This window comes from Natator depressus, chromosome 1 (assembly GCF_965152275.1).
Source record: "Natator depressus isolate rNatDep1 chromosome 1, rNatDep2.hap1, whole genome shotgun sequence".
NCBI lineage: Eukaryota > Metazoa > Chordata > Testudines > Cheloniidae > Natator > Natator depressus.
Window position 1 is genome coordinate 267,432,128 of NC_134234.1, and position 288,358 is coordinate 267,720,485.

Genomic DNA, 288,358 nt, shown 5'->3' on the forward strand with positions numbered 1-288,358 from the left:
TTTGTCCCATTTTTGCTTACCAACTAATCAAATCAGCAAGAGCAAACCGGACAAATTCCTCCTTTTGAAAAAGAAGTCGGGATGGCTGGACAGGGCTTAAAAAAGGGACTGTCCTGGCCAAAATGGGATGTCCGGTCACCCTAGTGTTCAGCATTATGCAGGATTGGGCCCAAGGAGATGTGAACATGACAAGAGCTAGACTCCGATATTCTAGACTTCCCTCGCTCCCATCTGTGACATCATGGAATGCCACAGCATTTTCACTGGTTGCAAAGCTCCTGACTGGGAGAACAGCACTATTGTATTCAGAGCAAGAGACAGAGCATTAATGATGTAACTAAAGCAATATCAAAAATTTTATAATAAAGACTGCAATTCGACTTTCCTTGTAGCTTTTACTGCCTCCAGTAAAGGCCTATTAGCCAACTGCAACAAAAATTTTATTTGAGAGAGATTAGTTACAAACTAGAGAATGTGCCATCACATTAACACTTACTTTTCTTGAACAACAGACTCTGGACTATGGTGTAACTTCTCAAATTCTCTCTGAAGTGTTTAGCAGTATGCATGGAAGCAGTTAAACTAGAATTAGATTTCCTTGCTTTCCCATTTGCTGCTTCAGAGATAAAAGACAGCAACCATCAGGTAAGTGAAGAGCAAATTTATTTGCAAATCCAAAAAAAATCTGGACTATTCACAGACGTAGAAAAAGAAATAACAACCAAGCTCTCAAAAGTAATGATCAAACAATGTTAAAGAAGCAGTTTAAAAATAATGAAAAACCCAGGAGGTAAAAAATTCTATTATATCTATTATAAATAAATACTAATTACCTAACTAAATTATCATACTACGAAATAGTCTTACAACTTTATCTTAAAGATCTTCTGTACTTTCCACAGTATGCATCCGATGAAGTGAGCTGTAGCTCACGAAATCTTATGCTCAAATAAATTGGTTAGTCGCTAAGGTGCCACAAGTACTCCTTTTCTTTTTGCGAATACAGACTAACATGGGAAACTGGGAGTGGCTAAGTCATTATGCAAGGTAACCTATTTCCCCTTGTTTTTTCCTAACCCCCCCCAGACGTTCTTGTTAAACCCTGGATTTGTGCTGGAAATGGCCCACCTTGATTATCATACACATTGTAAGGAGAGTGGTCACTTTAGATAAGCTATTACCAGCAGGAGAATGGGTTTGTGTGTGTGTGTGTGGGGGGGTGAGAGAACCTGGATTTGTGCTGGAAATGGCCCAACTTAATTATCATACACATTGTAAGGAGAAAAGGAGTACTTGTGGCACCTTAGAGACTAACCAATTTATTTGAGCATAAGCTTTCGTGAGCTACAGCTCACTTCATCCTTATTGTAAGGAGAGTGATCACTTTAGATAAGCTATTGCCAGCAGGAGAGTGGGGTGGGGGGAGGTATTTTTTCATGCTTTGTGTGTATAAAAGATCTTCTACATTTTTTCCACAGTATGCATCCGATGAAGTGAGCTATAGCTCACGAAAGCTTATGCTCAGATAAATTGGTTAGTCTCTAAGGTGCCACAAGTACTCCTTTTCTTTTTATGGCTGTTACTCTGAAACCTAACTTTATCTTTCTTTAGGAGCTGGTGGTCTATCAATCCTGTAACCTAACAGATTCAAGGCTGGTAGTCTTTGCTTCCAAATTCTCTCTGGGTTAGTACAACTGCATTTTCTACGTTTAAGACAATCCTGGTTCTTTGTGGGTCAGTGGTAGTTTGCCATTGAATCCAATAGGACCAGGATTTGGCCCAGAAAAAAACATCCCCAGTTACTGAACACTTAAACATGAATTTAAATCTCAGTGAATGGAATTTAAGTGCATGTTTAACTTTTTTTGAATTTAGTTTAAGTGAGAAAATTCATTCCTCCATCACCAGTTGCAGGATAGTTGATTGTGTCGCTAGTTACTGCAGCAGTTCAACATGTTCTCACAGTAGGTTTTTGGTAACTATTTCAGTGTGTCCACAGCATTTATAGCCATGGTTATACTAGGTATGGTCCTGGGATCCAGTGTTTTAAAGAGGAAGTTTATTAATAGCCCCAACTGGCTTAATGAGAACAGGCTCGGGGCAGGTGCTACGTTCCTGTCCTGCTTCACTCCCCCTTTGTCCTTAGTACTACACAGACACGGTGGGTGAGATAATAGCTTTTACTGGCCCCATTTCTGCTGCTGGGAGAGCCAGGCTTTGGAGCTGACAGAGCTCTTCTGGCCTGGCTCTCAACAGAAGTGGGTGGGTCCAATAAAAGCGCACACCTCGCCCACCTTGTCTGTCTGGTATCCTGGGCCCCACAGGGCGGCACCAGCCCTGCAACCACCTGCAGTGCAGCGTCTAGCCTGGTTCCACTCAGCTAACTGTTGCTGAATGTCCCGGGGGGCGACAGCCAGATCCCCAGTAGGGGCCCAAGGAAGCGCTGAGGGGAAGGGGAATGGCGGGGAGGGAGGCATCCCCGTTGGGCCCGGGCAGGCAACCCCAAGCGCGCTGGGTGGAGGCAGCCGCCCACTCCCGCAGCGCCGCTTGCCCCGACCGCGGCCCGCGGCGAGGCCAGAGCGCTCCCGGCCCGGCCCTGCGGGACAGGCCGCCGCTCCGTGGCGGAGGAGAGTCCCCGCCCAGCGGCTGCCCGTCAGTGGCGGAGGCTGGCGCCGCCGTCCCACCCCTCGGCTGCTGCTGCGGCGGCGGCTCCTCCTCCCGGCGGGCAGCCCCGGCTGTCACCGAGCGCGCGGGCCGGGCGGCGCGGAGAGCGGGTGCCCCCCTCCCCGGCGCCGCGTCCGCAGGCAGCCGGCGGGACCGGGCCGCCGTAGCCATGTTGAGGAGGATTTTGCAGCGGGTAAGAGGGTGACAGCGGCCGGCCCGGGCAGCCGCGTGGGGGGGCGGCTCCGCTTCCTGCTGCTAGCGGCGGCGGGTCAGGGCAGGGGGCAGGCGGCGCGTGTGGCTGCATGGCACCACCCCCCGCCCCGCGCTCCGGCCTGCCTCCCCAGGCCCGGCTGGCGGCGGGCCCCCGCCCTGCCCCTTCGTGGGGGAGGCAGCGCATTGCCTGCTAGCCGGGGCCCTCCCCCCGCTGTGGGGCAGCCTGCTGGGGGTACGGCCCGGCCGGGAGGGGGGATTCCTGTCTCCCCAGTGTCCAGTGCTAGGCAGTGCCCCCCCGGATCACACCCCCCGCCCGCACATACTCGTAGTCTGGGCTGGGCAGGGCCCCCTCGTGTGCCCCGGAATGTTTCTGCCCCGCCTGGTGCAGGCCGAGGCCAGGGAATCCAGCGGAGAGAGGGAGCGGAGGGATGCAGGCCCAGGACCCAGCTCCTCTCCACCTGACTCCTGCTGCAGTAGGTGGTGTCCGCCTGGAGGCCCGTTCTCGTGTCAGGAGAGGGTTAATGGCAGGGCTCTCTGGCTGGGGGGTGTCGCTGCTGGGGTTGGGAGACATTACTCACGCTCCTAAGTCTTGTGTTGTTAAACATACATTTCTTACGTCTCCCTCTGAAGCTCCCCGAGCCATTATACACTCTCACGCTCACAGAAGATCAAAATAAATTCAAGTCACACAAATTCTGTAACTCAGACCCACAGTAATCCTGGGTAGTATATTTCCATCCTACTTCCCTCTGGGCTCTGATTAATAAATAAACTCTAAAGTCAGTTGAAATACAAATGCAAGCCAGGACACCAAAAACTACCAGCCAGCTGTTGCCTATTTTAGGAATTGGTTCCCGTGTAACTTTAGCTAGGTTTAAAAATCAACTTGTGCCGTTTGATTCTGAACCCCATCTTTCCTTCTGCTCTCCTCATCTGCCTTTAAAAAAAACCTCAGTTGTTTACCTTGCTTCTATGTTGGTGTGTTACCTGTCCTTCTAATAGGTTGTTTGTGGTTTACATGGATGTTGACCATGCAATATTAATGTGCAACAAAACATAGATGACAAACATGGTTGTCAAAAACATTTGGTTTCCACTGGAGTTGGATAACTGGTTCAAAGTGCAAAGGGAATGCCTTCATCTTTGGTGTTCAGCATTGGGATGTACAGAATAGAGTTGAGTCACCCAGCTAGTTGAAAGGGTGTGCTCTAATTCCTGCATAGCTTTCATGCAATATCAGTGTCATGTAGAACTTAGTCATGTATAAGTGGTGAAAATAGCCAACTTTGGTATTTGACACCAGCTTTGAAAATTGCCTGTTTTCACAAGCATATTTGTGAAAGGCTTTGAAGGCTTTTGAAGTTGTTGTTCTAATAATACTCTGTGTAAGGAACATGTATTCAAATGATAATAAATCCTTGTTATGTGTGGGAAGGAAGGATATCTGTGTACATACAGTATTGGTGTACTTTGAAGTATGGGGGGACTGATTTTTCTTGTGCCTCAGACTGTATTTCTGCCATAGTTTCTAATCAATCAAAGTTTTCCCCTCTGCTTATTTAAAAGTTACTGTTTATAAGGAATAGTTTCCTGCCTGAAATATGACTTACCTTATTAATTCTTTGGGAACAGCAAAAAACAGGGAAACTTTATTTTCGATGCTGATCATCTTAGTTTTATTAACATTAGTTGTTCCTGGGAAATGAGCTGCTGTTTAGAAAAACTTACACAGTTGTCGAATATGTGGCTGAAAATATAAATTTAATTAACATGATATTTTATAAAATCTAAGGCCAATATAAATGTTCCCACATTTTTAAAATTTCAGCGAAGACAGTTGTTTTTAAACAAACATTCCCTTGTCCTTTTTGAAACTCAAACTAGAACTAACTGTGAACAAACATGAAACTGATTTCATTCATTTTTATTTTTCAGGTAGAAGGAAGTACAAAATATAAACAAAAGGCATAATGACTATGTGAACTTTAAAAACCTTTCTTTTTCTTTGTTATTGGTAACATAAAGAAATGTTTGCTTACAACATATGATTAAGTTCACAGTGTCCCTTTATCAGAAAATTATGTTAAAATTATACAAACAGTTGTATGTTTGTATGGGTTACATTAGAAGCAGCTCCTGGTATCTGATTAGGGCCCTACCAAATTCATGGTAATGAAAAATGCATCACAGACTGTGAAATCTGATCTCCTCTGTGAAATCTGGTGCCCAGCTGGGCATAGGCACGGACTTCTGCTCGCTCCGGTGGGTGCTCGACCCTCCCTGCCCCTGGGCCCACCCTGACTCCGCCCCTGCCCCCGTTCCAACCCCTTCCCTAAAATCCCCGCCCCAACTCCACCACCTCCCTTCACCTATTCTGACTCCTTCCCCAAATCCCTGCCCCAGCCCCGCCTCCTCCCCTGAGCGCACCACCTTCCCTCTCCTCCCTGCTCCCTCCCAGAGCTTGCTACGCCGCCAAACAGCTGTTTGGAGGGGGCAAGCGCTGGGAGGTAGGCAGAGGAGTGGGGACGCGGCGCACTCAGAGAAGGAGGTGAAATGAGGTGGGGCGGGGAGGGGAGCTTGGCTGCCGGTGGATGCAGAGCACCCACTAATTTTTCCCCGTGGGTGCTCCAGCCCCAGAGCACCCACGGAGACAGTGCCTGTGCTGCTGGGGCTCCTACCCTGTGCAGCACTTCGGCTGCTAGTCCCAGCAGAGGATGGGGAGAGAGAAGACTTCCTCTTTCCCTACATGAGCCACTCCCGGCGTGGGTCAGACCCACCTCTGGGAACCTGTCTGAGATGCAGGAAGCTGCATGACTTGAGCTGTCGCCACCCAGCATGGGAGAGGCTGTAGCTTGAGCTGCGGAGAGGCTGTGGCTTGAACTGTCTCTCTCTCTCTCTCACACACCTGTGTGGAGAGGCTGCAGCTCCAGCTATCAGCCCTCCATGCTGCTGGGAAAACTGGACATAGGGTAAAAACCACCCCCCCCATTTCTGCACTGCTGCTAGCAGTGGTGCTGACTTTAGAGCTGGGTGGCTGCTAGCTCTGAAGGCAGCACCCCTGCCAGCAGCAGGGCAGGAGTAAGGGTGGCAATCCCACAATCTCCCTACAATTATATAAATTGTGGACCCTCCTCCCCCTGACTCCTTTTTTTAGTTAGGACCCCCATGGTTAGAACACCTGAAATTTCAGATGTAAACAGCTGAAAACATGAAATTGACTAATTTAAAAAAAACCCTGGCCATGAACTTGACCAAAGTGGACCATGAATTTGGTAGTTCCCTATACTGAGTTGACAAAATATGAGGAAGACTCCTGACTTGCACTGAAGTTAATAACTATCCATAATTTTTGTTTAGATTGTATGAATACATACTAGGAGTATAAACTTTAAAAAGTGAGATTATATTCTGAACTGGCTAATTTAAAGTATGTATTGGTTTCTTCTATGCTTTTAAGCATGTGATATTTGTACACATTTGATTAATAATGAAGAAAATTATACAGCTTTTGCAGTCACTGAAACAGGTATATTTGTAATATTTTTTTTCTTTGTGGCCATTACTTAAATTCGGTTAATGTTCTTCTTCCTAAGCCAACAGGTAGTCACGGCTAACAGTATATCATGAATCCTGAAAGTGTGTATCATAGGGAAATCTCCACCTTTGTAACCTCTCACTTTGCATAGCAATTATAAGACAGCAGCAACTGAAGCTTGAAAAGCACTGTTTTCATTTCATTCAGAAATGTGATCTTTTTCTTTGAAAAATATCCTTTCAATGGTTTTTTCATAATAGAAATAAACCAAATACCTGTTACTATTGATCATAGCTCATTTTAGTTTTTGAAGCTGGCGTAACCAATCAGGGGTGCATGTCTTTTTTTCATTCCCCTCTTCTTTTTTTAACGAAGATGATGTGTTGAATATAATGGCTTCGTTATCTGTTGTGTATTGCATCCTGTGTCTTATCTGTTTTTTATATATTGTCCGTTAGGCTCCGTTCCTGCAATCATATTTGGATGGATGGACCTTTGCATTCATATGGAGCCCCGTTGACTTTGTTGGGTCTCCATGTGGATGCAAGGGTCTGCCTGCGTGGATCTTATTGCAAGATGGGGGGTGAAGACTTTGTCCTTTGAGGCAGGAGCTGTTTCATTTTACCTGTCTGTAAAGCAGCTGGCATTCTTCAAAATAAGTAAATAATAATATTATACAGTACACTGTGTTTCAAGTATGTGAATTAGTTTAAGTAATAGTATTGTGTAATCAATTTCAGTGGATAAAAAATGGTGTACTGAGGGCTTTGAATGATCTTACATAATGTTAATTTGAAATGTGAAATTACCTTTTAATAATTGGAAAATAGTCCTTTTCTCACTAAAATTCTGAAGGAAAAATGAGTTTGTGAGTAGGCTGCTGCTTCTACTTCCTTTTTTTTTTTTTTTTTTTAAATAGCACACACACCTAGTAAAAGAAAGGGACAAAGCTAATATCCTGAAAATTGCTCAGGAGCAGAGACTTAAACAAGCAGTGCTGTCTTTTTATATTTTGATTCTTGCATTTAATATTTGTTAGGGAATTCAGAATGATTGAACAATAGTAGCCTTGTGCTGTATTTAAATCTCTGCTGGGAAAATTGTGTAACTTCATGTTCATAATGTTTTTTTTTTCCATTTATTTTTAAAGAAGTTGAGTTAAATCTAATTTGAAAAATGTTTTAAAGGGCACCGCTGATAAGTTCGAGTACAGCTATACACAGAGAAGTGACTGTAAAAGTGACATCGGGGTAACCCATATTTATATTCTCAGTGATTTCATGAGATGTGCTAGGTTTCCAAATTTAAAATAAATAAGTATATATATAATATATATAAAGCATCACTTGATTTTCAAAAAAGAAACTGTTCTCTTCCCCATGCTTTCTTTGGTGGTGGTGGTGGTGATGTTTCTGCATTCAGTTAACTTCCAGTTTTGATGATACATGAAGAATACTGTGTAGTTCACCTTGTTTTTCAGCAGCTGTATTGGCTCTTCAGTGCTAACAGTAGTAAGCTTGTACTTGTAGTTAAAATAAACAAATATGACTCAGGCACACAGGAAGCAGATATGTTGAATAAGAAGGTGCTAGTTTTACATAATCATTTTTCCAACACTAACCATACTTCAGTGCTTCAGAATTTTAATCTTGTAAAAGTGTTTGTAGTAGTTAGCTTTTCTCTCCCTCCCACCCACATCACAGAAATTTATCCACGAGTGAATAATTAAAAGACAAACAAACAAGAAAACCAAAAGGGCATCAGCCTTCTTCCACCCTCTTCTGGGTTATATAGTATGGACCATAGTTATAAAGCTGTGCGTATACACTGTGATGTTCATAGTGGATGGTACAGCAGTATTTATGCTTGAAGCCTAAACTAAATATGTGTATTCATAAATATTTAGTAATGGAAGGAAGGATCTTTTTAATTGATTCTCCAATTTACTGATAAAGTCCATGTACAGTGTAACTTTGAAAGTTGTAGCGTCTTCACAATAGCCTACTAAATTTGTATTTAAATTTTTCATGATAGTTAGTTTGTCTTTGCTATATTGCTAATGGACATGCACGTTTCTCCAGATTTTGAAGGTTAATGCTTGCTTTTTAAAAAAAAGCACACACAAACCCCTTTTGTAGCATGCTTTTTCCTGTGTTGTAGGCTGGAATTGTCTGTTTTAAGTAAGCATTTTACTTTCAAAAGGTTAAAAAGATTTTGCCATTATTGTTTAATAACTTTGGCTAGTATTTGCACAACACCAGGAATAAGAGATGTCCTGCAGTGCATTTCACTGTGACTATAGCACACCTAAAGTATTTCATAAAGCAGGGACTTTACTTAAGCAAGCGGTAGTAACATCTGACATTATATAGCACCTTTCATCCTGAACATTGCAATAACCATGCATTTGCAGGGCCAAATGCTTTAAAGCAATTTGTGTTTTACAAGCTATCAATATTTAATATACATAACTCATGCTGAAATGCAGTCATGTCTGCGGTGAAGCATGGCAGCTGTTTAACCGTGTACAGTAACATTATGTAAGAATTTACAACGGAAAGAGAATAACATTTTCTTTGTCATTACTTGCTTCAGCAGATCCCTGCTCTTGGCATTAGCTCATCCTCTGTGGTAGAGGCACACATCTCTGGCATGGACACGCATGTTCCAGAAGTGTGGGTCTAAAAGTGTCCACCCTCCCATATCCCTTTCTTTTCTTCTATGTAGGTGGGCTGCAGAATAGTCTTCTTGCATCACTGCCAAGGTTAGCAAGTTTGCTCATTTTTCTGTACTTCCATCTTTCTATTCTAAGGCTTCATTGCTAAAGTACATGAAGGAGCGTTCTTTGAATTTTAGGTCCTGAAGGATGGAACCAAAGTAAAGGGGTCATTCAAGGGGTCTAGAAAAGGTACATCCCTTAGTGCAGACGCTCTCTTCATATCAGAAAGGTCTGTTACCACTTGGGATAAATTTGTGTACTGGAGACATTTGAACAGATGGGAACCTAATTGGCTCTGAGGTTTCGAGAATTTAAAGTTTCTCTGTTGTTAGGGCCTGTAGGAAAGTCTCTCCATCATCCTCAGAGTTGCGCAGCTTGTGGTTCTAAGAATTCCCTTCTTATAAAAAATAGGTTAAACAGCTGATCTGACAGTCTGAAGTTGCTGTTTCTCTATGGGAGAAAAATTTAGTATCTGAGCCTCTCTGTCAGTGTGAACATGCATATATCTTCTTTGGGGTTCCTCAGTGTCAGGGGGTGGGGGGATATACAAGAATAATATTTGGGCATAACCTTTATGTACTGTGTGGCAAGGTTGTTCTGCCTCAAATTCATAGAGTTTCAAGGTGAGGAAAAGTAGAGTACTAACAAGATGTGTATTCTCATTCCTCTTTCCTCCCACTTGTCTAAGATAGATAAGTCTTTCGTCTGGGTATGTGCACATTAGAGATGAAATTTTGCAATAGGAGTAGGTGAAACCAGCAGCATTTTAGTCCTGTAAGCTCTTTGGGGAGGGGACCATGTTTTCCTTTAGTTTATGTACAACATCTAGTGTTTTGTGTGTATTACAGGAAACAAATTCTTAATTAGAATTGAAGAGATTTCTTCTCTCTTCCCAGTGGAATCTTTTGATTTTTTTTTTCTCCCCTCTGGATAACACAAAGGTGCTGGGAGAGGTATGACTGTCCTTTTTCAAAGTCCTGATTTCATTAGTTGAAAAACAGATGAAACCTAGAGCACATTAATGGAGCCAAGGATTATTGCCCACTACTTGGAGGCTAGCCATTTAAAAATGCACACATACATAACTAGTTCAAAGCCCCTTTCCTTTTCACAGGTTTCAGAGTAACAGCCATGTTAGTCTGTATTAGCAAAAAGAAAAGGAGTTCTTGTGGCACCTTAGAGACTAACCAATTTATTTGAGCATAAGCTTTCGTGAGCTACAGCTCAAGTACTCCTTTTCTTTTTCCTTTTCACATTAGTCTCACATAGAATCAGATCCTGTTAGACCCTGCAGATCTTATGAGTGTCAATCTCAGAGGGCTCAATAGCCTAAGGAGTGCCAATACCAATCTTGCTCAACACCCATGATGACATTGGGCTTGATTATCCTCTCGCTTATGCAAGGGGAACTCCATTGACTTTAGCAGAGCTACTTCTTGTTTACACCAGTATGAGTGGACAGTCGGACCCATTGTGACAATCTGGTCCAAGCAGCAATTTTGCTGGTCAAGTACAGAGAACCTTTTCCATTAGTCCCCCTCATCCATGCTGTTGAGGACTCCATTTTGTTGTCGTTTACAGTTTGAAGGGCTATTACTATGGGCCATTGGGTTCTTGGTTATAAAAAATGGTTCCACCTCTACTTCTGATAAAAACCTAAATCGCCTTCTGCCCACATCCATCTCATGTGAAGTTGAGGGGAGAAGTCCTCCCTTTTTCTAACTAGGAACAATAAAGTGGGTTCTAGGATTTTTTAGTTTTAGATTACAGGTTTTTACTCTCATTGCTTTCTCATTCCCATGAAGAAAAGGAGGTCTGTTTCCAATGCCGATCTTGACAAATGTTTGAATAAAACAAAATTTCATATAGTAACGTAATTCCTTCTCTTAGCAAGATTGCTTTGGAGTTGGACACTCAAGATGCATCCTTCACCATATCAAGAAGGCTAACTAACACACATGAGGTATCTAAGGTTCAAGTTAGGCAACAATAATTTCCCGTACAAGTTGCTCCTGTTTGGACACACTGTTCCTTCACCAATTCTTTATTAGTGGCATTTACTCACCTCTGTCATCTAGAACTTCAGGAATATTCATACTTAAACTGTTGGTGTATTAGAGCTTATTACCACAACATGAGATTTTGGCGTGGTTCAGAAATCCCTGTCAGAAGGTTTTCTGGTACACTGGAGTCAGTGCTTCTATGCCTTTACCCTCTGTTCCCTTTACTGCAGCACAGCTGATTCTAGGAGCTCAAATTTGGGCAAGTCTGTTCTTGTTCTCAGATCTCTTTGCTCTGGGGAGAGAATCACTAAGGCCTGGTCTACACTGGGGGTGTAGGGGGATCGATCTAAGATACGTCGACTTCAGCTACGCTATTCTCGTAGCTGAAGTTGCGTATCTTAGATCGACTTAGAATCACTCATTTCGCGTCCTCGTGACGCAGGATCGACGGCTGCTGCTCCCCCGTCGACTCCGCTTCCGCCTCTTGCCCTGGTGGAGTTCCGGAGTCGACAGCAGAGCGATCGGGTATCGATTTATCGCGTCTACACTAGATGCGATAAATCTGTCCCCAGTAGATCGATCGCTACCTGCCGATCCGGCAGGTAGTGTAGACGTGGCCTTAGTCTCTCAACCTGGCAGTTAGGCTCTCTGGACCTTAGTTGAGGGGGAGTTACATTTAGACGAAATCTAGTAAAATTTATTAGCAAGTTTCCAGATCTTCGCATAGTAGACATGTGCTTTAAACATAAGAGTGTTGCAGTAGTTTGACCTGAAGGTTGGCTATTGACTGACTGTAGATGTAGTTGTAGCTCACAGGGTGTGGATGTGAGTTAGAAGCTGTTTGTCATCAAGAAAGCAAAGGATAATTAGTATCTTAAACGTATACAAATGTTCTTACATCGCATGATTTATTATTTAATCTTGTGCTAATATTCCTGTGCATGGGATGTCTCCCCAGGAATATCAGGAGACTTTCCTGCTCTCTTTGCTGCTGGATATTTCATACCTTTCTAGAAAACAGTGATGTCAGCAATTTAGCCCTCCTTGAGTACCTTGCCCGTTACTTTCACAATGTAATATACCTAACCCCCCTCTCCCGAACTATTATCACATTGCTCCCCACTTTGAATCCCTTCACTGAATCGCTATGTGTTAGCAGAACTTTATACAAAAGATGTATCAGTTACTATAAAGAACACTGTCTGCTGTTACAGAAGAATATGCAAAATTGTTCGTAACTTGTGGGTGCTATTGTGTTATGAACTTCAGATAGCTTCTTCAGTGCAGCTTATCTGCCACATGAAGCTTTTGTCACTGCCTTCAGGGCCTTGCATGATACCTTTGCCCCTCCCTACTTATTTGACCTCATTTTTTGTGTTGCTCCCTGTCCCCTACATTTCACCGGTGTTGCCAGCCTTGATACCTTGCTTTCCTCTAACAGTCTCTGTACTTTCTTCCATCCTACTCCCTACCCATGGAATAACCTTTCTTTGTTTATACTGATCTCATTTTTAAATCCCATCCTAAGACCTACTTCTGTTGTGAAATCTGTAGGAAATTAACTGGTTGGTAAGAAAGCAATGGATGGTAGCTGATACAATGTAAAAAAAAATAAAAAAAGTTATGAGAAATACCAATACAAGTGCCAGGCATCACCTTGATGTATATATTGTGTTTATATATCATATTCCTTTCTTCCACCTTTGATCCATTTTTTGCCTTTTAGATTAAAAACTTTAGAGGTAGGGGCTATGTCATCATCTTCTGTGGTTAGAAATCTACCATATTATGGATGCTGCTGCACTCTAAATAATTTTATAGCTAGAATGAGACTATATTGTTCTCTCATGTTGTTTTTTGTCTTCTTCCATGTTTCCAGCAAATAGGCTAAGTAATGAACAGGACACAAAATGGATAAACTTGTAGCCGTGGCCATTTCAGCAACAACTAAAGGGGGAGGATGCAATAAGAAGAGGTTCTCTCTTCTCCTATCTCTTGCCATGGTCACCATTGCCCACCTCTGTTAAGTGCAGTGCATTCTGCTAATCTCCCCCTCCCACAACCACTCACCTCATCCTATTTGATCTTCAAAGACTTCTTTAAGGTGTACTGTATGTTAGCATCAGTACAGTAATTAGAGGATAGATTTGATCAGATGTATTTGTAATTAAATATAATTTTAAATCTAAATCTGTAATCCTGGTGGGGGAAAAAGGAAATAGAATATTATTTATAAACACAAGTAGAATCTATACTTCAATTTCAAACTAAGGGAGAAAATTACATTTAGAGGCATCTTTATAAAGGACTATTTATTGATTTGTTTAAAAATTAAGATTTTGAAATTTTTTTCCAAGACAAATAATGTTAGGATTTTTCCGTTTCTGAAGTCTGTAGACAGAACTTATTCATATAGCTCTCTCCCTTTACTTTAAAATTCTGTATGCATAAAGTGTGACTACCTTATATAAGATTGCCTACAAAATTACAACATCAGTACTTCATTTGGGTTCTAACCCTGTCAATGCAATTCTTAAAGTAAACTTTGATTTGGCTCTAGATTGGGAGTAATTGATGGTCAATGGTTCAGAGACCAAAAGTAAAAATTTACTATCAGAGTAAACAAATCCTTGTTTTTTCAGAACAATCTGGACCCACACAGAATTTAAGAGGGAGAAAGATTTTATGCTATGGAATTTTTTTTTTTTTTTTTAAATTGGCTGTTTCAGTAACTTTCCTTGTTGGGGAACGGGTTTCAGCGTGGTAGCCGTGTTAATCTGTATCAGCAAAAACAACGAGGAGTCCTTGTGGCACCTTGGAGACTAACCAATTTATTTGGAAATAAGATTTTGTGGGCTAGCGAAAGTTTATGCCCAAATAAATTTGTTAGTCTCCAAGGTGCTACAAGGACTCCTCATTGTTTTTGCTGATACAGACTAACACGGCTACCCCTCTGAAACCTGTCACCATGCAAGGCACTGAATTTATCTGTATGAAGTGGAAATCCATCAGCCAGGCATGTGAAGTGGGTTCTCGCCCACGAAAGCTTATCCCCAAATAAATTGGTTAGTCTCTAAGGTGTCACAAGGATTCCTCGTTGTTCTTGTTGAGGAAGTTTGCCTGGTTGAGGATGCTAACTTTCTTTTATGATTCTGATAAAGCAGTGGAACTTTTGAGGTAGATAAGAGAAGGAAAAATGAATCTCTTGCTGAAAGGTAGGATGAATTGGATGAGGATTAGTAACCTGAATATATTTCACGAGACTTTGAATGAAGTAGTGTTTACTTAATTTATTTACTGGTTTGAAACACTAATTTGGAAAGAAGCCTATACTGGAAGCAAATGAAAATATACAACTTAATTTTATAGATTCCTCGTTGAATAAGCTAGTCTAATTTAATTGGAAGTTTGATATATGAAGCAGTTTTAACTTTAGTTTTCTACTTCTCCTCTATATTGAAATTTTGTGATTTGTAAAGTAATATATTTTTATTTACTTACTACCATATAAAGGGCCTACTTTTGTCAGCTTTTCTACTGAATAATCTGACAAGTATAAAAATATTGTTTTAGTTATTCAAATTCCACAGTCTGAAGAATAATGTGTTAGTATTTATTTTGTTTAAGAGGCTAAATTTTAATTTCTAGGATTTTTCTGTTGAATAACTATTTAACTGTATTTAGCTGTAATTTGAATGATAAGTGAAGTTTGGCTTAGTTCTTTATGTATTAAATTCTTATATATTGTTGTGTATTGATCTATCTAATAAATACTCCTTACTCAAGTGGTGATGTGAGGGCTTGACAGTAAGTTTGGATTGTACGCTATTGCATTGACTATTTATGCAGTGTTCTTGTCAGTTTGTTCAATTTACTGTGGATGTAAAATCTTAAAATTATAAACAAATTTATAAAAGAGATTCCTTTTTGCAACATAGACTTCAGACTCGGTTTAATAAAATTTATACTTCTTCCATTTCAGACTCCAGGCAGAGTTGGGTCTCAGAGCTCGGATTCGGATTCCTCTGCAACCCCAGGAAATGCAGTGGATGTGAACAATGAAAGTACTTCAGAGGTACTGTAGGATAACAATATATGGGACTAGGTTCTTACACTTGGCACCTGATTCACCTCTCTTTGAGAGGGACTTTTAATTAGACAAAATCTGTGTAAATGGACAAATGCATACAAATGTGTTGTACCAGGAATTAAAAAATGTTTCATAGCATGCATGTATTAGTGAGTTGAATTTGTGAAGTTTGCTAGCTTAAGATGAGCAGACATATTCTCAGTAGGCTTCATAGTGAAATGTTAGCCCATATGCAGTTAAGTGTGAACAAGAAATATATGAAATATATTGCTAACATGGAATAATTTCATCTCAGAACTTTGAGTAAAGTGACATGATCCTGTGAATTTGGGTGAGGCATCAGTGATTCTACATTTGATATAAAAAAGAACCTGCATATTGGTGTACTATTCTTCAGATACATCAAGAATTGCTAAAGAATTGTGTGGTGTCTATGGTTATGCAGTCAAGTTGCTCTGAGAACTGATGATGAACTCAGGCATAGGGCTCATGCATCACTTGCTTTTCCAAGCTATTCTCTAATTGTCTTAAGAAATACTTAAATAAGTTGACTAATGCAGTGACTAGTGGCAGACTGGATTGTTCCTGTAATATAGTATGTTTGAAATTCTCTGTGGGCATGTAGTTAAGTGCAGTGGTGAATTTAATCACTACAGTAAAGTATGTTTCCTTTGTATTGAAGAGTCTAAGTTAATGATAGGTGAATCTCAGAAAGTTCAGATATTTACAGTATCTAACCTCAAAATCTGTTGTGGTCTCCTACCCAACTGGCCAAAAATGTCCCCTTCCTGTGATCCTTCTTTCCATGTACATTGTGATCTGCTGCCCATGCCCATCATAGCCAGACCCATTGTAGGACATCTGCTTCTCATTATAATCCTATCTGATCATCTAGTATTATGTGGAATTGAGTCCCAATGGATCATTCATTCTGTTCCAGGCAGGCAGGTTTATCTTTCTAAATCTCCCAATCCAGATCATTGTAAGATCGGAATGGAGACAATAACCTGGGCCCAACAGAAGATCTGGGGATCTACGTAGGCTATGTCTACACTACAGAATTAAATTGACGCAAGTTATGCCGACGATCATAAACTGCTATAATTACAGCACTTGTGCATGTTCACACAACGCTACTTGTGTTGGCGGAGTGTGTCCACAGTTGGTGCTCTAGCACAGAGAGAGAGAGCAGAGCACTGTGGGTAGCTAACCCATGTCATGCAAGGGACATGACACTGAGGAGCACTCCCTTAATGGAGGCTCTCATAGCTGTGTATAAGTCCAGATATCATTCGGGAACGTATCCAAAGGGGTGGTCTGAAAGGGGTACTGCGAGATGCAACGAATGAGTGTGGGAAGGGCATGGTACGCAGTTCTGTATAGGCTGCAGGGGAAGGTGAGCACACGTGTTCTGACTGCAGCACAGTCAGGGACTTCAGCATCTCTGGTCCTCCATCAGTTTTATCATTTGCTCCTGGCCCACTAAAATACATTCCTAGCCATGCTTCCTCTCCAGGCTGTTTATTTTCAATTTTTCATCAATTGTCTTTCTTCATGTCCTGTGCTCATCATCTGCGGTGTCTGACGATAGGAGCGCCTCCCTAAACGTGTCGTCCTTACTCCTCCTGCGTTGCCTCCTTATCTGATGGAGGCACTCCGTTGGTGTATAAGGGGTTCCCCTGAAGGGCACATCTACAGAAGCACAAGAAGCAATAAAGAGAGGCAGCAATAAAAAGAAGCACTCACAGCATTGAATCATTATAGTTAAATTCACCTCTTTCTCACTCATTCTCCACTGGCAAGCATACAGCTCATCGAGTACCCTAAACATGGTGAGTTCGGCCCAGGGTGGAGGGAAGGTCCAAGATGGGACAAAGGGTCTACGTGGCTTTTTAAGAGGATCACTGCAAGCAACTAGGGCCACTATTATAAATTCTGCCACCATTTTCCACAGGTAGGGGTAAATGAAGCCAATATCTCACTCCTGAGGGTAAACAAGGATGCAAGGGTGCATCTCCGGCATTCATGCGACTTCAGACCAGGTCCCTATGCTGCTTGTTTGTGTGTCAGTTTGGTCCCTGCACAAGTGATTGCCGATTGACATGACAGCATTTCCTACAGCGGGGGAAGAAACAAAGCATTTTTGCCAAGGAACCTTAGGCAGAGGATTGGCAGGTACCTCCAGGAAAATTTCCTAGAGATCTCTCAGGAGGATTCCTGTGAAATCTCAGTGTGAATTAACAAACTTTTCTGCAGGGCCCGCACTGCTTAGCTGTAGGGGTAATGGGAAGCAGATGCAAGCACTGCTAGTCTTGTATATTTCTATCCCTTAACCCACTTCTAGCACACTAAACGAAAAAGAGGTCGGCGCTATCTCATGTAACTGAGTAGTATCAAATCAAAATGAGCGCTTACCAGAGCTCCCCTCTTGTGCATCATGCACACCAGAGCTGGAGTGCTGGGACTGGCTTGAACCCTCTGTACTCGAGAAGAGGTCCTGGCTTGCCACGCCGACCGGACGACCTTGTCACCTGTCCCACCTCATCCTCCAACTCCACTTCCTCATCCACCATTTTGTCTTCGGGGTTCAGGCCACTGTCTCCAATTCCCCCCGGAGTATTGACGGGGCTCTTGTTGGTGGAGGTGGGGTTGCTGCCGAGGATGGCATCCAGCTCCTTGTAGAAGTGGCAGATTTTTGGTGCAGCTCCAGAGCAATGGTTTGCCTTCCTTGCCTGCTGGTACGCCTGCCTCAGTTCCTTGATCTTCACACGGCACTGATGCATGTCCTGTTCGTGGCCCTTCTTCAACATGCCAAGAGAAATCTGATAGTAGGTATCGAAGTTCCTACGGCTGGAGTGGAGTTGGGCCTGCACAGCCCCCTTTCCCCACCAACCCAGCAGGTCCAACAACTCTGGTGTTCTCCAAACGGAAGCATGTTTGCTGCAGGGAGCCACCATGATCAGATGGGAAGATGCAATGTTAACTGTCCATACCAAGCAAACGGGAAGTGGAATTTCAAAAAATCTCAGTCCTTTAAAGGAGAGGGGTGGATACCTGTGTACCTGGCTGCAGGGCAGCGGAGTTTGAACTCCTGACCACGGTGGTCAGCTGGGCATTGTGGAACACCTCCTGAAGGCCATTTACAGCAACATAATTAAACTCAGTGTCTACAGTGACACTGCATTGCTCTAACTTTGTCGCAAAAAGCTCTACGCCTGTCGTTGAGGTGGTTTTATTTTGTCGCAGTAACAGGAAAGTTAAATCAGTGGGATGAGTGTTGTTGTGTGTACACCTCCATTGTTTTGTTGATGAAAGCTGACTTTTGTCGGCAGAACTCTGTCGTGTAGACAAGGCCTTAGATCCCATGAGTCTTCAGTAGATATCAGGATTGGGTTGAAGGGGGCTGGAAGAGGAGGAAGGCTTAATTTAATTGAATGGATCCAAGTCTTGGAGTTCCTTTTTTGGGTTAGGATTAGGGCTGAGGTCATGAAGCTGTTTTCAAATCAATATGTCTGACTATCTTATGCCTAAGGTAAATCTGATATGAATATGTAGAATTTTTTAAATCGTGTAAGAAAGAAACACCCTTGTAAATCCTCTCTGTTCTTTTCTTCATGTGCTAGGTACACTGTGCAGTGAAAACCCGAAACAGAAAATCAGATTAGTATATCAAGTATGTAATTAACTTATGCAGAAATACATATCCATCTTTGTAACCTCCCCATGTGTTAAATGATAATGCCAGATGTATTCTCGCCCAGCACACTCTTTCTGCTGTGCAGCATTACCTGTGCATTTACATGGTCCTGGTTTAAAACTACTAAGACATTTTGATTCTGTGTGCATCTATCCAAATGCCCATGTATACATTGGTGACTTTAACTTGCCATTTGGTGTTGTGTATGTGGCGTAAACAGCGTAGGTGGAGACTATTTAACCTTTTCTCCTGATGAGCATCAGTTATCCATGTTCTATCAAGTGTGACAGCCCGGCTCAAGCAAAGATGACTGCGCTGGCTGGGCCATCTGAGTAGGTTTGAAGATGGACGCATACCCAAGGACATGCTATACGGGGAGCTGTCAGAGGGAACAAGAATAACAGGACGTCTCAAGCTTCACTATAAATACACATGCAAGCCAGATATGAAGGAATTTGGAATTGATCCTGACCATTGGGAAACCTTGGCAAGTGATCGTAACAAGTGGCGCCAATATCTCCCATCAAGACATCAAAGTCCGTGACAGGAGCTGGCTTTTACAGCTTGAAGAGAAAAGAACCCGTAGGAAGCAAGCAGTTCCCAACCAAGAAACATATATTTAAAACAACTGCCAAAGGTCATGCAAATCCCGGATTGGACTATTCAGTCACATGAGATATTGCAAACCATCTACATCATAGGCTGCAAATCCCACCATCACTTGCAGATGAAACATGCCAACTATGTGTACATGCATTTCCCATTTTACGCAAACAAGTGGCATGCACAGTTTTGAAAACTGACCTCCAGACGTTAGCTTGTGTATATAGCTTTCTATTTTTTTTAACAGATTCTGTAATAAAGCTTATTTTAACTGGAAAGCAAAATAAACCAAAAAGTAGGTTTAACTAATGCAATTTGAATCTTGGATCTCTACTCTTATTTTCCTCCATCAGTGAGAGAGACACATTATTAAGGCATTGCACTCTTTTTGATAGACTTGTTAGCACGTACTTTAGACAAGGGGCCAGAGGAAAGGTACTTCTGACGTTGCAAGGTTTTCTTATAGCTGTGTGGATTTAACTTCGTAAGTTACGTTGTTGAACACGGTAGTGCACGTGATCCTTTAAACTGAGGTAAATGATCATTCTGGGTGACAAATGTGTTGTAAATGTTGCTAATTGGTTAAAGCTGTTCTGAATTAAAAAGAAAGGTTACTAGGGTTTTTTTTTTTTTGTTCTTAACAATTTGTGTAAAGCGCACTCTTACCTTGGTTACAGTTTCTTCAGAATTTAAATTTTTACTTCCACGTGCATATTATTGCCTCACTGTTCTGAATCCATAATAGTGCCTTTGCTAACAGTACTGAGATAAATTTAAAAAGCCCTTAAAAAACTGCTTGCCATTTAAGAAATAACTTAAGAGAAAAATAGTTGGATATACTTTGTATAGCTCCACATCAACAGATTTCTTTTTAAAGGGACACTTTCTTCCATTTTTTTCCCCTGAAACTGTTTTTACCTTCTGTTTTTCACAAGGAGCATTTAACATTACTGTAACTGAAGGAAATGAGAAGGAAAAAAAAAGTATAGTACAATCGTTCATCAGAAAAACTTTGACTGAACGCCCCCCCCCTCCCCCCCCCGAAAATGTGTGAATTGTCATCACTCTTCTGCAAATGTTGACTTGAGTCCTCTTGTTCATGTACTATGGTATTCCGGCTCTTTAACACCCTCTCCCAGTTTATTTTTATAAAAGGTCTGAAAGCAATGTTACAAAATTTCATGTCAGACCTTTGTACAGAACTTTGACCTAGGCTATGTCTACACTAGAGAGCTTACAGTGGTGCAGCTATACCGATGCAGCAGCGCCACTTTAATATCTCTCGTGTTGTTGCTGTTGACATAATTAAACCACACCCAACAAGTGGTGGTAGTTATGTTAGCAGGAGAAGCTCTCTTGCTGACATAGCGCTGTCCACACTGGCGCTTAGTTGGTGTTACTTACGTTGCTCAGGGTATGCTTTTTTCCCCACGCCCTGGGCGACATAAGTTGTACTGACATAAGTGGTAGTGTAGACATAGCCCTAGTATTTTACAATAGCTATGTCACGATATATTATGCATAATGTGCCCCTTTGTAGTGTGGAGCAGTATCAAAGGCCTAATAAAACTGATGAAAACAATTAACAGAATGAATGTACTGCCTACTGTCAAAGCTCAGTGTCTCAGATATATTTTGTTTTTCATTCACTTAACAACATTCTGTTTGTCTTCTCTGTGTTTTGGACTCATGATCAGCAAAATTTCATCTTAAGAAACTTACTGAAAAGTAGTAAGCACCAGCTTTGTTTCTTTCATATAAGCAGTAGCATGCTTTTTAAGAATTTGAATACATATTTGACAATTAAGGTGGTCTTTCTGTTTATATTCTTAATTTTTAAAAAAATGTACATACCTAAAAGTTACTGTTTCACAGGGCTTCATCTGTCCACTATGTATGAAAATGTGTGTGAGTGCCACTGGTCTGTCTGAACATTACCAGAATGAACACATTGGAACAGAGACAAGAAGACAGGAGCATCATGACCTGCCCGCTGTTACTGTGGGTCTTGTTTATTTTGTTTGAGTGCCTTGATAATGGGTTGATTAAAATAAATGTCTTTCCTTTCTGGTTGCTTGGGTACCAGCCTCTTTCACTTTGTTTCTTGTGATTCCCTGCTGTAAGGAAATATGGGTTGATCTTTATATGCATGTTTACAAGAAGGTATCTCTTGAGTTGCCTTCTTTTGTTATCTTTCTGGTTTGCAGCTGTCTTTCATGTGGAATTTCTGTAATATCAGAGATTTGCATTCACTTTTTTAAAAACAGTTTTTGCATGATTGTTCTCTGAATTAATATACATTACTTTTGCATTAGTTAATGTACTTTACTTCTGCATTAGTCACAATAATGAACCTAAGTATAAGATTTGGGAAATCATTTATACAGTTAAATGTTTTAGAATTTCTGTTTAGCTATCTACTTTACTCTTAAGACAGACTTTTAATGGGAGTCTGGTTTTGAGGTACAGTTATAATTTAGTTACGAGGAGATATTTCAATAATATTCAGGGTAGGGAGAATAGGAACTTTTAAAAACCATTCAAAAATTTCCCTTTAAACAATTTTACTAAGGAGTTTCAACTACACTGACAAAATCACAATCAAAAATTTCCTGTAAAACAGTTCTGAGATTTAGAACACAATCATTTTATTTTATATTTCTCTGAGAAAATGTAAAAGCTTTTTGTTTAAATAGCTCTTTTGTTTAGAAGTATATTTAATAATTCTTCCATCCTTCAGTGTGGTGGTAATTTTATGTTGGTCAATCTTCTGGTAAATCAAGTCATATTTTTCCTCAAAACTCATGGACATCAGATACTGAAATGATCAGTTGCAATTAGTCATGTGCCTAAATTATCAGAAAGGTACAACCCCTCCTCTTCTTCTTTACCCCCCTCCTACCCCCCCGGGGTGGGGTGGGGGTTGAGAAGCACCCAAGCCACCCAGGTTCTGCCCTTTCTGGAAAATGGTGAACGTTTAAAAAAAAAAAAAAATTAAAAAAAATAAAAATAAAAATAACAGTCACTTCCGTTCAGGGAAAACGGAACTGCTGTGAAGGAATGGGACTAGGTGGTTTTTGGCCATCTGACGGCCATGTGGTTTGATACACAGGTGGACCTATTTACATCATGGAGCAACAAGAAAATTATAGCATTTGGCTCCAGATATTGGCACTAGTGGACATTGAGGGTGAACTACTACTTTTTCCTGGGATTAGACTAGCTAATGTGTTTTTCTCCAATTCCATTATGTTCTAGGAAGATCATGGTGGCCAAGTGAGCCTTGTTTCATACAGCGGGACCTCTGCTAACTAGGGAACCACCTTAACTGTTCCTGTCACAATTTCAGGATGCTCTTGCCAGGGCTGCCTGGGGAAGATGGAACAGATGTGTGTATTCACAAGCAAATAACATCCAGGCTTTGTCAGGTTATCTGATGGTCGTCCTCCCCACCCCAACTTTCAGAGAGTCTAAGCTAGATTGTCTTTTGGGGATGGGCTGCTTTCCACTTATTAAATGAGGCTGGAGACCAGAGGAAGATCCTTTTGCCTCCCTTCTCCCAGCATCACTTTTGCATGTGTGTGAAGAGATCGATTGTTTCAGTGGTGTGAACTATATGAAGTTGTATGTTTTTACATTTTTATTTCTCCATTGGAAAGTTGATACTATGGTTGAAATGTTGTAATTTAAGTTATTTTATTATTTATTGGTACTTTGCAACATTGAGTGCTTGTGGGACAGTCCTTGCAGAGGAAACTTTACAGCCAGATGACAATTAAATTAGGGGAACTGATCTTTGTCCCCTGTTCTGATGACTGGGGAGTCTGGGGAGTGTGATATCTCAGGGCAGTGAAACTCACCAGTTGGGACTCCAGGGATTGTCCTGAGATTTCTCTAGATCTCGTTACAAGGATCAAGTGTATGCTGGTTTATTGTTGAAGTGAGCTGGCCAAATTTTTGTAAGTCATATGGCCAAATTGGTCCATGGACCAGCAGGAGAAGAACAAGGATACTCCTAATTATCAATTGGAATTAGGTGTTGCCTTTGATTTGGAGATGGGCTGCCCTTACTGCGAGAACTATTCTTTATTTCCATATCAATGAGGATTAAATTAAATAAAGTGAGGCCTTTGTGTACCGTGCTGTTCAGTCAAAATGCAGATGTCTTCACTAAGGCATGCTTGGTAAATTACCACGTACCTGTGGCATGTCTGAGGCAACCAGACCTTGAGTGATTGAATTTAGTAGCCTGGAACTTCAGTAGGCTAAACCTTAAACAATGTAGCTACATGCAGAAATTAGTAGGTTTCCTGCTTAACTTGTGGTTGGTTATATTCTGAAAAGTAACTGCTTAAAAATGATTTCATAGAATTCAGTATATGGTTTTTTTTGTCAATTACTCCATAGTGAGTCGCTGACCAGTAAAAGAATGACTTTCTTCTAATTAGCAAGCCCTGCACACTCCACCTGGTATTTGAATTTCAAACTCAGCTGTTTCTGGCTCATGCCCTATCACCAGTAATACAAACTCTACAAGAAGAACTTTGTTAACAATTATGTGTAAGTGCTTGCCAGAATAGAATCTATCTACTTTTTGTGAAGCTGCATTGACTTTGCAGTGCTACCAGGAGTAAAAAGTAATAGGAATTACCTTTGTTAGGAAATTAAATGGATGAGATGCTTAATAAAAGCATCTACGGTGCAGATATGTTGAGTAAGTGTCATTTTTATGTAACTTCTCTGGTCACAAATGAGTAAAGTCAGGAACACCTCCATCTCTTTAGAATACAAATGGATATGAAGGATGCAATTATCAAAAAAAACCCACCAGAAGCAGGAAGCCTGCCAGTCAGTCAGCAGATCCACTGGATGATCATGGTGTTAAAGCGGCACCTGAGGAAGATCAGGCCATCGCAGAGAAGTTAAATGAATACTTTGCAGCGGTCTTCACTGCTAGAGGATTTGAGGAGATTTCCACACCTGACAAATCTTTTTAGCTGACAGATCTGAGGAAATGTCCCAGATTGAGGTGTCCATAGAGGAGATTTTGGACCAAATTGAAATTAAACAGTAATAAGTCACGAGGAGCAGATGGTATTCACCCAAGAGTTTTGAAGGAACTCAAATACGAAATTACAGAACTACTAACTGTGGTATGTAGTCCTATCATTTAAATCAGCCTCTGTACCAGATGTCTGGCAGAGAGTTAATGGAAGGCTGACTTTAAAAAAAAAGGCTGCAGAGGTGATCTTGGCAATTACAGGCTAGTAAGCCTAAATTCAGTACCAGGCATATTGGTTGAAACTGTAGACAAGAATAGAATTATCAGATACATAGGTGTATGCAATATGGTTGGGAAGAGCCAACATGGCTTTTGTAAAGAGAGATCATGCCTCACCAATCTATTAGAGTTCTTTGAAGTTGTCAACCATCATGGGGACAAGGGTGATCCAGTTGGATAGTGTACTTGGATTTTCAGAAAGTGTTTGACAAGTTCCTTTACCAAAGGCTCTTATCCCATGAGTGCTTACTTTGCTTAAGAGGGAAGGGCCTCTCATGGATCAGTAAGTGTTAAAAAATACAAACAAAGCATAGGAATAAATGGTCAGTTTTCACAGTGGAGAGAGGTAAATAGCAGGGTCCCTAAGGATCTGTACTGGGAACAGTGCTCAACATATGCATAAATGATCTGGAAATGGAGATAAACAGTGAGGTGGTAACGTTTGTAGATGGTACAAAATTACTGAAGATAGTTGAGTCCAAAGCTGACTGCGAAGCTACATAGAGATCTCACAAAACTGGGTTACTGGGTAACACATGGTAGATGAAATTCATTGTTGATATCTGCAAAGTTATGCACATTTGAAAACATCCCAAACTGTACATATAAAACGATAGGTTCTGAATTAGCTGTTACCATTCAAGACAGAGACCTTGGAGTCCTCATGGATAGCTCTCTGAAAACATCTGCTCAAGGTCCAGCGGCAGTCAAAGAAGCTAACAATGTTAGGAACCACTAGGAAAGGGATAGATAAGACAGAAAATATCATTGTTCATTATAGAAATCCATGGTACACCCACATCTTGAATACTGCGTGCAGATGTGGCTGCCCCAGCTCCAGAAAGACATATTGGAATTGGAAAAGGTTAACAGAGAAGGGTAACAAAAGTGATTAGGGGTCTGGAACAGCTTCCATATGAGGAGAGATTAAAAAGGCTGGGACTGTTCAGCTTGGAAGAAGGACGATTAAGGGGGGATATGACAGAGGTCTGTAAAACCATGAATGGTGTGGAGACCGTGAATAGGGAAGTATTGTTTTATCCCTTCACATAACACATGAAGTAGGGGTCACCCAATGCAATTAATAGGCAGCAGGTTTAAAACAAACAAAAGGAAGTACTTCTTCACACAACTCAGTCAACCTGTGGAACTCCTTGCCTGGGGACGTTGTGAAGACCAAAAGTAAAACTGGATTAAAAAAAGAATTGGATAAGTTTATGGAGGATAGGTCCCTCACTGACGATTAGCCAAGATGGTCAGGGATGCAAGCCCATGCTCTGGGAGTCCTTGTGCCTCTGAGTGCCAGATACTGGAATTGGATGACCGGGGATGGATCACTTGATGATTGCTGTGTTCTGTTCAATCCCTTTGAAACATCTGGCATTGACCACTGTTGGAAGGCAGAATACTGGGCTAGATGGACCATTGGTCTGACCCAGTGTGGCTGTTCTTGTGTTCTAATAAAAATTTGTGATTTGTTGCAAAAATTGCTGTTTGTATTAGGGAGTAATGTTTACTGTATACAATATGAAATTTGGTAATTTAGCATAGCTCTTAAATTCTGTGTAGCTGTGGTAACCAATACCAAATTGTACAGCATATTAAAAAAATAAACCAGTTATATTTATTAGTGTAATATCAGGGGATAGAGAATAGAAATTGCTTTTGTTTTAAAATATGGTGTTTATGAAAATGGGGGACTAATTGGAATGATTTTTGAACTAAGATGTTGGAGCAGCACCCGTCTCCAGTGCTCCATATACCATACCAGTGCCCCTGAATTGCATCCTGTGAAAACCCTACTATTATATCCCTGAAATTCTTTTTGAGAAGTGACTTAGGCTACGTCTACACTACACAGCTTTTAGCCACACACCTGTGTTGCTAGGGCTGTGCCGCTAAAAGTTGTGCATTATAGCCACTATTTGTTGGTTCTCCTGCCGACAAAAAACTTCCACCCCCAGTGAGTGGGGTTAGCTTTGTCAGCAGGAGAGCACTCCTGCTGACAAAGCGCTGTTCACACCGGCGCTTGTTGGCAAAACTTTTCTTTCTTTGGGGGGTGTTTTTTTAAGAGCTCTGAAAGACAAAAGTTTTGTCATTCAATTGCTAGTGTAGACAAAGTCTGAGTGGGGAAGTTTGCCCCTGAAAAGATAAGGCCACATTGAAAACTTCACTGTAAGTCTGGCCTGGAATGAGTGGCAAGTGGCTATGAAATTCCAGTATAAAGATAAGGAGATGATCCTCTATAAAGACTGAAAGCATTATCTACATCATTCCCCCTGCCCTCCAAAGCCAGATGTTAGCAGAAAAAGTAGCAGAGAAGCAGAAGCTATTCAGTCCTGTGCATGGTCTTTCTGTGCTATGTAAACTGTGTCTAAATCAACATTAAAATAGTTCTTTGGAATGGCTAGAGATTAGGAGGCTTCTATAATAGTATTCTGCCAGTAACACTCATTGGGTTTTATGCAATGTTTATTTCAGTCTGTACACTGGAACTGTTTGTGGATCTGTATATGTGTGTGGGATGGCGAAGTTTTTGTAACCATTGCAAGTTACATTGGTACAATTAAAAATATATGCATTGTAATTGATCACAAGGAGTGTTTCCGCCCAGTGCTGCTTTTAGTGTACTGGCTTACTTCCCAAAGAACACTCCATCGCTGCAATGATGCATGAGAATATTAATGCTACCGTAAAACGAATTTGACGTTGTAGTTCAAATGGCTTCTGTATTAGTTGCGAGAGGGTGACAGGGACACCTGGAAATTCAACTAGGTAACCAAGGCTGAATCTTACTCTTTGAAATATGTGGCTATAAATGTAGGCAGGATGTTCTGATATAGATCTTGTTGTAAGACTTCTCTTCCAAAGATAAGGTAGCCTGAACTGTTTCCCTGGAGACCACAATGTTTGGTGAAGTTTAGGCATTAATAGCACGCCCCTCTACTCAGTTTCTTTAGGATTCCTTTCCCTCTGCCTAAAGAGCAAGTCTCGGACTCTGTAGAAATGTCAATTACAGGAGTTTTTAGGAGTTGCCATGCCACATCATTGCATACCTAACGGCAAATGAAATCTTTGTCCGCTGTGTAATCATGGGATGAAAAATGTTAAATCTATTTCAGATTGCTTTGGTAATCTTTTGGGAGTTAAAATAGTGCATATATTTTAAAATGTATTTAGTCAGTGCTCAGTGGTAAATGTGTTTCATAAGGAATATTATAGGTATTGCACAAGATACCACTTGGTTACTTCTCCTCCCCCCCTCCCCCAATATACAAAAGCCAGTTGAATGAAAATCAGACCTGAGTATGTCTGCACAGCAGTTTAAGCCCAGGTTTGAGCCCAGCTCAAGCCAAGCCCCTCTTGCGTCCACACTGCAAATGTGCTAACCAAGGGCTTGAATGCAGGGTCCCAGGACCCTACAGGTTGGAGGGTCCAAGCCTGTGTTAAGCTGGCGCCTAGGGTCTGAGCCCTATTGATTTCCTGTGTACCTGTGGCCCCAGCTTGACTCAGGTCCTGTAAGTCCTCTGACTGTATCCCACAGTTTCTGGCGGCAGAGGAGCAGTGCTGCAGGCAGACAGCACAGCGCACCATTATTGTCTGGCTGAGCATGCTCCCCCTTCCTCCTCCCACGACAGTGGCGGCGGTGGCTCTGGCTCCTCCTTGCTGCTGCATGGAGCTTATACGGAGCAGGGAGAAAAGCTGACAGACAGGAGGTGGCTCCCGGCTGCCAGGATGTTGGGGTCATCTTTCCCCTGGCAGGGCTGCTCCCCCTCCCTGCAGGGCAGCCGCTTGGTCCCTGCTCTGCTTGCTTGCCCTTGCCTCCAGGCCCCCAGTCCTCCCTGGGGCTGCTTGTGCAGGGGAGCTAGGGCAGTGTGCACTCTGATGTCAGTGAGTGGGAGCCAGCCCCAAAACTGCCACGCAGCCTCCTGGAAATCCCTTCTCTCTGCCTCCCGGTGGGCAGTAGGGATGGGAATAAGGGATCCCCAGGGGTTGCATTTCACTGCTCTGCAGCCGGCAGCAGCCAGGTGAACGTGCCTTTCTTCTGAAACCTACATTTTATGTCAAACTTCAAAACAGACAGTAATAAATAAAACACAAAACACACTCATTGAGCATCTCTTTTTAAAAATTAAGAATTGAAAAGTTTCATGTTGGTAGTTTGACAGCCCTGGATACTGATGCCCTATTTACCCTCATAACTGGTGCACACAGGCATTTTTCTGCTCATGTAACTCAGCCTAGAGCTGGAGAGCTCAATTTTCAGATTTAGATGGTAGTTCAATATAATGCCTTCTCAAACTGCAGTCATTCTATTGTGATAGCCATCAAAAAAACTAATTGTGCAGTTTATGTACTCGTGCACCTTAGGGTCACAAGTCCCATCAATAGCACCACCACAGTTAGGAAACAGGGTGGGCAGTAGAGTTTTCATACAGTGCATCATGTTCCTAGAGCTAGAGCGTCGACATTGGGGGAGGTGCTAGGATCTCTGGGATATGGTTACTTTGACTTGGATTTGTGCACTGCAGTGTGGGTGCCAGAGCCCTAGGTTTGAACAGGGGCCAGAAAATGTTCAACCTAGAGTTAAAATGCAATGTAGATGCTCAAGCCCAGGGTCTCCTGATATGGGTCAGCTGACTTGAGTCCCACTAACCCTAGGTTTATATTGCCGTGTAGGCATAGCCTCTCTTACATAAACATCATATTCTAGATATAAGTGTCTCAGACCCTTACCTTTCTTGCCCCCTCTTTCAGCTTTAAATTGGCAAAAAATATTTCTTGATATATTTTTTTTAAAAATAGCTCCCAAGCTGACATTTTGTTCAGTAACTTGATTAGAGGTTGAGATTTTACAGTTGAACTAAAACCCCTTTATAAAAAGAGTTTGTTAGAAAAGCTCTCTGAAAAGGAAGCCAGATTTTCAGATGGCATAAATTGGCATAGTTCCCATTAAGTCTTCAGCCTCTGCAAGTTACTGATCAAAATGTCAGCTTGGGAGCTGCTGCTGCTGCTTCTTTTTTAAATAGTATTTGCTGATTTTAAGCCTTATGGGGCAGGATGTTAATCAAATGTTAATTCTGGCTTCAATGGCGCTATCCCAATTTGAAATCTCGCTCTAGGTCTGTATATCTGAGAAGTAACTTTTGGTCATGAATATGATTGTTTTAGCTTTTGTATCATGCACTATAAGACATGTATATAATAAAAATCCAATTAATTAAACTGCATTTATATTGTGGTCAGCACTTAAATACCTCTCATCTAACTAGGTGATATATATTTCTGTGCGGGAAGGCATTGAGTAGTTCTCCAGGACACTTACTTGATCCACTTGCTGTGATAATTGACTGACTTACAACCTATCTCAGTTGGATTCATAATTGATTTCTGTATACATGCAGCACCAAGTGCAAGTCATTTTTATCTTTTTTGTGACCTATTTTGAAGGTACTGTTCTAAAGGAGGCCAACAATTGTCATGGATGCCCACATATGCAAGTGGAGGGTTTAACTGCACAATGGGAGGTGCACAGCTAAATCCTCCTTATGCCTTGCATCTAAATTTTACCCCACCCCCAAAATGTGATGCTGTTACAGTACATTTGCTTGCTGTCTATGCTGAGTGAAAAAAGAATAAAACCTTTGCTTCTGATAGCGAGATCAAGCCTGTCGTCAGTGTCACAGTGAGAGCTTCCCAGAACTTCTCATTCTTCCACTCTGCGGTGAAAAGTACATTCTATAATCTACTAATTATAATGCATTAGATGAATAAAAGTATTGTTAGTAAGGTAGGTAGAGAATATATCAACTTTAGATGCGCCTTTCATGGCAGCTTGATGATTAGATAGATACAAGTTGTATCTATAAGTACTTGCTCGCTTAAAAAAAAATCCTAAGTGAATTGCTGAATGTACTAGGGCCATGGAGATGAATGATGGGAATTTGGAATAGTTTAGAAAGAAAGTAACAGGGAGGATAAAAGTCGATGACTTAAAAAGAAAATCAGATTTTAAATTTAGATTAAACAGGGTTTACTTTCCAAAAAATCTATTTAAAATATAAAATTTTAAATGGACACGTATGCTAAGGCTTAAACTTAGCTATTAAAATATTAAAACTAGCATTAAGCAGTACATGCTTGCTACCGAGTTTTAAAGAAAGTTAAACCACTGAACTGGTGGAAGTCACTAGCTAAGCACCTGGAAGTAGAGTTTGTTGAAGCACTAAACCAGCTTTTGACAGTAGTAACCTTTTCTGCAGGTGCAGAGAGAATATTTTCTTCATTTCAGTTCAATGACTAGTTCATTCAAAGTGAAGAAACAAATGGGGAAAAAGCAAGAAATCTTGTTTTCCCTTTTCCAGTCTGTGACTAAAATTTGAGAGCGGATGGGTTCTGTTACATCTGAAATCTTGAAGCACATGGTGACCAGAAACAATCAGGTCACTAGCTAAGGTTAATACTTTCTTTCTTTAGTAAGACAGTTTGTTTTAAATGCAAAACGTGCTTTGATAAATTTTTCTTATGTATTCACATATAAGGTAGTTTTATGTAATGATGATTAAAAAATTAAAATGTTGGTTTTATACATTTTAATTGGATTTCCATCCAAATACAGCTTGATACAAATTGCAAGTAAAAAATTCATCATATAGTAAATAAGAAATGTACCATTCACTATTTTTAACATATGTAAAATTTAAGAATCTGAATAAGTGTAAGGTAAGCAGAATAATTGCTTAAATAAAAGTATATCCTTCTAGTTAGCCAAAAGAGAGGTGGGGAAAAACAACAACAACAACAAAAAACACCAACAACCCCGCACCAAGTGTAATGTAAAGGCTATATTTAGTTGCATATCAACATGTTTTAAAGGTTACCATCAGATGAGAACCAATTTTTCTTTGGGAAAATAATTACAAACAAAAACAAGTTTTCCTGGCAAATAAGCATGCTAGTTGGGTGTAAATGTTTGCTTTCAGGAGAATAATCACAAAAGGGGAAGTTGTTCATCTGAAGCCTCATTTAGCACAACTACTGAATCCACAATCTGGTGTACTGGTTTTGGGAACTTAATATGATCATAAAAGTAAGGTGTTTTGTTTATTTGGAGTTTAATAAATTATTAAAGGTTCCCACCCAATCTTTTTATAAATACCCTAATTCACTAAGTAAATAAATAGACTAGTCAATTTCCTCAGATTAAATCAGATTTAAGTGCTTTATTTTACAAGTCAGGAAATAACCATATAACAGCTGTGTTGTTACAGGGTAAATGCCATCTTAAACAATATGTACATACTGTATACACTACTTAGGTGATTATATTTGAAGTTACCAGATAAAGCTGAGAATATTTAGTACACAATATGCCGTTTAGCTCATAAACTAAGTATAAAAGGCAAAGCTAATTATGTAATCTTGTCATTATATGGTATGTAATTGCTGATTTTGCTGCAGAAGAGTACAAATTATATACAAAATGGCAAAGCTTTCAGGGGCATTATAATTTCCATATAGTGAAGTTTATCTTAAAGTTACAGAAATATGAAGTGAGCTCATGACAGTGCAAGGCACTGAAGGGTAACATGATTTTTAAATATAGCATGTGTGAATAGAGAACAAAAAAGGCAGAAGGCTTTGATCTCACTTAGAGCAATGCAAATAGGCCTTTGTCTGACATTGTAAAAGGACTTTAAAGTGGGTATAAATTACACTTGCTTCCACTTTAGGGCCTCTTCTTGCTGCTAGAGTAGTGTAAAGGTACCTTAGTGTAAATGAGAATCAGGCACAGAGTGAAAGAGGGTGTGTCTACACTATTATCTTTTACAGTGAATTAATTGATTGTCAGTTAAATTGAGGTATTTTGGGTGCCTGAAATGCCCTGCTGCTGTAGTTCTCAGCCTGGGACACTCTCTCACAGCCAGCTTACAAACGTGCAGGCCACACCTTGAGTGTCTTTGTGCTAGACAGCTCTGGTTCAGCAGCTCTGACCCCAGCAGCCTGTCTGCAGCCCCACTCTGGCTTCCTCCAGCCCTGGTTACAATCAGCACGGTGACCTCAACACACTCCCCAGTCCTGAATCTCCCTAAAACAGTGTGCCCTGAAATGTCCAGTCCTCACCTGAACTATTCAGAGAAATAGGTTTGTTGCTCCTTCATAGAGACAAAAGTGCATTACAGCTTATTAACTGAACTGGGGTAGATACCCCATTCCCTTCAAGCACACCACTGAGCTGGTTTATAGTGAAAATAAAACAAATTTATTAACAATATGACATAGGTTAAGTGATGCCAAGTAAAAGAAATAAAAGTCGAGATGATTAAAAGCAAATAAAAGTAAAAGCATGCACCTAAAGGGCTAAAACTTGATCTACCAAGGTACAGGTTTTGTTCAAGATGGTTTCTCTCACCATTCTTCCTTCTTCCCAGCCATGGCTGATTTTCCCTCAGTCAGGATCTTCCATAGAAGTACAAGATGCTGCCTTCCCTTGTCTTCCTGTGGAAAGATCTTTGCCTAAGTAGGTTTCTCACTTATATTCAGGCCCGGAGACTTCAGCCCTTCTTGGTTGAAGGACCGATCTTTCTCAGCTTACACGAGTTCTGGCCCCATGTGTTTATCTAGTGATGGATGCCAAAATGGTGTCTATTCTTGTTTATATCTTCCTAAATTCAATGACCTGGTTCTAGGAGGCAGGATGACCTCATGCTGTTCTTCCCTTGTTCCCACCCTCCTGATTTTTATGTAAATAGGGCTTCTGTTGTTTTTCATCACATCTTGCTCAGTTTCTTTGATACAAGTAGACAGCTGTGATGTTTCCCTCTGGGAGAGACCTTTTTCCTCTTTGGTCACAGACTGTAAAGTATAATATAAATAAGTATCGATAATTCCTTATGTAGTGTTAATACATACAGTTCACAGTGCTGTTGATCACCAGTGTGTTATAGGTTTCAGAGTAACAGCCGTGTTAGTCTGTATTCGTAAAAAGAAAAGAGAAAAGGAGTACTTGTGGCACCTTAGAGACTAACCAGTTTATTTGAGCATGAGCTTTCGTGAGCTACAGCTCACTTCATCGGATGCATAGGCTTTCATAAAATACCTCACTTGATAAACTGCATATACTGCAATATTATATACCCTCAATTGATTAAATTACTTATCACCTGAGGTTCAGACCCCTGGTCTTTATAGCCCAGGTAAAGTTTCTCTTCCCTGCTGGAAGCTGTTTCCTCCCCTGCATGGCTTTGTTTACCTGGTATATAAATAAGACCTTCATTGTGTCATTGTGACGACGGGACTGCTCAGAGAAGCAAATACACATTTCTTTGTCTCGGGCAGACCTATTTACCAACTCCCCCAACATGCCTGGCTTAAATACTTTTTAGTCATCAGTACAGCATTTATCCATAACTCTTAATACATGGCATGCACATGCATCATGCAAGAATATTAATGATTAGTGAGTTATTGGTTTTCCAATGTCACATTACATGACATCTTTTAGATACAGATAACTATAGTGAGTTGGGGTACACGGAGTTGGTCAGGCCAGCTGAAACTCATTAACTGATACCAGTGAACTCCTTGCCCTCTGGCACTTAGATGCTCTTATGGTCAGACCTCTCTTTCCTAAAAAGCTGCAGGAAGGTTAGTCGCTGATTGATCCATAGGCAGCAGGTCAGAGCCTTCCTTCCTGGACAGGGCATCTGCCACCATAGTTTCTTTCCCCTTTAAATAGGGGTTTTGGCATATTTTTCTGTTTAGTCTCCAGAACATAATATCAGAGAGTATCCATAATTTCTTCTTTGAATGATGGTCCTTACTGTATGCCACTGTGGATTATGCATGCACACCATGCGTTATGAAGCTGGAGAGTTTGAAAGTAGTGTCCATTGGTCCATGCATCTGTCCTGGTTCACCTTGTGCCTCTGACCGAGGTGATAAAGGGCAGGGTGGACTGACTGCCTCCAGTTCCTTCTCAATGCTGCATGGTCTGGGTTGGAACCATTAGTGTCCTCAGCTTTGGCTTCACGCTACAAAACAATTGCCATCTCAACTGCTTCATTCACAATTTAGATTTTGCATGGTCATGTTGGCAGCAATAATTTCATCTCTAGAAAAGGGCATGTGGTTCATGGCTCTTGATATGAAGGACACTTAGTTTCATGTAGATAGTATCAGAGGCATAGCCGTGTTAGTCTGTATCCACAAAAACAATGAGGTGGCACATAGATATTTTCCCCACATACAGACACTTTCTTGGATTTAAGCTAGGCTGTGACTATGTTCAATATAGAGTACTGCCCTTCGATGCAGCAGCCCCACCAGAGTCTTTACCAATGTATTTTCAGTCATAGCGGCTCATGTCAGACTTCATGGCCGCCCTGTCTTTTCATTCCTTGTTAATTAGCTCCTTGCTGCCAAATCTCACCAGGAAGCCTATGTATCAACCTCTCTGGTGCTCCACCTCCTTTCTTCACTGGGAATCAGTATAAACACACACAAATCTGGTCCCCCCCCCCCGACTCTAGACTTTATCAGGGCAGTCTTGAACTCTGTCACCCCAAGGGCATACCTGCCCACAGACAGGTTCCACACTATCAGCAGCGATTTCCTAGGTCTCATCACAAGGAGCCCTCAGGTACCGGTCAAAACATATCTTTCCCTATTCGGCCACATGGCTTTGTGCACTTACATCACCCTGTTCACAAGACTCCACCTTTAGTACCTGCAAACTTGGCTGCAGTCATGATACTCCCTGAGCTGCCATTCCATGAACCTTGTGGTGACAGTCCCGACCAAGCTACTGTCCCCCCTCCTATGGGGGACACATCCCAATTACATATATGTGGGGGTCCCTTTTCTCCTGTCTTCTCCAGAGAGAACCATAATTATGGACACATCCCTGCTAGTTTGGGGAGCCTATATGAACAGCCACACAGCTCGAGGGGCTAGTGTACCTTGAAAATCCAGGATGCACATCAATATCCTGGAATTATAAACAGTACGGAGGGTGTGAGAATACTTTCTCCCCTTCATCCACTCTCACTGTGTCCTTATAATGTCGACAACTTTATGACTGTCTTCTACCTCAGCAAGCGAGGGGGAGTGAGATCGGCCTCCCTGTGTGCAGAAGCAATCCACCACTGGAATTGGTGCATAAGCAATCACATCACACTATGACCCGCTTACCTTCCAAGAAAGCTGAATGTGCTCTCTGACTTCCTCAGCAGACACTTTACACTGAACCACGAGTGGGAACTTCACAACATTTTCACTCTATGGCAGTGGTTGGCAACCTGGGGGCTGCACACGGGCTGCCAGACTGTTTGTTTACATTTGCACGGCCGCCTGCAGCTCCCAGTGGCTGTGGTTCGCCGTTCCTGGCCAGTGGGTCTGGTGGCCCGCCAGTGGATTACCCTGACGGGCTGCAGGTTGCCCACCACTGCTCTATGGGGAACTCCAACCACAGTCACTTCTCAAACAAACAGCAGATATACCACAAATTGCTCCAGAAGGGCCCTAGGTCATCACTCCCCAGGTGATGCTTTGCTACTTTCCTGGTCAGACCAGTTCAATTATGCCTTCCCTCCACCGCTGCTCCTGCCGTGAGTCCTACACAAGATCCAACAGGACAGAGCCAGAGTCATCTTGATCGCCCCCTTCTGGCCTAGATAGTTCTGGTTCCCCAACCTCTTGTGTGTCTCATCTTGCCCACCGATTATCCTCCCAACATACCCCAAGCTCCTGACCCAGTGCAATGGCAAGACCAGACACCACAATCCATGACTGCTCCACCTCATATTTGGATGGTATCATCTCTAGAACATTCATGCTCCTCAGCTGTATGAGAGATCCTCTCTAATAGCAGAAAGGATTCCACAAAGAAATGCTACCTAGCTAAATGCACTCCTGAGGGAATTCTGCGCCAAAAAATAAAAAATTCTACAAAATTCTGCAAATTTTATTTGTCAGTAAACAAATGTGGCTCCAGCATGGCAGTGGGGAGCACAGACAACAGGCTGCACTGAGCTGGGAGATCACCCGGAAGCCCCCAGCTCCCCTTGTACAGGGACTTGGCAGTGAGGCTGTACCTGACCCTGACATAGTGCAAGGGCCGGGCCTGCCCCAGAAACACCCCTGGACCCTGCCCCTCTGCGCCAGGTGCCCCAGGTGCGGGTGGGCAGGCTCAGCCCCTCAGGATCCAAGTGTGGAGGGGCTTAGTGTGTGGGGTATCCAGGTGTGGGGCGAGAAGTTTCTGTGTGGGGAAATCTGGGTGCGGGCGGCTCAGTGGGAGATCTGGATGCACAGAGGCTCATTGGGGGGTTCTGGGTGCAGGGGCAATGGACTCTGCAGGGGATCCAGGTGAAGGTGGTTGGGGCTCAGCGGGGGGGGGGCTGGGTGTCGGGAGATGGGGCTTGGCGGGGGGTTCAGTGGGGGAGTCCGGGTGCTGGGGGAGTGGGGCTTGATGGGGGGGGTCCAGGTGCAGCTATCTGGGGATCAGTGGGGCTGTGGGTGGGTCTTGTCGGGAGGGTAGGGGGGGTAGGGCTTGTCAGGGTGAGGGTTCAATGGACCTGCTTAACGTGGGAGTCCCAGCTGAGGGGATGCCACATTCCAAGCTCCTGCGATTCCCCTATCCCCTTTTCTTCTCCATCCTCCTCCCCTCACTCCCACATTCCCCTCTCCCTGCCCTATTCCACCCCCTTACTTCCCCACTGCCTCTTCCCCCACCCCCTCACCATGCCTTCCCTCATTTCCCCAGCCACCCTTACCCAGCCCCACTGAGGGCACTCACTGTTGCACCAAAAAAAGGAAGGCTGGGCAGCTCTGCGCTTGCAGAAATTTGGGGGGGGGGCAAGTAACCTCATATAGCCCCCCCATGTCTCACCTCTGTTTGGAGGGGGGCAATCCCCCCCCCAAAAAACTGCACCCATGGTTATCCCCGCATGGCTTCCCTTTGCTCCCCTGCCGTTTTCTGCAGGGAAGCATAGGAATTCTGTGGGGGGAGGAGGCTTTTTCTTCGGGTGCACACTCACTCAGAATCCCCCCAGGAGTATAAATGGAAACCCTTCTCATCTTGGGTGCAACAAAGTGGCATCCTATCAGAGACTTACAGATATTTTGGTCATCTTAACAATATCCTATCTTTAAAGACATAGGGTCTGTCCACCAGCTCCTTACGAATGCACTTATCTGCAATCAGTACATACCATCCCAACTACTCAGGACTACTTGATTTTCCACACTCTAACCAATAGATTATGGAAAGGCTCAATAAGGACTTTCCTGCCTGCTTAGAAGGTTCCACCCCAATGGAACGTGAATCTCTTTCTCTCAGTGCTAAGAAGGCCCCCCCTTTGAGCCTTTAGCTACTTATTGCATGTCCCTACTGTCCATGAAAGGAGTGGTGTAACGGGGTTGGCACCTGCCTCTTGTGAGTGGTCCCTTTGGCCGATTCAGTGTCTGCAATCTGAGTTTGGAACGGGGCAGCACCCACCTCTTGTGAGCGCCCCTCTTCTGGTCGGATATGAGTTGCTGCTTCTTAGTTCTTGATGATGGGGTGGCACCCACCTCTCGCGAGCGCCCCTGCCGATGGTTTCTTCAGCGTAGGAGGGCAGTGGAGAGCTGAGACTGAGAGGGAGGGGAAGGTTGCAGCAAACAGTCAATCAGCACAGGGCAGAGAAAGTCGAGTCAAACTTGTGGAAAGTTCTCTGAATGTCCCAAGGTCCCTGTGTTGGCTGCTTCTGCTTCTACTGGCTGGGGTTTCTGACTGGCTCTTCTCTGCAGTTTTCTCCCAAGCCCACTTAAGAGGGAGGTGGGGAAGCTACACCTGGGTCCTAGTGCCTCCAAGAGTTGCGTGTGAGGGGGTGTCTCTTCTGCACAGTTCTGTGTTCACAGGGTTATTGCGGGGAGGGATGGGCTCAGCTGGGCCCCATTTTACCCTCTTCCCCCAGTGCAGCATCCCCAGCTTTGGCTGCTTCTGCCCCTGCAGGCTGGAGTTTCTGGCTGGCTCTTCTCTGCAATTTTTTATTCAGTCTGATTACTATGAGTGTGGTTCTCAAAAGGTCTCCATCCTAGGAAAATCTTTGAAAGGAACAGAACCCTTTTTTAATAAAAATTTTGTGAAAGTGCCTTTTTAACACAGCCTTTCTTCAAACATTTAAAATAGTGACTGAGTCCTTTGTGATGCTACATTTCTTATAATTTATTACAATTCTGTGTACTAGTTCTAGGAATGAAATTTAGCAATAGGTACAGTTTTACTGGAAAACAGCACTACTTAATGAAATAGGGTGTTTATTTTATGCTTTTCTAGTCTTCTCTACTTTCCATAATGTCAGAGAATTAGATAAGTGGTATTTTTTAAGGTAACTACTCTCCTACGTTTTAGTTTTCCTGTTAAACGGTACCAATGAATCTCTTGGTTAGGATGAAAAGGATTGGAAAAGGCAAAAACTACTGTTGAATTTTCTTTCCTTTATAATAGGGCTTTATTTGTCCTCTGTGTATGAAATCTCATGGATCTGCTGAAGAACTTTTCAAGCACTATGAAGTGGTTCACGGATCTGGCATCGATTCAAGTCATGGAGGAGAAGAGCATCCTTCACCGAAAAGGTAGAACAATGTTAATTTGTGCATTTAGTCTTCTGTCTAATTACATTTAAGCATGTACTAATCTGAACAGTTAATTATTCAGTGAAGTATTTAAATCATAATGCCCCATTTCTAAAACCAATTAAAATATTAGTTTAATACTATGCTAGCTGATACTGGACTGGTGATAGATGAAAATTGGGTTTACATATTGATATTCGTAAAAAGAAAAAAGAAAAGGAGTACTTGTGGCACCTTAGAGACTAACCAGTTTATTTGAGCATGAGCTTAGCTCACGAAAGCTCATGCTCAAATAAACTGGTTAGTCTCTAAGGTGCCACAAGTACTCCTTTTCTTTTTTCTTTTTACGAATACAGACTAATACGGCTGTTACTCTGAAACCTGTCATATTGATATTGTTAATTCCATTGGTTGCCTTTGATCCTGTTGATCAGGAGGTGGTGTTGACTCTTATGTCTGTAGCTGGAGTTGATGGGGGTAGCTCATGGCTTGATTCCCTTCTTATTTGAGCATTCCGAGAAATTGATTTTGAGCTCTTGTTCCTTGTCTCTGAGGATTTGTTTATGCAAGGTTCCACCTTGTTTCCCCTTCGGTTCAATGGATATATGGGGCTGTTGTACATTTCAGCCTGTATTACTTCCATTTTATGCATTCCATGACTCTCGTCTTGGTTGTGCATAGCAATAAGATGGTGAGCCGCTTTTGAGTGTGGTCACATACTGTGTGAGAACATGGGATGCTAATATAATAAAGGTGTAGATTGTATAACTCTGCTGGGTTCAACTAATATCTTGACTAGCTGTTGTCTTAACCGTGGAGCAAACCCTCTGTGATTGATAAAAATAGTAAGCCAAAAATGATAAATAATTTAATTAAAACATCGATAACCTATTGAACTCATAAAGATGAAAGATAGGTTTTTTGTAAAGAAAAGAACATAAAATTTAACATGCAATGGCTATTAAGTTAGAGTCCATTGTGGGAAAATAAAAATATCCGAAACAAAATCCAAAACCTATTTGTGACTGTCTGTAGGAAGAAGGAGCTCCCATTTCTTTCCAATTGCAATTGGGATAGACCGAGAGCCATCTTGGGCATTGACAGAAGCAGGGCAGCAGGGCACAAAATGGCAGGGCAGGACATCCATCAAAACCCCATTGCTCACAGCCAGTGAGTGACATTGGAGATCTTCTTTTCACACACTGATCTGGAAGCTTTTCCTGACTGACAGTTCTCCAGTTGGCATGGGATCTTGATGACTTCACTCAGCTGAACATGCTCATTCTATTAAATTCGCTAGCTGTAGTGGAGCTGTCAAAGAGCCTTTCTCTGTAGCTCAGCAAAGGAAAGAGTACACGTTAACATTTGAGGCTTTTAATGTTTTGAATGTTTTTTAACATATTTCTCTTATTACAGGTAAAACAAATTATTTCTGCTCAAATTGGTGAAACAACCATTCAAATAAACTAATAAAAATGATTTTTCTAGGATATTTTTTAGAAAGTAACAAGTAGCATGACTTAATGGTGACATTAAAAATGAAGTAGGTAGGGCTAATATTAAATACCCTCCCCAGTCATTCATCAGTTAAGACTTGTGAACATAGGGGTGAAGGCTGGGGATTAGGCCTTTGGGAAGAAGTGTACTTTAAGATGTGGGTCTACTCTTAAAAGTGAGTCTGTACAATTGGCATTGTAGGTTTCCATGTTTATTTTCATCTGCTTATCAAATGTGCTCAGTTTGCAGGTAAAAAGATGGGGATTCTTTTGTTCGCTTTTTTTTTCTGTCTACGTGCCAGCCCTGCAAATTCAGCGTAGTCTCTGAGAGTCAAGCTGAGTCCTTTCCATCTCGTGTATCATCACCAGTAATTAATAAAGGTTCTATAGGTCAAATTGTGCCTTCAGTAACACCTTGTCTTCAGTGTGGTTGCACAGGTGTAACTGACTGGAATGCAGTAAACAATTCTGTCGATGATACACAAGATGGATTGAATCCACAGCTCATTCAGTCTTAGTTTTGTTGTTTTGAGGGGAAAGAAGACAAAGAATAATACAAATTTACTTTGATCACTAACGTGAGTAGATGTGACCCTCAGTACACATTGGGAACAGATTTGCTGAGTAAGATAATGTTTTTATAGTCATTGTCACACATCACATAAAAGAGGAACTTAAAGTATATCTGGATCAAGGATGATATATCAGATTTAGGGGGGCTGCAGACAGAAGTGGGAGAAGGACTGGGAGTCATGTAGCTCAAGGGGAGCAAAAAGAAATAAGAGTTCTTGTATACAAGGGCTTGTATACACAGAAAAGATTTACCAGTTCTTAAGATGATATAGTTATACCAGTATAATTCCCTGTGTGGACACCCTTTTAGTGCAGAATAAGAGTGGCCTTTTCAGTTTAACATAAACCTCTTTCCAGAGTGACATAAGCATAAATGAGGAAAAAGACTCTCTTTTACTGAAATGAGTGTCCACATAGAGAGTTATACTGGTACAGTATAAATGTATTGGTTTAACTTCGTGCCTCAAGTTATACCAAATAAAGATTTCCATTTAGACAAGGCTTAGAAAGGTGAAATATAGCTAACTATTTTGGAATTGGGCCAGGAAAAGCACATTATTGTGAAAAGTGCCATTTTTTTTAGTAAAAGCCAAGGTGTGAATTTAAACTGACATAGTTATATCAGTATAACCCCTCTGCGTGAACACTTTTGTTCAAGTATAAGAGAGCTTTTTCAGTTTAGCTTAAACCTCTTCCCAACTGACACAAACTAAACTAAAAAAAGCCATTTTTACAGAGAATAAGTGTGTCCACATGGGTGGTTATGGTGTTATAACTATATCTGTATGAATATGTCAGTATAACTGGTCAAACATTCCTGTGTAGAGAAGACCTAAATCCCATTATTGCTTTAAATAGATAACTTACAATATGGACATAACTAGTGAGACACTAATAATATTTATCAGAGATTTTCTTTTTTATTTAGTGACCCTGAATTGTTGTGTAGTGTTTTTTGTATCATCCTTTCATTGTGACTGGGGCCTCAGATTATTACTGCATACCAATAATAAGAGTAAGAAATAATGTGGTGTTGGCAGTAATATGGCTGCTTCATTCCACATTAAGGGTGGCTGCGTTTCAGTGATGTGATGTGATCCTTATGTGTATAGTTTTCTAATTCATCAAAATGAATTGAGATTTTAGAAAGGTGCTATGCAAACTGATTAATAACCATTTCCTCCTCATATTTTGTTTTCCTGGGCGACTAGAACATCAGGCTTCTGAGTGAAATTTGAGAGTTACAAGCCCCAGGGTTTTGAATGTCAGCGCACTCAGGCCCTCAAATTGGTATAACTATTGGGCACATTGAATTGCTTCTTGGGTTAAATATTATATAATTGCATATTTCAGACCAAATAAGGTAGCATACTCCTAGCATTGTCCCTTGACATTATATGGGAAATGAGGGGGAACGAACCTGCACTTTTAATAACATGGACTATAACACAGCTAAACATTTTAATACACTATCTTGCAATCCTAAAGTTCTATTATTTAGTTGATACAATCCAGTAAAACAGAATATAGGACTAAATCAAGTTTATTTGCATATTTAACCCTTCTACTGTTTTGGGGTCTGACCCCAGTGCACACAAAAATTTAAATAAAAATTGGTGTGACAAACCTGTACTTCTTCATACGTTAAGTATGCTCAAATTAGGATGGGGTCAATCTTCCCACATTGGTTTTATTATCTTATCTTTTGTGATTTTTGTGTAGCAAAAAAAAGTCACCAAAAAGGTAACGGGGTCAGTTAGAATCATAGAATATTAGGGTTGGAAGAGACCTCAGGAGGTCATCTAGTCCAATCCCCTGCTCAAAGCAGGACCAACAGCAACTAAATCATCCCAGCCAAGGCTTTGTCAAGGCAGGCCTTAAAAACCTCTAAGGATGGAGATTCCACCACCTCCCTAGGTAACCCATTCCAGTGCTTCACCACCCTCCTAGTGAAATAGTGTTTCCTAATATCCAACCTAGACCTCCCCCACTGCAACTTGAGACCATTGCTTCTTATTCTGTCATCTGCCACCACTGAGAACAGCCTAGCTCCAACCTCTTTCGAACCCCCCTTCAGGTAATCAAATCCCCCCTCACTCTTCTCTTCTGCAGACTAAACAATCCCAGTTCCCTCAGCCTCTCCTCATAATTCATGAGCCCAGCCCCCTAATCATTTTCGTTGCCCTCTGCTGGACTCTCTCCAATTTGTCCACAATCTTTCTGTTGTGGGGGGACCAAAACTGGATGCAGTACTCCCAGGTGTGGCCTCACCAGTGCTGAATAGAGGGGAATAGTCACTTCCCTCGATCTGCTGGCAATGCTCCTACTAATACAGCCCAATATGCCATTGGCCTTCTTGGTGACAAGGGCACACTGCTGACTCATATCCAGCTTCTCATCCACTGTAATCCCCAAGTCCTTTTCTGCAGAACTGCTGCCTAGCCATTCGGTCCCTAGTCTGTAGCGGTGGATGGGATTCTTCCTTCTTAAGTGCAGAACTCTGCACTTGTCCTGGTTGAACCTCATCAGATTTCTTTTGGCCCAATCCTCCAATTTGTTTAGGTCACTCTGGACCCTATCCCTACCCTCCATCATGTCTACTTCTCCCTGCAACTTAGTGTCATCTGCAAACTTGCTGAGGGTACAATTAATTCCATCATCCAGATCATTAATAAAGATGTTGAACAAAGCCGGCCCCAGGACCAACCTCTGGGGCACTCTGTTTGATACTGGCTGCCAACTAGACATCGAGCCGTTGATCACTACCCGTTGAGCCCGACAATCTAGCCAGCTTTCTATCCACCATATAGTCCATTAATCCAATCCATATTTTTTTAACTTGCTTGCAAGAATACTGTGGGAGACGGTATCAGAAGCTTTGCTAAAGTCAAGATATATCACATCCACCACTTTCCCCATATCCACAAAGCCAGTTGTCTCACCATAGAAGGCAATCAGGTTAGTCAGGCATGACTTGCACTTGGTGAATCCATGTTGACTGTTCCTGATCACCTTCCTCTCCTTCAAGTGCTTCAAAATGGATTCCTTGAGGACCTGATCCATGATTTTGCCGGGGACTGAAGTGAGGCTGACTGGTCTGTAGTTCCCCGGGTTCTCTTTTTTCCCTTTTTAAAACTATATATGGGCACTATATTTCCCTTTTTCCAATCATCCAGGACTTCCTAGTTAGACCGCCTCAATGTTAGTCAGTGGGAAAAATGAAAGTACTACATTTCCAAGGTCTTTGGTGGTTTCCTGCACCCCAAATACATAAACAAAAATTAAATAAAACATGATAGGCAAGCCACTGACTCTTTTTTCCTTTAGGTATTCTCAAAGTATGATAAGGAGAGCTTGTTAGCATTGGTTTTATCTTCATACTCTATTGTGGTTTTAGTGTAGCAAAAAGGGTCATTCAAAAGTTATTGGGGTCAGTTAGACCTGAATTTAATTATGCAACTATTCCAGCACAGATGGTTTTTATGTTGAGGCAGCAGTTATGATATGATTATATCAGTCTTTCAGCATTGTTTGTATCTTCACTGTTTCAGTGTTTTTTGTCTTCCCCCTCCTACCCAAAAAAAGTACCAAAAGGTTCTTGGGGATCTGTGAGACTTCAGATAACATTTGCCTCATGTATCATCACAGTTGTCCAGCAAATTGAGTTTCTTTGAAGATAATGCCATCAAATTGGTTTCCTGGGACACCTACAGTTGCTAGGAAGAGTTTCTGGGGAAGCAACAATTGTCAGATACATTTTCTGACAAATCCATGCTTGACAGATGCTGTGGCTGGGGCAAAGACACACTATTGGATTGCACATGCACACTGCATGTCTGAAGGCAAATGTTGTTTAGATTTTGTTGAATCACAAGTGGCATAATACATCTTCGAATAAGAGACGAATGTTTCTCAGGGACCTGGGTACAGAAATTTTTAGTGCACTGGTACATGAAAGGAAAATTCCAGCCTTTCCTAAGGCTTCTAGGGAAGTAGTGTCCAGTGTCCTGGATACTGATTCAGAGACTAATGGGGAAAATGTTGCATCTGTTCCAGGGAATGAGATAGAAAAACACACAAAAAATGTGTGAAGTTTAAAAACTTACTATTCTTAGAACATATGTCACCTGTTAGCTCCATTTGTTCAAAGAAGTAGGCCATTTATTGCAACTTTGCTGTGTTTGTGCCTTTTATATTGTTGCTGTTGCTATCTATTTTTGTTGTCTAAACATGGAGTCAGTTAGCTCCCAATACCTGTGGAGTGTGTTCCTTTCTTAAAAACGTGTTTCATCATGGGGTCAGTTCGACCGCAACACAAGTACTGCGTAAAGTGCTTCTTCTTCGAATAATGTCCCTAGGGCTGCTCCACTGCAGGTGTGCTTGCATCTCTGTGCTGTTGTTCGGTTGGGAGGTGAATCAATTAGTTCATGTGAAACAGGGAGGTTACCTTAGGAATGCATTTTGGATGTGGCCTGAGTGTAACCTTGTCCCGAAAGAATACCGTGTAGGGGGGAGGTGCACTGGAGCCGCTATTTCTTCTGGCCAAAGTAATTGCTGTCAGGAAGGCCGTTTTCACTGAGAGGTATGTAAGTGAATAGGTGGCCCTGGGTTCAAAAGGAGGCCTAGTCAGTCATCTCAACACCAGGTTTAAGTCCCATGTGGGAGTAGGAAGTCAAGGGGGCTTAGCACACTGACTAGCCTCATGGTGCAGCACAAGGAAAGACAGTGCATGTGTGGGCGTAATGGACGCTGCTACTGAAGTTCTCTGATCAGCAGCCCAGAGACGCAAGCACACCTATAGTGGAGCACCCATAGAAACACACATCTCGAAGAGTTGTCATTACTGCACAAGGTGAGTAACTTCTTCTTCTGAATCTAGAAAGTTTTAACTTATTCATAATTTTATAGTTCACTGGTTACAAGTAAAGTCAGCTTGAAATGCATCCCATGTGTTATCTCCAATTTTCACATATTAGGGGTCTCCAAGACCCCAATATGGAAATAGTTGGGTTATTTTTGGTCCAATACGAGGGTTAAAAGAAAACTCCATAAACCGTAATGCAATTACTCATTCTGAGAATAGACCAAATACATTAGACTAAAAATTATTAAGATATTTAAGGTGACTAAGCACTTTTAAAATCTGGTGATTAGTGTGAAAATGAGATAATGTATGGCAGTTCAGTTTGTATTAAATTAAAAAAAATAAAAAATGTAAGACTGTATTAAGACACTGATCAAATGTGAGGTGTCCTGTATCCAGCTTATGTAATAATAAAGCTGAATAGGAGCTATTACATGTACTGGAAGTTTAATCAACAAAATTTAACAATGACTTAATTCATTTCTCAACTCCCGGATCTTTATTCAGCAATGAAATATCACTACTCCGACAAGAAATTCAAGACTTGCAAGCTTCACTTAAGGTTGGAAATTAATTTTATTTGAATATAGTTCATGGTTTCAAATTGTGAACTGTGCTAGCAGCTTAAATTGTGAGTTTGTAATACACTTTCTCTTCCCGGCCCCCCCTTGTTTAGGAGGAGAGATGGTACTCAGAAGAGCTGAAGAAAGAATTAGAAAAAGTGCAGCGGCAGCAAGTAATTGCTTTAAAATACTTGAAGCAGGTTTACAACAAGCAGTTTATTATCATCTTTGACATTGAAGATTAATACCTTGTTGTAAGGCACGTGGCCCAATTCAATTAGTTCCATAAATTGATTCCTGAAGTGTTTTAAAAAATCGGTTGTCTATACAGTGAAATAACTGTGAATGAGGTTAAAGGGATGGTAAAGGTGCTATGATTGTTCATGACTACATGGTCGTTAATTTCCAGTCAGATTTTTCCTCACAGTATGCTCATTCAGACCATGCCCAGGTTATCTGTCTCTTCACTGTTATTGCATCTATTTGAGAAGTTGTAGTTTTATTGCTTCCAAAGTATTTCTGAAAATGGCAATATAATCTTAAAAACCTCCAAAATCTTCTCCAAAAACATCCACCAAACAAAGTTAATTGTAGCCTCTTTCACCTTATTAAACTTCCCTCCTGAAACAATGGAACTCTAATTTATTTCCATATATAGAAGAGTTACTTCAGAACTGATTTATACAAACCTCAGAAATAGAAATTAGGGGTGAATTTCGCTCTATATGTGAAGGATTAAAAGTATAGAATTGCTTGAACCTTTTGGGAAAATCTCTCTTTCCTTTCTTTGCTGCTGCTCCTTTTGCATGTAATAGTGCGTATAACAACATATATTGCTGTAGAGGCAGATTTCAGTATAACAGAAGGCTCGTTAGCATTGGAGTCTTGCTGTTCTGAATCAGTATGATAGCTAAGTGATATAAGATGATGGAAAGTCGTCTTGGCCTTTTCTGTCCTAAATTGCTCTGCAGCATTGAAGCACATAAGTCTATTTTTGTAAACTTTCTAGAGGCTTCAAGTATGGAATTCTTTCAAATGTTCAGGAAATGTCTGCTATTGAAACTTTTGTTATTACCTTTACTGTCTAGTGACACACTTATTCTTCATTTTTTCTTTTCTTAAGGAATCTAAGCCTGATGGAGTGACAACTTCTGCATCTACAGGTGAGAAATATTTTAATAGAGAAGTTTCTACATTGCATTGAAATACTACAGTACTGTATGTTAGAAAGATTAAGTTAAGTGAAACTTCAGACTGGATGAAAAATACTTTTTCCTATATTGAAAGGCTAAAATGGTACAATTATGTAATGTCTTCTCTTGCCTACATTTTTTTCAATAAGTTTAGAGGGACACGAAAGGTTGCCTAATTCATTTTTAGAGTAAAGAAACATTAGAAAGAGGTTGATTGGTTCCATCATTTCTAGGATAAAGGAGGTGAAATTATTGTGATCATAAAAGTAATTCTGATCATGGTTTTGATTTTTGAACATGTTCTTAATCATTTTAGATATCCAAACAGCCATTGTGCTGAGGAAGACAGAGTGTTGACATTTGAATTACACCAATTGTCCATGCTCATTCCGTTGATTTCAGTGCCAGTCTTCCCTGCTTGCTGCCAAAGAAAACACTTTTTTTAAAAATCTGCATGTTTATAATTTTTTTGTTCCATGTTATATTTGCATGAGACACTCATGGAATAATAACTTTCTTATGTACACACACAATCTCTGGCTGATCCTTATTAATTAACTTCTGACTGCACCTCAGGGCTCAGAAATTAGCAGTGTACAAAAAGTGACCAAAATGGATAAACTAATTTCCAATGGTTAGCTAGATTATGAGCTCATTCCTCAAAATGCTGTGCTCACCGTCCTGTTCCAGCAAAGCACTTGAGCACATGTTTAACTTTAAGCATATGAACAATCCTATTGAAGATTAAGTGAGCTTTGGTGAGTTATTCATTTGTAATACTCTTTTATCAACACGAGTTTCTGTATAACCTCTGATTTTAGTTTTTTCAATAAATACTGCTGTTTTTGAGCTAGAAACATTAGAACGGCAACTCGAAGAGACCCAAGTAGAAAATTTTAATATTAAGCAGATGAAAGACCTGTTTGAGCAAAAAGCCGCACAGCTGGCTACTGAAATTGTAGGTAAGTACATAAAATTATTATGCAATCGGTTCTTCTTTTAATTAAAACCTGAATGAATGATCTTTTGCATAACTTCCTTCTTAACTAGATATTAAGGCAAAGTATGATGAGGAAATGAGTCTTCGAGAAAGTGCAGAGCAGAAAGTGACAAACCTGATGCAAGAACTACAGAAAGAGAGAGCCATAATAGAAGATTTAAAGACTGAACTGGTAATTCATACCACATTTTTTATTATTTATTTATTTATTGATTATGCCTTTCCCAAATGAGAAGGAGAGGGTTTTCAGTCATTTGCCCATTCTAAACATAACCTTAAAATAGACTATCATTGTTTACTTGGACAGTGATTTATTTGTGAGAGGAAGAGGGGCTCAGAAAATCCCCTCTTCTAAACTATCTATTCCATTGCTCTAGACTTCCAATAACTTCCCAGCCAAGGAATGTATGTTCTGCCTGCTCTGGTTATTCAGTGATTTGCATTATTGTTAGGTATGTATGACATGATGCTTGTTTGTGCTCTGTTCAGAGGCTTGTGTGTGGCTTCCCTCATTTCAGGACTTTCATAAACAAAATATTAATCCTCATACGTGTTTTACTTAGGCCTAATTTTGCAACCCTTACTGACTATGATTAGAATATACTCATGTGAATAGATCCATTGTTGTTGACTTCAATGGGTGTCTCTATATTAGCCTTTTGCCCCTCATGTTTTTCACTGTTGCTGCCACCGGGCAACTGCATTCGTAAGAGCAGCTCTGCTCAGACCTCGGTGATGTGCTGGTTGAAAGGCTGGCAGCTGTCATCACTTTGTCTACACTGGTGTTACTGTTGTTGCTCTTGGCTGCCCAGGGCACATGTATTCCAATAGTGTGGCTCCACAAAGGCAAAATACTAAAGAAAAGTTATTCCTAGTAACCCTTTTTCACAATCATGGTCTCAGAAGAAGCTACCCAGCAGCCTTTCTTCTATATAAAGAAAAGCAGAGTAGCCAGGAGGTGTCTTCTAGCCTCCTGTCATCTTCATTCACTCACTCAGCTGTGAAACTTGGACTCTGGATTTTTCTTTTCCTCTTCTGTATTGCTGTTGATTAGTGGCCTTTCTTCATTCCTCTGTCCACCCCTTCCTGCCACGGCAATCCTTCAGCTGCCCAACCTCACTCTCCTGGCCATTGTGCTTCTGTCCCTCCTTCTCCCCTTCCTCTCTGACTCCCGTCTCATCTTTATTCTCTTTCCTGTTCCCTGTCCAACACAGCCCCCTTCCTCCCACTTCAGCTCCAAGTGCTACTTTCCACTCCAAAAGCTCACCTAAAACATTTTTTGGGGTAACACACATAAAACAAATATGTAAACAACCCATGCAGTGGTGGTGTTGCTGTGTTGGTCCCAGAATATTAGCAAGACAAAGTGGGTGAGGTAATATCTTTTATTGGACCAACATCTGTAGGTGAGAGAGACAGGGTTTGAGCTCCATAGAGCTCTTCTTCTTGTGTGGGAAATGTATTCAAAATGTCAGAGCTAAATACAAGGTGGAACAGATTGTTTACATAAATAGCTAACACATATTTCAAGGGACCATTCAAGGTAAAGTGACCTGTTAACAGCTCTCCAGTCATGGGGAGGGAGAAGCTGGAGGTGGATTTTGTGGGTTATAGGTTGTTGTAATAAGATGTAAATCCAGTGTCTCTATTCGGACTATAATTTTAGTGTCGAGCAAAATTATGAATTTAAGTTCCCACGCATGTCTTTTGAAGGTGTTGTCGAGGTTTAATCATAAAATATCAGGGTTGGAAGGGACCTCAGCAGGTCATCTAGTCCAACCCCCTGCTCAAAGCAGGACCAATCCCCAGCTAAATCATCCCAGCCAGGGCTTTGTCAAGCCTGACCTTAAAAACTTCTAAGGAAGGAGATTCCACCACCTCCTTAGGTAATGCATTCCAGTGTTTCACCTCCCCCCTAGTGAAAAAGTTTTTCCTAATATCCAACTTAAACCTTCCCCACTGCAACTTGAGACCATTACTCCTCGTTCTGTCATCTGCTACCACTGAGAACAGTCTAGATCCATCCTCTTTGGAACCCCCTTTCAGGTAGCTGAAAGCAGCTATCAAATCCCCCCTCATTCTTCTCTTCCGCAGACTAAACAATCCCAGTTCCCTCAGCCTCTCCTCATAAGTCACGTGTTCCAGTCCCCTAATCATTTTTGTTGCCCTCCGCTGGACGATCTCCAATTTTTCCACATCTTTCTTGTAGTGTGGGGCCCAAAACTGGACACAGTACTCCAGATGAGGCCTCACCAATGTCGAATAGAGGGGAATGATCACGTCCCTCAATCTGCTGACAATGCCCCTACTTATACATCCCAAAATGCCATTGGCCTCCTTGGCAACAAGGGCACACTGTTGACTCATATCCAGCTTCTCGTCCACTGTAACCCCTCAGTCCTTTTCTGCAGAACTGCTGCCTAGCCATTCGGTCCCTAGTCTGTAGCGGTGCATGGGATTCTTCCGTCGTAAATGCAGGACTCTGCACTTGTCCCTGTTGAACCTCATCCGATTTCTTTTGGCCCAATCCTCCAATTTGTCTAGGTCCCTCTGTATCCTATCCCTACCCTCCAGCGTATCTACCTCTCCTCCCAGTTTAGTGTCATCTGCGAACTTGCTGAGAGTGCAATCCACACCATCCTCCAGATCATTTATGAAGACATTGAACAAAACCGGCCCCAGGACCAACCCTTGGGGCACTCCACTTGATAGCGGCTGCCAGCTAGACTTGGAGCCATTGATCACTACCCGTTGAGGCCGACAATCTAGCCAGCTTTCTATCCACCTTATAGTCCATTCATCCAGCCCATACTTCTTTAACTTGCTGGCAAGGATACTGTGGGAGACCATGTCAAAAGCTTTGCTAAAGTCAAGGAACAACATGTCCACTGCTTTCCCCTCATCCACAGAGCCAGTTATCTCGTCATAGAAGGCAATTAGATTAGTCGGGCATGACTTGCCCTTGGTGAACCCATGCTGAGTGTTCCTGATCACTTTCCTCTCCTCTAAGTGCTTCAAAATTGATTCCTTGAGGACCTGCTCCATGATTTTTCCAGGGACTGAGGTGAGCCTGACTGGCCTGTAGTTCCCAGGATCCTCCTCCTTCCCTTTTTAAAATATGGGCACTATATTAGCCTTTTTCCAGTCTTCCGGGACTTCCCCCGATAGCCATGAGTTTTCAAAGATAATGGCCAATGGCTCTGCAATCACATCCGCCAACTCCTTTAGCACTCTTGGATGCAGCGCATCCGGCCCCATGGACTTGTGCTCGTCCAGCTTTTCTAAATAGTCCCGAACCACTTCTTTCTCCACAGAGGGGTGGTCACCTCCTCCCCATGCTGTGCTGCCCAGTGCAGTAGTCTGGGAGCTGACCTTGTTCGTGAAGACAGAGGCAAAAAAAGCATTGAGTACATTAGCTTTTTCCACATCCTCTGTCACTAGGTTGCCTCCCCCATTCAGTAAGGGGCCCACACTTTCCTTGACTTTCTTCTTGTTGCTAACATACCTGAAGAAACCCTTCTTGTTACTCTTAACGTCTCTTGCCAACTGCAACTCCAAGTGTGATTTGGCCTTCCTGATTTCATTCCTGCATGCCCGAGCAATATTTTTATACTCTTCCCTTGTCATTTGTCCAATCTTCCACTTCTTGTTAGCTTCTTTTCTGTGTTTAAGATCAGCAAGGATTTCACTGTTAAGCCAAGCCATATTTACTATTCTTTCTACACATCGGGATGGTTTGTCCCTGTAACCTCAATAAGGATTCTTTAAAATACAGCCAGCTCTCCTGGACTCCTTTCCCCCTCACGTTATTCTCCCAGGGGATCCTGCCCATCAGTTCCCTGAGGGAGTCAAAGTCTGCTTTTCTGAAGTCCAGGGTCCGTATTCTGCTGCTCTCCTTTCTTCCCTGTGTCAGGATCCGGAACTCGACCCTCTCATGGTCACTGCCTCCCAGGTTCCCATCCACTTTTGCTTCCCCTACTAATTCTTCCTGGTTTGTGAGCAGCAGGTCAAGAAGAGCTCTGCCCCTAGTTGGTTCCTCCAGCACTTGCACCAGGAAATTGTCCCCTACACTTTCCAAAAACTTCCTGGATTGTCTGTGCACCGCTGTATTGCTTTCCCAGCAGATATCATGGTGATTGAAGTCTCCCATGAGAACCAGGGCCTGCGATCTAGTAACTTCTGTGAGTTGCCGGAAGCAAGCCTCTGAAAGAAAGAAAAGGAAAGAAAGTTTCCTTTGAGGAAGAGGACAGATAGGTCAGATATAGAGCGATCGCTTTTGTGAAAAGTGTTCACCCATGGGTGATACCATGTTTTTGTCTTTTATCGTTTTTCTGTGAGAGTTCATTCGAGAACATAGTGATTGTCTCATTTCACCCATATAGTTGTTATTGGGGCATTTATTGCACTGGATGAAGTACACCATATGTTGTGATAGGCATGTGTAGGACTCATGGACCTTGAAATGTGTGTTGTGGGGCGTGTTGATTATAGCAGAAATGGAGATATGTCTACAGTTTTGCATCTGTTCTGACAATGTCTGGTGCTACTTTGAGTTGGTGGGCCCTGATCTGCAGGGAGCTTGCGTCTGATGATGAGCTTGGAGAGGAGTTGGGGGGTTGTTTGAAGACCAGAAGAGGAGGTTCAAGAAAGGTTTATTTCAGGATGTTGTCCCCATTGAGTATGAGTTGTAATTGTTTGATGATATACCCCGTATGGGTTTTAGTGTGGTGTGGTAGGTGGAAAGTAGAGTTGTGTGGTCAGAGGGGGTTTTATTTCTATATTGAAGCAGGTTCTCTCAGGGTGTTTGGATGGCCCATTCCATGATGCTATCTACTTCTCTGGTGGAGTGTCCTTGCTTGGTGAAGGTGGTTTTAAGTGTATATATCCTGGACTTTCTCTTCAGAGCACATTCTGTGCTATCTGAGTGCCTGGCTATAGAAAACGGATTTCTTGGTGTGTCTGGATATGTGAAAATAGGTGTGGTGATCTGTGGATTTATTGTATATAGTTGTCTGTAGGCTTCCATTGTTGAAACTGGTTGTGATACCCTGGAAGTTGATGCTAGTGTGGGAGTGTTCTAGAGCAGGGGTTCTCAGTCTTTTTCTTTCTGAGGCCCCCCCAACATGCTATAAAAACTCCATGGCCCATCTGTGCTACAACAACTGTTTTTCTGCATAAAGAAGCCAGGGCCAGCATTAGGGAGTATCAAGCAGGGCAATTGCCCGTGGCCCCACACCATGGGGCCCTGCAAAGCGAAGTTGCCTGGGCTTTGGCTTCAGCCCTGGATGGCTGGGCTTGTAACCCTGGGCTTCAGCCCCAGGCGGTGGGGCTTCGGCTTTCTGCCCTGGGTCCCAGCAAGTCTAATGCCGGCCCTGCTTGGTGGACCCCCTGAAACCTGCTTCGGGCCCCTGGACCTCTGGTTGAGAATCACTGTTCTAGAGAGAGTTTAGTGGATGGGTGGTGGTTGTTGACGTTGTGGAGGAGTTTAGGTCATTTGTGTAGAGGATAAAAATGTCATCCATGTATCTCAGGTATATCATTGGTTTCATGGTGCATTTGTTCAGAAATTCTTCAAGGTGGCCTCTGAAGAGGTTGGTATATTGGGGAACCATCTTAGTAGCGATGGTTGTTCCCATGGTTTGGGCAAAGGGACTGTTTTTTTGCTGAATGTAAAATAGTTATGGGTGAGGATGAAATGGATGAGTTTGGCAATGTGCTTTGGGGTGGATTTCTGAATTCATAACTTTGCTAGACTCCAAAAAATCATGGCCTGAATAGAGATACTGAATTTATGGCTTATTACAGCAATCTATAACCCACTAACCCTTCCTTCCCGCAACTTCCCTCTCCTTCCCCACTTTACCTTGAATGATCTCTGGAAATATGTGTTAACTACTAGGCTAAACAATCTGTTCCACCTTCCATTTAGCTGTGACATTGTGAGTACATTTCCCAAACCTGACAGAGTGCTCTGTGTAAGCTCAAAAGCTTGTCTATCTCATCATCAGAAGTTGGGCCAATAAAAGATATTACCTCACCCACCTTGTCTCTGTGATATATGGCTGGGATTACCACCCTGGCTGCTTTGCCTGTAAGGTTTATCTTTTCCTTCCACTCCTCATGTGTTCTGTTGTTCTTTTGTATTGTAAGCTCTTCAGGGCAGGGACTCTGTCTTTATGAATGTGAACAGAGTGCCTAATGCCTCACACCTGATTAGGGGCTTTGGGTGCTACAGCAATATATATAATAAAAACACTGATAAATAATATCATTCTCTGTTTAGATAAAAATGAAAGTGTATCTTAAAATAAAGAGTCTGGAAATAACTTAAAATAGTTTCAGCAGGAAATCTTAAGAAATGAATTTGGAAGCTTTTGCAGAGAGTGAATATGAAGCGATACTGAAAACATATGTGTCAGTATTAGAAATCCTTATAGGTAGTAATTATTGTTATGCTGCCTTTCAGCTGCAAAGACCTGGTGTGGAGGATGTTTCTGTTCTAAAGAAGGAGCTGGTCCAAGTTCAGACATTGATGGACAAGATGACTTTGGAGCGTGAGAGAGAATCAGAGAAGCTGAAAGATGAGTGCAAGCGTTTGCAGGCAGAGTACGCGAACTCGGAGGTAATGAAGCCAAACAAAAAGGCTTAGAACATGTTTTAGCTTTGCCATGATTTTCATATGATAATGATGAATGTTGATCCATCACACTGAATAGAACTTTGCTTTCTTCCCTAACTAGTCTGGTAGGGAGTGTTTCATTAGATTAGAGTAGGTTGATAAAATCTGTGCATTGGTATCCAGACAATAAAATCTTTTTAAAAAAACTCTCTTTTTAGCATGAAAAGTTAGTTTTGTACAGCCATGTAGAGGAGAAGCAACCTCCCCTGCTGGCATATGTAGTGATCTCTCCAGTGAGGCAGGGAAACAGAGCAATAAATTTCTGCCTCAAAAAGAAAAAAAATATTTTGAGCTTTCCTAAATTGTGTACTGTAATACAGAGACAGAAACTAATTGTTACCTAAGGTTGTGGTTGCTACTTAACATTAAAATTGAAACATATGTTTACAAAACAGGGTTACAGTTTTAAATAACCTCCATAGCATATAAATATATGAAAATGAACCATTAATGCAAGGTAGATAACTATTTAAATGTTCTCACAGTTCATATAGTCCCTTAAATAAATGTACATGTGTTTGTAGAATATGCATTGTGATTTTTTTTAATCAGTGTAAATTCTGTGCCATTTTTCTACCCAGCATTAACCTATTAATCAGAAGCCTTTTGACACTTACCCTTTATCACATCTATATTTTGCATATAAATTACAAACCTTAAAATCACTCACATACTCCCCCTGCCCTCCTCCCCCCCAGTATCCTTCAGTTCACCTGCTCATTATTGGCCGTAGAAACCAACATTTTGCCTATTATCCTCCATATACAAACCAGAAACTAAGCTCTTGCCAGTCCCAACTACCTGTTTTGGCCAAGAGACTCCAATATATCATGTCTCATCCTTCATGGTCAGGCCAGAGACACAACTATTTTTCTTCGTCCACTATTCCATTCTGAGGTTGAAAACAAAATCTGTTACTTCCACCTTAATTATATATCCTGGAAATATATAGCCCTGTATCTCCCCATGCCCTTTTTTCCTGTTTATCCTTTCAAAGTGAGACTCCACGTTCCATATGAGATACAGATTGTAGGTGGGTTTTTCAGAAGTTTTTCAGAAGTGCTCAGTGCTGGCCTAACCAGCATCTGTTGAACTCAATGGGAGCAGAATTAGACCAATGTTGAGAGGTCTGAAAATACTTAACAATATTTCCCCAGTCATGCTCTACTCAATAGGGCACAGATCTCAGTATACCCTTTTGATTAAATGAAGCTACTACATTACCTAATTACCTAGGAAGAAGAGAAAGGGGGTCAAAGAAACTTGGAGAATGTTTGGTGTTTTCATCTGTAATCAGTGATTTCAAATATTCTCAAAACTGTTGTTGTTCCAATAAGCATTTCCTGTTAAATGTTAGGTGGGTAGATAATGGAAGTCTGAATTAAGGTTGTTTTTGGAATGTGCAATGTGATTTTATTTTTACACATGCATGTTTGTTTCAGAGAATATCTGAACTGTGAGGATACTTGAATACGTATCTACCTTCCTTTAACTATTCATTTGCAGACTTTTAAATGCTTAGGCTTTCTTAAACTGGAACAATCCTTGGTGTGAATATGTTTGCACTTCAGAGAGAGGTAGCAATCTTAACACCTCTAACCTTGTTGTAATTTTTGGCTTGGATCAAAAAATTTTGGTGAGGAGATGCTTGTGCTAAAAGTAACAAATTTATCTGTCTGTTAATTTCCTTCTTTTGAATATAGGGCCAATATGGAACTCAGGAGCTCTGCAAGGTCCCCACTCCACCATGACTATGTATTTCCCTATCTTGTACAGCTCAGATAAGCTTATATATTTTGCAAGTTACCCCAGTTCATGCTGTTCTAGAGACCTTTGCAATGGCGCAGAATAACTGACCCCTTTAAGCCCTCCCCCACCTCCCTCTCCTGGTTCATCTGCCCTGTGGAATTTCGGAGCTCTACAGATTCCAGCTCCTCCTTCCTTCCTCTCCCCTGCAGAGCTTTAGAGATGTGTGGAGTAACCAGTTCTCTCTGCCTTGTATGTTTCTAAACTCCTCAGGGTACCTGTCATCTTCTCTTCTTTCCTTGCCCTGCAGAGACTGTACAAGGCATTCATGGGGCCACATGAATTGTATAAAGAGTACAGTATTATACCAAACAATAAGTCCAGTATTTTCTTATTCAAGTTTTAAAATATTTAGACTGAGGAGAAGCCGTTCACAGGCTTGATCAAACATGTATGTGAAGAAAGGAGTGTTGCAGTTGGGGCCCTGAGTATACAGTAACTCCTCGCTTAACGTTGTAGTTATGTTCCTGAAAAATGCTACTTTAAGCGAAATGATGTTAAGTGAATCTAATTCCCCCATAAGAATTAATGCAAAATGGGGGGGATTAGGTTCCATGGAAATTTTTTTCACCAGACAAAAAACTATATTTTGTATATATGTATATACACTGTATAAGTTTTAAACAAACAGTTTAATATAGTACACAGCAATGATGATTGTGAAGCTTGGTTGAGGTGGTGGAATCAGAGGGTGGGATATTTCCCAGGGAATGGCTTACTGCTAAATGATGAACTAGGACTCTATGGAGATGGGGGGCAGGAGGACATGCCTGCTTGGCGGCTGCCACACAGGGAACTTAGGGGGGCATCCGGTCCATCCTGGTTCCAAGCTCCCACCAGCTAGCTCCAACGGGCTGCTCTTTCTGCAAGCAGTGGACAAAGCAAGTGGCTGCCAAACAACATTATAAGGGAGCACTGCACAACTTTAAATGAGCATGTTCTCTAAGTGATCAGCAATGTAACAATGAAACAGCGTTAACCAGGACAACTTTAAGTTGTTACTTTAATTGGTTATATGGCCATGTAAATTTCTGCCTCATTTTTGAGTATAGCACAATTGTACTTCAGAATTTAAGCTTTCATTTCAAAATGTTGGCTATCTAGTCTGTATGTTTCAAAGACCATCTGAAAGTGTAAACTGAACATAAAGTGATGTCTGCCAGATTTTGCAGAACTAGCTCTAACAGAAATATGAACTGTTGCTGTTCATCTTAATGGATGGAGTTACATATCAAAATGGCTAACTATTTCACTGCATATCATTTAGCAGAAACAATCTAATGTTTATTATCTCTCTTGTTGGATGTAGTAGCAGATATAGGGGAGAAGGGTTGCATTGGTGTCACTATGAGAGGTTTTAGAGTAGCAGCCGTGTTAGTCTGTATCTGTAAAAAGAAAAGGAGTACTTGTGGCACCTTAGAGACTAACAAATTTATTAGAGGATAACCTTTCGTGAGCTACAGCTCACTGTATACATCCGATGAAGTGAGCTATTGCTCATGAAAGCTTATCCTCTAATAAATTTGTTAGTCTCTAAGGTGCCACAAGTACTCCTTTTCTTTTTATTGGTGTCACTAGTTATTCCCATGCCTATGTATGGGAAATCTTGGTGGGGCTGGGGGAGGGAAATATTGACTAAATTTCCAGTCGTGTGTTTGCAGTGACATTAGCTATCTATGAAAAATTGGATCGGTACTATTTAAAGTGAACCAAAGACAATTGGTACAATTTCAGTGTTAAAGTACGTAGTGGTAATTCATTCTTCTATAAAATGTTGTTATCTCCTCTGCATCATAACCTTTAACATATCAGTGACTGTAATGTGAGACAGGTAAACTACATTAAAATAAAACTTTGCTGTCTATGAGAAGTGATATTAGATCGAACAGATTTTAAAATCAGTAGCTGAATTCCACTTAGCTTTTTAAAACTAATAAAATGTGTTTGTAAAAGTGCTAGATTGAGAATACTGGAAACTGAAGCTTCTACCCACGGAATGTATATAGTAATGGTGGTGAAAGCTTCCCCATGTCCGTAATTCAGCCCTGTTCTTGAGGGATCACTTCTGGGGCTGAGAGAGTAATTCAATCTCTGACTGTTCAGTCTGTGGAGCATGAGGGAGTTATCTGTATTATTTTCTGACAATCACATTTGCCTCAGTTTACCTGCTGGATATTATGCTGCCTGATTTCATGGAATTAAATCAAAGGAGGCTGTTAGGAGGGAACTAATGGGAAATGAAACAATGACGACAGAGATAAGATACCTTCAGAGAGAATACAAAGGGTCCTTAAGGGAACGTGAAAGGCCCCTTAATTGGGAAATGCCCATCTGCCTGGCTTCAAGCAGGCTAGCAGGTTAATTTCTCCCAGGCTCAAGCCTAGTTTCAAAAGGATATTAAACCATGAAAGACCCTAGCCTAGAAAGGCGGGGGAGTGAATAGGCAGCAGTGGTTGAAGAGGAGTCTCCATATGTATGTCTCCACTGTGTTTGAAAATCCATCATAGCGAGTCTCAAAACCTGGGTCTACAGACATGGACTCGCACTATAGCGTTAAAAACAGCAGTGCAGATGTTGCGGCTTGGGTTGGAGCTAGGACTCTAAGGCCTGGGTGAGGCCGTGGGCTGTAGCCTCCCCTTTTTACCAGCCATGTTAACATGGGCTTCAAAGCCCCAACCCAAATGTCTACACAGCTGTTTTTAGTGCCATAGCGTGAGCCAGAGTCTATCGACCCGAGCTTTGAGACTTGCTGCCATGGGTTTTAAAACACAGTGGAGACGTACCCTCTGAGAGTGAGACATTGACAGAATGTAGAAGGGGCTTTCTGTCTCTCCCAAATCAGCAGCAGGGGTGGCTGGGCTGAGTGGAACTTACATAAAACTTGCACAGAAAGAATAAATTTTAGGTAAGACCCAGGTGTATAGGCCTTTTATTGTTTTATCTCTTTCTCTACTTGCTGTGCACCCTTGGGTGAATAAAAAATTCCTTGTTTTGAAGAAGCTGTTTGAGTCACTTTAATCAGCCCATGTCACTGACCCTGGAGGGAAAGGGTTTACAGTAGCTAAACACACTTGGGCCTGTTGTATTAATGTGGTTGGTAAACAGGGGGCTGCAGCCCAGAGACCTATTCTGAGAGAGGTAGAATGCGTGGTTCCACCAAAAAAGGGGTGAAGGTAGTAAAACCTGTCACCAGACGGTTGCATTCATGAGGGATCAAAAGGGGTCTGAAGCAGAGCTCATCCTGTAACTATAACACAGTCCTTGATCTTTTTGCTTAGAATGCTGAGAGTGCAGATTGAGAATCTAACTAAAATAGCATTAAGAACTCAAACCATATCTTCTCAGGTTCATAGTATTGGTTTCCAGAGAATGTAATTTTAAAAAAAGAGAACTGTATAGCCTGAATTGAGAGAATAAGAAAAAAAATCTTACTGTTTTTAATGGATTTTTTCCTTTAAATACTGAGAAACTAAGTAGTTTTGAGGTGAAAAAATTTACTGTTTCCATATTTGTGACATTTCTGCTCTAATTGTTGGCTTTGTTTGTGTCATCTTGTGCTTGGGTTTTTTGACCTTCATTGCTAAGGATTAAAAGTAAGGAGCAACATATGGAACTAAATTATCATTTTGGCATTAACTAATTAAAAACTCTTGAAAGAATTCTAATTTTTCATATTTAAAAATCACTGATCCAGCTGTATGCTGAGCACTTCTTTTGCGTTTCACCATCTTGCCTTCTTATTCATTGGCTATTGTATGTTGTGCTTGTTATGGAGTTATACTTGAAAAGATGGCAGGTTGCTGTCTTCGTTAGATTAGATTTGCTTTTGGGATCCTCATAATTATCCCATGTTTAGTTTCTCACTATAGTGAATCCCACATAATAAATCTTCTGTTCAGCACCTAAAACACATAAGACCTTCTCCAAAAGCCTTTGAAATCAATGGAAAGACATGGTTAACTTCACACACTGTGCTTAGCTTCATTCACTGTGGATAGTCTCACTGCAGTCAAGTTTAGCACGTGTGTGAATCTTTGCAGGGACTCATTTCACTTATTTATATATGGGATAATTGCCTACCTGGCATAAGAGACAAGGCATAAGACATCTGCTAGATTGTTGATATTATTTCCAGTGCACATTAACATGAGTAGAGGGTATTAACACGAATAAATGAGTATTTCTGTATACAGTTCCTTTGTTATGATAAAGTCAAGATTGTCTCTTTAAATAAAGGCATAGAAAGATAATGTTTGACTATAGATTTTGAAGAATTGTACCTAAAACTTTGATCACTACTTGTTTCCACATTTCATCCATCATTTTATTTTATTTTTTCTGCTTTCTAATGGAGACACTTACATTTGAGGTAATTTTTTGGTGAAAGCTTTTTATCATTGCATTGTAATTCTGTAGTCTCAAGATAACATCAAGACGTTGTTAAACAGATGTGTTCCTGTTTGCTTATTGGTTTATTAATCAAATAAACACATCAGCCAGCATATGTTTTAAACGATTATTCAACCTCACTTTGTTCCTGTTTAATAACTAAACATGAGTTGTTTTTTTTTTTTTTGAACAATGGCTGCCAGAACTATATCTTGAAATATATTTACAGTAACTCTTCTTTGTAGGTTCTTGTTCTGTTTTTGGTTTAAACAGCTGCAATAGTGTTTGACAAATTTGTGTGCATTTTTGCATTTGCATTATCACTTCTACAAAATGTCTGTGTACTTTTCTGGATACTCTCACAAAACAGTGCATTTGCACAGTAGAGATCCCATGTTTATTAGCAACAACTCTTCAACTACAGCAGTATAAAATGTGCCATTATGAAAAGTCAGCGTTAATAGCAACATATATTTTTACAATGAATATGTTTATACATTCTCTTTGCTCTTCCCAAAAATATATCCTATTTTATGAACAAGACAAAGTAATTTGTCTTTTTTTATGGGCTGCTGCTTCTTTCTGGTAACTTTTGTTACATGCACAAAATAGTGTAAACTTTCATGGGATGTGCTATTCTTTTTCTAAAAAAAGGAAATGATCAAATTAACATCTGTACTTGTGACCATAAATCTGTGGCTAGAATAACTTAGGGGAAGGAAAAGCATTTATAACAAATAATGCCATTTGTGTACTATGTGTTTCAAAGGTAACTCACAACGTGCATTTTATTTTTCTCATTCATCTTTAAAATGCAGAAAGCTGATGTTTCTCAGTATCTTTGTTGCAGAAAGATTAAAACAAAGAGTAAAAGCAAGTGAATTGGACTTGTTAGCCATTGGATGGTTTGCTTCAGACACATCTTAATTAGGAAGCTCAGTATTAACTCACATTTTATTAAAAACAGTTTCTTTTGTCCTCCACTTTAAGGAGCAGATCATGCCGCCTAAATCCATGCATGGAGGGGATCCTCCACACACTTATTTCCTTCCTTCCACATCACCTTGTTCCCCCCACTCTTTTTCCCCCCTCACCATTTCCTGTGTGCGATGCTGAGATTCTCTGCAGTCTGGGGTCTTTGCCAGGGGAGGAGATGGGGACTAGGTGATGCACATTGTGCATCTGTCTCACAGAAATTAGCCCTTAAAGATGAGAGCCTAGGGCAGCCATTGTTATCTGTGTAAGGTACTTATGCCCTCATCACTGTAGTATCTGAACATCTCACAATCATTAATGTAGTTATCCTTACATCACTCCTGTGAGGTAGGGAACTGTTATCCCCACTTTACAGATGGGGAAATGAGATACAGGGTAGATTAATTTCAGAGTAGCAGCCGTGTTAGTCTATATCCGCAAAAAGAAAAGGAGTACTTGTGGCACCTTAGAGACTAACAAATTTATCTGAGCTTAAGCTTTCATGAGCTACAGCTCACTTCATCGGATGCATGCAGTGGAAAATACAGTGGGGAGATTTTATATACACAGAGAACATGAAACAATGGGTGTTACCATACACACTGTAACGAGAGAGATTAGGTAAGATGAGCTATTACCAGCAGGAGAGGGAAAAAAAAACACCTTAAGTCACTTGTCCAAACTCACACAGCAAGTCAGTGGCAGAACTGGGAACTGAACCTGGCGTTTTAAGTCCCTTCTAGTGCCCTATCCACTTGACCATCCTTCCTGGCTGGGTAGAGATCTTGGCAACACCACTGAAAATGGAGCCAAGGGATCCCAGTTCCCCTGAGAGTCAGAGCTACGGGAGACACAAGGCCTCCACGCAGATCCTTTGGGATCTGCCAGGTTTGGGGGTGGGGTCCTTGGCCTTTTCCACTGGAGAGGGCAAACAACCGTCTTCCTGATGGGATGATGTGAAAGGATCTCAGCAAAGGGATTCCTCTTCCTCCCCCGGTATTTCCGTGGGCCAAAATTTGCACATGTAGTTCATGCTAATTAAAGACACATTCTTTTTGCAAGCTGGTTTATATTTTGCCCCCACCCCCACCCCAGACCTCCTGTCTATATTTGGGCTATCAATGTAAATTATTATTAATCATAACTTTTTAAATTTTTTTTATTAAGGCCACCATAAATCAACTAAGGGCTGAGCTTGCAAAAGGCCCTCAGGAGGTTGCTGTGTATGTGCAGGAACAACAAAAACTTCAAAGTTCAGTTAATGAATTAGAACAGAAAAACCAGGTAAGAGTTTTATTATTACTCACATTTGTAAAACCTGTATTTATATGAAAATGTACAATCTGGCTCTTGTGTCACAAACTGCATTTCAGAGTGTTAACCAAAAGAGTTAACCAAAGAGTTTAACAAAATACATCATTGTGGCATCAAAAGTTAAGCCTTCCCTGATTGTTCACTATCCCGATTAGCCTGAAGGGGGTAATAAATTTACAGTAGTACATTTGAAGGATTTTATCTTGCATTATAACTTTTAAAGATAGTCAGGTCCTGTCAAGGTTCCTTCCCCACTCTGAACTCTAGGGTACAGATGTGGGGACCTGCATGAAAACCTTCTAGCTTACTTTTACAAGCTTAGGTTAAAACTTCCCCAAGGTACAAACTATTTTACCCTTTGCCCTTGGACTTCCACTGCCACCACCAAACGTTTATCTGGGTTTATTTTTATTAGGAAAGCGTTGTTTGGAAACATCTTTCCCCCCAAAATCCTCCCAACCCTTGCACCCCACTTCCTGGGAAAGGTTTGGTAAAAATCCTCACCAATTTGCATAGATGACCACAGACCCAAACCCTTGGATCTTTAGAACAATGAAAAAACATTCAGTTTCTGAAAAGAAGGATTTTAATAGAAGTAAAAAAGAATTACCTCTGTAAAATCAGGATGGTAAATACCTTACAGGGTAATTAGATTCAAAACATAGAGAATCCCTCTAGGCAAAACCTTAAGTTACAAAAAGGCACACAGACAGGAATATCCATTCTATTCAGCACAACTCATTTTCTCAGCCATTTAAAGAAATCATAATCTAACGCATATCTAGCTAGATTACTTACTAAGTTCTAAGACTCCATTCCTGTTCTGTCCCCAGCAAAAGCATCACACAGACAGACACAGACCCTTTGTTTTTCTCCCTCCTCCCAGCTTTTGAAAGTATCTTGTCTCCTCATTGGTCATTTTGGTCAGGTGCCAGCGAGGTTATCCTAGCTTCTTAACCCTTTACAGGTGAGAGGATTTTTTTCCTCTGGCAAGGAGGGATTTTAAAGGGGTTTACCCTTCCCTTTATATTTATGACAGGTCCATTACAGTTATAATATAATTGTAGTTTTCTAATATCTGCCATTTACACTATGTATAGTATTGCCAAAATAAGCATTAAAAAATCATTAGTAAGTTCCCAAAATATTATGAGATTGGCTTAAAAATAATTACATTTAAAAAGAAATTATATACTTTTGGGAGTTCTTTTTATGTGCCCTCTGGTTCCTGAGCCTTCAGGTCACACACAGGTAACATTTGGAGGCTTTTCACAACTGTGAAGGGTAGAAACTTATTTATTTATTTTTTATAATAAAAGCTGAGATTCTCAGCTTGAAGAGCTGGGGCTTTCAGAGAAACAGCAAATATTGCAGAATTTTATGATAAAATCCAGAGTTGGCATTATTGCATATATAATATATAAATGAATACATATGCATACAATAGAAACTCAGAGTTACGAACACCTGAATTACAAAGTGACCAACCACATACCTCATTTGGAAGCAGAAGTATGCAATCAGGCAGCAGCAGAGGCAGGAAAGAAAAGAAAAGAAAAAGCAAATACATTACAGTACTGTGTTAAACGTAAACTACTAAAAAAAACAAAGGGAAAGCTTAAAAAAAGATTTGACAAGACAAGGAAACTGTTTCTGTGCTTGTTTCATTTAAATAGAGATGGTTAAAAGCAGCATTTTTCTTCTGCATAGTAAAGTTTCAAAGCTGTATTATGTCAATGTTCAGTTGTAAACTTTTGAAAGAACAACCATAACGTTTTGTTGAGAGTTATGAACATTTCAGAGTTATGAACAACTTCCATTCCCAAGGTGTTTGTAACTTTGAGGTTCTACTGTATTCCCTAAAGAAGTGGGGAAAAATGGTAAAAGGAGACAGACAAGAAAGAGGAGACAGGAAAACAAATCAGAGACCTTTTTTTTTAATTTTTTTTATTTTTTTTACAGTTTTATGGTTGTTTCCCCATTATAACATATGTTTGAGTACATATAAAACATTTGAATGTATTTGTATTATATATGATTATGATTTTCTGTGTGTGCATTTGTGTTTGTGTGTGTATTTATTTATGTAGTGGCAACATTAGTAGTTTAGGGTAGGCCTGTGAAAAAATTCTCCCCATTTGTTGGAATTATTAATATTTGAAATTTATTAATGTGGGAAACCACCAAATTCTAATTTAACCACAAATTCCTTTATTAAATCCAAAGGCCAAATGGTGTGTGTACAATTGCTCTTAACAAGCTTAAAAAGCCTCAGTAATAAGCAGTTTACTACATCCAAACAGTAACAAAACATTTATAAGGATTTGATCAAGATATTTACAAATGGGCTAAACCCAAGTGTGCTTAGAACCATATTGGTTGGCTCCAGTGGAGTCAGGCAAGTAGTGGCAATGAATTATTTGAATTTACTTTTTGTATACTCTTCAACAAATAAGTGCTGTCATTGCCAGTTACTGACTTCAGCTAAAACCAGTTTGAGACAATTCCCCCTTATTTCCAGTTCTTATTCAGATAAGATTTACAACTTCCTTTCCTCCCCTCCTTCTTGCTGTCGGACAGCTTGTTCTGGATTCACACAGACTTCAATGCTGGTGTGTGGGGTGGGAAGGGCCATGCTCGCTCATTTTAAGACAGATTCTTTTTGTCCTATTTAAAACCATTTGCACTTACCCCTGTTGGAAATATTTATATATAGTGTAAATGGCAGATATTAGAAAACTACAATTATAACTGTAATGGACCTGACTATCTTTAAAAGTTATAACTGTAAGATAAAATCCTTCAACAGAGGCCTTCTTTTTAGAAGCTTTCCCTTATCTCATTTGTTATTCTTTGAACAGACATCTTCCTTATTTTATTCCTTGTGTCCTTATCCTTATTATTTTCAAGGCTTTCCTTCTACTTGCTAGTCAGGGCCTTCCTTTACAACACACACATCTTTTTGTATCCAAACTCAAGCTAACAGTAATTCTTTAATTTCATGTTTATTCTGCACCACCCCAAAGCTAACCAACTGCTGTCTATGAGTATTTATTTATTTTTGGTCAAATTATGACCTAGCTAATGCAGTGGTGTAGGAGTGTCCACATACAGATAGTAGTACAAGGGGAAGCAGACTCTGCAGAACCACTGTGTCCTGCCCTTGTGTAGCTAAGTGGGAAGGGCAGAAGAAGGCAAGGATAGGTTAGAGCTGTGCCAGCGTGTTGGGGAGCATACACTGCTTGCTCTGGGTAAAGGCCCAGCATGATTTACTCTCTTCTTGGAGCAGCAGGGAGACTCCTGAGTAGGAGTAACGACGTGCTATCCATTCCTTTGAACTCATGGCAAAGTCACAATTGAGCTGTTTATTGTCACATCACTGCGCACTAACAATTTAGTGGAGGGGTGCACTGTTGAAAAGTTAAAGTTAACTGACATATTTAACATCAAAATGTATATTGGGGGCTATCCAGGTCCCCCCCCACCTTCCTGCTGCAGAAGTGGTCCTATATCTATGTTTATATCTCAGTGTAAGTGTATGTGCAAGTGTGTATTTCCAGGTATGGGTATATATGTAGAGAACACCATAGATACGGTATTCGTAGCCATGTGCTCAATTAACATGACCGCCTCACTTGCACTCCGCTCATTAATGCATCTCAGCTGGGCTTATTTCTGATTTTCCTCATCATTAAATAGATTTAAACAGCCATGTTAACCTGCCAGATAAATCATTTTTTCTTTCCTTGACTTGTGGAATTTCCCCTCTAAAATCACAATCAGTACTCCTGGAATGTAATATGTTTAGAGCTCAATGTGTTGTGACTTCACAGAGCTGTAAATGGGAGCATTATAACACAGAAAAAAGGACTATCCCAGCTTCCCAGTGGGAGTCAGCATTTGATTCTAATTATGGAAGGTCTCAAGTTATCCAGTTTCAAAGCCCCGTTAATTTTAGATAAAACTTTTAAGTTACTTTTAGGGTTCTTTGTGGCTTACTCCGAGGCTGCCTTGTACAGTTGGACTCATCGGAAGTGAATCGCTAGCTTTTCAGTTGTCTCTTTAAAAAAAAAGTCCCAGTAAAAGACCTTTTTAAAAAACATTTTTCTGTTAACCTCTGTGGCATATGCAAAAACATGGTGGGTTAGCAGGGTATAAAATTTTCCTCAGGACATGTTTAGGCCTGTATAAATTGCTCATGGCTTCACTGCTAATGAGTAATGGTCAAATAAATTGGTTAGTCTCTAAGGTGCCACAAGTACTCCTTTTCTTTTTGCTAATGAGTAATGTGCCATCTCAAACTCCTGCTAATAAACCCTTTATACTACACCACAACATTGTGTGTGCTCTGCATATTTAATACAGTATTTTATCCAAGTTCTTATACTTTGCACATCACCATGATATCAGAGTGCCTATTTTATAAATATATATTTTATATATATATATAAAATATAATCACAACTCCTGTTTAGTTAGTGTAGTTAATGAAGCATTTCAGTGTGTTGTTAAACATCTCTGTTATTTTGAAAGCTACATACCTTTTTCTCATCAGCTGTAGCCTGTGTGAGTGAAGTAATTTATTCCTCCTCTGTGGAGGTGAAGCATTTTTTCCAGTGCTCTGTATTTATTTCACTATTGTAATGCTGTTCATAAATGTCTTGTGAATAAATCCCAGACATGTTTACTTTATGTGGCCAATCATTCAACATATGAAAGGCAGGATTTTCTTTTTTCTCTAACTTCATTTTTTAAAATGTTATATATTTTCCTCCCTCACACTTGCTTTTGTAATTCTACATTGCCAAAAAATTTGGATAAATTCCCCCTGCAAAGCATAATGCTCCACTGAATGTTTTATTGTATTATCTACTATTCTGCCAAAACAAAACTGGGACAAATCAACATGGAAAATGTTCAGGTCAAGTTAGTCATAGCGATGTTAACTCTTCACTTGGAAACTTAGCAGATGCCTATGCAATATTCCTACCCTCACGTTAACGTGAAGCGCACAAAAAAAAGTGCAGGCTTCTAACCGCAAAGTTTCCCACATCATAACGCTGAATACTACCTATTGACCTGTGCTGTCCAGATGCTTTTCTTTGTTTGCATACTCCCACAATGTCTGTCTCTGTGTATGTATGTGGAGATAAGCAAGACCAAATATGGAGTTCAGTTGTGATGGAACACTTCCTTAAAAGGATGAATCATATAGTACTTGGTGTATTGCTGGCAGAGTACTTATTATACAGCACATTGCCCAAATAGTGTCTTGGGAAAGGAAGCGTATTCATATTTAGGAAAATAGAACATAGAATGTCAGTGGGGGGCAGGGACTGAGACCAAACGCTGTAGTTTAGTGTAGTTTAATGTAGAAATAACATTTGCCAAGGAATATAGTAAGATGCAGTTTAAAATATCTTTATACTTCGCTTGTGATAGTATGATGTAAATCTGAGGCAGAACTATAATAGATAGTGAGAGTTAGCATCTTATTCCACTTCCCCAAACCAGCAGAGTTTAATTATATATGAAGAATGCATTGAAACTGATCTGAAGTACTCCCCACAATACATATAATTCCCTATATTTAATGGAATGGCAGCAGATTGATGAATAAGATGACTAATCTGTAGTCAAAATAGGAAGATAAATGAGAAATCAAGGGAAGAGTTCTCAGCTGTGTCGACTTCATGCTCGTTGCACTTGAGGAGATGGTGTGGGAAGGGCGGCTCCAAGCCACCTTTTGACTCCCCCAGTCCTGGGGCTGTTAGAGCTTAAATGACTCCCAAAGTGACTTATAGCAGTCTAAGAGTGCTCTAATTTGCAGCAACTGAAGTAGCCTCCTAAAACCACTCTGTCAGCCAAGGACTGGCTAGAGTACTGTGCTCCTTGGCCGTGCCCCTGACTTTGCCCTTACTCCAGTAAACCCTATACTGGGTGCGGGTGGGTGCTTGAAATCATCAGTTGCCTGTATAGGGCAGCTTTCCTGATACCTTGTACTGTCATATGTTGCAGGTCTGGCCACAGAACTAGTAAAGTTATGAAAAGCTTCTTAAATAATGGGAAAACTTTGCTTTTAATCTCCTTGTAAACATGTATGTTTGGAAAAGATAGAAAACAGATATGCATGCAGAGTGGAATATATTGGGTTTTAGTTTGTATGTCCATGAAGATTCCAGCATAGCCCAGGACAGTCTCTTTGTGTATGCATCCAGATGTTAAGATCATGTAAAGTCTGATTTAGAAGAATGTTATTCTTACAGTGATATCTTCCAGCAACTGTGTCACAGTGACAGGTTTCAGAGTAACAGCCATGTTAGTCTGTATTCGCAAAAAGAAAACGAGTACTTGTGGCACCTTAGAGACTAACCAATTTATTTGAGCATAAGCTTTCTGAGCTACAGCTCACTTCATCGGATGCGTCCGATGAAGTGAGCTGTAGCTCACAAAAGCTTATGCTCAAATAAATTGGTTAGTCTCTAAGGTGCCACAAGTACTCGTTTTCTTTTTGTGTCATAATGAGCAGTGATGAATACATAAATGCAGGCCTTTACCTTTGGAGAAGAATCTGCTTCCTCTAATTTTTAAAGTAAACCAGTGAACTTTGAGAATAGTAGGAACTCGTGAGGAAGGACACACACATCTGGAATTAGGCCAAGTGGCTGCAACTCTATTAATCCCATAACAGGATAATTTATTGGGGGAAGGCAACAGGCACTGTATTTGTCACATGGCTTCTCCCCCTCTTTTCGAAGCTCAAATCCAAAGCATCACAGTTCCAGGGATCAAATTGCTTGTATAAAACCAAGGCCCCTTAGAGCCTGCATTACTCCCAAGGCCTATAACGGCCTATTGCCCAGAACAGCCTAATGCTCGAAAAACCAGTAAGCCTCTTAGGATGGCTCAGGCTTCCCTGCAGATCTAGCCCCTTATCCTAAGAAAGGTGTGTTGATGGGAAAAGGGCTTCATCTGAAACCTCCTGCCAGAGCCTTTCACTGCTGCCTCCCCACTGCCAGAGCTCTTCCTTGCTGCCTTCCGTTTGTGAGATCCTTTCCTACTGCCTCAGATTTTCCCTGCTGTGGGGAACAACTTCTGCCATTTCGAGGCACTGGTAAGCTACTGTGCTAAAAATAGCAGTGTAGACACAGGAGGCACTGCTTGGGCCCATAGAGAGCTGTGTAGAGTATATTCCCTAAGGTTCTGGCTGTCTTTATTCACCTTAGTATTGCCTCGCTAACTACACTGCTGTTTATACCCATGCTATGAGGCATACAGTATATGTATTCTACACGCTGCTTTAAGTTTAGACATAAGCTCAGGTGCCAGTGATAATACTTCAAATAAACATTAATTGTTAGCTGTTTTACTGTTCATCAATGCATGCAGGGAGTGAGAGGAAGTATCATATTAAGTAGAGGTACACAATCTCCTCTGAGTGACTGCTCATTTTGGCTAGGTGTTAGAATGTGTGGAGGGTTGAAGGGGAGCATATTTTGTTTCATTTTCCTGAAGGGGAACTGCGATTTCAGAAGTTTGGGAAATACTGCAGTAATGCAATTATAAATGCCACTTTATTAGACATAATATCTAATATCCTGAGACCAACGCAACAACAATCACACTGCACACGTTATGAAGTGCCTTTCCCAGTGTTAATTCAAAATTAAACTATGCCAGGGATCTCTCTTTCAAATTCTGTCATTCACCTTTAAGGTGCATGAAAATGTTCAGTGTCTCATTACATCTTTGAAGCACTTTTACATTGATGACTATTAAAGTACCTTCTAAGGGTTACAAAGGTATTGTGATAATCCACGTATGAAACTGCTGTAATGCTGTTATAAATATGCATATTAGAAATCAGGTTGTGAAAAAGGTGTTGTGCTGTTGCTCCTGTGCTGAACCTGTTTTTCTGCTGTTAAGAAGGCTAGCTGGACTTTTTGTTTTTCTAAAGGTTAAAACATACTAATTTGCACCATAAACTCAGGGTGAAATTCTGGTGCCATTGTAGTCAATTGGAGTTTTGCCACTGATTTCATTGGGGCCCGGATTTTACCTGTATAACCTTCAAAACAGATATTCTGTATGTATTGTTTATTATTATATATTGCATATATAATACATATTATAATATAATCATGTAACTAAAAATAGTTATTTTGTTTTTCTAGAAATGTTGTGGAAAATGTTATTGCCAGGCTACAGTTCACGTTCAAACTTCAGCCTGGAGCAAATTTTCTTGGCCAAGTTGTAAGCCTTAGAAAGTATATTTTATAATGGAAACTCTGAGAGAACTATAATTATATTCATTCTAATGTGAGCTGCTACTGCCGAGCCATTTGCCGGATTGCAACATAATTTAAAAACTGATGTACTGAAGAATAACTCTCCCCTCCCTCCGAACTTGTTAAAAAGCAAGTAAACTAGTATACAAAGACTTTTTGCCCTTTTAAATTTGATGAAATTTAACAGCTGTTAAACTCTGTATCCTCAAAATTTGTCTTGAATAGTGTTTTAATTTTCTGTTAAACTAACCAAAGCAAAATCAATTTGGGATTGGTGCTTAAATGCTATGGAGAAGTGTGCTTTAAAAATGCCCAACATAGCTAGAATTACAGTTCTTTCTGTGTCTTCTCTTGAACCTATATATTCCAGGAATTTCAGAACATAAACCACCATCTGACGCTTTCAGCACTACACTTGTGAGTGCTGGGATTTTTCAAGCTGCCAGCCAGCTGAATTCTTAGACATGTTTTGTTTAAAGAGGAGCTGAAAAACAGAGTATCCATTTAAACTGCGGGGAGAACACTGGTAGCTGAAAGATGCACACAGAGATGCTACGCTGGGACAGGAAGTTAAGAATTCAGTTATACCTATATGGGGATTTTAGGGAAACAATGAATTCCCTGAGCTGGAATTGTGCTATGTCACCCAGGAAGACAGCTGATAAATTTCAAAAAGTGCCATTGGCTATTTAAGGACAATGGTTAAGATCTTGGCTTTAGTTCTCTTTTTGAAAGATGGCACCTCCAGCAGGAAAATGACCTCTGTTGCCAAGGCACTGATCAATCCTGATTCAGAGGGAAGAGTGCCATGGATTTGAATTACTATCATTACTTAAATCACTGTATTCAGCAATTGAATAATTCCATCCAATTCCTGCCTAAACTTGGTTCTGCTTGGCTCATAAGACTTGACGATCCAAAATGCTAATTAAAACCAATGAAAAAAGATACCTCATATCCTCTGTAAATATTTTTCAAATTTCGTCTTAATCTGTGGATTCCAAAGTAAGGCATTGCTGCCTGCAAAATGAATTTTGCTACAGTATGGTGAGAAAAATTTGAGACTCCAGACCTCTTCTTCACTAAAAGGCCAGTCTAAATTTGTGGTATTCTCAAATTAAAAACAAATAACCCTCCTGAGCTGACTTGTGTACAGAGTTTTATTTTCCAACAGAAAAGTCTGACTCTAGGGAATTAGCTGGTGTGTGTTAGTAGAGCACTAACATGTTAAAACAGGCTAAATTCTGAATAATGTTATGAGTTTGGTGGTCTCATGCTAGTATCATTTTTTAATGTTGCACACTATACTCATTTTGGTAGTCTCTGTTCAAGAGAAGCTCATAATTTGAATATCTGGGGATGTTGCACTTCTCTTGAGATGTGATAGGGCAAAGTGAGGAAAGTTATTGAAAAAGTGAGGGCATGATGCCTTATACCAGTGGTTTTCAACCTGTGGTCCATGGACCCCTGGGGGTCCGCAGACCATGTCTAAGATTTCCAAAGGGATCCATACCTCCATTTGAATATTTTTAGGGGTCCACAAATGAAAAAAGGTTGACTACTGCCTTACACAGAATTACAGGTGAGGCAGTGACCCACAAATTTAAACGTACAGAGGAGTAAGTACATGAAAGGTACCTATGACATACAAATAATTTTTTGCTGTCACAGAGCAGTTTGCCAAACCACATGCATGAGCTTGCAGTAACAAAGAAGCTCAGTTGTTTCAGTAAAACAAACCAGTCTTCAAGATGTAGAAATAGTGGCAACTGAGTCAGCTACCAGAAGAAGAGGAAAAGGGCTTATGTAAGGTGTAAAGGAAAAGTGTTAGTTTCAGTCCAGAAACCAACTTTACTGAGTACAGTTTAAAATATATAGAGAGCAAGGGAGCCTGAAAATGGAAATTATAATTGTAATGGTATGCTATATGGATTCTGGCATTGACTGCTATAATATGAAATAGAAATTAAAATGTAGAATTATTGACAGACCTATTTCATGTCTCAACTCAGTTTTGGAGATTATTATTGTGAGAGACCTGTTCATTGTTCTGGATAAACTCTTATGAGGAATAACAGTTGATCAGATGTAAGCAGAATTGTGATTTAATTTCCATATAATTGCTGTTATAGAGTCTGACAGAAAAGCTGCTGAAGAAAGAACTTGATTACACCCAGTTAGAAGAAAGGCACTCTGAAGAATCAGTGAGTAAAAAAAACATGCAGGCAAGCCTTCACCAAAAGGACTTGGACCTGGAGCACCTTCGAGCAAGGCTATCTGCCGCTGAAGCCTCGTTGCAGAGGGTACAGACAGAACTGGGTGAGAAGGGGGAAGCAAGCCACAAACTTAAGGAAGAATTGTCAGAAATAGAGACAAAGTATCAGCATCTCAAGGCAGAGTTTAAACAGCTACAACAGCAGAGAGAGGAAAAAGAACAACATAGCCTTCAACTGCAGAGTGAGCTCAATCAGGTGCGGTTCCTTCAAAAACATTGTTTTCATTGATATTCTTCTTCTCGGTAGTACACTTTTCTCTATATATTTGTATACTTGTAATATAGAGCTTCTGTGTGTGTCTATAATATCTACATTTAAAATCTCTGGGAACTACAGTGCTGTGCATTTGTGTGTGTGTACACATTTGTTTATTGGAGGGGAAAAATGCAAACATGCTGCTAAATGTGTATTTCCTGGCTGTTATAAATGAAAAATAGATCTCAGGTGTCATGTTTTGGCACGTTAGAGATGTAAGCAAAGAACACAAAGAAAGACGAGGTAAAGGTAAAAGAGGGAGTACAGAAACTTACTCTGATCAGTACTGTCATATCTGAAACTAGTTATAGGGCCAGACACTCAGTTGGAACAAGTTGGCGTAGGGTTGTGCTCACTTACACCTGGTGAAGATCTGGTCCATAATTCATATTATTTTAGTTTTGTATCTCTAAGAATACTATGCTGTCTGTTTAAAATAATTAAATTTCTGCTCCATGTGAAAGGAACCTTTAATTCCTGTAACCTTGTAAATAGTTCTTTATAAGTGGCTTTCCATTTTTTAAGAATAATACTCATAGTAATCTAAATTAGACTTAGATGTTATTTCTTGTTTTCAGAGGGCTTGTTTGCATTGTGTCTTAATCCACATCAGCTGGAGTGTAAATTCTAATGCATGCTGCTGGGTCAGGAACTAACTGGCCCATGTGGACCCTGTTGGCGCACACAAAAAGTTCCTTAGTGCATGTTAATATAGTCCAGTTTCAAATAGCACTACATTAACATCCACTAAAGAACTTTTAGTGTGCACCTGCAGGGTCAACCCAGGTCAGTTAGTGTGCAACATGCTGGTGCAGGTTAGAATTTACACCCCAGCCGATGCAGACTAAGGCACTGACTGGACAAGCCCTGAGAGTCAGAGAAATCAGTAATTTCCAAATTCATCATGCCCTTACCCATGAATAGGGATCTTGAGGCATATCTGTGATATTCCTCTCCTGTTGGGGGTTCTTAGTTAACTGACCAATGCACTATGTTTGGTCATGTGTGTTGTCTGTTCCCCCCCCCCCCTTTCCCCCCCACATTTTTGTTGTTGTTCTGATCACATTCTTTTCCTGACTCTAGGTGTGGAGTATTGGCAAATGAAAATGCTACTTTGATTGTTGAGTTTTCTTGCCAGGTATGAAAGTGATCAAGCCTTCCTCATGTGTCTAAAAGTTTGCAAGGCTGTAAATAACAAGGAGCAAGTAATATTGTTTCTGCTGGCTCAGAGTAGAGTAAGTTTTAATGGGATGAAGTAGTACAAAAGAAAGTTTTGGTTGAATATGTGGAAAGTTTCCTAGTTGTAAAGCGTGTTAGACTATAGGATAGTATAGAAGAAGTAGTGGAAACCCCATCGTTTGATTCCTTTAAAAATGTACTAAGCAGTGAGTGTGATATAGAGAAGAACTCTGCATGACCCGAGGAACAACATAAAGTCCTAATAGTTTTTTTCAGTTTCTAATGTCTGGTTCTGTGTTTTGAGCCTTTATATTGGAATGCATATAGTGAACAGTCCCATAGTCCTTTTACATGCTAAATCCTATGGAGTATAATGAGAGTTACTTTCATAGAGCTGTGGGATTGACCGCTATTATTCAATGTTAGATAAAAGTTGACTTTGAGGTGTAGTTTTGTTTGATCTTTATTTTGTTCGGTGCCTCTGTGTGTGTAGTATGTGAGATCAGAGAGATGTTTGTGTTTCAAGAATCATGCTCAATCCTTGAATAAGGAATCTGTGGCTCATTCCAGCTTGGTTTACTTTACTTTTAGGCCTGTGCTTTTACAGCTTTCCCTTTTTCATAAAGTAATTTAAATAAGTATGTTGGCTTGATGCCCTCCCACAAGCCTGTAATAAATTACATCTCAACCTATGCATGCATACTTTCTACTGGAATCTCCTGTGGTTTGGCAGGAATCCAAGTTTAATAAAAAAAAAAAAAAAAAAGCTGATGATTGGAGATGTGATGAAGTTTGAAGTTTCATCCATATGCTCAGGAATCCTGATGGGTGACATTGCAGCCATCTTCCCAGACCCCAAAGAATGCAAGTTCCAAAAGCACAAGCAACTGGCAGAGTTCAGGTGGAAACTGGTTTCAGATGAAGAGGGTGTGCTCCAACTCAGTAGGGTTTGTGAAAGGATTTTTGGTTTGCCTAATAAATTTCTAGGAAAGGAAGTGTAGATGACACAAATCCCCCAGTGATAGCATCAAAATGGAATTCAGTCCAGCCAAGAAAACCTGCCTGAAGGGGGATCACTGGAGTTCCCAAGATTGTCTGTTTAGATCAGTGGGCCGCAAACTGCGGTGCACGCTCCTGTAGGGGGGCATGGAAGAAGGTTTGGGGGTGGATGTGTGGCGGAGAGGAAGCACCACCCAGCCCTGCTCTGCCCCCAGCTCCCTTCCTGGCTCCGGCCCTAACCTTGGCCACAACCCCAGCCACAGCTCTGGCACCAGCCCCAACTGCGGCCCTGCTCCTGGCCACGGCCCCTGGCTCCTGACCCCTGGCTCTGGCCCTGCTCCTGACTGCAGTTCTGCTCCTGGCCCCAACCATGGTTCCTGGCCATGGCCCTGCTCCCAGCCCCCCTCTGGCTCCTGACCATGGCTTCGGGGGGGCAGGGGTGGGTGCGTACCAGCCAAGTGGGGGAGGGCATCAGCAAAAAGGTTTTGGAACCACTGATTTGAACATGGTACAGGGAGGACTTCAGGGTGGATTGAGAGATTCTGAGTCTATTCATGATACAGTAACTGGTTACTCATAAAAAGAGAGACTTGTCTTAGTTTTTCCAGTTTCTTCTATAGTAGCTTTGTACAGTTCCCATATATTTCATACTGTGGTTCACTTAGCAGTCTTAGCTCATAGCTTTGAATATTGAAAATGGGTTGAAAGCTATCTTTTTATTTCCCTCTTACCTGTGATTGGAGATTATCATTGCAAGGGTGTAGCCTACTAGGGTATGTCTACACTGCAATTAACCACCTGGAGCTGGCTCATGCCAGCTGACTCGGGCTCGCAGGGCTCGGGCTAATGGGCTGTTTATCTGTGGTGTAGATGTTCGGGCTCAGGCAGCAGAGTGAGCTCTGGGACCCTATCACTTCGCGGGGTCCTAGAGCTGGAGCTCCAGCCCGAGCCCGAACGCCTACACTGCAATTAAACAGATACCAGTTAAGATTCAAAGTCACAGAATACTTTTTTTCAAGTGTGAGATTTTACCTCAGATGAAGCTTAGGTTGTTGGTGTGTTGAAAGCTTTAATATCCTGTCTGGTCCGAAAGTCAGCAGTGTTTCTTTTAAGTTAAAATGAAATTTAAAAAATGAGAAATAGTATTTTAAATATTGAATTTTTGAAAGGTATCTTTACGTGTATGCAATGTAATCATTTTCATACATGGAATATAGCACACATAGTTCATTAGGATTAATCATTTCTTTGGGGCGGAAGGAAAGTTTGTGGGTGATCTGTTTATGGCAGTGGTGAGCAACTGTGGCCCATCAGGGTAATTTGATTGCGGGCCGCGAGACATTCTGCTGATGTTGGCCGTCTGCAGGCACGGCCCCCCGCAGCTCCTAGTGGCCATGGTTCGCCATTCCCTGCCGCTTCCCACAGCTCCCATTGGCCGGGAATGGCGAACTGCGGCCACTGGGAGCTGTGGGGGGGCTGTGCCTGCAGACGATCAAAGTCACCAAAATGTCTCATGGCCCGCAATCAGATTATCCCATTGGGCCCCAGGTTGCCCACCACTGGTTTAGGGCTTTAGTTCCGTTGTTCCTAACATGTTGTTATGTGATATTGTTCATGATCACATAATGAATTGGCATTTGCTGTATGGCTAAACATGGTTTATATGGTAACGCACCTCACTCATTAGTGGAGGAAGCCCATGTGCCCTCTTATCAAAATTGTCTCAAACAGTTGTTCGGCCCAGATCCTGGAGAGTTCCATGTCCTTCTGCAAGGTACTGGACACCCTCAACTGACATTCTAGCCAGCAGTTGGAGATCTCAGAACATTAGAAGGTTGTCCCTTAGTTTTCAGCAGGAAATGCTCATCACTCGCAGACTTGCTGTCTTAAGTAATGTTAACACTTCTGATACAGTAGTTTTAAAAAGTATGGTTTCTCTATTTTGTTTCCATTTTGCTTGATAATGACTGGAAAAGGACTCTGACAGTGCAGTTGATGGTTTCACTTGTTTATGGAGAACCCCAAAGTGTGCATTACAGAGAATATAAAAACATAACTTGGTCCTGGCCCTGATCATGGAGCAGGTCCTCAAAGAATCAATCCTGAAGCACTTACATGAGAGGAAAGTGATCAGGAACAGTCAGCATGGGTTCACCAAGGGAAGGTCATGCCTGACTAATCTAATCGCCTTTTATGATGAGATTACTGGTTCTGTGGATGAAGGGAAAGCAGTGGATGTATTGTTTCTTGACTTTAGCAAAGCTTTTGACACGGTCTCCCACAGTATTCTTGTCAGCAAGTTAAGGAAGTATGGGCTGGATGAATGTACTATAAGGTGGGTAGAAAGCTGGCTAGATTGTCGGGCTCAACGGATAGTGATCAATGGCTCCATGTCTAGTTGGCAGCCGGTGTCAAGTGGTGTGCCCCAGGGGTCGGTCCTGGGGCCGGTTTTGTTCAATATCTTCATAAATGATCTGGAGGATGGTGTGGATTGCACTCTCAGCAAATTTGCGGATGATACTAAACTGGGAGGAGTGGTAGATACGCTGGAGGGGAGGGATAGGATACAGAAGGACCTAGACAAATTGGAGGATTGGGCCAAAAGAAATCTGATGAGGTTCAATAAGGATAAGTGCAGGGTCCTGCACTTAGGATGGAAGAATCCAATGCACCGCTACAGACTAGGGACCGAATGGCTAGGCAGCAGTTCTGCAGAAAAGGACCTAGGGGTGACAGTGGACGAGAAGCTGGATATGAGTCAACAGTGTGCCCTTGTTGCCAAGCAGGCCAATGGCATTTTGGGATGTATAAGTAGGGGCATAGCGAGCAGATCGAGGGACGTGATCGTTCCCCTCTATTCGACATTGGTGAGGCCTCATCTGGAGTACTGTGTCCAGTTTTGGGCCCCACACTACAAGAAGGATGTGGATAAATTGGAGAGAGTCCAGCGAAGGGCAACAAAAATGATTAGGGGTCTAGAGCACATGACTTATGAAGAGAGGCTGAGGGAGCTGGGATTGTTTAGTCTGCGGAAGAGAAGAATGAGGGGGGATTTGATAGCTGCTTTCAACTACCTGAAAGGGGGTTCCAAAGAGGATGGCTCTAGACTGTTCTCAATGGTAGCAGATGACAGAACGAGGAGTAATGGTCTCAAGTTGCAATGGGGGAGGTTTAGATTGGATATTAGGAAAAACTTTTTCACTAAGAGGGTGGTGAAACACTGGAATGCGTTACCTAGGGAGGTGGTAGAATCTCCTTCCTTAGAGGTTTTTAAGGTCAGGCTTGACAAAGCCCTGGCTGGGATGATTTAACTGGGAATTGGTCCTGCTTCGAGCAGGGGGTTGGACTAGATGACCTTCTGGGGTCCCTTCCAACCCTGATATTCTATGATTCTATGATCTTGTAATGACTTGGGTGGACCCGTGTGGTTGCATGCAGCTCGTTGCAGGATCAGGACTTAATTTTTTATGTGATGTGATGAGAGAGAGTAACAAACAGTTGAGAGATGGGGGGGGGGGGAAGGGTTTCAATAAAGAGATGATCCAGTTTGTCAGTTTTTGATATGTGCACATCTCTGTGGATTGGTTAAGTGTGTGTCTGTACAATATACTTTTATGAGGTGACATGGCAGAAGTGGGTTTCACTGAGTTATTTGAAAGAGGAGAGGCTGATAGTTTGGTTAGGCAAAGAGGGATTAGAGCAATGTTCAACACACGGATGTTTGCGTGTGGAAGGCTCTGAGACAGTAATTGAGGGGTGCGGAGTGGTGAGATGCAGCGGGAGAGGAGAGAAGAAAAATATAACCCTCTCTTTTCCTAAGAAGTGGTAGCTGCTAATAAATACTGTGTTTATCATGAAACTTTGAACGTGTTAGCCTGCTTATTTGTCATACCCTTTTAACTCCAGAAATATTTTTTTTTTATAAGTAAAATCAGTAACAACTATATTCTACTCGCTATGGTAATGACTTGGGTTATACAGCCCTGTTAGCTTAAAGTTCATCACGTGTCCACACGATGCCACACCATTCTCCAAAGAAGTCAATGATTTAAGAGCTCTTGGCCATGTACTCTGCCTCGTGCTTCTATAGATTAATTTTTTGTGGCGTTAAAGCAGAAAATAGGTATTGTGCTTAGCAGTATCTTACAGGAAAAAATAAAATGCATTTTGATCACATTTTGTATTAAAGGGACCTTTATAAAGGTTTCTAGTGTTTTTTAAATAAATGATTAATCAATTTATATAGCTTGTTAGAATCCAATAGATCAGTAAGTTGCATATAACCATGGCTTGTAACCATCTATAGTCCCTTCTTTTAACATAGAATCATAGGACTGGAAGGGACCTTGAGAGGTCATCTAGTCCAGTCCCCTGGACTCGTGGAAGGACAAAGTATTATCTAGACCAGTGCTACTCAAAGTGGTGGTCCGTGGACTGGTGCCGGTTCGCGAGCCATCAGCTGCCAGTCTGCGCGCACATTGGAAAAAAAAATTGCCGGTCCCCCACATCAGATAGCTAGAAAAGCACTGGTCTAGACCATTCCAGACAGGGGTTTGTCTAACGTGCTCTTAAAAATCCCCAATGCTGGAGATTCTACAACCTTCCTAGGCAATATATTCCAGTGCTTAACCACGCTGACAGTTAGGAATTTTTTTCCAATGTCCGACCTAAAGCTCCCGTTGCTTCTTGTCCTATCCTCAGACGTTAAGAAAAACAATTCTTCTCCCTCCTCCTTGTAACAACCTTTTACGTATTTGAAAACTGTTATCATGTCCCCTCTCAGTCTTCTCTTTTCCAGGCTAAACAAACCCAGTTTTTTCAATCTTCCCTCATAGGTCATGTTTTCTAGAACTTTAATCATTTTTGTCACTCTTTTCTGGACTGTCTCCAGTTTGTCCACATCCTTCCTGAAATGTAGTGCCCAGAACTGGACACAATACTCCGGTTGAGGCCTAATCAGCATGGAATAGAGTGGAAGAATTACTTCTCATGTGTTGCTTACAAAACTCCTGATAATACATCCCAGAATGATGTTCGCACTTTTTGCAACAGCTTTACACTATTGACTCATATTTAGCTTGTGGTCCACTATGACTCCAAGATCCTTTTCCGCAGTACTCCTTCCTAGGTAGTCCTTTCCCATTTTTTATGTGTGCAACTGATTGTTCCTTCCCCAATATTATTTAATCTTTTTATTGCTGACCTTGGCACAAAAAGCGGGAATGTGCTAATAAAGTTTGCGGATGACATGAAGCTGGGAGGTATTGCCAATACAGAGAAGGACCGGGATATCATACAGGAAGATCTGGATGACCTTGTAAACTGGAGTAATAGTAATAGGATGAAATTTAATAGTGAAAAGTGCAAGGTCATGCATTTAGGGATTAATAACAAGAATTTATGTTATAAAGTGGGGACTCATCAGTTGGAAGTAACAGAGGAGGAGAAGGACCTCGGAGTATTGGTTGATCACAGGATGACTATGAGCCGCCAATGTGATATGGCCGTGAAAAAAGCTAATGCGGTCTTGGGATGCATCAGGCGAGGTATTTCCAGTAGAGATAAGGAGGTTTTAGTACCGTTATACAAGGCACTGGTGAGAACTCATCTGGAATACTGTGTGCAGTTCTGGTCTCCCATGTTTAAGAAAGATGAATTCAAACTGGAACAGGCACAGAGAAGGGCTACGAGGATGATTCGAGGAATGTCTTATGAAAAGGAGACTCAAGGAGCTTGGCTTGTTTAGCCTAACCAAAAGAAGGCTGAGGGGAGATATGATTGCTCTCTATAAATATATCAGAGGGATAAATACCACGGAGGGAGAGGAATTATTTAAGCTCAGTACCAATGTGGACACAAGAACAAATGGATATAAACTGGCCATCAGGAAGTTTAGACTTGAAATTAGACGAAGGTTTCTAACCATCAGAGGAGTGAAGTTCTGGAACAGCCTTCCAAGGGAAGCAATGGGGGCAAAGATATATCTGGCTTCAAGACTAAGCTTGATAAGTTTATGGAAGGGATGATATGATGGGATAGCCTAATTTTGGCAATTAATTGATCTTCAACTATTAGTGGTAAATATGTCCAGTGGCCTATGATGGGATGTTAGATGGGGTGGGATCTGAGTTACTACAGAGAATTCTTTCCTGGGTGTCTGGCTGGTGAGTCTTGCCCACATGCTTAGGATTTAGCTGATTGCCATATTTGGGGTCGGGAAGGAATTTTCCTCCAGGGCAGATTGGCGGAGGCCCTGGGGGTTTTTCGCCTTCCTCTGCAGCATGAGGCACGGGTCACTTGCTGGAGGATTCTCTGCACCTTGAAGTCTTTAAACCACTATTTGAGGACTTCAGTAGCTCAGACGTAGGTTAGGGGTTTATTACAGGAGTGGGTGGGTGAGATTTTGTGGGCTGCGTTGTGCAGGAGGTCAGACTAGACGATCATAATGGTCCCTTCTGACCTTAACGTCTATGAATCTATTAATCTAAATGGAGTACTTTGCATTTGTCCGTATTGGATATCATCCTATTTACTTCAGACCATTTCTCCAGTTTGTCGAGATCATTTTGAATTTTAATCCTATCCTCCAAAGCACTTGCAATCCCTCCCAGCTTGATATCATCTGCAAGCTTTATAAATGTACTCTCTATGCCATTATCTAAATCATTGATGAAGATATTGAACAGAACCGACCCAGAACTGATCCCTGTGGGACCCCACTCGTTATGCCCTTCCAGGATGACTGTGAACCATTGATAACTACTCTTTGGTAATGCTTTTCCAACCAGTTTTGTACCCACCTTATAGTAGCTCCATCCAGGTTGCATTTCTCTAGTTTTTTTTTATGAGAATGTCATGCGAGACAGTATCAAAAGTTTTACTGAAGTCAAGATATACCACGTCTACAGCTTCCCCCCATCCACCAAGCATGTTACCCTGTCAAAGAAAGCTATCAGGTTGGTTTGACATGGGTTTTTTTTTACTGTCACTTATCACCTTATTATCTCTAGATGTTTCCAAACTGATAGCTTAATTATTTTCTCCATTATCTTTCCAGGTACAGAAGTTAAGCTGACTGGTCTGTAATTCCCTGGGTTGTCCTTATTTCCCTTTTTATAGATTTTTTAAAATAGATTATATATTTATAACCATCTACAACACATGCTACTACTTATGTCTCCAACAGGCTTATAAAACCTACTAATTATTTATTGACCCTTTATACATTGTTTATAGACATATGTGTTACAGAAAGTGTGAACTTTATTTCTGTAACATGTAAAATGTTGTTATGCTTCTGCTGATCTTTTTTTTTTTCTGGAGCTTTCTTCCTACCTTTGGTATTTTCTCCCGGCTTCAGGGTACAAATGACATCCAGTGGTTAAGCTGTTGTTGCAAACTTTCCCAAGTTTACTCAACTCTTGTGCATATTTTTTAGAAGGAAATTACATTAACAATTTACCACAACTTCTTGCCTCCAATCACTCACACAGATTACTAGTGTTACTATGTCACAATTTTTAATTTACAGTGGTTAATAGTGTGGACTTACAAAAGAGAAATAACTTAGCTTCAGATATTTTTATCTGTAAGTGCTCCAGTTAGGTGGAAGTAGTTTTTCTACACTAAGGTCTCACCCATTCAATGTTTTGCATTGAAATACTTCTGTCTTACTCTGTACTTACCTGTTGCTCCTTCTGAATCCACAAAATGGAAGCTCACATGTATATGTCGGTTGGGATTCAGTAGTGTGTAGGACTGGGCAGGAGGTAACCAAAAGCCTAAAATAACAGCTAGAGGTTTCAGAGAGAAGAAAAATTTGTTTGAATGGATGCCTGTTTATAGCAAATAACTGTAAAAGAAACCCGTCAGCTCCTTTAGCTGATGATAGAGTCCTTGCTTTGTACTCGCTGGGGAAGTTTCCCATACATCAGCCGATCCAAGAGAGTGGGTTACAGCTCCTATGGGAGGAGTTGGGGAGTAAGCTACAAAAGGGCATGTGACCACAGAATACTCCTAAAGATCTAGGACATCTTATAGGGAGAGTCCATACATCAGCCTCCCTGTAGTGGAGGAATGCCAGGCACTTGTGATGAGCCGAAAACACAAGTCCCACTGGCCCAGATAATGCAGAACACTGTGGTACTGGAACCGGCGTAGCCAGTAAAAACTTAGAGCATGGGCCATTGGAGAGCATGGGCATGCTGATTTACTTTGAACTCTGTATAAGGTGTTGATTCAGCCATCGCTATTTTACATGATAAATATTGTATGCATTTGGTGGGGGATGGAATTTAATCCTGGCTTTGCTCTGTGTAAGGCCACATAGCTCATATAAAGGGCCTTTTATAAAGCGGTGAGGATGCTTCTCCATAGACTCACTTCCCACCTTTTGAAAGTACCACCCCCTTTGAGCCTATGCTCCTGCACGTGCACTTGGCTGGTATGATTTAGCTCAGGTTTATGAGAATAATTCCCAAGATGTTCTGGTTGTACCATTCTTGTGTGATGAAAAGCATGATGAAAATTACTATATTATGTGGATAATGGGTCTGAAGTACAGTGTAGTGGCTGGAAAACTGAGACCAGTATTTTCTTCCAGTTGCACAGTAAACTTCTGGAGACAGAACGCCAGCTAGGGGAAGCACATGGTCGACTTAAAGAACAGAGACAACTCTCTAGTGAAAAACTGATGGACAAGGAACAGCAGGTGGCTGATCTGCAGTTAAAACTTTCTCGTGCTGAAGAACAGGTAGGAGTGATACACATGATCAGATTTCACCTTTGTTGTAGTGGTGTTTTGTGTATTCTACTTGCAACATCCTTCTCATGTTGGTGTTTACATAGTTTGTGTCCAAATAGTCTATATGATGGTTACTTTTTTGTTTTTAGAAGGCTAAAGAATTATTTCCTTGCCTAGAGCCTAAATGTGCGAGGTGCTTTACAGATAAATAAAGGATATGGCCCTTGCACTTGAGGACTTTGAGGCTAAGGGTCTGAGCATGCAAAAAGATCTACATGCACAGAAACTTATGCTGTGCTGTTATAAATATAAAGGGAAGGGTAAACACCTTTAAATCCCTCCTAGCCAGAGGAAAAGCCCTTTCACCATGTCAAGGTTCCTTCCCCACTCTGAACTCTAGGGTACAGATGTGGGGACCTGCATGAAAGCCCCCCTAAGCTTATTCTTACCAGCTTAGGTTAAACGCTGCCACCACCAAAGTGTTACACAAAGAACAGGGAAGTGCCCACTTGGAAACATCTCCCTCCCAAAATATCCCCCCAAGCACTACATCCCCTTTCCTGGGGAAGGCTTGATAAAAATCCTCACCAATTTGCATAGGTGAACACAGACCCAAATCCTTGGACCTTAAGAACAATGAAAAAGCAATCAGGTTCTTAAAAGAGAATTTTAATTAAAGAAAAAGTAAAAGAATCACCTCTGTAAAATCAGGATGGTAAATACCTTACAGGGTAATCAGATTCAAAACATAGAGAATCCCTCTAGGCAAAACCTTAAGACACAAAACAGAAATATACATCCCATTCAGCACAACTTATTTTATCAGCCATTTAAACAAAACAGAATCTAACGCATATCTAACTAGATTGCTTATTAACTCTCTACAGGAGTTCTGACCTGCATTCCTGTTCTGGTCCCGGCAAAAGCATCACACAGACAGAGAGAACCTTTGTTTCTCCCCCCTCCAGCTTTGAAAGTATCTTGTCTCCTCATTGGTCAGACACGTGCATAGCAGAGTTTTGTGTGTGCATATCTTTTTATGAGATCAGGGTCCAACTGATGATGTAATAGTGATTATAGTGAATAATGTGTTGGGGGGAATTGGTGTCAGAAAACTAATTTTACTACTCTATTAATAGGTCAAGTTTTTTGCAATAGGGTACTTAGGGTATGTTTACACTACCCGCCGGATTGGCGGGTAGTGATCGATCCCCGATCGCTCTGCCATCGACTCCTGTACTCCATCGCAGCGAGAGGTGGAAGTGGAGTTGACGGGGGAGTGGTGGCAGTCGACCCTGCGCCGTGAGGACGTGAGGTAAGTCGACCTAAGAGACATTGACTTAAGCTATGCTATTCTCGTAGCTGAAGTTGCATATCTTAGGTTGATCCCCTCCCCTACTGTAGACCAGGTCTTCGTAACAAATATTTGTTATTGACCTGTTTATATTAGCTATATGTAGATGTGCCAAACCTCTAAGAGTGGTACGTTTTCAAAGTTTTACACTGTGGTTTAGCAGACACCTCTAAACTGCAGTGTAAAACTTTGAAAATTTACCACTCTTAGGCCTGGTCTACACTGGGGGGGGGGGGGGGGGGGAGAATCGATCTAAGATACTCAACTTCAGCTATGAGAATAGCATAGCTGAAGTCAATGTATCTTAGATCGATTTAGAATCACTTTGCATCCTCGCGGCGCGGGATCGACGGCCGCCACTCCCCTGTCGACTCCGCTTCTGCCTCTCACTGTATTGGAGTTCTGGAGTCGATGGCAGAGCGATTGGGGATCAATTTATCACGTCTACATTAGATGCGATAAATCGATCCCCGATAGAGCGATCACTACCCGCCGATCCGGTGGGTAGTGTAGACATGGCCTTTGACTTTAATGAGTCATACAGCTAACACTGTGCAGTGCTTTGCATGTTGGCTCCAGAAAGTCTGTTAAGGTAAATAGACCATAAGGGCAAATGTATACTTAAAATGCTGCATCGGCACAACTGCACTGATGCAGCTGCTCTGCTGCAGTGCTTTAATGAAGACGCTCTATCCTGATGGGAAAGAGCTGTCCCGTCGGCATAGTTAATCCACCTCCCTTAGAGGCAGTAGCTATGCTGATGGGAGAAGGTCTCCCACCAACATAGTGCTGTCTAAACCGGAGATTAGGTCTGTGTAACTACATCGCTCAGGGGTGTGGATTTTTCACACCTCTGAGCGACGTAGTTATAACAGTGCAAGTCTGTAGTGTGGACCAGACCTAAGTTGCTACTAAAACTGCTAATGATAATTAGCACTTAGTATACTTTATGAATATAAATTTCTTCAACTCTACCTTATCCATGAGAAAAAAGACTAAATCTCCTTTAACAGCTTGGTGTTAAGATGTAAAATAATGCCTGTCTGACACATGAGGTAATTTTTGTTATTTAGAATTTGCCTACTGTCAGTGTTGAGAAGTACTTCAGTGCTGTGTTCGTACTTTGCTGTAGAACTGGTATGACAAATTACTACTTTTACATCTGTTTGGAATGTTAAACTGTTTAGTGTACAGTCTTTCAGTATTAGAGTAAATGATAAATGTTATTGAACTACTGAATTGTGCTTGTCAGTTTTCAGTCAACAGTCCGTGACTGTTTTTTTAAGCTAAAGGAAAAAGCAGCAAATTGCACTGAATTACAGCATCAGTTAGATAAAGCAAAACAGCAGCATCAGGAGCAACAGACTCTTCAGCAAAGCACTACAGCAAAACTCCGAGAAGCCCAGGTAAAAAAAACAACGCACATTCTTTTCAAACTAGTGTATTGCAGCAGTTAATATTGCTGGTGCATTGCAACATGTAAACAAGCGGCACAATTTCCTAATGTATACCATTTTCTTCTTTTAATTAAATAACATTGAAGGAATTTATAATTTCAAAATCGAATATATAGTAAGTATTTGTGAAATTTGATATCTAACATTTCATGTATCAGGAATAACTTTTAAGGTCCCTATACTTAAAGAAACTATTTAATGCATTTTTAGAATGATTTGGAACAAGTACTGCGTCAGATTGGAGATAAGGACCAAAAAATTCAAAACCTTGAGGCCTTGCTACAAAAGAGTAGAGAGAACATCACCCTGTTAGAAAAAGAAAGAGAGGACTTGTATGCGAAAATTCAAGCAGGGGAAGGAGAAACTGCAGTTCTTAACCAGCTGCAAGAGAAAAATCATACTTTGCAAGAGCAGGTAAGAAATGCAAAAATCTCCAATACTCTTAAGAAAGTTTGTGTAAGAAGAGTCTCCTTTGTTTCCATCTCCCAGTCTGCAGCTTCAGCCTCCACTGTACTTCGCCCTTTTTTGGATACTGTATTGCTTTAGCATCTCTTTATAAAATTCACAAGATTTCTGTGATTTTCCCCCCTCCACCCCCCCTTCTTGTTCTGATAGCAATACATTTTGGTGCTTCACATCCAGGTGTACGAGTTGTACACTTGGATATGAAGGATGGTGTGTATACATACAATCAAAATGATTTATTATTAGTTTTTCTTACCTTTGTGGAAATCTAATTGATAACATATTTGAACAAGAAAACACATAACATACACTGAATATGATTTAATGAAAAGTTCTTTGAAGTGGAAATTACAATCACAGTGTAGCATCTGAAAGGTACATTATTAGATATTTTAAAGGTATTTTAAAGTAATTTTAGCTGCATAATCTTTTAAAATATATATGTGTATTTATATACACACATATATTTTTTAAAAAGCTATGCTGGAATTACTACTACTTGTGCATACAATTTTTACTTCATATTTTTGCAAAAGGTAATATGATTGTATGTTAGTGACTCTTTTTGTACTAGAGGAATTTTTTTAGTATACTGTTTAAAATACCAATATGGTAATATTGTTGCACACTTACTAACAAAGGTTATTAGAACACCGTTTTCTCCTTTCCCAGCATATGTGCAACATATTAGTAGTAATTAGAGCTGAATGTGAGTTCTCTGGCATATAGTCCTTAGTGTATGCTACTGGTACAAATAAGATAGAAATGTACTAGTTCCCAATACCAGCTGTTACCTGTTTGTAATGGAAGGAACACCTGTGTCTTTTATGAGCTACTTGAAAAATATTTTGGTAGCAAACACATGTCAATTTTTTGTGAGTAATTAATGGATGTTTTTTGCTATACTTGCTGTAATGTTATAATAAAACATACACAATATATAGAATACTAATATGAATTAAATGGAGTTCGGTTCATGTTTACTGCAGACATAGAGCTTTGAAATGGGCAAAGATTAAATTGATAGGGATATATTGTTTTCTGGATGGCCACATGTAACTCACGTTAGTGTTAATGGTCATGTGGATATACCCTTATCCTGAAGAGTTTATAATCCAAGGTACTGATCATATGAACATTTATACACATGTCAGCAGGACTACTCATGTTGTGTAAAGAAAAGCATGAGCATAAGTGTTTGCAGGGTCAGGCCTTAAGAAGACAGGTGAAACATGAAGGGTGGAGGGAGAGGGATACAATCAAATGTATATAATTTTCTATTAAGGGATTTACTTCTAAATTCTTGGCAAATACATTCTATATTCAAGGAGCAAGTGCTGTATGTTGCATTTTTCATACTGTTTCTCCCAGCTGATAACCTTAAGTGTCAAGCTAAAACCTCATTCAAATTGATGCTTAAACATGCAAAATAAAGCCCAATAGCATCTGCCCAGAATCTAGCACCATGTGGGTGGAGGGTTTTACTGAGTATTGTGACCAGGAATGTGTGGGAGGAAGTAAGGGTGGGAGCACACAGAAATGGAGAGCAGACAAGAACAGAGAGAAGGAGAGGCAAGAAAGCCAAGCAGGAGCCTGTGACCATGAAAAAAGCTAGAGAGCTTTCAGATTGTTGTTGGCTAAAGAGGTTTGTGGGCTGTAAGCTTAGAAACTGCTCTTTTGTTCTTGGTTCCCTCTGTATTCAGAGGCCCATCACTTTGAACATTCCTTCCAATAAACAGGACCGCAGCAAATAAAATACCATCAAATTCTACTTCCAGCTGGAACCTCCCCAGGGCCCCAAACTATGACTATCCACTTAAGTGGAAAAGGGGCAATAATACATAACCAAAGGGTTGAGTCCAGGCCTTCAGTGCAAAGCTCAACTCAGCCTAACTATTGAACCACAACTGGTGCCTCCATGATGTGTTTATATTATTTTTCTTATAAATAAAGTAAGACTCAACCATTCTCATCTATCTCTAAACCTAGCTAACACTAACTGGGCACACACAAAAGGATGCACACTCACAGTGTTATATGAGAGTGATCATGCTTGCTGCCTTTGAATATCTTGTCAAAATAGTTATGCTTTTAAAAGTTGGGGTGACTCATGTATTGCACACAAAAAATAATGCACTGTTGTTGTCCAGAAAGAGAAACTTTGTAGAATTAATAAGTGGTGAAGTTGATCAGTATTGGGGCTTCGTAACCAAGACAACATCTTTTGAATTTTAGGGTGTTTTTAATTTTGCCCTTGGACTTTTAATTGGCAGCTTATTTATATTGTAGGTAACTCAGCTAACAGAAAAGCTGAAGAATCAGTCGGAAAGCCATAAACAAGCCCAAGAGAATTTGCATGAGCAGGTGCAAGAGCAGAAGGCGCATCTGAGAGCTGCTCAAGACCGTGTGCTCTCCCTAGAAACAAGCATTGGTGAACTAAATAGTCAGCTAAATGAAAGCAAAGAGAAAGTATCCCAGCTTGATTTACAGGTAATTTGCCTTTGTACTGTATGCTAATGAAAAAAATCCATCTGCTTTTCATTGTTGCATATACAAGGCTAGTAGGCTAAGTTTCTACTAAAGTTTGCTTGTTTTGTGAGCAAAAAATGGCCAAATAAAGTGCAATAAGCAAGATACAATCCAGCAAGACATCAGCCGTTCTAAGATATAAGGATTGCAGCCAAAAAACAACACACCGAAAAGAACACAACCACCACCAAAGAGTCGAGGTAGGAGAAGTTATGTCTCCTTAAAAGCCTCAGACTTGCTGTGTGCATCAAGGCTAAGAAGCCTGTCTGAAAACTGTTTTAATGGTTCTACACTCCACATGCCAGGGTGAGCATCTGTCAAAGCAGGGTCATGAAGAACCTGACACTACCCAGAATTTTAGTAGATTACTGATTTTTGAAGTGGTTTTATATTTTACTGGGTTTTGGGTTTTTTGTCTAACGCAGTCAAGCAAAAGTTCCAACGGGGACTTAATCACAATTGAGAGAGACTGAGGGCTTGTCTACACTTAAAATGCTGCAGCAGTGCTGCCATAGTACTTCAGTAAAGACACTACCTATGCTGTCCCATTGGCACAGGTACTCCACCTCCTTTAGAGGTGGTATTCTCCCGTCAGCCTAGTGCTGTCCACACCAGGGTTTGGTTGGTTTAACTGCATCGCTCAGGGGTGTGGATTTTTCACACCCCTGAATGTGACATAGTTAGACTGACCTAATTTCCTAGCATAGATCAGGCCTGAGTGCTTTGAAGCCTACTACAAGGAGGCTCATATTCAGGTCCCAGAAGGAATAAGGTACATTTGACCAGAGGTTTCGCAGATAGTCTAAGACTTGTCTTGATAAAGTGTCCATTTCTGAAATGTGGGAAGTGGCTACTACTGGTATTTGGGATATGGTTCATAATGATCATTATTACTGCTCAGCCCTTCTGTTAGTTCCAGATGTATGTAGATCACTGATTTCCATAGGGGTGGGAATCCATGAAAACTGTTTAGGCTTTGATGTTGCTCCCATTAAATCAAATGGGAGTTTTGCCATTGCTTTGAGTAAGAGCAGGATGGAACCTTTAATCAGGGAAAAAAAATAGCTAACTTACCAGTAGCTGGAGATCTCTGAAAATTGACGTACAGATCCACGCTGACACACCCTTCATGTCTGCCATTCAGATTCTATTTATGACTGGAGAATTGCTAACATAGTTCCTATTTTTAAGAAAGGAAAAAAAAAGTGATCCGGGTAACTAGAGGCCTGTTAGTTTGACATCTGTAGTATGCAAGGTCTTGGAAAAATTTTTGAAGGAGAAAGTAATTAAGGACATTGAGGTCAATGGTAATTGGGACATAATACAACATGGTTTTACAAAAGGTAGCTCGTGTCAAACCAACCTGATCTCCTTCTTTGAGAAGGTAACAGATTTTTTAGACAAAGGAAACGGAGTGGATCTAATTTACCGTGATTTCAGTAAGACATTTGATACGGTTCCACATGGGGAATTATTAGCTAAATTGGAAAAGATGGGGATCAATATGAAAATTGAAAAGTGGATAAGGAACTGGTTAAAGGGGAGACTACAACGGGTCACACTGAATGGTGAACTCTCAGGCTGCAAGGAGGTTACTAGTGGAGTTCCTCAGGGATCGGTTTTGGGACCAATCTTATTTAATCTTTTTATTACTGACCTTGGCACAAAAAGCGGGAATGTGCTAATAAAGTTTGCGGATGACATGAAGCTGGGAGGTGATGCGAATACAGAGAAGGACCGGGATATCATACAGGAAGATCTGGATGACCTTGTAAACTGGAGTAATAGTAATAGGATGAAATTTAATAGTGAAAAGTGCAAGGTCATGCATTTAGGGATTAATAACAAGAATTTATGTTATAAAGTGGGGACTCATCAGTTGGAAGTAACAGAGGAGGAGAAGGACCTCGGAGTATTGGTTGATCACAGGATGACTATGAGCCGCCAATGTGATATGGCCGTGAAAAAAGCTAATGCGGTCTTGGGATGCATCAGGCGAGGTATTTCCAGTAGAGATAAGGAGGTTTTAGTACCGTTATACAAGGCACTGGTGAGAACTCATCTGGAATACTGTGTGCAGTTCTGGTCTCCCATGTTTAAGAAAGATGAATTCAAACTGGAACAGGCACAGAGAAGGGCTACGAGGATGATTCGAGGAATGTCTTATGAAAAGGAGACTCAAGGAGCTTGGCTTGTTTAGCCTAACCAAAAGAAGGCTGAGGGGAGATATGATTGCTCTCTATAAATATATCAGAGGGATAAATACCACGGAGGGAGAGGAATTATTTAAGCTCAGTACCAATGTGGACACAAGAACAAATGGATATAAACTGGCCATCAGGAAGTTTAGACTTGAAATTAGACGAAGGTTTCTAACCATCAGAGGAGTGAAGTTCTGGAACAGCCTTCCAAGGGAAGCAATGGGGGCAAAAGATATATCTGGCTTCAAGACTAAGCTTGATAAGTTTATGGAAGGGATGATATGATGGGATAGCCTAATTTTGGCAATTAATTGATCTTCAACTATTAGTGGTAAATATGCCCAGTGGCCTATGATGGGATGTTAGATGGGGTGGGATCTGAGTTACTACAGAGAATTCTTTCCTGGGTGTCTGGCTGGTGAGTCTTGCTCACATGCTCAGGGTTTAGCTGATCGCCATTTTTGGGGTCGGGAAGGAATTTTCCTCCAGGGCAGATTGGCAGAGGCCCTGGGGGTTTTTCGCCTTCCTCTGCAGCGTGAGGCACGGGTCACTTGCTGGAGGATTCTCTGCACCTTGAAGTCTTTAAACCACGATTTGAGGACTTCAATAGCTTAGACATAGGTTAGAGGTTTGTTACAGGAGTGGGTGGGTGAGATTTTGTGGGCTGCGTTGTGCAGGAGGTCAGACTAGACGATCATAATGGTCCCTTCTGACCTTAAAGTCTGTGATTCTATTTTCTCAGGCAGACAGGTAAGAACTGAGGAAGAGAGGGTCCATTGTACCTATCTGTGCAGTCTCAGTCACAGATAGTGCATGCATCAGATCATCTGGTTGTTGTTTAAGGTAGCTGCATATAATACTTTCTGGGTCCCCAAAACACACAACAACTAGAGTATGAATGTGTCTAAGTAACTTCGGTCCAATCCAACTTGTAGTCTATGAAAAGATTTCCCTTGACTCAAAGGAGAGCTGGATTGGACCCCATAATTCAGGGTATGTCTACACTTACCGTGGATCCATGGTGTGGTGATTAATCCACCGGGTGTCGATGTAGTGGGTCTAATGAAGACCCACTAAATTGACCTCAGTTCGCTCTCCCATCAACTCCAGTATTCCACCAGAACAAGAAGCGTAAGGTAAGTTGATGGGAGAGTTTCTCCTGTTGAGCCAGTGCAGTTTAGACACCGTAATAAGTCGACCAAAGCTATGTCAACTCCAGCTACGTTATTCACGTAGCTGGAGTTGCATAACTTAGGTGGACTTAACCCCGTAGTGTAGACCTGCCTTCAGAGAAGAACAGTTACTCATAACTATATTTTATTTTGTTCCATTCTGTCTTCAGCTGTCTAAACTTTATTGATAACTTGTGTTTTAGCTGTGTCCAACATTTCATCATGTCAGAATTACTAATAATTAGCAATACATAGCTAGTATTAAAGCGCTTGTTAGTATGAAGAAAATTTGAGTTAAAAGCAGCTGCAATCAAGAATTCTTTATGATCTTCACATTACAAACATTGTAACACTCTTCTTTTCAGATAAAAGCAAAGACTGAATTACTGCTTTCAGCAGAAGCATCAAAAGCCGCTCAAAGAGCAGATCTTCAGAATCATTTGGACACAGCCCAGAATGCGCTGCAAGATAAACAACAGGTAGGAGAAATTAATGCTACTAGATCATCTAAGATAACCTGTGTACAAAACGAAAAGGACAATTTGGTTTGGGAAAAAAATCCAAGTCCTTGTGGATTTGCATTTGCATTGGAGACATTATTCAGAGTATTTGAATATATGATATATTTTGTCCTGTTTGTTATAAGCAGGGCCCTGTGTATTGTAATGTATGGAATTGACTGTGGAATCCACCCCTGCTGCAGAAATGTACTCTAGAATCTAAACTTCCATATTGTAACAGAACAGAATTGTTTCTAACCTGTGTGATTATGAAGAGAGACTTTACAAAGTATACTGAGTGTAAAACAAAGCAGTGTTGTTTTTCTGGAGTCTGCAGATTCAAGATAAAAAAGCAAACTTCAGTTAAATGAAGAAATATATTTTTATTCCAAAATAACTGTGTGCACACACATACTTGCAGTAAAATAAAAAAGGGATGAATTAAAACCAATTTAGTTATTTTGGTGCAAGTCTGTGTGCACTCCATCCCTAAATCAGCACGTCTCATTGGGGTGCTAATATTGAAAACAATAGATAACAAATTAACTGTCAACATGATTAATTGTTTTGCTGCTGATTATTTCAGCAGAAACATCCACAATTCCAAACCACTTCAAAAACTAACACCGCCTCCCATGCCTTCTTGGGTGGGGAATTGAATATCAATATAAATAGCACATGTCCTTCTGTAGTGATTGCATTTTTCATTTTCATATTTAATTAATTAAAAATCTCCCATATTTTATTTTTAATGAAGCTGCTGACAAATTTGTCAGTCTCTTGCATCAGAGTGTCGCACAAGTTAGGTCCAGCTCACCATAAAACGCATGGGTCTTTTGACTATCAGCATTATGTGTTCCATTTCTGATAGAGGATAATATTGTTCCATGTTGAACCAGTAGTTTTCAAACTATGATTCGTAAACCATTGGAGTCTGTGGAGAGTTGACTGGTCACATGGTATTGGCTGTCCTTGTTCCTGCTAAATTTAATTGACTGCTACAAATAGGTTAATATTGTGTTCCCATGCACGCAATTGGTGTAGTTGCCACCAGAATATTTTGTGATTATGAGTGGGAGAGGAGTTGTTCTTTAAGCCAATCTCTTTATGAAGGTGTGATTCACAGCATGAAAAAGTTCTGCCTTAAAAGCAATTTGAAAAGAATAAGCTATTGAATATGCTGTTTTTCTCCAGTGTAATGTGTACGTTTTTTAAAAATTCCATCTGAACATTTTAGACAAGTAATATTTAGGCATGTGTTTAGAGAACTCTTTAATAATTTAAAAAATACTCATCCCTTAATAAAAGTAACCATTTTCAATTATATTTTACTTCATAGGAGTTAAATAAGGTCAACACTCAGTTAGATCAGGTTACTGCTAAGCTGCACGACAAGCAAGAATATTGTACACAGCTGGAAGCCAGTCTTAAAGAGTATAAAGAGAAACATCTTTATTTAGAACAGAAAACGGAGGAGCTAGAGGGACAGCTTAAGGTTTGTATTCAGAAATGAAGAACTTGAGTTTATAAAACTAGCTTTCACCATGTAAAGCAACAAAATTGTTTCATAATGCATGGTAACAGCAGTGCGGAAATTGCAGGAGGAGGATGGCCAGCCACCTAAAAAGTGGTGTTGATGGTATTCTCTTTTCCCAGTGTTTCCTTTTTCAGCTGATGAATGAGAAAGTGGGGTTATGCCATAACTGCCTCCACTGCCCCAGCCTCCTTCCCCGCCAATTGCAACCTGAATATAATTCATGGAGAATATTAAGAGATGAGACATAGACCACTTCCTAAATTCAGAACTCTCATATTTGTGGTTGTATAAACTTCAGGTACCTTTATTTAAGTGCATAAGTGTTTGCAGGATCAGACCCTAATGTACACACATCTTCAGTGTCTTACATTTGAGGCAGGAGGCAAAAAGACAGAATACAGTAACATGGGAAGTGTATACAATTGCACAGAGGTGGAGTATGTTCCATTTATAAATTACTGGGTTATTTTTAGATTACTGTATTTTAAGCATTTTGCAGATATTTGAATCCATTAAAATATAGAAGTATATTTAATTTTAAATGTACGTGAAGACTAGGGGTGAGATCCTCTCCCCCGCTGTAGCCCCTTTATGCCTGGAGGCTGGAGGCATTTATGAACAACTGAGTGATTTTTTCACTCTGGTGGTTGTGTTATGGTAACTGTAGCTTTTTCTTTTCTTTTACAGAAACTTGAAACTGACATTCTTGAGGTTAAAGCAAGCAAAGAACAGGCCCTTCAGGAGCTACAACAGCAACGGCAGCAGTATACAGAGCTAGGCCTCCGAACAACAGAACTGACTAAACAGCTTGAAGCAGAAAGAGAAGTGTATGCTAACACTGTTTAATGCATTACTTTTCAGACCCAGAGACCAAGATTCAAATTTGAATTGTTCTATAGGAACAAACAAATGCATGTTTATACTCTTAGACTAGAATTGAAATTATTATTCACCTTCATGATCAGTTATTCGCCATAATGATCACCAGAACTCACCTAAAACACTAGAGTAACCCTACACCTCAGTGGGGGCTTCTGCATCTTTTCCCACACAGGGGAGATAAGTGTTGCCTTGTTTGACTTGCACTTCAGCCATCAGCCTTCACCCCATAGGTGAGTCACCAAGTACCGTGACTTAACCTGAGTGGGTTGAGATGCATTCAGTGTACTTCCTCCATCTCTTCTGTACACTCTGTCTAGGTCCCACTTGTATCCGCAGCAGAAAGCTGGTCATCAGCAAACAACCTTCTATTATCATACCATCCTCTGAAAAATTAGGGGGTCCTTCGTAGCATGGGGCTCAGATCTCTAATATGTATATAAATGAGATATTCACCATCACCACCTATATCTGATATATGGGTAAGAGCAGGTTCTATTATCATAGAACAGATGAGAATATTGGAATTCCTATGCTTGACTAAGCAGATTTAAGTTTTGTGTGATAAATGGGCAAGGGAGATTCAACCTATAGGTGGAAAGTTAGTGGGGATACAGGATAGCATTAAAGCTGGTGTGGGAATCTTAATTGCAAATGCAATTTCTCCAGCACTTAGCACAAACAAAAACTACCACAAAACATATCTGGTAATGTTGTTGTGTTGAAGGTCAGTCTCTTAACTTTTAACTCTGTCTGGGAATAATGTGTGTGAGACTGTCTTTCATAGAACCAAAGGGTGTGTTGCCAGTTGATGGATCTGAATATATTAACCTGTTCAGACATCTGCTGAGTAAAAAACCTTAATTTTGGGTTTTATTCATCTTGATTTACAATTTGCATGTTAGCTCTCCAGGGGTAGTTCATAGGCGTAATGTTTAAAGAACCACCAGCAGCCTGAAAATGGGACTTCAGAGTGTGTCATTCATTTAAGTGTAGAAACAAAACATCAATACATCATCTGAAAAAACATGTTTTAAATTAGAAGAACGATTAATGTTTTTGATTATAGAGAGTAGATTTAATTACACAAAACAACTTATGGATAATTTTTTAAAGTTTTGTATTTCACTGCTCTCCTTTGTATTTGCACAGTGTATCTAGTACTAAATTGGATTTGGAGAAGAAATCTGATGCCCTGGAACAAGCAAAACAGCAAATATCAAAGCAAGGGGAAGAAAAAGCAAGCCTTAAACGGGACCTTGAGAAATTAAATCAAGAGACAAATAAACAACGTAAGGAACTAGATGGCAAGATTCAAGCAGCAACATTAGAGCTGCAGAAAATGAAGTTGGAGAAAGACACTTTATTGAAAGACCTTACAGTTACCAAAGACAAATTATCAAAAACCATTGAATCCTTGAAGGATATAAAGGATGAATTGGAAAAGGAGAAACAGAAAGGAAAAGCCGCTGTGGCAGAAATGGTTAGTTATGGATTTAATCAGGCATCCAGTATTGGGTATTTTTCAATTTGCTCATTCATGATTGTCAGCTCTGCTTTGCATTCTAGTACGAAAACTGCTCACATTTATTGCAAAGATGATGGCACCAACTGTGGAAATTATGATTGCCTTAAGAAAAACAAAACTGAGATATAATTGTAAGTCCTGAATTAAGTTGTGGCTGGATATTTTTACTGGTAAACATTGGTTCATACCAGAAACCAGACCCCTTTAGTTGCTTTTTAATATGGCAAAGAAAACCACAGACAGGGATGAGCATTGAAACAATTATATGTGAAATGTGGAAAACACTGGACAGCCCTATAAAAACATAGATTGTGAAATTTTGCCAGAATGCAACCCACATTTGAGAACAATGAAGTCAGTTTTTCTTAACGTATTATAGTTTTGGTTTTCTAATCTGTTTCATGCAGAACACATTGGTGCACTTGTTATGGGTGTGATGGAAGATTGCTGGTTCTGGTAAGTATAATGGTGTCTGGAGAGACAAGGTGGGTGAGGTCGTATCTTTTATTGGACCAATTTCTGTTGCAGACAAGCCTTTGAGCTTACACAAGTCTGCAGAGCTGAAGAAGAGCTCTGTAAGCTCTCCCCAACAGAAGTTGGCCCAATAAAAGATATTACCTCATCCACTTTGTGTCTCTAATATCTTGGGAACAACATGGCTACAACACTGCATAGAATAATTGTGTCTGTCATTTTGGGAAATACCACATCTGAACATGTTGCAAGACCTGTCTGAAAGCTAACTGATTCCAGTGACCTAAGAAGCGGCAGTATGGCAGCAAAATGGTTGGCCAGGAGTTCATTATTGTTATAAAAGTGACCCTTACTATTACTGTGTTTAAAACGATAATCCCCATTTTTCTTTTTTTTTTTTTTAAACTTTGGCTGCTTATGGCAACATCACCTAGTACAGTAGCAATACAGATTTTGTGAATTTTCTATGTTTAAAATTTATCATAGGGGTATTTTTCCCAATTTCTTTTCCTGCTTTGCATCAAACCATCTCTCAGCTCCCATGTGTGATTGTTATTTTTATTTCCACTCAAAAATAATCAGTATTTACAATTACAAATAACATTTCTCCCCACCTTCTATCCCTTTTATAAAAAGTCCTTTTGTTTCTTCTTTAACGAATACCTGTGATTGCAATGTTTTACAAAGTCAGGTCTACTCTTAAAACGCTGCAGTGGTGCCACTGTAGTGCTTCATTGAAGATGCTAGTATGCTGACACGAGAGCTTCTCCCATCGACGTAGTTAATCCACTTCTGTGAGAAGCGGCAGTGTGTCAAGGGGAGAAGCCTTCCTGTCGACATAGCGCTGTCTATACTGGGGTTTAGGCTGGATAACTGTGTCGCTCAGGGCTGTGGATTTTTCACACCCCTGAGCAATGTAGTTATACTGAGGTATGTTTATAATGTAGACCTGGCCTTAGCTACTTCTGCTTAACTATTTACATTTACTCTAGTAACTGGAAGGATTTACTCTTCAGTTTATACTATTAAAAATAAGGTCCATATTCTACTTCCGGGAAAGTCCATGGGAGTTTTGCCATTGATTTCAGGGAGTGGGATTTGGACCTTGGGTGGGTGGGTGCGTGCGTGTGTGTGTGTGTGTGTGAGAGAGAGAGATTTTAGATCACATTACTAACAAAGGTTCCAGTTCTGCCATAAGAAAAGGAGTACTTGTGGCACCTTAGAGACTAACCAATTTATTTGAGCATAAGCTTTCGTGAGCTACAGCTCACTTGCATCCGATGAAGTGAGCTGTAGCTCACGAAAGCTTATGCTCAAATAAATTGGTTAGTCTCTAAGGTGCCACAAGTACTCCTTTTCTTTTTGCGAATACAGACTAACACGGCTGTTACTCTGAGTTCTGCCGTGCTTACTTACTCTGTGTAATACCTTACTCCAGAATTAATAAAGATGGTGTTTTGAGCCTATACCGTTCCCTGACAAGGGGAAGAACCTCAGTATTTATTGGTACTTTAAAACGGCCATCCTTGTGGTTCCACTTCTGAGCTGCCAATCTAGGCCTCAATTGAGAAAAGCATCCCTATTCAGGAAAGCACTTCAGCACACATTCTTAAGAGCCAGGAACTTAAATGCTATTTAAGCACATGCTTAATTTTCAGAATAAATAGCATTTAAGTCCATGGGTCTTAAGAATGTGCTGAAGTGCTTTCCTGAATCTGGGCCTTCGTGACCTGGGAAGAATGACTAGGACTGGATTTTCAACAGTTATAGTTTATAGCCCATTGTGAGGATATTTCTGTGTCGGAAACAGATTCTGATTTAAGAGAATGCAAGTGTTCTTTCTTGGTAGTTTGTAGTTTTTGTAATAATAGCTTAAATGCATTTGGTAAAGTTGACAAAAAATGCTCACTAGGTAATCTGTTTTTTAGGAAAAATCTTGCCAAGAAACTAAACATCAGCTTCAAGTACAGACAGAGTCTGTAGCTAAAGAACGGAATGAGTTGAAAAACTCTCTGGAAAAACAGGAAGGGGTAAGATTACTAATTCCCAATTACAAAAAATAACAATATATCAATGACAGCTTTTCCAATCACATATGCAGAGATCAGATTGGAGGGGAAAAAAAGTAGTGGTATTCTCCCAAGCCCTATGCAGTTGACACCAAAACAAGATGACAGTCACAGAAGATTGTGTGTATTCTAATATGATCATCCGTGGTTTTGGTGTGCTTTTCGTACAATAGATACAGTGATAACAGATGATCATTGTCCCTCTGCTTTCTTACATGTTTTGAAATAGTTAACTATGTTAACTTGTCATTAGTTTTCTGAGTTAACATCTCTTTTAAATGAGTGGTGACAGTTCACACCTCTCAGATCTGTTGTTTCAAGCTTAGTTAGACATCTCCATATCATTGTATGTATCATTTTATCAGTATGCTATTTGCTGTTTGGGAGAAAATTTTCAGAAACTCTTGAGAGATTTTGTTGTTTTTGAAAATCTCCCTATAGGAGGTTATCTTTGTAACTATATGGATTATTCTTACATTTAAAAAAATGAAAACTTACATTCTAGAGCACAGGATAGCCACGTCAACGATAAAGGATCTGCTGCCAAGTGACTGTGGAGTGGGCCAGTTTGGCCCCTGCATGAAAAAAAAGGCTGTCCAATTAGATGTTAGCTGTAAATAACGTATTTGATATACAGCAACAAAAACTATGATGATTAAGGTAAAGATAATATGCAGGTTTTTTATATTTTTAAATATAGATTTCTAAGCAGCTGATAATAGAGCTTGATTCAGCACGAGGACAAATACTGGAAATTCAGGGTGTCCTAAAAGAGAAGGAAAAGAATGAGCAGCATCTCCAGGGAAAGCTGAAAGAACTGAAGGAATCATTTGATCAGAAGAAAAGGCAAACTGAAACACAGCAAGCTGAATTAAAGGGTGCCCTTTTAGAAAAGGTAGTCCTGATTTCTCTTCATTCCTCTTACTTACAAAGGAAATTAGTATTAACTCCTCTGATGCATGCTTCTGTTTTATGTCATTATGTGGGTGATAAAATAGCTATTTACTGTAGCTGAAATGTGTTACTGGGAATGGTAAGGTCAGGATGCACAACTGAGCCCATCAGATATTGTTCAAGGTCAAAACTATAAAAACGTTGAGTGTAAGGCTCAAATAGTGAATTATGGATTATGCAAGTAGTACACCTGTCATCAAATTGATAAAAATAGCTAGATCTGCTGTGTTCATTCTACTGCATCTGTATGCAATGTGGCAAGAGTTGCCATCTTGTCGCATAGCAGTATGCAGTTTCGTGAGAATAATTTAGACAAGAGTCCTCAGCATTTTGGAGCATAAGTGGTGGTTTTAAACAACTCATTTTGTATTGTAAGAAGAGAATAGTCTTAATGACAATATGAAATGTTAACTATGATGAAAAAGTTCAAACTCCGTATAGTTTTAGGGATGTTAGTGTCATGTGCTGTACTATTAAATGATGTTTGCACTCAGTTTCTCATTTATCATATAAAGTATTGCAGTGGCCTTCTGTTGTTCTGCCCATGGAAACTGCAAAGTTTGGAAATACTGTTTAGATGTTTGAAAACTGGGCTCCCTGTGTTTAATTAGTCTCTTGATGTTAGTCATTTATTTTCTTTATTATATAGCAAGTAAATCACAGTATATTAATGTAAGAAATAATATGATTTAATAATATGACCTTGTTCAAATTTTGTAGCTGGGATAAGTAATAGCTATAAGTATTGCAGAGTGAATCAAGAGAAAAGATTTATGAAATAATTATGCTTGTTTAATTAACATTTCTTAAAAATTAGTTTAACAAAACTGAGATTGCAAATAATCCATATTTTACATTTTATCTTACATGCCTGCTTTGTACTGTAAAATATAAATCCAGGATTCATATGTGTGTTTCAGGCAGAACTAGAGAATAAATTACAGCAGCAGGTAACATTATCAGCACAGGAGCTTAAAGCAGAGAAAGGAAAACTAGCAGAGCTACAGAAGATTCATGAAAAAGATCAGGAAAATATGAAAGAACTTCAGCTGGATCTTTATGGTAAAGAATCTGAGCTGTTGGCAACAAGGCAAGATCTTAAGGTACAGTGTCTTTTTAAAGTCATAAGTGACCTAATAATGTTTGTCTTCAGGATGAATACAAAGAAGCAAAGTGAAAGCCATATGAAGAAAAAACTCTTTTGCTATGTATAAAATTGTATTGTGTTCTTTTCCTCAGGACACAGTACATGTTGGAATTGATTTAAATGCCAAGTATTTTTGCCTGATTTACCTAGAACGCCCTTTCAGTTCACAAGTGTTTTGTAGCAGTGCTGTTGTCTGAGCTCTGGGAACAAGGTGAAGGATTTAGGGGTACTGGATTCTTTCTTTTCACATTTCACTCTGTATAAAGCTTGTCCCCAGTCTTCCCACTGCATAGTTCCCAATCTGTGAAAACAGAAATACAACTAATGGCATCCATTTCTGCCAGCATGCAAGGGAGTAACCCCAAGAGTATTTCCCTCCCCCACAACTTAATGCCTTTTTGGCTCCTTTGTATGGACTTAACAGGCTTTGACAGTGCTCATCAGCTTGCATTCCTGCAACAAACCTGTTCAGTCTGTATTGTTCTACAAGTGACCCAGTTGTTCTGGCCAATGTATATACTATTTCTATTCAAGATATGTTTTTGAAGGGCTTTCTTCTTAGTGGGACCTATTTTATATATAAAGTGATGCAGCCATACCATCTTGATTCAGATGTCAAATCTAAGCACACCCTGACATTGTTAGTGCTGGGATGGGAGACCTCCAAGAAAGCCCAAGTACTGCTAGGACTGTTTTTGGAAAGTTAGCAGATAGTGCTTTTTCTTCTCAGTCAGTACTCAGAGTAGTCGTGGAATCATAGAGTTAAAACCAGCAGTTACCACCATTTCATCTCTTGTGACAGCCTGTATATCACAGGCCACCAACACCATCCAGCACCTGCACACTAAACCAAACACCCAAAATTAGACTTAAGTATTACAGCCCACGGGAGATTAGACCATTATGTGCCACAGTGACTGACTGAAGCAGTGCCCCAGCAAGTGTTAGGAAATATCATGGTGCTAGAGGAATTATCTTTAGGATGAGTTGCAAAACAGTTGACACTGATCATGTGTAGTCATTAAAGGTTCGATGGCCCTTTTTGGACCTTTCTTTCCAAACTGCAGTGCTCGTAGACTCTAAGATCAGGATGGACCATCATGATCATCTAGTCTGACCTCCTGCACATTGCAGGCCACAGAACCTCACCCATCCACTCCTTTAATAAACGTATAACCTCTGGTTGGGTTAGTGAAGAATCATGATTAAAAGACTACAAGTTACAGAGAATCTGCCATTTACCCTAATTTAAACCTACAAGAGACCCTTACCCCATGATGCAAGAGAAGGCGAATTCTCCCCCCATCTCGCCCCCCCCCCCACACACACCCAGGTTCTCTGCCAACCTGACTTAGGGGAAAATTCCTTCCCAATCCCAAATATGGAGATCAGTTAGACCCTGATCATGTGAGCAAGACTCACTAGCCAGACACTTGGGAAATAATTCTCTGTGGTAACTCAGAGCCCTCCCCATCTAGTGTCCCATAACCGGCTATTGGAGATATATGCTGTTAGCAGTTGCAGCTACCATCCCCTGCATAAACTTATCAAGCTCTGTCTGGAAGCCAGTTAGGTTTTTGCCCCCACTGCTCCCCTTGGAAGGCTGTTTCAGAACTTCATTCTTCTGGTGGTTAGAAACCTTTGTCTAATTTCAAGCCTAGACTTGTTGATAACCAGTTTATATCCATTTGTTTTTGTGTCCACATTGGCTCTTAATTTAAATAACTCCTTTCCCTCCCTGATATTTATCCCTCTAATGTATTTATAGAGAGCAATCATATCTCCCTTTTTTTTTGGTTAGGCTAAACGAGCAAGCTCTTTGAGTCTCCTCTCATAAGGTAGATTTTCCATTCCTCTGGTCATCCTAGGAGCCCTTCTCTGCACCTGTTCTAGTTTGAATTAATCTTTCTTAAACATGGGAGACCAGAATTGTGTACAGTATTCCAGATGAAGTCTCACCAGTGCCTTGTGTATTGGTACTAACACTTCCTTTTCTGTATTGGAAATACCTTGCCTGATGCATCCTAGGACTGCATTAGTCTTTTTCTCAGACGCTTCACGTTGGCGGCTCATAGTCATCCTGTGATCAACCAGTTCACCAGGTCTTTCTCCTCCTCTGTCACTTCCAACTGATATGTCCCCGGCTTAAAGGAGAAATTCTTGTTGTTAGTCCCTAAGTGAATGACCTTGCACTTTGCACTATTAAATTTTATCCCATGTCTCTTATTCCAGTTTTCAAAGTTCTCCAGATCTTCTTGTATGATATTTCAGTCCTTATCCGAATTTGGCAACTTCTTCGAGTAGTGTCCCGATGGGTGCTCCACTGTAGGGCGTTCCAGGACACAACCTGGGGGAAAATGAGGGTCAGAGGAGGTTGTCAAGAAGAAGAAAACAAGGTTACCAGTCCTAGCAAATGTATAATTTCATAAATTTTAAAATTGTGGTTCCTTTGTGCTAAAATGCTGTGTAAGCATGGAGGCAGTGTGTGGGTTTTTGTTTTATAATAATAATATCAGTGAACAAGACAGTTTTTAATAAAATACTAATAGGCCACTGTAAAATACAGCTAAATTGAAAAGATGTAAAAAACAAAACAAGAAAAATCCTATTCAGGAAATTCCAAATAATGATCAAAAGATCAATTTATTCTGAGACCACAGAAAGAATACAATTAAATATGAACACATCCTTCTAAACTCTTTTCACCTTGGTACTTATGTACTAAATATACAAAACCAGTAGAGCAAAGAATTGAAGAGTCTTTATTTTTCCTTTTCCTCTCATAGGATATTTTGTCATGTCATGGTGACACATCCCATGTTGCATTATAAGTAAAGTCCTCCTAGTTTCCTCAGATACTGTTTCCTATAACTGGAGTTCTGGAGCCTTGTTGCAATTGATGTCACGGCCACCGTAAATATCTAGAAATACATGACAGAGAGTACAGCTTAATGGAAAAATAGGCCAAAAAATGTATTGCAAGTGGAAATAGATTGATAAATATTTAGGGTTGCAAATTACATTGCTGAAGAAGGTGGAATTTTCTTTAAAAAGAAAAACTAAGACTGTTTTATAAACTAACTAAATTTTTTGATATCTGCAGAATATAATGGGGTTGGCCCACAGTTATGGAAATGCAATGCAGTTGAGCCTACCCGATCTCCCATCATCATGACAGCTGGGCTAAACCTAAGTGGTGCTGGGACCCCAGTGGTTGCAATGCCTGAAGCAGGGAGACAAGCTCAGTCAGCTCCATGGGACAGGAGCCACAGGAGTTGTCACGTGACTCTTCAAAACCCAATTTTAGATCCCAACCCAGGGGGTTGAGAAACCCTGTCCTACGTAGAGCACTCACTCATGCCTTATGTGGTGTAAATAATGAATTGGTGCAAAGCAAAATGGAAGCTGTTCTCATACTTAACTTTATTAGACTTAGTGGTCATCATTATTTTTCCCAGTTGTTTTTTAAATTTGCTGAACCTTTGTGATTTTTTATATTTGTTCTAAATCTCCTATTGTCTCGCCCCTGAAGCACATCTTTTTGTTCCTGATCCTGCAAATGGTTACACTTGTAAGTAGTCTCATTGATATCATGGGACTACTCTTGTGCATAGCTGTATGCAGGTTTGGCATCAGCCTTTTAAATCTCTTTGTAAACGTCTTGAATGATTTACTGAGTTTGTGACATCATAAAAAAGGGGAAAAGCTGCGACCTGTTTTTCAGATTTTAGGGTAAATGCAGAAGCTAGTTATTTTCATGAGTTTCATATGACAATGTATAGTTACAACCTCAGTACAGAAACTCTGTTTCTAACCATTTTTTGTTTCATTTTTATCATTTCATAAAGGTGCAATGCAAAGAAAAAGTGCCTGTTGTTGTTACCTGACTTCCCTGTATTGACTTTGTATCATCAGTTTTGAAATAGGGCACCCAACTGTAGTTCTTCCTTCGTTAGAACAAGTTCACTTTTGGGGCTGAAAGCATAGCTAGATTATGAGAGTAGAGAAGGAACAAGGCTGATACTGCAGGACTGTTAATATTAATTAAAAATAGTTCTAAGAACTATTTTCCGTGTCTCCATTATTTTTGCTAAAAAAAAAAAGGCGGGGGGGGGGGAGAGAAAATGTTCCTACCTTCCTCAACCCTGGGCACGCTGTATAGCTTTTATTTCAGTATAAAATAGTATTTTATGGTATAGTATAGTATTTTGATATTCAGATGATAAAGTAGTAGAATTGCTAAAGTCAGGAAATTCTTGTAGCAGAATTTCATCTTCTCAAATGCAAAATCTACCGCTCGTAGGCTACATAAAACTAGGGGTCTTGCTTAATATTAATAATAAATACACCTGAGCCAGAACTGCAACGTTTGGATTGCATCTGGATCCAAAGTTTGTGTGGCTGGTCAGGTCCAGGATTTTGGTTTGGCCCCATCGCTACAATGAAGTATCTCATTCATAGTGCGTTGAAACATCTGGAGTGATTTTGTACAACACAAATCTTTGAGACATATAAACTAGATGATCTTGAATGTTTTCTTGTCGCTTCAGGTCTTTTAACAGAAGGAGGATAGTCATTGCAAAGCAGTGATGAGTCCACATGGTGTCAAAACCAGTTTCTTTAAAGAGAAGTTTAAATAAACTTGATTAGGTCTGAGTGTGAGATACCCTCACTGTTAGCCTTCACTTTAGCTAAATAAAAATATCTTTGGAATGGTTTAACACAGCTTGGCACACTGGGAGGCAAGGTTTCAGACAGATATAAAGATAGATGGCCTCAAGCCATGTGGATGATATGAACTGAGGTGGCATGTATAGTGTCTGGGTACGATTGGAGGATATGAGTTGAGCTGTACTGATAGCACCATCTACTGGCGTGAGAGTGGAATATCATTGTTAAACTACTGAGCTATCTCCTGACCTTCCTAGCTAAAGGAATCAGTCTGCTGTGGAAGATGCACTACAATGAAAAGCAGATCATGGGAGTTCAAGCGAAATCTTATAGTTTGAGATATTTAGGTGACAGTGTTCCATGAAGGCCAGCCTTAGAACAACTGCTCTGGTGAGCCCAATTCCTCCTCTCCCTATCAATACAGGAAAAGAAATGAAGGGCTGGTTAACATCAAAGCCTTTATTTTAATAACGAACATATGTTATGTCACTTTAGCCAAGGTGAAAAGGTTTGGTGTAATCTGAAGGGGTGGATGGTGGGACAGAGGCGCACACAATAATGTTTTAAAAGTCAAATATAGATTGAAAAGAAAATATAGTGTGTGTGTATATATATAAAATATACACACCTCTATACGTTATAATTTAATACATACAGTAACTCCTCACTTAACGTTGTAGTTATGTTCCTGAAAAACGCAACTTTAAGTGAAACGATGTTAAGCGAATCCAGTTTCCCCATAAGAATTAATGTAAATAGGGTGGGTTAGTGTGTGAAGCTTGGTGGAGGTGGTAGAGTCAGAGGGTGGGATATTTCCCAGGGAATGCCTTACTGCTAAATGATGAACTAGCAATTGGCTGAGCCCTCAAGGGTTAACTCGTTGCTAATGTAGCCTCACATGCTACAAGGCAGCATGAATGGGGGGAGGGGAGACAGCATGGCAGACAGAGACACACACCCTGTGTGTGAGAGAGAGAGAGATGCACATTTCCCCTTGAAGTACACTGACACCACTCTTAAGTACACTACCTTGTTAAGTTATCAGCAAGCTGAGATGCAGCAGCTGCTGCCAGGAAGCTTCCTCCGTCCTGAGCCCTGTTGTGTATCCGCCCGTTCTATGGAGATGGGGTAAGTGGGGTCCAGGTGCAGGGGGGAGGGGGACACCCTGAGATTAGCCCCTCTCCCTCCTCCCTCCAGCAAGCAGGAGGCTCCTGGGAGCAGCTCCAAGGCAGAGGGCAGGAGCAGCACATGGCAGTGGGGGGAGGGACAGCTGAACTGCCGGCAATTGATAGCCTGCTGGGCGGCTGCTGCACAGGGAACTTAGGGGAGTGGGGAGCTTATATGGGGGCTGCGGGTCCACCCTGGTTCCAAGCCCCCACCAGCTAGCTGCAACGGGCTGCTCTTCCCGCAAGCAGTGGAGAAAGCAGGCGGCTGCCAAATGACGTTATAAGGGAGCATTGCACAACTTTAAATGAGCATGTTCCCTAATTGATCAGCAACATAACAACAGAACAACTTTAACCAGGACAGCTTTAAGTGAGGAGTTACTGTACTAGTTCAGTCTAAAAAATTGCCTTGTTTCTTCCCCCACAAAAATGGCACCAAACCAATTCACTTTGGTTAAAATTAAAGTTATTGAAAGGATATGTTCCTTTTTAAAAATAAGGGTGTTGATCTCTTGCAATTCTTTAACTGTATTGATGGTGTGTGGGGGGAATGGATGGATGGATTTGAGCTGTCAAGTTCAAATAAATTATATTCTCTTTTAATTTATGTAAATTGGGGGGGACTTTGTATTGTTTACAAAAATTGCCCTTTTTCCCTAAAAGTTACATTTTCTGTAAGTGAATGTGTAGTGCTCATGAAAATGAGGAACTGCTAGCTCTGGGCTGGATCAAATTAAACAAATACTGTATGAGATCTGCCAAATGCACATCAGTCTTGGCCTGGATGCTTTTCTAATCTAGTCCTGGTCTCTTCCAAAGACAATGCCATCAATAGAATGTATGTGGGGAATAGGGTGACTAGACAGCAAGTGTGAAAAATTGGGACGGGGGTGGGAGGTAATAGGTACTGTGACAGGGTCGGCCCAGATGGCTACAGGAGAGTGATAGAAGGCAGATATATTAGCCCCAGATTAAGTAGGTCCCTTTTCCCTGGGTAAGGTAATAGGGGTGATTCCAGAACAATCAGGAACTTGCTGGAACCAATTAAGGCAGGAAGGCTAATTAGGACACCTGGAGCCAATTAAGAAGCTGCTAGAATCCATTAAGACAGGCAGGCTAATCAGGGCATCCGGTTTAAAAAGGAACTCACTTCAGTCAGTGAGGGGCACCCAGGGAGCTGAGAGTGAGAACGGGTGCTGCTGGAGGACTGAGGAGTACAAACGCTATCTGGTATCAGGAAGAAGGTCCTGTGGTGAGAATAAAGAAGGTGTTGGGAGGAGGCCATGGGGAAGAAGCCCAGGGAGTTGTAGCTGTCACATAGGTGTTACACGAAACACTGTAGGCAGCTGTGATCCACAGGGCCCTGGGCTGGAACCCAGAGTAGAGGGTGGGCCCAGGTTCCCTCCATTCCCCCAACTCCCTATTGGATACAGGAGGAGTGACCTGGACTGTGGGTCCCACCAGAGGGGAAGGTCCCTGGCCTTTTCCCCGACCCACTAGGTGGATCAGCAGAGACTGTGGGGATTGTTCGCCTTCCTTTTCCCCATGCTGGCCAGTGATGAGGTTAGCTGAGTGAGCAGCAGGTTTGAGCCAATAGCAAAAGTGGCCAAACTGAGGGCTGCTGTGAATCTCTGAGGCGAGCACATCCACCAATAAGCGCAGAACCCACCAAGGGAGAGGAGGAACTTTGTCACAGTGCCTATAGAAGAAAATGCCCCAAATATCAGGACTGTCCCTATAAAATAGGGGCATCTGGTCACCCTGTTGAGGAATTACCTTGCTTCATAGCAACTCGTGGCGAACGGGGGAAGTCCCGGATGACTGGAAAAAGGCTAATGTAGTGCCAATCTTTAAAAAAGGGAAGAAGGAGGATCCTGGGAACTACAGGCCAGTCAGCCTCACCTCAGTCCCCGGAAAAATCATGGAGCAGGTCCTCAAGGAATCAATCCTGAAGCACTTACACGAGAGTAAAGTGATCAGGAACAGTCAGCATGGATTCACCAAGGGAAGGTCATGCCTGACTAATCTAATCGCCTTCTATGATGAGATTACTGATTCTGTGGATGAAGGGAAAGCAGTGGATGTATTGTTTCTTGACTTTAGCAAAGCTTTTGACACGGTCTTCCACAGTATTCTTGTCAGCAAGTTAAAGAAGTATGGGCTGGATGAATGTACTATAAGGTGGGTAGAAAGTTGGCTAGATTGTCGGGCTCAACGGGTAGTGATCAATGGCTCCATGTCTAGTTGGCAGCCGGTGTCAAGTGGAGTGCCCCAGGGGTCGGTCCTGGGGCCGGTTTTGTTCAATATCTTCATAAATGATCTGGAGGATGGTGTGGATTGCACTCTTAGCAAATTTGCGGATGATACTAAACTGGGAGGAGTGGTAGATACGTTGGAGGGCAGAGATAGGATACAGAGGGACCTAGACAAATTGGAGGATTGGGCCAAAAGAAACCTGATGAGGTTCAATAAGGATAAGTGCAGGGTCCTGCACTTAGGACGGAAGAACCCAATGCACAGCTACAGACTAGGGACCGAATGGCTAGGCAGCAGTTCTGCGGAAAAGGACCTAGGGGTTACAGTGGACGAGAAGCTGGATATGAGTCAGCAGTGTGCCCTTGTTGCCAAGAAGGCCAATGGCATTTTGGGATGTATAAGTAGGGGCATAGCGAGCAGATCGAGGGACGTGATCGTTCCCCTCTATTCGACATTGGTGAGGCCTCATCTGGAGTACTGTGTCCAGTTTTGGGCCCCACACTACAAGAAGGATGTGGATAAATTGGAGAGAGTCCAGCGAAGGGCAGCAAAAATGATTAGGGGTCTGGAACACATGACTTATGAGGAGAGGCTGAGGGAACTGGGATTGTTTAGTCTGCAGAAGAGAAGAATGAGGGGGGATTTGATAGCTGCTTTCAACTACCTGAGAGGTGGTTCCAAAGAGGATGGTTCTAGACTATTCTCAGTGGTAGAAGATGACAGGACAAGGAGTAATGGTCGCAAGTTGCAGTGGGGGAGGTTTAGGTTGGATATTAGGAAAAACTTTTTCACTAGGAGGGTGGTGAAACACTGGAATGCGTTACCTAGGGAGGTGGTAGAATCTCCTTCCTTAGAAGTTTTTAAGGTCAGGCTTGACAAAGCCCTGGCTGGGATGATTTAATTGGGGATCGGTCCTGCTTTGAGCAGGCGGTTGGACTAGATGACCTCCTGAGGTCCCTTCCAACCCTGATATTCTATGATTCTATGATAGTCTTCCTGGTTGGTGTCTTTTTTTCATTTGACCTTTCCTCTCTGTGTATTTGCTAGTAATCCTTTCCCCCATACCTCCCACTCCTTCAAATTCAAACTACACGTAATAAAAAGGGCACAAAGGCTAGTGTACCTAAGCCACTGTGACCTAGTACATACCAGGTCCTCAAAATATTTTCTAATGCCTCCTCTGCTTGTCCCATCCCCTGTTTAAAAACATTCTAATAAATATCCCATTGATCTCATTACTTACCCAATTTGTACTTTGTTTGATTCCTTATTCAAGAATTTAAAATTAAACTAGCATTAACCTGTTAATAGGGCCCTTCATTTTCAGTTTTTATTTTATTTAATTTTTCCTGTGAATTTATCAGTGTGTTTATTACTATAACAACAAAAACAGGTGAATATTGGTGGGAAAAACTATTAATAATTTTTCTGGGTAAATATCAGGGGTTATTTTGGTGGACGGAAGGACGGGGGGAAAGTATTCAGTAGATTAATGGTTTGATGAACAAATTCAATGTGGTTTGCTGCAGAACTAAAACAGAACTCAAAACACAATGTCACTTTTGAGTTTAAGAAAACAACATATCATTTCAATAAACAGTTTACTGTTGTAGACTTAGAACTATTAGCCTTTAAATATTTACATTTAATAATTGGGCCACACCATTTGCAGCGCAGATACTCAACTTTATCCCTGTTCTCCTGTTTTTGTTTTTTTAAAACTTTAGAATACTTCCTTGTGTTCTGAAATGTATTCTGATACAGATTTTCATTTTCTTTCCATTTTAGTGTGTTTCTTTAAACCATTATCTGCTAAAAGCTTGAAATGTGGCATGGTGGGTGTGAGATTCATCAGTACATTCAGATGTGCACGCACTTCAGAGCTTGCATGTGTGCCTGTTTATTGTGTGTATCTTCTAGACTAATACATAGCCTTACTTCAACAGGCAGTTTTGCATATACACACAGAATAATATATTCTCGTAATATATATATTTTTTGTAATAGAAAAAGTTATTTTTTATATATTTGAATGATACAAAGATAGGGTGAACATCAGGAAAAAAACTAAATACTTTTTTATAAAACCCGGGATTTTTTAGTTAAAAATAGGTTTGAATGGAAAACGAAGGGGCTTACCTGAGAAGTATTCATACTTGTGTAGCAGTATTATAGCTATAAGCTAGATAGGGTCTAAGATGTCAGTGTGGATATTAATACTTAAGCTGGTCTGACATTCCATCCAGTAACTGAGAGTACTGCCACTCATACAGAAAGACAGTCACACAAACTGTGTGTTATACATTGGAGTGATTATCTGCTCATTTAAAGAATATTTACTACTGTTGAAGAGGATACTAGTTAGGAGAGGACACTGTAATGTGCATGTTAAAACTGGCCTGTTTAAAATAATGGGTGAAATTGTAATGGGCAAAACTGCCATTGATTTCAGTTGGGCAGTTTTTCACCCAGTATTAATATGTCATAGTCTGAGTTGTCATTGTTGTTGAGTTCTGGCAGTCTCCCACATCATAAAGGCCTTTGCAAGAACCAATGGGCAAAATTCCCATTGACATCAGTGGGGCCAGGATTTCACTGCATGTTTTGAAGAGGGTTTTATGTCCACTTAAAATACCTTGGGAGATAATTACATAGCTCTACTGTTGGGCTCTGCTCTGTTTTATTTGTTACCAGATACTGAAACAGGTTTTAATGACTTGCATGCTTTTCCTTTTTACCTGTCTTTGAATATGGTTTGGGATATGCTTATTGTTTTAAGTTTTTAGTAAAGATAATGAGCCTTTTTAAAATGTACTATCCTTCTATGCTTAAATCCCAACGTAGTCCTCTTACTGAAGCTTTGTGATTCCAAGAGGTAACAATAAATCTGACCTTAAGCCTTGTTCAGTTATTTATATATATATATATATATATATATATTTTTTTTTTTTACTGAAAAACAGGTCATTTTTCTGATATTCTTTAGTTCTAGTGTCTTGAGTCGCCACTTGTTCCTTCCATTGATGTAGCCAACCCTGCTTTCAAACACTACTGTTGAAATGCTCCTGTTACAAAAGTAGTATCACCAACGTCAAGGGCTCAGAATTTATGAACTGTGCTTACACATTCTGAAATCTAAAAAAATTGAGGCTTTTTATTTGTGATCTGGTTTCTGGGCTGCTAGGGTTCCCTTGCTTCCCACTTTTCAAGCTTTTCTTCACCACCATGAGAGCTAGATTTTTTTAAAACTGAGATACTCATGCAATCTCATGATTCCAGCAAGCTGGGGCTTTAAGAAGAACATCAAATATTGTGAGACTTCTGAAAACATCACAAGAGTTTGGAACACTGTAACAATAGCCACTCTGAGCAAGAGGAGATGAGGAATTTAACAAACAGATACTGTATGAGGGGGATAAAATCTTTAGTTTTATTTTTAACACTTAATTTAAGACACTACAAGAAAGTTATTTGGCAGAAATTAAGTGGTTATCAGCTGTGTTGATCAAAAAACATTTTCAGGTGCTAGCATCAATGAGTAGTGAGCCTTAAGTAAGCTTTGTCTGCACCAGACATTTTTCCTTTAAATTTACCATTAACGGTAGCAACGATTGAAATTTTAATTGTGCATACACACCGACCAAGAAGCTCAAAAAATTGGTGAAAGGAAATGTAACAGTCAGCCTGTGCTGTACTGTATAGTGTGTAAATATTTTTGAATAATGTCATTCAATAAATTTGCAATAATTACTCGTATTATATGGAGTTTGGAAATTAAAGTGCAGTCTACTATGTGTTCTAATTTACACACAGCAGGTGCCACTTAAGTAAGATGTGGTTAATAGAGATGTCTTCTTAACTGGGACTTGAACCAATTTTATATAATTTGTGTGAAAATTATCTCTTCACATAATTTGTCTCTTCCTGTGCTCTTGCTGAGCTCAAACACTTTCCTCAAAGTACCTTTTGGAAATGAATTGCAACCTCTTTTGTCCATGATCAAGTGTTGAAATTATTACTTCTGCTCCTGATTTGCCCTCCCCTGAGATAGAGTTCAGTTTGCTTCTCTCGTCATTACTCAACAGCTGTTAATTACAATTTAATAGTCACCTCATTCAGTTCCAGTTACCTTATTATTTATGTGTTTTTTTCTCTTGCTGTCACTCTGTTACAGGCATTGTCCCAACAAGAGAATACAGGAAAATAGTGTGTGTGCTACTAACTGTGTTCTACTGAAATTCTAAAATTTTAAAATGAAGTACTATGCAGCAGAAGCTGAACTTTCCATGTAGATGCATAATAAGTGTTTAAATTATTGTGACTAATGTGGAGCTCTGATCTTGCAATGGCTTTGACAGATGATTTTCAGAACTGTTTTTTTAATTAGTCCACAGAGGAGAAACTTGCTCTGGCTCAGGAGGAATTAGTTTCAAGCAGAAATCAAATTGGTAACCTTAATCAGTTGATCCAAGAACTTAAGACAATAAAGTCTACTCTGGAGCAGGATGTGTCAAAGAAAGAACAGCAGCTGAAAGAACAGAACAAGATGTTACAGGAAATCCAGAAAGACAAGGTAACTTACTTTTCCCATTACCTTTCTCCTCTTTCCTATTTTCTAATGGAAACATATTTAGAAACATACCAGGACGTCTCAATGTATTGTGGTAATGCAATTTGTACCTGCACTTACAGCAGTTTATTGGACTACTGATACATAAAAGATTTTAAACAAATAGTTGAAATGACAGAATAAATTAAAACAATTTCAGCATAAGTTTATTATCCCCGAGGGGCCATATACTGAACAAAATTAATGTGAAAAGAAAAAACAGATTATTGATTTTAAAGATTAAACTAAATGGTTTAATCTAGGGTTTTCTCTAAGATCAGACAAAATAATTGTGGATGGATAGCTGATACAATCATTCTTCCATCAGCAATCTTTGTAATCAAGAAGTTTTTGATAACTGTAAGTCTGGATAAGGTCCCATTTTTCCTTTGATTTATTTTCAAGGTTTTGAAAGAAAAAGACTTGGCTAATGAAAAATCTAAAACAAGAGAGCTCCAGGAAATAAAGAGTAAACTGGAAAAAGATAGTACTAAATATAGTGAAGAGCTTAGGACCTGCAAGCAAGAATTTGAGAAGGTATGTTGAGACACAAATTGGAACTACACAAATAAGAATATGCACGAAAGTAACGCATTCCATCAGAGAATCTCAAATTGCTTTGCAACAATGGGTATTACTATCTCCATTTTACACATGAAGGAACTCAAGCTCAGAGGGATTAAGGCCCATACCTACAAAAGTACTTAGGAGCCTAACTCCCACATCAGGCACCCAAGCCCAAATTTTAGGCATCATTGAGATCTGCAAAACCTTGGGTCAGCTCCTACCTAACTCTGGAAGTGCCTAAATTTTTGCTGTAAAAGTCCCTCAGGTGCCTAAGTTTCTGCCGCTGGGTATGCATATAACACCTCAGCCTAGACTTCCAGGCTAAGCCCCAGCGGAATCCTCAAACCACGTGAAGATAGATGTCCCCGCCTATCTTGGGGGGCCCAATCCAGTTGATGTTCTCAGAGCACTGGGCTATGGGTTATTTTGATGTGGCTCAGTGTCTCTTGTTGAAGCTGTTCTACTGAGTATAAATAATTAAATATGCTTTGGGCCAGAGAGTGAGAATGACTCTGTAGCCTCGTGGGTAGGGTGCAATGCAGGAGGCCCAAGTTCAATTTCCCTCTCCATATCAGGCAGAGGGGGGAATTGAACTGGTGTCTACCACACTCTGACTGCATACACTAACCACAGGGCTAAAGATGATAAGGGAGGCCTTCCCATCCTCTCTGCTCCTTGGCTGTTTTGTGAGGAGCTAGACGTGTGCTGCCATCACTTCTGTATGAAACAGCTTATGCACCTGACTCCAGGAGAGGGTCCCTGGCTGTGGGCTGCAAGCAGAGATAGGTGACTTTTTCCAGCCCAGTCAGGTGCCTCACTCGCTGAGCGGGGCAGGGCTAGGACCCACCTTTCTCCTCAGCATCTCCCATTGACTACTTTAGGCAGCTCCCTGCTAGTGTGCTTGCTTCTGTGGATCCCATTCTTAGGTGCCCATCTCTCCCCATGTATTCTATGGAGAGCTTAGGCACCTTAACTAGGGTTTGTAGATTCCACTGAGGTGGCAAGATGCCTAAAAGTTAGGAGTTGCGACCCCTATGTCCCTTTGTGGATTAGTCCTAAGTCATTTTTTCATGGTCACACAGCAAGACTGTCAGTTGGTTGTGATCCAAGTCTCCTGACTTCAAATTCTGTACTCTAACCTCTAGACCATGCTGTCTCCTTTTATATAGATGACTCTAAGCAATTAAATATCCAGGCTGTCTCCCAATGTTTTAATAAAAGGTGGACAAGGGGAAGAGTTCTCACGCTGTGCACCCAAATTCTGAGAAGTGAGGAAAGTAAACAGCCTCTTCCAGCCCCACAACAAAACAAAAAACAAACCAAAAACCCAAAGCAAAACCAACATCTTAGTTTTATGAAGGTACATGTTCTCACTGATATGGAAAGCCATGTAAAGTGTGAAGTTGTTGGGGAGGGGGGATTTTAAGCTGTTTTAGAATGGTTGTATCCAACCTGAACTCTGATTTTTAAAGCGACACTCCTAATTAAAAAAATGTGTACGTTCATTAAAAATGTACCTACCTCTCACTCTTAAGTGCATGTAATTTACTGCAACATTAAAATACCAAACCAATATTAGTTAAACCAGTTTTGTTGAAACTAGTTTAAAAATCACTCTTGAGGCAAAACTAAATCTTTTTAAGGATACCTCACTTTCAAAAAAAAAAAAAAAAGAGAGAGAAAATTAAAAATTGGAGGATGGAGTGTTGAATTATTTTTTTTTAGTCTTTGTTTGTATTATAAGTGCTCGTAACATTTTACATCTCTAAATCTTTTCTGTCTCTTCTGAAATCTGACACTTTTAAAAGACAGCCTGGCTACATTTTCTACATTTTATTACATATTATATTTATTAATAGTAATTTATTTGCTTCTGCTGGCCTCTCCAATGTTGTAGGTGGTTTTGTGAGTATAAATGAAGTCACAGTCCATCTCACAAAGAGCTTACAATCTAATAATAAATTAATTTTAAAATAGCCTGAATACTTATGTTCTGTGGAAATACAAAAAAATATATAATGGCTTTCAGATGTTCTTTTGTCATCCACTGTCTAAAAATGATGGTTACTTCCAGAGAATTCAATGCCCAATGCATTTTGATTTTAGGAATACTAACTATAATTGTCACACACTTCCTGAAACCTCTGTGCTAAAGAGAGAAGGAATTTATAGAGCTGCAGAGAATTTTAAAACATACACAACCTGGGATGTCAGCTTAATATTCACCTCTTGTTCTCCATGGTTGCAGTCAGACTGAAACCAAAAATATCTCCACTTATGAAATCAAGTATGGCCATATTATCCACCCATGGGTTTGAAAGGAGAAAAAAAGACTATCCTTGGGATGTTTTGTCTTGACTTTCAGTGGATGTGTCCTATGAAAAATTAGCACCCCTTATTCATCAGAATAATACATTCATATTGGGCTGTGGATTTAAGGAAGAATCATTCCTGTCAAATTAAGTTATTCCATCTATTTTTGAAGTTATTCCATCTATTTCCAGTACAATATGTAGGTAAATATTTACAAACTTAAGACCTGTAGAAACACTCCTATGCAATAATTGTTTCCAATGGAGTAAAGAAATAAATAAATCAAAATTCCCTTCTTGCCACCAAGGGGTTTGTAACTCTCACCTTGTGACACTTACCTAGTGCAGAAAACCTGACAGTGAAATTTATTAGAATCGGGCTTAAAAGTGAAATTGACAAACCTACTACTTGACAGAAAGGCAGAAAGTAAACAAACATAATTTCCACTATTTTAGTGGAGAAGTAAATTAGATTTTTTTTTCTGTTTGTAGTAATCTAAGATGTAATTTGTAACCTAGGTAACGAACTTACTTTTTTTTTTTTAATATAGTGTCACGGTCAGTTGATACTGTATTTTGTGCGGTAAAAGCATTTGCTCTCCTATCCCAGGAAATAGTTATCGTCAGTCTCAAGTTAGTTCACAGATAAGTTTTACCATTTTATTTTTAGACCCTATGTGATAGTTTAAACTTATATTTTAACAGGAGGTGACAAATCTAAAGGATGCGAAGCAGCTATTGATTCAACAGAAACTAGAGCTGCAGGGCAAAGTAGATAACATGAATTTAGCTCTTGAACAGGAGAAGAAGAATCAGCAAATTATCAAAGATCAGCTGAAAAAAAAAGAGGAAGAACTGAAGAAGGAATGTGTTGCAATTGAAACTAAACTGGTGAGCATGTATAGAACTTGTGTGTATTTAGCACATGTCTCTGATTCCCTTCAAAGAGGGTGGGAGGCAGACTTAATTTTAATCTCATGGCATTTACATTTTTAATCAATGATTTGTAAATATTTCCAAAAACCTTCAGTGTGAGACAGATTATACTGTAGGAAAACTCAGGTACAATAGGCTAAGCGCTATTTTGACAAATAGAAATAAATCCATAGTGGGACCATAAGCAGGCATTTGTTTAGTATAATAGCTGTTTATGAATTAAAATAACTTAGTTTTGAAATTGTAAATACACAGTTTTTAATTTCTCTGCCTCAGTTGAACAATACCAGAAGGGTAGAATCTAGTTTTCTTTCACTTATAAGGAACATTGTTGCATTAGAAAAAGTGACTCTTTGGAAAGACATGCCTGAGTTACTGCCTGCTAGCTGTAAAATATCAAAAATGGTTTTGCAGAGATAAACGTTACCATCATTTTAATTTTGATGTTAGAGTTAATAACACACCAACCTGGTTACAAACTCAGAGCTATTTGATAGCTCATTGTTCAATGTTTCCTTTTTTCTCAGGGCACAGAGATAAAAGAGAAAGAAGAAGAAAACAGAAAACATGAGGAGGTGGAAGCCAAGCTCACCATGCAGATCACAGCTCTGAATGAAAACCTCGCTACAATGAAGAAAGAGTGGCAGAGCAGTCAAAGAAGGGTCAGTGAGCTAGAGAAACAGACGGATGATTTGCGTGGGGAGATTGCTGTATTAGAGGCAACAGTACAAAATAATCAGGATGAGAGGAGAGCATTGCTGGAGAGGTAAGTCGGTGATGTGGGAGTGTGCTTTTGGTTGCTTATTAGGAAAGTGATAAATTAAAATTTGAAAAATAGTGTTTCAGTTTTCTTAGTGTTCTACGTACATTTTTGTATGTATTGTACTGCTCCCAGTGCTCCAGGTAGGGGTTTCCAGAGAGTGAAGGCCTCCCCTCCTTACCCCCAGCAAATCTTAGTAGGCTGTTGAACCAGTCAACCAGCTAACCAAACAAGAGCCTTCACACCCTGTGGGCTTTGTGATGGAGTGCCCACCTCCTGCAAACTTTGACAGGTGCATCATGAGTTGCCTCCTCATAAGACTCAAGATGCTCACCAAGGCCCCAAACGATGTTGACCTTAAGAGGCTTGTGTCCATCCCCTGCAAGTCCTTAATTAAGCTCTTTTGGAGCCTCTCCAAATCCATCCTGCACATGTGCAAGCATTAGGAGGGATGGTCAGTAGCCTCCATGAGTCTTAGAAGGCTTTGCAGAGGGGACTTCCATAGTCTGAGTTGGTTTCTTGGGGATCCCTTCACTGAGGATCCTCTGTCTCAGAGTCAGAATAGGCTCATCAACTTCCCAGTGATCTAGAACAGACTTGTCATCCCCCTACAATACAAAAGAGGCTTTTGGGCTTTCAAATGTGGCCACCGGTGACCCTTCTAAGACTCAGCATATGCCCCCTCTGAGCCTCTTAAAGCTCGTAAAGAGGACAGACGTGCTTCCTCAGACTCACTAGATGTTCCCCTCTCCTACAGGCCTCTTAGTTTCCCATTCTAGGCTTCTGACCTCTTAAGATCCCTCCTTCTACCTCTACTACAGATCTCCTAAACTCTGCAGAAGCGGAGCTCTTTTTCTCCTGATTGCAGGAGGCCTGCAGGATAAGGGGAGGGGGACTGAATGAGAGCAATGTGGTTGCAGGATTGGAGGACATCCTGAGGTCTGCATGAGGGAAGAACCCACTTGTGAGATAAAGAAAACCCTTTATGAGGGTCTCTGTGGGGAAACTCTTTTTCTGACCATCAAGCTTCCTTAACAAACAAATTATATTTTGAGCTCTAGGTCTGCAAGGAAAAGGGCTAGAGACTTTTTTTTAATAGCTGCTTAAATCTCCAGCAGCAGTCCCTGTGCTGTGCTAAATTCATCAGAGCCAGTTTTCTGCAACAATATTACAAACACAGAAATGAAAACATTTTGAAAATAGGCTTTAAACAATTAAATTTTGTACCTGGGCATTAAATTGTGGCTAGGAAGGGACCACAGTAAACGAGGTTCTTCTTTGAATGTCCTCTACATATTGCCACTCTTGGGATATGCGCCGACTGGTGCCATTGAATGGTACAAACTTATACTAGCAATGCCTATTCTGAGCATTCATGTGCCCCCTCCATGTACCTCCCATCAGTGTTTGAGCATATTCTGAGAATGGGGCTATAAAAGGGGGCACGGAAGCAGTTACTGCCTCAGTTCCTTCCAGGCACTACCACAGATGAATGTGAGTCTTCTTCAGCATACAAAATTGAAGAAGACTGCCCAGTCAGCAACAAAAACCTTAGACCTGCTTCCAAAAAAGGAACATGGTAACAGAAGTGGCCTTAGACAATATGCGTTCCATGCCTGAGGCCTCTTTGGAACCAGGACCTTCAGTTCTGAAGAAGCAGCAAGACCAAGTACCTTTCTGGGTCTTACATTGTCTTCTATTCAGGGAACTCGTCAAATCCTTCAGATTGCAAACATGTGGATGTGAGACAGACCAGAGACCAAGATCGCTTTGTTGGGTCAGGACCTAATAAATCAATAGATCTCTCTCTTGTATCGGCACTGATACGTTCAGTGATGGTTTCTACTTAGGTACCTGTGGATCTGCATTTATCAGATCAGTGTCATGCTTCTTCAGCAGAAGAGAGAGATTTGGATAAGGATCCAACACAATGCTTTCCCTCTCACAAAAAACAGAGTGGATTCCTCACCATATGGATCTTCTGCTATGCTACTACTTCCTCCCCAAATACCTATAGATTCACCTAGAAAGACTATCTCACCCTTGTTGGTACTATGGATCCCTACCTCTATCATATCTTGTTCCTTGTCAGATCTGGGTTTGGATCCACATTTAGAAAAGGAGATGGATACATCAATTTACCTGCAGCCTTGACCTCAAGGCTGTTTTTGTGACAAAGATTATTGAACGTTGATGTTTCCTCATTACTATGAGATGGTACAGAACTGGACAAATTGGCATGAGTAGTAAGTATCTTCCTGGATGCATTGGCCATACTAGCCAATTCCAGGGCTTCTATTTCAACCTCATTCAGTTGCGATGACCTCGATTCCACATTGAGGCAAGGAAACTTCAGCACATACTAATGTGTTGGATCCAAGGCATTCAGATCCTACACCAGTGGAACAGAGACCAAGAGATAGGTCCCCTACAAAAATTCAGGATATTCTCTGTGATGAGGAAGAAGTTGATGTGTTTTCACAAGATGGTATTGTGCATCAAGACTTAGAACCCACAGGCAAATTCTCCCCTGAGGAAAACATTGGAGTAGCCTCAGTTCCCTCACGATCTGAGGATGCTATAGAACTCCAGGATTCAGTAAGCAGAATGGAGTCTAAGTTAAAATTACCGTCTGTTTACTGCAGGAAACTCCTCCTCTTGTTTTTGATACTGGGGAATACATCTGCTGAGAAAGTATCTCTGCCTCTTTGGGAAGGTCTGTGCCAGCCAGCAAAATCAGCATGGAATACTCTACCTTCATATCAACTGATTGCTAAGAAAGCTAATTGGTTGTATGAGATCCCATATGAAGAGTTTTCTTTTTTCCATGTTCATTTTCCCTTTAACTCTCTTGTGGTAGCTGCAACAATGCAACATTCAAGAATGGGACATTTACATTCTACTCCACTGGCAGAAAAAGGAAATAATTAGATTGCTTGGAAGAAAGGTATTTTTTTTCAGCTTCTCTAAACATGAGAATAGCTAGCTACCTAGCTGGCCTGGCCAGATAACAGTTTCATCTCTGGGACAAGATCTCTCTTTTTTTTTTTACAAAGAATCTTCCTGAGGAACACTGCAGACTGTCTAATGCTCTTATTAAAGAGGGTCTAAATGTTGCTATACATGCACTGAGAATGTCTTTTGACGCTTTGGATATATTGTCAAGATCAGGACGATATCAGCTGCAGCAGTAACTATCCACAGACATGCATGGCTACACACCTCTTCTCTGCCCTAAGAAATGAGGTTGAAGATTGAAGATCTTCCTTTTGAGAGGGATGATTTGTTTGGCTCAAAAATGGATGAGTTGTTAGAGAAAATGAAAGAGACTAGACAGGTGCTAGGTTTCTGGGTCTCTTACAGCTTTTTAAGGGAAGAATTCCTACACCTGCCTTCAGATATCAAAGACAATATTATGCTCATTATTCTTCATATTCCAACAAAGGTAGACAATACTACCAGTCGCAACAACAGCAGCAGCAGCCATCATCATCTTAATACCAGTATAGGAGGCATCCATTTAAGTTTAAGCTGAGACAAAAGAATTCATCCTCCACTACTTCTGACAGATAGCCCTTCAGTTTGACATGGGGTTAGAGAGCAGCAAACCAACTCTGGATTCCATCCCCCTATTCTTTGGAGACTGTTTATGCCACTGTTTACAGTGAGTGGCAGAAGTTCACTATGAACAGGTGGGTTCTGGACACCATAAAGGGTGGATATACCACCCAGTTTGAGACCCTTCCTCCAAACCAGCCTCTCCCTCCCTATTCAGGACCCCTCTTACAAGTTGGTGTTACAATCAGAAATCAACTCTTTACTCGGGGAGAGACTGATAAAGGGGTTCTGGTGAATTTCAGGAGTCGGGGTTTCTACTCCCACTATTTCCTAATCCTAGCAACATCCGGTGGGTTGGCTGTGGAGCCCCCTGGAGTGGCACCTTCATGTCACTAGATTTATACCCCAGCCGACCCAGCGCCCCCTCAGTTCCTTCTTATCGCCCGTGACGGTTGTTGGAGCTGTGGAGCTCGGCTTTGCTGCTCTCCACTCTCCCTAGTGATACTGTCTTCGTAGTTTGTTAATTGTTATAGTAGTTTTAGTATAGTTATAGTAGTGGGTTAGAAGGGGTCTCCTCCCCTCCCCCCCGCCTGCTGCTTGGGCTCATGCCCAAGGCTCTGGGCTTTAAACCTTGTTCATCTTGTGCTAAGCCCATGCCAATGGGTGATCCCCCACGACGCCTGCCTGACATGTCTGGGGGAATCCCACCAGGCGGACAAGTGCACAATTTGCAAGGGATTTCGGCCCCGGACCAAGAAGGAGCAGGACTTTAGATTAAGACAGCTCCTGATGGAGGCGGCTCTTAGCCTGGATCCCCCAGCGGCGCGCCGAGCGCCTCAGTGCGCAGTGCCCCGGTGGCAGCAGTAGGTACTGCACTGTGGTTGGACTCTGGCAGAGTCCCGCGGCACCAGAGTTCCTCGGCACTGCAACTGGTGCAGTTGGTCCGGCACTGTTCTCATTCGCCTGGCCAAAAGTGGCACCGCAGACCAGAGATAGCTGCTCCACCTCAGCAGTTGCCAGCGCCCCTGGGACCACCCTCGGAGTCGCATCCGGTAGCGGAGCAACGAGGGTTCAAAAGCTGAAGTCGGCACCGAGGGAAGAGCCGTTGAGTTTCCCCGACTCATAGCATGGTTGAGTCCTGGCTTCCATCAATGCCAGATACCTTTGCGGTGGCAAGGGACAGTGATGACAGTCGACATCACTGCAAACGGCGGCACCGGCTCCAGTTCATGCGGTACCATCCCGAGGCAAACCATCCCTGATCCAGCCGTCAGCTCCTTAGTTGGAACCACGGCACTGGTCATGTTCCTATCCCCCTCCTTGGCCGAGGCAGGACTTTTACAGGAGACGTGTGGGAGGTGACAGGAAGAAGTCCACCAACCACCAGCCAGGGCAGAACCAAGGCCCAGCTAGACCTCTGGCGGGGCCCAAACAAAACTTTTGAAGGTTCGGCCGAGGACAGCGTACTGGACATCAGTCAGGATCCTTCCCCACCATTCAAGAGTTGTTTATCCTGTTTCCACCGTGCATGGTCCCTCATAACTACAAACCGTTGGGTTCTTCGCACGGTGGAAAAGGGATATTCTCTCCAATTTCTTTCTCCCCACCCTTCCTCCCCATCCCTCTTCAGGGACCCTTCTCATGAGCAACTCCTTACGTAGGAAGTGCAGATGCTCCTAGCCGTGGGAGCGATTGAGGAGGTTCCAAGGGAGTTAAGGGGCAGGGGTTTTTACTCCTGTTACTTCCTAATCCCCAGAGCAAAGGGCGAGCTTCGGCCTATCCTGGACCTACGCAGACTCAACAAATTCATGGTGAAGTTGAAGTTCCGCATGGTGCCCTTGAGGACCATCATACCTTCCCTGGAGACTGGTACGCCGCCCTCGACATGAAGAACGCATATTTCCATGTAGCGATTCATCTGGCGCCCAGAAGTTTCCTTCGCTTTGTGGTCAACTGCAAACAGTATCAGTTCATGGTCCTTCCATTTGGTCTTTCTACGGCCCCCCAGGTATTTACCAAATGTATGGCTGTCGTGGCAGCCTCCCTCCATCGGTAGCAAATCCAAGTATTCCCCATCTCAATGATTGGCTTATCCAAGGTTGCACCAGGGAATAGGTACAGTCCCACGTCCAAGCGACCATGGCTATGTTCATCGATTAGGCCTCCTCCTCAACATGGAAAAGTCAACTCTGGATCCAACCCAGAGAATAGAGTTAATTGGGGCAGTCTTAGATTCCAGACTCGCCCGAGCTCTTCTACTGGACGCCCGCTTCCAGTCTTTGGCGAGTCTCATCCGGAGCCTCCAAAGTTTTCCTACCTCAATGGCAAGGATGTGCTTAAGCCTTCTGGGGCACATGGCCTCCTGCACGAATGTGACCAGGCATGCCAGACTGCAGCTCCACCCACTTCAGGCCTGGCTGACAACAGTCTATCGCCCAAGTCAAGACAGCCTAAACATGGTGGTCACCGTCCTGGAAATAGCCTTAGCCTCTCTCCGCTGGTGGTTAGACCCCAGGGCTGTATGCGAAGGAGTCCCATTCCATACTCCTCAACTCTCATTGTCTCTAGTCACAGACGCATCATCCCTAGGATGGGGCGCCCATCTCGGCGACTTCCGGATGCAGGGCCTATGGACCACAGCCGAACTCTCTCTACACATCAATGTACAGGAGCTGATGGTGGTGCGCCTGGCGTGTCAAGTATTCCGGGAGCATCTACATGGCCGTTGCATGGCGGTCCTCACAGACAACACCACGGCCATGTTCTACATCAACAAGCAAGGGGGATCTCACTCATCCCACCTTTTTCGGGAAGCCATTCGCCTGTGGGAGTTTTGTATAGCCCACTCCCTCCACCTGGTGGCGTCCTTTTTCCCAGGGGTCCAGAACACAGTGGCGGACCACCTCGGCAGGTCCTTCCAGTCCCACGAGTGGTCGATCTGTCCTGATGTCATCCACTCCATCTTCCTGAGGTGGGGGTTTCCCCAGGTCTACCTGATTGCCTCGCGCAGCAATAGGAAATGCCAGATATTTTGCTTTCTCCAGAAACGCTCCCCGGGTTCTCTCACAGACGCCTTCCTACTCCCGTGGAAGGGCCAGTTGTTCTATGCCTTCCCTCCATTCCTGCTGGTTCACAAAATCCTACTCAAGATGCGCAGGGACAGAACACATCTGATCCTGTTTGCCCTGGCATGGCCTAGGCATCACTGGTACATCACGCTATTGGAGATATTGGTAGACGCCCTGATTCCACTCCCGCTTTGGCCGGACCTGATCTCACAAGACCACGTCCGCCTCTGTCACCCCGACCTGCAATCCCTCCACCTCACTGCATTGACACTGCATGGCTAACTCACTCGGAGCTTCTCTGCTCCCATTCGGTGCAGCAGGTCCTGCTAGGTAGCAGGAAGCCCTCCACTCGAGCCACGTACCTGGCCAAATGGAAGCGTTTCTCCTGCTGGTGTGCTCAACGCGGCATGCCCCCCCTGCAAGCATCCGTGCCTCTCATCTTGGACTATCTCCTATCCCTAAAACTGCAAGGTCTGGCAATATCATCTGTTGGAGTGCACCTGGCAGCCATCTCGGCTTTCCACGCCGGAGAAAATGGACGCTCTGTCTTCTCCAACCCTATGGTCGGTAGGTTTTTTAAGGGGCTGGACCGTCTCTCTCCGCAAGTGCGGCAACCGGTCCCCGCATGGGACCTTAATCAGGTCCTGTTCAGACTTACAGGGGCCCTGTTTGAGCCAATGGCCACCTGCTCACTTCTGTACCTCTCTTGGAAGACAGCCCTTCCTCGTGGCTATCACTTCGGCGAGGCGCGTATCCAAGATCAGAGCCCTCACTTCGGAAGCACCGTACACGGTCTTCCATAAGGACAAGGTGTAGCTATGCCCTCACCCGGCTTTCCTTCCCAAGGTGGTATCAACTTTTCACGTCAACCAGGACATTTTCCTCCTGGTCTTCTATCCGAAGCCACATGCTACTTGGCGAGAGCAATGGCTGCACTCTCTTGATGTTTGCAGGGCCCTTGCCTTCTATATTGAGCATACGAAGCCGTTCAGGAAAACGACCCAGCTCTTTGTCACCATGGCCGACCAGATGAAAGGCCTCCCGGTCTCTTCACAGCACATCTCTGCTTGGATCACGTCCTGTATCCGTGCTTGCTACAACCTGGCCGGCATCCTGGCCAAGCCCCTCACTGCCCATTTCACAAGGGCTCAAGCCTCATCGGCAGCTTTCCTGGCGCAAGTTCAAATACAGGAGATCTGTAGAGCTGCCACTTGGTCTTCAGTGCATACTTTTGCCTCTCACTATGCAATAGTCCAGCAATCCAGAGACGATGCGGCATTTGGTTCAGCGGTGGTGCACTCTGCGATATCTCACTCCGACCCCACCGCCTAGGTAAGGCTTGGGAGTCACCTAATTGGAATCAATATGAGCAAGCACTCGAAGAAGAAAAGACGGTTACTCACCTTTGTAACTGTTGTTCTTCGAGATGTGTTGCTCATATCCATTCCAAACCCTCCCTCGATCCCCTCTGTTGGAGTAGCTGGCAAGAAGGAACTGAGGGGGCACTGGGTTGGCTGGAGTATATATCTAGCACCATGAAGGCGCCATGCCAGGGGGCTCCACAGCCAACCAACCGGGTGTTGCTAGGGTGAAAATTCTCCGACGAACTTGCATGCTGCATGCACATCTAATTGGAATGGATATGAGGAACACATTTCGAAGAACAACAGTTACAAAGGTGAGTCTTTTTTGCTCTGTGGGTTACTCCAAATATAGATCTGTTTACCACAAAGTTCAACACCAAATGCTGTTTGTTTTGTCTGAGGGCAGGAGCAGACCCACATTCTCTAACTCAGGGATCGGCAACCTTTGGCATGCGGCCCATCAGGGAAATCTGCTGGCGGGCCGGGACGGTTTGTTTACCTGCAGCGTCTGCAGGTTCGGCCGATCACAGCTCCCACTGGCCATTCCAGGCCAATGGGGCCTGCAGGAAGTGGCGGCCAGCATATCCCTCGGCCTGCGCTGCTTCCTGCATTGGCCTGGAATGGTGAACCGCGGCCAGCGGAAGCTGCGATCAGCCGAACCTGTGGACGCTGCAGGTAAACAAACAGTCCTGGCCTGTCAGCAAATTTCCCTGACGGGCTGCATGCCAAAGGTTGCTGATCTCTGATCTGAAATCCTTATATACTGCTGACTGTCCCAAGAGTGGGAGTGTGCAGAGGACAATCAAAGAAGAAATGAAGGTTAGTTGCCCATAAGCAAGGTTCTTTAAGATGGACTTTATATATTCATACTCCCTGCCCCCCTTCCCCTCTCCTGCAAAGTCCTAACTGTTTGGGCTCTGCATTAGCAGTGGAAGAAACTGAGCCAGTGACTGCTGCCACGCCCCCCTTTATAGCCCTGCCTTCTGAGGGGAGAACATGGAGGGGATGTGTGAACATTCAGATAGACACTGCTAGTCGAAGACTGTATTGTTCAAAAGCACCAGTTGGCGTACATCCCGAGAATGTGAATACGTACGGTCCATCTTGAAGAACCTTGGTTACAGGCAAGTAACCTTCATTTTTTGGTCTCACCTCCTTTCTGTTTGATTTGCTACAAAATGGCCTGCCAGAACTGCTGCTGCTGCTTAATGAGACTGTCTGCTTCTGCACTTGTGCAGAGCAGCATGCTCCAACTGGTGGATGTGCACTCAGTCTTGACCCCCTCTGAAACCTGGGCCCCGCTGTGCCTCATTTGGTACTCCGTCTGAGAGTGAGGCTCAGATGTGATCTTAGGTTAATTGTTAAAATACTACATCAATTTCCCAGCAAAGAAATACAATGGTTAATTACGGTCATATATTTATTTGTTATGGATACATGGCCAAACCTTTCAGTGGTGACATTTTGCCCAATAGGATAGGAATTGCTTTGTATACGTTTAATTTACTACTTGCAATCCATCTTCAGGTGTATTAAAAGTGAGGGAGAAATTGAAAAGCTTCAAGCCAAACTCCTGGAACTGAAAAAAAAGCTGGACAATACAACTGCAGCGATGCAAGAGCTAGGCCGAGAAAACCAGTCGCTACAGGTATAAATCACATTGCGGTGACTAAGCATGTCAATACCAATATGTAGTGATGAAAACTATTTTGACTTGTCACTCCAGACTTGTTAAAATGAGGCCCAGTGCACCTCAGGAGGCAGTTGATATCAATGGGAGCTTTCATGTAAGTTCAGAATTCAGCCCATAGTTTGGACTTCAGAAAGTTCTTTTTTATTTAAATAACTGTGAGCTTGCATTATAACTGCTGAATCGCCATGGTTAATCCTCAGTGTTTTATCCTGATGCGTACAGCATGGGTGATGTAGTAGAGGACATTAGTAAGAAATGGACTTGCATTTAAAAAAGTCTGTATTTGTTTTATTCATCTAGATCAAACACACACAAGCCCTAAACAGGAAATGGGCAGAAGACAATGAGGTACAGAACTGTATGGCCTGTGGGAAAGGCTTCTCAGTGACCATCAGAAGGGTATGTGTGCCTTTGTGGGGATTCTCTAGAACTTTTTTCTTTCTGAACTGTTTTGGAGTTGAAGCAAAGTTAAAGAGCATCTTTAAAAGGTACTCCTAAACCTCAATACAGCTCAGAAACATAAATGGTTTGTATTGTTTCAGATGTTATAAATAAACTGCTCAAGGCTTTGTCTACACACGAGTGTTTTGTGATGCTTTAACGATATCTGTGTAGAACGAGATATAGTTGAAGTGGTACAACTCCCTTGTGTGGACACAGGTTTTAGCAATATAAAGATACTTACATCAGTATGGCTTATTTCTGTAAATTTAAATTCAGGCCTGATGTAAATGAGTGTAATTCTATTGAAATCAATAATGATTCTCGCTTACATCAGGCATGACTTTAGTCTTATATTTTGACTTTGAAGTACTTTTTAAGCACTGACTAGATCTAGAAATACAAGAGTCACACACAGCTCTGTCAGTGTAATCCTGTCCTACTTCCCCCTTTGCAGTCCTTTGGTGTTTCCTGAGTCACAGTTCAGGGAAACTGCACCTGTGTTGCTGCTCACTGGTTCAGCAAGGGCATCCACGCTTGGTGTTCAACTCCCCAGGTGCTGCTTTTCTTGGGTGGAGACAGGAGTCTCTCTCCCTTCTGACTGGGGCATTCTCAGGCTGGACAGTTCCCTGCCTTCACTGTGTCAATCCCAGAACAGATAGATACCCTAGGACACCACACATCTGTCTTTTCAGACACAGATAACAGTGTAATTGCTACACATATAAGTTGCCACACAGTTCTTTAATCAAATCCACTTTATTCTTAAGGTAAAAACATTACAGAGAAAACATACTAAAAACAATAAAAGAACTTACATGCATGCTAATAAGTTTGCCAGAATTCATGCCAGCTCTCACACGGGCTCTGGCAAGTGCAGTCATTTAATATCCCATTTTAAGGGCATTGGTTACAAGTTCATCAGAGCTTCAGCACAGAACAAGCACATTGCCTGCTGAGACCTCTTAAGACTAAGTCTTTCCAAGGTTTGGGGCCCTCTGTGGACCAGGGGTCCTGTCCGTTGGAAGAAGGCCCTGAGCCAGATTAAAACCCAGGCTTTTGTCCAAAAATATTTTCTGTTGATCCCTGGAGAATCCAGTTTGAACTAGTATACGCATTTCATCTAGAAGGGTGGCTTCAAAGACTGATAATGGAGAAAGTTCATTAACATCCCCCTCTCCCTACTGCAGAAGGTGCATACCATGCCACAACAACAGATACACAATTGTATTTTTAATACAGCGTCCCCACGGGTGTTAAACTAATTCAGTACGGTTTAACTTAAGCTTCACTGAGTTATCTTAATTCTATAAGATTTGTTCAATATATTACAGGATATAGTCTATCACAACTGCTAATTGTACTGAATTATAGGGTGGTTTCAGCCATTTGAAGGGATTTGATTAAGCCCATGAAACATGCATATCATGGACCTAAAAAAGATTGAGCGTAAAACTTTCAAGTAACTCTTAAATCCCATTAAAAATAATTTAGGAGGCTACGAGTCCTTAAAAGTCAATGAGACTTAGGCTCCTAAGCTACTTAAACACTTCTGAAAATGTTACCCTTATGCTCTTGAGAGATGGAGTTGTATATAAATCCAAAGTGCCACTTAGCCCCCAGTGTTAATAATTTCAATGCACATCTGAAATTAAAAAATGTAATTGATCTGATACTTTATGTAATAATTTCTTTTCATGTACTGTGCCCACTATACAGTATTTGACAATTCAGTATTTGTTTTCATCTTTCACAGCATCACTGTAGACACTGTGGAAATATCTTTTGTGCTGAGTGCTCCGCAAAGAATGCCTTAACTCCTTCTTCTAAGAAGCCTGTCCGTGTCTGTGATACTTGTTTTAACGACTTACAAGGATAACTGATTATCTCAAATGGCACTTAACGTTACGCTAGAATAAGAATTTCTGTTGATGCACTTCGTACAGCACTCAGACTACTATTCAGTTTGAACAATGATTGTAACACTTGCAAAATTTAGTATATTTTAAAATGTTTTATTGATACTAAGTAAAACTATTGTATTTTTTGTGAGACAGGCATCAGATCAGCTTATTGCCATTTACCCAGGAAAGAGCTTTTATGTCTAAGTTAGGAACACCCAGTTATTTGTAAATAAAGTTTAAACAGAGAAGTAACAATGTATTTTTTTAATCTTTAATTTTTGTGTTCAAAAGAAACGTGTATGTGATATTGCAGTTTTTGTTTCTTTCAAAACAGTAAGTTGCAAAAATTTGCAAGGATTTTGTGTATCAAATATTGCTGTTTCAGTGGCATAATTACATTTTAATTGTTGCGTTTGATTGCATAACTGCCATACTTTTAAATCCCCTAGTAATTTCTTTAGGAGTTTTTCTCCTCTCTTGCTCTTGAATTTTTCTCTCTAAGGCTCCAATCCTGCAATAGTGGCAAACACCTGTACCCACATGGAACCCCGCTGACCTGCATGGGGCTCTGTGTGAACACAGCAGTCTGGCCACATAGAGCTTATTGCAATATCAGTGCCTAAATCATTGCCCAACTACAGCATTTATATATTGGAGTACCTTTACATGTACTGTAAGGTACTAGCATTTGTACAGACAAGCTTGATTTAGTTGGGGATTGGTCCTGCTTTGAGCAAGGGGTTGGACTAGATGACCTCCTGAGGTCCCTTCCAACCCAGATATTCTATGATTCTATGAAGCTAGAAACGGGACTGCAAGTTTGGCTTCTGTTCTAGGAATGTTGCATAAAGCTCTCCCATATTGATTGATAGATTTGTTGAATAGAATATAACTTTCCAGATTTTCTTATCTGTGGACATATACAAAAAATTATCCTCAGTTCTATTCTTTTTCTTTCCCTACTAACCATAGAAGCCCTTAAAGGTCCTTGGTTGGTCTTTGAGGAACACCCAACTGTCCTATGCTAGGTTTCCTACTAATGACCTATATTCGGAGACTCCAGCATTTTATATGATCTCTTCTTCTTGTCCCCCACATTAACTGGAAGAGGTTGGGATTATTCTAACCCTAACTGACTTGGTCTTTCCACTGCTTCTCCTGAACCTGTGGTGTTTGCATTTTTCTTAATCCTGGGTCTTTCTTGGTACAATAGTTTCATGATTTGGTCTGCTCAGAATGGTGGTTGAAACTGCTGCTGTTTTAGTTATATACAAAACAGTCAGACTTAATTAAGAAGTGAGCATACAATTTTAGACTCCGTTACTGTCATATTTTTTTCTCCCTACTTGTGCTGGAGGAGTTTAAAAAGCAATGCATATACGTACCTCTCTTTGTTGTGTAGGCAGAAAAAGTAAAATGTATGTACCTGTAATTTTTCCTTCTCTGAAGTGGGCTCCTGCTGCTCTATGATCCATTGCAACTGGGTTATTCCTCGTCATTTTCCAGACCCATTGCCTCTCTAGCTCCCCTGCTAACTGCCCAAGGTAAAAAGACTAAAAGTTCTAATGAATAAATATTATGAAAGATTAGCCATCTTCATTCATGCCATCTTATCGAAGACATGAATTAACAACCTCAGAAATGGTAGACAGGTTTCAGAGTGGTAGCCATGTTAGTCTGTATCAGCAAAAAAACCGAGGAGTACTTGTGGCACCTTAGAGACTAACAAATTTATTTGGGCACAAGCTTTCGTGGGCTAAAACCCACTTCATCGGATGCATGCAGTGGAAAATGCAGCAGGAAGATATATATACAATATGGTACGCACGAAGGGAAGTGGAAGGAGAAAAATTTAATTGCACCTCTGCCTGTAGATTCCAGCTGTCATTGGTAAGAAAAACAATTGGCTGGTGTAGTACAAAGGCAGGTGAGGTAAAACCCACTGACCTAAAAGAGGCCAGACAGGAAAGAGAAGGTCTACTGGCACTGGTAAGTTAGCAGAGAGAGGCCATGCTACATAAACCACATGTGAAGGAGCTGAAAGGTGGAATATAGTCAGTGCTCAGAACCCTCAGGCTGCCATATTCTAGTGGTGACTGGTAATAAGTATGGTGAATCTGAGCCATTGGAGTGGGGATTTTTTTTAACTGTAGTTTTTTAACTGTAGGAGTCAGAACTGCCCTCAGAGAGAGGGGGCTGACAGAACCATTGATGGGGAAGGGCTGCAGGATGCCAAGCACAAGAAGAACTGGCTAAGATCTTTTCTGGAACAACTGGGCCAAAGCAGTCTGAAAGGAGTGAGAGGTCCTGCCCCATGGGATTTTCCTAACCCTCTGACTAACTGGCTGGAGATCCTCCTTGACACCATATTTCAACCCAGTCAGAACAGAAAAATGGCCAAGGACCTCTGACTTGTTGCTCTCAGATACCAGGTCCTGCTGATGAATTTCTGCCCCACATAAATTAAGGCTTGCCTGCCACATTTCTGCCGTTGGAGTCAGCCCTTGCTGCTATGTTTCACCTTGGCTTGGAGTTCTGAGTAGCCTAGGACCACTGGCTTGGAGATCCTGCTGAGACAGCTTCTGTTGCTGCATTTCTGCACCAAACAGCTAAAGCTGTATGCCACATTTCTGTACAGGTGGAAGGCAATACAGTAGTGTGTAGCTGGTCTGAGCAGGAGCTCCTTTGATCTTAGCTGCTACGTTGCTATGTTTTCTCCTCCAGGGTTGGTTTCCTGCAGACTCCTGTTGTCCAAAGATCCTTCATCTACTAGGGGCACCAAGGAGAAAGAGAAAAATAAAAAAATTATAATGGAAAAAAACTCCAACCTGGAGATAGAAAGACCTGGAGGAAGCACCTGTTAGAGTTAGAGACTCAGTCACTTTTCTGAGAGAGAGATGTGTGGGGTTCTTTTTGTTTTATTTTGTTTTTTAAATACAATCCTCCTGCCCAAACCCAGTTCTTGGAAGATGCGGACTGATCCAGTTGTAATGGATCCTGGAGTACCAGGTGCTCATTAGGGGGAATAATTTTGTCACTCTTTGAATGACTTAGACTATTGAGATCATCTCACTGGAAAATCTTTTCTTAGTGAAGCAGGAAAAGATTTTTGGGGAAAAAAATGTGAAGTAGCTTTTTGCAGATTATTGCCAAAAACAATTGATTGCCATTTGCCAACCTGTTGCTTGACATAAAAGAAGTGACCCCTAAAGCAGAATATTCTCCAGAGCACAGTAGGGGCCCCAAGAAACTCAAGTACTTTCTAGTTTGTTAATGTAACTTAAATGCAATATGGGAATACATGCTTCTTACAACATTTGAAATTTATGACAAATACCTGGAGATAGAAAAGAAAATGCTGGAGCTTAAGACCAGAAGGAAAATAAAAATTGTCTAGAGTGACGAGTGAAAGCTCTGTAATGACACTAGGATTGGAAGAGGTTGAGAACTGATGAATTAATTCATTGCAACCTCCAAAAACCTCTGGAGGAGTAGGAAATAGCATTGTCACTTGCACTATGCACTTTTTTCTTTCTAGCATAACTGAATATAATATACAGTAAATGGAATGGCAATTTTGAATGCATACGTGTAGTAATCAATCCACAGTGGGAGATATTTTTAGCTGGATTTCTCCTTGAATTATATAACTCCCCTTTGTTGTTAAGGGGAGTTGCACTCATAATTGCTCTGCACACTAGGGGAGCATAACCCAAGGACACACATAACAAAGGAATGGACATGGTCTTTAAAAAGCACGGCTGTGTTTATAAAGCTGTATCTTAAGATTTAAAATGAGATATGAATTTTACATATTTAAAAAAAAATCATGCCAATCAGTTTTCATTCTCCAAGTAGGAACTCTTGTACTCACCTTAGGTTATAGGGTAAGTATGAAACTAACACATACACACAGTTACAGCAGAAGTCACTAAATGGTTTGCTTTTCAGAAATAGTAATAACAGAAAAGTAAAATTCTTGTAGAGAAACGTACCTTTATTTGTCAATTCCCCCCCCCTGGGGGAGGGATCTAAATAAAGCAATTTGCATTTTTAGAGAGAGAAAACATAACACACCACTTTACATTAAGGTTTTAAGAAAACAAAGAGATTTGCTAGTAGGTAACATTAACCATTTCTACCTTTGTCCACAGCATACCATATAATACTATGCACTCATCATACAGCAGGTTCATGAGTATCTTTTCACTGGATTACATAGAGTACATTTGAAGATATTAAATGGGAAAAAACTCTGATGTTAAGCCTCTCAGAAGAGTGTTGTTTTAGAAGCAAAAAATTTAGTGAAGTTTCCTCCCCCCCCCCAAAAAAATTTAAAAATAAAATCCCAGTCATTTTTAAATGCCTTTTGGGGTGGGGGGTTAGAGGGGTGAAGAGAGTGGCTTGTGGAGAGTATGTTCATTGTTTATCTGTCAACAGGCCAGTGCTGGCCGGTCCAGAGCTCCTGCTGTTGGCTCTATTGCAAAGTACTTTGTTGTATCACCTTGTTAAATCCCAACTCCTGGCACCAAAGGGATATTACAAGACTGTCTCACTGGGTTAGTGAATACCGGAACTTTTTATAGAAATGTGTCCAAAATGCTGCTTGTATAGGATTTGTCACTTTTGTAAGAAAATAAAATAAAATAAAAAAAAATCCAGCCCACCACTCGATGCCATATATGATTTTATTTAAACTACCTCTCAGTGTGTATTTCAACCAAGTAGTCCAGTTTAATAGGGGTTCCTCACTGTAGTGTTATGTAACAGTTATAGAGACTGCCAAATTTGCAAGTTGTCTGTCACCAAAAAAAAATTTAGTCTTTTAGTCTTTTTGCGTATGCTTAAACAGTATCCACTAATTTCTAATTATTGTAGACTCGGTCGTTCTTTTTTACCTTTGTAGTTTTAATCCTACAACTCTAGCTGTTGGAGGGGAAATAAATCACTACCACAAACTTTCATAGTTATGGTCTGTTGGGTTACAACAGTGGTATAGGGAGCTTTGTCATAGCATCATCCACTAATTAATCCACTCTTAATTTAGCCTTTTTTTTCACAATACTCTAGATATGAACTTCATGAATGGATTTCTTTAATGGACGCGTGCTACAAATTATATTGCCTTGTTTGTCTCTTTTCTGAATTTTAATGATCAGTTTATTATCATTGCAGATGTGAATATTGGGCATAAAATTGACTAATTTTCTGTGTAATTGTATAAAATAGAATTGAAAAAAGCTTTATGTTTTTAACCCACTATTTAGAGATAATGTGTTACGTTTGCCTTATGATGCAGTTTTACCTACGGAACACTGCACTTCTTTTAAACTGGATCATACACTCATAATGGGCATACTACAAAACTTATGTATGTGTAGATAGACTTTGCATGAACATTTTTTCATCAATTTGATTTTTAAGTCTTACTTTCAGTGTTGTGTTTACTAATTGTGATCATGTAGTTGTGCCTTACGTTGTGAAAGAGTTTAGTCCAGTATGCACTGCAATTCCTAAACTCTGCAACTGGGTGGTGACTAAAGTTGTGGACAAGAAAATGATACCATGCATCAACTAATTCTGTGTAAAGTATGATGGACAGATGCTTGTTGAAATGTTACTTTTGTTTTCTAATCTGTTAAAGGAATGATAATAAAATTAGATCTTTCTAATAGACCAGTTTTGTAATTTTCACACTTATCTTGTCCCATCTTAAAACAACATTATTTTGAACTGTGGGTTGTATTAGTTTAGAAACTGATTGTCAGGAAGCAAAAAACTAGAGAGCACACTTGGCTTTCCAGCTTCTTGCTCCTGGAGGAATTGCCAAGAAACTTTTCACTATTGCAAGGAGGTGATAAGGGCCATTATTTACTCAATTTCAGCATTCACCAATTTCATTCAGAGTGATTTGCTTTTCCCCTCTATCTCAAAATCTGTCTCCACACTCAGTTACTTGAGGTGGCTGTTGTGTTATTTTGGACATTGGCCAAGTAGTGTGTAGCAGTCAATCCCTTCTGTCATTGACAGTGTTACCTTTCTGTTATGTCCAGTGTAGTCTGTATTGCTCTGGCATGAGTGAGGGAGGCTCAAAGTCTGCTTCCTAGTCTAATAAGCATCTTTTACTTTGCACCTGAACACCCTTTTGTAGGTCTGTCTTCACTGCAGTGTTATCCTGAATGATTGGCACTCAAGTCTAAGCACCAAGGTTATCCCAGTTCGGGTGTAAGCAGCCACATTGCAAAGCCATACCTAAATTATTGTCTCCTCACTGGTGCTGCACAAACCCATGTGAGGTGCTAGGACTTCTGGGATCATATCCCATGGTTCTTAGTGCTGCATTAAGCTGCGCAGCTCTGATTGTTTCCTAGTGAATTGTGGGAGAACTTGTTTGTCCTTCTGGGCATGGGGTTGGGGAGGGGGGAGACACTGGAGGACTATCAGCACTCAAGTGATGGAGTCTGAGTCCTCATTGGAAAGTGGGTGAGTTACCAGCACAGGTGTAAGCAGCACTTGGACTTCAGCATGTAACTCAGGACAGGCCTGCTAGCCCGGGTGTAGAGCCAGCACCACACCATGTAAGAGGGTTTTGTGTGTGGACAGCAGCTAGGGTAGGGGTAATACCCCACTAAGAGTCTGAGTTAACACCGTAGTGAAGACAGCACTAAAACTGATGGTTTCTACTGAAAATTTTATATCCTGGGGTTGAATATTCAAATTCTTCTACACACTCATAATCAGCATTGTATATATAGTCTACATAGTCATCAGTAGAGCCCCGTGAATTTCTTCTTATGTGATATATAATTTTTCATTTTATTTTATTTTTTAGAAACTTCTTGTTTTGTTTTATCCATTCTCCCCCACATGGCCCTGGGGGCAGGGTTTGCAGATCAAGGCCACCCTGCCCTCACCCCACAGTGGTGTCTCCTGTCCTGTGAGGCTGGGCCTAGATTCCTGCTCCAGGTGTTGCAGTCGGGTGTTTGTGGTTGCAGTGCCACTCACATTTGGCCCAGCTGCCTCCCATCATTATGTCAGAGGGGTGATAGGGCCAAATTTGAGTGAGTGGCATTTTATTTCGTTTTATTTGGTATTATTTCATATTTGTGAAACAGAAAATAACATGGGGCTCTAATTTTCAGTATGATCCTGTAATCCTTCCTCATGCTTACACTGAGTCCCGTAATCTGGTGCTGAGTAAATCTCAAATATACTTTTACATTCTGCAGCTGTTTGAATGTAAACCCTGTAGGTACTTTGCCTCCTTATAATTTATCTTAAGAAACTGATCCTGTGTAGCATGTAGATATGTTGGTTATATCCTGAATGCTTGGTTTGACCACTGAAATATTAAGTCACACTGTGAACTATCTTAATCCAAAGTGAAATCTGAAGTGAAATTGAGCTGTCTAAGAAAGGTAAGAAGTAGCCATCCAAATACCAAAGTCTAATCACTGATTGAGGTACAATATTGAAGACAGAGAGCTCTGACAACTCTAGAACAATACATTATCTTTGGGAAAACCACCCATGTGAGGTCTGTTGACCAGTTTAGCCAAAGTGAGACGCCTTGACATTTATTCCTTCTTCAGGTAAAAGACCTTTTGTGCTCCACTTTGGACAAGATGCACCATGTCCAGCCTCCAACCAGTCAGGTCATAGGGCCATTGTTATCAGAAACTAACAAGGATTGTTAAAATAAAGAATTTTGTTATCACCATGTAGACTGGCTTCAACCTGGATCTGTCAATTTCGTATATACACAATTAAATTTCAGAGGATTCAGCTGGCAAACAGAAAAAAGAACTTTTCTGAGTTTCATGTCTGTTGGCATAATTGGAGACCGCAGTTTCTATCTCTGACATCCATGTTTTCTGTAAGAGGAAAAATAATGCTTGATAAACCCTGAGGTCCTAAAAAAAGTTTTAATAACTAAGATACCTGAACTTTTAGAGTCTTGAATCTATAAAAATACATTGTACAGTGTTTGATGGGGCACCTTCTCATAGCTTACCTCTAGAAGAGAAGGTTGATTTATGTCCATAAATTGTTCCGTAAACCTGGGATCCAGATTCTCCAGTCTGGCTCAGGGCATATTACGCTGCATAAGTGGTGCAAAGTGGCCTTAAAACAACCAAAATCTCTGTGGATAGGGAAACTCTCTGCCGCCTCCTGCACCACCCATCTCCTCACCCCCATCATTGGAGGAGGAACTCATGATCTTTCAAAACTCATGATCCTTCATTGGACTGAGGTCTGGTACAGACCTTATGCCAGAGTAGACCCCCTGCTATCCTCATTTATTCCAAGGCCATTCACTCAAGTAGTCACACAGTGGAGAATCAGGACCAGAATTTTTGTTTAGTAACACAAATAACTTTTCTATGATCCAAAAATAGGTACTTTCCACTGTTGATTAGCCTATATGTGCAAAGAGCGGAGCATAGGTAACAATATCAAGCAGATAAAGGGCAGAATAAAATTGAAGCACAATCCAAGTTCAGTTCAATTACCATGCAGTCTCTAGCTTTCCCATAGAAAACATGATTGAGAAGCCAGAGTGTAATATTCCCAGCTGGGCTTCTAACTGCGCTGTAGTGCAGAGATGACCCTGGTCATATTTGTAGATGGTGTCTTCTTACCCATGGGCAACAGACAGTCTTCCTTGTTAATACTGTTACTCTATGACTATCCTAGCACTTGTGTTGGTAAAACTTATGTCACTCAGGGATGTGAAAAAACACCCTGGACTGACCTAAGTTACACTGACTAAAGTGCTGGTGTGGACAATGCTATGTCGATGGGAGAGCAGTGCTCTGAAGATCCATAACGGAGAGCATCTGTCCCTGCTGGTGCAGATGGTGAGAGTCTCAGGGACCTAATGGACTCCTCACTGCTCCAGGACACCAAATGAAAAGTAATACTCAGGAATGTCTCTTCCCACCTGGATGGCCAGGAGGCTAATAGCTGAGCTCCTGTGTCCTATTGGCTACAGATCTAGCCAGGACTGTCTGCATTCATCATCTCCAGAGTCAGACAGAGTAGCACCGTATTCAGGGAAGACAACGGGCAAAAAAAACAAAACAAAAACAACCCAACCATACCTCTCAATCTTCAATCCAACCAGTGTTTGACATAAGCAATCAAAATGTGTGGCAAGAAGCCAAACTGTTTTTTATTGCATACTACACCATGACTGATAGGTTCTATAGTTAAAAGCATTTTAATCTGTTTTTAAGGAGGTTTTCTCACTGGATGAATTAAATAAACCTGTTTTAAAAATAGAAAAACAACTGCAGTCATGTGCAACTCTAAGGAACCCGCATATAAGTCATGAACAATGTTTGAATACTGGATCTTTTCTATTTCTACCACAGAGCTCTAACTTTTGATCTAAGGGAGTAATGGTTATCTTGTCTGTGGAGCAGCCAGAGGGGGGAGGAGGAGGGTGAGAGACGCACTTTGAAGTGGGTGATTGTGACAGGGGACACTCACCTCTCATGAGCACCTCCTGTCAGGTGTGAACCTGCACACTCACTCTCTGCTGCCAGCGCCCCCTGACAGCTGTTAACCTTATCAGGTGGGCCTTCAGTGGCCCAGCCCTCCGGTCAGGTCACACACAATAAAATGAACAAATAAACCCTTTCCAAGGTAAAAAAAAAAAAAAAAAAAAAAAAAAGTCCAACAGGGCCTATCCCTGTGCCCTGGTTGGTATTTGCAGCCCTGTCTCTAGGCTCAATTCTCAGCCCTTCTGGGCTAGATTTAGGACCCTCCCTGCCCTGGTATGGAGCAGTGCCTACAGGGCTGTCTCCCTGGAGACATCAATTCTTCTCGACCCAGCTCTCCAGCCAGGTTACTCCTTCAAGGTCAATCCGCTTCCTGGGATAACAGAGTTCAACAAAGGGTTCGTACTCTACAGGGTCATCAGCCATGTCCTAAAGCCCTTTAAATTCCAGCTTTGTGCTTGGGCTTCTACATGAAACTTGTCCCCTTCTTGGGGCTTTCGCCACTCCACCAATAGGGGGAGACCCTGGCCCACCCACTACTCCAGGTCCCAACCCAGGGACCCAACAAATAGCAATCATATGTTGCTTCCTTTAACTCCATTGTTGCTGCTGTTCCTTGAGCCATTTCCCACGTAACCCCTTCCTCTTCACCCTGACCTCAGGCCTGAAGTGCTCAACTCCCTTCCTTCCTCACGGAATGCCAGTGCCACCAGAACCTGTCTTCTGGTTCTCACTTGAGCACTAACAAGGGGGCACCTTCCTTACTCCTCTGGTCCTGCCAGAAATTGACCTGCTCAGCCCTGCAGCTCTTTTTAATTGTGCCTGCTTCACTCTGATTGGCCGCTTCCCTGCAGTCTCTCTAGGCAGACCTGGAGGACCCACCTTCACTGCTTCTTTTCCTCAGGCAGGGTGTGGTAGGATCGCAAAGTCTCCAGCAGACGGCCTGGTACACCCTGTCACAGTAATACAGCTGTGTGCTACGCAATAGTGAAATGTTGGGTTCAGGATTCTTGGGCTTAATTCCTGGCTCTAGGAGGAAGGGTGTGATCTCGTGGTATGGGTCAGAAAAGCCAACCAAATAGACTGGGCAGAGCCTTTCTGATGGGCAGAACAGCTGTGTGAATAAGACTTAGTCTGCCATATGAGAGACTTGGATTCTACTCCTAGCTCTGCCAAAGTTACTTTGTGCAACTTTTCCATGAACTTATCTCTTGCATTCTCATATGTCTGCTGAATGTCGTCTGACTGCGCTGTGCAGCAGCACAGGGAGCCTGATTTAGCTGTAACGTGGAACATCCCGCAAAATCCAGTAAATCTAAGAGCTGTCCTCAGCTGCTTCAGGATGCAGTAGCCTTTTCTGAATAGGACAGATCAATGAGAACATATCACTCTGGTGCTCCATGCAGTGTACTGGCTCTCTTTGAAGTGCCCCAGATACTTCAAGATCCTGATCTACAAAGTTGTCGGAGGGTCGCAGACAGTGTTTTTATTCTGAGACCCACAATACCAGCTGTAAACATCAGGGCCCCTTGGCTGAGCTAGTTGAAAATTGTGCTGATCGTGAAGTGCATAAATGGGGCCAGCTCATTTCATGGAGGCCCCCAAAATACTCTCCAATGCGATCTACCTTTTAAAAAGAATGTGGAACTGAAAGACAATGTGTTGTTGCATTATTATTAACCTATAATGAAGATGCTGTTTAATATCAGGATTTTAGTGCTCAAACATATGTTGCAGGACTCGGAGAAGATGGAACTAAACTGGAACACTGCCAATGTTGGAAGGCTAAGTATTGTAGCAAGACTGTAACTACTTTCAGAACCTATTTCAGATGTGAGCCAGTGACTTAGAAGTAGAAAGGGTATATTTATTGCCTTGCCCTGGGGCACTCTGTCTACCATGTTCTGTATTTTTAAGCATTAGTGTTATTTGAAAGTCTCATTTTATTCTTCTGGGTGCTAATGAATGAAATACAACATATAGAACCAATCTGTTATGTTCCATGAAGCGCCTAGCCCACATTTAGATGCTGCACATAAATAATAAAATGTAATGGTCTATTACTCAGAATTCAGGCTGGTGTGCAGATGAAGGGGAACTTACATACTCTTGGAATCAAACTCGCTTTCTTGGAGACAGATCTGTTTTCATACCATATCCACTGGTATGTAATTGCAATCGTTTTATAAATGTATATAATAATATATATGCAAAAATGATAATATACATTTTCAAATTGTGGTGTGGGGCAATTAGACTGACAAATGTCAGTTTTATGGTCTGAACATTATTACATAAAAATTGTTTTAGTTTTTGGGAATGGCTCAGTTTCTTGATTCCTGTTATGCAAGAATTGAACTTTAAAAAGTCAGAATTTGAAAAGCTAGTATGTGACCTGCTGGAGGTGCTCACTTAAAATCAGTACATGGGTACTGTAATTACAAACTCTATAACGTGTGCAATGATTTGTTTTAGGGAAGAGAGTAAATCAGGTCATATTTCTGTCAGATATAGTTGCTTAAAGTAAAATTCTCTTTAGAAGAGATCTTTCCCCTGATAAATGTAATTTTAAAAAGGTCTCATAAAATACAGGACTTACTTTGACAGTCTCTGTTTGTGCTTGTAGAAGGAAGACTCCGATGCACTGTTGATATCTATTTTCATGTTGTATTACAAAAGCATTTCGCAGCCCAAGGACTATAAAACAAAACAAAACAAATGAAAGAACACACACAAAGTAAGCCATCTTATCAGAATCCCATCAGATTGATTCATTATATATCAATCATATCTTTGTTTCTCCTTGGAAAATCAGCTTTTCTGATTGTGTATTAGAGAAACACATGCTGGCAGTTTGAATTTTATGTTATGAAAAAAAATAGCCTCAAATAATTTCAAAAAGTTAGTTCTGCAATTAGCTGATTTTGAGTCTTGTTCAGGGGGGAAATGGTCTACGAGACGTGCTATGTGTTGTATTGAAAATACTGGGGGAGATTCTTTGCTGTGCCAAGAGACAAAGCAAAGAACTTCCAGCCCAGGGGAAAGGGGAGGGGTCTATGGTGGCTTTAAACCACCTGTGCACCATCCTGATACTGGCTGGAGAGGTTCTAGGTGGCTGGAGAGGTTCCAGGTGTAACTTAGACAGCCTGTGTGAGTTATGGCTGTGAGAGTTATGGCTGCCCTATAGACTCCTTACTTAGAGTCTCCTGTGCCTGGTGGCACATAAGGCAACCCATTTTCCCCACTGCTGTCTGTCCAGAGCAAGATGTTTGACTCCATCAGATGTTGCCATAATGGAGACAACTTCCTTTTTGATCATCCTGTGATAGGTCATTCTTTGTCCTGCCTGGCTTCTCTTCCCTCCAGATGGAAGCCAACCTAAGATGCATCTTGTCCTTCTGCCATGGGGTAGCCTGATGACCTTGCTGAACCACTGTAACCATCTCTGTCTGATTATTCAGTCCCCAGTGTGCTGACAAAGTTTCTTCTTAAAAAGCACTGCTGAAATTCATTCAGCTTCCTCTCGTACACTTCCACCATCTGCCACGTTTCCAAGCTGTAAAATTTTATTGGAGGATAATAGCATTGTACAATCTCATTTTAAGTGTGTAGATGTATCTTCTTACTCTTCCAAATATTTGACAAATGGGAAAATAATCCACTGGCTTTGCTGATTCTTCCTTCACTTCTTTAGCAAGCTGACCATTAGTAGATATTGTACTTCCAAGAAGGCTGAAGTAATTAATTCTTTCTTACTCTTTTCCATCAATCACATATCAACCAGTGTTGACAGCATTCTCTCCTATCTCCATGATCTTGATCTTCTGTGTACGGATAAGTCCCATTTTGGCAGCTTCTGATTTTTTGCTCATAAAGAGTCTTTTCATTCCCACCAAGCTGATATCCAACATGACTGTATCATCTGCAAAATCTAGGTCTTATCTCTTACCCAAATAACACCAGTGATCTGGGCATTAGCCATTGCTCTTCTCATCACAAAGTCTGTGACAATGCAGAAGAGAAGTAGGGAGAGTATGCAACCTTGCCTTGCACCACCAGTAACAATCTGTGACTCCATTCTCTGTCCTGACACAGCAGGCACACTCATCATGTACAGCTTTTATCCAATTAAACATGTGAAAGCAGGGTCTGAATGAATGCCTCCCTGACAGCTAGCTGGGAGGGGAAGAGACTATAGCTGTGTTTATGTAAATACGGTTTGCTCCTGCTCTGTTTACATATTCATCATTTACAGCTGTCAAAGGATCAACTTTGGCTGGTGTTGGGTACAAATGGCCTTAGTACTGCATGCAGGGGTAGTGAAATATGATTACCAATGTTGTAATTATTGTAGGACTACAGGAAAGCAGGACTGTGTTTAACCTGTCCCAAATGAGGGGGAGGGGGCCTCCTCTGTTGGAAGAACCTCATTAAGCAGGGGCTCGAATGTCAGAGCCCTGTGAAAGTAAGAGGGGTGGGGATAGGAGTCCCGGTGTCAGGGTCAGGAGGTTGCATAACCCTTCCCCCGGTCCTCTCTAGACTGGCATAACCTGTTCTTCCCCACTGTTCAAAGAATAGAGCTAAACAGGCTTCATTAGGAGCCTCTCTTGTTATTTTAATTGCTCCATCAGAGCTGAAACCAGTTGTGGTTGAACTGTGTTTCTGCCCTGTCTGCTGAGAGCTAAAATCACGAAGAGCTGAAATCACTTGAGATGGGGCAGTGTTTCTGCCCAGCCTACAAAAGAGCTGAAAATCACTGAGAGACTGATGTGCAGAGGTCACAGCAGAGAGGCAGAAGGTGACTGACAGTCAGCTGGTGAATGAGTGACCAGCATGGTGGTGGCGAAGAGGTGTGATGAGCAGCCAGCAGGGTGGTGGTGGTGGAGAGGCGTGATGAACGGCCAGCAGGGTGGCGGTGGAGAGGTGTGACGAGTGGCCAGCAGGGCGGCGGCAGAAGAGAGGCACAATGAGCAGCTAGCTGGGTGGCTGGTGGAGGGGCACGGTGACCAGGTGGCCGGTGAGCGGCCAGCAGAGCGAGTAAGATGCCTCTTTACCCGCCACCCATGGTGGGAGGTGAACTCTGCAGATGCACCTCTGAACTCTGGGTCTGCACTGTGAGTGGGGTGTAGAGAAAGGGTGCATGTGAAAGGGACTTTTGGGTTGATAGACTTGAGAACCTGAGGGGAAAAGGGCACTGCCCAACCTACTTTGGGGTGGGTCTTTTGCTCATGGTTTAAGTTTATGAACCCTGTTTGTGGTGTTTTCCCAAATTAACTCCAAGTTAATTCCCTCCTCTTATTAAAAGTTTATTTTCTACACTCGGACTTTGTGCTTGCGAGTGGGGAAGTATTGCCTCTCAGAGGCACCCAGGGGTGGTGTGTAATTTCCCCAGGTTACTGGGTGGGGGCTCGAGCCGGTTCCTTGTTATATCAATGGAACAGAACCCCTAGATATTGAACCTGGCCCTGGTAGCTGCTGGCTCCACCTGGTAGAAGGGTTACACATGTTTGTTGGAATTCCACAGAGTCTCAGGATCTTCTAGAGAGCTTCTTTATTAAACACTTTCATAAATTCAATTAAATTGAAAACCATCTTCTGCTGGTATTGTAAGCCTTTCTCAATAAGTTTTGGGAAGGTGGAAACCTGGTCTGAACACCACCCCGTGGGTTGAAATCCACGATGTTCTTCCTGAGTACTTTGGCAACGGCAGTTTTCCTTCTATTCAAACTGATAATGCCAAATGCTTTTCCAGGTATAGATAGGAGTGTCACCCCTCTCTAATGAACACAAATAAGTTGGTGCCCCTCTTTAGGGATCATGCAGATAACACCTCTTCTCCAATCTTAGGCTGCAGCACTGCCTGGAGTCTCCACAGCACTGCATGTTGTGACCTGGCCTCCAACACGCTCCTGACTTTAAGGCTTACGATAGAGTCCTTTAAAAGGTAGTCTTGTGGTTGTCTTCTGCAGTGCCTGCTCTGGGCAAATCTTCCTCTAACAAGTTAATGGGGCTTTGAGAGATCCTTTATGCTACCCTGGCCCTTTGACCTGACATAAAGGGGCCAAAGAGGGGTGAAGAGCTCACTCATAGTCTTAACAGTATGCTTTCATACATTTCCTTAAGATTTTCCATCAAAACAGAGTGGAATCAATTATAATTGAAGTAAGAAAGTAACTAGACCTTTTAAAAAGGAAAAGCAAAATGGAATGGTTTTAATGTTTTTGGTGTTCCAGGCAGTGTCGCTATGCGGTAACCAAGGGTTTGTCTACACAGCATTTTGAAGTGAGCCTCCTAGCCCGAGTTAGCAGACCTGGATTAGCGGGACTCACTCTAAAACTAGCTATGTAGATGGTGTTTGGAAGTTGCAGCTCGGGCTGGAGCTCAGGCTCTGAAGCCCACCCCTCCCAAAGGTTCAGAGCCCGAGCTTCCACTTCAAAGTGCTGACTACACAGCTATTTTTAGCGCACTCATGTTAGTCTATCAACCGGCCTAGGAGGCTTTCTCCAAAATGCAGTGTAGACATATCCTTAAGTGCTCTCAGGTGCCATAACTCTTTGTCAGATGCTGTGTTCTTTTTCACACTTGAAATTCACAGGGGTGTTGAGATCATAGAGATCATTGAAATGTAGGATTGGCTGGGACCTTGGTAGGTCATCTAGTCCAGTCCCCTGTACTGAGGCAGGACTAAGTATCATCTAGACCATCCTCAACAGCTATTTGTCTAACTTGTTCTTAAAAACGTCCAATGACAGAGATTCCACAACCTCCCAAGGTAATTTGTTCCAGTGCTTAACTACCTTTAGAGTTAGGAAGTTTTTCCTAATGTCAAATCTAAATCTCCCTGACTTCAATTTAAGACCTGTTCTGTCCTCCCTGGTTAAGGAGAACAATTTATCACCCTGCTCTTTACAACAACCTTTTATGTACTTGAAGACTGCTATCATGTCCCCTCTCAGTTTTCTTTTATCCAGACTAAACAAACCCAATTTTTTTCAATCTTCCCTCATAGGTCATGTTTTCTAGACCTTTAATCATTTTTGTTGCTCTTCTTTGTACTTTCTCCAATTTGTCCACATCTTTCCTGAAATGTGGCGCCCAGAAAGGGACACAATACTCCAGTTGAGGCCTAATCAGCGTTGAGTAGAGTGTCTTCTTACAACATTTCTGCAAATACATTCCAGAATGGTGTTCACTTTTTTTTTTTTTTGCAACGGTATTACATTGTTGACTCTTATTTTGTGTGTGATCCCCTATAATCCCCAGATCCTTTTCTGCAGTACCTCTTCCTAGGCAGTCATTTCACATTTTGTATGTGTGCAACTGATTATTCCTTCCTAAGTGGAGTTCTTTCCATTTGTCCTTATTGAATTTCATTCTATTTAATTCAGACCATTCCTCCACTTTGTCAAGACCATTTTGAATTCTAATCCAGCCCTCCAAATTGCTTGCAACACCTCCAAACTCGGTATCATCTTCAAACTTTATAAGTATATTCTCTATGCCATTATCTAAATAATTTATGAAGATATTGAAGGGAACTGGGCCCAGGACAGTTCCCTGTCGGATCCCACTGAATATATCCTTCCAGCTTAACTGTGAACCACTGATAACTACTCTCTGAGTATGGTTCTCCAACCAGTTGTTGGAAAGTTTACTTGTTAAATTATTGCTATGAAATAATGTTGCTGTAGCATGTCCATCCCCTGTAAAGTCAATTTATTTTTAGGAACAAGATCTCCTGAGGGGACAACACAAGGCAAGAGTATTTTGAGAAAGAGAGAGCGTGCATCGCTTTTCCTAGCTGCTCCTTCAGATGGTGCCTATTGTTCATGGTCATTGATTTATTGCTGTTATGTAGTAAATTCCCTGCAGACATTACTTCAGACAGATGCAGCACTGCCTCTAACTCTGATGGTTGATTTCAATTCCAAGATGGGACTGCAAGTAGCCCTAATTCAATAGAACTCTTGGGCATGGGTTTATCTGTAAGCGTGTGTCTAATCCCATCTCTGTTCAGCAAAGCATGTGCTGAATCATTGTGGATTTCAATGCAGAGCACAGCTGTGCTTGGTTTTGTTCCTGTTTTCAGTGGTGTGTACACCAGACATTTCTCTACCCAAATGGCCCACACTGCACAATTCCCTCTGACTTCAATGGAGCCAGGATTTCATCCCAAGTATTTAGGTCTGAGAAGTTGTTATGGGGACTTTCCCTCATGCCTTGCATTTTGGGCTGCACTTTCCCTATTACACCCTCTCTCCCTCCTGGGATGTGTGCTGGGGTAGCATTGCAACACTGAGCCTTGGAGTGGGCCCAATTATGATTTCATTAACTTTTTTTATTCCCTGCTTCCATTAATACAAGTGAGATCAGAACCTGGCCCATTTATTTTATATTTAGTACTGCTGGGAGGACAGGTCAAAATTCAATTCTGAGAATGCGGGATGGGATCTCCTCCCTGCAAATGATGCCCCTGGCCTGAGGTTAGCTTTTAAAAACTGTCATAAATATAAAGGGAAGGGTAACCACCTTTCTGTATACAGTGCTATAAAATCCCTCCTGGCCAGAGGCAAAATCCTTTCACATGTAAAGGGTTAAGGTAACCCCGCTGGCACCTGACCCAAAATGGCCAATGAGGGGACAAGATTCTTTCAAATCTGGGGTGGGGGGACAACAAAGGGTTTGCTTTGTCTGTGTGATGCTTTTGCTGGGAACAGATCAGGAATGCAGCCTTACAATTCCTGTAAAGTTAGTAAGTAATCTAGCTAGAAAATGCATTAGATTTTCTTTTGTTTAATGGCTTGTAAAATAAGCTGTGCTGGAGGGAATGTATATTCCTGTTTTTGAGTCTTTTTGTAACTTAAGGTTTTGCCTAGAGGGATTCTCTATGTTTTGAATCTGATTACCCTGTAAGGTATTTACCATCCTGATTTTACAGAGGTGATTCTATTACCTTTACTTTAATTAAAATTCTTCTTTTAAGAACCTGATTGATTTTTCATTGTTCTTAAGATGCAAGGGTTTGGGTCTGGGTTCACCTGTACCAATTGGTAAGGATTATTATCAAGCCTTCCCCAGGAAAGGGAGTGTAGGGCTTGGGGGGATATTTTGGGAGAAGACGTCTCCAAGGGTCTCTTTCCCTGTTCTTTGTTTAAAACGCTTGGTGGTGGCAGCATACTGTTCAAGGACAAGGAAAAGTTTGTACCTTGGGAAAGTTTTTAACCTAAGCTGGTAAGAATAAGCTTAGGGGATCTTTCATGCAGGTCCCCACATCTGTACCCTAGAATTCAGAGTGGGGAAGGAACCTTGACAAAAGCATATATCCCAGAGGACAATGCAGAGTTCAGGCTGCCAAGACATGCCAGTCATCTCTAAATTTGCTATATTTGAGGTACCTTTTTGATAACCATTTAGTTTACACCATTTGCTTTGGAGCAGTGTGCTTTTATGTACTATTTGCTCTTATAAAATACCTCTCATCAAAGTGCCAAACAGACCTCAAAACACTCCTAGGAGATACCAGCAGGTAAGTGTTATATAATCCCCATTCTGCAGTTGGGGAAAGTGAGCCGCAGAGTGGTTAAATTACTGGCCCGAATCGGTAAGTACAGCAAATCCATAGCAGTGCTGGGGATATAACTCAGAACTCTTGACCCTTACTTCTGAGATCTACAGGGAATACAGCTATTCAGTTTCAAAGATGAAATTTTCAGAACTACTGTAAGAGACTCTCAACATCAATGACAGAGAATCTACACTTCACAGCAGTAAAAACTAGTAATCTTTACTGGAGCAGCATATCTGTGTCTGTAAGGAAGGATCCTTCCAGCTTACAGGAATAGGATTCTCAATAGAGAGAGATCATAAGGAATTGCAACGTTTAAATTCAGAGCAGTGATGTTAGGCATGTTGCTCCTTATGTACCTTCAAAGACAGATTTCCACTATTACTCTTATATCTCTAGTACATGGCCCTGGTGTTTGAGTATAGTTTTGCCTTTAGGACAGGCTTCCTAGCATTATGAGGGTAAGACTTCTCGTCATTGGACTGACATGTGGCAGGCTTGAGGCTAGACTTAGAGTGTGTAATTATACAGCTCTTGTCTGCTGATAAATTCTGCTCTGAAGGGTACTTCCTTACTATTGCAATGGAATATTTCTGCAGTCAGCTGGATTTCTTTCCAGGATAGGACCTGCCTTCAGTAATATGACAGATGTGCTCTATTTATTAGACCAGAAATCAAGCTTAATCTATTTATTAGACTAAAAATCAAGCTTAATCAAATTGTGATTAATTTGACCGCTGCAAGTCAGCATAGCCCAATAAAAATACAGCTCTGAGAGCAGTTCTCAAAATATTAAACACTTGAAAGTTACCAGCAGTGAACTCTATCCTGCAGGCTGCATATAAATTTCTGTCAGTTCCATTCTCTGTTTTCACAAGCTCACGACTTTCTAGGACATTTATCTTTTGGGCTAAAAATTTCCATTCTCTGTTCATTGTTTAAAGAAAGAAACCCTGCCAATGGATTAAAAAAAATTGAGGGTCAGATCACAGATAGCTGCCGTGTGAACTGTAAGCTCTTTGGGGGCACAGACAGCTTTTCCTGTGTTTGCACAGCAGCTAACACAATGGGGCCTTGGACTAGGACTGTGATCCTTGGCACTATGGCAATACAAATAAAAGCTGCTCCAGACACAATCTGAAACAAGCACTGTGTGCACTGGTAGGCTTGAGGGTGGGAGAAAATGTGAAAATAAAGAAGCACTGGATTGAAAATTGCTTCTGGACTAGGCTCAGGGTTTTAGCAAAATTCGTCAAATCCCCATTAAATATTCTTCATGCAGCACGAGAGGCACAGCGTCTGCTCCTCTCAGATCACTGCGGAGACAGCTTTAATGATTGTAAATATCTCATTAACACGAGCAGCCAAATTGTCCCCATGAGCTCCCTTAACATTGCAGAAGAGTAAACTGAGGGGAAATTTTGAACCCTGCTGCTTTTGGGTTTGGCGGCAATATTCTGTATATTAAGATTTCTTTTTAAACCCCCCCCCCCCCGACTCCCTTTTCTGTTGCAGAGGGACAACTCTCACAATGTAGTCCGCTGTGCTGCTGCTGTTCGTTCAGCCTTGCAGCAGCTTTTCTCTAGCAGCTGGGAACTCCCCTTCCACATCCATTTCATTGGGGTGTAGACGTCAAAATCTAAGTGGGGAACCACTTCATAACCTTCTAAGGCACAAAATATTTTCTGAAATCATTAGGAAATTATATAAAAATGCCTCTTCTAATGCTAGTGCTGAGCACAGGCCATTCCTTAATGCCAGAAACAATCAGCTGAAGTTATAAATGTTTTGCACTCTAACACCAGCACTAGCCAGTTACTTAATTCTAAAAATCCCACTGCCAGACCATGAGGGAATCTGGAGGGTGGGTCCTGTCACATCATATCCCAGATCATAGGCAGTGAAATCACCCACTGCTCAAAGTTCCCAAATGGATCCTCACAGGCTTCAGTCCCCCTAGCTGGCTTTTAGAAAACATTTGATGGGGTAGTATAATGCCGACAAACCCCAGTCATTGGCGGGTGGGATCGAACCCGGGACCTCTGGAGCCATCTGGCCCTTAGCTAAGGCTGTAGAGTAGACTCATTAATCTCTAAGTGGTCTTGGTGCCACTAGAAGGGACAGAGCACCATACCCAGGAGGTGTGTGGGTTACAGTAGCTCATATCTTCTCCTATCTAGTTGTCCTTGCACTAGTCCCAGAGTTCCTACTCCTGAGTTTGGTGCAATGCCAGCCCATATGTTAGTACTGGAAAAAGCCCATGAAAAAATTGCTCACAAATCCCATAAACTACCAGGTCTGAATAAGGACTTTAAAGTCACTTTTGGTAGCCCTGCCCTGGGAATTGCAATTGACTCTTAATGTGACAAGACTTGGGTGCACGAGAGTACACGAGACAGATGTTTTGCAGAACACCATGGAAGGGTGTAGGGGTTTTTATGTATATATTTAATTAGAGGCTGTGAATATAAAGCCCCATGAGCTATCATGGATAGTCAAGGATTGGGGTAGTGCAAGTCCTCCTGACCCCCAAAGAAGATTTGCTTTTTTCATAGAATCATAGAATATCAGGGTTGGAAGGGACCTCTGGAGGTCATCTAGTCCAACCCCCTGCTCAAAGCAGGACCGATCCCCAATTAAATCATCCCAGCCAGGGCTTTGTCAAGCCTGACCTTAAAAACTTCTAAGGAAGGCGATTCTACCACCTCCCTAGGTAACGCATTCCAGTGTTTCACCACCCTCCTAGTGAAAAAGTTTTTCCTAATATCCAACCTAAATCTCCCCCACTGCAACTTGAGACCATTACTCCTTGTTCTGTCATCTGCTACCATTGAGAACAGTCTAGATCCATCCTCTTTGGAACCCCCTTTCAGGTAGTTGAAAGCAGCTATCAAATCCCCCCTCATTCTTTTCTTCCATAGACTAAACATTCCCAGTTCCCTCAGCCTCTCCTCATAACTCAGGTGTTCCAGTCCCCTAATCATTTTTGTTGCCCTCCGCTGGACTCTTTCCAATTTTTCCACATCCTTCTTGTAGTGTGGGGCCCAAAACTGGACACAGTACTCCAGATAAGGCCTCACCAGTGTCGAATAGAGAGGAAAGATCATGTCCCCCGATCTGCTGGCAATGCCCCTACTTATACATCCCAAAATGCCATTGGCCTTCTTGGCAACAAGGGCACACTGTTGACTCATATCCAGCTTCTCGTCCATTGTAACCTCTAGGTCCTTTTCTGCAGAACTGCTGCTGAGCCATTCGGTCCCTAGTCTGTAGCGGTGCATTGGATTCTTCTGTCCTTAGTGCAGGACTCTGCACTTGTCCTTGTTGAACTTAATCAGATTTCTTTTGGCCCAATCCTCCAATTTGTCTAGGTCCCTCTGTATCCTATCCCTACCCTCCAGCATATTTACCTCTCCTCCCAGTTTAGTGTCATCTGCAACCTTGCTGAGGGTGCAATCCACGCCATCCTCCAGATCATTTATGAAGATATTGAACAAAACCAGCCCCAGGACCGACCCTTGGGACACTCCACTTGATACCGGCTGCCAACTAGACATGGAGGCATTGATCACTACCCGCTGAGCCTACCTACCTACCGACAATCTAGCCAGCTTTCTATCCACCTTATAGTCCATTCATCCAGCCCATACTTCTTTAACTTTTCCCCCCAACTCAGGATCCTCCCTGGCCATGTTTAACTGTTGACCTGGAAGTCAGCCACTTGTGGGGAGAAACTTAATGATATTGACATTAATAACTGAATTTCGGATCAAAGTCAGAATATTAACTACAAAGTCCTGCCAATAAATTATAAGAATGAAATTCAGTATTGGTGTAGTTGTGTTAGTCCCAGGTTATTAGGAGGAAAAGGTGGATAAGGAAATATCTTTTACTGGACCAATTTCTGCTGGTGAGAGAGACAAGTTTTTAGCTTACACAGAGCACTCCTTCAGGTCTGGGAAATCTGTCCCACCGTGCATTTAGCTGTGATGCTTGGAGTACCTTTCCCAGACCTGCAAAAAAGCTCTGTGTAAGCTCAAAAGCTTGTCTCTCTAATCAACAAAAGTTGATCCAATAAAAGATATTACCTCACCCACCTTGTCTCTCTAAGAATTAAATCCTTCATTTAAACTCTGCCCCCAGGATGAAATTATGCTGTAACAGCAATGTTGGAAACTGAGTGATTCAGTTCTAATCCTTGGCCTTTTACAAGAAATTAGACTGCCTACTTATGTTCACGGGAAGGAGCTATTTACTGCTTCTGCCTCTTCTCCTGTTTGATGCTGTTACTTTGCACTAATCTGAACTCATAATGAATTTAGCATAGAATCATAGGACTGGATGGGACCTCTAGAGGTCATCTACTCCAGTCCCCTGCTCTCAAGGCAGGACTAAGTATTATCTAAACCATTCCTGACAGTTGTTTGTCCAACCTGCTCTTAAAAATCCCCAATGATGGAGATTCTACAACCTCCCTAGGCAATTTATTCCAGTGCTTAACCACCCTGACAATTAGGAAGTTTTTCCTAATGCCCAACCTAAACCTCCCTTGCTGCAATTTAAGCCCATTGTTTTTTGTCCTATCCTCAGAGGTTAAGAAGAAAATTTTTTCTCCCTCCTCCTTGTAACAACCTTTTACATACTTGAAAACTGTTATCTTGTCCCCTCTCAGTCTTCTCTTCTCCAGACTAAACAAACCCATTTTTTTCAATCTTTCCTCATAGGTCATGTTTTCTAGACCTTTAATCATTTTTATTGCTTTTCTCTGGACTTTCTACAATTTGTCCACATCTTTCCAGAAATGTGGCACCCAGAACGGGACACAATACTCCAGTTGAGGCCTAATCAGTGCAAAGTAGAGCAGAAGAATTACTTCTCATGTCTTGCTTACAACACTCCTGGTAAGACATCCCAGAATTATGTTTGCTTTTTTTGCCACAGCATTACACTGTTGACTCATATTTAGCTTGTGATCCATTATGACCCCCAGATCCCTTTCCGCAGTACTCCTTCCTAAGTAGTCATTTCCCATTTTGTATGTGTACAAATGGAGTACTTTGCATTTGTCCTTACTGAATTTCATCCAATTTACTTCAGACCATTTCTCCAGTTTGTCCAGATCATTTTGAATTTTAATCCTATCCTACAAAGCACTTACAACTCCTCCCAGCTTGGTAATGTCCGCAAACTTTATAAGTGTACTCTCTATGCCATTATCTAAATCATTGATGAAGATATTGATCAGAACTGGACCCAGAACTGATCTCTGCAGGACCCCACTCATTGTGCCCTTCCAGCATGACTGTGAACCACCAATAACTACTCTCTGAGAACAATTTTCCAACCAGTTATGTACCCACCTTATAGTAGCTCCATCTAGGTTGTATTTCCCTAGTTTGCTTTGAGAAGGTTATGTGAGACAGTATCAAAAGCTTTACTAAAGTCAAGATATACCACATCTACTGCTTCTCCTCTATTCACAAGGCTTGTTACCTTGTCAAAGAAAGCTATCAGGTTGGTTTGACATGATTTGTTCTTGACAAATCCATGCCCACTTTTACTTATCACCTCATTATCTTCTAGGTGTTTGCAAATTGATTTCTTAATTATTTGCTCCATTATCTTTCCAGGTACAGAAGTTAAGCTGACTGGTCTGTAATTCCCTGGGTTGTCCTTATTTCCCTTTGTATAGATGGGCACTATATTTGCCATTTTCCAGTCTTCTGGAATGTCTCCCGTCTTCCATGACTTTTCAAAGATAATTGCTAATGGCTCAGATATCTCCTCAGTCAGCTCCTTGAGTATTTTAGGATGCATTTCATCAGGGCCCTGGTGATCTGAAGACATATATCTTGTCTAAGTAATTTTTGACTTGTTCTTTCCCTATTTTAGATTCTGATCCTACCTCATTTTCACTGGCATTCACTATGTTAGATGTCCAATCACCACTAACCTTCTTGGTGAAAACCAAAACAAAGAAATCATTAAGCACCTCTGACATTTCCACATTTTCTGTTATTGTCTTTCCCCCCTCATTGAGTAACGGGCCTACTCTGTCCTTGGTCTTCCTCTTGCTTCTAATGTATTTGTAGAAGGTTTTCTTGTTACCTTTTATGTTCCTAGCTAGTTTGATCTTGTTTTGTGCCTTGGCTTTTCTAATTTTGTCCCTACATACTTGTGGTATTTGTTTATATTCATCCTTTGTAATTTGACTGAGTTTCCACTTTTTGTAGGACTCTTTTTTGAGTTTTAGATCATTGAAGATCTCCTGGTTTAGCCAGGGTGGTCTCTTGCCATACTTCCTATCTTTCCTACACAGTGGGATAGTTTGCTTTTGTACCCTTAATAATGTCTCTTTGAAAAACTGACAACTGTCTTCAATTGTTTTTCCCCTTAGACTTGCTTCCCATGAGATTTTACCTACCAACTCCCCGAGTTTGCTAAAGTCTGCCTTCTTGAAATCCATTGTCTTTATTGTGCTGTTCTCCCTCCTACTATTCCTTAGAATCATGAACTCTACCATTTCATGATCACTTTCACCCAAGTTGCCTTCCACTTTCAAATTCTCTACCAGTTCCTCCCTATTTGTCAAAATCAAATCTAAAACAGCTTCCCCCCAGTAGCTTTCTCCACCTTCTGAAATAAAAAATTGTCTTCAATACATTCTAAGAACTTGTTGGATAATCTGTGCCGTGCTGTGTTATTTTCCCAACAGATGTCTGGGTAGTTGAAATCCCCCATCACCATGTGAAGGAAACTTTATGCTTAAGGTCTTCTGCTTAGATCAGAGGCCACTACATCTGTCATGTGATAGCATTATCCCCATTATTATTATATATTATTGTTAAGTACCAGTGAGGTGTCCAGCATTTATACCAGACACAAAAATGAAGTCAGTCCCTTCCCTGGGGGGTTTTAACTCTAAAAGACAGACTCAGAGGAGACAAGATGCACTAAGAGACCAGAGAGGGAGTTAAGTTATAGTTTAATGAATTATTCTGAATTACTGTTTTCTGCAGTGTGACATGGTGATAGAGAGGTGTTCTGGGATGATTAGGGTTTGTGGAAATTGTGGTCTTTAGGAAGGATCTGAATGGGAAGGAAGTGGACACCCGGTGTCCTGGGATATAGTGTGTCCAATGCACAGTGGGCAGCATGGAAGATGGCACAGAGACAGGAATGGCAGAAGTAAACAAGTGGGGCATTGTCTATCTTCATTGATGGACTGAAGGGGGGACGTGGGCAGGAGGGAGACAGACATACGACTCCACACTTTGATGATGTGGTTCCAGATCTGCTGCAGCTTTTCCATGTGATCTGATAGAGCACTAGCTGTACAGCTAAAGTACGGTACACTGGCAAACATTTCATTTCATTGCAATAGTCCGGCTCATTGGATTTCACATATTACATGCCCAAGAGGTTTCTTGAGCAACAAGAATCTGTCTATGCCCCAAACTAGCACACCCGAGATCAGCGAGGCAGAGGTTGCCCTTACCTTCACCTACTGGCTGCAGTGCAAGTCACAGGCCATTTGTGTGCTGGATTCAGGCTGTGTTGGTAGGGAGATGCATTTAGACACACACGGAGAGACAGACAGTGTCTGCAGCAGGTTTAGGAAGCCACTGTTTTTAAATTCTGATGCTAGTGCTTTTATCTCCTCGTTAGTTGTGTTTTTTCTCTTTGCTGCCTGGCTTGGCAGTGGTGTGGAATGCCGATGAGTCAGGATGGATGAACTTCCAGGCTAGCATAAATTCTGTGGGTTTCAGGTTTTAATATCTGTGGATTTGGGGGGCTAGACTGCTCAGTGGACAAGCAGTAGGATTTTGACAGTTAACTTGACTTGTATGCAGGACCGAAACATTTTTAACAGATGGCCCTGTGTTATTTCTGTAACTCAGCATTGGGCTCTAGGAGGCTCTAAACTGAAGAGAGCATTAAAGGTGGTAAATTCCCCTCCCAAAACTCTGGGGTCACTTTATAGGGCTCCATAGCCCTGGGACAATGCTGGCCACTGTCTATAGCCTTCTCCTTCTCTCCAAAGCCACAGTGAAAAGCAACACAAATTTCAATAGATAGGCTCCAGTGACTTGCACGGTTTCTGCTGTCATCCTTGGAACTCCCCCCACTCCCTACTCCCATGATTCAGGAGGCAAGTGACTCTCATGGGACCTCTCTAATGGCAGGCCTCCCTTCAGAGCCATTCTATGCTGGGGCAGGAGAGAGGTGAGCAGGCGGGTGCATGTGGTGCAAAGGCCAGGGGCTCTATGTATACACTGTACATAGAAAGCTGCCTTACAAAATATACAAAATACATGAAACGTACCTGTCACATGGAGTGGATCAATATTTTTGAGTGTCAGTCTGTCTAGTGGAATGGGCTGGTCCAGGACTGTACAAGAACCACCATCTTTTACCAAAGACTGCAACTCAGGAGAAAAGGAAGGGCATACAGGTATTAAACTGACGTCTGAGCCCCCGTATTTCTGAAAATGGGAAGGGAAAGCACTTGATTATATAGTCACCAAACTCCTCTGTATGTTTACAAACTCTAGCCACTAAACATCTCTCTCAACTTGTTTTCCCCGCAGAATGTGCTTAGAGGCCTCACATATATACTAAGCCACAAAATAATTTTTTTTCTGTTATCATCTGAGCAACCTCCAAAGTATGCAGCTAACCTGCATATTAAAAATCACAGTCAAGCCCAAGTGTACAAAACAAACCATACTAGTTTTTTTCAAATGCCTTGTTTAACACAGGATACTGTTCTCTTCACACTTGTGGGTTTATCACTGCTAGAAAATATGCCAAGTGTAGACCCTGTGCAGCCCATATGGGTGGTTCGGTACTGACATCTATAATGAGGAATTTGCAAAGGGCCACACACGTGATGCAGCGCCTCTGAAACGTGATTCACGCATACACAGGGCAAAGCCCCCTACGGGCCTGCATGTGTGGTTCAGAGCAGTGGTTCTCATCCTTTCCAGACTACTGTACCCCTTTTGGGGGTCTGATTTGCCTTGCGTACCCCAAATTTCACCTCACTTAAAAACTACATGCTTACAAAATCAGACATAAAAATGTCACAGCACACTATTACTGAACAATTGCTTTCTCATTTTGTCTGGGTGAAATTTTAGTTTGTACTGACTTTGCTAGTGCTTTTTATGTAGACTGTATTAAAACTAAGAAAATATCTCGATGAGTTGATGTACCCCCTGGAAGACTGCTGCGTACCCCCAGGGGTACATGTACCCCTGGTTGAGAACCATATGACTGGGAATGTGACTATGTCATGGTGTTGCTGGCATAGACTCTAACCTGTGCTCTTTCAAAACCTAAAAAACGTGACAACTGCTGTTTGTTTAAAACCATTTCTAATTCAGACAGTGTCTCCTGCAATCATCTATTGCATTACAGCATGTCACCTTTGCTAAACCATTACACGATCTTCATAAATTTAACTGACTTTGTACTCAAAGACATTGGAGCCTCAAATGCCAAGTGCTTGTTTGGTGGTGAATAATTAATAACACCTAGTTTTTATATAGTGCATTTCATCAGCAGATCTCAAAGTGCCTTACAAAGGAGGTATCATTCCTCCCATTTTATGCCTGGCGAGGGCAGTGGCAGAGATAGAACCCAGAGCTTCTGAGTATGTTGCTGTTCTTTCCACGAGGCTCACATGTTCACTGTTTCTCTCTATTTTTCCTCATTAGCTCCCAAAGGTTCTGATTTCTGACACCCTTTACACAAAAGACTGCAAGTTTATAGAATTGATACGTATCATTAAAGTGCCCAGCACACTTCAGAAGATGCAATTGGCTTTAGAGATCCAGTATGCTGGGTACGGGAACTGGGGGAACGGTAAAGGAATTAAAGAAATGTCCAATAATACACACTTTGGACACCATATCAGCCCTATAACATCACATCTTTATACACATCTCCTGTCATTTAAATTGCCCTGAAGAACTACTGTGGTGTGTTTTACTCTTCACTATTTATATTAAAAATATCTATTACTGTCCTTCATATACATTATTCCACTTGCGTTTTTCTCTTAAAAATAATTCTTCCAAAATACTTGCATAAAAATTTTCCAGGATGCAAAAAGCACATACAGTAAGTGTGACTGTTTCTGCCCATCGTTACCTTTTTGTTACGTTTAGTTTTGGTAATTAATAGGAAATCACTGAATAGAAAGAGGTAGACATCAAGGATCCTTGTACTTTCTGAGGAGAAAAACAAAACAGTAGCATGATTGTTCTGAGGACCAGTAATTTCTGTTCTAAAGCAGATCTGTGTAATGTGGTACATTTTAAGCAGGCCTCCAAATCTGGCACTCCACCACTCATTGTCTCTTTTGTATTCTCACACACTCCAGACTTGAAAGGTATTCTGCTTTGTCATTTTGGTCATTCATAATTGTGGTAATAAAAGACCAGCAGTTTCTCATTGCCAAAATAACTCAGATCATATATCTTTGAACGCAGCTACAAAGAGCAGCATGCTGTCGACCAAACAACTCACTTATGGGTCACCGGGGAATATTAACCCTATGGCAATTGCAGATACATAACGAGGGTAAATTCCAGTGTTCATCTGGATCCCTTAAAAATAGTTGTACAAAGTCACACCCCATTGTGCCTACATGATGCAACTCAGATTTTCATGTTGATGGCATTATAAAGGTCCTTCAGTAACTACACAACACAGAGTGGACTCAACTTCCTTCACTAGCTTGGCGATAAGAGAAGAAATAGTGAAATAAAAGTCTTTTAAGGGCAAGTTATTTTTTATGAGTACATTTTGAAGTCTTCAAGGTGGAGGCGCCGGTCCTGATTGGGGCTTCTCGGTGTTCTGGTAGCATAAACAATGAATGATCATGCATCAGAAGCAAAGGTGATGGTTTCAAAGGGATATAGGGAAACCCAGGGATCCTGGAATGTTGCAAACCATTTAGAGCTCTGGGAGTGTGTTGGAACGAACGCCCAGAGTGTGGAGCTTGCACCTCAGTCTATCTTTAGGGCTCCCTCTACAGGTTTCCACCCTGCTGCTGTTTCTTTTTATTCCTTGCATGGTCCTGTCTCACTACTCTAGTCTCTTCCAGAATCACTTCCTTTCTCTTCTGCAGGCCTTAACCTTTCCTGCCCTTTCCTCTTGTCTGTCCCTCTTCTCTCTTACCCGCAATATTCTTATTGTATAATGCTTAGCTGTATTGACTCCAGACCACACGCTTTCATGCTATCACTGGCCACTCATCAGCCTTTTATATCTGGTGTCTTCACCCTGCGTGTTACTTTTGATGCCCTAGATAGGAGCACTCAGGGCCAGCATTAAATGAAATGTTAACTTCAGAAGGTTTGGTGCCATTAGGAAATTCCATGCTCAGAATGTTTGTCTTGAAATGAACAGTCTCTCAAAATGCATTTCTATTCTCAGGGTTACAGGTCAGATGGGGACAGCCAGAACTTTCACTTACAGGCAATCCGGAGACTGGAAAAATAGTTCATTGAGTGCTTGTTCTGAAATGTTTTGGTTTGAAAATGACTTGGTTTATTGCAGGAGGCAACAGCAATAGCTTCTAGAGGCTAACGATGTCACGGACTAGCCACTTGTAGGAAGCAGGGTTGGATTAAAGAGTTTTGGGAGCCCCCTACCTGGAGTGGGAGGCCTGCAGGGGGAATAATTGGAGGGTGCCCATCCTGCACGTACACTGCAAAGGCTCTTGACACAGCGTACAGGTGGGGCCCTTCCCCTCCCCACAATGCAACACCCTGCTGCTTCCTGGCCCTCGGGTTTGTGTGTGTGTGTTGTTTTTTGTCTGAGTGGTCAGCTGGTTGCTCCTGAGATGGGGCCCTGTGCAATTGAACCGAGTGCACATTGGTTAATCAGGGGCCTGGCTGGAAGGCTGTGGGAGCTACACTGAGAATCCCCCTTTATCTCACCAGGGATTCAGGACACTACAAACAGTACACTACAAGGTAACATAAGACTCCCCATCTTATTTGTTTAAAACTTACTTTCCTTGGGCTTCTTAAGGTCCAAGTATCATATTAAAGCCCTTGTATAATTTTTGTCATAGCTCCTTCATGCTTAGCAGTGATATATATTTGATCACATGGTATTACCTGGATTATACTCAGAGGTGAAAGTAAGCCGGTACTGTCTAGCATACCATACTGGACCGGCTTCCCCAGGCGGCGATTTAAAGGGCCTGGGGCTCCCAGCAGCGGCTGGAGTCCCAGGCCCTTTAAATTGCCACCAGAGCCCCGCTGCCAAAGCCCCCGGGTTGCGGAGGTGGCTGGGAGCCCCAGGGTTCCGTTGGCGATTTAAAGGGCCCAGGGCTCCCAGCCATCGCTACCACAGCAGAGCCCCGGGCCCTTTAACTCTCTGCCAGAGCCCCGAGCCCTGGGGTAGTGGCGGCAGCCGGGAGCCCCCAGGGCTCCATTGGCGATTTAAAGGGCCGGGGCTCCACTATGGTAGTGGTGGCTGGGAGACCCAGGCCCCTTAAATCACCGCTGGAGCCCCGGGCCGCTGCCACTACCCCGGGGGCTCCAGCAGGGGACTCAGGCAGCAATTGAAAGGGCCCAGGGCACCAGCTGCCGCTATTGCAGTGGCATCTGGGGCCCTTTAAATTGCCGACGGCTCCGGCAGCGGGGCTCCAGTGGCGATTTAAAGGGCCCGGGGTGGTAGTGGCAGCCGGAGCCCTGGGCCCTTTAAATCGCCACCCAAGCCCCGCTGCCAGAACCCGGGGTGGCAGCAGCAGCCGGGAGCCCCCGGGGCTCCTTCAGCAATTTAAATCACCGCCAGAGCTCTCGGCTGCTGCTGCTACCCTGGAACTCCAGCATGGGGGCTCGGGCGGCAATTTAAAGGGCCCAGGGCTCTGCTGCGGTAGCGGCGGCCGGAGCCCCGGGCCCTTTAAATAACCCCTGAGCCCCAGGGCTCCCAGCCACCCCCACAGCTGGTAGCTCCGGTGGTGATTTAAATAACCCCTGAGCCCCGGGGCCCCTTTAAATAACCCCTGAACCCTGGGGCTCCCAGTCGCCTCTACCGCAGCCGGAGCCCCTGGCCCTTTAAATCTTGATTTAAAGGGCCTGGGGCTCTAAAGGCCCTGCCTCTTCTGGTTGAGGCCCCACCCCCTGCTCTGGACTCCAGCGTACCAGTAAGTCCTTTAAGTTACTTTCACCCCTGATTATACTGATGTAAATTATTTATTGTAAACTCTATCCAGTAGTCTGCCTAATCTAGGCACATTAGCTAATCTGTAATGTTTTATTCAATTTATGCTAGGTACTTTTGCCCATCATTGTCTTACAATTTCTACAGTGGCTGTAGCTAATATGTTTTCTCTGATTTTGTGCTGGTGGGGAGAAGGTATTGTCAGCTTGAGCAAGTGATCCTTTGTCTCCATTTGCTGCTGGGAATTGAAGTTTTCATTTTGAAGGTGGTAAGGTTTGTGGCCAGTCTGACTTTCAGCCATGAGTCCCAGAGCTGTGGGCCAGCTACTAAGAACTGCATCTTCCCCATACCATCCCTCATATCCATATGTGGTGCATTATGCTGAGATGGTGTGGCAGGCTCCAGTCAGGATTCCTGGGCCCTTATTTGTTTGCTTCTGATTCCCAATACTGCTTTAACATAAGGGTTTGATTACACTATTTTAAAATGGTAGGAGGAGATATTTTAGTCATGGAATGTCTAGTGAAGTAAACCTGTTTCTTAGGATGGAAGCTATGAGCAACATTTTACTCATTTTCCTTTTGGTTTCAAAGCGTAATAAGGAACAACCCAGTTCTGAGAGAATTATCTCAGAGTAAAAATGCGGGGCACCTAGGGTGTTGATACTGGGCTTGGAGATGCACAGCACACCTCAGTATCAGACTGTGTGTGTTTTTAAATCTGTGTCTTTAGGAGATGCTTCTTTCCCATTTTCAGCATCTCATTCTGCTTAGAATTATGTTTTTTCATTTTCCTCTTGAAAATGAAAAGATCAAGAAATATTGCCAAACCACGAGCTCTCTCCAATTGCTTATGTTAGCTAAAATAAATTGAGCTTGCAAACTTATTTCTGCAAGATTTAGGGATGTGCCACCCTATCTGTCTTCAATGTTAATTTCTTCCCCCAAGAAATGTAGATCCTTGATAAGTACCACTACTTAATCTCATCAGCAGTGGACAGCTCAGGTGATGGGGGTTGCTGGCTGAAATTTTGGGGATGAAAGGAAGAGCTGGATTAAAAAACACTTGTGCTCTGCCCCCTTCTGCCAAACCCTCCCAAATAATAGCAATGAATTTTTGTAAGTTAAAAAAGAATTGTATTAATTTATGCACCAACCATTGTGTCTGTTCTACCACCTTACATTTTCATCTCCCTGTTGCTGGCCTGGGAAAGAGAAATCTTGTGATGAGAGAACCAGATCCAGTTTATGATGATAGTTGTGAGGGTAGGAGCAAGGTGAATCACAACTTCTATGCCTTATTCTCTTTGCCTCAGTGCCTGGCTGCACTAATCAGGGAATTTTAAACGGAAGACTTCTTTCTAATGCCTAAACCACCGCTGAGACCTTTATCCCACCCCACTGTGCTGCTCTCAGTGCCGCTTCTGTCCTCCTTGCACTTGGATAAGGACGGGGATGCTTCCACTGCCCAGTCTCTACCTCACACTCAGGTAGGGATGAGCATGCTCAACCCCTGCTGCCTCATGCTCAGATAGGGATGTTGCCTTATTCATCCAATGAGACAAACCTGGACGTCTTTACAACATGATGCTTGTGCTGCAGAGATACGATGTTGTGTTATGTGGTGCCACAGCAGCACAAGGTGATGCTGTTGGAATTGCCGTGAAGGACATGTTCCGATGCTGTAATATACTGCAGCTGGGCAAGATCATGTCACTGGTGGGATAGTCTCAAGAGTCCCCTGTTTCAATACACTTTTCCTCACTAGCGGCGGACACAATCCAGCGTGGTAATACCTTCCTCTTTGAAGACATCCACCAAGGCTAATCGCTTAGAAAAGCTGTTCATAACTTGGGAGGGATGAAAAAAACGTTTTTTTGATTCTTTCCTTAATCTTGCGTATGGCATCTAGATACTAGTACAGTGATGGATGCATTAGAACTGCTTAAATACCTAGATCAATCACACGTGACAAGGACACCTTTTTACAGAGCAGTCTCAACTTCCTCTGTGTTCCCTGAGCCACAATACTGAATATCACGATAAAAAACCTGCTCTGAAATTTGGACATTGGCCAGTCAAGCTGATTCCTTCCGCATTTAGCAGGTTGGCCATCCAGATGTGACAATAATCAATCACTGCATAACACGTTGTATATTTGTTTTTCTTTGATCCATATTTCTAATTAATCAGTGGAGCACAGATCTGTGCTGTACTGACCATACAGACTATGGTGCTGTAATGCTGGCACATGAATAAAATGGCATTTACCTGCAAGAGTTAACCTCCCTTCATGAAGAAGCTGTCTGTTTGAGGAAGACAAGATGTTTTCACTCACGTTTTCTCTTAAAATATGTTTCAGACACTTGGAAGAAAAAATAGAAAAGAGAATCATACAAATTTGACCTGGAACTGGAAATTGACCAGTTGTTAAGGAGTCTGAGAAATACTCTTCGTATTTGTAGGATATTCAGGTTTACATCAAACTAAGCATGTCAGACAGCTACCAACTAAGCATGGCCATGGTTATTTTAGCAATACTCTGGATTAAACAAGTTTAATTCTTTGAAAATTCAAACTGGGATCATCTTCTTTAGAGTGAGTTTAATGAATTTAACAGCATTGAACATCAAGGTGAGCCCCACTTAGCAACTGTACCATAATGTTACTTAAACTCAGGCTTCAAAGGCAAGGGGAGGTCAATGGGTCACCTCGGCAGAAAGCAGAACCATTCTCATGGAAAATTCATATTTTTACATTACAAATGCTAACGTGAATTTCTTAGGTTCATCCTGGGAAGTGGGGAAGGTGAACAATTTTGCATGGTTCTACCTTAAAACCAGCTAATAAAGGAGTAATAAGAAGTAGTATTTGTATCAACCTCATATGATTCTTGGGTTGGGATACTTCTTCAGCTCCCTGGAGTAAGCAACGTGGATCTCCCATAGATTGTTGGACCAGTTGACATCCCAACCTCAGAGCCAAGTGTGGTAGAAACCCTTTCCACCTCCAAAAAGACAGACCCTGAACTTCAGAAGGGGAAAGGATGACTCTGGTTACTGCCAGAGATGCGGCAGCAGGGAAGAGTCCTTCTCTCCAGCCCTGAACTACTTGTGTGAGTAAAGCTAAGCATGAAGAGGGTTAGTTTTTCAAGGCTAAGAACATCTGTGCACATGTGTCTGCCCAGCGCCTAGCACAATGGAGCCTACTCTTGATTGGGGCATCTACATACTATCAGAATATAACTAATAATAATGTACACCTACATGAGTTAGAATACAGAGATGATTATCATCTTCAGACCACAACACTAAGGTCGGGCAAATGTAGGAACTATATGAAAATTTTCTTCAAAGAAGAAGTCCTCAGGCTAACATTTAAATAGTGGTGAATACACGGCTTACCTCTGGGAGAAAGAACCTTTTGTCACGATCCCAAAGTGGAGGCCAAATTATAACCTCGTGCAGCTGCCTAAATTTCTGAAAATTGTCCAGCCATTTTACTTTACCTTCAAGATCTCCTGAAAAATACAAAATATCAATTTTTCCCATGGTTGACAACAAGCTTGGGAGATGTTGAATGCCTTTAACAGTGCTAGACTGCAGTGGAAGTGGAGGGACTCTGGCCTAAACCCTCAAAGGTGTTTAGATGGCTAACTCCCAGTGATTTCAGTGGGAGTTTCTGGCACTCTGTACCTCAAAGCAACACCCTGGAACCCCCATATTCATCACTGCCATATAATTATGATATGTTTTGTACAAAGTATGCCTTGTGAGGCATCATTTTAAAAGTCTTGAGCTGTTGAACATTAATATCCTATTGGATTGTATGTGCTATCATTATATGGGAAGTTACAAAGTTTTGTTATGTGTGTGTTACTGAAATATGTTGTGAGGTTGGGAACACCCACAACCAGCCTTTCAGGTACAACAGTGGAGTAGCCAATCATGCTGATGGCCAATTAAAGAGAATTCACTATCCCAGGAACTGTATACAATGGAGACTTCTCAGAGAGAGGGCATATACAATGGAGGCTGCTTGACCAATGGGGGAAGACCTCTATGTCACAAGCATAGATCTTTTCAGCAAACTGGAAGAAACTATAAAAGAGGGGAAGTGAGTTCATCACTTGGCCTCATTGCTGCCACAACTCAACACCTGGAAACACATCTGGAGGACAAAGACTTTGAATTGGGGAGCATGGTCCTAGGCTGGAGGAGAGTTCCAGCCTGTGTATTGAAGATCTGTGATCTGTTTGTACCATCTGTCAGGGTGAGACACTGCTTTATTCAAATCCTGTTTAGTTTGCAGAACTTACACTGTAAATTTATTTTATTTCTTAGGTAACCAGGCTTCTGACCAGAGCAAGACAATATATGCTGGGGGTGCAAGGCTGGGAAGCTGGGGGGGGGGGGAAATTGGCTGGAGCCTGTCTATTATTAGTTCATGAGTGACTCCAGTAGCATGAGAAAGTTCTTTAGTGGTTTATTTAACGGTAAATTAGCTGTTATCATTTAGAGACTGATTCAAAAGCCATTGGAATCAATGCGAATCTTTAAGAACAAACTTTAAAAGGAAGGATGGTTTTGTGATTTAGGCACTGGACTGGGACTCAGGAGATCTATTCACAGTGTGTAAAATGAAGCACGTGCATTAGTCTGCAGGATCAGGGCCTTAAAGAGCAAAACTTCAATATGACTCCTAATTTTGCATGCACAGCCATTTTGCACACAACACTGCAGTGTGCGCGCACACACTCAGCAAGGGAGGGAACGCTGGAGGTAAAGTTACCCCTCACACCATCCCAGCAAGGCAGGTAAGTTGTAATGTCACAGATGAGGACATGAAGGCAGACAGGCTAAGTGGACCAAAGCCACTTCCTGATATGTAATCCTGGGCAGAGGTCTCTGGTCCAGGCATACGCCAATAGGTGTATTCACTTTCTATCTATTAATACTCTCATTGACTTCAGTGGGAGCTGGATTGGGGCACTGGAAAAATAAGTTTGTCTTATAATGAGCTTCAGAGCTACCAGATATTTACAGCTGCAAATTGTGGGTTCCAGGAAATGACTGAATTAATAGGTTATTTATGTAAAATAGACTCCAGTATAAAAACCCATCCATTTTTTTCTACATAAGCTGGAGAAAGTTTTCCTTAGATGAGATGGCTCCCTAGATACCTTACAGGTTAAGACTGTCATTCCGAGAAAGGTTGTTGGCTTAATATGCCCCTTGTGTGTGGAATTTTATTCTTTTAAGGATTAAACGCTCTGAATCTTTCCCAGACATGACTCCATCTCAAAGACCTCTTTGTTTGAGATACTCCTTGATTTGTTCCCATTTGTGAACTGCTCAAGTGATTCTCTGTGAATACAAGTGACTGACTGATTTAAGTGCTGCATTAACATACTGAGGGAAGACTTTGAAAATATGAGAATGGTACCAGACAATTTTGAGAAAAAGAGAAGGCCTCAAAGGGATCACAATGAGTTTTTCATGCCATCAATCACATCTTCACACAGTAAAAAACAACAACCTCCTTTACATTTGAACCTCAAGTGCGTAAATCCTCAGAGAAAATACTAAATGGAGAACTTGACTTTTAATCTCAGCTACTTACGTAAGGACTTTTCCACCTTTTCCTTAATAGAGTGGATGGTGGCTTTCTGTGCTGCATCAGTGCTTCTCTTCCAGATATTGTTAAGGAGGAGGGGATATCGGGTCAGTCTGTGTAAAGGAGCCACCAACAGTTCTGGTAGATGTAGTCGTTTGCACTGTTCATTTTGTTCACACCACTACTGAATATAAAGGAAGCCTGTTTTAGGATCCACGACCTCTAGGTGCTTTCTGACAAAGCCGTTAATAAGAAATTAGCTGCATCATCAGTTGACTGAAATGAAATGGGGATCCACTTGTGATGAAGCCAATTCAGATCCCAGTGAAGTCAATGGAAAGGCTCCCTTTCACTCCAAGAGGAGCTGAATCAGTCCCACAGGTTAATTTTTGGTATAGATAACTTAACATTTCAGGCATTATACTAATTCCTAATAATACATTTCTTCACCATACCATTTGATCTCATCAAGAAAAATCTCAATCGAGGGTTCCTCCAGAGCCATTTCCTCTCCAACGTTTGACGGCTTATAAAAGAGTGAGTTTTGCCCTTAGATGTGTCTCTGTTGCCCCTGGGGGACTCCTGGTGGTACTGGAGCTATTCAGACCCCAAATGCCCCTAGTGGGGGCAGGACACTTGGCTACCACCCTGGAGCTGCCCATAAGAGTGAGCTTATTTATCAGGTTTAAATAGGGTAAAATCTGAAAGCTGAGTGAGTTTGAAATGGTGATGTCCATTATTTAGTATTTATGTAGTGCTATTGGTCTGTGTGATGCTAAAGATAAATAAAAGTGGTAGGGCCCTATCCCATGCAGTCTATGGGCTAAATTTGGTTAGTGTAAATCTGGATTAACACCACTGATTTCAGATATATGCAGTGTAACTAAGAGCAGAATTTGACCACTCGTGCTCACTTTAGAAGTCCATAAACAATAACTCTTCAAGCTTGGCAAGAGTTTAGGTCAAGTCAATGGAGATACTGCTACATGACAGGGAAAAGCCAGGCCACTGAATGTAGTATTGTTGTGCTAGCCTCCCAGTCTCTCTCTTCTTCCCAGCTGGTTTCAGATACAGTAAAACAAAATGTATCTCAAAGGGTAAAAATGACATTTACATCAATGAGCTGCTGTTTTAGTTCCATCCTGTGCACTCAGGGAGACCCTCTTCCCTCCCAGATGGGTCACAGAGATATAAATATGCAAAGGGGGGGGGAGCATTCAAGTGTTCTCCCTCAGATTCAATGAAAACTCTACCAACTCTTTTCTCACAGACTCACAAAAACACGCAAAAGCACTACCATGCTCTTTCATTATATTCATGTGTCTGGTGCTGTTAGCTTGGTTTAAACACATGCTTTTAACTTCCCTCTGCAAAGAGAATTCAGGCTCAGAATGAAGTAATAAAGCACTTATCTTATTCTGAATGTTGTGCTTGTAAAGTCTGATTAAGACCATGTGAATATAAACACGGCTTCAAATAAAGACAGAGCTTAAGTGACAAAACCACCACGCCAGCCTCTCCAGTTCACACAAAAGCCTCTTGAATCTCCTATTCCTCAGGTGTGGCAACTCTTGTGAGTTTCATGCTATTTGGTGTTCTCATTAAAGCAGCAGCTCCTGGAGTCACGTGATTGTTACAAGGTCTGATCTTTGAGCAGATCACATAAGACAGAAAATCATAGAATATCAGGGTTGGAAGGGACCTCAGGAAGTCATCTAGTGCAACCCCCTACTCAAAGCAGGACCAATCTCCAATTTTTGCCTCAGATCCCTAAATGGCCCCCTCAAGGATTGAACTCACAACCCTGGGTTTAGCAGGCCAATGCTCAAATCACTGAACTATCCCTCCCCCCAAACCTCTTAAAAATAGGCAGTTATTTTAGCTTCTGCGCTCAGTGTTAGGCAATCCCAAGAGGGGATTGTTGCATTAGGTACTTAGTTATGTCAACTGCTCCACTCTCCTCCCAGTGTTTGCAGATATCACAGGACATTATACATTGGCCAACCCTGCTGCTCCTACCCTGCAATAGGCGGTAACATATGACAGCTTTGGATTAACAGCCCAGCTGTTTGACCTGCTCCGGTTGGAAACTAATTCTAACATTTAATAATTCTGTATTTTACAGGTTGCACTAATTGAAAGTGCATTAAGCACTGTATGAATGGAGTGGATGAAAACCTGGTGCCATTGAAGGAGCTCATGTCAATGGAAATTTTGCCTCTGACTTCAGTGGAGCCAGGATTCTACCCAGTATATTTAAACCTGTGGTATTGTTTGCATTTCAAGAAAAAAGGCATAGACTATTATCTAAAATGGAATATAGCTTTTCCAATTTGTTTTTAAAGACAGGATAGGATGGTTGAAGACTCAACAAGGAGAGCAAAACCAACACTTTACTTTCAGATAGATTCCAAAATCTTCTCTCTGCCTCAGGTTCTCCAAGTAAAAGATGGCTGAGGTGTAATGAAGGCAATAAATCTGGTGTGTCTGGCAGAGGTTACCTTGAAAATACTGCAAGACAAAAGATTTAGAAGTTTAACAAGATTGAAAAAGAGGAATGTTCTAGTGAGGGGCAAAACAATGGGGTAAACAATCTACTTTTTTTAGTTTTTGTAAGATACATTTTGCCGGAGATTTGATTGCAACAGGGAAAATTGGGCTACAATAGAGGGTAAACTTGCCAAAGAAAACTACTTTCTTAAAGAATCCTGCCACAACTCTAGCAATTCTACGGGCATCTGCAGTGTTGAGACTTTACTGCCAGAAAAATAAAGTAGATGATAAGAAGTGCTAGGCTACGGAACAGCTTTGCATAGCCTTATATTTAGGAATGTACTAAGGTATCCACCTGTGTTAGAGGCACTTACAAATTTGGGGTGAAATCTTGTCCCCAGTGAAGTCAATGGCAAACTCTCATTGACTTCAGCGGGGCCAGGATTTCACCCATTGAGTGAAAGAAGAGTGAATGTATCTCTGAAGCTCCCATTGGACAGCTTGATTCCTCCTATTATATGATCTAGGTCTTTTACTAAAAGTGGAATGTGACCAAGAAAGCAGCTTCAAAAACTTTCTGCACTACATTTAGAGTCCTACTACAGAGCCTTTCTGACCATGTTACCTTTGTGAGTACAGAGATGAAATCCAGGGAGGATTCAGATGCAGTGGTATGGTCCTTTACAATTTTGAAAAAATCAGTCACAAAACTGAGACTCACCTAGTCAAGGAAAGAAAAAAAATTAGTTTGTCTGCTCTTCTGAGCTTTATTTTTACCATTAAATCTTTTTAAAGTCCAGATCCTGCAACTGACTCCACACCCAATAAAGCCCTATACTTGCACCAAGCTCCATTGACTGACTTTAAGTCAGCGGGCACAATCCCTTTCCGAATCATGGTCTAAGTGCTTAAGTTAACCAGAAGTTAAAACAATCCTGTTAAAAACACCCACTTAGGCCTTGTCAAGCTCTGTTTAACAAAAATGATGACACAATATTACATTTTTCCAATTACATTTATTTTAGAACAGTAGCTACATAATTAATATGAATATTCAACACAAATTAACATTGGGAATTACAGAAATAAATGCTGTATAGTGATCTGATGTGACAGAACACTGTAGATGCAATGTGATTAAAGAGGTCTTCAAACTCATTTGGAAAGCGATTGTAATTTATATTCCACCTTATTTCAATTTCCTGAAGATAATGAAAAACATTTCTTTAAAACTGCCAAGGGACCAGAATGTGAAAACTGCCTTTGCAAGCAAGGCATTCTCCCAAATGAAGTTCTTTAAAAATATTTTCACTTAGATTCTATTGGTCCTATCTGAATCTCCACATCTTGTGCCACCATAGAAAAATTTACTGTGAAATCTACATTTACCATGCAGTGGTATCAGGAATATACAGTATTCCTGTAGAGACAGAATTGAAAATAACTCCTGTATCTCCAGTACCATAGTGAACTACATTAAAATGCTGGGATTTTAATTTTAACCACTCTATTTCATTTAGCAAATGTGTGGGCCTACACAGCTTTTGGGGAGTTGCTCGTGGTACAGTATTAACTCTAGCATGTTGGCAAGGTGTATTTTATATATTTCACAACATAAAGTTCTTTTATGGCAAGGGTGTCAGTATCATTTTCCCCACATTTGACCATAATGGATGTTACTATATTATATACACGTGCAAAAATTTAAAAAAACCATAATGGGAAAAGTATTAAAAACAACACTCAATCCTGATTGTATCCTAATCGACCCTCCGGCGTGTTCATCCTGTAAATAGCATATAATTCAACCCCTCCCCTGTCTCTCACCACGATAGGGCCAGGCAAAGACTTGATGCATGTTTATTCTGATGTTTAGTTTATCTGTTGTTTCTGTAGGGATGCCAGGGGGAACTGAGGGAGTACTCACTTATTGCAGTAACAATTATTATTTTCATTATTATGTCGTATTATAGCGTGACGGGGCATGCATGCCCCTCACTGGGACTGCAGGGATTAATGCCTCTCTTTGAGCCGAGGAGGCCATGCCCCCTCAACCCTTCTGGGCATGCTCCAGTTGGAAACCATGTATAAAAGGGAACAGCTCATCTTATTCAGGACGAACCATTGGAGAGGGAGGAGGTGTGCTGCAGGCCCTGCTGAAGGACCGCTGGCACTTCATGATGCGGACGCCAGCCAGCGGCAACCAATGACCTCCAGGCTCCAGATCCCACAGGGGGAGGAGAGACCATGGGAACCCTGAGACAACAAGCCTTGGAGAAGCAGATTGGAAGCAACCCAGCGAATCTTTGCGGGGAGGTGGTTGTAGAACCAGAGACTAGCTCGGCGTGTTTTGGCTGGATCCTTGAGCCGGTGGCGGGCAACCCTGCCAGTGACAGGCCCTGGGTTGCAGGCTCCTACTGAAGGACCACTGGCACTTCATGATGTGGAGGCCAGCCAGATGGTGGCGACTGATGACCCCCAGGCTTCGATGCCACAGAGGGAGGAGAGACTGTGGGAACTCTGAGACTACAAGCCGTGGAGAAGTGGGTAGGAAGCAACCTAGGGAATCTTTGCGGGGAGGTGGTTGTAGAACCAGAGACTAGCTCAGTGTGTTTTGGCCAGATCCCTGAGCTGGTGGCAGGCAACCCTGCAATCGACAGGGCACTGGGTTGGGACCCGGTGGAGAGGGAGGGCCCAGGTTCCCCTACCCTGGCTGCCACCCATCCTGGGGTGGCAGCCCGTCTCACCAGTTCTATTGATTCTGGCCATTAGGTCGCACAGCCCTGATTGTGAGGGCAGCTCTATTGACTCTGGCTGTTAGGCCACCCCTTCCTGATAGAGAGGGCGAGTATATTGACTTTGGCTGTTGGGCCACACTATTCTGGGACCCAGAGGGGTCACTCAGACTTGGCCGCGGGGCTACAATGACCCTTGCCCCACCCCAAAAGGGGATGGAGCATGCATGACCCACGACATAGAGTAACAACATCAAAGGGCTCAGACTGATATAGAGGCCCAGTGGGCTGGGCGCTGCATAAGCAGAGTAAAAATCAGGGCCTTGTCTTGAAGCGATTACACTCTAAATAGACAGGAAAGATATTGGCTGGTGGAGGAAACACAGACACAGAGAGATGAACTGATTGGGCCAACGTCACCCAGCAAGCCAATGGCACAGATGGGAGTAGAATCAACATCTCCTGACTGTCAGTATCTACTAGCTCATACTGCCTCTCACCAATAGAGCTCTAATAATAATACTTAGCCCTTTGTATGTTCAAGCCACTGTGCAGACACTGATTAATCTTTGCAATCCTTATTATAGAAGGCAAACTCTTTCTGTGCTGGTAGAAGAAGAGCAAAAAAATGAGATGTCAGTGACTGTGGGAGGAGGAGGAAAACTGCAACACATAGTTTTCTTAGTAGAGTAGCATTTGATCTTAGTGATCATCTTCTGTAGTGCTCATTCACTAATGGAGTCAGAAACTGTTCCCAAATGCCACCCCTCATTCAGTCAGGGTGATGTATTTGCTCTTATACCAGTAATTTTGCATTCAGTGAAAAGAATCAGTTTGGAAATAATTTCTTTTGTCTTATGTGATGCTGTCAAAGGCAGGACAGAGTTTTGCTTTGCCATTAAAGCCAGGTAACAACTATTTCGGCTTGAAGGAATGCCTGGTATTATCAATTGCAATCTTGACTAACTTGTCTTGGCATTAAAATGCCTTGCAGCGAATGCTGTCCTTGCAAAATGGAGATCTTAGGTCAGGTTCTCTGCTTTGCCGAGTTTACACTCAGGGTTGGTGGTGCTAGGGATCCCTGAGTCTTTTCCTGGCCCCAGCACAAGTCAGAGCAGCATAGGGACTACTTTAACTTTCACATGTTGGAAAAGAGTCCCCAAGGGGACTGGCCACAAGCTGAGGATAGACAGAGCACAGAGCACTCCGGGCGTGTCTTCTCTCCACCTTGCCCCAGAAGCTGCAGGGTGAGTAGCACACAAGTCAAGCATGTCACCTGGGGAATCCCTAGCTGGGGAGATGTGGGTGGTTTCTGTTCCCTTTGTCCTTGTGGAGTAGCACAAAGGGACCATAGTGTAGCAGACACTTCATGTCTATGCAATTGTTTCGTACGGGAAATTCACTGTTGTATGGATCTGGCTGTTGTGATTGTTCTGCCCGAATGTTTGTATACTGAGGACTGCCAAAACCTATGATTTAACAAGACTCTATTTTAAAGAGCTAATGCCAAACTCATCTTATGACAGGAAACAGGACACGATCAGACTACAGCCATAACCAAAACTCAGATGGCTCTATGCCTGTTCATGAAATCATTTGGCCTGATCAGATGCCTCATCCAAATTGTTCTGCCCAAGAGAGAGGGGGATAGTGTCCTTAGGGTCAAGTTCAAGATACAGACACTGAAATCTGGGTCTGGCAATTCTTTGTGTTCCTCTTTTTTAATTATGCTGTCAGCTTTTGATCTAAATGAGATTTCTTCTTTTTTTCCTCACCTGGTTTAACTCCTCCAAGTTTGCAAAAAGTCCCCACAAATCCACATCCACAAGGAACTCATTGTTTTGCAGGTATTTTAATGTATTCACAAATATCTTTAAAAAAGACAATAAAGCCATATTATTTATTATCTGTATTAATTCAACATTAACAAACCAATTAATTTGCAGCAGGCAGATAGATTTACCGTATATTCCTTCGTAAACCATAATTTGACTGGCAGACTACAAAATGGCTGGGCTCCCACCAGTTAGGAGCAAGTCTTTCATGGCCTGCACAAAGCCTAAAAATAATGGGTTTTGGGCAGGACCTATGCAGTGACTGAAGTGAGAGAATCCATACACAGCCAGCCCACAGACCGCAACATAGCCCCATCATGGCTGTTATTTTATTCTGTGGTTGGGAATGGGGGCTGAGGCCTCTTTAGACCTGTACGCAGGGGTTTATACCCACAGATCCATGCAATTGCAGACCTGGTGGTCATGAACCCTGTCCTCTAATCTAGGCCCACCCCAACCCTTTCCGTCTACCTCCATGTTGCTCTGTATGCTCTGGCATGGGGGGTGGAAGAGTCCCACTAAGCAGCTAAATGGCTGTAGGGCCAAGGCTTTGAGAGGCTGGGTGGCTTGTTCAGTCTCTCTTCTTTCTGGGTGAATTTCAGTGGTGCTGAATGAACACTGTGAATGCACGTGGTGAATACTGAATACATTACACATGAACTGCTGGAGCTTGACTCTTTGGGGGTTGCACTGACTTACTGTGATTTCTACCAAACAATGCCCCCAAAGCAGCTAAGAATGAGCTGAGAAATATAATGTATTTAATAGAAATGGCTTTACATGAAAACATGGATAAAATGCTTACTGATGTTGCCCAAGGTGCTAGGGGAGGGGTGCATTGGTCTAGCTGCCATGAACTACTGAACTGAGAGCCTGAGAAGAACGCCATTTGAGGAGGAAACACTCCATAGTCTCAAATCTCAGCTGAGCTTGATTAGAACAAGTGGAATATTTAATAGTGAGAAATATTTAGAGCAGCAAGAAATACATGGAACTGTGAGAGTTGCCAAACTCTTTCATAAGCACATTTGTTTTCACTGCTGGAGAATAATTAAAAACAGGGATGGGAGGGATGGGATGAGGGAGGAGAGGCTGTATCATTTGTGAGCCACATAGGGCCTACTACTGTATCTACCTGCCTTTCGCTCTAGGTTCTTACTCCTCACTCATCACCAAGGGGTCTGAGTGCCTTGTAATACCCCCCTGCCTAGCAGGAGAACCACTTGCAGTTAGCTGAGCTCCTCAGCGATCCTCTACCACTTCCACTCTTTAAAACAAATGTTTCTAGATGGCAGGATACTTTCATCCTGGCTTTTCCTAACTGTCCAATAACTGCCCCCCCCTTCTGCCCACCCTAATGGAGCTGTCTGTGTTCTTCCTCATCCACCTGATTTTGGAGCATTAGTGTCGATGACTAAACCACCTTTTCAGCATGAAACGTGCTTTTTAAAATGCAGTTCCTCCCTGGACTCTATCCTCCTTCCTTTTGAGAAACCAGTGGTAGAGGTGGTGAAAGTGTGTGTGTGAGTGCGTGTATAGAAACCCTTGATAGATCTTCCTTTATCACCTATAAAGGGATACTGCATGGGCTAACTGTCCAGAGTGCAGCCTTACCACAGCTTGTTCAACTTTGAAGATGCTCCTATTTTTCCTCAGGATAAGGTTAGGCTTGATTTTATTTTTTCCGCTGGGTGGGAGGGGAGCTTGAAATACTGCCCTGCCGAATTTTTGCATTTTCAGGGCTCTAGTCTGGATAACACAACTACACCCCATTAGTCCTCTTCAAGCTAAGCTATTAAAAGCCAGGAGTACAAAATGAAATGGGCTAGCAATAATGGAAAGTATAGCATTATGAGTCTGAAAGTGCGAGTTGAGAGAGAGTGAAAGACAGACTAAAATGGCCTCTGATGCTACTGGGAGTACAGAAGGCACTGAACCAAGAGAGACTGATGCAAATCTCTGAGAAGAGGCACACAGAGGAAAAGATTTCATCAGGATGAAATGAAAACTAGAGAATTGTGGAAACAGGTTTAGAAAACAAGACATGAGGAGTATACAGCACAAAAGTACAAGTAATTTCCATTTAGATATAAAGAAGGAAAGGTTATAGATGACTTTCTTCTTGCCCCACTGACGGCAGGACAAGTCCTATGTTTAATCTACTGGAGAAATAAATCCAAAGTTACCGTCTTGAGAACCAGTAAGCGATCCAGAAAGTAACTGCATTCACTTGTAAAAAGTTCCCATACGGCTTCTTCTTTCCTCACTTCTAATGGATTATCAGTGTCTTTCTGCTGAGCCTGTTGAGTCGTTATCATTTCATGCCAAGTTTTATTCTATTGATTGGGATGGGGGGAGGAAAAAAACCTTATAGATTTCATGCATAATAGCTGACTGATACATAAAGTGCTGCAATCTTTATGCAATGTATTAAAATATAGTATAAATAATAGAATTAGAGAAATGTCAGGCTGGACAGGCTCTTCGAGAAGTCATCAAGTGCAGCCCGCTGTGCTGTGGTAGGACCAAGTAAACCTGACCTGGATAACAACAGTTCTCATCCTTTGGTTGGATGTTTAATAGTTAAAAAATAAAAATCCTGACATTTTACTCTTGAGTATTATAAAGCATATATATAATAATAGTAATGCAGAATAATTCTTTGCATTTATGGAGCACCTTCCATCCAAGGATCTCAGGGTGGCTTGCAAACATTAATGAATTTAACCTCACATCATCCCTCTGAAGCAGAGGTGTATTATTATACCTGTTTTTCAGATGGTGAAATCAAGGAACAGAGACCTTGCAGTGTATCTACATTGCAGCTGGGAGGGAGCCTCCCAGTGTGGAGGGAGACACTCAAGTTAGCTTTGCTTGAGCCAGCACACAGACAATTGCAGTGTGGTCATTGCAGCATGGGGAGGGGTTCGGGCTAGCCACCCGAACTCTGACCCTTTGGGTCAGGCAGCTTGAACTCAGGCAGCTAGCCTGAGCCAGTGCCAAGGCATAACATCCACACTGCTATTTTTAGGGTGCTAGCTCGAGCGAAGTTAGCGTGATTCTCTACCCAGGCTGGGAGGCATGTGCTCAGCTGCAGTGTAGACATCTCGTAAGTGACCAAGGTCACATGAAGCCTGTCAGAGCTGGGCATAAATTCCGAATTGCCTGACTCCTAGACTTCTGTCTTAACCACAAGACTAACTGCCTTCTGTTGCAACAGTTGTACCCTAAATGTATATACAGATTCTGCATGTAGATTGCCTATGTTGATTACTGCCATGGAAAAGATTAATTTTAAAAGGGACACAAAGAAGAGAAAAAAGTTTTGAGTCCATTGGAGAGGATTATCAGTGTAATTTACTGAGTATTTCCATACCTTAAAACTGTGAAACTCATATCCACTGCAGTCTGTGATCTTAATGGTTGAAAGACAGTTTTTCAGATCAGACATTTGCTTTTGTTTGTCTTTACCCTGTTAAAAGATAAATTCTACACGTTATAATTTAAAGAGGTAAATAGTATGCTTATTAGCTTCAGTAATTTTGTTTTAATCTGCAAGGACTTCACCCTAATGTTTGGTTTCTTTGCCAACCCATGTACACATATCCAGTGAAAGGAGTGTAGATGCAGCACTGTCATTTGCTTCTACATATTGGATAGGAGCCAAGGTCAAGGTGGCCCTTTGGCACAATAAGACTGAGTTGTACAGTGCGGTAGTCTTTGACTGTTGCTAACCTAGAACATCACAAGCGATAATGGGCTATTCTCAAAACCCATCTAAGAATAAACTCAGCTTGCTTTGCTCATGCAAAAATCAGTGATATGTGACCAGGAAATCTTTGAGGGTAAACATTTTTTTCAAAACATTTTAATATTGAACTCTTCACCTGGTTTAAACTACACATTTAAAGTGACACTGTCTGGTCAAATTTGCCATAGCATTTAGGGTGGGGTTTTTTGTGTGTGTAAAAATAAGATTTTTATGAACACTAAAAGAGATTTTTCCATGACATGAATAATAATAATAAAAGAATCAATGGATTTTTTAAAAAAACAAACATTGCTTGCAGCATTTGCACACCAAACCTCACTGTATTATGCTTACTGCCACCAATATTTTAGAATTTCAAAGTGAATATTGACTTGACTGTGTTTCATATTTGCTTTCAGAGACCATATGGGTGCTTGTACTTTATTAATATGAATACTCTCAAAAATGAATTTTAAGATGAATGCTGGAATATTTGCCAAAAATGCATTTCAAAAGGTGCATTTCACTATAATATTTGAAATTCACAGTTTGATCTGTGATGGTCAGTTCCACAAGACGTTCTATCAGTGAGCAGAAACAATATTACTTGCATTTTCTAATTAAGGCACTGATCCTGCAAACACGTGCGCATGTGCTTAACTTTTACGTCCATGAATAATCCTAGTGAACTCACTTTTGAGTGAACATCAAAATTATTAACAAATGTTTCTTGGCATTTGAATAGCTTGTTTGCAGTTTGTTGCAAATTTTAAATATTTGAACCTTAAAATTCTCAGTCTCAGGTTCCAATCCAACAAATACTTATGTACGTGCTTAACTTTCAACATGCAAATAGTCCCATTTAGAAAGAGCCAAATGTTAGCGGTGAGGTCCTGGCAGACTAAAACCATAATAATGTAGCCAATCATTTATGCCTTTAAAGAATTAACATATGATTAATTTATTTACCTTTAAACAAAGTAAAGACAAACAAAAGCAAATATCTGATCAAGAAAATTGGCTTTCAAACATTAAGATCACAGAATGCAGCAGATATCAGTGTCACAGTTTTTACTAAGGTATTGAACTCAAGCAGACTACTCAAGTACATTAAGCTATATATGCATTAGTGTTTGCAGGATCGGCACCTATAATCGTAAGGATTTTGAAGTTAAAATGCCTAATATTTGCAACAAACTCTCATAAGCTATTTGATTGGAGATGGAAATATTTGTCAAGAAATTTGTGAATAACTTTGACAAATACAATTGAGAATTTTGTTAACAGAAAAAGAAAGACATTATTCAGCGCAGATTGCTAACTCATCCTTAATTGTGTTAATACCTGAGAACAGGAAGGTGAAATTGACTAACTAAAAGTGAAATTTACTCATCTATTTTCATTATCCATGCTTCCAGGGAACCAATAAATAAATAAAAAACATAAGCAGATAAAAGTCAAATAAATTTAAAGTATTTAAATTTTTTGTAATAGTTTAGTTGTGGTTGGCAACCTAGAAAGGAAATTAAGGTGGGTTTTCTTTTACTGTGATTATTGACCTGTCTGTTCAAATAAAGTTTCAGTCTGCATCTACAGTGGTGTAACAGAAATCAGCTTTCCCTTAGAGTTCAACTTTACCCAAGACAGAGAAGTACATTTACAATGTATGTGTGATTTAATAACAATAAATATGACAGATTTCTGTAGTGCTTTTACTGCTCTGAGGGACCAAACAAGTTTGAAGCCCCATTAGCTACCATAGCAGCATAGGAATCTGAGTTTGGTTTGAACCTCCTACAGTGGAGTCACTAATGAGAATAATTATATGGACTATTTATTACCATTTGAAACCAAAGAAAGTGAATGTTATGGTAACTACTGTATTGCTACTAAAGAAACAAAACGGGACCATGAACTGCTAGAAACAAGGATATAGAAATTGAATCCCCTATGGAAAAACATTTTCATAGTTTAGTCATTTATTTATGGGAATATATATATCCACATATTGAAACAGTACAGAAAATATGGGATCCTCATAGTTTTCCTGGTTTAATAACGCAAGCCATATATTCAGAAATATTTATGTTAAACAGTTTGGTAGCATCTGGTATTGGAGCTGCAGGAAGAATTTTTCTTCCCCATTGGTATTTGGGTGGTGGATGGGGGGGGAGGGGAGGGAGAATGCTTCGGAAGTTTTTCAAATGAGGTATCATTTATTTATTGAAAAAGCCACTCTGAAAATTGTCCGCACTTGTTTCATTGCTTTGTCCTAATTTCTTAAATCCCACTAATGCCAATGGGATTTAAGCACATGCTTAATTGCTGCTGAACTGAGGTCTAAATTGACAAGTAAACAGGAATGTTTATGCTCATGAAGGGAGACCAAAAATGAGAACCAAGTGAAGCCATGGCTCAAAAGTTAATCACCTAACCCAGATCTTGTCCTGCCCTCTGGGCAAGAGAGAACAATTTTTCTCCATCTTTTTTATTACAATTATTTTACTTACGCATGGAGAAAAATTGGGTTAGGTTCCAGGGAATTTTTTTTTTGACAGACAAAAGACTATATTATATATATATATATATATATATACAGTATAAGTTTTAAACAAACAGTTTAATACTGTACACAGCAATGATAAGTGTGAAGCTTGGTTGAGGTGGTGGAGTCAGAGGGTGGAAGAGGGTGGGATATTTCCCAGGGAATGGCTTACTGCTAAATGATGAACTAGCACTCGGCTGAGCCCCCAAGGGTTAACACCTTGCTGTTAATGCAGCCTCACTCTATAAGGCAGCAGGAATGGAGGGGGCGGGGAAGACAGCATGGCAGAGAGAGAGACAGAGACACAGACTAACACGGCTGCTACTCTGACACCCTGTGTGTGAGAGAGAGACTTTGAGACAGCAGCTGCTGCCAGCAAGCTCCCTCCATTCTGAGCCCTGCTGTGTCCCCCCCGCCCCGCTCTGTGGAGATGGGTGAGGGGAGGAACGGGGGAAGGGGAAACCCTGGCAACAACACCCCTTTTTCCCCTCCCCTCCCTGCACATAGGGTGACCAGACAGCAAGTGTGAAAAATCAGGACAGGGGGTGGGGTGTTATAGAGCCTATATATGAAAAAGACCCCAAAATCAGGACTGTCCCTATAAAATAGGATCTGGTCACCCTACCTGCACAGCAAGCAGGAGGCTCCCGGAGCAGTTCCAAGGCAGAGGGCAAGAGCAGCACAGGGCAGTGGGGGAGGGACAGCTGAACTGCCAGCAATTGACAGCCTGCTGGGCAGCAGCCACACAGGGAACTTAGGGGAGCTGATGTGGGGGCTGTCGGCCCACCCTGGCTCCAAGCCCCCACCAGCCTAGCTGCAATGGGCTGCTCTTCCTGCAAGCAGTGGACAAAGCAGGCGGCTGCCAAACGACACGATAAGGGAGCATTAGGCAACTTTAAACGAGCATGTTCTCTAATTCAGAGGTTCTCAAACTGTGGTCTGTGGACCACCAGTGGTCCGCGAGCTCCATTCAAGTGGTCCGTGGATAGTTCCCTCTACGGTGCACTCCTGGGTGACCACACATGAGAGAATGAAGGGCCACCCACCTAATTAGTGGAGCTGCGCAGGCGTGGCTCCTCTGATCAGGTGCCTGGACCCTGGAGAAGATGCACATGTAAGGGGAGGTGGTGGCCTTGGGGGGAATAGTGGGTAGGTAGGAGGGGGCAGTGGTGTGAGAAGAGGTGGAGGGGGGAATTTGGGAGATGCAGGGCTACGGCGGCCAGAGAAAGAGGCTCCAGGGCTGCGGCTGCTGGGGATCTGTGCTAGCAGATTGCATTGTAAGAGTGGAACCTTAGAGACTAAAACCATGCAGGGTTAGGCTGGCTTTGTTCTTAGGAGGACTCCTCAGCTATTGGTAAATAGTATTATTTCAACACATCAAATCTGTTTCGTTGCAGCATGTACCCTTCAGTTAACACCACGGACGAAGTGATTTTTGACTCCAGTACAGCAGGATACTTTAACAGGTACTTATTTGAGTCGTCCCATTGTTAACTTCTTGGCCTCAGTGACATGTGGCCATAGGAAAGCAACAACTTTACAAGATTAAAAAGGAATTGGACAGTTGTATGAATATCTAGAATTATTGTAATTAAAGCCAACAAAAATTTTGGAAGTGTTATTAAGCCTTGTGCTTCAGGGCTTATATCAATTTATATCTATTAGAGATCCAGATGAGACCTATGTAGGGGGCAGATCATCCCACAGATTACCTGCCTGAATTGGGGCATTTATTTTTGATTTCACAAGCCCTCTGTCTTTCTTCAGAGATTGTGAAATGAAGAACCAAGTTAGCCTTTCACATTAATCTGTGGGAAACTCTATTACAGGAAAAATTATGTTGTGAAATACTCACAGCTCCTTTTCTGGCGAACGGCCACCTTGGTTTTTTGGACTCTAATGGGTGAAATTAAAACAAATACGTTGTTGGGTAAGAAAACAAAAGGAAGATGATTAATATTATTTTGTGGCTCTTTTTTTTTTTTGAAGGAGACAAATACAATTCTTAAGGAGAAGAAATAATTTATACTTAACTAAAATTTAACATCTGTGTACAGGCAGTTTGTGGGGTTGAGCTAAACCCATTGATGGCTTTTAGAATAGGTCCCATGTGCAATAGTGATGTGTACCAAAGACTGGATTGTCAGAGTTGCTGAATGCTCACAATTCTCATTGTCAATGTGAGTTGCAGGTGCTCAGCTCTGCTAAAAAACCGGCTACATGATTGCAAGTTAATTTCTTACCATGACATGGTCAATTAGACTTCACGTTAGTTCTTTTAAAATGACATCATTCAACTTTCAAGAACACTAGCCATATCTGTTTATTACAGCATCTAAGGGCTTGTCCACATAGATAAGTTTACCAGCCTAATTATATCAGTATAGTTATACCTGTATAACTTCCCATGTGGACTCTCTCTCTTATTCTAGAATAATTATATTGGGATAGTTATACCAGTAAATTTCTCCATGTAATCAAATCCTCATAACTTAGGCCCTGATTCATGAATGCATGTGCTTAAGTATCATTGTATTAGAATTGAAGTTCAAAACCACATTTTTAAAATCATGCTTTAGACAACTGTCAATTTAATAGTTCCAAAATAATATCCCATAAGACTGTGCATCATTTGATATCCCCTAATAGCTCTCTACACCTAGTCTAATTCCTGACCTTTTTAATGGCTGAAGAACCTACAGCATCAAGACAATTATAGATTAAGGACTTGTCTACACTGTTGCTTAAGTCGATGTGACTTATGTCGCTCAGGAGTGTGAAAAAACCACCCCCACAGTGATGCAAGTTACATGGACCTAAGCCTTGTCCACACCAGTGCGAAGTCGGTGGGAGATGCTCTCCCACTGACATAGCTTCCACCTCTTGTTGAGGTGGAGTAATTATGCCGACGGGAGAGCGTTTTCCTATCAGCATAGTGCATCTTCAGCAGATGCGCTACAGGGTGCAGCTGCACCGGTGCAGCTGTGCCAATGTAACACAGTAGTGTACACGAGCCCTAAGGAAAAAAATCTATATTTGCCTGGGCTTGAGAAAAGCAGCAAAATGTCAAGCAATAGGAATATTAAACCGCTGATATCTGTAGTTTGACTCAGCTTATTTATCTCATAGAATTTCTTTTGGAGTAAGTGGCTTATAAAGTAATGATGATGCTAAACACCAGTACCACGGTAGGCAGAATTCACTGATCAACTGTATTATACAGCTGATCAGCAAAGAAGATTGATAAGAGTAACTCCACAGGGAATTTTCATATTCGCACCTGACATTCATATTCTGAATCCTGAGGCGTGTTGGTTTATGCCCCAAGTATAATTTAACTTTTTAAAAAAATATAAGTTTATGCGTGATTTAAAAGAATCAAAACCCACCGTGTACTTGACCTCCATTTAGCAGCAATGGTGAGTGTTGCAGGTAGTCAGCATCATCGTCTGACACTAGGAGGTCTCCAGGGAACACCTCAAGTCCAGGCAAGCTTACCACCACAGAGCTACGTCTGCGTTCTGCTGATCTACATGAACTACAAGAGAAAAAACTTCAGAGCCTCTCCTAATATTATTACATAGGTGATTTATTTAAGTGCTCATTGCTAATAATAAGCAAAAAAACCCCAAATCACACTTGGGCTCTGTATAATACATTAAAAAAATCAATAATTTAATGAGCAGAAAATTGGACCCCATGCAGAAAACGCCCTGCTCTCTCTTGCTGGCACTATCATTGTCACTCCTAAAACAACAGGCATGCCAGACACATCCTAAGAAGTCTTGAAAGACAAAGCATTAAAAGGTACAGAGCTGTAATAATTTCCCCCACTACTTGTGATGTTATATAAAAAGAATGATAACCAGGTGTACACTAATGTATCACCACTGTTGCACAATTGCCCTAAATGTGATACAAAGTATGTCATGTAAGGCAGTGCTACTCAAAGTGGTGGTCCGCGGACTGGTGCCGGTCCGCAAGCCATCGGCTGCCGGTCTGCGCGCATATTGGAAAAAAAAATTGCTGGGCCCCCACATCAGATAGCTTGAGGAGCACTGATGTAAGGTATAAATGCAAAAATTGTAATCTGCTAAATTTGATAATCCTGTTTATATGCATGTATCATCTTTGTATCTGAAGTTAAGAACATTTGCTATGTATTTGTATCTCAAACATGTGTTGTGTTCCTGGGTGATACCCCTAGATAGCTATTCATCAACACTAGACAGCCTGCTTGATGGCCCATGAAGAACAATCAACTATTCCAGGACCCTCCCGAAAACATCTGATGACTCAGCAAGGTATGTAAGGACATGTGATCTAAGACTCCATCTTTTACCAGTAACTTTCCATGCTTATGTGACCCTGGACCCCATGTTGGCCAGTAACTTTCCATGCACATGGGCTGAGCTATAAACTGCAAGCTGTGACATGACTGCTTTATCTTCATTTCTGCTCCACATCTCTGGATATGATTTCTAACAAAGAAGAGCTTTGAACAATGGACTGAGGACCGCCAATCTAATGGGTGAATGAGAGAGATTTATTACAAGCTAGCAGATATAACATCACTGCTATTATTCTCACCTGCAAAGTCTGAAATCAATTGTAATGTATATGATTCCTTTAACCAATTAATAACTCTTCTTTTCTTTTTATATTAATAAACTTTTAGTTTTCAGTTACTAAAGGAACTGGCTACAGCATGATATTTGGTAAGATCTAAAGTAAACATATTGACTTAGGGGAGTGGCTGATCCTTTGGAATTAGAAGAACCTTAAATATGATGACTCTGGTTTTCAGTAACCTCTCATCATAAAGACCTGATGTCTGAGTGGTGGGAGGGGCTGGATTGCCTAAGGACACTTTGTTCTTAGTTTCTTGTTAAGCAGTGTGGTGATACAGGAACTCACTTTTACTGGGTTGATGAACTCTAATGTTAGCATACACCCCAAACTGTCGGTTATCTATCCTATTTTTTATCAGTTTGCCCTGAATGTGGCATTCTCAGTTGCGACCCACACCAGGCATAGCCCACACTGTTCCTTTTACAATGGATTTAAAAAAAAAATGGACTCCTGCAGCATTTTTTCTTTATATAATGTATCAGGTCTTACACAATCCCATTGAATTACTGTATGCCATATTAATAGGTAACAGGTAAAAAGACTCTATATATTAGCCAAAAGGAGCATTTAATAAAAGAATAAGGAACCTTCTCTAGTAAGAGACCCATTGAGTTTACAACCAAGGCCAGGGATTGAATATTTAAGAGCGGAGGAACAAAAGGTTAAAGTTCTTGCAGAAGCATTTAAATGCATTCAGTGATTCACTTTGAAGCCCCTACAAGAGAGTGTTTGAATAAAGAATAGAATAGCAGCACCCTGGGATGTTAATTAAGTCCACACATGGTTGTAGGTACCTTTGGCCTGCATGGGTAAAGAGGGCTGATTTAATCTTTGATGTAATTCAGCTGATTTAAAAAAAAGCTAGAAAATCAGAAAAGAATTTCATGGGATTTTTAAAAAGTTTGAGTATTCCTTTGTATATTTCACTTCCTTTTGACCATTTTGTGATGTTTTCATGTTTATAAATCTCTAGAGAGTGTTCAGTCAAAGTTGGTAATTACTCAAACATTTTCTAACACTGTAATTTGCAATATAATATGCCTTAACATGCTTACTGATGTAAGGCAAGCAGCTCTTTCCAACTGTTGTTACTAACAGAAAGCTATTCCATTTTTGGTTAGATCTGATGCATGGGGAGTGGGAATTGTTAATTTAAATGTAACTATATGTATTTGACTGAATTTTATTTTCAAATGTATTGTTAATGTTTTGGTTTATAGTGAGGCTCTGAGATTTATTTCTCATGTCATTCAAAACTGATACATAGATTGTAAAGTCTTTGAACTGGGACTTTTTGTCATGTGGCTATGATCATAGTGCCTAGCGCAGTGCCCTGACTGCGTTCTCTAGATGCTACTGCATTGCAAATGTTAAATGATGATAATAGTCATGGTCCTAGAGCCCAGTTTTAAAACTGCTTCTGAAACTACTTCTAATTCCAGTCATGGTAACCTTGAAGACACTTATTTTCCAGTACAAGCCAGCTGCTGCAGCGTAATGGGCAATAAACAACTTCATGTGGTATAATGGCTAAACTGTAAAGTTCGGCAGATTTCCATCAGCTTGGATTCATGATACCAATTTAGAAAATTCTGTTACTGATCTTAAAAAATAGCTAATGACAGTTGTTTTGACACTGAATGCTAGGTTATTGAAAACAGGGATGACAAACAACCGGTAGCTCTTTGCCATTCTTGGTAATCAAATTAAACAGTAGCATAATCAAAAATCAAGATAAGGTTCTTCCTTTTCAAAGACACGTGCACCTAACTGAGCTCATCATTTAGGTGTGCGAATCTCCTACATGTATAGGCAAGCTGAGGATACACGTGTGCATGTCTACAGTACATGGAGGCAGGCAACCCCAACTTGGATGTATGCATCAGTGACTTGCATGCCTAAATCATGCATGCACACGTAGATGTGTCAATCTGTGACCACCTGAGCCAAAGTTTATATTGGGTTCTTTTGTTGGTTTTGCTGGAGAAAGAAAGCTGGAATCCTGTGCAATTGAATTACCGGAGTTGGAGTTCTCTACATAGAAATACAGCATTTCACCATTATTTTCTGCCTACAGAATGTTTGTAGGTGTGCATTTTCTTCAGGACTTTTTTTCTTGGGAGGAGGGGAAGAATTTCATGTTTATGTGCTTGAATGAAAGGATTGTGTTTACCATAGGGATGAACTGAAGCGCAACAAGGTTTGCAAATATTTGTGCAATAATTCTTCCTTTAAATCTGGTTTGCCAGTGAAACAACACAATGTCAACAGTTTGTATTACGAAGTTATAGAAAACGATTAAAAACCTTTAAGTAAATCAGGATGTGGAAAAATCAAACATACACTATGTACAATCTCTCCTAGCAATGGAATGAAATGTCACATGGTATGTTTTTAAGGCGTGCACATTGATGTGTTCATAACTGTCTCTTAATTGCACCTATAATACATCTCAGATGCGAGAGGGAATACTTGACCTATATCATGCACCATATTTGATTTTAAAAATGCTTTCAAAGTTGTTACTAAAATAAATCTAATTTATGTAAGAGTAAAAACAATAGATCACCAAGATCAGCATTGTAGGATGTGTGCAGCAGTAAATTAGACCATGGCATACTCCAACAATATTATAAGCAAGTTCATCTGGAGGGCACAAGGGAATGAACAGGATTTCAAAAATGGATAGGCCTGTGTCCCATATCCCACTGAAAATAACAGACTGTCCTGGTTACACTTGAGGATGAGAGGAGCGTCTCTGGGGGGGAAAGCTTGATCATTTTGGTAGTAAATTCTGCAGCATGTCAATGGAATGGGGTAGGGTGAAGATGAAGTCATAGTAAACTGAGAGAAAAGGCACGTCCATTAGGATTGCAGGTGCAGGGATGCATCTCTGCCCTATAGGCTCTTCTGACTGATCTGTGAAATAGTGCTATTCAGCCAGCCCTCACAGCAGTCTTCTAACTGAAGAATTCTCTGACATTCCAATAGCGTTTCCTCTGGCTGTGATACCAAGGGATTTGCGTTAGGGTTGAATTAACCAGTTTGGATAAAATCAGAGTTGAATAAATGCTTTGCTGAGAACTTGAACCAAATCCGATTACTGAACTTCAAAATGTTGTTTAAAACAAAGAAAACAGTAACATTTTTTTTCTTACAGCTCTGCATATCTTCATTTTGGCCAATACAAGAAGTAGAGATAATGATGTACCATCAAAATCATAAAATATTCTCACAGTGTTTTCTATCCATGAGTGTACAACTCATTCTGTAAGGTTTCCACTCTGATTTCTTGATTAAACAGGCCAGATGACACTGGATGTAATTTAGATACACTTGGAGAGCCAGATTCTCAGCTGGCGTACATTAATGCGGCTCCAATGAAATCAACAAAATTAACCCAGCTGAAGCTCTGAGTACTAAACTTTTGTCTAATTCAATCATCAGAAATTTTCAGATCTACCCACTAGAAGATAGATTTTAGCAGAACTATATCTCCTGCTCATACAAACATTCATGCTATTACTGGGCCTGTTTCTATGCAGTATTGCTCTGACACAGACAGATCAGAGTGGCTATTCCCATAGTCTCCTGTTTGCTAAAAGCTCCAAAGACTGAAATGTGGGTTGGGATTTACAGCAATTCAGAAAATTTGGGGAATTGGCCCACCCATGAGCCGTATGCTTTTAAACACATGCACACATACACTGGAGCATGTTTTAGGAATTTCCTACCCATGTGAGGCATTGAGCAAATTAACCCCCACTTTTGACACTCACTCACATTAGAGTCCTGCCAATACCTAAGGGGGTAAGTCCTATTAATATGTAGCCATGAACTCGTCACTTTAATGTTGTTTGTGAGGCTATTCCTGCTGTTTAGTTTAGTTTCTGGCCATCTAGAAGCATCATCAACCTAGCATTAACAGTTTTACTGGTCCACCTTCCATGTATCCCACCTAAAATTTTCAAGGTACTGTTCATTAAAATGATTATAACACCAGGAAACAAGGAACTGATATGTAGGGAGGTGCTGGTGATGCTTATCTTGTTTTATGTTCTTGTTGCTATTTTTGTTTGTTGTGTACGTAAAATTCAGGTGCGCAAATGTTTACAGAAAGGAGACACAAAAGGAGTACAAGTGTGGCTGAAGCAAATTCAGTTTGAAATTAAAGTTAATATTCCCTGAAAATTCTTTATAGTATTCACCCAACTCTTCTAAGAGCTTAGTGAGATCGGGTACAGCAAACTGCACTTTACAACTCCATATCATGTCAGCAAGTTGCTGTGCTAACTCTTCAAAGGAGAGAATTCAAATATTCTGTTTGGTCTGGAGGGTTAACGATCCTTCACCCAGCAGTTATCCTCAATCTGATTCTCTTGTGAGAACAATATAGAGCTGTTGTGCTAGCTATTCTCCAAAGCTATTTTAGAAAAAAGTCACTCAAGATTTTGGGATGTTTTACGTTCTCCAGCAGATGAAATCGGACACTAGTTAATCCAAATGGCTAGACCTGCTTAGCAATTCAAAACTATTGTGTAGCTGTCCCAGACAGTCCAACTGAAACATTGTGCAAACATATCAGGGCGTGCCAGAGAGAGGGCCTCTCAAATAAATCTCATTAACAAGCTGCAATATAAACTAACCAGTGATCCTGTAATTTAAATGCGAGTTTTCCATGCATGTGCATACAGTGAGCGTTCCACTAATTGGACTAAATTTAAAAGAATAAGGGATTTCAGCTTAGAATAAGCTAAAAAAAATACTTGCGTACCTTGAGATAAGTAGTTCCTTTTTCTGAAAGAAAGTGAGAAATTGTTGTTACTTGTTATGAAAGACAGTAATCCAGTTCTTTTTAAGGAGCATCAGTTTCCAGTGGAAATATGATTCCAGACTCAAATATGAGTCTAATTAATTATTTCCTGAAAGGTGTTCATAGAGGCAATGGGGCCAAAACTCATTTGATAGCAATAATATCTTTCTATATTTGAGGGGAAAAAATAAAGTAAAACTATTTAGATTTAAATAAAAAATAGGCTTTGGGTCTTGGTTCAGTAGAGTGTTTAAACACATGCTTAAGTCCACCTTTATTCAGCAAAGCATGTGCTTAAGTGCTTTGTGGAATGGGGATGGACTGAATCACTTAGAATCATAGAACTGGAAGGGACCTCAAGAGGTCATCTAGTCCAGTCCCCTGCACTCAAGCCAGGACTAAGTATTATCTAGACCATCCCTTACAGGTGTTTGTCCAACCTGCTCTTAAAAATCCCCAATGATGGAGATTCCACAACCTTCCTAGGCAATTTATTCCATGCTTAAAGTTAATCATTTACTTAAGTGTTTTGCTAATTCAGCGCCTTACTCACCAATTGTGAAGGAGAAACCTTCCTTCCTGACTAACATAGACATTGGTCTATTTAAGCAATGGCACCCAGGTCAGGCTGTGGTTAAATCAGACAGGCCCTGGTTTAGTTTGCCCATGATCTACTTTGAGATATAATTCAAGCAAACAGAGCTGAAAAAGGGGAAGGAATATTCCATTCTAGCTCATGTTACCTGAACACATTCCTGCTGAGTAGTGTTAAGCTGGGAAACTTGTTCTCTCCCAGGCAGGGTAGCAGTGTTGACCTTCCAAAATTTTTGAAACACTGGCTCAGAACTATCATTGCTGAGCTGATCTTTTTGATGTGGTAGCTTTGATTTGAGGTCAAAAGTCTCCAAAGCAGCTGCTGGAGTTTCAGAGTTTTCTTTGAAAGATAGCAATTTTTCATGAATGCAGGAGGGTAATGAAAATGAGGACGAGGCATAGTACATAGTACACCGAGGTGGACTTTTACAAATATGCCGCAGTGAACCAGTGTGCTCCCTCTGGCTTCCCAACCTAGTGCCATCAAAGCCCTCCTGAAGTCCTGAAGCTTGCGAGACGGAGGTCACGCTATTTCTTAGCCTCCTTAGTGTTGGGGAGGTGGAAATTCTGCCTGGAGCATGCCTGTCAAACGGGAAAGGTGCACTGTAGCTTTCCTCATGCTCCTTCAATGGAACCTTTAGGAGGATTGGAGGCTCACTGCAACTTCTTCTCTGGATGCAGCCAACTGGTGACCTTTTACAGTCCATACCAACTGAGATAGCCCTTGTTTCGCAGGGCTGGAAGATGTCACTTTCTGAGTCACTGTTTCCTGACAAATCAACATTCTCTTCATGTGGGTCAGTCTGCTTGTTTAGATGACATTCTGCTTTGGGGTAAGTTTTTTCATCCAGTTCCAGAGAATAATCACAAACTGGTTGTTGCATCCTTTAGTTACAGCATGCAGACCTCTAGCTGTTATCAGTTAGAAAGAACACAATCAGAAAAGAAATCTCCATTCTCAAACTGAATGTTCCTTATTTAACCTCATGTACTTCATATCCCTTTTTAATTAATTATTATCCCTTGCTGAAAACCAGGTGCTGTTTAAGAATAGGACTGAAAAACAAATTCCTGACCACTATTCTCTGATGTCACAAAGCTCTTTTAAATCATTATTTGTATTTACTATATGGTGACATGTTCAGTTCTTGTGTAACTGCACTTACTAAAGTCAATGGAATTTAATATAACTCTAAGTCAATGCAGTTGGCGCAGGAATAAATTTGACCTATGGATTTAAATGGTCAAAAGTAACTAGTGATTTTTTGGGTGCTCAACTTGAAATGCCTTAAGGGGATCGGCTTTTCAGACGGATAGTTAGCACTTTTTGATAATCAAATGCCTCACGTTATGCACTAAAAATCACTAGTCACTTTTGAAAATTAAAAAATTTGTGATCGTAACAGAAGAGGGCTTCTTTCTTATTTAAGGGGCTCAGAAACTGTCTCTGTCGCTCACTGCGCATTATAACAGATACATAACTGCATGGTAAAATGGATTTTCTATAAACATATAACTGTCCTCCTAAAGAGCCAGGTGTAGAAAATATGTCGGGTTGAAAAATCTAGCTTTGTTCAGTATCTCTGTTTCCTTGTTAGAACTTTTGATTCTCCTCTTTCCACAAACATTCTTTCTGTGTTTTATGTGCACTTACATTTAATATGCCAGCATGTACAACTCATGAAACAGAGATAGATACATTGATAAAGATGCATACGTATAATTATATCCCAGTGTGTGCAAATGCTAAACATCTCACCATAAAAAGGAATAATAATTGCTGAGTACTGTTGAACTTTGAGCATTTTGGGAATTGATTGGTACAAAGTTAGTTCATGCAGGGGCTCCTGTGGTTTAAGATAACTGGGGAAATCTAAAATGTTCAATGGTCCTTAAATTCATCCTTCCGCCTCTAGTGTGAGGCTTTGTGTGTATTCTTCCTTATTAGTATGGTGGGCTGTGACATAATACATGTGATAATAGTACCATTCTCCAGAATCAGACTCAGCATTTTAGGGTAGGACTGCCTTTCCATGGACTATTGCATTTGATGCTTTCCTGGAAAGTGCCATGTGAATCTAAGGTACTTTGTTCAGTGCTCAGATATAACAACGGTGGGCACTGTAGATATACCTGTAAAAAAGATATGGACTCTCACCTCCCACGAGCCTATTTTGCCCCTATAGCAATTTTTCTCCATGTGAATATTCAGATTTTCTTGTAAGGCAGTTTCGCTTGTAGTGTAGATGGCTTTGGGATGGATATCTGAAAAGATCCTGTTCTAGAAGGTTTCAGGAGCAAATAAGAGTTTCACAAGCTCAGTGGCCCCAGTTGAGCAAAGTACAAAGGCACATGCTTAACTTTAAGCTTGAGTAGTATCATTACTTTCAATGAGACTAATTATGTGTTTAAGATTAAGGATATAGCTAAATACTTTGCTTGATTGGGGCCAGAGTCTCTTAATTTTTCTTAGGTCTTTTTCTGCCAAGAAGTGAGACTACAGCACTGTACTATATTAGGAATATCAATGAAGCCAGCAATTCCCATGACCCTTTTTTCTTTTTAAGCAGGATAAATGGACTATATCAAATAACTATTATTTACTGAGAGGTTAAGCAAATAAAATCTAACAATCATTTAAGACAAGGTTAACCTGTATTATTTTCTTTTCAGCAGGAAAGCAGGATGCTTTAATATAAATACATATAATTGGTATTATGTCATCAAATAATACAGCAAAAAGTTAATAATCAAGCTATAGTGGCAATTTCTTGGCAATTTATCTGGTAATTAAGTGTAGTAATCTGTTTTATGTTTCATTGTGTATGAAGGTGTAGTTCCCAGATACTACGATAATAGTCCCTTTAGAAATGGATTGACAGATAGTACAGGTAAGAAAATAATTAATGATAAACAATTTATTCAACAAATGTGGCCTCTCATTTTGCTAACAGAATATCTGCAAACCGTTCATGATTTCCCCAGATCTATTTGTTAGTTGTTTATTCAAACATATGCTGGCTTTTTAACCTGCTTGATTGATTGAATGTGGCTTGTGAAATTTGATCTGGTGTTGCTTAGTTTTAAATAGATAATCATGTGGTATTGCTTCTGTTCTCTCACTGGATACATCTACCAATACTCTTGACCCAAATTCAAAACCTATTTTTTGCAACTTCTGATGTATGCAACTTTTCCATTTGCTTTCCACAAACATTTGGGCCAACCCAATCCAATCACTCAAATGTTTGCAGGAATGAAATACAAAATTTTCCTGAACATGATGGAAATGAATTAATCACAACTGTGATGAATATCCATAGAATTTTTTTTGCCTTTTTTACCCATCTTTGAGAGATAAAGAGTAATCAAAGTATGTGCTCATTAAAACTGAGATACACTTGGAATCCACACTCTCCATAAATCATGCACAAAATCAATGTTATTTCCCTGTTTTTCATCTAGGCTGTAATAGCACAAGGCTGTAGTGAGATCTCCTATTACTATGGGATGAACAGAAGTATATTTTGTGATGCATTACATTTGTTTTTTTTTTATAAGTGACCATTTGGTTGTCTGTCTGCAGAATTCTATAATTCACAATGGGGCTTCCAGATATTAGTGTGAATTAAGAAAGTTTTACTGTGTAGACTTTATTTTTGTTAAACATAGATGCTTATGAAGCACAATTTGAATTAAAACTTACTCTCCGGAAAGCTCTTACGTTAAACTGAACATATAATGAAAAGGAGTCCTTGTGGCACCTTAGAGACTAACCAATTTATCTGAGCATAAGCTTTCGTGAGCTACAGCTCACTTCATCGGATGCATACTGTGGAAAGTATAGAAGATCTTTTTCTACACACAAAGCATGAAAAAATGGGTGTTTACCACTACAAAAGGTTTTCTCTCCCCCCACCGGGTTTGTGCTGGAAATGGCCCAACTTGTTTATCATACACATGGTAAGGAGAGTGATCACTTTAGATAAGCTATTACCAGCAGGAGAGTGGGGTTGGGAGAGAGAAAACCTTTTGTAGTGGTAAACACCCATTTTTTCATGCTTTGTGTGTAGAAAAAGATTTTCTATACTTTCCACAGTATGCATCCGATGAAGTGAGCTGTAGCTCACGAAAGCTCATGCTCAAATAAATTGGCTAGTCTCTAAGGTGCCACAAGTACTCCTTTTCTTTTTGCGAATACAGACTAACATGGCTGTTACTCTGAAACCTGAACATATAATAAAATTCCAGTAATTTTTTTAAACTAGGAGCTCAAGAAACTCTTCTCAGCAACACAATCTTGACGAAGCAAAACGTGATCTAAGAAAAGGACAGACAAACAGACACACGGACATACTCTAGCTCGTTAAACTTACTGCTTTATACAGCGGAAGAACTGCTTTCATTCTCAAATGGTCAACTTTCAATCTGTTCACATCCTCTGCCAATATAACAAAAACAAAATAAAAACGTCAAACATTTCACTTGCTTCACTGTATATTGGACTCAGACGAAGCGACACCTTTTCCTCTTCCTAAGCTTTCTTGCTGAAGTGCTGAAATGGGGAACTAGTTTTTCTCCTTGTAGATTCAACGTTTCTAAGGGATTTGTTTATCAGAAAGGTCAGCTGGAGTGGCTTCAGGATCAATGCCAGTTTTCAAAGGGTAACGTGTTCCATTTTAACACAAGATTAATAGTATTCACTCTCGAGAATAATTGTCTCTCCTCTTTGCTTTTCATTTTCCCCTTCAGATTGCTCTGCATAGATTTGTACTGATAAGGTTTGGCAAAGGAAATCTCACTCAGGTAATGAATAAGTATCAAGAGCAGATGAAATTCTAAGGAACAATCCTGTTTATATGCAAGTGTCTTAAGCAATTAGAGCTGTCTGAATTAATCACTATGAAAAATTTAATCAATGAATTCAGGACTTTTATTCTGTTTGTGAATTATCAACAGTTAGGTTGGGATTCTAACAAGTATGTTCACAATTGTTTGAATTATATGTGTGGAAAAATTGTTTATGGATTATTCAGGAACTATTCTGTGAGTATTTGCAATTCTTTATTCACTGCTATACAACTGACAAGCTAAGCTACGTGGTATCATTTCCAATCTGTGATTGGATGCTTAAAACTGAAGTCCTGTTTATTTGTTCACAAATTATCCATATATCATCATAATTGTTCAAATCTATTGTGTAAGCAATACAATTTTTCAAATGGCTGAGCAAACACTGCCAGTGCAAATATTCTCAGTGATATTTATTTGTACTAGAATTTGTGACACTTTTCACCTTCTTTAAACATTTTTGCAAACAGAAAAATCACCCAACCCAAAGGTACATGAGTAAGTGTCTGATCAAGTACTGACTGAAGTCAGTGGGAAAGACTCCCACTGAATTCAGTGGGGATTGGATTAAGGTCTCAAGTGGGTAAATGGAGAAAGCAAATTGGAAAGTTTTATTCACAAGAATACACATAAATACTTGTTTTCTGTTTTCATCTGGCTCAGCTAGTAATAAAAGGGAATGGGAAAAACTTTCCCCTCCCCCATCGATCTTGAAACATCCTTTATGATATAGGCAGAGTTGGTTTAAATAGAAAATTATAAATCAGCAAATAAGGCCATGTTATTTTTCCACCCTCAGCTTGTCCTTTAAATTGATATCAGATGAGATGGAGCAGATCTTCTTCTTCTTCATGAAATGCACACAAGTATCTGTTCTGATGTGGATGCCACCCTGCCTCATCGCTGGTGTAAGGGTGCTACAGCTTGGAGGAATGACAAAGACTGGCCAAAATCTTTGACATTCCCAAACTACAAAACTAATACCACCTTGGCCAATTGTACACTGAAAAGGTCAAGATTTTGAATATACTAATGGATGATTTTGACCCTTTCAGCTGCATACTGGACTTATTCTTTGTTTTATGCCATTCCCAAGAAGCTGTCAGGCAAGAGTTAAAATTTAGCTAACAGCTAAGACAGAAACCGCAGAACAAGCAGGAATGCTTCAATTAGCATTTCAGTAGCAAGGACACTGACAACTGTAAACAATTGATAAGCTTACATGGTCAATGCCCGCCCAGTAACGCAGCTCTTAAAACAGAACAAACCCTCCCTTCACAGCCCACCGGATATCTGTAAGCACTCATCCCTACCCCCCACACCCAGCCTCCTTCCCCCACAAGGTAGTCATAGATGTTTGATGCAATTAGGATGACCTCTATATGTATGTACTGTTCTTATTTTTATCTTTTGTCAGGGTTCTCTCTTGACTTGTAACAATGTCTGTTTCTGTATGTACAGATAAATGCAAATGAATTGATAAGAGAATGTATATAACTGGCCACGGTGGCACCATATTTTTGAAGCTGCTTGTCAGTCTTCCTGGTACCGTAAATAAACCCCCTTCAGTATTGTCTGTGCCTGCCTGATTCTTGGGGAAAAGAATCTTTTTGCCTAACAAAGCATTAAACCATCTCACTGGATTACTTTACCTAATGGGTAAAATGACCATGTTAAACAAAGATTAGTTTCTCCTGGCAGAAATACTAGTTGCCAGGATTTCTACTTAACCCGTGGGTGTGAGAATACTTTATATACTTGGAAGCCAAGAGAGGTTGTCTGTGTCAGCTATGGTATAATTATATGCAGTGCACACAAACATTCATTGAGAAGTTAATTATTGTATCTAATATGTTGCAAAGCAAAGTATTCCAGTTTAATAGGTATGAGCTTGTACAGCTGATGAAGTCTGAGTACAGAAGAACAGCAGAGTTACAAACACCTTGGGAATGGAGGTTGTTCGTAACTCTGAAATGTTCGTAACTCTGAACAAAACATTATGGTTGTTCTCTCAAAAGTTTACAACTGAACATTGACTTAATACAGCTTTGAAACTTTACTATGCGGAAGAAAAATGCTGCTCTCCCTTTATTTTTTTTAGTAGTTTATGTTCAACGCAGTATTGTACTGTATTTGCTTTTTAAAAAAATTTTTTTTTGTCTCTGCTACTGCCTGGTTGTTTAATTCTGCTTTCAAATGAGGTTTATGGTTGACTGGTCAGTTTGTAACTCTGGCGTTTGTAACTATGAGGTTCTACTGTACCTCTAAGTCCCGCTTTTCTTCTACTATTGGTGCATTTGCTGTTTGCCATTGAGTTAGGTAGTTCTTACTATACTGAAGTAACACGGATGTCATGGTAGCCTTTAAATGTCAAATAAACGTACTCCGTAACAGCCAGACGATTGTTTTTTTTTTTTTTTTGTAATTACTTCTTGTCTCTGAAGGCAGCCATTTCAGCCTTTTTCAGTGTGTGACAGGGAATATGACAGGGAACCTCTTGTCTGTGGTATTTGTGTTGGAAAGACCCTAATAGAAAGAAATATAGCATAAAAAAGGAAATATGCATTAACATATGATTTCCCCTTGCAATTAAGAGCGAATGCTGCCCTTTGAGCCCAGCCCACGTTACCAGGCTGCGTGCTGGGAAAAGCAGAGGAAGTTTGGGGTGTGTGTTGATCCAAGATTGCACTACAGGCTGTGGAAGAGAAGCAGAACAGTAAAGCCCATGGCTGTTCTGCATTGCATGAATGGTGGAGATGAATGGCTGGATGACAAATCCACTGCCCTGTCCCCATGTTGCTCCCTTTCTCAGCTCTGCTCTGCTGTGTGAAGGAGGCCCTCAGATCCTGTCTCGCTTATAGCAACGCAATGGCTCTGCTGCAGTTAGTCCATGCACCTGTGCAGAGGGGGTGGAGGGAGAGAATCATCTTTAATTATGAAAAAATGTGCTACTAAGAAGCTTTAAAGGACTTAAAGTGGCCAGAGAGTACCTTAAATTCAAACACAGGCTTATTTAAACACCAGTGACAGAGCAATAAATAAATTTCCATTGATTTCATCATTTGCTCCTAATGATTCAAGCTTCAAAAGATGGAATTTGCCCTAAGTTCAAAGATCCAGTGGCTTGTTATCCAACATACAGTTACTTCAAATGCCAAATGATAAAAAGAATCTAATTAAGTGTGACTTCAAAGCAGCTGGTGCAAACAATAAGCAAAAATGGAAAAAAGAAAAAAATAGCAGTTGGATGTCTATAAAGATGGAGTGAAAGTAAAACGTGCTCTTTTTTAATGTAACAGGAAAGAAAACTATAGCTGAGGTACTGAATAGATAAAATATCATGAAAATGTAGAGAGACATAAACCCATTTTTTTCCATATCCCAGAATATGAAAGACAGAAACTTCCTTTTTACACTGTAAATAACTATTGAAACATAGTTCGTTTACCATGGAGAACAACCAATACAGAACTCTCTAAGGCAATGTCTACACTGCACACTACTGGCGGTGGCATGTAGGGTATGTAGCTATGCATTGCAGTGAAAAGCATGCGTCCACACTGTGGCATGTAGCTACACGTGTCCATGAAAGGATCCTGTGCAGGGAGGCAGTGGGGAAAGGCTCCTGCAGGGGAAGCTGTCAAAGGCAGAGACTTTCTCTACTGCCTCCCCTCTGCCAGATCCTTTCCCCACTGCTGGAGCCTTTCCCTGTGGTGGGCAAAGACTCCAGTAGCGGGGAGGCAGTGGGACATTACACTGCTAAAAGTAGCAGCGTAGATGGGAAAGGCACTGCTTGGGCGTGTAGAGACCCATGCAGGGCACATACCTACAGGGTTCAGACATGTCTTTGTTTTAGTTGCCTAAGCAGTGCCACACCGTTTACACTGCTATTTATACCTGTGCTGAGTGGGGGTGGCAACGTGTAATGCATATAATCTATGTACTGCCCTAAAGAGTGTGCAGTGTAGACATACCCTAAATGTAGTTATATACACATAGGCACATACACCTGCAACCTCACTCCATAAGAAATTCCCTCATTAAAACGTATTTGTTCCATGGGGGGCCACTCAACTACCACGCACTAAACACACTGTACATAATAAATACACACACAAAAATTATCTGAAAAGAATATTATTAAGGTTGCAAAGTCAAGCACTCATAAAGTTAGGAAATGCCAGAATTAAGGTTACCTGTGCAACCTTAATTTGTGCTTGCCCATTATGATATGGTCTTTAATTACACAATCACATACTATTTTTTGAATAGTAACGTTAGGGAATTTAGAGCCACAGAAACTTCAGGGAATTTGGCTGGACAGGTCTAGCAGGTTTCTACTGAGTGTGTGCAAACTGCAATTTTTCAATTTAGCCAGATTTGGATTGCTTTTTCACGGGCACAGTCAAAGGCACACCCCCGTCAAATGTCAAGTCCCTGCTCCAAAACAGGAGCTTCTCAAATAAAAAGTTGTCAGAATTTTTTCTAACATGGGCAAAATAATGTATTTTTCATTAGCCTCATTCTCTAAAATGGCTGAACTGTTTTGGCTGAAGTTTCCCAAAACCTTCAGCCTGAGGCAGATAGCCACTATAGAAAATTTCAGCAAAAATGGTTGAAGTTAGGCAAAGTTACAAGCAGCTGAAAACAGGGTTGTATAATGGGAAATGTCTGGAAACATTAATAATAGGAAGTGTTACCAGCCCCACCTATAGTAAATATTTAGTACTTTTTATCTGTAGCTATCCATATATTTTATAAAAGTGGGTAAATATTGTTTTCTATTTTACATAAATATATAGCGCTAGAATCCATCTCTGACACATAATATATGCATTAGTTTATAAACACTGTAGACAACAAATGAAAATATGACCCACAGAATAAAAAAGCCATCTCCCCAGTAATAAATCAAGATGAATATAGTATCATGTAACTACTCAAAGTCATTGGTCATACAAAAGATTGCTGAAAATGTAACTAAAACCAAATGCCAGCTCTGTTTCTCAACACCAACTCCCCAAACAACCAGCTAACTGCATATACATATGAAAACCCACACAGAAAATATAGTGTAACTCCTACTGGATGAAAGGGATGGGGGTAGTTAAAAAGGATAATCTTCCTAGTTCTTACCAACAGCTGCTATCTTCCAGCATGTTAGTGTATCACCATAAACAAGGGAAAATAACCTCAGGCAGGTTCCTATTATTGATATTTAAAAAGCTAACAGTGGCATGCAAATACAAAGCTTACTTCAGGAGCAAACAATATGAAAAATAAAGGGAGGGAGGCACTCCCTTACTTGTACTCTTGCTTGGGAATGTGTATGTAATATTCTGAAACGTGTAGGTTTTTCTGATTATCTGAGGGGAATGTAACTACACAAAAAGATCATACTAACCCCGGTAAGCACTTTGTGTAATCTCCTCCATACAGGGTTGAAGAACGCAATTGGTGTTACAAAAAGAATAACTTACTGTTCCTTTAAAACAGAATGTTCCCAAAGCATTTTACAGAATAGAGGGAGAGCTTGCCACCAGAACTAGCTAGGTCTGAGGTGGAATGCTAGAGTTAATTAACACATGCCAACACTATGCTACAGGAAGTGCAGAGGAATATCATCTTTCAGTTGAAACTTCAGGGGAATTTGAGGAGGAAGAAAGAAGTTACCCTGCTGGGAACTAGCCAAAACAAATTCAATTAGTGGACCATTAAAAATCTGCCGCTGTCATTCCACAGAATCAGTATGCCCCAAAAAGTCCATGAGAAATTAAAAAAGATTGTAAATAGTTCTGTAGTGTTCAGGGCTAAATGTAGGTCATGCACTTGGGCATTGACACCAATGTAATTTCCAGTGCACTGTGCTGGACAGCAAAGACATTTATTTTTAAGCAACCAACCCTGCAAACCCTTGGCATGAGGAACTATCCTTGATAGCAGCAAGACCAACGGATAGAGGGCGTACAGCATTGCTCTGGCATAGAGCCATCTTGTGGACCCTCCAGGTATCTCGTAGGAAATATGCTAGAGAAAGACTAAGTAAGTTGTTCTCAACCTATTTGGGCTCAGGACCCATTTGTAAATGTTTATGGCCTGTTGCGACTCAATAAATAGACTGTGGGTGGAGCCTCTGGGGCAGAGCTGTAACTAGGCATTTTAGCACCTGGGATGAGCAAGCATATTTGCACCAACGACCAGCAGTGATGCGTGTGGGGAGGGGGGAGCATGCAGGATCACATGCCCCCCCAGATTTTTTGGTTGTGTCCCCCCAACCCAGACAGGCTGGTTGGCTCACTGAGGTGACTCAGGGAACGGAGGTAGTGCGCCTTCTCCAAGCACCTCCATGTGGGACTGGCCCGAGCTCGCTGGCATCGCCAGCCCGAGTCACCCCATAATCTTTGCACCCTTGGCAGCTGCCCTGCTCTGGTTACGGCCTTGCCCTGGGGTAGTTTCGGTCAGATCCTGTCTCCCAGGGAGGTGTGTGTGTGTGTGGGGGGGTGGGGTTGGTTCTGCCCGGCACTCACCCCACAGTGGTGGTTCCTGCAGCTCCTGTGCTGTGGGTCTGGCTGGGCTTGGCTCTCTGCTCCGGGCGTTGCAATCTCTGGTGCTATTAATAAGGTTCAAAAATAATGTCATAAGGAGAGTAATGGATTAGCTGAGTGCTGGCTGGTGTTATATGCAAAGACAACAAATGTCCCAATCTTGTTGGTTTTCACTGACTATGATTCTAAGCAGAGAATGAATGGTGCGGTTTACTTTCCCCACACCCCATTTCTCACAGGATGGGCAACACTGGTCCTCACCTTGCTTATCTGGAGATGTCAGCAAACCTTGTCTAACAACCATGATTCAAGATCCTTCTCCTGATCACTGCAGATGTAGTTGGGGGGGCTGAACTGCAACACTACATGGTTCATCAGTGCCCCTGGAACTGACTCAGTCTTTTTATTCTTCAGTGGTTATGCCACCATGTACTTTGAGAAGGTGTTATGCACTACCAACAAACACCGATTTTCACCGGGTGTTTCTGGTAGAGGGCCTTACAAGTCAATCTGTATGTGCTCCCAGGGTTTACTAGATTGGGACATTTCCCTCAAAGGAGTTCTGCCTCTTCTTGCTGCCACTTTCCTTTCTTGACAGGTGCCAGGAAAGTACACAGTCCTTAACATCTGCAGCCAGGCTCAGCCAAAAAAATCAGTTGGCTACATGGCTCAGTGTCTTTTCATACCCCAGGTAGCCTGCTAATGACACTGCAGTACCGCTCTCTGTCAGCTTGCTGGCAAGACAAGCCTGTTACCTTCATACATCACCAAGTTGGTAACCAGAGCCCAGATCAATGGATAATCGTTCCTGAATGGCATTGAACCTCCCCAGGCAGGTTCTCCTTCTGTAGCTCTGTTGGCACACCAGACATAACTCAGGGTCCTTAGACTGTTCTTGCCAGATGTGCTCACAAGACCAGCCTGAGTCTATTCTCACTGCCTTCCCCCACTGAGCGCATATACAACCACATTTTGCTTTCCAGGTTTATGGTGAACTGTGAATGTATATTGAGAGAGTTTGTGTATCAATTTCCAAAGGCCTCCTTCTGGGCGGTGCTTCATAAGGAGCCACTGCAGCGCACTCTGGTGTGTGTACACTGTGAATTCCGTACCTGCTAAGCAGGGACAATGGGCCTTGAGGGCCTCCGCAATAGCTAAATGCTGCATTTCTGTAGCTGAGCAATAAATTTCTCTCTCTTTTAATCTGCAACCTTCAAAAGCCACTACGCAAACTGAGTTAATCAATTTGTTCAAATGTAAATCCAACAGCAAGTTTTGAGGCATCCCAGGTTACCATGAATGGACAGGATGGAACTGGGAATTTAAACGCAGCATGGTTTAGCAGTCCTTCCTTCAGTAACTCAGATACTGTTTGGTATGCCTCCATCCAGACAAAATTGCCCTTAGTTAGGTGGTATAATGGTGCTGCCCACTCTGAGTATTAAAAAAAAAAATCTCCTCTACTATTCCCAGGGGCCTTCAAGCTTCTGTACCTCCTCCAGGTTTGTATAATGTTCAGTTTCTGGGGCTCCAATCCATTTTCACTATACATCCTAGGAAGGTAATGTGACTCCTGGCAAACTGACATTTGTGCAAGTTTAGACCCTAACTCCTTAAAAAGCTTTAGAATCCTGTCCATGTCTACCAGTTATTTCTCCCATGTTTTATGGAAACAAATGAAGTAATCTAAGAGTGTGAGGATGTCTTCAGTTCTCACAGTTTGGGTCAGATAATTTACTCCATACTGGAACTGTTTCCCTGGTATATTTACTACACCTCTGGTGCATTCATGAGACTGAAAGACATTCTGCAGAATTGAAACAGTCCATAGGGCGTCACAAAGGCAGAGTTCTCTCAATCCTCAGGTGCCACTTTAATCTGATGGTTTCTAGACTCCAAATCAAAACTGCTAAAATATGTTGCTCCTGACATTGTGTCCAGTGTTTATTTTATATCATAAACATCTGTTTCACAGCTTGGTAAATCTGTGGGCAGAAGAATAAGGCCCTAAAAAGAAGGGCCTCATGTTCACATCATTATGGATATTATATATGGGCCATTGTGAAGACAGTTGCTTACTGGTCAGTCATGGGATGGCCCACTGGTTAAACATGTAGGGTGAAATCTTGGCCCTGTTGAAGTCAATGGGATTTTTTACATGGACTTCAATGGAGCTAGGATTTCATGACCAACCTGATGGCTTTCGTGCTGGCCAGCTCCACATTGGATATCATAATGAAACATGCAGCAATGGGAATTAAAAGACCTCTGAACAAGATAACACTGCTTCAGTTTGATATCAATTCATCCAAAAGGATGGATTTACTGGATAAGTAAATCCTGCCAACACAGGATATGCTGTAAAGAATGGCAGATGCTTATATTCACTCATCAGTGACTTCCTGCATGATAACCTTAGTAATGAAACTGACAGGAGTGCCAATTAACTATCTACATGTACTTTGCCCTTTCTATATATGCCTGTAAAACCCTGACTCATTGTCAAGAGGAGACCAAAGGAAGCAAAGTTGTACAATGCTGTCAATAAAAGTCTGCTCTCATGAAGTTTATTTGAGTAGCAGAATCTGAGTGTCACAAGATATAACTCTTAGAATAATTAGTTAAATGCAGCAAGCTACCTCTGTTCTAAAAACAGATGCCACATCATGCTGATAAAGGGGAAACATGTTTTGTTGCAGTTCTTTAACTGGTAGCCAGATGTGGTTATTAGTGCTTTTCTCGTAGTTAAAGCTAACTCAGCCTAATCTATGCATTGCTTTCCAATTCCCAGATTTTGCTATGGAGATATAAACCCATCTGGCCCCATAGTATTTACCAGTGAAGTTTTGAGATGCAAACTTGAGTGCAAAGTTTATAATACTTGCACCTGAAACATTAGAAGTATTCTCAAAGTGTAAGTTTTTGAATTTTGGTAGCAGAAAACTGAATTTTGAAACGAAGTATGACATAAATCTGGAACTCTAAAGTCATGGCTCCAACTGCAAATGCCACACAGCCCACTTATGCACATATAAGGGTTTACGCTCAACTGGCATAGTTAACTGAAGTCACTGAAATCAATGAAGCTACTCTGATTTACACTGGCTGAGGAACTGGCTATAGTATTTTGTATTACCCAACCATATATAGTGACCTATGTGCAGTGTAGTCAAGTAACCATTAAGTCGGGAATCATCACTTTGACCTTCTTGACACCTGTGCATTGTCATTCTCAATGGCATCATTGGATTAGCATAGTATTTTGCATTGAAGGAAGCAAAGATAAATGCTCCAGAAGGAACCGTAGCAAGGTTGGCAGGGAAATACTCTCCATTATGCAAGATTTGCTAGGATTACACATCGTTAGATTAACCTGTTTTCTTTAGTGCTAGATTAAGAAGAAAATATTGGGGGGGGGTGATGGGGATGGTATTTTTTTAGATGAAAAGACAGGTGAAGATACAGTTGACACAGTAATTGTCTTTCTGCCATGTGACAATTTTCTTCGCACACTTTTTAGCTTGAGTCAAAGAGTATCCTGGAAATTATTACAATAAAGATGACCTCTGAGTTCCTCTTTGGTGCTGACAGTGACTATCAGACACTATTTTATTGATTGTAATCTTATTAGGATACTTGGTTAGTGCACTTAAGAACATACCAGAAAGGCAAGTGAAAGAAGACAGCTGTGAGTTTAATTCCATTGTTTTACCTCTCAAATATAAAACATAGCACCACATATGATGCAGGGACCCCTTACTGCCATCTGGAAGAGGCCACATGGGATGCCCAGGATGTAACAGGAATCCCGTGGGTTGGATCTATGCATAATAATTCACTAAAGAGTAACGTGAGGTTTTACCAAGAGCCAGTAACCCAGTTATCACCATAGTCACTGTGACATGTATGGATGGATCATATTTAAGGAGCTGTGTTCTATTCTGAAAATTATGTTCTTAAGGCAGGTAAGCAGCAGGTGACATGTCTTAGACAGGTTCCTTTTAGGCAGGGGGTTACAGATGCTTATCGCGCTGTCTGATCATTGTGCATTGTGCGCCTCCCTGTGTATGCCTATTTGCATAGAGAGCCAGATGCTGGTTAACAGACAACAAAATCTATATGTAAGAAGTATAAAGGAAAAAACAACCAGACAGGGAGTGTCCTGTTTATGAATAAGGACAATGGATTGTTCTTATATATCTACGGGTGCAGACAGACACCCTGGATCTTTCACTGAAGGGCAAGTTGACAGAGTGACTTGTCTCATGAATGGAAGATTACAGCCAAGTCTGGCTGTAAAACGCTTGGAGGACTTTGGCTGTAAAACGCTGGGTGAGCATTGTTCTATAAAGCATGCAAGTAGCTAGTTAAGTAATTCTAGGTTCTAGAATGCATCTTATGATTTTATTTTATGTGTAATCATTTATTTCCAATACTTCTACCTGCTATCACTTTAATAATCTCTGTTCTTTGTTAAATAAACTTGTACTTGTTTTCCTATAAACATATCTAAGTGCTGTGTGATAAGATGAGTAATGATCCAAGATAGAACTGGTATGCTGGGATGTACTGCTTCTTCCAAAGCAACAAATCTGTGTATGCTACTAGTGTCCAGTGGAACAGGGGGTGACCACTCCAGGGGGCACTCAGAGGGCTGGAGTTTGCCTATCGCTAACCTATAGAGAGAGAGCAGGGCCTGCGTAGGCCTAGAGGGGCATGCTTGTGTTACCTGTGGCATGTAGAGTTGCGGAGCTGACCCCCAGCAGGCACAGCTGAGGCTCCTTCATGCTAAGGGCAGGTGGTAGTGAGGTGCCTCACAGCCCTGGGTCCCCCTGGGAAGCATCACAGTGTGTACGAAGGCCTTGTTCGTATAGAAGTTGAACCATCTATTGTGTGAACAGTTCTAACAAAATCTCCAGTTCTCCATTATGGGCAGATGCAGAATAATATTACTGTTGTAAATGACCTAGCTGAGAGCATCACAATGAGACCCACCATTTTCCGTAGATCTGAATATAGCATTTTGGCATTCTTGATATTCCTTGATGTTGTTTTCAATATTTAATAATTTGTTGGTGATGACAGTTACCTTAAAAAACCCTATCAACATATTCATTCTAAATCTCTCCTTTTTAGATCTCATGATATTTCTGTGTGGCACCACTATAGTTACAGCTAGAAACTACCATGGATATTTCTACGTGGGACATAAGTTCTGCAGTTTCCAAGGATTTGCTGTCAGCTACTTTGGTAAGCAACAGCCAAGTGACATGCATCCTCCTCAGTTCTAATACATGAAATTTTGTGTGTGTTGTGTTAGGTTAGAAAAAGTCAACCATTTATTGTGGTTAAAGAGTCCAAAAGAAGGATTAACCTAGCAATAGTTTTACAGAGCTAATTTTCTGTTAACTTAAAAAAAAAAAAAGAATTCACAGCTCAAAAATATAATTTTCTAAACAGTGAGACCATTAAATGAATGGAATGCTGTAGGGCTAAGTAGGATTGTTATAACACTGCTTAATGTTTGCTTTCCATCTCGAATTGTGACTCCTACTCTGAATCTATTAACCATTCACAAAGGACAGATTCTGCCAGCTTTTTTCATGCTGAGAAACAAATTACTTGGTGAGGAACTCCACTGATACCTGCAGTGATGTGGGCTGATATATTCCCATCTTGGATATCTGACACCCTCTCTTATTGTCTGTGAAAGAAGGTATTGTCAATACTGGTTAGTATTAATTTTTTTAATAAGTAAATAAAACTAAATACAAATCTAATGTATTCATGCCTCAAAATATCCACTTTTAATACAGTGGGTAAATTTAGTGGGAGGGATAATAGCTCTTTACAACAGTAGTAAGAATAGCAAAAAAATGTTCACTTTACTACAAATCTATCCTTTCCACTAAAGGGAAGAAAAGACCAACCAACCAACCAACCAACCAAAACCTCTAAACCAACAACAGTAACCCACAAAGAACCAGAAAGTCAAGTGAAAAGTGCCATATTTGACCAGGAGACCTGAATGTCTGATCTTTGTTAAAGAAGATTATATTTTAGCCACTAGTTTAACGACACATCAAGCAAAATCAAGATGATACTATTGGTCTGACTAAGTGGACCATGGGTCACCCAATGAAATTAATAGGCAGCGGGCATAGGTGCTGACTTCCCCTCTTTCCCATGGGTGCTTGACCACTCTTCCCCCAGCCCCGCCCCCACTCCACCCCTTCCATGAGGCCCTGCCCCTGCCCTGCCTCTTCCCACCCCTTCCCCAAAGTCCCTGCCCCAACTCCGCCCCCTCCCTGGCAATATTCCAACTCCTTCTCCAAATCCCAGCCCTGGCCCCAACTCTTCCCTGCCTCCTCCCCTGAGTGCGCCACGTTCCGCTCCTCCCCCCACCCCGAGCGTGCTAATGCTGCAAAACAGCTGTTTGGCAGTGGCCGGGCGGGAAATACTGGGAGGTAGGTGAAGGAGCGGGGACGTGGTGTGCTCAGGGGAGGAGGAGGAGGTGGAGTGGGGGTGAGGGGAGCTTGGCTTCCAGTGGGTGTAGAGCACCCACTGATTTTTTCCCATGGGTGCTCCAGCCCCAGAGCACGCATGGAGTTGGCACCTATGGCTGTGGGTTTAAAACAACAATAACAAAAATTAAGAACTTCTTCACACAAAGCAGTCAACCTGTTGGACTTGTTGCCAGGGGATGTTTTCAAGGCCAAAACTATAATGGGGTTCAAAAAAGAATTAGATAAACTCATGGAGGATAGGTCCATCAATGGCTATCAACCAAGATGTTCAGGGGTACAACCCCATACTCTGGATGTCCCTAAGCCTCTGACCATCAGAAACTCAGACTGGACCACTGAATAATTGCTGTTTTGTTCATTCCCTCTGAAGCCTCTGGCATTGGCCACTGTCAGAAGACAGGATACTGGGCTAAATAGACTATTGGTCTGACCCAGTGGTGAGCTGGAGCCAGTTCGCACCAGTTTGCTAGAACCGTTGTTAAACTTAGAAGTCCCTGTTCCGCGAGGGACAACCAGTTCTAAAAGGCCTTCTAAATTTAACCGGCCAAAAGTGGCGCCTTAGGCGCTGACTCCATGGGTGCTCCAGCCCTGGAGCACGCAAGGGGAAAACTTGGTGGGTGCAGAGCACCCACCAGCATCTCCCTGCCCCACCCCCAGCCCCAGCTCACATCTGCTCCGCCTCCTCCCCTGAATGCGCCGCCCCGCCCTGCTTCTCCGTCCCGTCCCGTCCCCCCCCCCGGGTTCCCGCGAATCAGCTGTTTGTGCGGGAAGCCGGGGCAGGCTGAGAAGCAAGCGGCGGCTTCCCGCTCAGGCCCAGGGAGGTGGAGGTGAGCTGGGGCGGGGGGGGGGGCGAGGAGGGCTGCCCGCGCCACAGCAGATAACCCGGGGGGCGCGCAGGGCCCGCTCCCCACCCCAGCTCACCTCCACCACCCTCGGCCTGAGCGGGAAGCTGCGGCCTGCTTCTCTGCCCTCCCCAGCTTCCCGCCGAACAGCTGATTCGCGGGAAGCCGGGGGACGGGGGCGCGGAGAAGCAGACCGGGGCGGTGGGTTCAGGGGAGGAGGCAGAGCAGAGGTGAGCTGGGGCCGGGCGCGGAGTGGGGAGCTGCCAGTGGGTGCTCTGCACCCACCAAATTTTCCCCATGGGTGCTCCAGCCTAAGGCACCACTTTTGATGTGATCAGTGGGGGAGCGGCCGCTCCCCCTGCTCCCCCCCAGTACATTCCTCCACCCCTAAGAGCCAGAGGGCCCTGCCGGATGCTTCCTGGGAGCTGCCCCAGGTATGCACCGCTGGGACTCCCCACCTCACCCCCCGGCAGGTGCCTCTGGCTCTTAGGGATGGAGTGGGCACCCACTACAGTGGCCCATGAGACCCTCCTGTCCGGTTCTGGGGGCAGTCAGGGGACAGGGGAGGGGGGTAGATGGGGCAGGGGTTCTGGGGGGCGCATCAAGGAACGCGGGGGGGTTGGATGGGGCAGGAGTCCCGGGGGGCGAGGGTGGGCAACGATCCCCTCGTGGAGTGAGGAGGGAACCCGTTGTTAAGATTTTGGCAGCTCGTCACTGGTCTGACCCAGTATGGCCATTCTTATGTTCTTAAAATGTCTTAATCTCATATTTTGATTAATAATTTCTTATGGGCTTTTTTGGGTTTTTTTCACACTTACGAGATTTTCTGTTTAGAAAAAATTGCTACATTCTCGTGATTGATAGAGATTAGTACACACCAGGAATGAAATCCTGGCCTCATGGAAGTTAATGGGAGTTTTGCCATTGACTTCAGTGGGGCAAGGATTTTACCCCAGATACTTTAAATCTTTCAGTAATGCCTTGCTATGAAACTTGGAGGCTGGTGTATGAATTAACCTTTAAACATTCTGATCTGATTGTTGCTCATATTATTTCTTGTAATTTGTCAAGTGTGGTTTCTCTTTGGTCCCTGTCTTAGCCTATGAAAGACACAATGCGGTATGCTAACTTACTGGAGCTCTAAAGTTCAGTCTAAAGAGAGGTTACCAGCTACTTGTTTTCATCTGTCTCATCTGGGCAGTGTCACCACTCTTTGGCTGGAGCTCTTGTACTCCTGAAGGAGTCCAAATCTCCTGCTCCATTAGCAGGGAATAAAGATCCTGGAGCAACTGTAGATGGCAGATTGTCTACTTCGTAGCCTGCTTCATTGTTCCTATACTAATCACTGGATTTTCTTATGACAATGCCTTCAGTTCATTGCATAAGGTAGGTTTCAATTTATGCTTTTGCTGACTGTTTATAGTACCTTGCTCTTTCTGTACAGGAATTCTTAACATACAGCATAACCTACCTTGATTTTGACTCATTGAAATGGTTGATTATTTTTAGGTCTGATTAAATATTTTCAAAATTTAGATTAATTTTTTGTGCTTTTTTTTTTAAATTTGATGAAAGTTTTTCAGGAAAAAAATGTGTGTGTGTTACGTTTTTGTTTTGTTTTTTTTTGCAAAATATATTCCGCATTGTTGATCAGCTCTATTTATTTTGTTGTACAACTCTTTCCATATATCATTTTATTTCTAGCTTATCTGAATCTCTTTGACGGGGAAAATAGGCTGCAAAACTCACGAGAACAGGGCCATTTTATAATATTGCAGCTTGTGAAAAGTTCTCATAGAAGCCCCTGGTTCCTCAACACTCTCACAAGTATTGGTATGGAAGTGGGCGACCCTGGACTTAAATCACCCAATCTGCATCTGATGTATAGATTCACTAATAGAAAAAAAACCCTTGGAAATGACCTTTGTGCTTTTTTAGTGATGTGCAAACTGGACCTGAAATGGCCACACACAAAAATCAGATTTTTTTTTTTACTTTAGAAATTGAGATCTTGTGTATCAAGGAATACTTTATGGCAGCTAAGAAGTGAAATTACGGCATCATAAGATCCCAGAGACAAAAAGCTGAGCAAACCCAGAGGGGAAGGGAATCTTAGGGCATATCTACACTAGGAAATTAGGTCGAATTTATTTAAGTCAACATTTAGCCTCTGATTTTACAAAGTCGATGCTGCATGTCCCAACTATGCACATTCTGTCAGTGGAGTGCATTCTCACTACCATGGCTAGCATCGACTCAGGGAGTGATGCACCGTGGGATGCTATCCCACAGTTCCTGCTGCCAATTGGAATTCTGAGTTAGGGGGAATTCTGATGGGACAAAAACATTTTTGCGCGTTGTTTTGGGTACATATCGCCAGCCTCCCATGATGCACTTGCCTTCTCCCTCCCTCCCTCTGCCTCCTCTCCCCCTGAAAGCAATGGCAAACAATCATTTTCACGCCTAAGACTGGGTTACTCATGCAGACACCATAGCATGGCAAGCATGGACCCCGCTCAGCTGTACACTGTTGTTGTGAGCATCACAAACACCTCGTGCATCATCCTGCAGTATTTTCAGAGCCTAGCCAGGAGCCGCCTCGCAGAAGAATGTGATTCCATGCAAATAGCCATGCTGAAAGCCATGGAATGGAGCAATTTGCACGTGCTGGTGGCGGCAGCCGGGCTTGTTGACACGATGGAATGCCGCTTCTGGGCCCGGGAAACAAGCACAGACTGATGGGACTGCATAGTTATGCAGGTATGGGATGAGAAGCAGTGGCTGCAGAACTTTCAAATGCGTAAGACCACTTTCATGGAACTTTGTGAATTGCTTTCCCCAGCCCTGAAGTGTATAAATACCAAAATGAGACCTGCTCTGACAGTTGAGAAGCGAGTGGCGATAGCCTTGTGGAAACTTGCTACGCCTGACTGCTACCGGTCAGTCAGGAATCAGTTTGGTGCGGGTAAATCTACCATAGGGGCTGCTGTGATCCAAGTAGCCAAGGCAATCAATTCACTTCTGCTAAGAAGGGCAGTGACTCTGGGAAATGTGCAGGACATAGTGGATGGCTTTGCTGCAATGGGGTTCCCTAACTGTGGTGGGGTGATAGACGGAACACACATCCCTATCTTGGCACCAGACCACCTTGCCAAAGAGTACATAAACCACAAGGGGTACTTCTCAATGGTGTTGCAAGCACCGGTGGATCACAAGGGCCGTTTTACTGACATCAACATGGGATGGTCGGGAAAGGTACATGATGCGCACATCTTTAGGAACTCTGGTCTGTTCAGAAATATGCAAGAAGGAACTTTCTTCCCAGTCTGGAAAATTATCATTAGTGATGTTGAAATGCCAATAGTTATCCTTGGAGACCCAGTCTACCCCTTGCTCCTGTGGCTCATGAAGCCGTACACAGGTAGCCTGGACAGCAGTAAGGAGCAGTTCAACCATAGGCTCAACAAGTGCAGAATGGTGGTAGAATGTGCCTTTGGACATTTAAAGGGGCACTGGAGCAGTTTACTCACTAGGTTAGACCTCCGTGAAAGCAATATTTCCATTGTTGTTGCTGCTTGCTGTGTGCTCCATAATATCTGTGAAAGTAAGGGGGAAAAGTTTCTGGTGGGGTGGAGAGTTGAGGCAGATTTCCTGGCAGCCCATCTTGAGCAGCCAGACACCAGGGCAATAAGAAGAGCACATCGAGGTGCACTGTGTCTCCGAGTGGCTTTGAAAACCAGTTTCATGAATGATCCAACACTGATGTTACAGTTCTGTGTGTTGTTCCTTAGCAAGCTGCCCCGTTGTTTGCATGTACTGCCCTGTAAACTAACCCCCCACCAACCACAGCGTGCACAGTGAATAAAGAGCCTCTTGTCCTCAGTTCATGAATTTTTATTATGCTAACAAACACTGAACAGAGACAGCAATGAATAGCAAAGATAACCTGGGTGTAAGGGCCTGATAACATAGCGGGGAAGGGGCAAGGACAAATAGCTTATGTAACCTTTCTGCCAGGTGGAGCCAGCAGCAACAAGGGCCAGGTTCAGTATCTAGGGGTTCCTTTTCAACAATACAACACAAAACTGGCTCAAGCCCCCACCCAGTGACCTGGGACAATTACACACCACCCCCTGGCCACCTCTAAGGGGCAACACTTCCCCTCTCGCAAGCACAGAGTCTGAGTGTAGCAAAAACTTTTAATAAAAGGAGGGAAATAACTCAGATTAATTTGGGAAAACATCGCAACTAGGGTTCATAAACACGAGCAAAAGACCCATCCCCAAGTAAGTTGGGCAGTGTCCCTTTCCCCTCAGGGTCTTAAGTCCAGAAACCCAAAAATCCCTTTAATGTGCCCATCCCTTCTCTGTACCCCACTCACAGTTGCTGTCCTTGGCCAGAGCAGCCCCAGAATTCAGAGGTTCACCTGCAGAGTTCACCTACAACTGTGTGTGGAAGGCAGGTGGGTGTAAGGAGGCACCTTACATACTGAACTGCTCAGGCACTCACTTGTTGCCTCAACAGCCACTTGCCACACCTCTGCGGGGCTCTGCTGGGGCCCTCTCCACCAGCCACCCAGTTAGCAACTTGCCATGCCTCCCCAACAGCAACCCTGCTGGTCATGCCTCTCTGCTACCTGCCTGCTCACCAAGATGTCTTCAGGCCTCCCTGCCCCACTTAATGCAGCTCTCAGTGATTTCAGCTGTTAGGGGGGGAGCCTCACTGCTGGTGCACACTCTCTAGCAATAGAGACACTATCCCAAAGTAGGTCTAATACTTAGACTTACATATCAGTGATTTTAGCTCTGCAATGTGTAACAAGACTCTCAATTGAGTCTAAATTAGCTCTTTTATTATACCATGGAGAGAGGACGGGTCAAATGGTGTCTGGGCACCTTAAATAGAACCCACACCACAAGTACCTGTCCCTACCCTCTCTCCACTCATTGAGCTTTGGAACCCATGTCCCCTGCCTAGCGAGTGCTGTTCAGTTGAGGGTGAGTCCCTCCATTGGGGTATGCCCGGTACAGTTCTGCTGCCCTCAGTTCACACAACAAGGATAGCGACCCTTTATTACTCCTGCCCCAATAACAAGGAGACTGGGGATCCAACACCAGCCACAAGTGATCATTTGGGCAAGCAGTCCCATCATGCTGAGCACCAAGGCAGGGTGGGTGTGTCCGTGCAAATGAGATCAGCTTCTGAAGTCTTTTTCCACAGCTCACCACTAGAAGTCTGGGAGAGCTCTCTCCTGACACTGCTTACACTTTATTGCACTGTCTAGCAATCAAAGCTGTGGGAATAAGAGCCTTCTGCTCCATGAACCATCCCCTGAAGTTGAGTTCAAGGGATCACAGAGCTTCTCCCCTTCTCCGCCCCGCCACCATTCTAGGGTGTCTGGGAGAGGAAGATATGGAACTTGGTGAGCAGGGCAGCTGATTCATCACCGATCACACGTTTGGGGGGAGGGATAGCTCAGTGGTTTGAGCATTGGCCTGCTAAACCCAGGGTTGTGAGTTCAATCCTTGAGGGGGCCATTTAGGGAACTGGGGCAAAAATTAGGTATTGGTCCTGCTTTGAGCAGGGGGTTGGACTAGATGACTTGGGGTCCCTTCCAACCCTGATATTCTATGATCTAGTTGCCTTTCCTGCACCTCAAACGGATGCCTCAACAGTTTGCTCCCCCATAATCTGCAACATTTCCTTTTGCGTGTTATGCTCTTGTTCCCTGCATGCTTTCCTGCCCTCTTGGTTGGTGCGCATGCTCTCCGACAGTGTAAGCCTCCATGCATTCAGCTGGGTCCTATCAGTCTTAGAGGAATGCATCAAATCACAGAACATTGCGCAACCTTGTCAGCTTTTTTTGCCTTCTAATCTGGAACAGCCTTTGTGCTGGTGTGGAGGAAGTACCCACAGACAAGGTTGCAGCTGCAAGGAAAAACATACATTGTTGAAAACAGAAGGTTAACTCTTGGAATGAATGAAACCCTTCACAGCAGTAAATACATTTTCTGAGGTACATGGCCGCATTTTGTCTTTTAAAAGAAGCGCCTACCAGTAAGGTACAACACATGGCGGAGCGCTGGGCAGCAGATTTCGGTTTGCAGGCAAGCATGGTAAGCACACAAGAAAGGGTAGGCGGTGTCAGGGCACACCTGGGAAAATTTTTTGGTAGGGAACCTCTTGGCACATAAACAGGCTTTTCCGGGGAGCACCCTTTGCATAGCTGGACTGGCCGCCACTGTATCCCAATTGTTTATCTCAGATTAAACATTAACCACAATTGCATTTAACCCCTGTAGTGTTATTACAAGTGTGCACTCACCAGAGGTGCCTTCCCCGCCATCACAGTCCTGCACCAGTGGGTCGTGGAAGGGGATTGGCTCCAGAGTTAGGAAAAGGTCCTGGCTGTCGGGGAGAATGGATCCTCCACTTGCCTGCTGCACATTCTCCTCCTCCTCCTCTTCCTCATCAACAGTGTCCTCCTCGTTGTTGCCTGTGGCCGCCTGGGGTCCCTGGGAGGTATCCACGGAGAGTGTTGGGGTACTGGTGGGGTCCCCGCCTAGAATGGCATGCAGCGGCATGTTTGTGGCTCAGAACCAGAGCAACTGTTCGCCTCCCTTGTCTTCTGGTATGCTTGCCTGAGCTCCTTTATTTTCACACGGCACTGATGTGTATCCCTGGTGTAGCCTCTGTCCCCCATGCCCTGTGTGATTTTGGCATAGATGTCAGCATTTCTTCTGCTGGTTCAGAGCTCTGCCTGCACAGACTCTTCTCCCCGCACACCAATCAGCTCCAAGGTCTCCGGTATGCACCACGCTGGAGCGCGTTTGCAGCCCTGGGCAGGCATGGTCAGCTGTGCTGGTCAGCTCTCCATGCTGATCAAACAGAAAATGAAATTCAAAAGTTCCTGGGACTTTTCCTATGTACCTGGCTGAAGTGCAGTGGAGTTGAAAGTGCTGTCCAGAGCGGACACATTGGAGCACTCTGGGACACCTCCTGGAAGCCAAACCCATTGAATTACACAGCATTGTGTCTACGCTATCCCTAATTTGACCCTGGAAGGTCAACTCTAGCACTACTCCTCTCACCGAGGTGGAGTACAGGCATCAATTTTACAAGCCCTCTAGGTTGGCAGAAAGGGCTCAGTAGTGTAGACACGCACATTATAAATTCTACCTAACATGGCATATGTCAATCTAATGCCGTAATGTGGACCAGGCCTTAGACACTTTTTGATTTTGTTTGGAGTTAAATAGGCACTAAAAACAATCAAATTGGAAAAAACATTGCCATTTGTTAAAGATTCAACCCCCCCTGCACCTTCAGTTAAGGTGTAAGGCCTCATAATACACATACTCTAATGCTCCTCTTCAGCAAAATTAGGGAACATCAGAGTTGATATTAAAAAAAACTATTAAAATAAAAAAGGTCCTCCTTATACATCACAAAGAAGCAAAAAAGGGCACAAACCCAATTTAAAAAAAACAACAAAATTTCACGTTTCCACTAAAGAAAAAAAATATTTAAAATAGCCATCAACGCATTGTCAAAATAGTAACAGGAAGCTTCAGTACTGGAATAAAAAGAATTTAAATATGTGGTGGTTTTTTTTTTTTTTTTTTTGTGGCAAACAAATAGGAACATCAACATTGTAACAAAGTATTTTCACTCAGAGAAATTCGTACATGCAAGTGTGGGGTCAATACTACAGTTAAGCACTTATTTTAAGCTGAACATAAACACGACATCAGAACTGAATGAAGCAGAAAAGAGACGGAGTTGTAACTAAAATAAAAATATTCTACCAACGTTGAAAGATTGGCTGAGACTCACAAGCTTTGTTTATGGCACTTCTGATGACTAACTTTTATAGTCGGCAGACGATGCCATCTGCAGTACGCCAGCAGCATTTCTGTTGCCATAAAAGAAAAGCAAATGTACTGAAGCTGCCAAGATCATATAACACTCACACTACACATAAAATAATGCATTTTCAAAATTCATTGCTTATTTGTGAAAGTATTTCCTACAATTTCCAGCTACAATAAAACACTGCTTAAAATATAGGAAAGCTGTTTAAAATGGAAAAAATGGCATTGTGCCTGAAACTTGAGGGAATAAGAATTCTTGGGTGAAATTCTGGTCCCACTGAAGTGAATGGAAAAAAACTCCTATTGATTTCAAGGGAGCCAGCATTCTAGTTCTGGTATTTAAATTTTGTTTACAAAGGGCTAGATGTAGAGCACTTCTAAGATCAGAACCAGGGTGTTCAAGAGAGGAAGGAAGGTCTTGTGGCTAAGGATTTGCCTTGCGATCTGCATTCAGTTCTTAGTGCTGCTGTGCATTTCCTGTGTAATGCTGCCCTTGTTACTTAATCGGTCTCTGCTTCAGTTCCTCATTTGTGAAGTGGGGATACGAATGCTTCCTTTTTTCCATGCTTTATTTTTCTTGTCTACTCAGGGTGTAAACTCTTCAGATAAGGCACAGGCTGCAGTAACATTTAAGTGTCTAATGCAATGGGGCCCTGATATTAGATGGGGCACTAGTTGCTACTGTAATACACAAATAATATTGCTATTAGTAGTCAGGCATATTAGAAATAATAAATTAATAAGGTCACCAGCCTCAGCATGAAAGAGCTGAGCAGCACTCCTTCTGGAATTATTTTGTCCTCCCCACTAATGACAAATTAATCATATTTCGTTTGTTAGGACTGTCCTCCTCACTAACTAATTCACAGCGATTCCTGCCCTTCTGATATTGCTCCCTACTTAATACCCTGCAGTGAAACTAGAAGAACTTTTAAGGTTATTTATAGTACATATGTAGGTCATTATTTTGAAATGTAACTAGTGTTTTTAGATGTCTCAGTTTTGGGGCTTTGAGACACCTTATAGGGGCCTAATTTTCAGAGGATGGGAGCTCCTGAAAATTAGGTCCATGTTAGGAATCTTACACTGGGCATCCAGAAGTTGAGAGAGTTTCGAGCTGTGGTGATGGTACTCGCTATGGTGATGGCTTTTCTGATCTGCTGGTTGCCATACGCTCGCTTTCCTGCTGTTGTCCTTGATCCAGCACATACCATTTCACCTCTAGCTGCAAAGTCCCAATGCATTTTGAGAAGACCCCAGTCTTGTTTGCAGCCCAATCATATGCCTTTGCTTCAACAAGCAGGTACCACACTACACATCAGTCACTTAAACGTTACGCATACGGAGGCTTGAACTGAAGGGTGGCCTTGCTGTCTGGTGCTAATGATCCAATCATTTGGTAACTCATCTTTTTATAAAGAGGTTAAGTGGTTCATTACAGTGGGGCAGTAGTACCACGTCAGTTATTAAATAATCTCTGTATCTCATACACACTCCTGCTTTCTCTCTCTCACACACACACACACGTCACTCCCGCCAAGGAGCCCTACTCCTTTGCTGAAAGATACAGGCGTCAATGGGAGTGCTTGAACCCGATGTGTTAATCAGTCCTCACGTAGGCTACGTCTACCGTAGGAGCTAGGGGTGTGATTCCCTCGCTCCTGTACACGTACTTGCGCTAGCTCTCCCTGAGTAAGCGCGAGTGTACGTAGCAGCGTAGCCACGGTAGCATGGAGGCACGGCTGAGCTGGGCTGAGGACATATCCACCGATTTCAGGCCTATTTGTCCTCGTGCCTTCGCTGCCACAATGGCAGCTACACTGTGTACGCTCCTGCTAGTTCAACGAGAGCTAGCGTGAGTATGTGTACATGAGCAGGGCAAACCACATGCCCTGGGTCATGCTGTAGACATAGACGACGAGTGACACACATGCTGTGCAGAGGGCCGCACAAGGCCATGCACAAATAAGTCCCACTTAAGGCTCCAGTTCTGTAACTGACAGCGTGTAGGTGAGTGCTTATGCCTTTGTAGAGCTCCATTGTTGACTCAGTGTCCACTTGTATCCTAAGTTACTACTCAATGTGAGTAAAGGTGGAAGGATTTGACCCAAAACATTTTACAGTTTTAGCTCGATATGTGATTTTACATCCCACTTATTTCTGTCTTCTGGTTGACAGAAGTAGTTACTTTAGCAGTTTATTTTAAATATTACCATTGTTTAGTTTGGCTCAATCAAATCAGACAATTCTTTTTTATCACCATTTGTCACGCTACAACTTAAAAACAATCCAGAATGAATGATCTAGTAGAGACTTAAATCAAGAGATATTATAGATATTCATCCCTGTTCTGCCTGAAGCTCTGAATTATTTTAAAATGCTCTCTTAGGATACCGAGAATCAAAGAATTTATCACCATTTCCATTACCCTTAAAAACAATAACAATAAATACCATAGCTTCAAAAATGTCCGCGTAGAGGCTATTCATATATCAGCTGCTTGAGAGGAAAGATATACTGCATAAGAAGGGTGATGACAGCTGTCAGAGAATGCATACAGCAACCCTCAAGGGAGCGACAGAGAAAAAATCCTGACCCTCAGATGGCGGAGGCAGAGAGAAACATAAATACTTCCTGCCAAAGACAGTAATCTAAATCATTCTTGTAAAAAAACCCTGCTTTATAAATAAACACAGTTGTGGAAATGCATCTAAGTGCCATTGCCCCAAGAAATTTTTGAAAAATTAAGGTGAAATCCAGGCTTCAAAGTCAGTGGGGATTTTGCCAATGATTTCAGAGGGGCCAGAATTTCATTGTAAAAATTAAAATCTTCCCTTTTCCCCCCATCTCACTCTTTGCCTGTTAAGATTCTCTAGCTTCTTTATTCTGATCATTTTGCTTTTTAAGTGGCTAGAGCAGTGAATGTTACAACACAAATCGGGTACATTAACCAAAGAGCAAAATGATCAAAATGGGTCCTAATCTGGGTCATGCAGTTGTCACATGTAGATGGACATTTTGTGAGTGCAAAGCAGGTAGTTAGAAACCCCGCTTCCTGTTTGGTGTGCACTTTTAAAGAGTGTTTGCATATGAAAATTTAGTGTCCAGTCTGAAGATATTTGAAAACCTGGCCTGAAGTATGTCTACCTATCTATTGTAATATGGCTATCATTTTGAATAATCCATTGGTATTGAATGGTATATATATTAGCAGTGCAAACAGTGATGGGCCCCTTCCTGCAAGACGAAGAACACCTATTTCAAGATTCTGATCAATTTCCACTAACTTTAATGAGAGGGGCTTAGAACCAGAATCTTGAAATGCTGGCCTTAAGGAATTTATATTATGGAGGAACTGGTCGTGGCTCCATAGTTAAGGTTAAATTGAATCTTGCATGTAAAACAGTGATTTAACTTCTTTGATATTATATATATATATATTATATATATATTAAGGTGTATAAGATTGGTAAAGAAACACTACATTCTTCATATATATATATACAATCTTATACACCTTAATATTTGAGTTGAAAATTAATTTTCTGAGAATTTACAAGTCATTCTGTTTGAGTTAACATTGATTTTACATTGGGTCCTTTAAGAAGTATAGAATCCTAGGTAAGGTCATTTTTGTCCTGGGCACAGTTAATAACAGAATAATAAAAACTCTTCAAACTTTCCATATATTTAAAACGTATAGAAATCTAGGGCATAGGCTACATTTAAAAAATAGTAAGTAAAATTCTTGTATCTCTTTGTATCAGACCAACAAATAGAACCAAGTCAATAACAACTCATGTCACTTTTAAGTGGGGCCATTGTGACATCAGAAGTAACTCAACCAGTCATAAAATTTTCTTAGCTAACTTATGTGCTAAATTTTCATTGGTTGAAATGAGTCAGGAATGTAGGTTGGCAGTATGCAAGCTGGAAGTGTTCACTGGTAGATTAGTTGACCCTCAGAAGTCACAGATTGGCCCCAGCTATTACTGTTAAGAGTAGTGTGACTTCATGTAAACAAAACAAAGACCAGATTCACCCATATACTCTGGCTGTTTTGTACTGCTCCAGTGACACAAAGTAGCTGTAATCCTCATGTAACTGGCCAGTAGGTGCCAGATGCTTGTGTTGCTCCAGAATGTCAGTGCCTACAGGTGAATTTGTCCTTAAAAATTAAAATACCCACAAATAATTTAAGGCTGATAGTCCCTGTCTTCAATTTGTTATAAATATCACATGCTGGCATTCTCTTTGATATTCCTCATTTAATGTTCATGTATGAAACTTGTAATCATTTAAAAAATTCCTACATTAAACTGAAATTAAAGTTGAGAGTACATATCAGTAACTTAAGGGTTAAAACTATCATAGCAATGCTATATATCTGTAGTAACTGTTCCCAAAATAATCACTATAAACCCAAGAATTCAAAATTAAGGTTAAATTTAAGAGAAATCCAAACATGCTGCAGTATGTAAATGACAGGTTTCAGCAAGAAGAAAAGGAGTACTTGTGGCACAGTTAAAGCACCTATCTCTGACCTGTAGTAACACCATGAGAGGGATGGCATGAGAAATTAATCTCTTTAAAAATCAGATTTCTTCAACTCTGGCATTTTTTTGTTTGTTGTCCCAATCATAACTGTACAGTTATTGCATGGCATTGTGGTATGGTAGAGTTAAGTTCTTATTGAAGTAATCTTTTTGCAGTTAAGTCTCTTGTAAAGGGCCACCATTAACTTGAAATCTTTGTGACTTTTTCAGAAGTGCCTAAATATCTTAGAAGCCTGGTTCCATTTTCAAAAGTGACTTAGGTGCTCAGAAGACCAAATCCCATTGATTTTCAAGGAGCTGTAGGCCCATAAGAGCCACAATTTTAAAGGTATTTGGGAGCCTAAAGATGTAGATTGTTAATCTCATTAGGCACCTATCTGTATCTTTAGGTACCTAAATACCTTTAAAAATCTGTTCCCAAGAGCCTAAGTCACTTTTGAAAATGGGACTTAGGAGCCTAAGATACTGAGGCCCTGTTAAAAGTGTTACCCCCAGTCAATTTTTAAAAACGTGAATTAAATGTCATTTCAGGCAGTACTCCTGACTCCAAGTCCTCTTGTCAGTTGTTGTGCCTTTTCATTTCCTGTTTTGACATACGTTTTTCTCTTCCTTTTTACTATGCGAAAGGCCCCACACAAGCAGTAGGAGAAAGAAATTAACAATGGCCACAGCCCTGCAGTTAGATACATGAATCCAGGGTTCTATGCCTGGACAGAGGCCTGTTGAAAACACAGAGACTCCATCCAGGCCAGGGGTATATGCTAACACACATTCTCTCAGGGTTGCATATTTTTATAGTGCAGGTTGTTCCCACACACCCCTTCCAGTCAGATGTGGTGTTGTAGGTGAGCCCTGCCTCCATTCATTTCCCTGCACCTGGAATTTAAGCAAGCCCAAGCATGCCTTCACGTATTAAAGAGCACTCTCTCCTCAGAGAGGTGTGTGTCTCATTTATTTAACAGAAAACAACACCACAAAACATAAGTGAGACTTTCAGTCAGATTAACCCGGAAAACCCTCTACCTCTGGGTTAATCTGTTGTATGTCTTGCCCCTTTGGCTATGGAACACTCTCAAGCTGAATTCCTTGGCTGGAGTTTAGGCCTCTGCTTGGTGTTCTGCTAGATGCAAGTTTTCCCCCGAGAGTGCATTGCTCTTCACCGAGTGTACTCTTCACTGAGTATGTTCTCCTGGGCTGCTCCTGTCCCTTTGCTGGGAGCCTTTCTTTCTGGGATGGCTCCGGTCTTTGTGAGCCCCTTTCTCCCTGGGAGTGTCTTCCATAACTGAACTCAGGCAACCTTTTTATTAGGTCCAGGTGATGGGTGGCAGGTAAAGCTTCCCCTTGGGGAGCTTCCATGCCTCTTCTGACCAAGGTCACACCCCTGCTCACTGCTTTCAGTCCCCCACCCCATTGCTTAGCTGCATAAAACCCTTCTTTAGTCCTGGTATAACAGCCCTTAGTGGCCTGATGAAGGCCCTAAAAACAGCTATTAACAGAGAGTCCAAGGGACAGAGCATGGGAATGGAAGCTAAAATCATACAGTAGGTTTCTTATGCTCGTCATGCAACTTTCTGCCTGAGTTAATACATCTAAAAATGGGGATGAGGAAGATGAGAATTATTATCTATTTGGGTGTTGTGAATTCATAAGCTAATGTTTGCTCAGTGCTTCAGAAAATCCTATATGAATACTGGATAGTTTCATAACAAGAGTTAGTTGTACACTTTTTTAGACAGGAGAATACCAAATATTTAAAAACCAATTAGTGTATCCTAATTATTAGGCATTTTTGACTATCTATTGTCCTGTCTCAAAGTTAATAGCTTCCAAAATTCGGCAACAAAAGAGTCTTGCATTGAAATCATCTATAAAACAAAACCAAACAATGTAAGTGCAAATTGAGGAACAAGCGACAATGTCCAGATGTAGTTTATCAGAGTTTTGAAATATACTGATCTTGACAGATGTGTGTGCATTGCTTCAAAATAGAAATCCTCAGCTTTTTGTCTGCATTTTCCACATTAAGCTACATCAGCTAATCAGCCAGGATGTAACACATGGTCTGGTTTCAATTTTGTGAATAGTGGTGACGATGGGGTGTTCGCTCCACGTTAGTATAGAAAGGGTTAATGAGGCTGAGATGGGACCAATTAATGAATAGACCACACCTGAGTGGAATTAGGTGGCCTAAGTAACCACTGAGTGATGATGGAGCCCAGATGAGAAAGAACAGGGGGGCTAGTATAAAGCCAGGAGGATGACAGAAGAAAAGGGCTATGGTGAGAAAGTCTGCGAGGGAAAGGAGGAAACCCAGGGGCAGAGTAGAAACTCTGGGGATCCAGAGTCTGAAGGTAGGGTTTACCCAAAAGGGTGGTGGAGCGAAAGCCTGAGGGAGGCAGAGCAGGAAAAAGTTCAGGGAATCATCAGCAAGGTTTAAGATGGTGCAGACCTTGGCCACTGAGTAGAGGATCCCTGAGCTGGAAGTTAGAGCAAAGGGCAGGCCTGGTTTCCCCTACCAGTCACTGGAGAAGTGGTGCAGTCAGTGCAGTGGATTTGGAGACTGCCTGGGGTGGTTTGTCCTATCGGACGTTGATACCTCCGGAAGGGGAAAACACATAGTGACCTCGCCAGAGAGCCAAGCCATGAAGAAGGAGTAACTAAGTCATGAAGAGGGAGCACTGTGTGTCCAGGAGAACAAGAGGGGATATGGTGTGAACAACTAGTGGAAGGGGGCTTCTGACCAGAGTGGAGCTAATCCCCAGCCGCAGCCACCAGGAGGCAGCCAGGAGGACAATAATTGAATGGACAAATTGACCGTAAACAGCAAGCTGAATGGCTAGTGTTGTCATGGTGTTCCTTGTTATACATGTGCTGAAATGGTAATTATGGCTGTGGTAGTCAGGAATAGGTCTTACAGGAAAGATTGAGAAACTTGTCATGGACAAGCTAATAGTGCAGCTGCCGATCTGCATGGAGGCAGCGACCCTGAGTGGCCACCCTCAGCCGGTGTGAGAAGTGACTCCATCCCACCCCCTCCGCTCCCCGCCTGGGCCTGGCTGCTGGGGAAAGCGGCCAAACCAGCCAGAAACCTGCCAAAGGAAGGTGCAGCGGGAGAAGGACAGAACCCTCCCCCACCCCAGTGTAGGTAACTCTGGGCTGGGCGCAGGGTGGGGGTTGTGGGGGAAGGCGTTGGGCGCAGGGACGCTCTGCTCAGCTTGTGGTAGGGGCAGTGCCCGTGCCCCTCCCGCTCCTGAGGTGTCCACGAGGCTGTGGGAGCTCCGGGGAGACACTGGTGCTGTGAATGTCCCTGGGCCAGGACTGGGGCCAACTCAGAGGCACATGCTTCCTGCTCCTCTTGCCCCACTCCTCCAGGAACCAGTGGGATTGGCTGCCCTGGCCAGGGAGGTGGGGTGGAAGGTACCTTCCAGAGGCCACGTGTGGGGCAGTGATGAGTCCTCCTTTACATTGTGCTCCCCCACTATCAGCAATGAGTCATCTCTGGCTGCAGGGTCCTGCAGAGGAATTGTCGACTCTCCAGACTGTTGGGATCTTGAACCTGGACTACTCTGCAGCCGACCAGCTGACCGCAGACTCTGATGGGGACCCTAAGCTGCTGCAGTCAAGGAGATGCCAGAGATGCAGAGATGGGTTTTATGGTAGGAAGTGACCCAGGGAATGTGTTAGGAGCCGATGCTCATACCCTAAATAGGGAGTTTACTGGCTTTAAGGGCCCTGCACTTGCCACTAGGCGTGGCTACCAGGGACTCCTGATATAGACTGAGTGTTTGCTTTGCTGTGCCCAGGGGCTACAAACTGATTGTTTGCTCTCCCCACCCCAGGAGCTAAATACTGGTTGTTTACTCTGCCCTGCCCAGAAGGTCAGAGCCCCAACTGCTTTTGGTTGCCTCAGCCAGGAAGTGCAGGGGTGATGGACTGCTTGTTTGCTGTGCCCCACCAGTGGTCCTAAGCCCCTTGATCATGATTGTTTCACACAACAGGGAATCCCAAGAACTGTCAACCCCACCCCCACTGGGCAAACGGGAGCGAACCTCTCGACATGCTGAGCCCCCATGACACTCTGGTTCCCGAGCCTTGAGTGCAGCCCATCTTACTAATATTGTCTATCACCACTTTCACAGTTCAGTTCAGGCTTTGTAGCCTGCTAACATAATGGCAATAGATGACACCACCTGCAACTGGCCAACACCCGATGCTGAATGGTAGTTAAGTAACTTTGCAAACCTCAGGAAGTACCAATGCCTTCTGACAGATGAGCACCTGAAGAGGGTAGTGAGACCTTCGATGAAGGAAATGCCATTGAAAAGTGAAAGAGTTACATCATGATTTAGCCAACAGCAGCCACAAACCAGAGGGAAGGCAACAAGAAACTACCCTGTACTTTCTCCCAGAAAAACTATTATGGCAGAACAAAGGCAAATCAATCCATGTGTGGTGCTGGCTGGTGAGAACCCCCAGGTGAGAAGGCACAACAAATTCTATTGGGGAGGAGGCTCCAGCCATTAAGAGTACAGACTATGGTTATGATGGTGCTGTACCAAATTCTTCAGGAAGTATAGTGCCTGATGCTTGCACCAAGGAAAAGAATGACTCAAACCTTCAGAAATGAGTCACCAGAATAGAAACATGGAATGTGAGCAGTACGTATGAAGAGAAGCCTACCATTGTGACCAAAGAATTGAAAAGATGTAAGATATAAATATGTGGAATATCAGAGCTGTATTGAAAGGGTAGGGGTCATTTCAAGATGATGGATGGGTACATAGCATACTATTCAGGATCTGAGAAAGGGAGAGAAAACGGGGTCACGTTTATCTTATCCAAGGAGACATCAAAAATGTGTGGTAGGATATAATCCAAACAATGACAGAATCGTTACAATTTGCCTTCAAGCGAAGCCAGTCAATACATCAATCATACATTTTGTGCCTCTATTACAGCAGCTGATGACCACATGATTGAAGAGTTTTATGAACAACTTGGAGACACTCACTAAAACACCAAGTAAAGCTTGTTTTTGGGGACTTGAATGCAAAAGTTGGAGCTGTAAGTTCTCATAAAGAAGTCATGGGAAACAATGGTCTGGGCTCACAAAACGAGAGAGGAATGTGCTTAGTTGAATTCTGCTGCTCTAATCATCTGGTCATTACAAACATCATCTTCACCCACCATCCTGTTCATTTATGCAGGTGGAGGTCACCTTATGGCATGACAAAGAACCAAATTGACTGTGTAATGATACAGCAAAGCTGTAGATCGAGTGTCCAATGGACAAAGACTTTCCCAAATGCAGACTGTGGGTCAGACTATCAACTGTTACCCTCGAACATAAAGTTAAAACTTAAAAAGATACAATATTCAACAGGTCCACTGTGTTTGGACTTGTCCAGAATCAACAAAAATTACACAACTGCTGTCCAGGTTAGGTTTGAGGCTTGGCTTAGGTGAGAGAAGAAAACAAGTCAAATGAACTTTGGAGTAAAATGAAAACTGCTATGCTCCAAACTGCCAAAGCACACATTTTGAAAAGTCAATCTTGAATTGCACCATGGTTAACTGAGAAGGTGTTTGAGCTGGTGGAAAAATTTCTCAGAGTGAAAGAGGATGGCTTGGAGACAGAATAACATAGGAAAGACTATAATGGACTGAGCAGACAGATTCAAAGCCAGAGCAGACTGAGAAGAGTGACTATATAATGGCAAAATGTATGCAACTTGAGAATTATAAAAAGTAGTTTACAGTGGCCAGACTTCTTAACAAAAGGTTTTCTCAATGATGAAACACAATAAAAGATCATGATGGCAGAATCCTCACTGACAGTGATCATATTAAATGCAGCTGGAGAGAATACTGTGCCAATCTGAATGTCTCACCACAGCCACTCATAATACAAGACAACAGAAAAGAGAGTATGGCGCTGGAGCCATCAATTCTGTGAGAGGAAGCTGTGCCTGCTGTTATGAACATGAAACCTGGGGAAGCACTGGGGTAGATAATATGCCTCCAAGCTGTTTAAAGTGATTAATGCATGCAGTACTGATCTTGTGTGAAAAATTTATAATGATGTATGAACGACTAGAAATTGGCTGGAGGATTGGACAATGGGAATTTTTCTGCCCTTTCTAAAGGAAGGAGACACGACGGACTATAGTAAATATCATACTATCTTCCTAATATCGCACATGAGCAAAGTTCTGCTCTACATAACCCAGAATCACATGAAATGAAGGCTGGAAGCAGAGCTACCATGACAACAAGTTGCTTTCAGAGAGGGCTGAGGCACACATGCAAATCATGAATATCTGTCACATCATTGAAAAATGTAGACAGTATAATCACCCATTGATCATGTGCTTCATTAACTACTCAAAAACATTTGATACCATCCAACATAATCATCTTTGGAGGAACAGCAATAGGTGACTGTGAGGGGTTTTACACTCGGCAGTGTGTGGGACAAGGGTGTATTTTGTCTCTTTAACATATACACAGAATTTATTATGAGATAAGCCTTGAAGGTTTTGACAAAGTGGAAGGAGCTTGGATTTGCATTAGTGGATGCCTCTTAACCAACCTCAGATATACTGGTAACATGACACTCTTTACTACAACCACCAAGGCAATGCAATGCGTGTTGGAGTCTGTAAAGTTACTGAGGAATATGGACTATTCCTGAGTGTGACAAAAACAAAAGGCATGTACATTGACATGACTGACTAAAACAGGAGGCAAGTGGACATCGTGATTAACGGGCAAGCTGTAGCAATAGAAGACTAATTTAATTACCAACCAAGGAGGCTGTTCCAAAGAAATCTGAAGAAGACTAGGGATGACTCACTCAGCTATGGCCTCACTTAAGAAAGTGTGGAAATAATGTGGCATCTCAAAATGTACAAAGGCGCAATTGGTAAAAAACCTATGTTTTTTCATAACGATTTATGGATGTGAATCATGGGAAGTTTTGCTGCTGAGAAGAAGAAAATTGAAGCTTTTGAAATGTGGTGCTAGTGAAGACTCTTGCATATCTCCTGGACAGAAAAAAAAGATGAATGCCTATGTTAGGAATATTATTGACAAAAAGCAGACCCTGATGTCAGAAATGCAAGCTTATGTACTCTGGTTGCATCAGGCACTGAGATGGAAATAGCCTTGGGAAAGTTATTATGGAAGGAATGGTGGAGGGGACAACCAGAAAGGAGATGGATGGATGATGTGTGGCAGATCACTGGAAGGTCAGCTTCTGAGTGCTCGAAATTAGCAATGGATTGTAAAGGCTTCCAAAAATTCTGCTATGATGTCATTGATATTCAGACATGAATACACTGATGTACTCTTTTATCACCACTGTTGAGAGATACAGTACAACAGGGGGTCCTAAACTCGAATGGGTCACAGGCACCACTGTAGTACTATTAATGATATAATACATTAGCCATTTTTGAACCAGAGCCAACTATTCATAGTCCCTCTACTTGTGCATATAATAAAGAAAACACTTCCAATCATTAATCAGCATCAGAGGTCAGGAAGAGAAAATTCTTGTACCAACCTTTGAATGCTCCAAGTCTGGCAACAGAATGGAAACATTTAAGATGGACTTTTTTTTTTTTTTTTTACAAATTGTAATTAGGCTGTGATGGTCACGCAGAGTGTAGAAATGATGCAATAGTTACACCATTAAGGACAGCAGTAAGAAAGAACAGGCCCTCTTATTGACTTGAAGAAGCAGAGCTCTCATCTAATTCCCTGCAAAGTGATGCAGAAAAGAATAGCATTAGAAGAAAAGAGTGGTAGGCATGGTGAATTTCGAGGTCCTTTTCTGAAACTCTGCTTAAAGGACATCTATATCCGATGTATCCATTGTTCTCTTCTCCTAGTGCTCTTCTCTGATGCCACTGCATGCATTTATTTATTTAGATAACTTATAGTGCATCCATTTCTGAAGCATCTGGGTGCATAAAAGAGAAATACAAGCAGCACTCTATAAATCAGAACAACCACAGGTGGCAGAGGCCAAAACAGCATTAACAGTTATTGTCACAGGACTTGTGGATTGATAGAATCACGGAAGAATAGGATTGGAAGGACATCTAGTCTAGTCCCCTGCACCCAAGGCAGGGCTACGTAATAATTAGACCATTCCCGACAGGTGTTTGTCTGACTTGTTCTTAAAAACCTCCAGTGACAGAGATTCTACAACCTCTCTAGGCATTTTGAATAGTGCTTAACCACCCTCACAATTAGAAAGTTTTTCCTAATGTCCAACCTAAACTTCCTTTGCTGCAAATGAAGCCCATTGCTTCTTGTCCAGTCTTCAGAGGTTAAGGAGAACAATTTTTCACCCTCCTCCTTGTAACAATCTTTATTACGTACTTAAAAACTTTTATCACGTCCCCCCTCAATCTTCTCGTCTCCAGACTAAACAAATCCAGTTTTTTCAGGATCCCTATGACTTCTTGCTTCCTAGAACCCTGGCATAGAGATGACCATTCTGCTGTCTATTCCCCCATTTATGTTTTCTGCACAAAGATGATCACTGTTGGAAAGTTTCAGAAAAAATGGTTGAGCCACGACGAGAAGAGTGGGGGTGGAAAATACACGTTTCCCCTTCTAAAACGCTGTTTGCATTATTTTTTAACAACAACAAAAAAGGCTAAAGTTTGAAAGTTGCAATTTAGTATGTAAATAATCCTCAGTGATGAGCAAGGTACAGCCTTTTTGGGGTGTGTAGCGGGGTGGTCACCTGCTCCCTGCCCAAAGGGGTTAAAAGCCAGCCCTTGGAGAGGGCCAGGGCTGGGAGCCTTAGGCTGGGCTGACTGGGAGGCAGCCTCAGTTGTGGCCATGCCCCAAACAGACTCAGCTGACCCTATAAAGGGGCTGCTGGGCTGAAGCTCAAGAGACTCTCTCTAGCTTCTGAGAGGGAGGGACCTGGCTGCTGTGACCTAAGCAGAATACCTAGATTGGAGCAGGGCTGGGGAAGGGCCTGAGGAGCTGGTATTAGGCCCAACAGGTACTGGGGTTGCAGGGATAGCCCAAGGTTAGACAGAGGCAGCAGGTCCAAACCCAACCTTGCCTGTGATGAGTGGCTTATACTGCAGTCCACCCCAGGGCACGGGGGCTAGCTGGTGACTGGCAGTAGCCTACAACTGACGCGGGGTAGGGATAGGGGGTGGGGGTTCCCCAGGGAGGGGAGACCCTGCAAGTGAGGGGTTACTGCCAGGGGGCAGCACCCCAGCGTACAAGGGGCACTGGGTTCAGGAGTGACACCGGGGCCTGGCGTAAGCAGGACACTGGCCTGCAAAGGGTGCTCCAAGGCGGGAAGTAGAGCTAATTCCCAGGACACCAGCAGGAGGCACTGCAGGGGTGAGTCCCACACACTTACAGGGTGGAAATTGGTTTTTATATTACCAAGTTATGAGCATTTGGAAATCACATCATTAGCAGGCATAGTCGATTTTTTTTGTCAAGCTTCTTGAGCGCTCTTCTAAGAATGCATGTGTACTTGCAGAATGTGTACTAAACTCACTGGTCCCTGGAATGATTCCAAATTAGGCTGGACCAGTTTTTTTAAATGTTTAAGAATATTCAGGAGCTGGTGAAAGCTCCTACTCTGCCCTCATTTGTAACCTACTCTAAAAGCAGCTGGGGTCCAAGGGCCTGGGATAAGGTTGCTGTGGTTGGAGTGGCGTTTAGCCAATCAGTTCTAGGTTATGGAACTTGCATGCTGTCTCTGTAATTATTCTCTCAACAGCAGAACTCCAAAGCAGTGGAGTCTGAAGTGTTCTCTTTTGAAATTTTACCCTCAACAAACAGCTAAACCATGACAGGTTTCAGAGTAGCAGCCGTGTTAGTCTGTATTCGCAAAAAGAAAAGGAGTACTTGTGGCACCTCAGAGACTAACCAATTTATTTGAGCATAAGCTTTCGTGAGCTACAGCTCACTTCATCGGATGCATGAAGTGAGCTGTAGCTCACGAAAGCTTATGCTCAAATAAATTGGTTAGTCTCTGAGGTGCCACAAGTACTCCTTTTCTTTTAGCTAAACTATGGGAATTAAATGCAAAAACTGACAAAAGGGAAAAGTCAGGAAATGTCCCAGTTCAGCTCCTCTCTTCTGTTTTGTTTGTTTTATCATATAGACTAATTTACGTGATCACACACAACTCCTCAAAGAGACTATACCAGAGATAGCACACACACATATACACAGAGGCAGGTATTTGATATTTATCACACACACATTGGTAGTTGTTTAAAAGTATTTGTGGTGGAGGTGGAGAGAACAAATTTGCCATGCAAGGTCCTATAAAAGAAAAGGCAAAATCTTCTGTCAGCTTGCTGCAAAGAGATCTATAACAGGCACAAAGAGGCTGAGAATATAACCAAGATTTACTCTGTGAAGAAGCTGTGACAACTAAAAGTTAATCTGCTATAGGAAACCAGGATAAAGAACACTGAGTAACAGGAAATATAACACCAGATAAGATCAATGGTGTGTTGTCTCAGACAAAGACCAGTACTAGATACTTCAGAGGAAGGTGATCTCAAACTGAGGATGCACGTATGATTTGTAGAGATACAGCTGTGATTTTCGGATGTGTGTCCCCAATAATGAAGCAGATTTAATATTCCTAATCACCATATTTCTATCAGTTTATTGGTGGTACATTTCTCTTTGGCAGACTGCAACCATGCTGTCTAGACCCACCTTTTTCTGTGAACTGTTAAGACTTCCCAAACGTGTGTGGCACAAGGGTGGTGTGCAGATACTGGGAGGGCAGCAGAACAAAAATGAGCCCAGAAGGAGGGGAGAAGGATGCCAAAAGGGGAGACTCCTCTGAGAGGGACAAGCAGTGATTTTGCCCAGGCATGGGGAGGAAGTTATCCTACATTCACAGGGAAAGCAGGCACCGGGTAAGGGTGGAAGAGGAACAGCAGGAGAGGAAAAGGTAGGTGGTTAGCACTCCAAGCCAGAGGGAACAAATTTGTTCACTCCTTTCCAGTACATGTTCTTACAGGGAAGTGGCCTGATATAGTCTGCCTCCTGAAAAGTTACCCTACGGTTGCAACTGGATACAATATTTTGCTTTGCAACTTGTCCTAAGCTGTTGCCTTGTGTTGTATGGGACAAAAACCAGCTGCTGCCTTTCCTCTTAGCAATTTCTACTTTCCACTGGTATGAGAAATGATTCCTGAATATACAGCCTGTAAATTCCTTTTGGATACTGAACGGTGCTATATAAATGGCCGATAGCATTATTACTACAATAGTCTTTTTAATCCTTAATATTCTGGTTAGTTCCCAGATAGAAGAAACCTGGGAATCAGCTGTTTTAAGGATTTGTAGTTGGGTTCACTGAGGTTCCTGAATCCTGGGAATAGGAAGGGTTTCCCACAGCATGGAAATGGAGTAAGTCAGGACTCTATACAAAGAATCCCACTGCCATAAATCCTCCCTACTCCCAAGTAACCCACCTACTCATGGCTGGTTCTCAGTCTGAAGCTGGTTTGGACAGGAATGTGTGTCTGTGGATCAGAGAAGGGAACCAGGGGGGAGGCAAGGTTGGCAGCAATAGGTAAGGAGCGGGATGGCACACAACACATCTCATAGACAGAAATAATGGTCCAGTGGCTAGGGTCCTAGTCTGGAACTTGGGAGACCCAGATTTAGTTCCTGTTCTGCCATGGCCTTCCTATGTGATATGGGGCAAGTCACTTAGTCTCTGGGTGCCTCAGTTTCTCATCTGTAAAATGAGGATAATAGTATTGCCTGACAGCATAGGGGGATGTGAGGATGAACACATTAAAGATTGTGAGGTGCTCAGATACTATGGTGATGGGGTGATAGGCAACGCAGGGAGGAACCAACAGTGATGAGGGAATTAAGTTGAAACACTTTAAAGAGGGTATTGTGAGAGAGGCTGGAAAAGGATTGGGACTGATATAGTGCAAATGGCATCTGGGAGGAGGCCAAAGCAACTGTTAGAAGAGGGAGAATGGGGGAGCAGATGTAGTAATCATCAGTATTTTAAGGATAAATATCTGCCATAAATCTATCGCTCTAGTTTCCTCCCACCCTCTTCTCTGAATTCCCTCATTTCTCAGTATCTCTTTGGTAGTGAGGTACCCAGACATGCAGTTACAGTCTTACCAGTGCTCCATAAAGAAAGAGTATTGCCACTCTCCACCATGACATGATGCCTCTGTGTATATAGCTCCAATGTGCATGTTTTTAACACTGTTCCGTATATGGCACCCCCACTAGACATCTCATTCCAACTTGATCTACTGTTTTTTATTGCCCTCTGTATATAGCACTATAGCCAGTTTTCCATTCATGTGAGGTACTCTGAGCCAAATTAATGTGAAAGTACTTGGTGACTGTGACTTTATGTGACCATAGGTGTCCCTGAAATAATTGTGTATGTTGATCTGCAACTAAAACATGATTTATATATTCCATGTCTGACTATGGAATTTGTGATTCCAAGAGTTGTCTGGTTTTTGATAACCTCCCCCACAGAGATGAAACAGTTGACTCCGTCATTAAATGTTGTTATAATACCCAGAGCCATCTACTTAGAGGTCCCATAAGAACTCCTGGGAGGTGAACAGACTGGGTTAGGTGTGTGGGTGGGTGTGAAATGCACTTAACACAGACACACACACATACACAGAGCTCAGCAGGATGGATTAAGGATTGAAAGAGACAGAGAAGGAGGGACATACTCTCTGTGTGGTAACTGAAGGAAGATGATATGGCTAGTAGGCTTATAGAAAAGCTCAGTCCTATCCAAGAGAAATTGGCAGTCAAGTTTGTTTGGTGGTTTTTTTTTTGTAAAGCACCTTTTTACTTTATGCTTTTACTCTACTAAATAAATACTCTTTTTTAAGAAAGAGCTATTGAAGTATCTCAGAAATCCACACTGGTCCTCTGTCTTCAAATAGAGACTCAAACAAGTACCCAAAGCTAGAGGGGCCTACCTTGGTTCAGTCTAGAATAACACAAATTGAGGAATCCACCCTAGGGCATAGTAAGTGGCAAGAGCTGGAATCAGGCACTCATTAAGGGTGACCAGGGTGAAAGAGGGATGTAGAAAAATGTGGTGGGAAAGATGGAAGCTAGGACACATACTTACCAGAGGAAAAGACACTGATAAATCTGCTGTTTTTCTCTCTCCTGCTCCATAAGGTCAGAGGTGAAGAGAGGAAAGTTTTCAAGGCAGTTTGGGAGGCATTTGGTGAGGAGTGGGGTCACAGAGGCTGGATGTCTGGGTTACTCTGGGATGAGCCTCTGTGTTATAGGAGTTGAGAGTGCTCTTTGAGACCCACCAAGTCCAAAAAACTTAGGCTGTGGAAGTCCAGGACCTAAGGGGACAATAATTACACAACTGTTCTACACCACAACAGGCCACGTGATTGTGTAGCTGAGCACCGATTGGCTGGCATGGCTGCTAAGTTAACAACTATTGTTCCAAGCACTAAGGTCTTCAGGTATTTACAGCCAATGGCAGAGATCAGAGGTTCTGGCCAGTGCTCATATTGAATTTCATAGGCCCATCCTTGCTATAAGGATTCATGGACCAAAATCTGAAGTGGTTGGGGTTTGGTTCTAGTGCCCCTAACCAAATCGGGAGCTCCATACCTCCCAAGCCCTCCACCATTCAGGTTTGGCAGCTCCACCTCACTGTAAATTTACATGGAGAGGTGAACAGGTCAAATTTGATCTGTTTTGCAACAACCTAGTGCATGGGGTTGTAATACCACTCAGATTTGGCCTGGCTGCCCCTCCATAGACAGAGGGGTGGCCAAGCCAAACCTGAGTGCTGCGGTGTGCCTGTGCACTAGGGTGACAATGCCACTCAGTTTGGGGGCCCTCTCAAATAGGGGGTCTGGGGCAAACTGCCTCTTCCCCACTGGGTGACCCTGAATGAGGGAAATGTTCACCTTCAGCGGGGACAAGAGGACTTGGCGGTCAAAGTGGGAGAATCCCACAGAACTGAGGACTGATGGGAGACAAACCTGAGTGGCTGGAACCTGTCTTGCAATGACTCAAGAAGCTCCAGCCAGATAGAGAGTCTGAGCCTTCTGATTGGTTGCTTGCCCCGCTTGCCGGCTTCATGCTGCAGAGCAACCAATCAGAGCAGCAGCAGGCAGAGCGATCTCTCCCCCTTTCCTCCCAGCACCTAAAGCTATTCTCCCTGGAGGGAAGGGGGAGGACAGAGCTAAAAAACTCAGGTGCTCAAGATGGCTCCACTCCCTCCTCTGCAATGAGCAATGGGATAGTTTCTGTCTGCTCCTCTCACCTTCCTCCCTGCAACACACAGCCTAGGAAGGGGTAGGGGGTGTAAAGTCCCTGGAGCGCCCCCAGCCTGGAAGGGGGAGAGAGGACCCCACTGCAGCCCCCAGGAGGAGAGTCCCAGGGGAAGCAGAGGTGAGGCTGGGTGGGGTGGCGGGCACTGAATTGCTGGAGTGTGTGAGGCCCTGTACTAATGGGGGCACTGAACTGGTGAGAGGTCTGAACTGATGGGAGGGAATGGAGAGCTGATGTGGGGACTGGGAGAACTGATTTGGAGGTTGGGGACAGAATCAATTGCTGGGCAAGGGATGGGCAAATGTGGGTGTGAGAGGCTCTGGAGGCCAAAATCACCATACCCAATACATTTGCGGGAGAGGGCAATGCAGACTGTCACATACAAACCACGGGGATAGACAGGAGGATTCAAAAATCAAAAGACAGACCCAACAAAATATAATACAGATATTTTATTAAAAAGGCTCATGATTTTGGAGGGGAGGTCTAACTCGTGATTTTTAATCTTGTGAGGACAACTAAGTCCTCACTTAGATGTCCTGTTCAACAATGTACCTCATGTTTCTGGGCAGATGCACTGGATGGCTACTCCTCTGTATAGGGCCTCGGGCTGAAGCCTAGAACAGAAGAAGGGACTGGACTCCCTTACAGTTCAGCAGTGCCCGCTACAGGTGGGGCAGAAGCTCCTGAGGCAGGGGCAAGAGCACTAAGTCTGGAGGGACAGAAAGAATGGACTATTTATGGAACACTGCTGCCCAGGGGAAAAGCTCTTTATGCGTGAGAGAGCCAAAAGAACTGTTTCTATCTTGTTTTTTCTTAATAAATCAGACCCTAAGAGAGGATGTCATTTGACACGTGTCAAATATGTGAGAATTCATTGGAGAGGCAGAAGGGACAATGAGGCTTTGATGACAACATGCTAGGATAGGGTAGACTGACCCTATGGCAATCATGAATTAACTATTAAAGAAATCAGAAGCAGACAGTCTGCAACAATAGAAGTAGTAATATACAACTCTCTTCTCCCTTTCTCTGCCTGCAGCATCTCCAGTAGCTTCATGTGTGTTCCGTGGATAGATCAGACTAATAGTCATAGCAGCTGGGAAGGTTGTTTAAACAGCTGCCACTCTTGTAGCCTGTCTGCTGCCTTGCTCCCCTCTATCGTGTGTCCCAGACTCTAGGCTCCCATTTTGTTTGATGTAGGACTACATACTAATTTAGTTCCTCCGTTTGAAAGAGCACTAACATTGTCTTCTTGCACAAGTTCTTCATTGGTCAAATGTAAAAAGACCGACTAGCTTTACTGCCAAATCATTTTATTTGCTAATTTTCATTAATGAGTTAAATACTGACAGCTGAACAACTGTTATTCACAATATTGTGTTTCTAACATTTTCTTTGGCACTGACTATGCTGATCAGAAAAGAGAACAATTTCTGTTACAAACTTATAGCAAACAATCATGGATCTAACAAACAAGTCCTTAGAAACTCAGGCAAAAGAAACAGCAACAAATATATAGCTTATAAAAGAGCAAGAGCGTAACTTGTTAAAAACAAAATTTGCAACCTCTCATCATTTCTGCTTCCTCCACCACTAAATATTGTTACTGTACCTGCTCCCCTTTCCTGTGGTCATGGGTTGCATCTGAATTAAGCACAGGAAAAGCTCCTATTTCTTCCATTTCCCTCATGGAAGGGTTCTTCTTTTTCTGGAAGGCTGAGGCTAAGAGGACACAGGTGGCTTTGCTCTACAGATGTTAGTAATTCAACAGATGTAGAGATTATGCTAAATACAATTGTGTCAAGTTCAACCTTTGTCTGTTGTAGGGTTTTAGTGCATCCCCATCTTGCAGCAGAATCACACACTTTTCCAGGGACAGCAGCTTTTTTTCTGACAAGAGGGCCCAGTGTGTTTTTTATAACATGATTGTATTTCTTCTATATGGCCGCTTAAATCTCCAAGAGGGAATGGAAAGAAATTGGGCAGAAATCATGTCTCAGAAATGTTTGATAGAGCTGAGCATGAGGGAGACTTGAACTTTAAGTATGTAGTTTAGTGAGAAAATAAAATTGGTTTAGTTTGAAGTATAAATGAATGTTTTGTGACTAGAAAGCTTAACCTCTTGCTACTAGATCACTAGTTTGAAGTTGTACATAGCATCAGGGAATATCGAATTCCAAAGGGCTGAATGGATACTTGAGGATCTGAAAGCACTGTGCTTAGGAGTCACTTCCATGAAGGCATGGTTTCTATGTTGTGGTAACATGAGTATTAGTTATAACTCAAACTCCATTTTCACACTGCATGAAAACATACACAAATTCTACTTAATATAAGCACTAGCTAAAATTTCCATTACAGTGCTTTTAAATGAAGTGTACTGGGGGAACATGAGTGTAAACACCTCAGACAGGCTTTCTCCATCTTATCTGGACTTGGACTGTAGGGCGGTAGTTGAATCCAGTAGACCCCAGAAGGGCTTTCAGTCTCATCCGGTCACCACTGGCTAGGGTAAGATTCTTGAGATTCACACTAAAATCTCTTCTTCATAACTCCCGACCTGCATTACAACAGAAGCAGAGGAGTAGGTTTTGCATGTCCATTAATACATGAAATAAGAACAACAGGATCTGTGTTGTGCAAGCACTCCCCTGGTATCAGATCCCCTCGGACCAGTGTGTGGGCACATTTTGAGTTCACAAGGCCAGATGCAGTCTTCCTTTCATTTTGGACAGGGTAGCAGAAATACCATAGGTACATGTCTTGTACATCTAGTCTGTCCATGTCCCAAGAAATCACATTCCATTAATGGACAGAATTTGTTTGTCATGTGCCAAGACTGACCATACCAGAAAACTCACTGGCACTAGTAGTTTCATGAGGTGAAAGTGAAATGGCAATCACAAATGTGAACACAAGAGAAGGTACCTCCACTGATCAGGAGAAGGAGACTGAGGCTACCATAGAAATAGAAGAGGGCCCAGGAGACCTACCACTGGATATTCTGTCCAATGACTTCCATGTAGTGGCTGAGCAATGGACAGATGCATCCTTTAGACAGGCATATTGGGCAAGTCATTCAGGAAAGGCAGGCTTCTGGCCATCTCCCCTTCTAGTTAGAGAATGACCTGTGAGTAGTCCAGGAAGTCCGTCACCAGCTGCTAGTGATTCTGCAGCTGGCACTTGTTCTACCCTCTCCAGGCCACCTGAGGGGCCAACAACAAAACCCTTTACAGTTAGTCTGTTTTTTTCAGGCCAGGAATTTACATGCAGGCAACTTGGTATGTGTTTTTTTGTTCATTTGTTTGTTTGTTTTTAGGGGGTTTCATTTTGCATCTTGCCCAAAGTGCCAATGAGTGGCACACAGGGGCAGTTACAGGGGCCCCTTAGTCCTGCCATCCTTAGGGTGAGGGTAAATAAAGAGTGCTAAAAGCCACAGGTTTATTTTGATCCTGGTTGACTATCCTACCTGTTATCTAGATGCTATCCCCCTTTGCTCTGTGACCACCCCAGTAGTTGCCAAGGAGTTAGTGCTTCCAGGAAGAATTGTCCTCGGAGATCCTTACTGAGTGACTAACTTTGTTAAGTTAAGAAAGAGGTATGGCAGCTACTGAAGGTAAAACCAATCTATGCATCGGGCTGTCATCCACAAATGGAAGGACTGGTGGAGAGGTTTAACTGCACCCTGAAATCAGAGCTTCAGAAGTTTGTGGAAATGGATGCAAAAGAGTGGGATAGATTATTATCTCCTTTTCATGGTCTGTGAGATCCCAAGTCCTGTATTCCCAAGGTTCTCCCCTTTGAAGCATTTGTATGGGCAATGACCACAAGGAGTACTAGATCTTGTAAGAGAAGAATGGAAGATTTGATTTCTCACAGAACCCATGTAGTCCAGTAATGTCTGAGCAGAAACTGTGGGGCAGATGGCCCAGCAGAGTTTCACTGGAGTCTCACAGGCTCACATGGAACTATATAACAAACGGGCCCAGGAACATGTATTTCAGCAAGGAGATAGTAACCTCCTTCTCTTTCTGAGTTCAGAGGGTAAACTTCTAGCCAGCTGGCAGGGATTGTATGAGGAAGTGAGGAGAGTAGGTCGGATAGATTATGTGATCTAATGCCTGGACAAGAGAAAGGGAAAGCATATATACTACATAAACCTGTTGAAATCCTGGCAAGAATAGGAGGCCTTACCGGTAGAGTCAGAAGAAAGGCCATTAGATTTGAAGCCTCAGATTCTAGGGCCCTCAGGTTCTAGGACCAGCAGACTTTCCATTAGTGGAGGGTTTAACATCACAGCAAAAGCAGTAAGTCCACAAGCTAATGGACACTGTTTGAGATGTCTTCATCCACACCAGGAGAAACTCCTATACTTTCTTACCACATCAGCGCAAACCCAGACATGAAACCGGTGAGAAAGTTCTACCAGATACCAGACATGATCAAACTGGGAATTATAAAAGAATCTCAGAGTGATTGGTGCAGCCCCATTGGTGCAGCCCCATTACTGAAACCTAGAGAAACAGTATGGTTCAACATGGATTTTCAAAAGGTAAACATGATTTCTTGCCTAGCTGTATATCCCAGGTCTCACTTAGAAGAACTGTTAGATTAGTTAGGAAAGATCCATTATTTAACTACACTAGATCTGATGAAAGGATACTGACATATTCCCCTTACACCAGAATCTCCAGAGGAGAAACCAGTGGAGGGGGAGGTCCTGGGTTAATCTATGAGCACAGTGACGAAGGAGGAGCAGAAACTCCCAGACAAGGGTAAGAACTATATTCCTAGAAGAGATACCAACAGGAAAACAGGTAATGCTCCCCCAGTCACCATTCCAGTGGGATCACTTTCTGTTTCTATCTTAGATTCAACCACAGGCTATGTAGCCTGATCAGTGTTCACGTGGTATAATTTGACTTGCTCACTCGAATATGAAGCAATACCCTACTTAAGGTCTTGCAAGTTAAGCATTAAGTGCCCTAACAAAATCATCTATACTTCATTATACCTAACGAAGACCCTAGTTAACGTGTTTCCGTAGCTGTCTAAAGGGCAGCTTTTCTTTAGTTAAAAATAACAATAGATAACACTTTATTATAATGGCTAAGCAGTTAAAAGGAGGAGGGAAAAGGTTCATTAGAGCTACAGAAGTCCAAACCTGAGCTGTGATTCCTTTTTTAAAAAACTGCTAGAGTAGAAAAGCATATTCACCAAGCCTCGAAAGCCTTGGGGACAGACTTTGCAGTGACTCAAGATAGCTAACTCTTGATCTGCTTCCTTGCTTTCTGCAAGTACACTAAATAAATCTATTTTTAAGACTTTGGGTTAGTAAGGGCAATAAATGTCTGAAAAGAGTCTTTATCACACTCACAAAATTATGTGCCTAGCTCATCAATTTATCATGCTACATGAAGCCAAAGAGCTTCTGCTCTTTTGCATAGGACTTAACAGCACCATAGACCACAAGCATTGCCTTTCTGTGAAAGGAGGCTAGGCTTTGTTTTTAGGTCCATTACTATCTATTCTGTAATGCTCAGACCACCCGTTCAGCAGTGGTGGAAGCAGTACAACTAACTTTTACCACACAATATGTCTGTGCCAATGCTCCCAAGGTACCTTTTGATTTACTGTAGACTGCTGGAGCCGTCACTTTATCCACAATCCCAAAGGACTTCACAGCAGAGGCTGCTTCAAAGGACTGAACAGCTGCTGTGGGTAGGCCAGTTCTTATCTGGGCAAACTGAACACAATTAGTTATAAAATGCTAGCATCAGTCTCTTATTTTCTGCAGCTGACAATACAAATGGAGGATGTTGGGTTTGTTTTCAATTATGTAAAAGGCAGTGATCCCAGCTGTGAGTGGGTGACTTTGCACATGTTGCTCAATAGTGGGTCCAAGACTAAACAGTTAAGAATTCTGTGCCCATTGCCAAAGTATGAAGGGGTGAGGAATATTGTGTCAGCAGAGGGACATGTGGAGAAACAAGACATGTGGTGCCAGATTTTTCTGTTGCTTGCTGATTCTCTGCCCCAATCCTAGCAGAGTTTAGAACAGCAAAAGAGGCTTCTTTGACTTGTGCCTGTAGATGATGGTCCACTAAGGACCATGTGCTAGCTGGGATAGCCACAGTGCATTGTGCTGTGAGCTTCCCTCCTCCCCCATTAGGCCTCTCCCCATCCCTTACAGAACCCCGTGCCAAGGGCTGTGGGTGGGGAGGTTTAGGAGCTGGCTCTACGTCTACTGATGGAATCCTCAGCAAGAGAGTTTCTCCTCCCATTGCACCACTTGAGCTGTACAAATGGAGTAGAGTGGAACAGAGACTGCCCCAAGGAAAGCACATAAAAAGAGACAGATTTTTGTTCAGAAACAAAAATCATTAAATGTGTGAGCTGCGTTTTTTCTTTCCCACATTACATGCTTGGTTCTCCTGTCAGTTCTAAGTGACATTGTTTTCTGCAGACATGTTAGAGATCACCTGTAAAACACATATGAACACTTACTTAGTAGCTGTATAAGGACTGTTCTGCACTAACAAGGTAAGTCGATCTAAGTTACACTAGTTAAGTTATGTAAGTTACGTAACTTAAGTTGATATAGCTTAGATCAAGTTACAGCAGTGTCTACATTGCAGTCTGTCAGCGGGAGATGCTTTCCTGTCAACACACCTTTTGCCTTTTGGGGAGGTGGAGCACTGAAGTCGACAGGAGAGCGCTCTGCCATCAACTTATCACGTCTTCACCAGACCCACTAAATCGACTCTGTTGCATCGATTGCAGCAGCACCAATTTAGCCGGTAGTGAAGACAAGCCCTATGTGTTAAACCTATTTTTCTCTAGCTTGCCATTATTAGGCAACCCAACCTTAACTGTAGAGAAGCTGGCACTCTTCTACAATATTTTTAGTGAGATGGAGGTGTTGGGTGAATCTTCCGTAGTAATTTCATAGAAAGAGTGTTGTACATGTCTGCTGTCATGAATTTTACAAAACTTCCCTCACAGGCTCATATGTGAGTTAAAGCTACAATTTTCAATTCACTCCCTTCTCAACTCTGTGATACTATCAGATTCTCCAAGCTTCTTCACGAGTGCCTTGCAGCTGCTGTAGTCCGGACTGGAATTAAATGGCCTGCAGAAGCACAGTTATCTACTGCAAGTTCTTCAACATTTGATAACACTTCACAAAGCTTGGTCTTGGTCTTTTAACAGTTTGTTCAGTGAAGAAAAATAATGAGGAGGAAACAGGGATTCAGTAATTTTGAATAGTTACTATCTTTTCCTGACTTTTCCAGGCTGGCAGTCAGGACTGACACTAGGTTGTTCTGCTGTAAGTGCTCATTGTCTAGTACATAAATGAGAGAACTTGCCTGAACATCACTATAGGTATAATTACTTTAGTGAAGCCTGATAGAGGGCACAAGTGGTAGTGAAAGCCTGGCATCTTTAGCACTCACTTGATTAAAGCTGTTCTGTGAGCCCAACTCTAGAAAGTCAATGAAATCAAATGTTTGCTGCAGAAGAGCTTGCAATCTATTGGATTTTTGTGTGAGATTATGTCACGGTGTAGTAGCTGGCTCACAACGACGGTTAGGCTCTTTACTGCTAGGTAGGAGAAATTTTCTTTAAGTGATTAATATCTATGTAGGTAGAACTCAAGCATCAGTCCCCAGCATATGGATTCCTTCCAAGTGTACGAGAAAGCTACAGGACAGTAGTACATTTTCATTAGTTGAAATCTTCCTAGCTTCACCAGCCAACACTGCTCTTCCTGAGGCAAATGACAAAAAATTCATAATGTGCATGAATTTTCTTCAGGCAGAAATCTGCCTTTTTTGGCAGCTACAATAGTTTTTTGTATCAAAATGACAATTGACCAGCTGCAAAAAAATTGCCTCTTGTTTCTGTAGAAAATTTTAAAATTAGAATGAAATATGTTTTGCTTTTTTATGAATCTATAAACCCATGTTTTTCACCCATTCGATCCTCATCTCGGTGTGTGTACAAACATACTCTTGTGTGTTTTTTTCTGTCTTATTTCCTGCACAGCTCTCTTCTGTCCCTCTGGACAAATTGGAGAAAGTCCAAAGAAGAGCAACAAAAATGATTAAAGGTCTAGAAAACATGACCTATGAAGGAAGATTGAAAAAATTGGGGTTGTTTGTTCTGGAAAAGAGAAGACTGAGAGGGGACATAACAGTTTTCAAATACATAAAAGGTTTTTACAAGGAGGAGGGAGAAAAATTGTTGTTCTTAACCTCTGAGGATAGGACAAGAAGCGATGGACTTAAATTGCAGCAAGGGAGGTTTAGGCTGGACATTAGGAAAAACTTCCTGTCAGGGTGGTTAAGCACTGGAATAAATTGTCTAGGGAGGTTGTGGAATCTCCATCATTGAAGATTTTTAAGAACAGGTTAGACAAACACCTGTCAGGGATGGTCTAGATAATATTTAGTCCTGCCTTGAGTGCAGGGGACTGGACTAGATGACCTCTTAAGGTCCCTTCCAGTCCTTTGATTCTACGATTCTAAGGTTGGAAGAGCTCACCTGAACTATATACTGATGTTCATAATAGTTAGTAACCACAAGGTGGCAGTATGACATTACACAGTAGTTTAAAACAATAACATCTTGAGCTGCTTTATGCTTTCCTTTCTGTTTGCTCAGTCTTCAGATAGGCAAACCTTTTAGGATAACAAGAACATAGTGAAGAAGGAGCATAAAAAGCAAAACAGCTTGCATTAAGAGCAGCCAAAGAACAATGCATGGATATCTGCTGCATGTTACATAGGGTTGCCAACTTTCTGATTGCAGAAAACTGAACACCCTTGCCCCACCCCTTCTAAAAGCCCCCACCCCCTGCTCACTCTATTCCCCCCTCCCTCCGTGCTCGCTCTCCCCCACCCTCGCTCACTTGCTCATTTTCATTGAGCTGGGGCAGGTGGTTGGGGTGTGGGAGGGTTCTGGGGTGGGGCCAGGGATGAGGGGTTTGGGATACGGGAGGGGGCTTCAGGCTGGGGCAGGGGGTTGGAGTGCGGGGTGTGTGTGTGTGAGGGCTGTGGTGTGGGCCCAGGGATGAGGGGGTTGGGGTGGAGGAGGGGGTTCCAGGCTGGGGCAGAGGGTTGGAGTGTGGGAGGAGGTTCAGGGTGTGAGCCCTCAAGCGGCTCCCGGAAACGGTCGGCATGTCCGGGGGGCTCTGCCTGCTCCCCGAGTGGCTGCTCCGCAGCTCCCATTGGCTGGGAACCACAGCCAATGGGATCTGCGGAGCTGGTGCTTGGGGCGGGGGCAGCACGTGGAGCCTCCCTGGCCGCCCTAGCACCTAGGAGTCTCAAGGACATGCCAGTCGCTTCTGGGAGCTGCGCGGAGCCCCTGCTATGCCGCCGACTGGACTTTAAATGGCCAGTGGTGCTGGCCAGAGCCACCAGGGTCCCTTTTCGACTGAGACTTTTCAACTGGGGTTACCGGTGAAAGAGCAATTGAGTTGAAGCTGGTGCTATATTGAGCATGCAATTCGAGAATGATTGCAGATGTGTGGTTTAGCAAAAGATTGCTTTAAAACTCATTGACTTGATCAAATGCTCATATTAAATGCCACACAATATAATACCTTGAGATAATTTAATATTAGGATTATGGATCATAAGGCATCTTTTGGCAATGGTGGTACGATTTCACCAATGTCTGTGAATGGTTATGGAAATATCATGGGTAAATCCTTAAATATACGTCTAGTGAACACATCTCAGAATAATAAGAAGCAGACAGACTATTGATATTACCATAACACGAGGCATTGGACTCATAAATTAGGAGCCACACTTTTATATAAATGAATGAAAAGTTAAGTACTGAATTATTGTACCCTTACAAATATACAGTTCACTCAGCCATGGAAACTCTGAGGTTCAGCTTTGTGAAACAGCTAGCTTGGTCTAAGTAGGCAAATCTGGAGGAGTACTTGCACCTCATTCCGTATCTGGGCTATCAGAGTCATAAAATGACTGAAGGCTATTCTTGTAAACTCTTCCCTGAAACTTTTCAATATCCATTGACGCCTCTCTTCTGTCCGGAAGAGTTTTTGCATGTGGTAAAGTTCCCTTGAAATTTTTACATTATCTTTATTATAATCACATCCCAGTGGTAGCATAATTAGTTAAAGCTTGCATGCTTGAAATAAGGTCAAGTTTGTGTCACCCACACATTATATTTGGAGTGACTGAATCATTGGTAAACATTATAGCTAATCCCTTGGCTGCCCTAACAGGGACATGGAAGACACTTCCATGTACTCAAAGAAAGAAATCTGAGGTCAAACAGTTTTTAGGAGGGGAGAAACTGCACCCTTGGGATTATCCCAGTCAAATTTGGTTTAACAAATCTCTCTCAGTTGTTTATTGTGGCCAACTAGTTTTTCATTTCTGCATCTGTTTGTGGGTGTGCACAAGATTTGGGGGTGCCCCCTTTTCAAGCCTTTTTATACTAGAGACACAGATGAAGAGAAAAATACAAAAACACCTATCCAAACGTATTCGTGGAGGTCGGATTAAAAGCATATCTGTGTTTCTAGGAATAGGGTATGTGGTTAGAAATACTTTATTTTCCTAAGACGTCTGCTTGAAAGGGGAATTAGCATTTTATTTGAAAATTGCTTATTACTTTGTGATTAGGAACCTGGAGTACATAGCTGAGGTGGGGGAAGTTGCACTTGGTAGTTTGAAATGTTTCATTTTATGAAACCAGAAAAAAATATATTTTCCCCACCCACCTGCTTTTGAATGTCTCATAAAGAACGTATTAGTTAAAGCCAAGAGTCCAGTCCTATGAAGTACTGAATGACCTCAAATCCCATTGATTTCATGAGAGGATGGAAGCCACAGCATGTTAAAATTGCTATGATTAGCTATGGATGCTTCCTTTTTACCCTGTCATTAAGAAAAGCTGCAGAAGAGTGGCTAATTTGCTGAATAATATTAGTCCTGGGATCTTTATTCCTCCACCCCCTGTGTCTTTCTGTACTTTTACTTTTGCCCACTGTACAGATTGTAACATGAAGGATACATCAAGATCTTTCCAATTTCCTTAAAAAATATCTCCCCACCCCACCCCAGTGTTGCTGTTTGCATTAAGACAGAGTGCTTGTATCTAAGAATTAAATTATTCAAACATTATAAAACGCAGCAATGAGAACCTGCCACACTCCTTCATCCACTGCTATCCAGAGCCCTACCTTCCCAAATGGAAGATGACCTTTGGTCTCTGAAGCCACCACCATATTCTTATATAGCAATGACAGCTGTTCCACGTACCCCACCACGCAAAATTTCCTAGAATCTGAAGTGTATGTCTTGTATGCCCAGCAAACACCGCGCACTCATACAGCTAATCATTTAAAAAATAACTAATCACTAAGAGCGAAATTCATCCCTGTGCAGAGGACCAGCCCATGGCCTATACGCCACTCAAATCCCACTTAACCCCTCAAAACAGAGCTTAAGTGGTGCATAGTCCCTATACTGGTCCTATACAAATGGGGGGGGGAGGGGTCAATTTCATTCTAAATGACACTCAATATCTGGATGTAAGGGAGACAAGGTGTGTGAGGTAATATCTTTTATTGGACCAACTTCCATTGGTGAGAGAAACAAGCTTTCAAACCACACAGAGCTCTTCCTCAGGTCTGGAAAAGGTACTATGAGAGTCACAGCTAAATAAAGATCGAACAGATAGTTTAACGTAAGTAGTTAGCACGTATTCAAAGGGATGAAAGTAGCTCTGGCTCAGAAATTCATGTCACACTGAGTTATGGAGGTACTACGGAGCTGCAGGTCAGATATTAACTTGAATGCTAAAAAAGAAACAAAAGTCAGAAGTATGTCAATTATGTTATCCCAGAAATAGCTAATGTAAGAAAAAAGTATGCCCTCAAACTGGTTATCTTTAAACTGCATAGCAACTGTTCATGATAAATGCAAAAGTCTACCTCAACTGTAACTAATGGCTGCTGTTCACACTATAACTTAGGGTGGAAAAAGACTGGAAGAGTCATGAGTATGCATAAAGTGGGAGGAGAGTGACTGCGTTACAGAGCACAGCACAGTGAAATTGCATAATAGGATAAAAACGTTTCCAGATCCAGAGTTTGATTGGGCTGTGGATCAAATACCCCGGTCAGAGCCAAGTTCCTCTGTTGGTGAGTCTCCTATTTGAAGATCTGAAGCAATTGATCTTCAGTACTGGTATGTGTATTCCAGCAACTTCAGAGCTTTGATTCCTGAAGATGTCTACAGCTTTCACAGTAAGCTCTTGCTATATTAAGACATACCAATATCATCTGAAAGACAGCAGTTGAGCACCTTGAGCCTTTAGTGTTTAGTCAATTCCTGCTGAAGAGGAAACAGGTATTTGAACTGGGAAAGGGAGAAGAAAATTTAATATAACCAAAAAGGATGGCAATGCCCAAAGATTGAGAAAGGAAAGCCTATGGAAGGAAGGTCTTCAGAAAATATCCAACACTACATTGTTCTTTGATCATGTGAAGCTTGGTCAACATTTTGTTCATTTATTAAAAAACTGTCTGTTCCAGCACACACACATCCCGATAACAAAAGTGCAGGGAGGGATGGGGGCAGGGCCGTCCTTAGCCATACGCAGAATAGGCAGTCGCATAGGGCAGCACTATGTCTGGGGCACCACACACTCTGCCGGGAGCCGGGATGGATGGGAAGCAGTGGAGCATGTAAGAGCAGCGCTGGGTCCTAGAGAGAGCCGAATGCCTGAAGCACAGTCTGAGAGAGGGGATTGGCTGCTGGGGTCTCTGGGAAGGGGAGGGGCCAGAGGTGGGGGAAGGAACTCACCTGTGAGTGTGACTCTCTCCCCCGGCGTGAGGTGAGGCAGGCTGGGCGGCTCTGGCAGTATCCTTTGTTGCCCGCCCCATAATGTCCATTCTTCGCCCCCCCACACAGAGCACCCCTCTCTTCCCTCCTCCCCTCTGGCAGGGCTGGGTTGAGTGAGGTGCTGGGGTCGGGGGGGCTGGCTCATGGCTGGCTGCGTGCTGAGGAAGTGAAAGTGACTCACTTCCTGGGCAGCCAGCCCAAGCAACAGGGGCTGGCTGGAATTATCACACACAGCTGGCTGGGCTGGGGATAGGGTGACCAGATAGATTGTGTAAAAAATCAGGGCAGGGGGTTGGGGTAGGGTAGGGTGACCAGATGTCCCACTTTTATAGGGACAGTCCCAATTTTGGGGTCTTTTTATTTTATATATTACACCCCACCCCCTGGTTGCATCTTCAGAAATGGTAATACACAATGTTTTGGACAGTTGTTGCTACAGACACAGAAACACCTTCTGTCCTTGTGATAATCCGATACCAGTCACTGGAACAAAGTTGTCTTGTAGTAGACTTCACCCAATACTTTAAATGTATAATTTTGGTGTCAGCCATCTATAAATATGTAGATACTCTGCTTCAAGAGTCCAGTACTTACTTGGTGAGAGAAAATTTTTAAAAACCTCCCCAAAAGAAATGAAACTTTGAGGCAAGTAATCCAAAATATGAACTTACTGCATTTAATAGTGGATGGGGGGGAAGCATGTGAGTCTTTTCCTGTAGAAAAGCAACTTCCATGCCACCAAAAATCTAACCATCCTTTTTAAAACACAGAAGTAGTGCTCATATATGGCATCTGTGTTTTCATGAATGCTTAACAATTCTGAAGAAGCACTCAGATCTCCTGTGTCAGTCCATGAATGACACATCCCTAGGTCCTGATGTAGTTAAGCAGTAGGAAATGGCAGGATGCTACTGGTTCTGATAGTGCTGCCTCATCGTAAACCAAAGATTGATGCCATAGCCACCTGGGAAGAGACATGCACGGAATAAAATGCTGACTATAAAAGACTATGGAAACAATATAAAAAAGCAGTAGAGAAACAAGAACATGATTTTTTTCTGTGTGTTCTTCTGGTTGTTTTCCTGATTCAGACAGTCACAGCTAGCCCTCTCTATTCTAAGAGACTCACAGCCCTCATCAGTGAATTTAGAAAAGGCCTGTTTGTCTCAGACTTGTTACCTGACAAGCACATTATTAATCGTTTGCAGAAAAACAGAAAATGCTTGAAGCTAACATAAGACATGCCAGCTCCTGTTTCCCTGCTGATTCAAATTAGGTTACAACTCCTATATCAGCAAACTTCACCCACATAAAGTCATGATCAAAGATTCTGACACAAATAGATAGAGCACCTCTAACATCACAAAATATTAATTTAAATTGTGATAGTGCCTAAAAGTCTCAATCCTAGATCAGGGCCCTGTTATGCTAGGTGCCGTAAAACAGCATTACAAAACAATGGTCCTTACCCTGAAATCTGTGGTCTGGTCTTGACCGAAAATGTAGGTCAACCAACCTACATCGCTCAGGGCTGTGAAAAATTTCACACACTGTGTGACACGGTTAGGTTGACTTAACCCACACTGAAGATGCAGCTAGGTCGACAAAAGTATTCTTCTGCCGACTCAGCTACCACCTCTCAGAGAAGTGGATTACCTACACTGATGGAAAGACTCCTTCCTTCGATGCAGGAAGTGTCTACACTACAGCAGCACAACTGCAATGCCATAGCTGGGCCCCTGTAGCCGCTGTACTGAAGACATACTCTAAGGCTATGTCTACACTTGCAGATGTACAGCGCCGGGAGTTAAACCAGCCCTCGGGCACAGCAGCAGGGAAAGCACTGCTGTGTGTTCACACTGTGCTCCTTGTGACTGTGGAGCATGTCCACATTAGCGGCTCTTGCAATGCCACAGAGAGCAGTGCATTGTGGTAGCTATTCCAGTTTGCAAGTGGCTGCAGCATGCTTTGGAAAGGGTTTGCAAAGCATGGGGGGCAGAGTGTGTCAGCATGTGATCTTGTAAGTTCAGACAGCGGCAGGGGGAAGGGGGAAACCCGACATCAGCCCCAACCCCCTGCCTCTCTCTCTCTTTCACACAGACACGCACAAACGCCTGCCTCTGCAGCAGGAGCATTCCACAGTAATGGTTTGCTTTGTGTCCAGGAACAGATAAGCATGCCGGATGTCAGAAACGGAGCTTTGAAAGGGGATATCCGCATGCCTGCAGCCGAGTTCAAAACAATGACCAGAATGGCCACTTGACTTCAGGGGATTATGGGACGTTTCCAGAGGCCAATCACAGCACAATAATGCAACACATCATCCACACTGACACCCCGGCGCTCCAGCTGGGATGCAGAAAGCTCTATGCTTCTCATGGAGGTGGATTACCAGGGGCGCTCTAGCCGTGGGGTCTGGGCGCTCTAAGTGCCTTGCCAGTGTGGACACTTCAGGAGTTAGGGCACCCGGGGCTGATTTAATGCATTCTAACTCGCAAGTGTAGACAAGGCTTAAGTATGAGACAACAGCTATCACCTCTTCCTCCATGTAGCAATGGTGTCAAGGGTTAGCCCAGCTTCTCTGCCTGTAAAGGGCTCCAAGAACCATGTTCTAAAGACAGTTGCAGTTTTTTAAATGCTGCCACTTTTCTGAAGTCCTTCGTATATAGTTCAGCCCAAGTCTCTCTCCAGTTTTCTGACAAGAGTATGAAGTAATGCATAGTAACACAGGAAAAGTGAAAGCAATACCTAGTTCCTGATTTAAGCTTTTAAATTAGACGTTTGAATTTCATTTTAATTTTATCTTCATGCTGTGCGAATGCACTAAATCTTGATGGTAACTGCAGGATTTAGGAGGATGGTATTTTGTGATGGTTTTAATAGATTATTACTGCACTAGTCAGTCTTCTGAATTTACGTATCTTTGAGAACTTCTGTTGAAACTCCCAAACTTTGCTGGAGAAAACAGGGAAGAATTGTGACTATTTTCACAAAATATTTCCTAAGTTTTCACCACCTTCAATTATTATCACTTAAATGTCAACAGAGAGATCAATGATGTAGAAGATACAAAGATGGGTGTTGAAAACATTATATTGTAGTGGATTAGCACTTGCAGCCATGACGTGAAGGGTGGATTTTTTTTCACGAGATTGAATGAAGAGAGGGTTTGTACCTGCTGCACTAAGGTAAGGAAGTCCATCCAGAAATAAAGAATGGTGGTATAAAGATTAGTGGAAGAGAAGGAAATTAAAAGTGATTAGGCTGCCTTTATCAAGGATGTTCATAGGTTTTCAAGGCCAAAAAGGACCATTATGATCAACTAGTCTGATCTCCTGCAAAATTCATGCCATATAATTTCACCCAGTAATTCTTGCATCAAGACCATAAATTCTGATTTGAGCTGGCACGTATCGTTATGGAAAGACATCCCATCTTAATTTAAAGATTTTTAATTGATAGAGAATCTACCACATCCATTGGTAAATTGTTCTAGTTGTCAAATAGCTTCATGGTGCCTTGTACTATCTGAAGTCTTCTCCCTCGGCAGGTACTTAGACCATGACCAAGTCATCTCTTGATCTCCTCTTTTCAGAAGATCACTCCATATAGTTTATCAATCTCATTACAAGGCAGCTTGTCCTATTGTTCTGTCTTGTTTCCTAACATGCTCCCTCTGCTCCACTTCTGCCCCTATAATCTCATTTCTGGTACCTTCACTGTCTCTTCTCTCCTGCCTGGCCCTCACAAGGTGACCACCATCTTCAGTGAGGGGGTGTCACAGGGTCCCTGCAGGCTTTCTCCCTCTTGAGCCTGTGCCCTGTGTTTAGGCTGGTATAATAAAGACTCTTCCACGCCTTCTTTTGCTGGATTACCCAAGTGTCTTTATTTACAGTATTCATGCAGTTCCCAGATCCTCCAATAGCTAGTGCCCCACAGACCCTCCCCAGGGTCTCCTGGCTTTTGAGGCTTCCTCCTTTGGTAAGGAGACAGCGATACCAACCTCCTGTCTCCTCCCAGGCTAGCCTCCCCAGTGAGGTTTGCCCAGGGCTTTTATAGCCCTCTTACGCCTCAGCCCAGCTGTCAGCACTTAGCTCAGCATGGTCCTCTGAGCCAGCCCTCATTAGGGCTTGCAGCTGGGCTCCCTGCTTAACACCTGTGTCTCTACTCCTGGCCAGAGAGCAGGCTGCAGCCAGCATTTTGGCAGGGCCTTAAAGGAGTTTACCCCTGCCCTGCCACAGGGGGCAACCTCACTTTCATTTATAAGGATGTAAATGCTACCCCCTTGTGGAGTCTCTGTGCCATGGCACCAGCCCCTGTCTCATGTAGTCCATGATAGCATGCCAAATGCACCATGGCTGATGACAGGTGCTTTAGCTGCTAAATGTATATGGGCCCTGACGCCTTGTGAGTCCCAGTATGTATTATCCCCATTGCCTTCAAAACCAAGCTCTTCTCACGTCCCCAGTCATGTGGCCTCTATGAACCACCCCTCCCACCAGCCACAGAATCCTCTGGTGCTGATCCCAGCCCCTCCTGAGTAGGGGGAAAAGAGGAGCAGGAGATCATCACTAACAGATTCACTGCACTACCTTTTGTTGACCTATCAGTGCTCAGCTGATTCATCACACAAGTTAGAAGGACATGGCAATCAACTTACTAAGGGCAAAACTATGTGAGACTAAGGACAGATCTCTCGTTGTTTGTGAGAATCCTTTAAATAAACCAACCCAATTTCTGAAAGACTCCTGACAAAAATGACGATAGTTGGTATCACTTTAAATATAATCTACCCTTTTTTTGCAATGTACTTTCTCCCATTTGTAAGGGGCTCAAAGCTGCAAATGTTGCTGCTTGGATCTGGAGCAAAATGGAATCCGAAGTGACACAACTGACATTTTTCCTCCCCTGGAGGAATCACACTTTCCACAGGCTTAGAAATTTGTCTCCTGTAGTTTTTCCTTCTACTAACACAAGGACACATGCTCCTATCTGGAGGAGTTTAGACTCTACTGTACTGGATGGTATATGGAGGGGGCTAAGCTCCTCCAGATCCTCTTAGGGACCCAATCTGAGGCTATTTTTCTTGTCCTGTTTTCCCAAATATCTTTACACCCCTCTTCCCATATATACTCTGGGTGAGTATATGTGGCAGGCACAACCGGGGGAGCCCTTCGAATCACAGCTCTTTCATAAGCTGTACTCTCCAAGGATTGGCACTACCCAGTGGGTAAAGGTGGCAGAATGCAGGCAAGGGAATGTCTCTTTAAAAGATCATAATAGAAGAATTCTAAGCAACTCATAGTTTTCTCTTTCATTTGTGGATTATTCCCATGTAGGGAGGGAATGGAGCCCCACAGAATACCGAATGTATATTATATCCTCTTTAGAATAAACATTCAGTGACTGTAAAACCATAATAAATGTAAGGTGCTTAAAAGTACTTAAATACACCTAATCTGGTCCTTACCAAGATTACAGAAATTCTCGTTACAAATCTTCAAATCAGATTTAGAAACCCTAGTCTCTTTTTCTTTCAGCCACATGCTAAACAAGCTAACAGTCAGATGTAGTTAAAACTTTTCAACTGAGTTAAGATCATCTATAATAGCTCATGACTTTTCAAGAATTAAACCAGCCATGTCAATTACTGCATCATATCTTAAGGAAAGGAAGGCCAGGAAAACATTTTGGCAAACACATTGAAACCAGATTTTAAAATGGAAAGATATATATAGTTGAATGCATGCACAAAAGCTAACTACATTTATACGTGCCTTTCATCCTGCAGAATCCCACTCTTCTTGTACAGATTGCCGACCCCCTGGTAAAATGGAGTGATCTCTGTGGAAGACCATGAGAGCCATTTTGTGGCAACAAAAATATACCACTATGGTTTGGTTTTTAAGAGGGGAAGTGTAGAATAACTACTATTCCTGGCTCTGCAGTGACCTGCTGTGTGACCTTGAGCAAGTCATCTTGCCTCTCTTCATCACGGTTTCCTCACATATAAAATGAGGCTAGTGGTACTTAGTTTTCTTTGTGAATTGTTTAGCGATCTAAGCATAAAAAGTGTGTAGGGAGCCAGGGTGGCTTCCCTCCGAACCAGAGGGTAAAGAGCCACCCTCTCAGCCTGAGTGGGCAGGGCCAGACCAAGCTTACGCCAATCCCCGGAAGGGGAAGGGTGGGACAGGAAGTACAAAGGGCGTGGCCCTTTGCCCAGTGAGGAGAGCACCAGGGAGGGAGACAGAGACAGGCTGCTGGCTGCTCCCTCCAGACCCTGCTGCCGACCCAGAGGAGGCCCTGGGCCAGGAGGAACCTGACCGGGAGGAAGGCCTGTGGCGACCAGGACTGCCAGCCGCTGAGTACCTGGAGGACCTGGAGGGGCCCGGCTGTAGCCCGGGCCAGTGTGAGCCCGACACAGAGCAGGAGCTGGAGCTGCCAGCAGCTGAATACCCGGACGAGCTGGAGGGACCAGAGAGGCCCGCTTGCGAGACCGGGTAGGAAGTAGCCCAGGGGCAGAACTGCACCGTGCGGTGGGTGTATTTGGTCAGCGGGGTGTGGATGGCCCCCCGCTGACCGAGCGGTGGGACCTTTGCCTCCCGCCACTGTCAGGGCCCTGGGCTGGAACGCAGTGGAGTTGGATGGGCCTGCGTTCCCCTACTCTGGCCAGCCTGCCTTGGGTAGCAGAATCGCATGCTGCAAACCCGTGCCAGCGCGCCCCGGGGCTTGAGGGGCGCGCCGCGGACTCGTGCCAGCGCACCTTTTCCGCTAATTCCCCAGCGCCTGAAAGGTGTGACTAAGGCCTGCCCGTGGGATCATAGCTCTCCATCGCCCCTTAGGGGCTCGGTGGACCGATTGAAACCTGTCACAGGTGCTATATTAAAAACTAAATATAGTTACATACACTCACAGATATTACAAGGTACTTTGCTATGGCATCGCTAACAACTTGAAATATATGATTTCAGCAAAATTAAAATGGTTCCATTAAAAATTGTATTAACAACATATTCCCTATAGAATACATTACCTATTATTTCAAGCATTAATACTTCAGGAAGTTTTTCCTTCCCTTATTATATAGTTTTGGTAACTTTTCCCTGCCGTTGGAAAAGCCCCCAGTTATAGAGTTTATTTTTCTTTGAACCATCCCCAGAGCATTACGAAAGCACACACTGAATATTCAGGCTAGGCTCATGATGCAAAAGCATGTCTGAAGCAGAGAAGGTCATGGCAGATTGCCACTATTAAAAGAAGAGTACAGCAATAATGAAACAGGCAAAGCAAGTAGACATCATGCCAAGCTACCTGAATTCTCTTGCCATCTCTTTAGCTTCATTATTGCAGGTTAGAAGGTGTCATGGCAACTGTTCCAAAATTTCAGTTTTCAGAGTAACAGCCATGTTAGTCTGTATTCGCAAAAAGAAAAGGCGTACTTGTGGCACCTTAGAGACTAACCAATTTATCTGAGCATAAGCTTTCGTGAGCTACAGCTCACTTCATCGGATGCATACTGCGGAAGTGAAGAAACAGATTGAAACAGATTGATAGAACTTCTGGGAACTCTTCTGGCTCTATCAATCTGTTTCTTCACTTCCGCAGTATGCATCCGATGAAGTGAGCTGTAGCTCACGAAAGCTTATGCTCAGATAAATTGGTTAGTCTCTAAGGTGCCACAAGTACGCCTTTTCTTTTTGCAAAATTTCAGTGTTGCCCTCAAAAAAATTCTTCTGAAGTCATGTCTTATCTAACACTTCAGAATGTTTCCATTATGGTAAAGGTGTGATTTATATTGTTAGGGCCTTATCCAAAACCTATTGAAGATGTGGAAAGACTTCTGTGCTCTTGGGGCTTTGGATCAGGGCATTGCTAGGAAATATGTTGCACAATTTCTTTTAATTTATGAAATACATCTGTTCAAACTACATAGAAAAAACAAAAGCCAGTTCCAGTAGTTTAAGACTCTTCCATCCCCCTTTTTTGTTCTCTACTGGGGACACAGAGGCTGGTAAATACTTTAGATATAAGTTATTACCTGTTTTTTTTTCCCTGTGTGGATACCATAACCCTGAAACTGACAATGAAAGGTAGACTGAAGTACTGGTGACCTCTTCCAAAGGGAATGACTGCTTACCAGAAAATGTGTAGCAAAATGGAGTATTTACTATTCAGCATATACTAGTCTCCTCTTTTAAAAAGAGCAGAAACATTTGACTTAGGTGAGAAAGCACACACCAGAAATAGCAAATAATCAGAAATATTTGAAACAAATAGTTTGTTTCCAACTCACATCCTGAAGTTTGTTAATCTAGGCTGTTTGAAAAATACTTGCAAATAAAAATTGTGAGCAATAAGCAGATGTTTCACAAACAGGAAAAAACAAAAATCATTGAGACATCTTATTTGCCATTAATAATATGACCAGCTGTATCCCTCTATTGCAGAGCCACTGGCCATTATCTTTGAAAACTCATGGCGATCAGGGGAGGTCCCAGATGACTGGGAAAAGGCTAATGTAGTGCCCATCTTTAAAAAAGGGAAGAAGGAGGATCCAGAGAACTACAGGCCAGTCAGCCTCACCTCAGTCCCTGGAAAAATCATGGAGCAGGTCCTCAAGGAATCAATTTTGAAGAACTTAGAGGAAAGTGATCAGGAACAGTCAGCATGGATTCACCAAGGGCAAGTCATGCCTGACTAACCTAATTGCCTTTTATGACGAGATAACTGGCTCTGTGGATGAGGGGAAAGCAGTGGATGTGTTATTCCTTGACTTTAGCAAAGCTTTTGATACGGTCTCCCACAGTGTTCTTGCCAGCAAGTTAAAGTATGGGCTGGATGAATGGACGATAAGGTGGACAGAAAGCTGGCTAGATCATTGGGCTCAATGGGTAGTGATCAATGACTCCATGTCTAGTTGGCAGCCGGTATCAAGCGGAGTGTCCCAAGGGTCAGTCCTGGGGCTGGTTTTGTTCAATATCTTCATTAATGATCTGGAGGATGGCGTGGATTGCACCCTCAGCAAGGTTGCAGAAGACACTAAACTGGGAGGAGTGGTAGATATGCTGGAGGTTAGGGATAGGATACAGAGGGACCTAGACAAATTAGAGGATTGGGCCAAAAGCAATCTGATGAGGTTCAACAAGGACAAGTGCAGAGTCCTGCAGTTAGGATGGAAGAATCCCATGCACTGCTACAGACTAGGGACTGAGTGGTTAGGCAGCAGTTCTGCAGAAAAGGATCTAGGGTCACAGTGGACAAGAAGCCGGATATGAGTCAACAGTGTGCCCTTGTTGCCAAGAAGGCTAATGACATTTTGGGCTGTATAAGTAGGAGCATTGGCAGCAGATTGAGGGATGTGATCATTCCCCTCTATTCAGTATTGGTGAGGCCTCATCTGGAGTAGTGTGTCCAGTTTTGGGCCCCACACTACAAGAAGGATGTGGAAAAATTGGAAAGCGTCCAGCGGAGGGCAACAAAAATGATTTAGGGGACTGGAACACATGACTTATGAGGAGAGGCTGAGGGAACTGGGATTGTTTAGTCTGCAGAAGAGAAGAATGAGGGGGGATTTGATAGCTGCTTTCAACTACCTGAAAGGGGGTTCCAAAGAGGATGGATCTAGACTGTTCTCAGTGGTAGCAGATGACAGAACGAGGAATAATGGTCTTAAGTTGCAGTGGGAGAGGTTTAGGTTGGATATTAGGAAAAACTTTTTCACTAGGAGGGTGGTGAAGCACTGGAATGCGTTACCTAGGGAGGTGGTGGAATCTCTTTCCTTTGAGGTTTTTAAGGTCAGGTTTGACAAAGCGCTGTCTGGGATGATTTAGTTGGGGATTGGTCCTGCTTTGAGCAGAGCTTTGAACTAGATGACCTCGTGAGGTCCTTCCAACCCTGATATTCTGTTTTTCTATGATTGTGAAACATAATTTGCATGTATTTTGGGGGGGGTCTGCCTCTCTTAGAGTGGACCTTGTGTGCCTAACAATCTGTTGTGCATTTATGCCCTCTTGACATAACAACCATTTCTACCAAAAAAAAAATAAAATAAAATTGTGAAACTCTTGGGATTTCTGAATACTTTCATTTCCTCTCCAGCCTATTTCTCTGATTTTGTCTCTTGCTGAGTTCCCATAACTCTCTGCTTTGCCAGTAATGCTAGTCTTAATGCTTCCTTCACCTCCTCTCATTTCCATCTCCATGCTTTTTTACCATCCTCCCCTCTGGGTTTAAAATGCCTTCTGCATCCTAGACCATCAAGAACTCTCTCCCTATTAAGTGTCTGCTGAAAACTCACAAATTTACATGCAAGTGAACCAACAGTACTAATAAGGAATTATTCTCAGTCTTTCCTCTGAATACGCCAGTGTGCCGTATTTTTTGTGTCTAATAGAATGTAAACCCTTCAGAGCAGGGGCCATCAGCACTTAACAATAGCAATAGATGAATAATAAACTGGCAGTCATCCTAATGCTTTTGAACAACTAAAGATGTGACCCCCTGACTAACGAAAGAGCAAATTTGCCATGTTGTTCATTGAAAATATTTCTGTTTCATTTTTGCTCTATTCAAAGATCACTATAAATAGTAGACAGAATTGCTGTGATAGGCTGCCTGCCCCTTAATGGAGAACCATACTAATTCTCAGATTTAATGAAGTTGAAGATGAGAAGACATATAATGTAATCTAGTCTATCACCCGCCATTGTAGGATTGTTGCCTACACTATGCTTTCTGATGCTTGAGTCAGTCTAGTTAAGGACCATATTTTTAGGTGGGGTGTCCATACTGGTGGATTCAACTTTTTGCATTTGCTAAATTCTCAGACACTCACTATCTTCCCTTTATCCTTACTGTGGGCATGATTTCACAGATTTTCTGTAGTCTCTGACCTCCTTGCTTAGTTTTTAAAACTAGTTTTAGAGGGAACTATCTAAATGTATAACTGAAGCAGAGACCAAAGCATGTCCTGGACCTTGATACAGAATAACCCCATTCAGAACTGTATGCAGTTTTATTTCCAGTAACGGAGTGTTCTGCTAATCACAGATTGTGTCAGTTCCTTGCAACAGAAATCAGTTTAGCTCAAATACATTGATTCTGCCACTATATAGAATAGTTTTTACATGTAGTATGTGTATAAATAGCTGCATAGTAAAACTTGTCTGAGCAACCAAAGTGATTACGATGACTACACATTACTAGGCATTGCTTTTCTTGATCATGATATTTTTTTATACCTCTTGCAATGATATGTTTAAGGAGAGTAAAAATATATTCTCTAGCACACAACAAATTTAAATGGACCAAGCCAGTTAATACACTATTTTTTTAACAATATTATGAACATGTGTTCAAGGTCTAATCAGTAATTATAATCCACTTTTATCTTGTGGAAGGAGGATAGAAGAACAGAGTAGAGATGAAGGACAGTGGAGTCAGTTAAAACAAACTACAAGCCAACCAGCCATTGGACATATCATTCGGTTAATTTAATCAGTCTGATTAACAGAATACTTTGTTATTGTATAAAGAACAGGAGGACTTGTGGCACCTTAGAGACTAACAAATTTATTTGAGCACAAGCTTTCGTGAGCTACAGCTCACTTCATCAGATGCATTCAGTAGCCCACGAAAGCTTATGCTCAAATAAATTTGTTAGTCTCTAAGGTATCACAAGTCCTCCTGTTCTTTTTGCGAATACAGACTAACATGGCTGCTACTCTGAAACCATTTGTTATTGTATGTTGGGAATTTGAAATTTGAATGATGGTAAGTGCGTATAAAAGGCAGGGCAGACACTTTAAAAAAGAATCAGATATGAATTACAATCAGGACTAAGGTTCAAAAAAATGTGTAGAGAACACGCAACTTCTAGTGGCTTCAGTTGGAGTTCTGGATGTCAAGCACTTCTGAAAATCAGGCCCTGAGTTTCATACTTTTACTCAGTGGGAATTTGCCCAAGTAAGGACTGATGTCAGGTGACATTTGCTTGATGGTGGCTTGCACAATGAAAAGTAAGGATTTCAGGCCTGGCTGATATATATGAATAAACCAAATGTATGGGAACTCATTTGATTTTTGTTTTGCTAATAGTGAGTGATGCCCCTGGGCTGGTGAAGCAAAGACTTGTACATCTCTATTCTCATCCCTTTCTCTGGTCCACCAAAGAGAAGGATCAGGTGATGAAGTACTGCAGCTTATTCTGCTGGGAAGTCTGCCTCCAGCACTTACTCCTTCTCATTTCTGTGTCTCTCCTGGAAACCCAACTCCACCCTACAGCATGATTCCTGCTTTTTGCTCTGGGACCTAGAGAAAAGAAACACGAGTGGCCAGCACCACCATATTATTTGTGTTGTGTTAGTGCCTACAGACCCCGAGCAAGGATCAGTGCCCCATTGTACTAGGTACTGTGTACACAAACAAAGCTGTTCTCTTCCCTAAAGATTAGACAGCTGGTGACTACGATAGTCAGTCACTAGGAAGCACAAGGTAATGGTGAAATTGTCATAAGAAGCTACCACCTGCTACTGCTGTTAGTAAATGGCAGCATTAAAACTATACTAGGTGCTGGGCAGCTCTTTTTGAGGCTTCTAACTGTTCTGCTAACAGGCCTGGGACAACACCCTTATGTGTTTGACCCAATGGGGAAGGCCCTGTAAGACACTGCTGCTGTCTGTGGGCCTATTTTGATTGATATATATAGTCATAGGCCAACTGAAGTCAATAGACTTAGCAGCATGAGCAAAAAGAGCTTTTCAATGTAAGGGCTACAGAATTAGGCTCAGTAACTTCAAGGAGTGAAGATCTCAAGTCTGCAAATGAGAATGGAAAATGGCAGCAGCACTATTGTTTCATGAAGTGTGAGTTGCATAACAACAAGGGGACACTTCATTCTTACTATACTCTACACTGACTCTCTATTAAAGCAACTGTTTACAGAACTACTGTATAACATTTCTAGCCCTGCTAAAGTCCTCTATCCCGCTACTCAGGTTTCTGCCTCCACATTCTATGTAACTTGCTATAACTATTACACCCCAATTCCCACTATTGCTCTTCTCAGCGGTCTCTCTGACTTGATACCATCAGTTCCTTTTATGTATGGACTCTGTCTCATCCAGTCCCAAAGCCCAGTCTTTCAGTAAGAGTGTATTCCAACAGACATTTAAACACTTGAGTAAAGTTACTCATGAAATTACTCCTATTATGACATTGCTTACAGGAATAACGTTAGGAGCATAAGTGTGTTCAAGATCAGAACCCAAAAGAGCACTGTATGAACAAAAATAAAATAACATACTTAAATTAAGATGAACAAATATGTTCAATACCTTAAAAATATTAGTGGCCAATTTCCCTCTAAAAATAGAGTCAGTACAGTAATTTCATGTGACCTCATTTCCCTAATTTTCTTATGAGGCTGTCATGTGGGACTGTGTCAAAAACCTTACTAAAATCAAGATATATCACATCTATTGTTTCCCCCTTATCCACTAGGCCAATAACTCTGACAGAGAAGGAAATTAAGTTGGTTTGGAATAATTTGTTGTTGACAAACCCATACTGGCTATTCCTTATAACTCGATTATCCTTTAGGGGTGCTTACAAATAGATTGTCTGATAATTTGTTTCAGTATCTTTCCTGGTATTGAAGTTAGGCTGACTCATCTATAATGCCCTGGGTTCTCTTAGTTCCCCTTTTTAAATATAGGTACTATGTGTGCCCTTCTTCAGTCCTCTGGCATCTCATCCATCCTCCATGATTCCCAAAGATAATCTCAAATGGTTCTACAATTGCTTCAGCTACTTCCTTAATCACCAAAGGATGAACTTCATAAAGCTCTGCCGACCTGAATATATCTAACATGTTCTCTTCTTATTTTGGCTTCTGTTCCTTCCCACTTACTGTTTTGTTTTGAGTCTCTGGGCATAATTAACCTTTTTTGTGAAGACTGAAGCAAAATAGACATGAAACACATCAGTGTTCTTGACTTCATCTGTTGTTAGCTCTCCTTCCCCACTAAGTAGAGGACCCAACCTTCCTTCATCTTCCTGTTGCTCCTAATGCATTTATAGAACCTCTTATTGCCTTTTATGTTCCTTGTTAGCTATAACTCATTTTTTGTCTTTTGATGTATTACTTTTCCAGCCAATGTCTCGGAACTTCAAGTTGCCCATTACTTCCAGGTGTTGTGTTTTGGATATTTATTTGTTCTAGAAATGCCTCATCCACTTCCTTCTTCTTATTTGATGGTTTATAATGGATCCCTCTTCCATAATATCACCCCGGTTTCCCCCCCACCCTTTTATCTTCACCCAGAGACTTTCAACTGGTGTGCTTCTCACCTCCCTTGTGGACTTCAGAACAAGTGTATATATTCTTGATGTACAATGCAACACCACCTCCCTTTTTAACCCTGACCGTCTTTCCTGAACACCAAGTCTCAGTGATGCCAGTTAAGTCAAATATGATGAGATAACTGGCTCTGTGGATGAGGGGAATGCAGTGGACGTGTTATTCCTTGACTTTAGCAAAGCTTTTGACACGGTCTCCCACAGTATTCTTGCCGGCAAGTTAAAGAAGTATGGGCTGGATGAATGGACTATAAGGTGGATAGAAAGCTGGCTAGATCGTCGGGCTCAACGGGTAGTGATCAATGGCTCCATGTCTAGTTGGCAGCCGGTATCAAGTGGAGTGCCCCAAGGGTCGGTCCTGGGGCCGGTTTTGTTCAATATCTTCATTAATGATCTGGAGGATGGCGTGGATTGCACCCTCAGCAAGTTTGCAGATGATACTAAACTGGGAGGAGAGGTAGATACGCTGGAGGTTAGGGATAGGATACAGAGGGACCTAGACAAATTAGAGGATTGGGCCAAAAGCAATCAGATGAGGTTCAACAAGGACAAGTGAGTCCTGCATTTAGGACAGAAGAATCCCATGCATCGCTACAGACTAGGGACCGAATGGCTAGGCAGCTGTTTTGCAGAAAAGGATCTAGGGGTCACAGTGGACAAGAAGCTGGATATGCGTCAACAGTGTGACCTTGTTGCCAAGAAGGCTAATGGCATTTTGGGCTGTATAAGTAGGGGCATTGCCAGCAGATCGAGGGATGTGATCATTCCCCTCTATTCAGCATTGGTGAGGCCTCATCTGGAGTAGTGTGTCCAGTTTTGGGCCCCACATTACAAGAAGGATGTGGAAAAATTGGAAAGCGTCCAGCGGAGGGCAACAGAAATGATTAGGGGACTGGAACACATGAATTATGAGGACAGGCCGAGGGAACTGGCATTGTTTAGTCTGCAGAAGAGAAGAATGAGGGGGGATTTGATAGCTGCTTTCAACTACCTGACAGGGGGTTCCAAAGAGGATGGCTCTAGACTGTTCTCAGTGGTAGCTGATGACAGAACAAGGAGTAATGGTCTCAAGTTGCAGTGAGAGAGGTTTAGGTTGGATATTAGGAAAAACTTTTTCACTAGGAGGGTGGTGAAGCACTGGAATGGGTTACCTAGGGAAGTGGTGGAATCTCTTTCCTTTGAGGTTTTTAAGGTCAGGTTTGACAAAGCGCTGTCTGGGATGATTTAGTTGGGGATTGGTCCTGCTTTGAGCAGGGGGTTGGACTAGATGACCTCCTGAGGTCCCTTCCAACCCTGATATTCTATGATTCTATTAGCTGACGTACTAATACTTTGCGTTCTTCCTGCTTATTCCCCATGCTCCTTGCATTTATGTATAGACATCTAAGATCTGGAACAGATTCCCACACTGTTATCCCTCTTGTTGCTTCTATAACACTATTGTAATTTTCCGTTTTCCAACTCCACCATCTAGCTCTCTCTTAAGGTCATCTTTTTTATACCTGTATGTTGCATATACTGAATTTATATTTTTATCCTTTCCCTAACACTGCTGCTTTTCAACTCTCATGGCTTCTGTGCTGTGTCTCTTAGATGTGCAGCACACAACTCTCCCCCCAAAGGGAAGGGGGCATAGATGGCTCTAACCCACCTTTGTGACCTCCCATTCTGCCCCAGGAGAGGCCTTGTATGTAAGTCAGACAGCCCTTGGCGACAGTCTAAGCTATGGCAGCCCAGGGGCTGCAGTGCTGCTGGAAATCTCTTCAATGTTGTGTGGCATGGCCCAGCCCCTGACCCCTTCGCAAGCCCAGCCCCCAGCACGGGGTCCTAAGAATGCAGCATATGACTTTCTGCTCCACTGCCTATATCAGAGGAATCCTTTCTTAACCTCAGCCACGACCAAGACTCACAGGGCCCCTTTATGCTGACCGCATCCTTTTATCTTCTATGAAGGGGCTGGCGTGGAGGTGAGGATCTCATCTTTGGTATTTGTTTTGTCAGTGTTACTTCTCCATTTCGCTCTCTTTTCTCCACTGGATGCCTTGTTTTTCTCTGTTCTTCTCCCCAGTCCCCCAGGTTCTCTAAAGTAGAACGCAAACCTAAGAATGTTTGAGTTGGAGTTGAACCCTATGCTCTGGATGTCCCTAAACCTCTGAATGCTAGAAGCTTTGATTGGATGACAGCAGATGGATAATGTGATCATTGCCCTGTTCTGTTCATTCTCTCTGAACCATCTGGCACCAGCCAACTGTCAGAAGACAGGATACTGAGCTAGATGGACCATTGGTCTGACCCAGTATGGTCATTCTTATGTTCTTTTGAATGCTTGAGCCTTCAATGTTGAAAATTAAGCACCCATCTTGAGTTTCAGTAATTGTAAAAATGAAAATATAATTACATTGTTTTCTCACTTCATTAGGAAACTGTTAAATACATTTTAATCAGGATATCCAGTAGGTTCTGTTGATTCAGGAAATTCCTCCCTCCCCCAATGTTCCTGGCTGTTTTTTCATCATTAATCATGGGGTTAGGTGGCTAAGTTTTTCAGTGTAATCGCCCATTGGTTAGGAACAATTCTTCAGTTACTGGAAGTAGTTAGATGAAAATGATCTCACTCTTTTCAGGATATATTTTGTAAATCAGATTGAAAAATCCTATTTACAGATTTTGGGAGGGAAAAATTGGCAAGCCTTTATCTGCTGCAGGTCTCTATCTGCCAATGCGGTAATGAGAAATACTTGTGAAACAGTAAACAAACATATCAGTGCCAAATTACATAAATAGGGATGCATGGCAGGAGAGCCCCCAAAAGATTAGGGTGCTAAATTTCTGCTAGCTTTCCAAAAAAGTTCCAGTTGTCGTGAAAAATTAAAACTCGTTTAAAATGAGTGTTTCCAAAGGGAATGCTAGGTAACTCAATGAGAGTATAGTTTGCTGACTGACTAAAATGCTTGACTTTTATATCACGATGAAATATGGTTCCCTTCGCTGAACAAATTCTTCAAAGTTAGATGCTTTGATGCTAACAGCTAGCTCTGCTTCTCACTCTGTTCCCTTATTCTTTGGTCTCACTCTTATTCTTTCCCTGCTCCGAGGCCTTCCCCAAAACCTTCTGAACTAAAACCTTGATCCTGCAAACATGCCTGTGCGGGTTTGCAAGATTAGGCCTGTAGTACTCAGCAGAGAGTACAATACATATCTGATGCCACTTCTACATCTAACAGTACTAATCAGCACATTTTCAGCATCATCCATGCTAGTCTTCTATTTCAGTGCTACTGGCTATCACTCCCTCTTCATTCTGAGTAGAGAAGTATAAACCCTAACTCACTTGCAACACATAATCTTAAGGGGCAGCACTTCCTGGAGTTTAAATATAAAAATGTTCAGTTCTATTGGGAAATTTCAAAGCCACATTCTCTGATAGGTTTAATACTCTCTGAATCTCTTGGCATTAACAGGGCTGTGGAAAATTCTACCTCTGATGCTCATAATAATCCAACATATGTTCCATATTTTAAGCTATGACTGCAAACATTTCTACATCCATCTTTTAACTCTTAAGCACTTCCCGGTTTTTATAGGGTTTTCCTCACACAAATTTCTGCAGCCTTACACGCCATGATCTCATTTTTCATGAGATTAGCAGGGTTTAGCCTGGTGAGTATTTGGATGACAGATCATAAAGAGAACTTCAGAACACTGCATTTTAAAGTTGGTGATTTAGCAGGTGGTATTTTCCCCTCTGTGTTAATACTAGTGTCCCTTTGCTGAGCAGGAGCAGAACTTGGGCCCTTGTAGGTTCACTTACCATATGGAGCAGAAATCCATTATGTCGAGTCAGGGATTTTCTTTGGGCTTGTCAACATGGGTATAATGAAGTTATACTGCTATAACTTTGGATGTGAATTTGATTACACACTCAGCCTCTTGGGGAGGGAAACATATTTTAGTGCCTGATCCAAACAGATTGCAATGGAATTTGGACCAGACCCTCAGTCTCTTGCAACACCCTCTTTTGAACAAGGAACTGAATCTTGAGCTAGCTGAATGTAGCTTTGCATGGCTAGAAGGATAGTTTGAAAGATACAGCTCTTTTTAAGCTGGAGGGGGGAAGCAGGAGAATGTGGAGTACCGAAGAACCAGTGCCATGTCAAAAAATATTATATATTACATGCTTTTTTTTTTTTGGCTACTGAGCATGAGCACATACCTAGTGAGCATGTGCAAGGTCAGTTTGTGTGCAGACATGTGGTGAAGAACTGAAATCTCAGTGAAGAACTTGCCTTCCCAAGTACACTGAAGCAGTGCAGGGATTCTGCAATAACACATGAGACTGGAGTTGAGGAAGATGTTGTATGCCTCTCCTCAATTGGTTAAAAAGGCATCTGGATACCATGCTGAAGAATAGAAGCAGACAGTATAGTCTGTTGAGAGACCACAACACAAGGTTTCATTTCTGGTGAACGATGCTAATAACTATTTTTGTTAATTAACATAATAATTACATAACCTCAGAGAAACCTCTAAACTATAATTGTCTGCAAAGTTCTGAATTTGTACAGTCTCTATGCTTTAAACTTGAAGAAAATGAAAAATCATAAGATTCTTATTAGAGATGCTCTTTTTCATGAACTTCTTTCTTTAAAGCCGCATTCAACTGATTAGAATTCAGAGATTTACTTGGAAATCCTCAGAAAACTCAAGAAATCTCCTGAAAGAAGTCACTGAAGAGATTATTCAAGAGGTTTCAGAGTAACAACCATGTTGGTCTGTATTCGCAAAAAGAAAAGGAGTACTTGTGGCACCTTAGAGACTAACCAATTTATTTGAGCATAAGCTTTCGTGAGCTACAGCTCACTTCATCGGATGCATATTGTGGAAAGTATAGAATATCTTTTTATACACACAAAGCATGAAAAATGGGTGTTTACCACTACAAAAGGTCTACAGCCAAGTTCTGCGATACAACCGCATTTGCTCCAACCCCTCAGACAGAGACAAACACCTACAGGATCTCTATCAAGAATTCTTACAACTACAATACCCACCTGCGGAAGTGAAGAAACAGATTGATAGAGCCAGAAGAGTTCCCAGAAGTCACCTACTACAGGACAGGCCCAACAAAGAAAATAACAGAATGCCACTAGCCGTCACCTGCAGCCCCCAACTAAAACCCCTCCAACGCATTATTAAGGATCTACAACCTATCCTGAAGGATGACCCAACACTCTCACAAATCTTGGGAGACAGGCCAGTCCTTGCCTACAGACAGCCCCCCAACCTGAAGCAAATACTCACCACCAACCACATACCACACAACAGAACCACTAACCCAGGAACCTATCCTTGCAACAAAGCCCGTTGCCAACTGTGCCCACATATCTATTCAGGGGACACCATCACAGGGCCTAATAACATCAGCCACACTATCAGAGGCTCGTTCACCTGCACATCCACCAAGGTGATATATGCCATCATGTGCCAGCAATGCCCCTCTGCCATGTACATTGGTCAAACTGGACAGTCTCTACGTAAAAGAATAAATGGACACAAATCAGATGTCAAGAATTATAAACCAGTCGGAGAACACTTCAATCTCTCTGGTCACACAATTACAGACATGAAAGTTGCAATATTACAACAAAAAAACTTCAAAACCAGACTCCAGCGAGAGACTGTTGAATTGGAATTCATTTGCAAATTGGATACAATTAACTTAGGCTTGAATAGAGACTGGGAGTGGCTAAGTCATTATGCAAGGTAACCTATTTCCCCTTGTTTTTTCCTACCGCCTCCCCCCCCCCGCTTCAGACATTCTTGTTAAACCCTGGATTTGTGCTGGAAATGGCCCACCTTGATTATCATACACATTGTAAGGAGAGTGATCACTTTAGATAAGCTATTACCAGCAGGAGAGTGGGTTTGTGTGTGTGTGTGGGGGGGAGAAAACCTGGATTTGTGCTGGAAATGGCCCAACTTGATTATCATACACATTGTAAGGAGAGTGATCACTTTAGATAAGCTATTACCAGCAGGAGAGTGGGGTGGGGGGAGAGAAAACCTTTTGCAGTGGTAAACACCCATTTTTTCATGCTTTGTGTCTATAAAAAGATCTTCTATACTTTCCACAGTATGCATCCGATGAAGTGAGCTGTAGCTCACGAAAGCTTATGCTCAAATAAATTGGTTAGTCTCTAAGGTGCCACAAGTATTCCTTTTCATTATTCAAGAGGTTTACATATGGGTGAATCTTGGACAAGGACAGCAATGCTGGTGGTGTGGCGGGACCTGAAGTCCATGTGAAGATCACCTAGGGAATACAAGTAGAGAGGGGAAGACTTGTATAGAGCCTTGAAGGAGGTGACCACTGACCATCAGTTTAAATCTGATGTAATACCAGATGGAGAAGCAGTTAAGGGATTCAGAGGGGAGTGACATGATCACAGGCAAGGACGATGAAAAAAGATGTTGGAAAAGTAATACAGCAAAATACAAAATGTCCAACAAGTTATTGGAATTTACTGGGGACAACTTTTTGTTTCAGAAAGTGGAGGAAGTGATCGGAGGGCAGCTATTTTAGACTTGATTCTGACCAACAAGGAGGAGTGAACTTCAGAAAAGCAGACTTTACCTACCAGTTCTTTGAGTTTGTTCAGGTCCCATGCCAAGAAAATCTGCGAGAGAAAAGAGAGCTGGAAGTTTCTCAAAGAGACTATGAAATGCACAATTGCCAGCTATTCCAATGCGAAGGAAAGAGAGGAAGAATAGTAAGTGGCCAATATGGCTCCATCAGGAGCTCTTTAATGACCTGAAAAAGCAAAAAGGAAACTTACAAAAGTGGCAACATGGACAAATTGCTAAGGATAAGTACAAAATAATAGCACAAGCACACAGGGATAAAATCAGAAGGCTAGGGCACAAAATGAATTACACCTAGCAAGGGACATAAAAGGCAATAAGAAGAGGTTCTATAAATACATTAGTAGCAAGAGAAAGATGAAGCAAAATGTAGGTCTTCTACTTAGTGGGGAAGGAGATCTAATACCAGATGACATCAAGAACACTGATGTGTTTTCATGCCTATTTTGCTTCAGTCTTCACTAAAAAGGTTAATGGTGACCAGTTGCTTAAGACAATTAATATTGTGATAAAGTTCCTCCTCTACCTTGGTGGGTCTTGCGCTTATTGGCAGATTTGCTTGCCTTGGAGCTTCACAGCAGCCCTCAGTTTGGCCATTTTCATGAACCCACAGTCCAGGTCAACTTCTCCTGTGTCTGACCAGGAGTTGGGAGGTTTGGGGGGAACCTGGGCCCGCCCTCTACTCCGGGTTCCAGCCCAGGGCCCTGTGGTATGCAGCTGTTTAGAATGCCTCCTGGAACAGCTGTGCGACAGCTACAACTCCCTGGGCTACTTCCCCATGGCCTCCTCCCAACACCTTCTTTATCCTCACCATAGAACCTTCCTCCTGGTGTCTGATGCTTGTACTCCTCAGTCCTCCAACAGTATGCGTTCTCACTCTCAGCTCCTAGTGCCTCTTGCTCCCAGCTCCTCACACACACACCACAAACTGAAGAGATCTCCTTTTTAAACCCAGGTGCCCTGATTAGCCTGTCTTAATTGTCTCCAGAAGGTTCCTGATTGTTCTGGAACCTTCCCTGTTACCTTACCCAGGGAAAAGGGACCTACTTAACCTGGGGCTAATATATCTGCCTTCTATCACTCTCCTGTAGCCATCTGGCCTGACCCTGTCTCAATATAAACAACAATGGAGAAGGAATGCAAACCAAAGAGGGAAAGAACAGGTTGAAGAACATTTAAATATATTCAAGTCAGCAGGGACTGATGAAATTCATCCTAGGGTACTTATGAAACTAGCTAAAGCAATCTTGGAACTGTTAACAATTATCTTTGAGAACTCCTGGAGGACAGTTGAGGTCCAGAAGACTGGAGAAGTGCAAACATAGTACCTATCTTTAAAAAGGGGAACAAAGAGGACCAGGAGCATTATAGACTAGTCAACTTTGATATCTAGAAAGATGCTGATATAAATTAATGACCTTGACAAATTGGAGAACTGGTCTGAGATCTACCAGATGAAATTCAATAAAAACAAGTACACAAAACTTAGTAAAAATTGAATTTACAACTACAAAACGGGGAATAACTAACGAGCCACTAGTACAGCTGAAAGGGATTTGGGGGTTATAATGGATCTCAATTTAAATGAGTCAGCAAGGAGATCCAGTTGTGAACAAGGCTAATATCATTCTGAGGTGTATTAACAGGAGTGTTGTAAGACATGGGAAGTATTTGTCCCACTCTGTTTGGCACTGGTGAAGCCCCAGCTGGAGTATTGTCTCCGGTTGTGGTTGCCACACTTTGAGAGTCCAGAGGACAGCAACAAAAATGATTAAAAAATTTAGAAAATATGACCTGGACATGTTTAGTATCAAGAAAAGAAGACTGAAAGGGGGACTTGATGATAGTCTTCAACTATGTTAAGGGCTGTTATAAGGAGGATGGTGATCAATTGATGTCCACATCCACTGAAGGTAGGATAAGAAGTAATCGGCTTAATCTGCAACAAGGGGGATTGAGTTTAAATATTAGGAAAATTTTCCAAATATAAGAGTATTTAAGCTCTAGAATAGTCTTCCAAAGGAGGTTGTGGAATCAACATAATTGGAGGTTTTCCCGAACAGGTTGGACAAATGCCTATCAGGGATGATTTAGGTTTACTTTTTCCTGCCTCAGCACAGTGGGCTGGATTAAATGACCTCTCAAGGTCCCTAATAGCCCAACATTTCTGTGATTCTATGAGTTAGCTGAATTTATTCAAATAGATACACTTATTTTAAAAACTATTAAATCCTTGGCCTCATAAGGAATTTTTAGTCCCTTCCCCCCAACTTGACTTTTTCTAAAATGTCTAATACACATTCAACATGTGTCCATCTTGCATATCAACTCACATCACTTTAAAAAGAAATAGATTAAATCCATATTAAAAATGAAGCATACAATGTTTTCAAAAACAATATTTTAAATACTTTGTTCTTACTCTATAACGTACTTATGGCCTTTCAAATCTGCACTAGACCAACTATTCAAATTATGAACTGATAGTGAGTTTGTTTGTAAAGATGTATGGTATACCTTTCCTCAAGCCCAGTGATGTTACTCAAGGGCTTGATTCTTCCAGTTATTTTTCACTTTGCTCATGCAAGAAGTCTGGTTAAATTAAGTGATGCTATGATGTATGATTAAAAACTCCTAATGTGAAGGTTTTCCAGGATAAATTGGAATCTGTCTTTGTGGCCCATACCTCTCAATATTTGCCCTCCTTTGTGAAGAACTGAAAGACAAGAGATAGGCATATTTTGATGGACTCCCAATAACCACCAACACATGCTCTCATCTGGAGCAGGGTAAAAACTGGAGTGTAGACATGTGAGCTCCTCATATCTCTCAAAATATGCAACCTTAGGTGACAGAAGTTAGGTTGACAGAGAGGCCCACTTGATACAGGGCATAATCTGACATGATATTACTTCTCAAAAGAGAAATCTAAATTTTGCAACTGCAGTGGATTTTAGATTAAATAAAAATTGGACCAGACATATTTCTGATCTGGGAGGTAGGGGTCAGGGCAAGTCTTTAGGATTTCAAATGTCCGTTAAGGCAGCAGTTTAAATGTTAGAAATACCAGTGTATTGTATATGGTATTCATTCATTTAGTGATGCTAAATTGAAATTAGTTGAAATTAGTACTGGCTAGTATGATAAAGGTTCTTAATTTGCCCAGCCTCATTGTTTTACAAGATGTTTATAAATGAAGCCTGGTAGGTAGCATTTTAGATTAAGAACTGCCCCGCTCATCAAGAGCACACTGTTCTTCATATGGGGGTCTGTAACTGTCCTGTCTGGCTTAATTGGAAAACTTGGCCAACCAGTCCTAGAAGCAGTGGTAAATTTGGCTTTGACTGTGAGCTGTCAGTTGTTTCGGTGAGTACTTCTACACAAGCTTAGCTTGTGCTCATGTGATCTCAAATGCTATCCTCATTGAAGAGATTTCTGATGCTCTCTTTTTCATCTGCCCAAGCTAGTGTAGAAAGGGCCATAACAGTGCATACAATCTCAACTATGAGTTGCTGTTTAGTTGTGAATGAGGAATTGTTTCCCCGCTTGAGTTCATGTGAGCCATCTGATTGCTGGGCCGGGGGGCATAGTGAAACAGTGTAGAACACATGACAAGCATGCTATTTACAGATACAGCAGCCCACACCTGACAGTCAAGATTTAAAGGACCAGATACCTTGTTTTTAAAAAACATTTTATTTTGCTTCAGTAAAATCTCTTTCTCCCTTCTCCCTCTCTATAGCCTTTACATCTTGTCTGTCCCCAAACTGGGACCAACTCCAGTTATAACAAAGAAATAAAAAAGAAATGCCAAATTAAATGTTAACAATACAAATGGTATTAAAATAACTTTTTATTTATGTGAGAAGCTTTAAAATAGATATTTTATTATCATTTGTGCCAAATAACCTTATTGTATTGATCTTAACATTGGGAAAAGTACTATAACACCCACTGAACCCAGTGAATTATTTGCTACTTGCCCCAGGAGTGGTAACAGTTGTTTTACTGGAAAAGATTGCTCACAATGGTACAGAATGATAAATCATGATTTGGTTTTTATTAGGGAGTAAGGCAGTGTACTGCCCTAAATCCCCATAGATTTGGGGGATGGAGGACTCTGACCATAATGATATGCTAGAGATGATGTTTGATGGCATATCCCATTTCCATGGCTTGTTTTATGGGAGTCCTGGGCATGTTTCTCCTCTGTCTGTCAGGAGCTACAGTTCTGATGCTAGCCCCTTCTCCACCAATTTTTCCTGCAGGCTCCCCAGTGTATTGCTGCCTCAAACTGAGCCCCCATTTTGACACCATTTTAGTTCATGTCTTCAGCCTCAGCATAGGAGGCTCTCTCCCCTTCCTCCTCTCCCCACCCCCCGCAAAAAAACCCCACCCAGAAAAAAGTGGAGGAACTACACAGCCTGTGGAGACACCTTCCACTTCTCTCTTGCTGGACCTGTCTGCCAACAATGGTTGATCTCTGTAATCTCTCAAGTTGAAATACAAGGTAAAGAGGAGGAACTCGGGCTTCTTATTTTCCTAAGGGGGAGACTTTGGAGGAGGCTGTACTAGTCCTTCCAGCAACAGTTAAGGTGCTGGGGAGAATGGTGTGCTTTCTCTGACTTCTCCATTCTTTTTTGTGAGTTATTTGAAGAGTCTACAAGTTAGACCTGCCCCTTCCCCAAAATTCTAAGACTTCTGGTTTTCATAGCCTGAAGTTGACTGCTTGCTGCTTTGTAGTATTTTTTCCATTCCAAGCCTTCTGATTTCTTTGTACATTAATGAGTCTCTTTAGGACCCCTTTGAATATAAAACAGAGGAGGCATTCAAGAAAACCTGTGGCTTCAATGGGAGCCAAACTGCAGCGTGGCTTGTCTTTCCTGAGGTACCATCCAATGGCTCTCAGATACTCAACAGTGAAACAGGAGACCAGCTTCAAATTCCCTAAATTAGTTTTCAGGAATTTATCTGGGTTGCAGGTAGTAGCTGAAAATCTCAGACATCAAAACTCAATCCACCTCAAGGTTAATGCTATAGAGCCTTAGTCTTCAGGTCCCTTTTGAGTCACCTAGGGGAGGGAAGTCCATGCTCATATCCTTATCATTCAAGGGTCACTGGTTTTTTGGAAATATTTTTGACTACATAGGACTGAAAGGGGCCTCCTGGGCCAGGCATAGAATCCCATTCATAAACATATCAAGCTCTTTCTTATCTAGTTTTACTACACCCTGAGGTAAATCTCAGGGAAGAGAATTTCTCTCCCTACCGCAATCTCTCACTCCCACAAATCTGTGCCAACCTCTTAAGCTTACTCCTCCCATATGAGGAAACTAAACTTCTGCATCCATACATTTCTAATCAAGTACAGTCTTTAGGGTCCAATTTAACAGCAATGTTCACTGTGGAAGCCAAGTCTATCCTGGGGCGAGGGAAATCTGACTGCAACTAATTTTAACTTTCTGTTTCTCTCTGAAGGTTGTGGCTCTGTGGATCCAGAATGTTTCTTTACCTGATCAATCACCATCTTGGATGTTTGGGTGATGTTATAAACATAGGTATTTAATAGAATTCCAGTCTCTTCTGCCATCCTCCCTTCTGTATCTCTGCAAAAACCAGAGAACTAGAATAATGTCTGGAGTTAGCTAAACTAATTTGGTCAGACTCTCAGACTTTCTTGTATTGGTCACCTTGAAGGTTGCTCCCCTTCATGTCTCCATTGCTGCTATCCATAAAAAGTACCTTTATAATTTACAGAACAACAGCTGCATTTCCAGTACAAGTCTCTTCCTTTCAGCCTCTCTTTGTGCCACGCCATCCCCAGACATCAATAGAAGTAATTATCATCAGCCCTCATGAAGGAAGGGGTTGAACTCAACTCCAGTATTACGCTGCTGTGTTTGAACACAATAGTGAAATGTGTATGATTGAATTACTCAGATATAAATACTTGATTTGAAGCTCTCTTGATAAAGCCCCTTTATAGATATTTTCATATCTGCATGATGTGGCTACTGCAGCCACACCCAGACCATAAGGGCAGGTATTAGCATCCTTTTTTTCCTGGAGCTAGATGAACACGCCATCTAGGCAAAACTCAGTTTCATGGACCATATGGTAGGGAGAGGTGTGGATATAAGATGTGGGCTTCCAGACCAGAATACAGGAAAAGAAGCTAAGGGCTGGGACCTAGCATGTTTTCAGCTGGGGCTCTCAAGGTGGCATTACCTTAAGAAGGCTTTGCTATGTATGATGTGTGCCATCTTTGTTCAAGTTGAACAACAAATCTTGGATTGACTCTGATCTCACACTGATTTTACAACAATGTAATTCCACTGAGGTCAACATCACCATTATGTGAGATCAGAATCAGGCCCTGGGCCAGATCCTCAGATCAGGCTACTGGGCCAGATCCTCAGTTAGGGTAAATGCCTGTAGCTCCATTAACTTCAATAGTTACACCAGTTGAGATCTGGGCCACTCCATAAAATGGATATTATGGAAACAGCTTGACTCTGTGTCACTATTTTCTCTTCTATCCAGTGAATAACTGCTCCAAAGTTTCAAACTCTACTTTCTGCTCTGCAAAAAGAACAATATTATACTGCTGTTGTAAGGGGGGAAACACACATCAAGAATAAGAATTATTTCTACACTCTATGCGGGGAGGTGAGGGGAGGTCAAATCCAAGGAGATCATGGAAATAGATAAAATCCAGAATTCTAGTAGACATAATAATGAGGGGGAGGGGATCTTTTCCCTCTAAATATGCAGACAGTATTGAAATATTTAAGATTACACTATGAAGAGATATTGCAATATACATAAAATATGAAATGCCAAAGAAGGAAATCTCTGATATTACATTAACTTTGCAAAGACAGATAGAATAGTGTGCAGGCATTTGTTTCCTAGAGGTCTTTCCCCAGACAGTAGGAAAATGTTTGTTCAGACAAAGCCCACTATAAAAACAAGGAAAATCTGTACAGAGTCTTATCTAGGATCTACACAAATCAACTATTTCCTTTAAAAAATTCCTTGTGGAATATAATTCACAGTCCATCTTAATATTGTTCTTTAAAAAAATAGTCAGATCTCAAATTTGCTTCTAAATATGTACTATCACATGCAGCTGAACAGCACTATGAGTAGTATTTCAGTTGCCAAAAAGAATTAGTCTCTGCTGGGATTTTTGAAAATAAAATTATTGTAAATAAAGCACGTAGAACCATACATTCAAAGTTATTTTGAAAAATCTCCCAGGGACATTAAGCCTATTGTTAACGTGTATCTGCTCTACATGGGGGCTTAGCATTTTCTCAGTTACTTTGCAAATGGAATGACTATTTCTGAAGTGAACAAATTTATCTCAATCACGCATTGCAGCCTAAATAAAACATGTGTAACTTTGTATCTTGAACTATTGTAAGCAAGTGACAAACATTTTCCCATGAGCTTAATCTGGTAATATGCATACAGTAAGAATCCTTCTGTATTTCTACATTTTCCACCACAGGTGTCGCTAGCAATTCATGCCCCGTCTCTGATATCACAACGCCAGTCAAAAATAAACTGGAAACTTTTTCCAGACAAGGATTATCAAGTGTCAGTTCCGATAAGCCTGTGAAAAGGAAAGGCATGATACAGTGTTGCAATGTCCCTGTAATGGTGGATCATACTTCCACATTAGCATTCAAGTAGCTGCAAGTGTGCAAGTTGTGTGTAACTATTGTGACTTTGATGTAGATGCATGGATTCCAAGGCCAAACAGGGCCATTGTGATCAGCTAATCTCATCTCCTGTACAACACAAGCCCACACAACTTCCCCAAAATAATTCCAAGAGCATATGTTTTAGAAAAACATCCAATGTTGATTTAAAAATTGTCAGTGATGGAAAATCCACTATAACCTTTGGTAAATTGTTCCAGCGGTTAAGTACTTTCACTGCCAAAAATTTACACCTTATTTTCAGTCTGAATTTGTCTTGGTTCAACTGCCATGAATCATGTTATACTTTTTTCTGCTAGATTGAAGAGTCCATTATTAAATATTTGTTCCCCATGTAGATATTTATAGACTGTAATCAAGTCAGCCCTTAACCTTCTTTTTGTTAGACTCAAGGAGCTCAATCTATTTAGCTTATCACTATAAGGCATGTTTTCTTATCATTTAATTATTCTTGTGTTTTTTATCTGAATCCTCTCCAATTTATCACCATCCTTTTTGAATTGTGAACACCAGAACTGGATACAGCATTCCAGTAATGCTTTCACCCGTGCCAAATACAGAAATAAAATAACCTCTCTACTCCTACTGTTTATTCATCCCAGGATCATGTTAGCAGGCCACAGTGTCCCATTGAGAGCTCATAGTCAGCTGATTATCCACTATGACCCCCAAATATTTTTTAGAGTCACTGCTTCCCAGGATAGAGTCCTCAATCTTGTAAGTTTGGCTTACGTTCTTTGTTCTTAGATGTATACATTTACATTTAGCCATATTTTAAACTCCTATTGGTTGCTTGTGCTCAGTGTACCAAGTGATCCACATTGCTCTAAATCAGTGACTTGTCTTCATCATTATTTACCACTCCCCAATTTTTGTGTCACCTGCAAACTTTATTAGTGATGATTTTATGTTTTCTTGCAGGTCATGATAAAAATGTTAAATAGTGTAGGAACAAGAACCAATTCCTGTGTGACCCCACTGGACACAAATGTTTCCCATGGAATGTTCCCCATTTACAATTATGTTTTGAGACCTATCAGTTAACTAGTTTTTAACCTATTCAGTTTGTGCCATGTTAATGTTATAGCTTTATAGTGTTTTAATGAAAATGCCTTACAGAAGTCTAAGTATATTACATCAACGCTATTACCTTTATCAACCAAACTCATAATCTCACCAAAATATATCAAGTTAGTTTGACAGGATCTATTTTCCATAAACCCATGTTGATTTGCATTGATTACATTAATTACATTAATCTTTAAACTTCTAAGAATTTGCTGATTGCGGGGCAGCTGCCATCTTGTGAGGCTCAGCAGTAGTATGTGCAGAAGAGAGGAGCACTGCTTGCTTTCTTTCATGGAGCCTTTGCATATCTTCATCTACCACACAGGGAAGGGGAAGAATGTACTTCACTGCAAAAGCCCTGGGCCTAATCCTGCACACTCTTGAAAATGTAGGCCAATGCTTTTACAAGTATTGATACGGATAATTACAAAGCATGATACATTTCTTAACCATTCATTTCTCTAAAAACGTAGCAACTCCAGTGCTGCATTAAATATTGTTCCTTTAAAGCTTTGACTGAAGTATCCAAATGTTGCTCATGTGTATTCCCCTCTGCATTGTGCCTGCCTCAGGGCAAATGGTGCTGGGAAATGGGAAATGTTGCTGGTCCACAGTCCTTCTTTACCCTCCCATATCAGGGCAGTGGGTTAAAGCCACCATTTAGCCGTTCGTATGTCCAGTGCTAAACGTAACACCTCATATTTTCAGAACTTAAGAAGCATGGAAAATAATGGCAACTTAACAAACCTTCGCTCCATTCGAGCAAACTTTAAATAGTATAATACATTTCCAGAAACCTCATTAAATAGTTATACTACTTCTGCATTGCCTTTCCTTTCCCATCATTGCTAAACAATTACCCATGAATTTGTGTGCAAGTGGGAGCATTATCCTTTCTATAATTATAGAATGCTATAATTATAAAAGCCTTAAATAGATTCTAATCAGCCCTGAGTAGCCAACTTTCATATCATCCCTGACAGGGGCAATAATTTATAGTACATTTCTGGGAGAGAAAGAGGGACGTTCTTTTTTCTCTAATCAAATTAAATTTGAGATCATTTGCCCCCTAGTCTTGCAGGTCTTGGTGGAGTGTGGGGGGAAGACCTACAATGATCAGAATGAGTGGCAGCATGGCCTATGATTTATTTGGTGAAGCTACAATATTAGTGATGTCGCCTCATTTCCTGAAAAGAGGCAGCATTGTACACTGAATCACTGGGAATCAAGATACTTGGGGTCAATGCTTGGATCTGCCACTGACCTGCTGGCTGACTGCGGGCAAGTCACTGCACCTCTATGCCTCAGTTTCCCCACCTCTAAAATGGGAATAATAATTCTTTCCCTTTCTTTCTTCTTTAACACCAGATTATGGATCACTGAGGAAGAGAAGAGGTGTTTAGGAACAAGAACTTGTATTTATAAACACTGTAAACACTACAAGAAAAATAAAACGCCAAAAAGGTAAATGACTGTTTAATGGGGTTTTGATAGAATATTATGTCCCAGAGTGTGGCTGGGATTCTTTTAAATCTAATTAAAATCTTGCACTTCTACTAGGCTGCCATAAGATGTTATAAAATCTCTATGCTCTTTTTTGGTAGCTGTGGCTGCGGCTGTTTGCCAGTGTGACATAAGCTAAGAAAATGAAAGATGTAAGTAATATCCTGAAGTAAAATGGAAACTTTCCACCAAAGACCATAGCAAAAAATTCCCCATTGCAAGTGCTTAATTAAACATCTTAAATGAAATGCACTTATCAGTGAAGAAAAGTGATCCATAGAAAAGATTTTTGTAAAAAAAGTTTAGTTTAAACCCACTAATGCAAAGAAACTTTTTCAGTAAATTTTGAAACTCTACTCCACAGAGACCCTATTGTGCCTAGCTTTTGCAACATACAGTGCATCCCACTTACAGTTGTCTGTGACTTAGTGACGCAGAATAAAAGTCCCATGTTTCAAAGCATTGCATTATACAAATCGAAATTCTTATTATGAGCTCAAATCCTGCTCTCTTTACTCCACTGTTCCCACTGAAGTCATGGGCCTTATTTTCGTACTCACTAGTACACTGGGGTGTGTAGTCTCAGACTCATAGACTTTAAGGCCCAAAGGGACCATCAGGATCATTTATTCTCGCCACCTGCACATCACAGGCCACAGAACCTCACCTACCCACTCCTGTAGTAGGCCCATAACCTCTGGCTGAGTTACTGAAGTCCTCAAATCATGATTTAAAGACTTCAGGTTACAGAGAATCCACCATTTACTCTAGTTTAAACCAGCAAGTGACCTGTGCCCCATGCTGCCAAGGAATGTGAAACCCCCCCACGGTCTCTGCTAATCTGACCTGGGGGGGAATTTTTTCCTGATGCCAAATATGGCGATCAGTTAGACCCTGAGCATTTTGGCAAGACCCAACAGCCAGACACCTGGTAAAGAATTCTCTGCAGTAACTCAGAGCCCTCCCCATCACGTGGCCCATCTGCGGCTGTTAGGAATATTTACTACTAGCACTTGCAGATGTGCCACATGCCATTGTAGCCAATCACATCATACCATCCCCTCCATAAATTTGTCAAGCTCAGTCTTGAAGTCCGTTATGTTTTTTGCCCCATTGATCCCATTGGAAGGCTTCACTCCTCCAAAACTTCACTCTTCTGATAGTTAGAAATGCTTGTCTATTGTCAAGTCTAAACCTGTTGATGGCCAGTTTATATGCATTTGTTCTTACGTCATTATTAGTGCTTAACTTAAATAACTCCTCTTCCTGGTATTTATCCCTCTGATGTATTTATAGAGAGCAATCATATCTCCTCTCAGCCTTCCTTTGGTTAGGCTAAACAAGGAAAGCTCCTTGAGTCTCTTCTCATAAGGTAGGTTTTCCATTCCTCGGATAATACTAACAGCCCTTCTCTGCACCTGTTCTAGTTTTAATTCATCTTTCTTAGACATAGGAGACCAGAATTGCACACAGTATTCTAGATGGGGTGCCTTGTATAAGGGCAATAACACTTCCCTATCTCTACTGGAAATACCTTGCTTGATGCATCCTAAGACTGCATTAACCTCTTTCACGGCCGCATCACATTGACGGCACATAGTCAGACATCAGGTCTTTCTCCTCCTCTGTCACTTCCAACTGATAAGTGCTCAATTTATAACAAAAATTGTAAGTCCACAACCTTGCACTTTGCACTCTTAAGTTTCATCCCAGGTCTTTTATTTCAGTTTTCAAAGTCTTCCAGATCTATTGTATGATATTCTGGTCCTCTGCCATTTTGGCAATACCTCTCAGCTTTGGTCATCAACAAATATTTTTAGCAAACTCCCACTTTTTGTACCAATATCGTAAATTAAAATGTTAAATAAGATTGGTCCCAAGACCGATCCCTGAGGGACTCCACTAGTAACTTCCCTCTAGCCTGACAGTTCACCTTGCAGTATGACCCATTTTAGGTCTCCCCTTTAACCAGTTCCTTATCCATCTTTTAATTGTCATATTAATCCCGATATTCTCCAATTTAGCTAATAATTTCCCATGTGGACCTGCATTAAATGCCTTACTTTGTCTAAAAAATCAGTTATCTTCTCAAAAAAGAGATCCCATGATCTGGCACGATCTACCTTTTGGAAACCATGTTGTATTTTATCCCTATTACCCTTTACCTCTGTGTCTTTAATTACTTTCTCTTTCAAAATTTGTTCCAAGACCTTGCGTACAATTGAGGTCAAACTAACAGGCCTGTAGTTTCCTGGATCACCTTTTCTCCCTTTCTTAAAAATAGGCTGTGATGGGATGTATCAGCCCCGCACTGGTAGAGCAGGTGTTAACCTTTCTCTCTTAGCCGGGGAGGCCACCCCACCCGCAGCTCTGCTGGGCATGCTCCAGCTGGAGCCAGGATATAAAAGGCAGCAGAGCAGCTCAGTCTGCGCTGACTGCTGGCAGGGAAGGAGATGTGTCTCTAGCTCCTGAGGGAGGACTGCCTGCACTCCAGGACACGGAGGGCAGCCAGTCAGAGACAGACCCTGACACACCGGCTTGGGACATCGCGGAGAGGGGAAAGACCAGAGAATCTGAGGCAGAGAACCCCAGAGGGTCAGGTAGGAAGTAACCCAGGAAAGCTTTGCATGGAAACAGTTACAGAACTGAACCAAGGCTCGGCGTGTTTCAGTAGGAGCCCTGCCGAGCTGGTGGCAGGCAACCCCACCACCAATAGGGCCCTGGGTTGGGACCCGGTGGAGAGGGCAGGCCTGAGTTCCCCTATCCTGGCCACCCACCCCGTGGTGGTGGCCCCACTCCAGGATTATGGACTCTGGCCGCTAGGCTGCACTGCCCTGAAAGCAAGGGCTGTAGTACTGACTCTGGCCGGCAGGCCGCACTGCCCAGACAGTAAGGACCATATTCCTGACTTTGGCTATAGGGCCGCACTGCCCTGAGAGCAAGGGCCGTGTCATTGACTCTGGCCATTGGGCCGCACTGCCCTGAGAGCAAGGGCCGTGTCATTGACTCTGGCCATTGGGCCGCACTGCCCTGAGAGCAAGGGCTGTAGTACTGACTCTGGCCAGTAGGCCACACTGTCCTGACAGTAAGGGCTGTAGTATTGACTCTGGCCATTGGGCCATGCTGCCCTGAGAGCAAGGCTTGTGTTAAGGACTAAAGCCACAAAGCCATGCAGCCCCGAGACACAGGGCAGCCCTTCAGACCTGACCGCGGGGCTGTGACGCACCTCTGCCCCGCCCCCATGGGGTGACGGGATGTATCAGCCCTGTGACATAGGTACTATATTAGCAATTCTCCGATCAAGAGTTCGACCTCTGAGTTTATGGATTTGTTTAAAATCCTGGCTATTGGGCTTGCAATTTCATGTGCCAGTTCCTTTAATATTCTTGGATGGAGATTTTCCGGGGCCCCTGATTTGGTCCCATTAAGCTCTTTGAGTTTGGCTTCCCCCTCAGATGTGGCAATTTCTACTTCCATATTCTCATTTTCATTAGCCACCCTGCCACTACCCCTAAGCTCCTCGTTACCCTTATTAAAAACTAAGGCAAAGTATCTGTTTAGGTGTTGGGCCATGCCTAGATTATCTTTAATCTCCACCCCATCTTCAATGCTTAGTGGTCCCACTTCTTTCCTTGTTTTCTTTTTTCTTTGTATGGTTATAGAACCTCTTACTATTGGTTTTAATTTCTTTTGCAACGTCGAACTCTGTTTAGCTTTTGAAAGTTCTCATTTTCCCCATTCAAGAGGTAGCTTTCCCATCTTCCATTTCTTGTAGTCTT

At 41.9% G+C, this 288,358-nt stretch overlaps 2 protein-coding genes and 1 pseudogene across 3 annotated transcripts; 2 read left to right on the forward strand and 1 right to left on the reverse strand.

The window, feature by feature from the left end:
• The first annotated feature begins 2,787 nt into the window (after positions 1-2,787).
• Positions 2,788-139,239, forward strand: EEA1 (early endosome antigen 1). 2 transcript variants are annotated; one of them, XM_074941912.1, is made up of 30 exons: positions 2,788-2,857; positions 15,117-15,209; positions 21,400-21,525; positions 39,294-39,421; positions 46,862-46,916; positions 47,031-47,090; positions 48,041-48,080; positions 48,965-49,072; positions 49,161-49,282; positions 55,577-55,732; positions 64,127-64,243; positions 74,694-75,032; positions 85,873-86,022; positions 88,654-88,773; positions 89,035-89,238; positions 91,579-91,779; positions 95,557-95,670; positions 97,031-97,186; positions 97,916-98,055; positions 99,260-99,590; positions 102,038-102,139; positions 102,879-103,073; positions 104,053-104,235; positions 116,760-116,945; positions 117,387-117,518; positions 120,566-120,751; positions 121,324-121,562; positions 131,074-131,194; positions 131,540-131,638; positions 133,437-139,239. In XM_074941912.1, exons 1-30 carry the CDS (start codon positions 2,834-2,836, stop codon positions 133,557-133,559), a joined length of 4,350 nt encoding a protein of 1,449 aa, XP_074798013.1. In that variant the 5' UTR covers positions 2,788-2,833; the 3' UTR covers positions 133,560-139,239. The 2 variants fall into 2 exon arrangements, with proteins under 2 accessions (XP_074798013.1, XP_074798014.1); XM_074941913.1 differs by lacking the exon at positions 21,400-21,525 and having other exon boundaries at positions 2,789-2,857.
• Positions 139,240-141,350: 2,111 nt separating this feature from the next.
• On the reverse strand, positions 141,351-185,471 carry PLEKHG7 (pleckstrin homology and RhoGEF domain containing G7). The gene is made up of 13 exons (XM_074951075.1): positions 185,443-185,471; positions 181,898-181,993; positions 180,708-180,857; positions 178,462-178,557; positions 174,577-174,672; positions 173,856-173,969; positions 171,465-171,639; positions 169,247-169,362; positions 168,114-168,207; positions 162,814-162,893; positions 160,982-161,141; positions 145,690-145,787; positions 141,351-141,458 (listed from the first exon to the last, which is right to left on the reverse strand). Exons 2-13 carry the CDS (start codon positions 181,970-181,972, stop codon positions 141,351-141,353), a joined length of 1,362 nt encoding a protein of 453 aa, XP_074807176.1. The 5' UTR covers positions 181,973-181,993; positions 185,443-185,471.
• Positions 185,472-201,046: 15,575 nt separating this feature from the next.
• Positions 201,047-222,853, forward strand: LOC141989340 (pinopsin-like; annotated as a pseudogene).
• Positions 222,854-288,358: the final 65,505 nt, after the last annotated feature.

Excerpts from the sequence above, each read along its gene's own strand:
- PLEKHG7 (XM_074951075.1), bottom strand. The coding sequence starts at position 181,972 with ATGTCTGATCTGAAAAACTGTCTTTCAACCATTAAGATCACAGACTGC. Across the intron at positions 180,858-181,897 it reads ATGAGTTTCACAGTTTTAAG|AATAAAACTTGGCATGAAAT; the intron begins GTATGGAAATAC and ends CCCAATCAATAG. Across the intron at positions 171,640-173,855 it reads ATTTTGGAATCTATCTGAAA|TGGTGTGAACAAAATGAACA; the intron begins GTAAAGTGTTGG and ends TATATTCAGTAG.
- EEA1 (XM_074941912.1), top strand. The coding sequence starts at position 2,834 with ATGTTGAGGAGGATTTTGCAGCGG. Across the intron at positions 48,081-48,964 it reads GACAACTTCTGCATCTACAG|AAACATTAGAACGGCAACTC; the intron begins GTGAGAAATATT and ends TTTTTGAGCTAG. Across the intron at positions 99,591-102,037 it reads AAGCCGCTGTGGCAGAAATG|GAAAAATCTTGCCAAGAAAC; the intron begins GTTAGTTATGGA and ends TCTGTTTTTTAG.